Below are 288,358 nucleotides of genomic sequence, written 5' to 3'. Positions count from 1 at the left end.
GAAGGGGAAAAAAAAAGTCTGTTTTCAAAGGGGGTAAAGAATTAAACAAAAACAATAGTTAAATATTTATTCTTCCATTTTTTTCGATATTCAATTTAAAATAGATACCGAGGGTTGCCCGTGAGCTCTAAACGGACTGAGGAGATGGAGAGGGATCAGAAAAGTGTCATGCCTGTCTAGAGCGAGCCCAGCGGATGGGATGTTCTCAGCGGCCACCATGACTTTTGTGACCTCTCTTAGGTTGTGAAAGGCCCCTCCCTTTCTCTGAGTGTCTCAACATAATCTCAGTTCAACAAGGAGAATGTCCTGTTCCATATAAAATCCACACTTCAAGGGTGTGACCTCTGCCCTCTCCCCGGTGGGGGCCGGTTGCGGTTTATGGCCCTGTTGGATATTAACCAGTTTTGTATTTAACCCATCATTAGCCAAACGTACATATCTAGCTTCTCAGTTGGTCTTTGGACAGGCTTTAACATCTTTCTGGTCACCTCATTAACTAGTTAAATAAATTCCTTGACACAGGTTCCTTTTCATTTTTGCCTGAGAGTCAGGATTTTTACCTTTTTGAAAATTCTACTTCAACCATTTATACATTTGGATTCTGTTTTTTGGTGCATAATAATTGACGACAGTTATGATCAAAGTTTTCTTTTATCGGCTTAATACCTTTAAAGTATTTTTAAAAGTATTAATGTATTATTTAAAGTATTAAAACCTCAGATTCAGCTTTGCCTGATATTAAGAATCCCAGCTGTTGCTTTTGGTTGATATTTAGTACGTCATGGGTCAGAAACAGCGGCTTAGATACCCGTTAATTTCCATCCTTCTGAATTGCTTTATGTTAAATATCTCATATTCCACATATAGTTGGATTTTACTATTTGACCTAATGTGAGTTTGTTCCATCTCATATTTGTTAAAATTACATGTTTGGTCTTATTGCTATTGTCTTTTTGTTTTGTTTTGTTCTGATTTTAATACTTCCTTGCAATTTTCCTTTATTACTTTACTTTTTAAACAATTCTATTCTCCAAAGTACAACAGGATAGAGCAGAAAAGTGTATATATATATATTGCAAGTCTCTTGACCTCATCCTTTATGCTTTGTCTTTTCTGTACTCTCCTCCTCTGCTGTTCTTGAAAATTGGAAGTTTATAGATTGTTTTCAGGTCCTCTGTTAACAACCATTATAACTTTAATGTCTGTTTCTTGATGTCATCTTAAAAAATGAAGCTGAACCTACAGCTTCTTGCTGTGAAATATGAGGAAATTACATCTTCCTCTCCTCTGTTTCGTCTACTTCCTTTTATTTGTAGCTGAACTTTTGTTCTAGTCCATTATGATTATATTATAATCCTCTTATATTATATAGTTGTTCTTTTTTTAACCTTTAGGTAACTAGGAAAATGTGTCATCTTTTAGAATGTATCAAATGTAAAGTATGAAGAGAAATTAAACATGTGTTTACCTTTGTGCATCTTGTTTCACAGATGTGATATCGTCTCTCATCTCTTTGGGGCTATTAATAGTTTTTGGAATTTTTTCCTCCAATGTATCTTTTCTCCAAGTCACTTTGCCCTGTTTGTTTTGGTTTCTATCTTCTATGATAGAGGTTTTCCTCAGAAATCTAATAATTCTTGGCTGTGTGCTCAGGATTAAGAGGGAAGGGGAACTAAAAGCTGATCGGAAGCTCTGGGTCTACAATGTGTGGGTGAACACACTGGCTTGGGCTGCTAAAATAAAATGACACAGGCTGGGAGGCTTAAACAGCAGACACTGATTTTCTCCCAGTTTTGGAGGCTGGGAAGTCCAAGATCAAGGTCCTGGCAGGTTTGGTTCTTGTTGAGGACTCTCCTGGCTGGCAGATGGCTACCTTCTTGGTGTGTCCTCAACATGGTGGTGGTGAGGAGGGAAAGAGAGAGAGATCTCTGTTGTTTCTTCTTTATTTTACCCCCGGTTTTATTAGGAAAAATATTGATATAAAGCACTGTGTTAGTTTAAAGTGTACAGCATAATGATTTGACTTACATATTTTGCAAAATGATCCTCACAGTAAATTAACATCCATCATCTCATATAGATACAAAACAAAAAAGAATGAAAAAGTTTTTTCCCTTGGGATGAGAACTCTTAGGATTTAGTCCCTTAACAACTTTCATATAACATACAGCGTTGAGCAGTCCTCATGTTGTGTGTTACATCCCCAGCACTTAGTTCTCTTGTAACTCCAAGTTTGTACCTTTGACCACTATCCAGTTCTCCCCTCCTCACTCTCTACTGCTAGTAACCACAAATCAACCCTTTCTATGAGTTTGGTTTTCTCGTTCCCTTTTTATTTTTTTTTAAGATTCCACATATAAGTGACTGTCTGACTTGACTTCACTTAGGATAATGCCCTCAAGTTCCATCCATATTGTCACAAATGTTAGGATTTCATTTTTATGGCTAAATAATATTCGTGTGTGTGTATATATGTCCCATCGTGTGTATATACATATACCACAAATTCTTCATCCATTCATCTGTTGATGGACATTTAGGTTGTTTCCATGTCTTTGCTATTGTAAATTATGTTGCTATGGCCATGGTGGGGGAGGGGGTGCAGATATCTCTTTGACAGTGTTTTTGTTCTGTTCGGATATATTCCCAGAAGTGAAATTGCTCGATTATATGGTAATTCTTATTTAAGTTTTTTGAGGAAACTCCATACCGTTTTCCATAGTGACTGTACCAGTTTACATTCCCACCTGAAGTGCACCAGGCTTCCCTTCTCTCCATCTATTTGCCAGCATTTATCATTGCATGTCTTTTTGATGATAACCATCTAACAGGTGTGAGGTGACATATCACGTGGTTTTGATTTGCACTTTCCTGACAATTAGTGATATTGAGCGCATTTTCACATGCTTGTTGGCTATTTATATTCTTTGGGGAAATGTCTAGGTCCTTTATCCATTTAATTGGATTACTTTACTACTGAGTTGTATGAATTATTTATATACTTTGGATATTAACACCTTATCAGATACGTTGTTTGCAAATATTTCCCCCATTCTACAGATTGTCTTTTCATTTCAATAATCATTTCTTTTGATGTGCAGAAGCTTTTTATTTGATATAGCCCCACTGATTTGCTTTTATTTTGTTGCTTGTGCCTTAGATGTGATTTCTAAAAAATCACTGCCAAGATCCATCACAAGGAGCTTTTTCCCTATGTATTCTTCTAGGGGTTTTATGGATTCTGGCCCTACATTTAAGTCTTTAATGCAGTTCAAGTTAATTTTTGTGAGATGTAAGGTGGGGGTCTAGCGTCACTCTTTCCCATGTGAATATCCAATTTTCCTAGCACCATTTATAGTAGAGACTGTCGTTTCTCCATTGTGTACTCTTGGCATCCTTGCCAAATATTAGTTGACTGGATAAATATGGGTTTATTTCCAGGCTCTTGATTCTGTTTTATTTGTCTATATGTTTGTTTTTAGGCCAGTACCATACTGTTTTGATTATTGTAGCTTTATAATATAGCTTGAAGTCAGGAAGGGTGATTCCTCCCTCTCTGTTCTTCTTTCTCATGATTGCTTTGGTGTTTGTGTGTGTGTGTGTGGTTCCATATAAATTAGGATTTTTTTTTCTACTTCTGTAAAAAAGTGCCATTGGAATCTTGATAAAAATTGCATTGAATCTACAGATGGCCTTGGGTAGTATGGACATTTTAGAATATTAATTTTTCTGATCCATGAACACAGGATACCTTTCCATTTATTTATGTCTTCTTTGATTTTTTTTCATCAGTGGTTGTAGTTTTCATTGTAGAGATCTTTCACCTCCTTGGCTAAATTTGTTCCTAAGTTTTTTAAAAATCTGTTTTTTGTGGTATTATAAATGGGATAGGTTTACTTCTTTTTCAGTAATTCATTGTTAGTGTATAGAAATGCTACTAATTTTTGTATGTTAATTTTGCATCCTGCAACTTTACTGAATTCATTGGCTAGACCTAATGGTTTTTCGAAGTCTTCAGGATTTTCTACGTAGACAATCATGTCATCTGCAAATAGAGAGTTTTATTCCTTCTTTTCCAATTCTGATGCTTTTTATTACTTTTTCTTGGCTGATTGCTAAGGTGGGGATTTCCAATGCTGTGCTGAATAGGAGTGGTAGAGTGGGCACCCTTGTCTTGTGCCTGATCTTAGAAAAAAGTTTTCAACTGTTCACCACTGAATAATGTTAGTTGTGGACTTGTTATATATGGCCTTTATTATGTTGAGGTATGTTCCTTCTATACACAATTTGGTAAGTTTTTTAAAAATCATGAATGTATGATAAATTTTATCAAATGCTTTCTCTGCATCATATGACAGAGATGACCATATAATTTTTTTTCTTTCATTTTATTAATGTGATGTGTCACATTGACTTACTTGCATATGTTGAACCACCCTTGCATTCCAGGGATAAATCCTACTCAGTATGGTGAATGTTCTTTGTAATGTGAATTCAGTTTGCTAGTATATTATTGAGAATTTTTTACTTCTATATTCATCAGGGATATTGGCTTGTAGTTTTCTTTTCTCATAATGACCTTTCTGGCTTTGATGTCAGGGTAATGCTGGCTTTGTAAAATGAGTTTGAGAGTGTTCTCTCCTCTTACGTTTTTTGGAAGACTTTGAGAAAGACTGAAGTTAATTCTTTAAATGTTTGGTAAAATTCACCAATGAAGCCATTTGGTCCTGGGCTTTTCATTGTTGAGTAAGTTTTGATTACTGACTCAATCTCCTCACCAGTAATTAGTCTGTTCAGATTTTCAGTTTCCTCCTAATTCAGTATTGGCAGGTTGTGTGATTCTAACAATTTTTTCATTTCTTCTAGGTTGTCTAGTTTGTTGGCATGTAGTTGTTCATGGTAGCCTCTTACAATCCTTTGTATCTGTGATATCAGCTGTAATATCTCCTTTTTCATTTATAATTTTGTTGATTTGGTTCCTCCCTCTTTTCCTTGGTTAGTCTAGCTAAAGGTTTGTTAATTTTATCTTTTCAAAGAACTAACTTGTAGTTTTATTAATCTTTTTTATTGTTTTCCCATTCTCTATTTCCTTTGTTTCTGCCCTGATCTTTATTTTTTCCTTCCTACTGCCAACTTTGGACTCAGTTTGTTTTTTTTTCCTAGTTCTTTGAAGCTTAGACCATTAGGTTGTTAATCTGACATTTGATTTCTTAATGTAGGTGTTTATTGCTATGCGCTTCCCTCTTAGAACTGCTTTTGTTGCATTCTGTCAGTTTTGATATGTTGTGTTTCCAGTTTTGTCTCAACATACTTTTGAATTTCCCATTTAATTTCCTCTTTGATCCATTGGTTGTTCAGAAGAGTGTTTTTTAATTTCCATTATTCATGTTTTCCAATTATTAATGTCTAGTTTCATAACATTGTGGCCAAAGACACTTGGTATGATTTCATTGTTCTTGAACTTGCTAAGATTTGTTCTGTGGCCTAACATTTGGTCCATCCTAGAAAATTTTCCACGTGTTCTAGAGAGGAATGTATATTCTGCTGTTGTCAGATACAATGTAATGTCTGTTACATCCATTTGGTCCATAGGGTTGATCAAATCTGTTTACTTATTGACTCTCTGTCTGGATGATCTATTCATTGTTGAGAGTTGGGTATTAAATTCCCCAACTATTACTGTATTGCTGTTTACTTTTCCTCTTAGCTCCCTTAGGTTTACCTTTCTACATTTAGGCACTCTGATATTAGGTGCATAAATATTTACAATTGTTTTATCTTCTTGATGGATTGACCCTCTTATCATTATATAATGAGCTTCTTTGTCTCTTTTTATATTTTTAGTTTAAAGTCTATTTTGTTTGATATAAGTATAGCTACCTCTGCTTTTTTTGGTTAACATCTGCCGAGGAGCCACTTCACTGGAGTAATGCTTTACAGAGAATGACATGGTTTATGCAGCATCTCTCAGATGTCCTTGCATCTGATCCCTGCACTCACCCCACCAGACTGGTGTCTCTCTCATTACAGATGGGAATGTGCAGCTCAAAAAGGTGAGAGGACCGGCCCACAGCTTCAGAGTTAATAGAGGAGCCCAGATTTTCAGAACCCAGATCTTGAGATCTTCCATAAACTCAGGGGTCTGTGAATTCTTTATGAACAAAACCCTGTTTTAAATTAGATGATAATCTTAACACACACACACCTCTGGAAGTGAAAATTTGCAATTTGAAAGGCTTTTCGTACTTGTCAGTATTCTTTTGGGTCAGCAAGGATTTTTTTTCCCTTTAAAAGGGCTTCATCATTCAATCCCAAGTTTGAGAAATTGTGAGTTTCACCAGGCCCTTTCACTTGGAGATAATGTATTTTTAAAAAAAATCCCATTTTCTATTCAAATAGATGTCAGTCTGTTTTCGGTAAGAGCTTGATTTAAAAAAAAAACAAAAAACCTCCCCAGGTGATTTAAGAAAAATGCGAATCAGAAGCAGAGCTATCTGATTGGGCTGGAGGTGGTTGCTAACGAGCCGTTCAATACAGATAAGTTTCGTGCTGAGGCCAATAGGATCATGCCAAACTGACCTTTCCTGTGAGGCGGTCCACTGAGCACACAGCTATGGGAGGACCAGGACAGCCAGGCCATGGAGGGGCCGAGTGCCACAGATGCCAGGAAAAGTCCTTGGCAGTCAGGGGAGAAGCTGAGGCTTCTCGTGGCAGAAACCCTTGATGAAAGAAATGCTCACATACTGAGGTCTGGGTCATTCTGGCTTATACAGGAGTTAACCTGAATTTTTCTGCTAATTAAAACAGCCCGTTTGTGGCCTATCAAACATACACTGTACATCTGCTTTAATTATTAATGAAAAGAGCACACAGACCAGAAGACTGTCCATGTTTAAAAAAAAAAATTAAATGCCTCCCTTGCTGGGATGCCAAGGCTAGTCCTCCTTGGATGAGAAGGCTCCCTTCCCAGACGCCAAGGCCATGCTGATTTCTGTGTACGTGATCTTTTTTTTTTTTTTTCTTTTTTCGAACCTTGATGGAATCTATCTCTGACTTGTTTCATGTTCTTTGTCCAGGCAGGACGTAAAACTGCTGAAAACCGTGCTTCCCTGGAGCAGCTCCTCGGAGCTATTGAGAGGTTGTCTTCCAGTCTATAGCCCTCAGTCTGCCTCAGATGAAACTTTTCTATTCCTATTATAGACTGTTCATTATTTCTGTTGACAGGCTGCAGGAGCGCTACCCTCTGGCGAAGCTTTAGAAGTCCTGCAGCTTTGCACAAAGCCTGGAGCCTCGCTCCAAGGCAGGCTGCGGACAAGCTAGACAGAGGTATTCCGACTCTGAGCTGAAAATCCAGATGAATCAGTGACTGACCTCTATTAGAAATGTGTAAATTCCCAGGCACTTTCCTTGTAAAACCTTGCTCTGTGGTTTTAAGCCTTGCAAGTGAATGCCTTTTTACAGGTTTCCAAAGGGCCTTGTTGTACGTCACACATTTCGATCCATTTAGGTCAACAGGATGGATGAGACAACGGAGGCCCAGAGACCGAAGCTGGTGCAGGCCAGCCGGGGCCAGCACACCCTCTGTCCTGTCTCTAGGCGTGTGCGCTAACAGCCAGGATAGTGTGTGCTTTTTTAATCACTTTATTTTTAAAAAGAAAACAAGCATCATTGAGAAGTAGCTGAATCCCCCAAACAGCACTCATGGAAAGCCCCTGCAGGTCCACAGCGGGCCCACGAGGACGCTGCTGCCATCGACCTAGTGGCAGTTTAACAAAACGGCAAACGGCGCCCGGGAGACAATAAACGGTGCCACAGACAGGAAACCCAAACCTGTCAACTCATGGCAAACGTCACTGCCTTTACGGGCAGAAGAAGAAACCTGGCGTGATTCTTCTCTGTGTGCTGGAGATTTTATTTTACGAATCTTTTGGGGAATCAGTGCCATTTAATAAATGTTTGTCAGGTACCACAAATCAGGGGCTACAGGGTTAAGCCACGCTCTTAAACTCACCTGAGGGCTGAGTCTCCTTAGTGGATTGTCTGGAAGTTACAGAGGCAGTTCTGTATGATGAACCTTGGAAAAGGCCAATAATCTGTTTCTTATTTTTAGACTTGGGCGTGGTTTTTTTTTTTTTGCTTTCATACATGAGATTAACGCTGACTTTTCTCTGTTTAAAACCAACCAGAATCCACCTGAAAGGAAGTGCAGGGAACAGTTCCCGTGGACATGCACCTTGACTTAGGGCCACGGGAACTCAGCCCTGTCTACGGCGGAGTCCGCCTGCTCAGGACAGACAGACGGAGGAGCCGCACGCTTCTCCGGGCGTAAGAGCTGCCCACGCTGTTGTGCAGCTGTCAAGGGCATGGGAACCGACTGGATGTTGTGGTGATGGCCCTTTGTAGGCGGTATGCCCCCAAATGACAAAGGCTGGTTTCAAGCTCAAAACACAAACCAACAACTCACTTCTCTCCCCATCACACTGTTATTTCAAACATCCGCACAGGAACCAGAATGATTTCCATTAAAACAAAAGCTCATTTTCTTAACTTGTGCTGGAATGCGTACGTAGTAACAGGCCACCGATCAGCTTATATTGTAGGGACAAGTCAGGTTTTCACATGTCCCAGTCTGACTTGTCCCTATAGTACATATAAATAAGTTACTCCCAGGTTTCTTCCTCCAATGACCTAGTCAGTTTCATTTTGTGGATTATCATGTCCAAACGAGTTGATTAATTTGTGTTTGTCACTGTGCCTGAGTTGTGGTAGGTCACCTGCAGGCCTCATGCAGAATTTAGAAACTGGATACATGACCTAGAACAGGACTGATGTCTTGTGAGCATGCAGAAGGGGACAGTGCGGGAGGGCTGAGCGTCAAGGCTGCGAGCGCTTGGTCAGTGGATGCCTAGCCCTGAGCAGGTTTCCAGCCTGCAGCTCCAGGGTGAGGGTGGGGCTCCTTGCCGGGGGGGGGGGGGGGGGGGCGTGCGGTCCATCTGTTTTGCTCGGCCTCTCTGTTGAGTATCCAAGACATCCTGAATCTGTTTTCTACCAGGGAGCAGATGCAGCAGGTAGACTGGCACAGCTGTTACTTCAGCGTCTTTACCATGTACGGACCTTGCAATCTGTAGCCAATCTTCCTGTAATAATTCCTGGTGCCAACCCCTGGGAAGAAGCAGGAAAACAAAAGCAGGAAGTCTCTAGTCAGCATAACTTTAGTAACCCTCCAAAGCCAGCGAGGCGCCCCTCCTGGCCGGACCCCTTCCCGCTCCCACGCTCATCCACGGACCAAATTCCACTCCAGATCGACTCTCACTGTAATAAGTTTGGAACTTTTAAAAACTCTGAATTCAAGTTGCATTAAAACACAGAAACTCCGTACTTCAGAGCTTGTGAGTTTACAACCCTTCGCGGGCACAGTGCAGCACGACCCCAGATGAATGAGGGGTGGACTTCACGTTGGGGAGGCCAGGCCACGCTCCAGATGAAGGCACGGCACTCTGGCTTCCGGGAAGGCCGACCAAGGAGGGGTGAGAGAAGTAGGGTCCCCGCAGCTGCCAGCAGTGAAGGTATGTGACCGAGAAAGGGACCTCGCTGACAACGCCACACATCCAGGGTGGAGATTTCAGCAAAACACCATCCATGACATTCAATTCATGCTACTTGGTTTGCATTTCACTATTCTGTAGCTTTGTTTGTACTGATTGGTGTATTTATTTTGATATATGAGCAGTAATAAGCACTAGGAGTTTACACTGGTTTTATGTTTGCATACATTTAAGGAACATGCTGATTTAAGTCGGTACTAAAGATATGTGAGCTTTTTTTCTTTAAAAGGAATCTATATATTATGTTTGAGAAACACTGTCCTAAATGGAGCCTCTACAATCAAACAGGATCACGTAGAAGAAGCTGAGCTCACAGGCGGATAAAGCATGGCTTGTGTGGATTACTGATGGGAGTGGGTAAGAGAATGGACTTTTGATCAGTTAGATATGGGTTTAAGACCTGCCATTTTAAGGTCTGTGGCCTTGGCCAATTACTTAATTTCTCTGAAGCTACATTTTATCATCTGTAATAATGTACCTGTATTTTAAGGATGCTGAATATGAAATAAGATAGTCCTTGAAATGTGTTCAGTCCAGAGTCTGGGAAAAAGCCAGTTCCTTGGAAACATTGGGTGTTATTATTTTAAAGTTTTTCATGATCTGATGCCTGATTTTATTTCTGGCTCCGTCTCTTGCTACCACTCGTCCCTGACACACTAGGCTTCAGCCTTGGTGAGCTAATTTTTCTAAATTCCCTGCGTGTCTGGCTCTTTGCCTAGCTTCCCAGTCTCTGTTCCTGCTGGTCCCTCTAGCAAATTAATCAAACCCAAGGAGGGGGTCGTGGGAACCTGTGATTGACAGCCTGTTGGTCTTGTGGGACTGAGTCCTCAACCTATGGGGTCTGCTGCTACCTCCAGGGAGGCAGTGTCAGAACCGAGTTAACGTGGGCCACCCAGCTGGTGTTGCAGAGCTGCGTGATGTGTGGAGAACCCCCACCTCTGGGGGCAGGGGTGGTGGGGTATTCAGAGTATGTGTATAAGGTAACTGAAGACAGTGGAGCTTTTCCTCACAGGCTTTGCCTCCGCAGCTCTCCCCACGCTGCGCCGTGAGCGTGGTCGGCCTCCGCACGGGGGGTAAGCTCTGCATGTCTTGTTCACTGCTCTGTATTCCTCGTGATCAGAACTGTGCGCGACATCACAGCATGGCTAGCCTTCCCCAGTCTAGTCTGATTCTTTAGCCCAAACACTTGCGATTTAGGAACAGGATCTCCTACCATGTTTTGTTTCTTACTCCCTTCAAAATTTTTCAAGTATTAAGAAAATGGAACTGAAGCTGATGTGATGGAGGTAACAGGACCGTATCATGTGATAACAGGTCACAGGAGAATTTCCCTTTTAATCCAAGGATTACTGACATTCCGTCTTGCACAGTTTCACCTCGTCTTTGTGTTCTAGTCATTACTTCTGTTCAACATCATGGCAAGGGGTGGAGCAGGGGGAAGACAAAAACACGAACATGTGACGGGTCAGGCAGCTGCTCAGACCCGCTGGATACAGGCAGACGTCTCACAGCCCGCAGACGGGCACCACCGCTGTATCACTGGCATTATCTCCTAAAGCTCTAGAGCCATAAACACACCCTGTGCCCCAGCACTTATCCTCCCCAAGTGAAAAGAGAAATGAATGCTTACAGCCAACAAAAGACACGCTATTCATAATATCCAAAACAGGAAATAACCCAAATATCTATCAACTCTAGAACGGGTAAGTTATGGTATTTTCACACAATGGGGTACTTACTAAACTGTGAAAGAACGGAAGGAACTATAGCACCCGCAACAACATGGATGAATACCACAGCCCTAATTTTGCACAAAAGAAACCAGGTATAAAAGAGTCCATCAGTGCAAAGTTCAGACACAGGCAAAACCATACAGTGACAGAAGTCAGAACACTGGTTCTGTTTGGAAGAAGACAGGGACTGAAAGAACAGGGGAGTCTTCTGGAGTGCCGAAAATGGTGTATCTTGATCTGGGTTAGAAGTTACTTGGGAACAGACATGCAAAACTTAAGTGGTACACTTAAAATGTACTTTATTGCATGTATGTTACATCTCAATTAAAAAAAAATTCAAGGAGGGGCACATCCAATTACTAGATGTTCAGTGTGTTTTGAGAGCTCAATTTGCCCACAGAATTCAGTGAAATAAGGCAGAGGAGTAGGATGAGAGGAAGATGGTTAAGAAACCCTTACTGGAATGACCATTATTATCACAGAGATGTCCTGGAAGTCATTCACTACAGTGCTTTCCGTTGCTAGAATCCTACATGCTAGAAACTTTCTCTGGGTTTAGACTATACATTCAGCTGAACTCCGCTCTGGGACATGACGGCATTCAGCAGAGGCACAGGCACCTTAAGATTCAAATGTGCTTTTCCGCACCATCAGTTACATGTGCCGACGACAACATAAATCATCTAAGAATTCGGATCAGAGAAGTGATATGATTGACTTCAGCTTGAAAGCGGTCACTCTGACTGCTGTTTTGAGAACAGAATGAAAGCTCTTGCAGGGCAGGGAGTTTTACCCACAGAACTGCTGCTCCCTGAAGCAATGGCTGTGCATATTAGGTGCTCAGCCAGTACCTGCTCAATGAATGAACGAGTGATCAAGGGCAGAAACAGGGAGACCAGTTAGGAAGCGAATGCGACACTCCAGGTCAGAGATGGCGCTGGCTCAGAGCAGTCACAGTGGTGAAGAGGAGGGGGGATCTGGAAACAGCATCAAAAGAATCTGTTGACAGATGGAGGGTGTGACATAAAGAGGGGCCCAAGAGGACTCGAAGGTTTCTGGTTTGAGTAAAGAAATGGTTTGGAGGAAGAATGAAGGGCCGTTTAATGAGACAGACAGGTGGGGAGAAGCAGCGCAGGAGGACGCCAGGAGCTGGGTTTGGGCCACGCTGCCAGGGAAATGGCTGGCGGGCGTTTAAGTGGAGGTGCTGAGTAATCTGTGATTTTGGAAGCCTTTCTTGTTGCTCTTAGTCTTTCTTGGGTATTGGTTTGGGAAGAAATTTTTAACTGCAGTATAGCTGATTTAGAAAATTATTAGTTTCAGGTGCGCCACAAACTGATGCAAAATTCTTGTAATTATACTTCATTTAAAGTTGTTATAAAGTGTGGGCTCCATTCCCGGTGCTGTGCAGTATATTCTGTATCCTTGTAGCTTGTGCCTCTGAATCCCCTCCCCTGCCTCTCCCCACTGGTAGCCACTCATCTGCTCTCTGTACCTGAGTCTGCTGGGAAGACAGTTCTGACTGGGGCAGTTGTCTCGGGGAGTTGGCTGAGGATGGAACAGGTGTGGACGAGGCAGAGAGGGAGGCTGAAGGCAGCCTGGGTCCTTTGTGGTACCGCTGAACCATGAGCCAACCACCCCAGGTGCTGCTCAGCCCAGGTGCTGTTATGAAATAATGTTTTCCATTTGGTTTAAGCCTCTTTGTTTTGGTATTTTTTTGGTACTGTAATAAAATGTACATAAGATAAATTTACCATTTTTAAGTGTACAGTTTAGTGGTATTAAGTGCACTCACCCTGTTATGCAATCCTCACCCCCATCCATCTCCAGAACTCTTCCTCCCGGATGGCTGAAACCCTGTATTGTTAAACAAAGCTCCCACCCCCATTCCTGGCAACCCCCATTCTATTTTCTGTCTCTGGCTACTCTAGGTACCTCATTTAAGTGGGATCATTTAGTATTTGTCTTTTTGTGACTGGCTTATTTCACTTGGTATAATATCTTCAAGGTTCATCCATGCTGAGTTTAAACCATCGAGTTGAGTTCTGTGTTACTTGTAACTGAAAATACTGAAACTGACATGTGAGCTTGAGAAGAGGAAGAGAGAAACACACGAGGTCAAGCCACCACTTAAAACCACAAATCAGGGTGACCACGCCGCTCCCCTGCTGTCACGTCCCCAGCCTGACACACAAGAGTCCTCCACGTCCAGTCTGGTTTACTGCTTCAGCTTTAGCTCCTGCCACAACTGACCTCACTCCTCACGGTCCAGGGTGACCAAACCAGGCATAACTTCACTGCTCCACGGAGCTGGCTCTGCAGCTGCCACTGCACGGGGCACCCCTTGGACCCCCACTCGGACACCACCACCACCAGGAGACCTCTGCACACACTGCCCCCCTCCACATCCATAACCACCCCCCTCCAGGTTGGCTGTGTCCCTCACGGAGAGCTCTGCTGCTCTGGTACCCACGCTGTGCTCTATTTTACTAGCATGCCCAGCCCCATCTAGACTGTGAGCCTTTTGAAGTCCATGATTTCCATCCTCAGGGCTTAGCACAGTGTCTGCATATAATCAACATGCAATAAATGCTTGCAGACTTGTCCTGCAGTCCGTTATTGTTATGTTGTGCACATATGCAGAAATGTGCTCCTCGGGGAAGTGTTAAAAAAAAAAAAAAAAAAAGAAAAGAAAGAACTGGCCGTGTGTTAGCTGCCAGGGAGTGGGACCAAGCCAACGTAAAAGGGACGACGGGCACGGCTCTTTAGTCTAGTTACAGATTTCCTACTTTGTTAGCTTAAAAATTTGGAGGCAGCGTTCTGATTTTACACTATTATCGCTAACAAAAACTGCCCCTAAAGTTTTCAGAACTATTTCTGGCGTTCTATACTTCTAATTTTACAAAACAGATGCCATTTCCCATGGACTTAAAACAATTATGGAGAATTTCAAGTACACAGAGGGAGAGCTGACAGTATATTGGACCTCCACAAACCCACTAGCCAGCTCCGAGTTATCAGTTCATCCATCAGACCTCTACTGCATCTAGCTTTCTACCCATGTGAAGTCAAAAAGCGTATTTAATGCTTCTTTTTGGTCCTGCTCAGCTCAGTCACTGGAGGCATATTTAACTGTCCTCTTTCAAATAAAGATGAGAATAATCTTTACCGTCTTCTTTCCCAGGCATTACCAGCTTGAAGATGTGCAGTTGGTCAATGTGCTTTACTTCCCCAAACATGCCATGACCCGACCTGCCCACCACGAACAGCTGAGAGGTAAGAGAGAAGCCGCGCCTCCCCTGATGCAGGACTGGACAGCCCCAGGCTCTGGCGTGCCCCGATTTCTTACGGATGCTGGTCAGAGGAACAGCTTTCCTGGGGTGCAACCAAGCATTCCTCAGCCACGATTCCCACCAAGCCCCGGGCTCCCCAGAGCCCCGACCTTGGCCCTGACACAGGTGGTGGGCCCTAGAAACCACCACCACCGTGAGGAGAGTCGCTCAGGCTTTGCTACATGCCTTTCTGAAGGAAAGGCACATTTTCAAGCTCCTGTCCTTGTTTTTGACAACACACATTAGCACCAAGATGGAAGGTTTACTTCTGGACCATCAGGTTCAGGGAAGCTTTGAGTATTGCGGGGAGAGAAATTTGACCTCTAGCCAGTCTGGACTCCAACCTCTTACTTAAACATCTAAACAAAAATATTCCCCATTTGTATTTCTTTGTGCCTCTTTGTTTCTGTGAAGAAAGATTTCCCTTCGTTTCTACACTCTGCAGAACAGGCTGGCAAAAGTCCGAGCACTCTTAGCCAGCTTAGAAGGGAACGTGCCATCACCAGGGCCGGGTGAAGGCCACACTCTGTCCCCATCTGCTTTCCTGTTCGCAGGGCTCCGAGACAGTCCTCATCACAGTAACTTTCCTCTTGTTAGCCAGCCAAGAAAAAGCAATTACATTTCACAGCTGACGTCAGCCAACCTCCTAGACTGACTGACGTGGGCAGCTGTCTCACAGGCCTCGGCGTGACGCTGCTCCTGCCCTTGAGGAGACGTGGCAGGCTGCGCAAGTGCCCGAGTTCCCCACCTGACAGCCGGCTCGCCTCTGCCAGTCCCCGGGCTGGGGAGGGAGCAGGAGGGCCAGACGAGCTGTCCTGGGGCCTGATCAGCAGAGCCAGCAGCTGTCGGGGGCAGGACGGGCTACATGCTTGCTTATTTTATCCTCCAAGTTACCAAACCCACAACCCCATTTTACCTGTATCACAGGGGCCTTCTCCCTCCTCTTGGAGGCAGGATAAATATTTTTATCTTCACTACTTTACCAGCTATGATGTCAATGAAAGGACAGAAGGTGAAAAAAGAATCCCCTGAATTGTGCCTAGAGGGCCACTCTGAGCTTCGGCTTCAGGGACCAGCCTCTGTATTTTACCTTCCACGCCTCCACCACTGCCCTACGACGTACACCTCTCTCGGGAGAGGAAAAGAAACACGTGTGTGTGCATAGACTTCTGATATTAAAAACTAGGGCATTAAAATGATAGGTGATGTTGTAGCTGTGGGTGCACAGCCCTAGGGCTGAGTATTACACCGTCCGCTCCGGGTGGATGGGAGGAGCAGAGAGCCGGCCAGGCGCAGCACGGGGCGGGAAAGCCCTCCCTTCCCCAGCTCTGCCCTCTGGCCTGTGGCTCCAGGGCTGCTGCCGAGAGCTGCCAGCCTCGCCCTGAACTGCAGCGTGGTGGGGACCAGGGTGGCAGCACTGCTCTGCACCAAGTGCCTTCTAGCCCCTCCAGGCGGGCAGAAACGCCTCTGCGTCCTCACCCCCCTCCCTCTGTGAAAGCTGCACACCAGTTAGCTCGGGATCGTTTCCCTTTCTCTAAAAACTGAGGAGAGAGAGGCAATCACCTTAAAAAGTGCCAAGTGCCATAGCCACTGGCTCTAAAGCAGTTAATCATGGGCTGGCTCATAATTATCAACTGTGTGTTAAGGGATCACAAAACCTTAAGGATGAATCAAAGACGGAAATGGAACAAACCTCACTGTTTTCTTAAATTCTACTCTGATTCTATATTAGAAAATACAGAATCCATTTTAAAATAAACACAGAGGAAGTGGATGAAAGGCGTAAATTAGTCAATACGGTACCTGATTTAACTGCAAAACTCTTTGTTTCTCCGTGTTACCACAGCCCTTTCTTTCCGGTGGGTAATCCCACACCACAGTAAAGGCTTAGAAACTGAAAATAAACCCACATTCCCTTTAAGAGAAAGTAAGTCAGGAGCAGGAAGTGAGCCTCAACTCAACATAGCTTGTGATTCTGACTAACTCCATCTCAAAACAAAAGCAGCAACAGCTTTAAAGCCGAGGGACTCTAAAGGACAAAGCAAGAGGAAGATGACAGTTTTTGAGCAGTTACACGCCAGGCACTGCATGCTAGATGCTCCACACGTACCAACCAAGACTGAGATCACTATCCTGTGAGGAACGTGCAAGGCTAGTTTCAGCAAGGGTCACGACTCAAGGTCACACAGCTCAGAAGAAGAACCATCGCTCAGAGCCAGCTTAACTCCAGGCCTCACGCGGGCTTCCTGAGGCGCTACGGCGCCTGTGCTGCAGGTACCGCGTGCCCCTGCTTCCCCAGCTCTGGCTTTACACATCAAGTCGGCCCTGGTAATAACACAGCCATGGTGTGGTTTTTTTTTTTTTTTTTTAAACAGCACAGAAAGGACATCAGACTGGTCTTGATCATCTTGTCTCCTATACTTCTGTCCAGTCTCTCGGTGCCCTTTGTTTGATAAATCACTAGATGAAACAAGTATGTAACCTTATTTCCCTTTGATAAACAAGGCTCAGTAAGAATTAGAATACTTACCTATAAAAGGGTCTGCAAACATAGGCAGACAACAGAAAACTTTGTTAACAGATATGGCTTACCAATGTGAGTACTGGGAAGGGGGATACTTTTTAACAACCGCTTGATAAATGTGGTCACCTATTTGTTAAAATGAAGAGAAACACGATATAGAGGTTAGAGGAAAAAAGCAACAAAGATGGAACGATGATGGACACTTGGACCGCAGAGGAAGAGCAGACAAATCAGGAGTGTTTAAGCTCACAGAAAAGGCAGCTTCGGGTCTGATTACGGCAGACTCACCGATTAGGGCCCACTTCCCAGCTGAGGACAACTTAAAAATTCAGACAAAATTAAAAATGCTTCCATTAAGAAGTATCAAAGGTCTAACAGTTACCGGTTGTCGGGCAGACAACAGGGAGAAGACGCGAGCCCTGGAAAGGCGGCGGCGCGTCTTCCGCGCTGCAGTGGCCGCCAGCCCGCGAAGAGCAGCGAGACCCGCGGAGGCCGCAGACCCCGGCGGGGGGCGGGGGGCCGCAGTCACGTGACCACCGGGAGGCGGGCGCACTGCCCCGCTACCGCCTCCCTCCCCTCCGCGCTGGGCTGGCTCTGTGCTGGGTGGGAGGCGGGGGAGCAGCTGAGAGGCAGGGTTGCTTAAAAGACTCAAGGAGATGGAATGAAGGAACAAGGGTCTGAATTGAGAGCCTGGCAGAGGCGCGGCGCCCAGCACAACAGCCCCGTTCTGGACTGTTCTCTGGAGGGCTCCACTCTGAAGTGGGGGGGAGGGGTCACCTAGATGTCCTGGATAAACCTCAAGCCTTGTTCCTGGACAGCGAGTGCTCTCAGATGCCTGGCCAAAGGAAACAGACCCTCCTTGGAGGAAGCTAACACCACCCAGGTCTTGTAGTATTCCTGAAAGCGAATTCTCTCATCAAGTGCTCAGCAAATAATAAAAACCATGAGGTACACTTCAAGCAAGACAACACGATGAGAGGTGAGAGCCTGCAGACTCCAGATGTGAAAACACTTGCCGCCGCTGTAGAAGGGCTCTGCTTACCACTTACGTGCAAACAGAAGCTGAAGTTAAGAATGTTTAAAAGCAACAGGATACTATAAAACATGATAGAACAGAGTTGAAAAAGATACCAGAAATCAGAGAACTGAGAGATAAGGACTAAGGCCTCAATGGATGAGTTTAACAGGAGATCAGACTTAATCAGTGAACTGTAAATGAGGTCAGAAGAAACTATCAACAATGAAGGACAGAAAAGCAGAATAACATGGGTGGGGGAAGAGCATATGAGACACCATGGATACAATGAGTAGGTCTGACGTGTGTTTAACTGGAGGAGCAGGAAGAGGGGGTAAGAGAATGGGACAGAGTCAGTATATGAATTAGAGGCTGAAAATTACCTGGAACTTAAAAAAAAAATCAACTACCAATTAAACCCAATGAAACCTAAGCAAGGCCCAGTAGGGGAAATGCATATCTAGAAAATCATAGTAAAACTAGAGAAAACAATTAAAAATAAAGATGACATTTGAAAAAAATCATAAAAGCAGCCAGAGGGATAGCCTCAAAGACAGAAGACATATGACTTCTCAACAGCATCACTAAAAGCCGGAAGACAGGGGAAAGACAGCTTCAAGATGTTGAAAGAAAATAAATGCGAACCCAGAAATCTATACTCGTAAGTATAGTAAGTGAAAACTTACTTCAAGAATAAGAAAAACAGACACTTCATACAATCAAAAGTAGAATAACTTGCTACCAGCAGATTATTACTAAAATAAAATCTTTAGGCACAGAGAAAACAATACTTGCAAAGTACCCAATTAGTCATCAATAGTAAAAACAGATAAACTGTGATATAGCCACATTCACAGAATCCTGTATGTCAATGAGAATGAATAAATCACCTCAGAGATGCAGCAAGGACTGAAGAGCAAAGAAAGTGGTAAATATACCAGTGAACCTAAGTGAATAATAATTATATATAACAACAATAATAATAATGCCTTGTGGATTTCTGAAAAAATATATCACACAGGCAGTTCAGAAAAGAGGATCTCTAAATGGCCAATAGTATATGAAAAGGTAGTCAACTCAATTAGTCATCAAGGAATGTAAATCAAAACTACAGAGAAATTCCATTACATCTCATCATACTGAACAACTGAAACTCTTACACATTCCTGGTGGGAGTGAAAATTGGTAGCATCTTAGAAACCACTTTGCAGACTTACAGTTGAACACATGTACTCCCTAAAATCCAGCAATGCCACTCCTAGGTACATATTCCACAGAAATATGTGTTTCTGGGTCCCAAGATATATGTAGAAAAATATTCATAAGCCCAAACTGGAAACTACCCCAATACCCAGCAAGAGTAAGACAGATAAACTGTGAGGTATCTGAATAATGGAACCCTGCCTATCCATGAAAATGAATGAACACAGTCACACACAGTATGACTCAGTCTGACAGTGTTCCACAAAAGTAGCCTGAACAACAACAAAAATACACTAAAATGATCCCACTTATCTAAAATTAAAAACAAAACTAAACTATATTGTTAAATGATTCATAATTAGGTAGTGGACTATGAAGAAACACATGGAAGAAAATAGAAACAAAAAAAAAGGCTACTGGGGGAAGGAAGATGGCAAGGAGGGGGAGGGGACTACGACTGGGAAGGGGCAAGAGGGGGCGCTTCTTGGAGGGTGGTTATGCTTTGACCTAAGTGAGGATTACACACACACTGGTTAAGCAATTCATTTTTAACATTTAATGAACCTGGCTGTCATTTGCTACAGTTTACTGTCAACTTTTAAAAATGAAAAAGAGAGGGCAAGATCAAGTTATTTCAATGACATGAATGCTTGTTTAAATGTGGAAATAAATCAATTCTTCATGCATATGGAAAATTAAGCAAGGACGTGGGTTTAGTGATTCCACTGGACAAAAAAGAACATGAAATTTCTAATGTGATTCAACAGAGGAAGAAATAAGGAAGTTTACCTGATCAAGTATTTACTGAGTATATACTAGGAGCCTGGAAATTAAAGAATTTTCTCTTGGAATTCTTCAAGGAAGGAAATACCCTGGCCTAGTAATTTAGACATTTTCATGTCTGAAGCAGGAAAATGAGTTAGAAGTCTGGAGGCACCTTCCTGCTCTTTGACATGACCTTTGTTAGCACACAAAGCTGGGCTTCATTGCTAGTTGTGCTGGACTGAATTAAAATTGAGCCCATATCTCATTCCTAAAGCCAAACTTGAAAAAAGAGAAAATATGCTAAATCTATCCTTTGAAACTTAAATCTCTGATGAGATGCAAAAGATTGAGAGAATGATTCATGATCATTTAATAGAAAAAAAAAATCAGTGAAATATAAAATTCAAAGAACTGTTTTAATTACTTTTGGGTTCAATTAATCAACAGTTATTGAGTGCTTGATATATGCCTAGGCAAATGTATTCATTAGTTTCGTTCATTAGCTCCTGAAATGGACTTTATTACATCTCATTGATCTTTTAGTAAGATGGTAATATTTCACTCTTCAACAATGCACACTGATATCAGAGTTGGGGAAAGGTGTTTATTCTGAATGTTTGAAAATGAGCCAATTAACTCAATGACCTAAATCTCTGAAAAAGAATTTTTTTTCCCTATTCTGTTAAAAAAAAAACAAACCTTTACAAGGTTACCCACACATAATCTTAGCTCTTCAAAGCAGCTAGTTATTGCAAGTCATTCACACAGCACATTAGTACATTATTCTCCATCACCTTGGAAGATGCAGAGAATATTTCAGAAGTTTAAGATTCAACCTGTTGACCAGCAGCCTAAAGGTTCCCCTGTCCCTTTTGAAATGGTTATACCAAGATAATAACAAAATAAAAATGAACAAAGAATAAAAGCTGGTAACTTCTAAAGCAGGTACAGAGTCTAGACAGACGCTACTATGGTGACTTATAGTAGGGAGACGCTGGAGGTCATCCTATAGCTCTGACACTTACTTTTCACGGGGAGTCTGACATAGGAGGGCCCACAATCACCTAATTCAAAAACGATGGCTCTCATTTTTGCACAGAATATTTGCTGTGTCACAGATAATTTTTACTACTCTGCTCATGTCCCAAGTCATGAGTGTGTTCCTGCAGGAGTTAAAGACTGCCATCTATCACCTGGTAGGAAGGTTTTTCTTCTATTCATAGTAAAAAAAAAAAAAAAGGAGACTTTAAGAAGGAAAATGGTAGAGTAGGAAATTCTAGAGATCAGTCCATCTACTGAAACAATCATTAAGCTGGAAAAAACAATCAGAGCCGACTATCCGGGGACACCAGAACCTGATAAGGCACTTACAGCAACCGGGGAGTGAAGGGAGAGGCCACTGAACTTTGGCAAGAGGGCAGATGTGAACCACCTACCACCCCCCAATCCTAGAGTGGCTGGCTGGAGCCAGGCTGGGCAGTAAACTGGTGTCCTCCAACAGTTGAGGGCTGAACATTTTGTTTGGTTTGGACAATCCTGGAAGGACTAGCGCAGACGCCTGCCTTTGTTCTGCACCCCCGCCCCCAGCCCTTGCTGTGCTGGCTTCCCCAGGGTTTCTGTTCTAAGATTTGAAGAGACATACTCCCTCACCTTCCCCTGCCACCACCAACTTTCTTTTTTTTTTTTTTTTTAAGATCCAGACAGTTTAGGAAATCCCTGTCAGGTCACAGGCTAATTGCAGAGATAATGAAACAGAAATTTTAGTGACCACACGCAACAAAGATCACTGACTTTGCAAAAATAGTTTGAAAAAATACAAATGGACGACTGTAGCCCTCAAGGACAACCCCTGAGTAAGGAGAGAACCTGACTTATAATTCTTGAGTATGTGCAGTTCTGAACAACAAACTGCAAAGCATACAAAAAATTAGGAAACTAAAGCACATTCACAAGAAAAAAAGAAGCTGACAGAAACTAAGCCTGAGGAATACTAGACACTGGGATTACGAGATCAAAGTCAGCTGTATTAATTGTGCTAAAGGAAACCATGGACAAAGAACAAAAGGAGCACAAACAAGAAAAGCAAAAGTCAACAAGTGGGACTCCATCAAACCAAAAAGCCTCTGCACTGCAAAAGAAATCCGCAAAATGAAAAGGCAACCTACAGAAGGGGAGAAAATGTTTGCAAACCATGTAAGTAAGGGGTTAACATCCAAAATATATAAACTCATACAACTCGACAATAAAAACCAGTCTCATTAAAAAAAAGGGCAGAGGAACTAAACAGACATTTTTCCAAAGATGACATCTGAATGGCCAACAGGTACACGAAAAGGTGTTGAGCACCACGAATCATCAGGGAAATGCAAGTCAGTACCACAGTGAGGTGTCCCCGCACACCTGCTAGCATGACCATCCTCAAGAAGACAAGAGGTAACAAGTGCTGGTGAGGACGCAAAGGAAAGGGAAGCCCTGCACACCACTGGGAGAATGTAAATGGGGGCAGACGCTCTAGAAAACAGAGGTTCCTCAAAAATTTACAACTACCATATGATCCAGTAAAATCCATTTCTGGGTATACATCCGAAGGGAATAAATACAGGATATTGAAGTGATAAATGCACTCCCATGTTACACAGTGTTATTCACAATAGCCAAGATACGGAAACAAGTGTCTGTCAGTGGATAATGGATGAAAAAAATGTGACACACAGACACACACAATGAAATACAGTTCATCCGTAAGAAAAGAGGAAATCCATTTCCATACCATTTGCAACAACACAGATGAAACTTGAGGACATTATGCTAAGTAATGTCAGTCAGACAGAAAGACAAATACTGTGTATCACCTACATGTGGAATCTACAAAAGCCAAACTTGTAAAAAGAGACTAGAATGGTGGTTCCCAGGGGCTGAGGGGTGGGGAAATAGGAGGGATGATGTTTATTTAAGCTTATGAACTTGAGACTTGTAGATAAGTAAGTCCTGGAGATGTAATACACAATATAGTGATTATAGACGACAATATAAAATGTGCTGAGAGACTAGATCTTAATTATCCTCACCACAAAAAAGAAATAATTGTGTGATCTTGCAGATGTCAGTACTACTACAAGAGCAATGAAATTGTAAAATATAAATGTATCAAATCGACATGTTCTACACCTTAAACTTACAGTTATATGCCAAATATATTTCAATTAAAAAAGAAAATAAAAAGAACGAAAGGCAATCAGAACACTGTCGGAACAAAGAGGGGACTCCAACAAAGATAAATTATAAGAAGGAACCAAACAGAAATATTGGAGCTGAAAAGTACAACAACTAAGATGAGGGGCTGGGTTACACCATCTCCATCAAGCATACTAACACACATCACAGGGGTCTCAGGGGGAGGTGAGGGAGACAAAGGGTAGGAAAAAACATTTGAACAAATAATGGACAAAAACTTTGATGAAAGGCATGAATCTAGACGTCAAGGAAGTTCAACAAGTTCCAAGCAAATAATCTCAAAGAGATCCAGCCCGAAAAACATTACAGTCAAATTGCTGAAAGCTAAAGGCAGAGAATCCTGAAAGCAGCAAGAGAGAAGTGACTCATCACATACAAGGGATCCTCAGTAAGATGAAGAGTTGATACCAGAAAGTGTGGAGAGCAGAAAGGCAGTAGGGCGACACATTTAAAGTGCAGAGAGAAAACAAAAAACTGTCAAACAATAATGCTTTATCTGGCGAAAGTCTCTCTCAAGGATAAAGGAGAAACAGACATTTCCAGATAAACCAGAGCTAAGAAAGTCTGTTACCACTAAACCTACCCTACAAGAAGGCTTCAGACTGAAGTGAAAGGACATTAGACAGTAACTTGAAGCCAAATGAACAAATGAGTAAACACTGGCAAAGGTAACTCCATAAGTAAATACAAAAATATGAAAATATTATTGATCTTTTGGTGTGTAAGTCCTCTTTTTTCCCTGTATAATTTAAAAGGCAAATTCATAAAATAATAATTATAAATTTATGTTAAAGGTCAGACAGGCATAAAGATGTAACCTAAGACAATAACAATATAAATGAGAGCGAGAGATGTGCAGGAGCAGAGTATTTGCAAACTAAAATGGTATTCAAACTAGGTTATTATTATTCAGAGAGGTGCACACTCCATAGACCTAATGTAGGCCGTCTCAGAAGGCCAGAGAGGCTATGAGGCATATGGGTGGGTATTCAGTTTACATTAAAATAGATACAGACTCCATAGACAGAATGCAGGCCATCTCAAAAGGCAGGAGAAAGGCCGCGCACGAGGTGCAGGGTTGTGAGTTTTTATAGGCCAGTAACTTCATATGCTAACAAGCGCGAGGATTATTCCAACTACTTTGGGAAAGGGGCTGGCATTCCCAGGAATTGGGTCCTAACCTACTTTTTGACCTTTCATGGTTAGCCTTGAAACTGTCATGGAGCCTGTGGGAGTACCATTTAGCACGCTGTTGTATTACAATGAGCATATAATGAAGCTCAAGGTCTACTGGGAGTTGAATCTTCCACCATCTTGGTGCTAACTGCTGTGTCATTCTTTTAATAGTTAGGCCCTGCCCCCTTCCCTCCTGTCTCAACACCATGACCAGCAAGGTTCTACATGTCTGGTGCCTCTTTGTCTCTTCAAACTCGTCTCCTTTCACTCTGCCCCTTGATCATTAAGTTTCAACCACTCTGGGGTTCTTTCATTTCCTTAAGCATGCTAAGCTTTTTATAGCCCATGGCCTTTACGTGTGCTGTTACCTTTGCCTACAATGTTCTTCTCCTGGCTGTTTATGTGACTGGCTCTTCTCTTCGTCCAGGTGTAGCCCTAAATGGTTCTTCTTGAGATGTCTTTCCTGATGACCACATCTGCTGTCACCTCCAATATATTGTTCTCTGTCTCATCTCTTTGTTTCCTTAATGGCAGTGTCCACAGACATATTTATCAAATTGCTTTAGGTCTGTCTTTCCTGATGAAAGTTAGTTTTGTGGGGCAGACCCTCAGTCTTTCACAAAGGACTTGAATAGACATCTTTCTAAAGATAAACAAATGACAAAGAAGCATACAAAAAGATGTTCAACACTGTTAGTTATTAAGGAAATGTAAGTCAAAACCCAATAAAACATCACTTCACACCCATTAGAATGGCTATTCAAGAAAAAAGGAAAATACCAAGTGCAGACAAGGACGTGGAGAAACTGCAACCCTTGTGCACTGTTGATGGGAAAGTAAAATGATGCAGCAGCTGTAGAGAACAATTTGGTGATTCCTCAAAAAGTTAAACAGAATTACCACTGACCCAGGAACTCCACTTCTGGGCAAAGGAATCGAAAGCAGAAACTCAAATGGTTACTTGTACATCAACGTGACAGCAACATTATTCACAACAGTGAAAAGATGGAAACAACCCATGTGGGGGGGGGGGAGAGGGAGAGAGGGAGAGAGAGAGATATGAACCTTGAAGACAGTGAAATAAGCCAGACACAGAAGGACACATACTGTATTAGAGGCTTGGGAGATGGGGAATTGGGAACTATTGCTTAATGACGACAGAGTTTCTATTTGGGGTGATGAAAATGTTTTGGAAATAGCAGTCACGGTTGCGTATCACTGTGAATATAACTAATGCCACTGAATCATACACTTAAAAACGGTTATAATGTCAAATTTTATGTTATATACAACTTACTACTTCCCCAAATTGGGGACGGGGAGACTTGAGGGTGCATTTACTATCTTCAGGTGTTTATAGGGAAGAAGCAATGTAGATCAGGGTCAGCTCTCCCTAGGGAAAGCATGTACCCACAGCCCAGAGATGGTCTTCTATACTCCAAAACCTAGCAGGAAGGTATAAATGGCCAATATTGTAGACCTAAAGCATCAAACATTTAGATAGGCTTGAAGGGAAAATAGAAGAATGTCCTCATGGGAGAGATGGCAGACAAAAGGTCAGATGCAGGTGCTTCCTGCGGCACCGGCCACACTCTGCTTAGGACAAGTTAGGTGTAACTGTGCTGCCATGATGGAAATACATTTCAGGAATGTATGAAAACCTTGATATCGGGACCAGGACAGGAGCCCTTGACTCTAGGTATGCCCAAAGCGAGTCCATCCTGGGCGAAGGCTAACTAGGTTCCCTGCAGAAAGGGACCGGGTGCCTGTTAATCACAGGTTCATGAAAATGTATTCTGCCACTTAGTATCCAAAGACGGCCATTGCCAGATCCTCTCCCTTTGAGAAGTGGGATTTTTTTCCTTTCCCTGTAAATCTGGGCTGACCTCCTTAACCAAGAGAATGGGGCAGAAGTCACACCATGGTAGGCAGTCTCGAAAATAACCCCCAAACTTTACCATCTACTAGTATTCATGGTCAGGTGTAAACCCTTTCTTTCCCTTCAAGGTGGGTTGACTCGGTTCTCTTCTGAGAGCAGGTTATGAAGACTGCGGCTTCCATCTCACACGGGCTCTGTCTCTGTGGTCACTCCGCTGGGGGAAGCAGGTGCCCTGTGACGAGCAGCCCTACAGGGAGGGACTGTGGCCCTGAGACCAACGGCCCGTGAGGCACTGAAGCCTGCCAGAAACCACACAGTGAACTTGGAAGTGGACCCTTCAACTCCAACTGAATCCTGAAGTGATTATAGCCCTGGCTGACACCTTAACTGCAGCTTTATGAGATGCTCGGAGCCAGAGGCACCCGCTGGTCATTTCTAGATCCCTGATGTCTAGATACTGTGAGATAGCTGCTTGTTATTTTCAGCCACTAAGTTGTGTGATTTTTTTTATTAAACAGCAGTAAATAATGAATATAAGGTGTTCTGCGACTTCTAAGCCTAGGCCCTCACCTCCTGCATCCCAGAGGCCAGCCCTCATGCTAGAAGCACAAGTCACGTGGAGAAGGACCAACGTGCCCATGCTGACAGTCTCAGCCGAGCACCCACTACGAACTAGAAGATAGACTCCAGACAAGCCACCCCAGCCGGCTGCCAGCCATTCATGCCACTCCAGCCAAGGCCCTAGACATCTTGGGACAGAGATGAGCCATCTTCTCCATGTCTTGCTGTATTTCTGACCCACAGAATCACTGAGCAGATAAATGGGTTGTTTTGAGCCACTCAATTTTGGAGTGGTGTGTTACACCACAATAAATAACCCAACAACCACTAATTAGTAGGCTCTGCAGTAAGAGGTAACAGGCCACGCAGGGTGCAGGTCTGGGGCTTCGGGCCTGTATACCACGCACCAGTGATTCCTTCATGAACGATGGACAAACTGAACAACTGGTGACTTTGGGAGGCAGAGAATGAGGTGCATAAGGAAACACTATCCCATTGCCATGATCTAAAACCCCAAGTCCACCACTTAATGTCCTGGAAATGTGAGCCGTTGGTTAGAAACAACAGGTTAAGCCAGGGTGATCAAAGAAATTCCCTGTGTATGTCCTGTTGGAATTACAAATGCCCAAACTAAAATGGCTCGCTAATATCAGTATCTTGTTTGTTGCTAAAAAAAGGCAGCATCAGTGTCTCCCAGCATTATTTAGCCATCTGCTCACCCCAAGGGGAAGAACCTGCCAAATCCCTGCCTCTAACAGGCCTAAAACAGAACAGCCTTATCAAACTGAATGAGTTATAGCAATGTCACATATTTAGAGAAAAGAACAGTACTAATCACATGAACGTTGCATTGATAAGGAGTTAACACTGCAACAAACTGTAAGAGACTTAGTGGCAGGTAGCAGATGGCTAGACCACTATGGAAAAGGCGTCCTTCCCCAGAAAAAAGTCTGTGAAGTGTGTAACTTTACAATAAAGGCAGTCATTTATATCAAAGCTCCCAGACCCCTCAGGAAGACCCCTCAGGAAGATCATTAGGAACCACACAACATAACACTATTCCTCTACCCGAGCAGAAGCGTACAACCATCATTCCCAATGTCCACAAATGAAGAGGAACAAGAATGGGGAGAAAAAGTCCACACATGTAGGTGTGACAGCACTGGTGACGCCGTCCTCCAAGACATTTCAGACACAAGAAGACCTGACAGCAAGCATATGGACCTGGGAAGAGCAACCAAATCCTGGTTCTCAGGTGCCAGCAAGCCACTGCCTCCTGGTATCCCTAGCTTCTGCCCAGGAAACGTCACCAAAAATCCAGTTGCCCATCAGATCCAAACAGTGGAAACTCACTAGTGGCCTATTCAGGAATACCGGAGAAACATGCATGAATTAACACAGTCATGTGATGCCAAGTGAGGGATGGGGCTAATGCACTAGTATGCAGTGTACTGTATCCTGGTACCAGATTCATCTACAAATGAATACACTGAAGTCGGGGAATAAAGAGTCCTGGGGCGAGCTGTGCAATAATGCTTTCACAGTCCAGCTGCAGTACAGACACCACGGGGCAAACATTCAGCTAATTTGTTATTAAGCCAAACAGTATTCTGTGTCATCAATGCTAGTCTCATTAACAATGATGCCGAAATTAATAAAGTGCTTATAGTAAAGCAGTATTTTATGTTGTACCTCTTGTTTCTGAAAAAAAAAAAAAATTCACCAGCACAACACAACCCCACTGGAACATGCTTCAAAAAAAGTATGATTACTGTTATGTCATAGAACAGAATATCAAAATGAAAGAAACAGAGGACTATCCAGAGCCCTAACAATGTGCATTTAATTAAGGGATGGGGATAATTCATGGAAAGATAAATTATGTAAAGGGATGAAACAAACTATAAAAGAGCAAACAAGCTCTCCCCTTCCGCTCCGAGAAGTCCTGTATTAACACATGCGGCACAGACTGGTTTGCATTTGGCAGTCTTCCTGTGTCCATTAGCAAACAGGTAAGGCAAATGAGGAAAGGCCTTTCTAGGCATTTCGGTAAGGATTATGAGTCCATTACCAGACAGATCTAGTTACAAATGTACACTTTTTTCCAACTAGATTATAATACAAAGAATAGAACTCCCTTTACCTCAAACGCAGAGACACGTGTTACAGCCTGGAACAGAGTTTCTGGGGTCCAGTAAGGAAATCTCAGCCATTTGTGGTCAATGAAACAACTGTTACTTTCTGCCCACGTATCACTTTATTAATCTGGGGCTCTGGGGCACCCCTTAGTTTCAGCCCCAGGAAGCCGTACCGGACCACGTAAGTCCCAGGCACACTGACTTTTTTCAGTAGTAGGGACTGTGGATGTGGCTATGGGATCCCACAACTCCAAGCACGACGATTTAGAGTGACCTCGTCCCCACAGTGGCTCGTCTGCCCATCCTATATTTCAGCTCTTTCCCCCTCCCCTCTTCTTTGCCTTTTTAAGAGGTTTAAACAAAATGGCTATCAGTCTCTGACTTCAGCGGTTTCTGTCATCAAACACTCGGACATTTTCCTCATTTCTCATCATCATTGTGTAATCTGTCAGCCTGGCACAATCCTTGGCCAATGGCCATGTTAATTTTCTACTTGAAAGAACACAAATAGGATGCTGCTTATGACGAAGGTAGTAGGGGAGCTTGGGGAATAGCTGTTTGTCTTGATGCATAGCAATTAGCTTGGCAAACAAGCAGTAAGATGATTGGATCTGATACCTAGCCAAAATTGCCTAAAGGAAAAAAAAAATCATTTTGTTGGAGGTATTAAGTGGCTTTTTAAACAGTGGCTATTGACAGTTCTATTTGCCCTTTTGGAAATGGTACGGGCAGTGTGACATCAGAGATCTCCAGTTTCCATGGTGATTATTAGTGATGGCATTTCAAACGTTGTGGTTAGGTTCCACAGTATAATCTTTCCACATTACACCAGAAGAGAGGGAAGAGAAGAAAACTGCTCCATCTTAACATTTTTAAAGAATGCTGATCATCCAAGTAGATAAATATCATGGCTTTCAAGTAGATATGATCTGTTAATCTTAAACAAATGTATGTTGATAGAAGCGACATGAATAAGTTGGTGAAAGATACTAAAGCACTTGGGCTTAACAGGGATTAATTAATTGCTTAAATATTTAGCAGAAAATAACTGCTATTTCCTTCCTACACATTACTTTATAAGCTGGTTGTTCTCATACTACTGATTTACCTATTTTTATATGTAGAAAAAGATTGTTTTCTTACTCTGAAGCAATTAATGCTGAGTTGAGAAACAGTCTTAAGTAGGAGGAAACACTTGTCTTCTTCTGCAGTTAAGGACAACGTGCGGGTGAAAACTGGTGAGCTGTTCTAGCCCAGTGTGAACATCCCTCAAAGACAGGGCAGCTCTTCCTCTGCTTGCCCTCCCCCCAGCCCTGCTCCCCTGCACACAGGAGAGACTCCATACACTTGGTTATTCTGATGTTGGTGAAGCGAGACATTTCTTTTTTGCATTGTTTAATTTTCACATTTAGAGTTGATGGTTAACTGTAAAACACAGGCTACTTACTAAGACGATTTTATATACTTAAAAAACCAGAATGGATTAACTTAAAAGTCATTCTGAGAAAGTGCTTCATTTGACTGATAAACGAGTTCTCAATTTTCTCATGTAGCTATAAAGTTAATCTTTTAAGAAAGTTAAATCAGCTATAAAATATACAGTATGTACCTTTAATAAACAAAATATATTGAGATATCAGATCAAAAACAATTTGTTTTTTAATAGGGAGAAATAGAATACATGGAGTCTTTCTGACTAGTGATTCAAATCAGATCTACTGTGCAATTAATAACATTGCCTAGAGGCAGAATCAAAGATTATAAATCCAAGCAACAGAAAATCTGCTGGCAAGATGAAGGGAAGTCATAATGAATCAGAATGTAATTTTAAAAGAAAACTATATAAATGCATTACTCTTACAGTCACAATAGCCGGAATGATAAATGATCTGTCTCTCCCTTACTCAAGCTGCTAGTTATGCCCAGATAGAGTATCTAGGCCACCACTGTGTGTGAGTTACACAAAAGCCTATGGCTCAAAACATGGATGGATTTACAAATCAAGGACAAGGTCAGAAAAAAAAAGTAGGACACTTAGGGCACAAAGTATCACTAGTTGGGGCTAAAGTTAATACACATCCACAAATCACGGATAGGATTAGCTACCTATAGGAAACTTGCTTATTTCTATCACCAAATACCAATCTACAATGAGACTGAGATCAACTACTAATGAAATTAAAGGGTCTCCTAACACGGTTTCAGAAAAGAACCTACTTAAAATGTAATCCGTGAAATGCAACTGGTCTTGTTGAGAGCTAAAAGAAAAGAAGATACTGAGGGGCAGAATTCTAGACTGTTAGAACTGTAAAAGATAACCTAACCCACTTATTTTTAGTACAGACATATAGGTCCCTGGAGAGCAAGCAAAATTATTCAAGCTCACAAGGAGAGCGACTGTCAATGCAGGAACAGAATCCGGACACCCCGACCCTCCGACACTCCACCCAGTGTCCCTTCTGTACCGCATCTAAAGACGTGCTGCGAATAAACGCAACACGCAAACACCAGCACTACCACAAAGAGATGTTCATTTTAAGGGTCAACTTAAGGAGAATAACTGACTTTTTACAAAAAACAAGTAAAACGCACACACATGGCATGGTATTCAAATCAGAAAGGCCAAAGTTAAAAATAAACAAGTATGAATGGGCAAAAACAACAACAAAACACATTACGATACAAAAACATTTTAAATCTGCTCTCCTTGAAGTTCTGAATAGTGGACACCTCTTAATAGAACAGTAATATATTACTAAATTAGAGAAATAAAATGCATCGCATCTGAGCAAATGTGTCTCTTAGTGTTTTCATTTGAAGGGTGATCACATCTTGAGTCAGTCAAGGCCCTAGCTGGATTCCCCAGTGGAGAGCACCGGTGGGGGCTTACTGACCAGAGAGATAGGAAGCAACGCTTCCTTCCTCCCACAGAACTCACTTGAGTTCCATGAAGGCACTCCACGGCTGCTCCTGCAGAAACCCACTGGCCAAAAGAAACCCTGCACAGAAACCCAGGAGTCCTACTGTGACAGCGAATAAGGAGAAAGGCTCTTCTCTGCTATTTTTAGCAAGCCTCTTCTTGTTATTTAAAAATTTCTACAAGCCGATGATCTGAAATTGAGCTACTATTTAGATTATAATAAACAGCTAGAAAGAGGACAGCTGCCGATTTCCACTGAGAAAGACACTGCTCGAAAAAGCAGGAACGGAGGCTTTTTACGGGGTGACTGAATGTGACCTCAGGCAAGTCAGAGGCCCCCTCTGCATGTAACATTTCTAAAAAGAGATAGATATCCTGAAGGCAAATTAAATAATGTGGAGAAGTGTTAGCTCTTCAGTTTTAAAACTGACCTGGTTCCCACAGATACCAGGAGAATCACATGAGTGTGTATCATACTTTGGGAACGCAGGCACTCCCAGGGTCCCAGAGAACATTTTTACCTTAACGACCTGGAAGAGAACACCACATTTGGAAGAGAATACTAAAACCTTGTTACTCCAAGTAAGAGCTGAAGACAATCAGCACAGGTGTCGCTGGGAGTTAAAGTCTGGGCTTTCAGGTCCCACCCCAGACCTAGTGAGTCAGAATCTGCATTTTAACAACACCTCCGGATGATTCCCAAGCACGGGAAAGTTTGGGAAGTACTGTACTAAAAAAACACTGACCAAAGAGGCCACTGAAATTTCAGGGGATCCACAGCTGCACGTGAACAATGAGTTCCAAGTCCATCTGGCCCTTTCCTGGAAAGGCTGTTTAACCACAGGTTAAACAATTGAGGAGTAAACATGTTATTACTACAAGTATAGGTACCGGTCAGGTGAGCCTTAGTCCCTACTTCATTAGTGCGATTAAAGAGAGCCCAGAAAAATATTCAGACCTAGCCATGTTAAGAAATGCTTTAGGAATCTGCCTGGGTAATAACGCCAAAAACCACAGCCAGGCTAAATCATTGATTAAGCGAGCCTGGATCATTACATTTTCATAACTGTAACCATTAAACCCTGGGCAAGAGGATTGACTTACTGATTGGCAACAACTTACTGATTTTTTTTTCAAGTCTCATTTCGGCTCTCATTTAAGAATGCAGTAGTCTAAAGGGAAGCCAAATGCTGGAGGGAAAGTAACCTAACTTTTGATCATGGCTCTCACCATGTTAGCTTCTCATTGGGAATAGCGATTTTTGTAAGGACACTAAAGAGCAGGAGCGAAAGGGCGCATACGAGTTATTTCTTGCTCCACTCACACCGGACTTCCCCTTTCATGCCCACCTGCCGTTTATCTGATGTCGTAGGTTAGGTAGGGGAAAGCTACCAAACAGGGGAAAGCTGTTCCCCGGAAGCAGTCATTGAAAATAATTTTTCAGGAGCGAGGAATTCTGCATTTAAATATATTGTACTGGCAACTAGGTTCTGCTTTAATTTTCTGAACAACAACATTGATTTATGTTTTTCCTGGATCCATGTCATCAAATTTCATTCTCCCAGAAAGAGTAACCGGGCACAAAATATAAGAGACGAGTTGACCACGATGACCAGCGTGACAGACCACGAGGAAGACAGGATAAGGATTTCTGGTCTTATTGCTCAGAGAGGGAGTGAGTCTGCAAGCTCTATTCCACCAAACTGCATGTGGGAATTTTCTTTGTGTCTGAGCACAAGTCTTTCCCTCTTTGGCTCTGCCTAAGTTTGAACATAATAATCATAAACAGGGGCAAGAGAGGCCTGAGGTACTTTTAACTGTGGTATCAAGCTGAAAATGTGAATGAACCAGCAACTTTGCCCTCCCCCATTACCTGATATAACAGCTATTTTCCCAGATCCGTGTTCTTCTCTAGCGATTCTTTCTGCTTCCTCCATCAGCAGCATGCCAAACCCCTACGAGGAGCAATGGAGGGGGTTAGAGAATTAAGAAGGAAAGAAGTCGTTAAGAGGGGTCGAGAAAATAAGGTGGCTAATATTTAGTACTTGCTAAAACCTTTTAAAGTAAGAGTGAAACAAACCATTTATGGGAATAAGGAAAGAAACCATTCAATTATTCCAAAAGTAGACTGGAGTGGACTAGGAATAATGTGCAACAAAAGCCATCAAAAGGTGTTTTGTGGATGATGTAGCCTAGTTCCAGCGAGGGGGTAACTGCCTCTCCACTTTTGTCTCTTTTAAACAAGTTCTAGGCAATCTCCAGGTGATGAAAGTCTGGGGCATCTAATCTTGTATTTATCAGTCACCCCTTCAATTTCTAAAAGGCTTTTTGAAACCAGGCAATAGTCTTAAATCACGGACTTGGGGGTGTATGCTGTATCTACCATTAGTAGTTTTAATCTAGTTTCCTGAAATTTAAAAAAGTGAGTTATTTATTCAGGTTTAGGGGGAGCGGAGCAGTGTCCCAGTCTATCACATAGCATGCATTTACGAAGTGTTTTAATGTTTCATAACTGCTTTCACTCACATTATCATCTCTGATTCCACAATTGTTGAATCATACGAAATTGCCGGTATTAGACCATTTCTGACTTTCAAAAATAGCAATTTCATATGGTTCAGACTATTATTATATTCCACTTCACTGAGTCCAATTTGTCTCTCCTTCCTCCTCCCTCACACCCAAAAGGGTACAATTTAAAGAGAAAACATCTCTGAACCACTGCAATACTGACTGCTGTTTCTATACTTCCCTTTCCCCTATCCTCTTCCTCTGTCTCCTCCTCTGCTTCCTCCCTCCCCTCATTCCTTTTCTCTTTTCCTCCTTTGGGCCATGTCTTAATTATGGTCAGCTAGAAATGGAACACAGCATACCTGATGTTGAAATTTAGTGGGATCCCGACTGCTCACAGGGACGACACTTCCATACACATGCAACTCCCGGACTATGGAAACACCCCCAACCAATTCGAAACGGAACGTTTCCTCTGAACACTTTCGTAATCTCAGGAGGCCAATTAAAATGTCTTGATCTGGGTCTTCATATGATAAGAATGTTTCCCAGCCACCATTTGCAACATAATCTCTTCTTACCAACTCAACCTGTTTAATAGAAAAACCACACAAAAACTCTTTTTAAAATTAGAGAACAAAGTTCATTTTTATAATTATATGTATTTATTTAGACTGATAGCCACAATTAGGGATAAAGAATAAATAATCACAAATTATGTTTCTTTTTACTTGTCTACTCTCAAATACCACCAGTTAAATGAGAGTTCATGCCTTGTTCGTGGACTATTATTAAAGGAAAACAATTTTACAATTTCATAAATATTTGAACCTCATTAACCTTCCAATTCTTAGAGATCAGCTCAGTAAATGCTTCCATGTATTTAGATCTCTGACCCTCCATGAAGAATCTCTAAGGTATAATGACACATTACATCACGTCTTAGAAGCAGCCCTGAGCCCCAGAACTGTCAGGTGCTCAATGATTTCATTTTCTAGTCCTTACCTCCTCCACTAAAACCTGCTCTTGGGAGAAAAAGAATATTATTACTGGTCACTTATTTCTTGATGGGATTTTAAGAAAAAGTGTCCCATAGGACCTTTAAAATAGTATGCCTAGTTATGAAATTAACATGTGAAAGAAAACCCAATCACCAGAGAGTAGCTTCTGGGGGAAGCTTGTGTGTTAGCAATCCCCATAGCGTTGGACTCTTGCTCACTGCTCACGTGGCCCTTGCACTCAGCATAAACTTAAGCAAAATGCACACAGACAAAGCCACACGTGTGGGCAGGTCTGACAATGGGCAGGCTGCGCCCACAGTGAGGGGAGCAATTCAGACTTAGATTCCTTTTTGCACTCATGTTTGCTGAGTAACTGGATTGCACAAGAATCTGGCAACATGATTAACTGTGTTTGAGGCTACTTTTTCCCTCAAAAGGTCTGAAATGTGAAAAATGTGAAATAAACAACTCATTTTGAGAACAGAAATATCTGTGTAGATATCATCTATTCTAGCCTTTCTCAAATGGGCTCCCACAGGAGAGCTAAACCCCACAGAAAACTTGGCAAATAGCTAACATTATGACATTACAGGAGAGAAGTTAATTCATTACAAGTAAGTTTTATGGAACCCCTGCTAATAAGGCCGCTCTATTCACTTGATTGCCAGCAACGGGCCATGGTTTAACAGCCGCACAGAGATAAGCAGATCACATCCCCTTTATCTGAAGGCACCCATTAGTCACCTCTGGCTATTTACATTTGAATTACTTGCAATTAAAAAAAATTAAAAACTGAATTCCTCATTTGCACTAGCTACCTTTCAAGTGCTTAAATGTCGCACGTGACTGGTGGCTGATACAATACTCCACAGCACAGATTACAGAACACTGCCAACACCGCAGAAGTTCCACTGGATGGTACTGATCTAGAATGAAGTTCAAACTTGGTTTTCCTAACCTGACTCTTAGTTGAGCCACCCTCATATTTGGCTTTCCTGTCTTGCTATCTTACCTCTCAGTTACTCTTTGCTCTTGGTTTACTCATTAACTTCTAGGATTTGGTCCTATTGGTAAGTAGGTGTAAACCCAGGCTTGACAAACACTGATGAACAGGACCTAATCTCTCTAAAAAATAAAGACACTAACCTGGTATGGCCGTACTTTGTGATGAATTTCTTGGATTCCAACTTCTCTGGTTCTCACATCTCGACACTGACAAAAGGAAGGAGGGAAGGAGAGGAGGGAGGGAGGGAGGCAGGAAAGAAAGGTGGGAGGGAGGGAGAGAGGGAGAGGAGAAAGGCAGGGAGGACAAAAGAAAGGAAAAGCGGGGGGGGGGGGCAAATATAAAACTGGTCACTAATTCCATTTTTATTGAAACTTCTCCACCAAATCCTGGGCTCAAAATTAAGTTTGGACATAATGTATATTGGAATAAAAGATCTGAATTTAAAAATAAAGCCATTTTTAAATAAATCCGAGAATAGAGAAAAACAAAGTGAAAATACATGTAGTACAGTATTTCTTTAAAAATCAGTTTAGAATCCAAAGGAGATCAATATATAATATAATATGGAAAGTAAAGAACATGCATCCTAAAATCTACAAATGGTTTTACCCAAAGGATAGAACCGTATCTGAAAGTGCAACCCAAAACTATGTTTATAGAAGAGTAAAAAGCAAATTCTTCATTTTTTAAAAACCTTCACCATTTTATTATGGCAGTTAACATTTTTAGCATCACCATATTTGTATCATTTTTAGAAATGTCAAAGACAGGGTTGCTAAGACTGCTGTTTTCTGCAGAGATAGGCTTGGTAGAAGAAAGGATGGGAGAGAGGAAGGAAAGGAAGAAAGATGAAAAGAAAGAAGGAACCTAGAGTCATTTACTATACAGTCTGAACCATGGTCACAGGTTGGCTCTCCGAGTGTCCCTGGGAGGCACAAAGCTGCCTGCAGGTAACATGGATGCAGAGCTGGTCTGCATAGCCAAGCTATGTGAGGCAACGCTGGCTTCTATTCCACAACCCCAGGTGCATGCTACACAGCCTGACATTTATACTTACAAAACCGTTACAGTATTCCAGTACATGTCCTATGGTACACTTTCCCGGATAGTAAAAATTATTTCCAGGCTTCTAACATTTTCCATCAATGAGGAAAGATCATCCTAGGAAATGTGATGCTGTCACGCAAGCTGTACTACTAATAGCATACTTAGGAAGGACTGCTATATATGGATAGGGTTCCAAGAGAAAAATAAGAGCTCATCATTTAGTTCTCTAAAACAAAGCTATTTCCATGCGCCAGGAAAAACCCAAAATAATGCTTTACTGATGTGGATTTCATGAACTCAAACAAAAATTGTACAGAAAACAAGGATCACAAATCTCTGTAATTTTGAATCTATTACATTTATATATATATTTAATCTACAGCAGTTCTACACAGCAGTGTGCATGTGGAACACACTACACTTACAAGCTCTTAATGAACACACGCGTGCTTTTTTCTTTTTTTGGAGGGGAGGGGAGTGTTTTCTAAGGCAGAGATTGGTGTGTGCTTGTTTTCTAGTGAAGACACTGTCTATGTGAACTAGATGTCTTTTGGGTTTGACTGACCCAGTTGTTAGACTCAACCCCAGTTTACTTTATGAGATGCTATCAAGGCTTATGAGGGGTACCAGGTTGAAGACGGTGGCTGGGCTGATCCCACCCGTGGCTCCATCCCAGACCTAGTGGATCAGAACCTCTGAAGGCAGAGGCCAGGAGTCAATGCTCAGGCCTACGCACCTTCCTGGCCTTTCTTCTTCAGCAGCTCTAAGAAGTAGTTCCCAGGGCACTGAGTTTCAAATCTTACCGTGATTTCAGAATCATCTACAGAGACGATTAAACTGCAGACTCCCGGGCTCTTTGTACTCGCAGGCAAAGCAGAAAGGAGGTGCTTGGTAAATGTTCACGAAATAAGTAAGTGAATGAATAGACATGGGGGTGGAGGGGGCGACCGAGGCTGGTCTTTCTGGGCAGTAACAATGTTTGGTAATTATTTCATGCCTGTAATCTTTGTTTCTTCGAATGTCATATTCTCCCTATAGCCACTAGTCAAGAGTCGAATAGCCAAGAATACTTCAAAAGGAAAAATGTCTTTTAAAAAGGAGTTGAAACATAGTTGGCAATTTGAGTAGGCAGGAAAAAACCACCATTAAATCAACAAACCTAAATTCTTTCAGAAGAAAGCAGAAGGGGTATGGGGATAGAGGCAGCCTTTGCTTTTGCAACCACTCGCTTCGACTTCAACACGCTATACAGTAAGAACGGCTTCAATGTACAAAAGCTCTTTGACCAAACCCGTAAGTGTGTGATGCGATAGTGTCAAAGGTTTTCGTGTGTCACATTACTTCGATCTCAACAGTTATGGTCAAACTCTTACCTGTATTCCAAGGTCTTTCATTCTTGCAAACGCCAGCTCTCTCAAATTACCATGCTCGACTCCTGAGCTGACTAAGGGCATTGGAATATCTCTGTAGGAGAAAAACATCAGCTGTTGCAAAATATAAATCATTTTCTACAGGAGGAAGACAGGACATTAAAAAAAGCGGGGGAGGGGAAGAACAAAACCCAAAAAAACCCTGCCCTCAAATCTACAAAACAGACTAGGAAAACAGAGGCTGAGTATTCTAACCAGGAAGCAAGGTTCACAGCTTTTCTACCCATTTTCCCATCTATGAAATTATGATTTTCACCCACCACTCAGGGTTTTTCTGATGCAAATCAATTTATAAGATTATAAAGTACAAAACAAATGTCCAATAACCATTAGTAAAGATTTTTGGCTGAAGAGACATCTGTACTCAACAAAACAAGAAATAAAACTTTCTTTAAAAAAACAAAATCTGATTTGTTTAAAGAAGAGAAATAAAAATTATTATTAATGCACTGATTTACAGCCTACAAACACTTTCCCATACGGTTGCTGAATGACAGGTAACCATGAATCAAAAGCCTGGCTTAGATGACAACTGGTCTCAAAGGAATAACTTCTTCCTCCTATTTCCTAAAAATCTAAATTAGAAGTGACTCTGCATTAGAAGGCTAAGAGTTTGCCTACAGATGAGAATACACAGAACTCACTTCTGGGCATCAATGTGGTGGAAAGCAGCGCGTATTAAGGAAACTTCAATCAAAAGTTGAAGTTACGAGTTTCATTTCAGTAGCCTTCAACGCCACTTCTAGACAAAGACAATATCTAAAGACAAAGCAGTTTAAAAAAAAAACCTGAGGGGGAGGGTATAGATCAGCAGTAGACACGCACAAGGTCCTGGGTTCAATCCCTAGCACCTCCATTAAAATAAATCAATAAAACCTCTAATTACCCCCCCGCAAAAAACCACCAATAAAATAAAGAATTCCACTTAAACCCCCCCCAAAACTAAAAACAACCAAACAAACAAAACATCTGAAGTAAGAGAATGCTCAGCATCTCCTATTGAGAGACAAGTCCCCAGTTTGTTTTGTCTAATATTTGGTTGATTAGAGACTTGAAGAATACGTTGATTATCTTTTCTTCTCACTTTTGCTTTTGAATCAACTTGAGTCTTTTCTTTCTCTTTTCCCTTATCCCTCCAAATGTTAACACAATTAGCTAATTCACCCAATTGACTCTAGTAAGATACTTCTCGATCTCTCAAAAGTATCAAAAGCCAATCAATTAGCATGAAAAGCTATCACAATGCACCGATTAGGTTTTGGAAGCTACTGTAAAGCAATGATAAGCGAAAATTCTTTAAGACAACGACGTGCCAGGAAGTTCATAGTGAGACTGATGTAAGAAAAAATATTTCAGAGCAATTCGTTAATATATAGCTTACTTCTAATTTTTAGTGAAATAAACTTTCTATCTTTGGAACTATAATTTCTTAAAAGCAAATACATTTTAAGCTAGTAATCAGATGAAGCTGAAAGGCGAGTAAAGTAAAAAGTACAATTTTAGCAAGGAATGTGCAAACAACTGTTTTAAATATCTTACTATTTCATATTATATAAACCAAGGTTAGTCTTCCAAATGCCCCTTTTCACCCTGAAATATTTTATAAATTACAAATATGTGTACATAGTTTCACTATAAAGTAAAGCTTAAGACACTGTTATACATGATATGAAATTGATCTGATACAATCAACAGCAACCACTATTAGTGCCCGTTACGTGACGGATACCTCTGATTCTTGTTATCCATGGCAGTGATGTTCTAAACGTGCCATGAACACTGAATTAGCAAATACTGAAGCATGGCTCCTGGGGAAAATGCGGGCTTAGGTTCCTGTAAGCCTTCAGTCTATTTTCTTCAACTGATCAACACATAACCTGCTTTACGTGTGTTTTTGTTTAAAGACACTTTATTTGAAACAGAATCAATTCATCAACATTGTCCTTGTTGCCAACAGCACTACAATTCATACCGCAGTGAAGCTTATCTAACACATTTATTTTCTTCATAAGACACATCACAGCCCTCTTGTGCTTAGGAACATTACATAGACAGCACCTCCACACTATGCTTGGGGACCATTTTAAACAGCAAAATCAACAGAAAGCACAAAAATGTGAAAAATGTAGACCATGAAAGGATACTTGTTACAGTATGAGAGGTGAAACGGGTACACAGCGTCACCAACATCCTGTGCCTCACGGACCCTCCAGCACCAGGCTAGCATCCACCAGTCACCTCCCCCACAGTGTTGTCAGTGGTGACTATCTGTTTCTATCATCCCTTCTGCATTTATTAGTTGAGCTTGTATTTTAAGGAATAACGTTGCATTTTCCTCCATTTATTTATGAAAGCACAGATTCTATTTTATTCAATGAGTTGTAATCTGATATTAACATTATTTATTTTGTTGCTTAAGCAAGATTTGCACCGTGGGCATGCATTTCGTCTGGTTTCTGGGTCCTTTTGACCTGTCCCCGTCATTCTTTGACTATTTCCTTACTTTCTGGAATAACAAGATGTTTCAGGTTTACCTTATATGTTGGCTTCCCCAGCCCTGGAATTGGCCATTTCGCCATGCAGCCCTGATTCCTTCCAGTGGAGAGTATTTAAAAACCAAGATCTGGGCACTCACTGTGCTCATTTCTACTGTGGTATCATAGCCCCTACCCCCGTCTCAGCGTACACAACTAATAAATTTATGTATCTATATACATATATATTCATATATACACACACATAAACATATAACTATTTGTATATGCAAATTTATAAAGCTGTGAAATCATGCTGATAATTACAACTGCAATCCAGTACATCAGTGTTCTTTTCAGCTTTCTGCCCTTCAACTATTGTAAACCCCTTCAGACAACGAGAAATCTGCTCACAAATGTCCTTAAATTTATGTCTGTCACTGCCAAAATGCGACACGGCTCTGGCAGTGAAATGCCTGGAGTATACCAGATGGGAGTTTTTCCTCACTGAGGAATAGGAATGTGGCAATCTCCACTTTCAGTGATGAAGTTTTTTCACTGAAAATGAAGGGAGAGAGTTCTACACATGCAGATCATCTCCTATTGCAAAGCAGTATATTAAACAGACTGGAATATATAAAAGTAAACAGACATTGTTATAGTCTCCCAGGAGTTCAAAACCCAGGTAAGACTACTGACCATCTGAACTTGCTACAGCCATCTGGGCAGGAGTTAAAATTATTTTTAGGTTTTTCAATTTGTTCCAATCTAGTTTCATTTTCTTGGCTTAAAGAGATAATACATTCAAGAATATTCTCTTTTCTATTTCAACAGGTAACATTTCAAGCTTAGAGGCACTAATATTTGCAATTTGCTCATCAAAAAACTTTAAAAGTGATGTCTAGAGCTTTTCAGGTTTGAAGTTTCTCACACTTCAGAAGCATGTTTTGATTGTAAATTGGTATTCTATTCTAATACTTCACAGTGATTTAAAAATCATATCAAGGCAGACAGCTGCCAAATAGCCTGTGGGCAGCAGCAATTTAATGTGGCTCCATCATGTGTCTGGACAGAATTTTACGTTTAATCACTGACTGCACCCTTCAGGGCTGCAATAGAGAATCATCTGTTGAGATGCTATTTCATAAAAACACCCAGTAAAATGTTACTGACTCAACTGTCAGGAAATGTAAAGTGTAAATTAGTTAAGAAAAAAAAGGGGGGTGAAGTGGGAAAAATGGCCAATTAAAAAACAGCAGGTAATCTAATAGTAAATTATAGTTTTTTTTTAAAGTGTAAAACATTGCGTTTTTCGCTTGAAATATCTTCTCTCCTGCTTTCCTTCCTCTGTTCCTCCCTTCTGATAGCTGTTTAAAAAATAATTTCTAAAATCTTCTCCATGTGTAAGTTTAGTGTCACTAGTCAACACTAAGCAAACTGCCTATAATCAGAAGCTGTCACTAGATGAACCTACGTAGAAATAGCCAGATGTTCTAAAGGCATAGAACACAAAGTCACATATGATTTTCCTTTACTATGATTTAAAAAAAAAAACTGTAATAATTAAAATCACCTGGCTTTAACACCATGGGAGGAGGCTTTTCCCTTTGCCAATGGTTTCTTTCTACCAAGACATAACCAACTGCTTCCAAACTAACTGCACTCTTAGACCACTAACACTTTTCTACATTTTCAGAATTGTTTCGAAAGGTTAAAACCCAAGTTAGGAGAAACACAGCAGAGTCAAACCCCGGTGATTCTCTTTTCCCGAATCAGGTTTCTCAGCCACTTAACACTCTCTAAACACTCAGCCTTCCCTTGCACACACTTGTACATAATGCTTGAGTTCCCCATTAACACTTAGCACTACCACCTGGCTCTCGGTGCAAACTTCTTTCCAGAAGTCAAGATACACCAAACTCTAGCGATCTCTGAACATGATGTTAAAAACAGTAAATGGAATATACAGTTCTTAAGTAGATATATGAAGCTGTTTTACCAGAGCACAGCCATCAAGTTGTTATTAAGTGTTAAGTGTGCTATGTGAGCAGGGACACGGCTTTATCGGTTTCCTAGTCTCTAAATCTGTCCAGGAAAGAGTAGATCAGTTCAAAGGCCTCTGAAAGGCAAAGTGAAATTTATAAAGTTTTTTTTTTTGAGCTATCTCAATAAAAGCACCATCTACCTCCTTTATGATCCAAATTCCATGACTGGCAAATTGTATATGAACAGATAACTGATGTAAGACACAAATAATCAGCTACTTGGAAAAAAAACGTTAATCCTCACTAATAACTAGGGAAAAATGCAAATAATACTTCTAGGTAAATGAAATTTAAAAAATAATCATCCAATTCTATAGAGGTTGTGATAAAACCGATGACTATATAATTACTCTAAACTGGTATAATCCTTTTGGAAAACCGTATCAATATACACAGCAAAACTACAACACTCATTTACACTCCCTTTGTTCCAGAAAGTCTATTATTAATAACAATAACAACAACAACAACAACAACAACAACAACGATGCTTAAATCCTTTATCCTGAGTAATCCCTTCTCCTAGATTATACTGCTCTTAACAGATTATTTCCACAGAAGTAAAGAGTTCTAGGCACATGGATTTTAGTTGTCGTGAGGCCAGGATAATGATTTTTTTTTTACAAAGCGAAGAAACTTGGAAGCAACATAAATGTCTAATATTAAGGAACAGTTTACTGAAAAAGAAAAATTTAAATGCTAGACTACTATGCTGCCATTAACATTGTAACTAGGAAGATTTTTAAGTCCTTGACAAGAAATGGGATGCAAAAATGAAGAAAGAATTATTTGCCAGTGGATAAAATGTGAAGCATCCCAATTATACAAGGAAAGTTTTGGAAAAATAATGTAAGCCTATTATTAATACACATACTGAAAGTGAATTTTAAAGTACCTTTATAGAGAAAGTATCATTTTCTTCATGTAAGTATAGCTATATGGCTGGAAAAAATAAATGTATGACTGGAAATTAGAAAGAAAATATAAGTTCTTGGTAACTAGTACTATGTTACAAACTTTGTTGGAAAAAAGTATAAAATCACATGATCAAAAGGCAAAGTACTGGGGTCAATGAACAGCGGTCCACAACAGAAACACATCACACCCTGCACCTCAGCACCATAAAAGCCAAGACTAGAATTTCAGTGATTATTGATAACAAAAAGGAAGTCAATATAAAGTAATGAATCATTTTATGCAGTATATACAGAGAAAATTATGTAAATAAAATGGGCAAAAAGCAAACCCCAAAATACAACAGATTTGAATGAATTCCTATGCAGGTAGCCACAGTAACAGTCTGGTAATATTCAAGGTAAAACATAAAGTAACATAATACATTTAAGGAATTCTGCCCATGCTTATAGAAAAGCAAATGCTTTATTGCCATCAGTCCACAGTAAGCTACATAAAAAAATGGAATTCTAATGGAAACTTGTATAATACCATAGCTATATTAAAAACATATAAAACATAATAATAAAATGAAAAACATTATAAAGATTTTCTCTTTATATTAAAAAACCTAGAAAGAAATAATTACCGTCAAAGTTAAGTAAATTATCAGTCCCGAAGCATGAAAATCTGACATGACAGCTAGACTCCAGGACTCTCTCCACCAAAGGCAGGTACTATGTTAGTCATGACTTTCTTCAAGCAAACTGCCCTCAGACTCACCGAGGACATTACTAATTCCACATTTTAAAAGAGATTTTACCTCTTGTTTTATCGTATTCTATTGAGCTTTAATTCACCCACACACTGGGAAAGTAATAGGGTGTCAGTTCAAAATCTTAAGCCTACATGCACCTGTACCATCTGCCCCGCATAAACCCTGCAAGTGATGTATTGATAAAGAAATAAAATCGACAGTGTGCCACCTGGGATCAGAGCTCGGGGACTCTTCTCCTGGCCCCCTGTCCAGAGAGCTGGAGTGGGGTCAGGACAGGAGAACTGAGAACAGGGAAGTTTCTTTAACCAGTCCCATGTTGGTTGCCCATAACATCCTGCTTTCTCCTCATACAACCTTTCGGTTGTATAATATACATGTTCTTAATTCTTCCTGTAGTGACTCCTCTAAACTTTTCCTACAAAGATTATGTTTGCTGCCCCCATTTTCTCCAAGCCCTTATTTTCTCAGCTGGTGGTGAGCCAGGATGACGTCCCCTAGTGATATTTCCTCAAGTCTATAAAGTTAAGCTGTTAATGTTATAGTAGTGTCTTTGTTGCTTTTGACTGACTGGTTACAGCAGTAAGAAATTTAAAGCTAAAAATGAATGGGGAGAATGCAAATTCTTCATCTGATTGCTCACGTAATCTATGCCTTCCTAACTCTTGGAAAGAAAACTCTGGGGTCCGTGGCTGTGAAATTTCTATCTGCTCTGTGGTATCTGCTGCCAGGTTCTGCTGCTGAGATTTTAAATCTTCACTGTTCTCTGGATGCCCAAGTTAAATGCAAATGAACTTTTTCTTTTGTTTCATTAATACCACTTATTACATCTTTGTTTTCTGTTGCATTAATCTAATTTTTTGGAAACAACCTCAAAGTTACAGAAAACTTCTCAAGTGTGGTACAAGTAACTAACTATATACCTGAACTACCTGAAAATAAACTGGGAACAAGATGTCCCAACATCCCCAGAATATGCTAAGTATTTCCTACAATAAGGATATTCTCTTACATAACTACAATACCACCATCAGAACCAGGAGACTAACACTGGCACTTTACTGTTGTCTCATCCTAGACTCCATTCCGACTTCACCAGCGTCTCAATAATGTCCTTTACAGCAAAAGGACCCAGGCAGAACTCTGTGTTGTATTTAGTTCCCTTCCTTGATCCTCATATTTTTGAAGTTATTTTTCAGAACGTTCCTCAATTTCCATTTGCTGTTTCCTCATTATTAGATTTGGATTATGGAGTTCTGGCTGAGTAACACAGAAGTGGTGCTGAGTTTTCAGTCCACGACCAGGTGGCACACAGCTGTGACGGGTCCTATTACTGACGACATCCACTCTGACCAGCTGCCAGGCTTCTCCAGGGTCAGGCCACTCTTTTCTACTTTGTAATTAATTCACATGGGGCGGGGGGTGGTTCTAAAACAATGAACAGTCAGTTCTCCTTATTCTCCGGAGTTACGTTTTACAAAATTGCCGTGAACTCGGCATTAGTGGAATACTAGAACGCTTCTCCCAGGGGACATACAGGGTTAGAGCCCTGTGAGCCTTTAGCATGACATTTCCATCAACTGATCAATACATGACCTTTTTTATGTGTGTTTCTGTTGAAATGTCTCTCTCAGTAAGTAGATAGACAATTCATTAACATTGAACTCATGGCTAACAGTGCTATAGCTCATATCTGAACAAAGATAATTTTCATGTATTTTCTCCACAGGGCACACCATGGCCTTCATGCACTTAGGGACACTACATGACACTTCAGTACTATGTTAGAGACCATTTCAAACAGCGAAATCACCAACAAGCAGCACCAAAAATGCCAAAAACGTGGCCCTTAAGTAGACTGTGAAAAGGACATGTGCACATGCACACATCGTATTAATTATTGTTTATGACACTGACAGTTATTTCTGTACCTACCAATAGGCTGAAAACCACAAGTTCACACTGATATCTCCTGTTCCAGAACACCATGGGGGCACATTCCTATTTTCTCCTTTTTCGTATTTGTAATTCCCTTTCCAGATAACAGAAAACCTTAAACCTGTCTCCTTATCAGATCAGCCCCTGCAAGTAGCTGACCTCTTGTTGCTGTCCTCTTCTCCGACCCCTCAGAGACCCCTCCTCGCCCTGCTGAGCTCTGACATCCGGGGCCCTCTGTGAGAACCCCCCACCTCACACATCTGGGCCACCTCAGCCTGACCCGCACCACGTCCTCGGGCAGGAACGCCCCTGTCCCGCTCTGGGCCCTGCAGCTCCCTGCGTCACCCACGAGGACGCCTACGTTGCTTATTACCTCCTACTGTCTTCTGGGCTTAACTGTTCCAGAAGGGTTGAAAAGAAGAGGAAGGATAACACAGACAATTTTAATAGCTGAATTTTCTATTCACTATCTCCTTAGTATTTTTAACTGTATTTTAAAAAATAGAGATCATTAAGCAATTTAGGTCCTGAGGTTGGGCCAGTAATTTTAAAAATTTAAGAAATCAATACATTGTGGCAGAAATATGGTATAAACATCCTCTGACCTTCATATAAATCCATTATTTTATACCCTTGACCCTTTTCCTTTAGTTGACAGTTCTGCTGTGTGTTATTAGGAACATAATCGTGTGCTCAGCGGAGCACTAGTGACAGCAGGTGACCGTACCCCGTCAGCTCCCGTCAGTCCCCATTTGGCCTTGTATTGGTAATACTGGAATGGCTTTGTCGGGATTGTAATTAAATAGGTAACTTTATGGCTCCTAAATTTTTTCAATGTAACGTTTCTAGTTAAAAAAAACAAAAACCTCACAAAACCCATGATCATAGATGAGATCTTAGTTTCTCTCTCCTAGACAAAAAAAGTTAAGATGATTTCCTTGACGCCATCAGGAATATGTCACTCTTTCTCCATGTTACATTAATATCTGTAAAGAGCGCTGGTTGCCACTCTTTTTTCCTCCAGAGCAGGGATAACAGACACATGGCAATACTTCCTCCTCCCACGCTCACTACTGTATCTGGGTAGAAGCAGATCTGAAAAAGGAAGCCCTGAGCTAGACCTTAAGCTCCAGGAACCAATCAGCACGTGTGTCACTAGCACACTCCACCTCCCGGCTCGCGATGGAGAGGTGAACGGATGGGTAAGTATGGTACTGGCAACGTGGCCGGGACCTGCTGTCCTTTCACCTCCATCCTCTCTTCAGAGAGCATTCCAGGTGTCCCATATTCAACGAAAAAAAATTCAAATCCTTTAATTTGAAATCAGACCATTCTCTCTGGAAACTGTGAACAGACTAGTCACTGATTATATCCGGCGTGAAAGACAGCACCCTACCTCTGCACTCGGTACACGCGGGTCCACGGAGGCACAAGGGCAAGGATTCGGGCCACCAGTTCGATCAGGTCACTGGGAGAATAGCTCTTATATCTTCCGGATTTCCACAGCTCATAAAGCCCAGTTCCACGAATCACCAGGGTAGGGTAGAGTTTCAAACCATCGGGACGAAAGGCAGGGTTCTCAAAAAACTCCTGTGAACAGAGAAAATGAGGTCTCCATTAATTATGCACTGATTACCCATGCTGAAGTCTCGATCCTGGGCCAGCATCTCTCACACACCCGGTCCTTACACTGCCTTTCCTTCCCATCAAGCGAGGGGAGGCAGACAGAATAGAGACTCCTTGTTTTTACAGCCTCCCTGCAGGGAAACACGGGTGTGCTGGGTGACCACGCCCTCGCTGACCCAGCCCCTGTCCACAGCTGTGGTCTCATCCCGTGCCACCCGCCTTCACCCCTTGCTTTCCTGCCCTCAAAGGTAGTTTCCTCTGCCTGGAACTTTCATCTGTTTTCCTTCATCGAGCTAACCTTCAGGTCTCAGCTCCAACACCAATTCTTCAGAGAGGTCTCCCTGACCTTCAGATACAAGTTGCTTCAATTAAAAAAATTGTGCTTTCTTAACATCCTCACACCGACCATTTGTCTGATGCCTGCCCGAGCCCCCAGGCTGTACCCTCCTTTAATAATGGAATATATGTAACTGTTCAAACTTTTAAAAGTTGTGTGACAGATCATCATCTGGCCTCCAAAACCTGAAATGTTTATTATATGGCCTCTGCAGAACAAGTATGCTGACCCCTGGGTATAACTATTTTGTCCCCAGGCCAACTGGTACCATTCCTAACCCGGGATACACACTGTCCATTTGTTATCTGGACACTGAGCGATACATCTAATTCATCTACTTTGACACAGTCATTTCCTGCACTGTATCATCCCAGCTGGCTGACTTATTTCTTTATTGGGGCTGTAGCAGGGACACCAGGCACTCTCCTTTCCATGATCTTGCACTGGGAATTTGCTCTTATCTTGATTTTGCTTGGTATGTGATGGAGGAATGAGGGTGGACCCGCACAGCTCCCTCTCACCCCAACCCTAGCGTCAGTATCTGCACGGCCAGCAGTAGTACGGTTTATGAACCGTGAAAATGCTTTTTTATCTTGTGCAACGTTATTCTTGCAGAGCTTTCCATTGTTTAACTTGCTTTTCTAAGAAATCTAACTACAGAGTTTTCGATCTCTCTCATTGATTTCTGTCATAGTCTTAAGTGCTGTAATCTTTGTGCATCATTTGCTCTTAGGGATATTCTTCTGTAACTGCATGTAATTTCCGCTGTAATGTTTATATATTAAAGATTCATCAGGTCTTTAATAAATATTCTACAGCCATCCACAAAGAGTATGTATGCAAGTCACTGTCACTAGTCTGCATCCATACTGGGACATATTTCAGTGAATTACTTCTGGTCACTTGTATGACAAATTCAGGTAGGAGACAAATAGGCTCACATACTCCTTTTGTAAGAATGATGATAGATGAAATTAGTTCTGGACTTCTGGTTAAACACAGAGAATTAAAATACATGTTTCTTTCCTTTCCTTTCCTTTCCTTTCCAAATCACACTAAAGGAGAAATAAGTGATGGCAATAAATTTTTGAAGACAGAAAATGGGGCTGCCGAAGGGAGGGCAGCTCAGTCACACCAGAGTCCCAGCAAGGTTCGTGGTCAGGAGTACTGGGAACTGGGCAGGATGGAAGGGAGCACTGCTTAAGTCTGTTCATGGAGGGATTTATCCCGATTCCCTAGTCCTTGTACAGGTGGTCACCTGCCTGTCTGCTCCCTGGAGAAAGTAGAAAGCTGCTGGGTTTCCAGATTCCAGACACAAAGGAACACGTGGGAGAGGATCAAAGCTGAAAACAGGGAGATTAAGTGAAAGTCAGCACAGTGTCTGGTGGACTCCCCGCCCTGCTCCCTGGGTGTCAGCAGCCAATTTTCTGTGACCTACGCACACCACCCACCCACCAAGAAGAAGCTGGAGAGTCATCTCTGGATTAATCAAATGGCTCTACTTAAGAGTTCAAGACACTGACATTTGGAAATCCTCTAAAGAAAGGAGGGTTTATTACATGAAGATCCTTCAGTGAGGCTTATCAGCAGGTAGCCACAAAGAGCTTGCAATTTGGTTTTTCAGCCCCTCACTCGTAAAGTATGACCATTTGGCTAAGGATTACTGGAAACCTGGGGGGAAGTATAGAACATGAAGGGTGGACCAAAACAGAAAGAGAAGAAGGGACTCGAAGAAAACAGAGGCACTGCACAAAGAAAAATAAAACTTCAAACAAACTATAATTCCTTCAGACAGACAAGATATATTACACACATAAAACAAGAACAGGATGCTAGGGAAAAACTGAACAAGAATGTAAGAAAGGACTCTTGGAAATTAAAACCGTAACAAAAACATCTAATAGGAAAGTTGAAAGATAAAAGTGAGAAGATAGTAAGAAAGCAGAAAAAAAGATGAAAAATAGAAAAGATAAGAGTATTAGCTAATCAATCTGGAAGATCTAATGTTTGCTTAACAGAAGTGTTAGAACGAGAACATAGAAAATGAAAGAGGGAAAATTATCTAGCAGTACAAGGAAATTTCTCAGATGACAGGGTCCTTCAAAATACAGCATGATTAATTAAAAAATTCTTGCCAAGACATACCACTGTGAAATTTCACAACATACGGGATGAAAAGACTTTCCTAACATATCCCAGAATTTTTAAAATAAAGGTTATATATATTATAAAATGTAAAAATAAGGAATATAAGAGAGACAGCATAGCTTAGTGGTAGAGTGTGTGCTTAACATGCATGAGGCCCTAGGTTCAATCCCTAAAACCTCCATTAAAAAAGAAAATAAATAAAACTAATTACCTCCCTTCCCAAAAAGAATAAAAATTTTAAAAAAGGGAATAGAGGTTAGGAGTAAGACCGACATTGTGCTTAACAACAGTGTTAAGAGCTCCACGACAATGATGCAGTGTTTAAAAAAAAAAATTAGGGAAAATGATTTTATAGAATTCTGTAAGTGTGAAGTTAGAACAGAGACATTTCTGAGCATGTAAAAGGCTGAGTTCACAGGATGAATGCTTTCCTAGAAAGCTGCTGGAGCGTGTGTGTCAGTGAGTGGGAGGAGGCGGCAGGGACGCTGGAGCATTTGTAAACGACCTGGATACTCTCCAGGGAGAGGAAGGAAGCAGACTGCTGTTTCTCACTGCACGTCTGATAGTACAATTTGACTTTTTAAGTTATGCATGTATTGCTTTCATACAAATAAAAAATAACTGAAAATGGAATGAGGTTTAAAGTTTTATTTCTGTAAGATCCACCCTGACCTGGATTTCAACATCATTCAGGTCATGAATAGTCATTCACAGTAAAACAGACTTCCCTTCACCTAAGAAAGGAAACACAGAAAGGAGCAACAGAAAGGGGGTTTTCCTAAGAGCCTGGTTCTCCTTGAGACTCACCACTGCCTTTAACAGTTACTTAACCTCATCAGGTCTCTTCTCCTTGTCTGAGGAGGCTGCAACAGGCGGTCTTTTCTGATATAATTCTACACTTACCTGTATTCTATGACATTACCTTAATTAACAAGCCTTTATATTATATACATGTGTATATATATGTATTGTATGTATATGTATTTACATGCAGTATATTGCATATGTGCAGTCAAATTGTAACAATTCTACCTAATAAAACTGAAAAATGAAAAATTAAAAGAAAAAAGAAATACAGAAGGTCCATATGTACATTTTCAAAAACAATAAAAATATTATATTAAAAACACCGAAAACAAAACAAAAACCCAAGCAAAGAAAGAAGTAACAATAAATACCTCTAACCATACCTGCCAAACCATAACTTGATCACATTAGCTTTTGGGAAAAACAGCTCAGTGAGGGGTGGGTGGGGGAAGAACCAAGAGTCAAAGGGTAGGAGAACATTAACGGACTTTGAAAGATTTCTCATTACTGACAGGAGATTCTGGAGATAATTTTTCCTCAACAGCAACTGACATTCTTCAAACATTTTCAGCAACCTGAGCTTGGATATCCAGGAGCAGTCTAATTTTTAAAAGAACAAAATACCAAAACAGCTAAAAGTTATTTTGAGTAATTAATGAGTCCTATGTGAGGCTAGGTGGAAAGAGTGAAATTAATGCTCACAGGATCAATTCCTAAGATGTTAAACATCCTCCATCACAATCAGCACTTCCAGCTTTGTAAGAAAAAGGAAAAGTTCATTTCAAAAATAATCTGAGTCACTGGAAAATATAATAAACGCTGTTTATCACACACAGCTATGAGCACTGCACCTACCACGAGGTAAGAGAATGATTCTGCCACGAACAGACGCAAATGACCAGTGCGCTCTGAGCGATCCGGAACCGACCTAAATCACAAGCTGGGCGATCAAAGCCAACTTACAACTAACACACGGAGGCACACAACCCTAGGGAACAGCATCTCAGTGGCTGGGCAGTGGCTTTATGGATCAGTGCCAGGAAAGGCTGTCCTGTCCTCTACAGACAGAACATTTGTAGACTTCCACAGTTACACGAGCAGACCTCTTACCGAGCAACCCTTTTGTTCCTATGGAACAAAACACATTAAGGGAACTATATCTGTGGGTTGCTAATAATGTGACAATAAAATAAAGTAGGGAAAAAAGGTTTTAAAGTGTAAAATATATTGCCTGCTAATTCAGGAAAAGTTGTGAATTCCAAGTAGGCCCAAACAAGACCTCCTAAACAAAAACTAGTTTTGAAAATGTTTCTGTGAACTTTCAACTGAAATACTTCTTAGGTACAAAAAACTGCACGAGACATAAGTGTACATCTTGATAGGCATTTACTAATCATGTAACCAGCACCTAGACATTCAAGTCAAGAAAAAGAACATTATCAAAACCTCGGAAGCCCATAGCATGCCTGTTTCCAGTTGCAATTCCACCCAAAGTTTTTGAACTTCACATGAACGGCACTGTACGTTAGGCAGTCTTCTGGATCTGGTTTCCTTTGCTCAATATTATATTGAATAGAGTCAGCCATGTTGTTGCATGAAGTCATTAATTAAATGATTGTTTTACAGTATTCCATTGTTTGACTACACAACAACTTATTTCTGTATTCTACTGTTAATGGACACATGGGTTGTTTCCACTCTGATGATAACAGTAATTTGTGTCCGTGTCCTTGGGTAAACGTGTGTTCATTTCTGTTGGGTCTATAAGTAGGAGAATTGCTGGGTCATGATGTATGCGTATGTTCACTTTAGGTAGATACTGTCAAACAGTTTTCTAATATGATGTACCAATTCATATTCCCGCCAGCAGTAAATGAGAGTTCCAGTTGCTCCATACTCTTATCAACAACTGATACTGTCTTTTTCATTTTAGCTATTCTTAGCTATTCTGGAGGGTATACAGTAGCCATGCACTGTAGTTTTAAATTTCATTTCTTTGAAGATTAATGACTTTGAGAACCTTTAAATAGTTTTATTGACTATTTGAATATCTGATTTGCAAAGCACTTGTTCAAGTGTTTTTTGGCCCATTCTATTAGGTTGTCTGTCTTCTTAATTGATTTGTAAAAAAATATTTATTTTAAAGCAATCTATAAACTTTCAGAGAATTTTTCTCTAGAGAGAAAACAGGTTTCTCGTTTTAGCTCTATTTTGTTACTCATTTGCTGGTATGCAGTTAGAAAAGGCATATGGTCTACTTATATTCCCTGGGGGTTTCTTTGAAAAGATTATAAACAAGCAGTTAAATCTTTTTATATGAAGGGGCTGTCTCTGCAATATTACTTTCGAACTATTCTTTATTTTGAAGACATTAAGGAAAATGAATAGTGAGACTCAGCAATTCACTATTACTTGACATGTTTTTTCCAAGGGCACTTAGAGTTGCAAATTTTGGCTATACCTAGAAACTGTACTAAGAAAAGTATGTTTCAGGTGTCTTTTAGGCTTGAAGTCTGAGTACCTGGCTAGTACTACTGAAGGGAAGATAGACTTGAAATCTATTACACAGCCAATATGGGGGATCAGTAACATCTGTGAACATGTGAATTAATGTTGTCTTATAAATAGGCCTTTAGTTATAATTCATTGGCTTAAAAATAATAAAAGAAAAATTATTAACTTCACAAATAAAGCATCATGAATACCACTGTTCTAATAAACATAGCAAAATAAAAGTATTTTTGTGGGTGAAATAACTTGATAAATATTTTTCATCCTCTACTGTAAAAGGATATCCCTAAGCCACTTGCCCTATCTGAGAATCTGCAGGAAAAAAGAATTTTGACCAATCTCATTTCCCAAGACAAAGCTAACATGGATCAAGCAAATAAGCGAGGAGTCAAAACAAAGAAACCAACCCCAGAGTTAGGTATTAAAATCCAAAGAACAAAAAGGCTGGGAGAAAACAGAATTATTTTCTTTCACTGTTTAATTAAATCCTGGAAGAGAAAGGCAGTTCTAAGCTTAGAAGCATTGGAAGAAATTGTCACTAAATAAATAAGTAAGTAAATACTACAGGTTTAACAATAGAACCAAAGTAAAAGGATAAAGATAGGTTGCGGAAAATAGTTTTAATATAAAAAACAACGAATCCACAATGTCCTTACCTAGAAAGTTCATCTAAGGTTAAAAATATTATATCCAATAGAGCAATTGGTCAGAGGACAAAAACACATAATTCCAAAAAGATGAAAGACTCATAATTATTAAATACAAACCTGAAAAATGTATTACTTAAAATTACAAAATGCAAGCTGAAATGGCACTTTTATCCATCAAATTAACAAAGATAAAAGAACTATCTGGGGGAAAAGACAACCCTGCTGAAATGAGTACAAATTGTGACAACCCTCAGAAAAGCAACCAGGCCACATGGGAAGATTCACAGAAGTGTTTACACCTTCACCTGATAATTCTACTCCAGGGAATTTATCCTGAAGAAATCATCTTAAATTCTGCAAAATATTACAGGCATAAAATTGTTTTATGTGCCGTCTACTTACAATATCAAAAACTGGTTTTAAAAAATTTGGAAGTGGTTAAGCAAAGTATGGCATATTTATTCAATGGAAATTAGGCAGGCATTTAAATATGTTAACATTTTCATTGACACCAGGCTATAAAATGAATGAATCTTTGTTTTAATGTTATCCAAAATAGCTATTAAAATAATTATCTATCATATATACAAGTTTAAGTGTGTCTGCGCATAATGCATATATGCATAAACCACCTCATCCCCTTAAAAAGCCTAAGTGTAAAAAAATCCTGCGCATATATGCATAAACCACCTCATCCCCTTAAAAAGCCTAAGTGTAAAAAAATCCTGGGAGTGTATTAAAAAATTAGGGTTTTATTTGGTGATGGAGCTGTGACTTTTCTTTCTCTATGTGTTTCTACTATTCTATGAGGTTGTATTGCTTTAATAATGAGGGAAAAAAGTCAATAGTAAATAATCAGAAAGAGCAGAGGGTAGGAGCAGCACGCAGAGGAGATTCTAAGGTAGCTTGGCTTTTGGCAGGACTTACTGTAAACTGTTCAATGTCTCTCTCTAGTCCCACGTTTGGCAGATCCGGCATCATATGAGCCACAACTTTGAAACCAGAATCTTTGGCCAGGTGAAATGACTCACATACTGCCTTCACCGTGTGGCCCCTGAGGAAAGAAAATTCACTGCCTGTTACACAAATAAATGGGCAACAAGCTTAGTACAAGGAACAGAGGGAAAACAATCTCTGAGACATGTAACAGCAGGTCCATAATGAAGAATGACATGGTTGGGGGGAAAAGAAATCTTAGAATGTCATTTTTACATCTCCACCTCTAAGAAAGTCTGGAAATTTTTTTTTTTTTACTTCTGATATATTTCTCAGAAATTCCCTTATGTACCTACTCAAAGTTCTGACAGTAAATGAGGTAACAGGAGTTAATGAATGTCAAAATTATTTGGTTTAGCATCATTGACCAAAGTAAGCTTGCTAGTGTAAATATCTAAGTTAAAACAAGAATAATGAGCTCAAAACTATGCAGAAGCAGCACCTTGTGATGCCCTTTCATTTAAATGTCTTTTTACAAATAATTTTATTTGGAGAGAGAGAGGGAGAGAGAAAGATGGAGAGAGAGAAAAAGACAGGGAGAGATACACCTATACACAAAGCAGATTTCACTCTGGTGGGTTGGAGGGTCCTAGAAAAAGAAGAGAGAATGACTTAGTGACAAGGCAGAATCATCTGGGGCCAGCTGGATAAATCATTTTAACATTCTAGCGCCACCTCCAAGTGAGCAGCAAACCCTAATAATAGTGGGGCTACTAAAGACTGAAGCCCTTTGTCAATCCTTTCACCACCAAGACATTCCCATTCACCACGAAAAAGTCCTAGAAACCATGGGCTCCATCCCACTCTCTGAATGCTCCCATCCATTTCCCTGGCTTCACTCTCTAATCTCCTTCTGCTAATGACTTCTCAATCTATAAGACTAGGCTAGGTCCCTCCTCTGATACCACACCCTAATAGCCAATTCTCTGAAGTTGCACCGTACAATACTGTAGCCACTCGGCATACGTGGTTATTCAAGTTTATCTTTAAATTAATTAAAATGAAAACTTCAGTCCCTCAGTTGCACAACCCTTTGGACAGTGCAGGTGCAGAACATTTCAGTCATGGCAGAAGGTTCTGGTGGGCAGCCCTGCTCTAAAGCACACCTTCGACTGGTTGGTCCACAAGTATCTAAAACTCAGGTTACCCAAAATGAAACTCAGCTTTCCCCCAAGCCTCTCTACTCCCCATTCTTTCCCATCCTCATTTCCACTCAGTCACCCAACACTTCTTCTCAGGACAGCATCTCTTGCTTAAGTGACTGCAACAGTCACTTAACTGGGCTTCCTTCCAGCTTGCTGGGCTTAGCCCATCCTCGTACTGGGATCCCCATAAAGTGAAATTTCTAAAAGGCAGGTATGCTTTTATCACAGCTGAGCTTACAGCCTGTCCTTGGATTAAAGCTCACACTCACTGGGCTGACTTCTAAGGCTCCTCATAATTCGGCCCCTTTGCTTACCTTCTCGTCCTCACCTCTTATCTCAGGCACCACGCCCTAACCGAACCGCCCCACCCCAATTCCCTAAATGCGCCTTGGGCTCCCATCCTCGGGAAGTGGCCCGTATTTTTCTTTCTTTCTGAAACAATCTTCCTCTTCCCCACCTGACAAACTCATACTCGTCCTGTAAGTCTCAGCCTAGATGTCATTTTCTCCAGAAGGCTTCCCTGATCTTCAAGAGACTCTCCCCATCTCCCAGGGCCCTGCCAGCACAGCCCCGGGTTACTGCAGCAGCCCGGCCGTGTTCTGGGCTGAGCCTTCCCTCCAAGAAGGCATCCTGTTTGGGTTAACCTTTCTCAAGCCCGATTCCCTCAGTCTTCCCTCTGCTCAAAAAATATCTCACAGACCTCTATTATCTAAAGGAAAGAGTCCTCCATCCTTAGCCTGACATTCTTCTTGGTTGCTTCTAAGATGCTGACCCGTGCGTTTCCCTTTGCTTCCTTCTCTGAGCACAACCCTCCGGCATGCCTACCCAAATCCCATTAAAGTGAAGTAGCTGGTAAGGTCCAACTCAACACACACCTACTCCCTGAAGCCCGTCTTTATTTCTAGAGAGAAGAGACTTCATTCGGCACTATCCAGCCTTGTTCCTTTCCTTCCTTACACTCTCAAATATCTCAAAGTTTGGACCCATCACGTCACCAGCCTTTCACTAACCTGCCATATGGTACTGGCTTCACAAAAACCAATCTCTTCAATCTCATCACAGCTCCCTTCTTGTTGAGATCCTTTTCTTTGTTCTGACTCTCCCTGGCCTTCTCTCCTGCTTTCAATTACCGACCTTGAGCCCTGCCTTCTGCTTTCCATATGGGAAAGGCTATTCTGACAAGACTATGAAGAGAGATGAGCATGTTTATAGGCTACTGGGAAAAAGCCAGTAGAGGAAGTTTGAAAGTCAAGGAAGGAGGATAGGGAACTAACAGCACAGACAGAGAATGACTGAAGAGGAGGAATATCTAGACCTCTCTCGCAGGTGGGGAGGAGCACAGATCTAACTGGTGGGAGGAGAGGAAGGCTTGTGCAAGATCATTTGCCACCGTCTTACCGGTTGGTATCTCTGGCCACATCCTCATAGACGCTCTGCACTCCAATCTCCAGCCTTGTGCAGCCATAGGTCAACATGTCACTTAAATGCCGCTTCATGCAGTAGTCTGGTCTGGTCTCAATAGTAATTCCGATACATTTTGTGAGGCTCCTCTCAGAATACCTGCAGAGCAAATCTAAACGTAAACAACCTGCTGCAGTGCTAGGACATCTGCTCTCATTTAGAGGATGTCTTCCCAGCTCTAACCCCGTGGTTAAGAGCATGGGCTATGCAGCCAGACTGCGTGAGTTCAAATCCTGGCTCTGCTGCCTCCTACCTATGCAAGCAGGAATGTCATTAACCTCTCTGTGCTTCGGTTTCATTATCTGCAAAATGAGGATAATAGTACCTACCTGTCGTGAGACTGACGTGACAGAACGAGCGCACGGTAATGTACCACCATCATTATCATTATTATTCTCTGCCGTGTGCTGAGACCATAATCTTGAAAGCAGTGATTTCAACTGAAAACCCTATTTTTAAATTCCTAGCAACAATAGCTCATGTAAGTGAAAACCATCTGCATTATTTATTTCCCACTCTATATTTTAGAGTCATATTAAATAAAAGAAAACAAAAGAAGGGGGAGAGGCATGTATAATAATCACAGAAATAATTTAGATGAAATGTCTTCTATATACACAAGTCTTTTCGCCAAGTCTATTAATCTGAGTGGTGACTTACAAAATTAGGGATCATTTTTCTCCTTCACTAAAACCAGGTCTCAGAGCAGTGAGTACCATGTTAGATTCAAGCTGTTTTGAATTAATAGCCTTAATGCTGGGCCCAAATCCAGAAAAGTGAAAATGACTTGCTAAGGGGGCTGCTGATGTGACGGAACAGGAACCAGTATTTAGAGCGGCCCCTGTGGCCGAGCACTAGGCTGCACACCCTACACATGATGAACGCTCCCATCAGCATCATGAACTGTGTCTCACTATCCCCATTTTACAGATAAAGAAGCTGAAGTTCCTGCAGCGATTAAATACTCTGTCCACGGGTACAGAGCTCATCAAATCCAAGTCAGGATTTGAAGGTGCGTCTGCCTGACTTCAGAATCCTTGCTCTGTGTTTCCCTTTGTCCCATGATTGCTTGGACAGTTCAGCGGGGGACATCAGCTCTGTCTCTTCAACTCTCTAAGGTCCCAGAACGAAATCACTCTTCTCAGTGTGCCCTTCCCCAGCTTTCTCAATTCTTCGGGGCGGGGGAAGGGAGCCTTTTTTTTTTTGCCACTCAATTTCCTTCTTGCCAAAGACGTTCATTGTTTCTTGACAAATAAAAATAATAAAATTTCCATAGTTTTGTAACTACTGCTTTCCTTTAAGTTCATTCATTCATAATTATCAATAAAAATTGACATCTTTAATTTTAGTGTTAGTAATAATTATTAAGAAGGTTAAGAATCACTGCACTGGAAGACTGGGGCTGAAGCCTTTCACTCCAGACATTCAAGCGCATTCACATAACACTGCGCTCCAAGGTGCCGTGTAGGACTGCCAGGGGCAGCAAGAGCTAAAGGCAAACATCTCCACGGCTACTAAACCAGGAACCAAGACAAAAAAGGGGTCAGATCTTAGCAAATCTTGCCTCTGACAGGATACTAAACCACTTGGCTTCTCTGATAACAACTGGATCGCAAAGTCCCAGGCCTCTCAGATAGGCGGGTACCAAGGCACGCAAGAGAAGTGCAAATGCCACACGACACTGTGACTCGCCTTCCTGGAAGGTCAACTATTGTGCTTGGAGAAAACCAGTATTTTTAAAAATTAAAACATTATAGAGAAAGCAAACTGCACAAAGGTTGATTTAAAACAAACAAAGAGCAGAAGACTAAATATGTATATTTAACAAGGTAAATGAGAACATCTTACAATCAGCCATTCCAAAATCATACCACAGACTTCTCTGTCGATTGATATTTTTATAAAGCTCACAGTATTTCTTAAAAGGATGCCATTAAGTCAGCAAGCTTGGCAGCACAACAGGACCTTGCATTCCTGGGAGAGAACTAGGGGACAGATAACTGCACAGATGGGAATCTGTCTGGAGGAAGGAAATTCCCTAGCTAATGTCTCTACTGCACACATCACCAGCGCCTGACCAAGGCTGATCAGGAAGGCTGCTGCGAGGATGCCAAGGTCTCTTTACAAGTGGTTAGAATACAGTATAAGACACAGAGACAAACCTGGTTCTCAATAATTTAACTCCATTTCAAAAATATCTTTCCTCCGGGGGAAATGTCATTACCTTTTGTGGGAGCAGAAGTAGAGGAATAAAAAAATAACCTAAGTTTTTAAAAGCCAATATTTTGTATTTACAAAAGGTTTTTTACCACTGTCTTCCTTTCAGAATTGTATTTTCATCTGAAAAGCAATTAAACACAAATTCTTATCAAATTTGAACAAAAACAATGGAGTGTTTTCTAAAAAACAGGGTATAAGTTCATCTTATACTTACACAAGAATAAGATCATTTTTTTTAAAAGGATTTTTTGGTTAATGCTATATTTAGTCCTACGCATCACTGAACCTTGCCCCTTCATTTAACAGAGATGTAGAGCTATCAATACGACTGTTTTTTCAATATGCAAATACATGCATAAAGGCTTTCAACTAATCTAAGCAAAATATCCGAGCTGGCATTCTACAGCCTGCTCTACCCTTCCATGTCATTCAGAGAGCCATCCAACAGTGTGGCTCTCCTTCCAAACCTAGTTCAATTACCATACCTGTGGTGGGTGGGAAGGGGGCATAGACTTGTTAAGTTGTTGGGCATTTAGGAAATGTGCCAAACATTTTCCAACCCTGATCATAAGCTTCTAAGAGACAAAGTCAGGACCTGTAACCAGGTCTTCTGATTCTAATTCCATTTCTCTTTTTGTGGCATTATAGGGTCACCTTAATTAAGCCTATACACCACTAGTATGGGGCTATGTTGAATCCTACAGTCTTTTGTATGCCACAGAGCCACACCAACCATAAAAGATGCTAATGTTCTCTGTGAAGCATAACATATGTTAACAACATTTTTTTTAAACCAAGGGGGTAGGAGGGTGGGAAATGGGACAATAACCTGGGAATATAAACGCATATAAAACCTAAATGCTACTCAGCCTTCAAAACATAGCTCAATACATTTCTCCTCCTGTGACATCCTCCCAGCACCTCTCAGTAACTCTGTGCTCCCATTCCCAAAGTTCCCTGCCCATACTATGAATACAGTTGGCCTCGTTATTTGTGGGTCTGTCTGTCCACCTAGACAGGAAACTCCTGGAAGGCAGTAGGCTCGTATACGTTTAGAGGTTAAGAGCTTTAGCACTAAAAACTCTCCTTCAATATAAAAAAAATAAATACGAAGAATGAATAAATGGATTAGGAGTAGCTGAGGACACAAAGGTCTCCCTTCACTCTCACAGCAGCCTCTAGATAATTCTACTGGTTCCTTCCTTTTGCAAACAGTTAACCCTAGAAGGTGCCTAACACTAGGCTAGGAATTCTACAGAAAGTAAAATGACAATAGTTCTTGTCCCAGAGTTGCTCAACAATCTAGCTGCAGGAATAACACATGGAGATTAAACCAATAACCACTTAAGAACAAAGAGCCAGAAGTGGTAGAAATTTAAACGGATATAAACTATTTCTTGGAAAGCTTGTTTCCAGTTCTGGAAGGAAGAAGGTGACCCATAAAAGTAACATCTTTATTATCACTTACTGTCTCCTCACACTAAGGCCCCAACTAGGGGGACACTGACGGAACACAGCACGCCGATGCTAAAGTCCCTTTATCATCTTCTGTAAACTGTTTTTGATTCACTACAAGAAGGCTGTGAGAATACTTCTGATTGCTGTTAATCTGCTGCAGTCCTCTCTAAACCTCTGTCATTAATTAAGTGGATGTATCTTACTTTATTTTTTTTATTCCCCTGTGCTATACAGTATAATCTTGTTCATCTATTCTACATATGCCTGTCAGTATCTACAAATTTTGAACTCCCAGTCTGTCCCATCCCACCCCCCTCCCACCTGGCAACCACAAGTCTGTATTCTATGTCTATGAGTCTGTTTGTTTTGTATTTATGTTCATTTGTCTTTTTCTTTGTTTCTTTCTTTTTTTTTTTTTTTTTTTTTAAGATTCCACATATGAGCGATCTCATATGGTATTTTTCTTTCTCTTTCTGGCTTACTTCACTTAGAATGACATTCTCCAGGGACATCCATATTGCTGCAAATGTCGTTGTGTTTTTATGGCTGAGTAGTATTCCACTGTATAAATATACCACCTCTTCTTTATCCAGTCATCTGTTGATGAACATTAAGGCTGTCCCCATGTCTTGGCTATTGTAAATAGTGCTGCTATGAACATTGGGGTGCAGGTGTCTTTTTGAAGTAGGGTTCCTTCTGGTTATATGCCCAGACAATCCTGCTCATGGTTAAAGGTAAATATATGGTAAAGGTAGGAAATCATCCATGCACACAGCTACATGGAAAGTTAAAATACAAAAAAAAGTAAAATCTACTATATCCACAATAAGTAGTTAAGGGCTAGACAAAAAATTAAATATATAAAATATGGTATCAAAAACAGTAATTGTGAAGGGAGGAGATTATAAATGCAGGATGTGTCTTACTTTTAGATTTCCCGTGTGAAATGTCACTAGAGGCCTAGGCCTAAATTCCCGAGAGGCTTAGGGAAACTTATACGTGGACATTCCTCTACCTCAAACTCAACCTATTCAAACCAAATTACAAAGTAAATAGTAATGTTATGTAAATGAAATACTGATTTTCATTAGTCACAATGTATAAACTCTCTTCTGCACCTACAGTCCCAAACTAAGTAGAATTTATAAACTTCTTTGGATAGCCAAAAATCTGTTTGAATTGTCGAGCAACATCCGGGGGTTACTGGTGTTAATTCCTCAGCAGCAGTACCATAGAACACACTCTTTTTTGTCTATAATCATACCTAGAAAATATCTCAAACAAAATTTTATGTTCTGTATAATGTGGTGCTAGTGATATTCTAGACATACGAACAACTGAGCTGGATGTTTGGTGTGGTGGAGGATTTAAAAGCAACTCTGTTTTTCCATTTGAGACGGTGGTCAAGTTTGCTTCCTGCTTCTTGGATACTGGCAGTTGTGTCAAGAGGGTCGATAAAATAATAAGGTTCTTCCAAACACAAACTGAGGAAACAGAGAGGAACAGAATTTTGATTTTTAAATGAGTACAACCTATGAAAAGCTAACCTGGTGACACAGATTAGAGACTAATCGGGGACCCCTGCTCCCTTGTCATGCTAGCTGACAAAGTGTGACATATGAGAAACAACCTGTAACATTTTGGGTTTCAGTTCTTTCAACAGCTGACGAGAATGCTACCATTTTATTCTCCTAATCAGGTAGACGACGTTCATAGACCGGAAGACTCAATGTTGTTAAATTGCCAATTTGTGCTACAGTTTAAACACAATCCCAATACTATCACACTTTTCAATAGAAATTAACACGAACAAACTTTAGATAGAAATGCCAAGGACTTAAAATATCCAAAGCAATCCTGAAAAACAAAGACAGAATTATAAGACTTGCACTACTTCAAGATATACTACAAAGCTACAGCAATCAACACAGTGTGGTACTGGCATAAGGACTGAAAAACAGATCAATGGAACAGAAGAGAGCCCAGCCCCAAATTTATACAGTCAACTGATTTTTGACAAAGGTGCCAATACAATGTAAATGAGAAAGGGAAGTTTTTAAACAAGTAATGCTGAAACAATTAGGTATGTACATGGAAAAAAGAAACCTTGACTCCTACCTCATGCTACATATAAAATTAATCATTTTATATCATTTACATCATTAATATCAAGATAGATTATAAACCCAAGTATGAAAGCTACACAGAAAAACTAAAACTATAACTAGAAGAAAACACAGAATATCTTCTTGCCTTGGGAGTAGGCAAAGATTTAATTGAGATAATACAAAAAGCAATAACTATGAAAGAAAACAATTGCTAAATTAGACTTTACCAAAACAAAATACTCTGATTGAAGATATTAACATAGTGAATAGTTAAGCCACAGACTGAGTTTTTATATTTGCAAAATACAGATCGAATAAAGGACTGGTATCCACGCTATATAACAGCCCAATAAAAGATGGACAAAAGATTTTAACACACACTTCACAAGGGAAATATATGCAGAAAGCACATAATGAAGTGCTCAACATCATTAGTCACCAGGAAAATGCACAATGAGATACACCCACCAGAACGGCTAAACTTTCAAAGCCTAACAGTACCTTATGCTGGTGAGGATGTGGGACCACTGAACACTCATACAGCACTGGTGGGAGCACAAATGGTACAACCACTTTGGAAAAATGTCTGGCAGTTTTAAAACTATAAACATATGATGTAGCAATTCCATTTTTAGTTATTACCCAAGAGAAATAAATGCACGCATTCACAAAGAGACTTGCATAAGTATGTTCCCTGAAGTTTTACCATAATAGCTACAAACTGGAAACAGCCCAGCTACCCATCAACGGACTGGAGGAACTGCGGTCTCTGCATAGAGTGGAATCCTACTCAGAGCTAAACGGTAATGACTACTGAAATACTCAACACTGATGAATCTCAAAATACAGTGCTCGGTGAAAGATGCCTTACCCCAAAGAGCACATGCGATATGATTCCATTTATATAAAGTTCTAGAAAAGGCAAAACTGATCTAACGAAAGGGGAAAAAAATGAGAACAATGGCTGCCCCTGGGAGATGCAGGTGAGGATTTACTGGGAAGAGGCACGAGGAAACCTCCCGGGGTGGTGGTAATGTGTCTCAGTAGGGTTCTGTCGCACAGGTATATGCATTTGTCAGAACCCATCAAATAGTGCCCATAAGATCTGCGCTTCATTGTACGTAAATTTACTTGAAAAGAAAATATCACAAACAGCGAACTAGCTACTGATATGCATGATGATGCATCTGGGGAGAAGTGCATAAAGTCTGCAGCCTGCTTTGAAGTGCATTTTTTAAAAAAAGAGGGACTGATGGATGGAAAGAGGAATGGGTAGCTGGGTAAGTATGTGGATAATGCAAGTACTGGAGAATCGAGGCGACAAGTATGTGATGTTCACTGGAAAATTCTTTCAACTTTTGGTTCAAATAAAATGTTTAAAGAAAAACAACTAGTATCTCTTTTTATCATGACTAAGACTGTATTCTAGGTCGGACTGCCAATGTTAAGGACCCTGGTCACCATCTATGAAAATCTCGTTGATCAAGGGAGGAAATAAAAGTGGTCAACACATGAAGTGAGGGGTGGGCGGGTATTAGAGCCCAAACCCAGAGATGCAGGCGGTCCTGAGGCCTGCCAGAAATAAGGCCAGAGCAGCAAGGCAGGAGACGTCACTTCCAGGCCTTCTTCGGTTGTTTCGCTTTCTTCATCGCTGCAAGTCTATGAAACCGTCTTGTGGGCCTGGTACCCAGGATTACTTAGCACTCTAGCTTTTCCAAGACACAAGATACAGTTGAAGGATGTAAAGTCATTGATGGAGGGGAAAAAAGAGGAAGGAACGGAAATGAATTAAAAATTCCAGAGGGAGAAGGTATGACTCAACCACTTCTGGACGGGTAACTAGCCTTTTAAATTGCATCTTGTGAAAACAGCCAAGGAGCATTAGGGATTGAATGTAAAACTGCTTCTGGGCAAGGCTGATTAATAAGGAATAAAACTGTTTTAAAAGGTTGCTCTGAGTTATTTGGCAATGTTTGCGTTCTGGTGAACGGGTGACTCAGATCGCGCTGCCGGTCCTTTTCATCTCCAGAGCTATGATTTTTAGAGGATGACAGTCACCAGTAACTGATGCTCTTGGAGACTACCGCTGATAGTGATGAGTGATTATCACTTTGCTTGATTTAACGAGCCTTCACAGACACCGTACCTGCTTTGCCCTTGAACTTTCTGTTCACTCAGCTTTCCAATGTTCCCACCCGTAAGATCAAAACTTACTGCTTGCTACTAACTTGTCATAAATAATAACCAAGTTCACCTTGTTAGGGCTATTCCTTACCCTAACTCAATCTTTAAAGAAAAAAGCAAAACTTTAATCAGGTTAGACACATGATAGCAAAGCAGGGACACGAGCTGAGACTTGACCCTAATTCCAACAAAGAATTTTCCTCTTAAATATGGTTGACTCATCTGTCACAATGCATAACTTTTAACCTAATTTAAGATTAATCTTAAAAAACAAAAACAAAAACCTATGCCAAGCTAGTCAGGTCAGTACTACATCTGTGTAGTTGTCCTAATGTCAACCACTAACAAAATAAACATGGAACTCATTGCCTTGTGTCTGAGAGAGGTGGGCCACCTTGGGTAACCCAACCAGTTTTCACGAATACCCTCTGTGCAAAAAAACTTAGAGAACAGCAAGGTAAAAATCTCATCCAAAAATTTAGAAGAAAACATGTTATGTTCAAAACACAGTATCTCTGAGTTGCTCTTTATTTTGCAAAGATGTTAACATTTGAAAATAGTTTTCTGTCTCTAGTTCTAAAGTGCAAACCAGGTAACTATTTCTTCAAAGTATGCAAAATTTCCCTAAAAAACAAATACCAACTCTAGCATAGGGAGTTGGAAGTAAAAATTTACCTCAACAAAGGAAACATGATGCCCAAAACTGGCTTTTTCCAGAATATCTCATAAAAATATAGAGACCAGGAGAAAAGAGCAAAAACATGGCAAGCGTGGGTGGGCAGGATTCAGTGTAGCATTTATGGATGGTTTTTATGGCTCCCAGATTGTACTTTTATTACTTCCCAAGAGCCATTCATGAGATTTGTTGCAATGAAGACTCAAGTCATATGAACATTTTTATCTGAAAGTAAAGTGTTTGTTGCCCCCTTGAGGTAAATTCAAGAACAGAAGCAAAACAACGCTGGCTTTGCCTAGTCCACTACAGAAAGAGGCTTTCTTCACCGAAGGGCTTTTTCTGCACACACACTGTGATCCGAAGTTGTACTATAAAACTCAATTTTCACCCCCAAACCAGACAATTTACAAACCCCACTGGGCTCTGGACCATTTCTGCAAAAATAAAGCTAAAACTTTACATGAAGAACAAAGCAAAAATTTTAAAGTTTCAATTGATGAAAATGTCAAACTGACTGCATCCTAAAAATCCCTTATGCAGAGCTTCAATTGGCCTAGCTCACATGACCCAGGGGACCCAAACTGTAGATGAAAAAGCTTTGCGGCAAATTTGCATGGGGGTTGGGGGCAGTGGGACAAGTCCAAGATATTTATGGCTTAAATCCATTTAATGGGCAAGGTCTGCAAACATAAGAACAGCTGGACTGAGAAAAGAGTATACAATACACAAGCACGACGAGAAACAACGATGGTCTGAAGAGATTACCCAGCGAGGGAATTCTCAGAGTTCAACGGGTTTCAGTCAGTAACCCTCCCAGGTACAGCTGCCATCGTAAAGTCACGGGGCTGTGAACCAATTAAGGCTGTTTTTCTTCCAAATGCATTTTATTCTAAACTATCATCTGATTTTCAAAATAAGAGGAGTGAGTTTCATTACACCATTACTCCTCTAAAGTCTGAAAGACTTCAGCGTTTTACTAAGCATGACTCATGTTCATGAATGATCAGTAAAAACACGGTCCCACCTCATCCTGCCACTGAAGGTCCTGCAGGATGAAGAGATCGCCCTGGCCAGCTGCTGCTGAGAGTCCAGATTTACGGACAGAATTAACTTGTCGCATCCTCCAGTGGCAATCGAGCAAAGCAGGTTGCTCACACACACTCCCAGCTGCTGAACTCTCTACCCAGGTCCCTCAAACTACCCTTCATATTTACTTAAACTTATGAAAAGCTCTCTCTACTCTTTTCATTTTTATAAACCCCAAAGAGAACAAAAGAAGTTAAGGGAATAGGAGAAGTAGGAAGAACACAAAAAGATGTCCCTGCCCCCAGTTCTAAGAGGCAGCCCCACCTGGGTCACTAGCTGCCAGTATCTGACCAACAGATCCACTGCTCAAAATTCATTCACACATTTGCTCACGGCTACTATGTGCCAAGAACTTAACTACAGGGTAATGAAAGAACCCTTGGGTTCATGCAGATTTGGTCCTACTTATCACCCTGCCAAAAAACTCTAAGAGGGACACTATTTGAACAATCTTATAATTAGCTATATGACCCGTCTCCCGTGTTATAAAAGAGAAGTCAGAACAAAGCCTGAAGGCAGTAGGAGAGGGAGTGCAAGAAAAAGAAACATCTCTTCCAATATTGTGAAGTTATGGATGGTGTGCACACACACGCTCATGCTTTTTTCACACCCAGCACGGTCTCTTGCATTACAGCCACGTTCAGGCTCTGGGTTTCACAGCCCCACTCCACCACCAACTCCCTGTGTATTTCAGGCAAGTCTGCTTAATCCCTGACCCTTAGCTGCCTCACTTGTAACACAGGGATACTTTAAACGCTTAACTCGAAGACGTCTTATCAGCATTAAACAATGAACACTTGACACAATGCCCAGCACACTGGACATGGAATAAACATAAACGTCCTCCTTCACCCCCATTTCCCACGTCCCTTCCTCCTCAGCTCTGACCAAGCCTGCGATCATCATCATTCTGCCGCCTCTTCTACGCATTTACACCTACACGTGCACGGGTCCCACAGGTGGGCTCACACTGGAAGAATTGCTCTAAAAATTGCTTTTTCGTAGTATACCTTGGAAATCTGAAACTCTCCCTAAGGTGACCTTATCAATTTGCATGGCTATAAATACCATCCCTGAGCTGAAAAACCCCCAATTTTATATGCCCAGCCCAGTCGTCTCTGATACAACTTATGGCTCTCTCCACTTGGACATATCCTAGGCGTTTCAAACTTAATGTATCCAAAGTAAAACTGTTGTTTTCTCCCACAAACCTGTTCTTCCCTCTCTCTTTCCTTCTCAGTACACGGCACTACCCTCAATCACGTCCTACAACCAAAACCTGGGCGTCAGCCTTGACTCCGTCCTCCTTCTTACCCACAGCCCAATCCAAGCCTGTCAGTTGCAAAAACCAACGCAACTCTAACCCATCCTCTCTTCTCCATCACTAGGGCCTCCACCCTCATCTGAGCTGGGATGGACACAGCAGTCTTCTGTCTGGTTTCCCACTTTTACTCTAACCCACTAGGCAGACAACAGCCAGAACAACCTTTTTACTTACCTACCTGAACATGTCACTCTTCTTAAAACTACTCATCTCCTTACTGCATTTTGGAAAAGTTTTTAACGCCTCAAAAGCATGTGTAATCTGGCCCATACCTAACTCTTCAAGCTCACCTCATGATACTCTCTTCCTTGGTCTCTGCAATCTAGCCCCACTGGCCTCCTCTCTCTTCCGAGAACACCTCAAGTTCTTCCTCTTCTTAGTGCCTTTGTCTTTTTTTTTTTTTTCCCTGCGCTTGGCCTGACCGACTCCTCCTTACACTTCAGGTCTCAGCTTAGATATCACCACCTCATCCAGGGGATCACCCACTTCTTCCCTATCACACAGTCGATCTCCATCACAGCACTGACTGTTTATTTGCTGAACCAGCAGAATGGAAGCACCTCAAGGGCAGGGACAACACGCATCTCATTTACCACGCTGTCTCAGTGCCCAGAGCAGCGCATGGTATCGAGTGGGCCTTCAATAATCGCTCAGCAGGTAAGAGGGAATGGCACGCAGTGACTCAGCTGGGTGTTCCCGAAACTTCTGAAAATAAGAACTATTTTAAGACTTTCACTTCTTAAATCACCGAACTATATATGAAACCTTAGTATTTGTCCTGCTAAAAACTGAGATTTGAGGTATCAAAGGAATGAATAATTCTCATTTTGTCAACTAGAATTTGAAATGAATAAGAGATCCCTCTCATAAAATATTTAATAGTTATTACATAGTAACTAATAAAACAGTAATTTTAAAATAATAGTCGCATGTTTTGTTGACTTTATAGCAGCTAAACATTTCAGATAATGAGAACTCCCAGTGGTCTTTTAGTTAGTGCTCAACTAGCCCGATCAAAGCTACTCCTGCAGGTTAGAGCAGCCGAAGGCTGAAAAGAGCTTCACAGTGACTTTTTGAGAATAATACCAATGAGCCTTACTCACTTTTTAAAACCATAATCCCTTTTTCCCACAAAACAGAAATAACTACAAGAACTAGGGCTGTATGAGATGATGGATGTTAACTAAACTTATCGTGTCATCATTTCATGATACATGTGAAATCAAACCATTATGCTGTATGCCGTAAACATACACAGTGCTGTAAGTCAATTATATCTCGAGAAAACTGGGGGAAAATGTATTTAACCTTACAACTATGAAAAATATGCAAATAAAAAGAACTAGGAATGTAGACACAGGGCAGAAGGAATTCTCATAAGCTGCTGCTAGGAGAATAAACTGATAACCACTGTGGAGAATATGATAAAACAAGAATTTCTTACTTGACTGCCTCGTAAATATTGTTGGAGGTATGTCCTGATAAGGCATCATGTAAATTTCGAATAAAATAGTCTCTGTATTCTTCTGGAAGGGCCATAAACGTTCCACCCATCACAATAAATTCCACTTTGTCCACACTGTGACCAAGCTGTTTTAACTGAAAGATATAAATTCATCAGCATTAGAAGGATATAATCAACTACCCTAAGAGGGTACTGCAAGTTTCTAATTTTATTATGCAATGTTTTCATCAGTAAAGTTTAAAAATGAGAAGCAATGAAACATGTTAAGAGAATTCTACAGATTAAAAAAAAAAGACTCTAGAGTCTGAAAGAAAAAAAGAAAATTACCGCTCAAATAAGGAAGACTGAGAATTAAAAAAAATAAGTATGATGTCAATACTTAAGTGAAAGTTTAAAAACATAGAACATAAATTACAGAGCAGTAAAGGCAAATATAACACAGTGTAATAGAACAAATATTTACTGATTATGTATTTTATGCCAGACTTTGCGGTAAGCATTGGGTACAAAAAAGCTGACTATCTGCAACATACTCAGGCCTTGCTGTAAATGAAAGAGAACGCTAGATTAGAAAGAAACATTAAGAAAGTAGTTTTAACTCAAAACTTCAAAGCTTTAAATCAATTGTGAGGATCCTGGGCACAGGTGGCACCCAAGCCTGCTTTGGGGGCGTGGCTGGGAGTAGGGGAGAGAGAAGATTAAAGTCTGATTGATAAAATCTGAAATGCAATGTCTCCCTCACAGATACAGAAAACAAACTTATGGTTACCAGTGGGGGAAGAGGGTGGGAAGGGATAAACTGTGAGTCTGAGATTTGCAGATACTAATATATATAAAATAGATAGCAAGCTTATACTGTATATAGCACAGGGAACCATATTCAGTATATTGCAGTAACCTATGGTGAAGAACATGAAAATGAATATATGTACGTTCCTATGTGACTGGAGTATTGTGCTGTACACCAGAAATTGACACACACTGTAAACTGAATGTACTTCAATAAAAATATATTTTAAAAAAACCAAAAAAATCCCCAAAATACATTGTCTCCTCTACTAGGAGATGGAATGGTACAGATCTTTCATTTTGTCAACCCCAATAAGCCAAGATTCTAATTTTTAAAAACAGGTATTAAAATTTCTTGCCAGATCTTAGAATTGAGAAAAACTAGGTAAGTAGACTACAAATTATGAACTCGAATGTACTGTGTAAAAAGGATGCCTACACTTAATATGGGTAAAAAGTTACTTTTATACTTGTCCCTGAAAATGGCAGAGAATAATTTATACACACATATATGTTTATGTGCCTGCACACGCATGCATACGAATATACATATATACATAAGTACATGTATAGAGCCATCAACACTGAAAGAATACAACTATGGTTGCTTACAAAGTACAAACAACAAAATCTTACTGGTAGCCTTTTCAAAATATCTTGCCCGGACCCTAAGCCAGACTTAATCAGAACTCCAGGGGGGAAGATCGGCATGTATTTTGGAAAGTCACTCAGGTGATTCCAGTGCCTTTATAGTTAGGGAAAGAATCACTGGTCTCTGGTCGCTTCTAAAGCTCTCAAAATCCATGCTTCTTTTTGGTAAACACAAACATTTCGAACTCTACTGAAACATTTCAAATGAATTAACTATCATGGCTGAAACAGAAACTGAAGCAATAGTTGGTACAGAAACTACGCAGGCTCCCGGCAGGTGGGGTCCTCTCCTCCAGCTGACAATCCTGAGCCACGCATGCTCGGGTCACAGCGATGTGACAGTTAGAACCGGCCGGCGTTCACTAACAATAGTAGTGAAACACAGAAGCGACTTACAGACCGCGGTACATGCCACCTTCCATTTCAGACTTTCTGGTTGCTCTACTAGATGCAACTGTAAACTATGGACAGTGCTCACAGTTTTAAATCAGACAGGTTTAAAATAAATCATGCAAAAGAAAATTTGTGTTAATCTTCAAATTTCATGAACAGAGCAAGGCCATTTACGTAGTACTTGTTTTTAATCAGTTATGAGGTATAATTTATATACAATAAAATCCACTAACTTTAAGTGTGCAGTTGAATGAGTTTTGATAAATGTTGAACTGTGTAACCACCACCACAACCATGACACAGACCAATTCCATAGCTCCCAAGAGTCCCTCGTATCCCTCTGCGGTCAATCCCGTATTCTCACCCCAGCAAAGTAGTCACCATACTTCTCATTTGGCTTACGGAAGCTACGATTCAATCCACCCTAAGACCTTCCATACATCTACATTCTGTACACTTCATACCATAAACGACCTTCTACAAACTAAAAGACTTTTTAGAGATTATCAAATCCTTACAGAAAATAAGTCTTCAAAGGATGTAGTTTTTGACCTTGCTAGGTATTGCAAAACAGTCCCCCTCTCTCAGATGGATATTAAAAACTTACAAAGAGGAAAAAAACTCTTTTAGTTCTTATTTCAGGTCCAACTCAAATCAAGCAATAATACCTTCTAAGTATAGAGATCCAATTTTAAAATGCTTTTTTTTAAAACTTACCTGTTCTATTCGGTGTCTTGTCTGTAGATAAGGGTCATATCTAGCACGGATAGCTCGCATGGAGGTTGGCTAAGAAGGAAAAATATCCTATTATGCCCAAACTGAATTAAAAATAAAAAGTAGTTTCAAAAGAGCTGTATTAAAAATAAAATTCCCTTGGGCTCCTTTCTTCCTTTCTCAGCTTTGTCAGGGTTCAAATAATGTCCTGAATAGCACCTGGCTGGTCCCCACTCCCGCTGTCAGAAGTATCTTAGAAGCAGACATCTCCTTGGATCATATTTATATCTTTGTGTAAACACTTACAGAATCCCCAGGGTCACCACACTGCTATCCTGCTCAAAGACACAGATGTGCATACATACCCAAAAGTTACTGGGATAAAATAACCTTCAAACCAGGTCACTAAATACAACATAGTTTGTACAGCTTAACAAAAAGCCTTTATGTGATCACACAATGGAATATTCTACAGCCATGAAACAACAGACTGATATAAAATGTTGTCTGAGATACACTGTTAAGTGAAAAAGGCAAGGTGCCAGGTTTTGATAGACAACGTTTGTGTAAACAATTAGGATAAAGGATATGTGTTATTTTAATACCTCTATGATACCTTTGAAGAATGTATAGGAAAGGGGTTGCACTGACTGTCCACAGGGCTGGAGGAGAAAGGGGGGGCTAAGGGACAGCAGCGCGAGGGGCCTTTTCACCAACAAATTCCTTTGTACTTTTTAAAAAATTTAACTATGAAAAAAAAGAAAAACCATAGATAAGAAAAATAAGTCACGCGGCTTGCTGGCTGCTGACCTCCTCTGAGGAGGCGACCGCTTGAAGAGCCTGCTCACTGGTCTCCTGCTTTCACTCTTGCCCCTACTCTAACCCCACCCCCGCACAGCCATCAGATGACCTCTTAAACACCTGTGTGGGATTATACATTCCCCCGCTGTAAACCTTTATGGCTTCTCACGACACCCCTAATAAAACCCAAACGCCCTGCCCACAACCCCCCGCGCCAGCCGTCTCTCCAATCCCACCCGCCTCCCGCCTGCTCACCAGAACGCCCGCCGCCGTTCTGGCCAGGGGCCCTGGGGCTAGCTGTTCTCTCTGCGAGGGGTGCTCTTTCTCAAGACCCTTGAAAGGCTCCTTCTTGTCATTCAGGGCCCCGCCTAAATGTCACCTCCTCAGACCACCCCTTGCCAGCCACCAATGCTAAAGTACCCACCCAGCTACTACACCTGACTCGATTTTACTTTTCTGCTTAGCATTTACTGGTACCTGATATTTTTTTTCTTTTTTGTTTCTTTATTGTCTCCCACTAGTAGAATGTAAATTCCACAAGACCAGGGACCTGGCCTGTTTGTTCACGGGGGCAGAAGCAGGACAGAGAACTGGTGAGGAGCATTATTCAAAACCTAGCCCTGTCGCTTATTAGCAGTGTGCCCCTGGGCCAGCTGCTTAAGGCTTCCAGGCCTGTTTCCTTTTCCATAAAACTAGGATAATAATAGTGTCTACCTTCAAAATCTTGCTACGAGGTTTAAAGTTACAAAGCACCTAGAACAGTGTTTGACACATATTAATAATAAGTGCTTTCATAAGTATTTCTCCAGTGACCAGAACAATACAGACACTCAGCAAATGTCTGGTGAATGAGTAACTTTTGCAATTTGGGAAAAAAAAAATTCCAAGAAAGCCAGTACTTGTAAAAGTGTACTCTAGGTAAGGCATGATGTAACCCTCCTCAAGACAGCCTCACTTTCCTGTACCTCGTATCCAGTGTAAGACTGGGTTGAATACTCAAAATCCGAATCAGGTCCACCAGGGCAGTATCTGCCAACACAACAAAAGAATGAGGCTGTCAGATACAGAACTTAGTCCAACAGTCTAGTTCAAGTATCCATGGTCTCCGTGAAGTCCTGATTGAACCAGCTTCATTTTCAAATCCTAAGAGAAGATTCTACCTTTGCAGCATCTGCAAATATTTATATTTTCTACCAGCAAGTAAAAAGAGAAACATATAAAGGAACATTATTAGTCATTTTTCAGGATGTTGCAGTCACTATTATTTTAGAGGCTTAAACTTCTAGGGGCAAATAATAGGACCTGTTTTCCTAAGTTTGGACGATGCTCACTGTGCTCTCGCGGTAACTACTTTCTCCCCGTTATTCTTCCAACCTAGAATCACGCATATTCTTCTGCTAATTTTTCCAATTATCTAACTTTAAGAAATTTAAAGATTATTTACAAGGATAACTTCTTATTTTGATACTATTCTGATCCCAAATTCACTTTCAATTTCCGACATCTGGAATTTAGGAAGCTCATATTTCCATATTTCATTTATGAAGTTAACAGCATATCTACTCTTTTGAGTTCTGTAACCTATGCATTTTTTATTCTATATTGCAACAAATTAAAATCTTTGTATGTTTCATTTTTAAAGCACTGAAATACCCTATCGATAGCTGCTTGTTTCAAAGAACTAACTTACACATCTGTTAAGTCAAAATTTTAAATATCACCAGCATGCACTGATCAAGGCTCTAGGGGGACTTAATTGGTTCAATTAAAATACACACACGTACACGACTTTTCAAAATCACCATACTCACACACATATATTTCCTGTAAAACTGATGTGTGGACATCTGTGGGGTTTGCACATGACAGCCACAACAGCAATCTGTAAAAGAGAGATTAATAAAAAAGTAATTATGAAATAATTACCACAAAGTTCTGGACAGTTGTTATCACTCAAGAAGAGGGAGAGGACTGCAGTCAGAGAGGCACACGAGGGCTGCAAAGGTACCAGTGATGCTGTGTTTCCTAGGCTGGGCTGTAGGTGATTGTTTTTCAATGTTATTAATCTTCAAAATGTATGCATGCATTGTAGATACTAGTTTGTATTCTATTCTACAATAAATTGAAGGCAAAATGATAATTTTTAAAGTCACAGTGATTTTTATTCTCTTGTTCTCTCTGATCTGTTTTTACTAAAATAGCCTACAAGAAAAAAATTACTTTATGCAACTCTATAAAATTGTAACTAAACCTAACCTTTGTAACTGAAACTCCTCCCACTAGATCTCAATATTTAGAGCAAAGACTACTAAACTTGGAGCCAGACTTCGGAGTGTGTGTAAGATATTCTCAGAGGGGTCTGTCAGAGCCCCAGCGGGGTAAGAAGAGCGTCTACTTGAGAAAGGAGATGACAGCAGAGTTAGAAGACCAGTTATACACGGGGGCAGTTGGTCAAATAAGGGTGTGCACTAAGATGAATGCCAGCCACAGAAGAAGGTTACAAATATGGAAAGGCAGAGAAGTAGAACGAACCTGTGTGCTGGATGAAATTAAAGGTACTGTTGTTTTCAATATATATACACACACACAGTCACACACACCAAACAGATATAGATGCAAATGTGTCATGTCTGTGTGTGTGCATATATGTGTGTATTTCCTAGCTTGGCTGGCTGAGAAGGTCTGGGAGCAGCAGCACCTTAATAGTCCTGACCACATCTATCACTCAGATCTTTGTTTCTAAATACCCTTCTCTACTGAAAGAAATCAGGGCTCCTTGGAAAAATGACTTACTCCAGGGCTGGGGCAGAGAAAGTACAAGATGAGCCTGGAACACTTTACTATGACAGAAAGGTAGAAACTGCTCAATGATGGGGACATTTCAAAAAGACACAGAAATCAGCTTGAAAGGGCTTCCACTAGTCAAAACTGGGAAAATTTGTGCATCAAAATAAATAATGATAGAAACAGATTATGACCCACCAACCAGGAAACCATGAATTCTTTCATACAGAGGAATGAGGAACCCTAAGTCTAACAAGAAACAGGATATTTACAAAGTTTCAAAGTACTTCACCAAACAAAACTTCTTGATTACGAAGTGGAAAAGAATAGCTTTAGAAAGGGGAAGCCTGGCAGACACCACCCTGACCAAAGTGGACGTCAGTGGCAGGACAACAAACTATGCCCCACCTGGTAAGATTCAGTAAGAACACAGTCTCACTTTAGTGACACTCCCACCAAGGATGCAAACCTGAATCTAGTTATGAGGAAATGTCTAATTAAACCAAATGGAGTCTACAAAATAACTTGCCCTAAATCTTCAAAAGTGTTAAGGTGATGAAGCCAAGGAAAGACAGAGGAAGCGTCCGTACTGAAGAGACATGTCAGGCGAGCGCAGCACCTGACTCTGCACTGGGTCCTGTAGACCATTTTTGAAAGAGCTACTGAAAGGAGGTCTGGGGACTAGATCATGATAACGCATAGGTTTTAAATTCCTGATTTTGATGGCTGTCTTGTGGTGATGTAAGAAAATGTCCTTGTTTGTAGGAAATACACTAAAGTATTCGAAGGCATCAGCTTTGAAACTTACACTCAAATAGTTCAGGGAGAAAGTGTTCTTTGTACTAGATTTTCAACTTTTCTATAAGACTGTGATCATTTTTCATAACAAAAATTATTAAAATTTAAATCATTGAATAGTCATCTAGAGGAACTCCAAAATCATTTTGCAAATCTGAATTAAAAACTTCTATTTTCAAACAAATGTTTTTATTTAAAATGAGACACAACCACAAACACCACTGATGAGGTCAATCTAATTTCACAATCTTTTATTGAGGGCCTACATATAGGCCAGATTCCGAGCTCCATACAGCAGGTGGGCCCTGAGACTACAAAAATATTAAGTCTGTCCTCTGAAATCATACTACCCAGCAGGGAAGACATACAAAAACTAGGCTATTTCAAAACCACATATGAGAAGCATGCAGAAAAAACTAGAGATGCCCAAAGAAGGCAATTAATTAGCCCTGACCAGGGGAGTCAGGGATGCCTCTCCAAGGGACCGACAAGCATGCTGAGGATGAGTGACCCGCGCTAAGAAGGCGGGGGAGTGGGGACCAGGGGAGCAACGTGCAGTCGTTTCCAAACATTTGTTAAGCGGCAGAGCTCTCCTTTCCCATAACGTTTTGCTTAAATCTCAATTTACAGAGGAGAGGAAAAGCACCGGGCCTGGGTGAAGCAGAGATGGGATCTGCTCCCACAGCTTCCCTATTATTCCCCACAGTAGCTCCTAAAAAACTTGCAAGCATCCTGCAGTTTTGCAGAAGATAGTTTAAAAATTATTCATAAGGTAGAAAAAGCAATGACTTTAAAAGTCAGCCAGAGAGGTGAAGCTTTGAATCTTTTCTCTGCCTCTTACTGTATATTTTCCTATTTTGTGACATGAAGACAGTACTACCTACCCTCAAAACCGTTTTGAGGATTAAGTTAGAAAACACACCAGCACAGTGCTTGGTATCTAACAGGTGGGCAACGAACGGTAGTTACTGCTGTAATTAATAAAGATACTACTCCAGATGATAAAAAGTCATGCTGTTCAAAAGAACAAACAAAACAAAGCAAAACAAACAAAAACTCAAATACAAACTCGAAATGGACCACAGACCTAAGCGTACATGCAAAACTAGGAAACTACTAGAAGATGACACAGGAGAATACCTCGATGACTCTGGGTTTTGCAATGAGTTTTTAGATACAACACTAAAAACGCGACCCACCAAAGAAAAAGCTGAAGTCAGACTACATTAAAGCTCGAAAGTTCTGCTCTGAGAAAGATACTAAAAAGACATGTCACAGACTGGGAGGAAATATTTACAAAACACATGTCTGATAAAAGACATACATCTTAAATACACACACAAAAAAGCCTCTTAAAACTTCACAATAAAAAACCAAACAATCCAGTTAGGAATAGGGCAAAAGATGTGAACAGGCATGTCACCAAAGAAGACACACAAAAGGCAAAATGAGTACATAAGATACTCAACATTGTGGGTCCTCTGGGGATTGCAAATTAAAGCAATGAGACAGCACTCTATCTACCAAAATGGCCAAAATTCAGAGCACTGACAACATCAAATGCTGGCGAGCATGTGGAGCAACAGGAACCCCCATTCACTGCTGGCGGGAACGCAAAATGGTGCGGCCACTTTGGAAGACAGCATGGCAGTTTCTCACAAAGCTAAACATAGTCTTACCATATGACCTACCAATCATGCACCTAGGTATTTATTTACCCAAATGAGTTGAAAACTTGTGTGTACACAAAAACCTTCACACAAATGTTTACCGCAGCTTTGTTCATCATAATTGCCAGAAATTGGAAGCAGCTGAGATGTCCTTCAAGAGGTGCGTGGATAAACAAACTATAGCACACTCGGAGTGGAATATTATTCAGCACTAAAAAGAAATGAGCTATATATCAAGTGACAAAAAGACATGGTGCAACCTTAAATGCACATTGCTAAGTGACAGAAGCCATTCTGAAAAGGCTACAAAACACACTGATTTCAACTTTATAGCATTCTGGAAAAGGCAAAACTACAGAGACAGTAAACAGATCAGTGGTTGCCAAAGGTCTATGAAGCAGAGGAAAGGATGATTAAGGGAGTTTCAGGACAGCCAGACTATTACGTATGACACCGTTAATGGTGGATACGTGACATCATCCATTTGGTAAAACCCACAGAATGTACAACACTGTGAGTGACCCTGATGTCAACTCCAGGCTTCGGTTAATAATACTGCAGCAATTTTGGTTCATCAGTTGTAACAAATGTACCAGATCAACGCAAAGTACTAATAAGAGGGCAACGTGGGGAAGAGGGAGAGGAAGTATGTGGGAACTGTGTGCTTTCTGCTCAGTTTTTCTGTAAGCCTAGAGCTGCTCTATAAAAAACAAAAATAAAAACAAAGCACTACACTGACAGCAGGAATAAAAGCATGGAGGTTACAGTGCACAGCAGTGAGGGAATGACAACCAGCTGTGTCCTTCGGGTATTTTTAATAGGTCACCCTCCTGACACTGTAAAGATGGATTTGGTGCAGGTCAGACAAAGCAGGCCAGCTAGGAAATGCCTGAAATTGTCTAGACGAGAAATAGGAAAGGCCAAAACACTCCTACCCATGGTGGTAGGAACAGACAATTTTGTATCTTTTGGACACTGGGCAGATAGGGCACCCTGAACTAAGATGGACAAGAACGATGAGTGAGCAAGTTTGAGGTTTGGTCATGTTGTACCTGAGGGTCACAGGAATCAGAGGAGAGATGTCCGACAGGCAGTTTGACTTGAATGTGAAGCTTGGGGAGAGGCTGGAGCTGGGAGTCCGCAAACGGCAATACTTCAAACTGTCAGTGGGTGAGATCACCAAAGAATGCACATACAGCACTAAAAACAGCGGGCCCAGGACCACAGAAAACATCCATTTCTAGAGGCGAGCAGAACAGGAGGAGCTCTCAAAACCAAAAACGATCCCAGGCAGGAGGAGTACAGAGAGGTGTCACAGAAGCCAGGTGTGTGGGTCAAGTTGAAAAGCTGCTAAATCTGTGTCTTCCACAGTGGCAAGCTCATACATAATGCTGAAAACTGAACATTCAACACATCTACAAAGCGTGCCATTTAGGGATATGGAAGTAAACGCCAAGAAATCAGCTAAGACTTAAAAGTCCTAAAAGACTTACAAGTGCTTGCCCGGGGCGGGGGTGGGGGGTGAGGAATGGAAAGAGAGGGGTTTAGAACTATTAGTTTTTCTGAAAGAGGCTTTCACATTAGGTACAAACAAGAATACTTAAATACAAAGGAGGAGAGACTGGGATTGGTGGTAGGTATACTGTATGTAAAAGTTCTGGGGTTTAGTTAGACACAAATGTCACAGGATCCAGGAGACAGGGCTACTAAACAAGTCAGTATTAAGCTGCATTTACTAGGAGTATAACATCCCCATCCAAATAACAGACTGTAAGGTACTACAGAATTGTTAAAGAATCTTTCATTCAATAAAAACAAAAAAACTAGATTATTAAAAAAAAATCCACGAAAACAAACATCAGACTGAACTTTTCAGATCACATCAGGAACACAGAACTCCGATTCTGGATGCTATGTTTTAGGAGGGTCCAAATCCTTCTTTGGGATCAGGTTAAATCAATTCTTCCCTTTCACACTCATCCTTTTTATCCTAGAGGCCCTGCCTTAATTCAGGCTCTTAACACACCACATCCAGGTCAAACCAAAGGCATCTCAATTGATCTTTTTGTCTCCAACCTACCCTACATCTTACATACAAATTAATTTTCTGAAAATCTATTTGGTTCCTATCACTCCCCTTCTCAAAAAAATTTTTTAAGCTGTTTCCTATCATCTGCCTTCTTTGCAGGACATTTAAGATCTTTTACAAGCTGATCACAAACTAACTCTTCACTCCAGTCCTGCTGCTTTCAAAAATGAACTGTCAAACCCAATGAGCCTGGTACACTTATGGTTCCTTGCTCGTGTGCGCACGCGCGCGCGCGCGCGCACACACACACACACACACACACACACACACACACACACACACACACACACACACACACCCCCCCCCCCCCCCTCTTAGATTATTTACTTCTGTGCCTTAGGTCCTGTGCCCTTGCTCCCATTCCCCTTTGAGCCTGCTCTTCTCTGCTTATAGGAGCACCATTTATACATCAAGCAAGCCCCATGCTTTCTCTTGGGCTTTCCCTTGTCCCTCTTACTGCAGGGACATCTCATCCCCTGGACTCCCCCGTCACTCTACACATTCACAGTGTCAACTATTTCACGGTTACCACATACAGATCGACTTTGCACCACTGCAACTTTTAAAAGTACCCCCTGTAAGTATCAATCTTATAAACCACGAGCTTAAGATGGCCAACAATAGCTATCATCTTATGATCGTCACCAAACCTCATCTATACATTTAAAGACACCAAAATCCAAAATGTCATCTACTCCTTTAAGCACAACGAATTTTTTCCCTCTCTGCCCTCCTAGCATTCTGCACGTCTCCACTCCAGCATATGTCGTAACACATGGATGTTATCAGTCTGAATCCCCGACCTCCGCCTCACTACCGGGCGTTACATGGAGGCAGGGATCTGTGGCAGAACAGATACACAATCAGTATTTAATGAATTGAATCACTCACCCCACTGGCAGTTCTGATGGGTTTTGCCTTTAACTTGGGGACCAAGACCTTGCGGTACTGAGGCGGGACGGCAGCAATGATGTCCACCAGGCGGGGCTGTGCTGAAAGGCCGTAGGTGGCAGCTGTCCTGGTTTTCACCCTGAAAGGAAAGCATCCAGCATTATCAAAGTCACAATAGTTCAAGGGCAAGCTACCAGCAGGATAACCTACGAATAACACCAACAACTCCTGTCATTCCCCCCTCCCACCAGATGACAATAGTGGCTTTAACATTTGCAACTATCAGGGAAATAGAAGAACAAAATCCGTGACTTCCTGTGCTCACTCTGGAGTATAAGAAAGAAAACGAGATGACTACAGCGAGGGGGCCCAGGACAGTGACACAACGGAAGTCTCGTTCGAAGTCGTGCTCCAGCCTCAAAGGAGTCTACCCTTTTCTCAACCTCAGCGTTACTGCCTTTGGGATCAGGTTAATTCTGTCCCAGGGAACTGTTCAGTACACTGGAGGATGTGTAGCAGCAACCTTGGCCTGTACCCACTAGCACCCTGTCTTCCCACTGTAACAACCCAAAATGCCTCCAGACATTGCCAAGAGGGTGGGAGAAGTGGGGGGTCATGGTTGCAAACTTGGCTGCCTGGTTGCAAACCACTGTCTCAGGCCAAAACAAAACAAAACAATTTAAGCCAATCTATGTAAAACCAAAAAGAAAATAAACTATGTATTTTTTAAAGTGTTTTAAAACTTTTTCTGATACAAAGTACTATATACATAAAGAATAGAACATAAAACATACTTTAACAACTATAAAGCAACCACTTGCGTAATCGCACTCCAAGACAGAGAGACCCCTGTTTGCCCCTTCCTGACTGTAACCCTGTCCCTAACCCCCAGAAGTAACCTTTACCCCAACTAATAATTCCTCGCTTTCCTCTATAATTTTACCAGCTTTTCTTTTCTTTGTGGCTGCATGCCATATCCTAATAGCCACTTTATCTTCTCATTGTAATCCATCTAGAAATATTATGGGGTGTTTGAATCATTTCAACAAATGCTTACTGGGTACCTGACCAGTACAAGAGGCTACCTAAGTACTTGGCAGGTCAGGAGGTATAAGGCATCGCCGTTTTGCACTCTATGGCTGCATGTTTGCAGACAGGCAGACACAAAAATAATCTACAAGTAATAAAAACACACGTAATAAAACACACACACAACAATGAATGCTTCCACAGGTCAAGAGAGGAACTTAGTGTGTGCTGTGGAGATAAGTCATGTGCACAGAAAAAAGAGTACACTTCAGACAGGCAGTAAAGACATAGAGGGGACACCAAGAGCAGACAGGCTGGCTCATGTGAAGATGCAAAACCAGGAATGCACATATTTTAAGGACTAGGGGTAGACCAACTTGATGGAAAGCAAGAGATTTTCAATTTAACAGTAAAGAAGTTTAAAAAGGGATGGAATGGAAGTGAGAGTCACAATGAAGAAAGACTAGACAAAATTTAGACCGCAACTGGACCTAAGGAAAAAGCCTCAAAGACGACACTATAGTTTCAAGCCTGGGTGAAGGTTAAAACAATTAGGTAAAGAGGACACCTGAGTTGAAGCTGGTTTTAAGGAAGATGTTAGCTTTAGCTTTAGATGTGCTAAATTCAAGAGAATGACAAAAATATACAAGAAGGGGAGATGTTCATAAGAAAGAAAAGATTTGTATAATTAGGGGTAGAGACAACAAAAACAGGAAAAGAACAACTCTGCTAAACACTTGGTAGAAAAATCAATAAAACATAATGTCTTCATAGTTAAAAAAAAAAAAAAAGAAGAGTTACTTATTTATTTCTTTAGCAAATGTTTATCAAGCACAATGTTCCAAGGAAGAGGAAAATTACTGCAGTATCTCAGTAACAGAAGACAGGGTCTAAAAAAAAGTCATGTGTGTTGTGATTAGACCACTGACGACTTGGGAGTGGGAGGGAACCCTCTCACTAGAGCAGATCTACACAGTGAATACACAGTAATAAACAGATGCAGAGAGGAAGGACCAGCCTTACTTGAGGATGTAGCAAGTCAAAACTGAACATGACTGTGGCGAGCAAGTGGATGAACATTCATAGAGGATCTCCAGTAAGGAAGGGGTGGATTAGATCAAAGTCCCCAAAGAGAGGGTCTCCTGGGAGAGAGCTACCACTTCCTCTGAGATGACAGGGAAGAGAGAAAGATGTGCAGTGGGGCAGCACAGAAGAACAGAACATGGGCTCTGGAGACAGGCGACCTAATTCCAAATCCCAGCTCTGCCAATTACTACTTATTTACTCTTGGACAAATTATTTAACCTGTCTCTGTCTCAGGAGACCCATGTGTCATGAGGGTGACGTATGCACCAACCTCATAGTTTTTGAGAGGATCAGCTGAGCAAATACATATACTGCGCTACCAACAGTGACTGGAATATAGTAAATGCCCAAGAAATGTTAGAATTTATTAGTACTATTAGGCCATGAGACGATTTTGCCATAAATAATTGACAGAACAGGGCAGAAAGCTAAATTCTCAACTGAAAAATGAAATGTGAGCTAGAACCAGTTGTATCTGATAAATTCATCAAAGACATCTGCTCCCCCAGAACAAGACTACCCTTATAGATGAACTTACTTATTTAGGTCAATGTCTCTCCCCTGTTCGTGGGCTTCAATTAGCTGTTTAATAACATCTCCTATGGTCAGCATCATTAGCTCAGCAGGGCTGAGATCTCCTGGAAAGACAATATTTAACAATGTAAAAAATCATATTATTCAGTACAGACTTTTGTACTTATTAGCAATTTTCCTTCCAAAATCATTTCAATCATGCCAAATGAGTAGCTCAAGTTCATGAGACACTAAAACTTTGTTTACAATTTGATCATATATTTTGTATCTTTAACTTAAAGGAAACCTGCCTACACCTATATATGGGAAAAGCTCACTTTAGAAGCACAGACACCATGAGAATGATACAGGAAAGAGTAGAGACAAGCATGAGGAAAAAGAACCCTATCACACAGGAAAGGACCCAAGTAGTTAAAATAGCTTCCCTTTATCTCCAGATTCATAATGATATTTAGATGCATTATTTCATGATTCTCAGAACAGAGTGAGGTAGATGGAACAGGAATATTTGCCTGTCTCATTAAAATGCCACCAGGGGTGCAGCTGAAACCAAAATCCAGGTATCCGCAGAACAGAATTACAAAGCAACATAATGCTATTTTGAAATAAAAAGATGTGGGTCTATACTTGCCTACAGATCTTAATGCACCTCTGAGATATAGTCTGTCCACCATCCCAACCTTCTCCTGGCAACTGAGGCCTCCCTCCTCATCTACAAGGCAACAGCAGAAGCTGATGTGTTCCTACACGACCCCTCCCCCGCCTCCCCAGTTAAGGCTGACTGGTTCAAGGATGGGTATCTATCCAAGTCAGGCCAATCTGAGCTCTTTTTCTCAAGGCAAAAAACACCAGTCCCTCTCCAGTGATAGAAGCTGTGAGATTTCAACTTGGGAGTGCTCACGAGCATGCCTCCTGCCTGGAGAGAAAGCAGGTGTGCAGATAATGAAGGCAACAGAGACTAGCACGGATGAGAAACCTGGCGCCGACAGAGCCCTTCATTACTTCATCTCGTTCGAAACCTCACAACAATACAGCCAGGTGGGTATTGTTATACCACTTTACAGACGTGAGAAATTAAGGCAAGGTAAGACACCACAGTAAGTGGTATAGTTAAGACTCAAAATCAGGTCTTTTCTCCGCAAGTCACATGCTTTTCTTCACTGTACCAAGCCGCCTCTAACTCAATGAGGCAAAGCTAACACATATAAAACAATCTGAAAGAAAAAGAAGTTTATCTATAATCAAGGGCTAAGTGTTTTCTAAACCGTGTAACTCAGCACTTTGGAGTTCTACAAAGGCACCCGAGGGGGGCCGTGGAGCGGAGGGAGGGTTGGCGGCAGTGGGAGGGGGCTGGGAGCGGGAGAGGAAGGTCAGGGAGGGCCTTTTTCTCCATTTCAACCAAAGCAGCTGGGCTTTCAACTGTTTATGTATTGAGGGTCTGCGTAAGAATTATTTGGAGGGCAAAAGGGGATTCAGGTGATAAAAATACAGGCAAACCTCAGAGATACTGAAGATTCGGTTCTAGACCACCACAATAAAGCGAATACAATAAAGCAAGTCACGAATCATTTGGTTTCCCAGTGCATGTGAAAGTTATGTTTACACTGTACTGTAGTCTGTTAAGTGGGCAGCAGCATTATGTCTTAAAGAATACTTTAAGACCAAGACCACTGTAAGAATCAACTGAAATATTATATCTATGAAAGCCAAAGTATTATTTGAATATTAGTTCTTGATGAAGGTGGATGAGGAGGATGGTGGCTGGAATGATGAGGGCTATTTAAAGAGGCAATTTCTAAATAAGAACTAACAGGGCTTGGTGATAAAGTTAAAAGTGTAAAAGCTGTCTGGCCTGACACCCCCAGGAGGAGCAAGTTAGTGAGATGACTTATCTGGGGCATGTAGAATTTGATGCTACAAGGCAACTGAAGGTAATTTTTAACACTTGGAATTGTTGTTTCAAGAAATTGCAGGTGATGCCAAGAGGAATAGTGATTAAGGACAGATTTATTTATCTTTAAAAAATTTTTTTTGTTTGGGGGTTCATAGAGACAGCCTGACCATCCAGTTTCACTTTCTAAGTATAATTTTGGGCGAGGAAAGTTACTTAACTCTTTGACTCTCAGCTTCTTCATTTGTGAAATGGATATGATATTGGCCTAATAATTATTAGCAAAGGCTCGACAAATGATAGCTATGGTTATCATAACCATCATTATTAATTATTAGGCCAACTGCTCAAATGAGTGTACAGAGATAATACTATAATCTGTGAGAAAATACTTGAAATTTGACTCCAACCTGTTGAAAAACTAAAGATGGAATTTTTCAATGCTAACTCAGGAGGTAATACAAATGTGAATAACTGCATAACTGCCACACAGAACCCAAGAATAATTCAGTGTTTTTTTTTTCTTTTTTTAAACGTAGAGCTTAAAAAACAAAACAAAACAAAAAAAACCCTCAAAAAAACAAGCGAAATGTGCCGTAAAACAAATGTTAGCAAATTAGGAGTCCCAGAACGCGTTAGATCTACCGACCACGTTAACTTCTTGGAGGGCATACCTTGGAATAAAGCTTTTCTTATCATTTACGCAAAAGACACCAAGTGACTGCCAAAAACGGAAGGTAAGGATAGGTTGGCTTAAAAAGTACAAAAGGTTAAACGAGAAAGCAGGGGTCTGGGGCAGACAGGTGGTGGGGCCACTGGTCAGGTCAGGTAGCGGATTCCCGAGGGAATAACTGGCTCTAGCGCCTGCCGGCCCGGGCTCGCCCCTTTCCCACCTTCCCACATCCTCCCTCCCCTTCGCACCTTTCCGCTTCTGCCTCATTTCTCCGATGTCGTAGCAGCCGCCACCCCAGGTACTGGATCTACTAGCTCGGACCTCGGGGTAAATTAACAGCCATAAAGCAACCCTGTCCTGTCGTAAAACGACGGTCAACGTACCGTAAAGTTGTTCCCAGAAAACAGCGCGCGCAAAGGTCCGCCCCCCCTCCCGGCGGCGGTTCGCGGAGCCGGCGGGAGGCGGGGAAACGCTGCGGCTGGGGTCCTGCGGCTGGGGTCCTGCGGCTGGGTCTCAGGCTTGTAGGATGCTAGCGTCTTAACGCCATCGCCGCTTGCAAGTTAGAAAGCTGAATCTGGGCAGTACAGCCACCGACAAGGCTTATGGATAGAGGCTGCGCCAGGAAGCCTAAATAAGAGGGTGGATATGGGTGGTCTCTAAATAAAGGTTGAAGAGCCCAGTGTGCAGCACCTTGGGTGGCTGGGCCTAACGTGAGTGGGAGGTCGCGTGAGGGCCTGCCCGCCAGTGTGGTGGAAATTAAGCTCAGAGCTGGGAAGAGACCGCGCAGAAATCAAGTAACAATCTTGTTACCGAGTCCAAACTCATTGTGCTCACCGCAGGACAGGCCAATAAATCAGGAGAGGAGGTGATGGGGCAAGGAATAACGACTTTATTTGGAAAGCCGGCAGATCAAGAAGGTGGCGGACTAATGTCTTAGAGAACCATTTTACTCGTCAGAAATCAGGCTCCTATTATACTAAAAAAAGGGGGGGCGGTGTGGTTGGTTGGTGCAAATTTCTTGGTGTGGGAATTCTTTGTTCTTGTAGCTGTCCACATGGTCAGGTCACGGTGTCCCTGTTAAACCTCTGACAAAGTAAATGTTACTTTCTTTTCTGCAACTTGTTATCTTTATGTAAGTGCAAAAGTGTTAATATCCTTAAAGGTCAGAGCCTTGAGAGTAGGCTCTCCTGTATATTTAAGGTTAACGGCAACATTCTTTTACAAAAGGTGTAGAGCTAGCAAGACGAAGCCTGGAAAATAGGACACAGGGTTATAGCAAAAGAAACAGATCTAATATGGAGTGAGATTTGTTCTTTTCTGTTACGATCTGAGGTCCAGGCTTTGACCCCAGTTGATCACCCTGGGCTCAGAAGAATGGCATGCATCAATAACCATAGTGAAAAGTCCAGAGGTGTCTCCAGAAAAGCACACACACGCATAAAGTTTTGTAGAGTCTGGAGGCAAGACTTGGGATCATGTTTTCTTGAAGCCTGTGCATGATCTCCTTTGTTACTGGACCAGAAATTAAGAACACTTCTCATTAATAAAGACAGGAATATGTGCTGTTTCCGGTTCCTTACTTCCCACTAGAATTGAGCTAACTCCGGGTCTGCCCCAGTTTCAGGACACTGAAACTGTCCTGGTCAACTTTTGTGACTTCCCATCGGGACAAATTCAGTAATGTTTATGTTCTTACTGTCATCCTAGTACCAAGTGACAGTCTAGAGTCTTTTATGCTAGGACCCTCCACACTCTTGGTTTTTCTTCTGCTTTTTCTCAGTCTGCTTGGTGGACTTCTCTTGTGCCTCACATCAAAATATTGGTGTACCACAGAGGTCACTCCTCAGCCTTGTTTCCCCCAAGGTGACCACCAGAGTACCAAAGCTTTAAATATCATCTGTCCCCATTTTTATAGTTCAGCCCCAACTTCTTGCCTATTTGACGTCTTGTTAGATCTGTGTATCAAATATGTATCTGAAACATAACATGGCCAAAAAGAAATTCTGCTTTTACTCCAAATCTGCTTTCCCCCAATCTTCCTTATCTGAAGACACCTTCATCTAACTCATCACTCTTACCTCACAGAAGAGAAAGAGATGAGTAGTAGAGTTGTACATTTTAAATTATAACTGAGAAGGTGACATTTGAGCTAATATTTGATATGCAGAGATCTGGGGGAAGAGTATTTCCAGTAGAGGGAACACTTAGTGCAAAGGTCCTAGGGTTAGAGAATGCCTGGTGTTTTCAAGCAAAGTAAAGAGGCTGCTGTCAGTGGAGCAGTGAGTAAGGGGGAAGTGTAACAGAGGTCAGAGAAGGGATAGAGTGAGGTCGGGTGGCGGACAGTGAAGCTCATACACAACCTTGTAGGCCAGTGTAAAGGCTTTGACTTTTACTCTATGTCCCATGGGGAGCCATTGGCAAGTTTTTAGCAGAGATATAATCTGATTTATAATTTTAAAGTACCTCGATTTGCTGTGTTGAGAGTGGACTGTAGGGAGGAAGGGTAGAAGCAGGGAGATCCGTTAGGTGGCTATTAGCAGACCTATGCCAGAGATTCCCAAACTTTGACGCACAAAGAGTAGTGAACCTCCCCGTGCCCAGGGCACATCCCATACCAATTAAATCAAAATATCAAGGGGTGGCAACCAGGCATTAGTATTTTTTAAGATCCTTGGATGATTCCAATGTGCTGCAAAGTCTGGGAACCACTGAATGAGGCCAGAGATGGTTATGACTTGAGTCACGGTAGTAAGCAGCGGAGGCGGTGAGAAGTGCTCAGAGTCTGAATATGTTTTGAAGATTTCACCCAGACTTCCCGACAACCAGATGTGGGATGTGACAGACAGCATCGACATCAAGGATCACACTAAATCTCTTGGACTGAGGGGCTGGTCACCATGTAGTTGCCGTGAGCTGAAATGGAGAAGACTGAAGGTGGAATGGGATATTGGGGGGGGAGAGTCAGAGGGGTACCAATTTGGACACGTTTTGTTTGGGATGCTAAGTGAGCATTAAGACACAAAAAAGTTTGGGGCTGGAGACGCCAAAAGAGAGTTATGGGCATAAAGGTGATATTTAAAGCTATGAAACAGGGTGAATGTGGAAAAGAAAGAGAGGAGATCAAAGACTAAACTCTGGGGCATCCTGTTAGCAGGTTGGGGAAAGAGGAGTAACTAGGGAAGGAGGCTGAAGTGGTGTCTCTAAGGAGGTGGGAAAAAAACAAGGCGAGTGTGGTTACTTGGAAGCCAGGCGAAGAAAATGTGTTAAGGAGGAGGGAGTGATCACGTGTACTGATGGGTCAGGAATCAGGAAGGTTGAAAATTGACTAGGGTCACTGGGGACTTTAACAAGAACAGTTTCATAGAATGGTAGACAAGACTGGAGTGGGTTTATGATAGATTGAGAGCAGAGAGATTTGAGACAGGGAGTGTAGACTCAACTCTTTTGAGGGGTTTTGCCCTAAAAAAGTACAGAGAAATGGGGCAGTTGCTGGCTGGGAAACTAGGGTCAAAGGGAGTGTTTGTTAAAATGGAACAAATAACAGCAAGTTTGTATGCCATCAGGAATCATCCAGTGGGGAGTGAAAATCTGATGAGTAAACAGGGAAGTACTATGCTTCGTCCTGCAGTTGGAGAGACGGGTGGGATCTGCTGCACAGAGAAGGGATTAGGGTTTGACGGGCGCAAGGGTACTTCATCTGTTAACAGGCTGGCAGGCGGAGCCGGTGAGTGCAGATCCTGACAGGTGGCTGGGCGTGATGGTGGGACTCTGGAAGTTCTCTTTCAATTGCTTCAATGTTTCCAGCAAGTTCCAGAAAATTCAGCCTGGTAGGTTGCCCAGACTTCTAACAGACTTAGCATTCAAGTGTCCAATAGGAGATGTCAGGACCACTGTAAAGAACCCAGGCAGCTTTAAACATGATCAAAATTAATTTTAGTCATTAGGTACTTTAGTAGTACCTGTGATTTAAGAATACAGTTAACTGTTGGCGGGGAGGGTATAGCTTAAGTGGTGGAGCGCATGCTTAGCATGTACGAGGTCTTGGGTTCAATCCCCAGCACCTCCTCTAAAACAGAAATAAACCTAATTACCTCCCCTCGAAAACAAACAAACAAAAAATACAGTTAACTGTTGAAGCAGAGAAACAGCCGGTAGAGGGAGTGCTAAGCACACATGAGGTGAATACGGACATAAGGGCTTATCTTGCTCAGAGATAAGCAGCAGATCCAACACTAATGACGGTATTCACGTTGGTTTTGAACTTTTTATGGGTATTTCTATGTTTTTTTTATGGACGAGGCACATCATCTTGTCCAAAGTTCAAAAGCAGTTTTTGAGACAACAGTCTAAATATTTATCTTCAATGCTTGTTGACTTTTGTGTTTTCTGAATCCCCAGTTGGGCTGAACACATACCTGGAGTTACTGAGGGTTATCCTGGAAATGACTGAGTCTGTCTTTGAAAGTCAAACAGTACCTGAAGCTGAAGGTTAAAAAAACATCCCCCCCCCCCATACTTGATGTGACTGTAAGGGTTGCCAGATACAGCAATGTGGACTAGGTTCTGCTTTCTTCTCCTGGATAGTATTTTAAAAGTATTTGGTTTTTGTTGTTGTTGTTGTTGTTGTTTAATATAGAAGTAAAATTTAAGCTCCAAAAAGAGTTATTTAAAACTGAATGACATTCATTTCTACAATCAACTGATACAATGTTGTTCACTTTTTGGTGAATTTCAAGATTTTGTATCAAGAATCAGTTTATCTTCACCCTCTTATATCGACCATCTCTCCCAGTTGTCTTGTATTTAGGGGTGGGGGAACCAGTACTTTGTCCCTCTTAGGACTGGGGCATTTTTCCTGCCTGCTCGTGTAAGTCAGATTTATCTGAATAACTCTCATCCTCAAAGAAAGGATGCCGCAATCTTTTGGGAAAGGAAAAATGACGAATCTGGCTGTTCATAGGGATAGGACAGAGAAGAATATATGATCCCCAATTCACATACAATTTAAATTTAAATGACAGGGGCAAATAGCACCAATCAACCTCTGAGGGAGGAGATTGTCATAAATAGCCCTCCGATGGCAAATTAGTTTCACTTCTGCTCGTGTTAATGTGGCTTTGTGACTGTGGCCACAAAGGGCTACATACCCCAGCTGGTTTCACATTTCTGTACCAAGGCAGAGAAACTGCTGCTGTCTCCTCTGTGGCACCCTGGAGCTGAAGCTGAAAAAGTGACATCTGGTAAGTTGTTTCTCTGATGCAATTTATGCCGTAACTTATGTTTGATTTAAAAAAAAAAAAACAGCATTAGATTTACAGAAAAATGAAGATAGTAGAGTGTCCCCATATAACCCACAGCCAGTTTCCTTGCTCATCTTACACCAGCATGATACATTTATCATAATTAATGAACCAACATTTATAACATTATTATTAACTAAAGGCTGTACCTTTATCAGATTTTCTTAGTTGTTACCTAATGCCCTTTTTCTGTTTTAGGACCCTGTCCAGGACACCATATTACATTAAGTTGTCATGTCTCCTTAGGCATCTCTTGGTTGTGACCTTGTTTTTGATGACCTTGACAGTTCTGAAGAGTCCTGGCCAGGTTTGAGGAGTCCTGATCAGATATCCTGAAAGACTCACTTCTATGGAGATTTGGCTGTGTTTCTCACGGTTAGACTGGAGTTATGGGCTTAGGGAGGAAGATGACAGAGTTCAGATGTCTTTCTCATCCCATCATATCGAGGGACACGTCATCCACATGATTTATGACTGTTGATGTTGACCTCGATCATCTGGCTGAGGGATTGTTTGTCAAGTCTTCTGACTATGAAGTTACTCCCTTCCTCCTCCTTCCCATCCTGTCCCTTTTGGAAGGAAGTCACTCCGTAAAGCCCATACTGAAGGAGTTGGGGATTAAGTTCCCTTTCCTGGAGGGTAAAGCATGTACCAAAGTCATTTGGAATTTTTCTGTGTGGGAGATTTGTTTCTTCTCCTCTTGATTTGCCTGAAGTAAATTATTTCTTGAGGGAAAGTGAATTTTACTTTCTTGTTTATTTAAGTGAACTTGAAGGTTATGTAAAGGCTGATGAACTAGATAGAAATCTGGAGAACCAGGGTTTAGTTTGAATCTTACTGAACAGTGTGATCTTAGGCAAGGTGCTGAGCATTCCTCCCCAAGCAAAACATATATTCCAGGCATCACTGAGGGTAGAATTAATGTCATTTTGTGCCTCATTAACTTTGGCAAGCTTCGGGGAGCAACATGAGAGGACTCAGGTTCATTTCCTTAGAATCTGATAAAGTACGTTATGAAAATCTCTGTTGATTCATGCAGTGCCTCCTCTGCTCTGCCCACCACTGATGGCTGCACGTCTCATGTTGCTCATGTTAGCTGATGCGTTAGTGCTGAAAACATAACTCTTGTCCTCTGGGGGTTTGAAGGCCCTTGTTTCACTTTTGCTTCAAGGCTAATGTGTTTAAATTGTTCCTCTGGAACGCTGAAAGCAGTGCAATGTCCAATAAAGTCGTTAGGAAACCACTTTTTTTTTTTCCTGCCAACACCAAAGGTGCTTAAAACTTAAAAAGAAAGGAGATGAATCCTAAACGTTATCCACATTCCGTGATGTAATTAAGAGTCTCCTCCTGGCCTCACTTCATTCTTCAGTTACCTCCTTGTGGGAGGGGACGGACTCTACCAGGTGGAGGGGACCCCTCCAGGTGATTGGTCAAGGGGCACAAGAGTGGGAGTCAGTTTATCAGTTAAGGGGGCATCTGTTCCCTCCGAAATAAATAGACTTGGCCCAGGTCAATATTAGTACTGATTTCTTTTTAACTGTCTTCACCAGATATTCTGAAAGTCAGTGACGTTTGTACAGATGAGTGTCTGTAGACCAACTTTGCATGCAGGAACGATGGCGTTTAGTCCCCGCAATGAACTCCAGCCCGAAGTGTTTTTACATTCAGGTTTTCTATGTGAATGAACTGAGGCTCAGGGAGGTTAGGGGGTGTGTTCAGTGTTACATCGCAGTACTGGAGCAGGATCCCCAAATCCAGGCATTCTGACTCCAAATCCTGAGTAATTTCCACTGCACCGTTTGCAGTCTGGAACGTCGGCCCTCGGTGGGCAGACGCCTCGCCCGCGTTATTCCCAGCTGTGTCTCCGGCACCCAGAATGGTGCCGGGGACACAGCGGATACTCAACAAATATTTGTTTAATGAATGAATGAATATAATTCCTGCCATTTTTAATCCTACCATCTAAGACACATTTGAAAGATACACTTCCTCATTCAACACGTATTTTATTCAGTTTACTTAGCACTGAGCACTTCCCACATTGATTAAAAGTAGGAACTAAACCGATGTTAATGATCAAAATGTCTCTTAAAGGAACTGTGCTAATTGCAGCGTTTTTTTCCCTATTGGTGTTGCCTTGGTGTGGGGGGTCAGTAGGGGACAGAAATGAAAGGAAAACAAGAATAGTGTTGGGAGAGGCTAATGACACGAGGCAAGGGAGAGCTGGATGACTAAAGGAGAAGAGGCCCGGACGTTTGTAATTCTCCATAAACACATTCGATTCTGCATCTGATGCGAACTAAGTGCGGTGAACAGGTTCTCCTCAGTCTCTCTCCGCGCCCACCACCGACGCGCGCATGCGCGCACACAGGCACTCCCCCACTCCCCCACTCACCCCCCAGCCCCCCACCTACCCCTACGCTCGATCTGGCTTATTTGGCTTCTAAGCGCATTGAAGAATTTTCAGGCGTCAGTTGGAGTCCCTAAGTCCAGTTTTATCAAGTACTCGCCCTCCTGCTCAATGCCCTTCACTCCTCAAATGCCTTGTCATGCTTTGGAGGGAGCCCCTCACTGGCCGGCCCTGTCCCCTCCATTCTCCTACTTTTTTTTTTTTTAACTGAAGTATAGGCAGTTTACAATGTTGTGTCCATTCTACTCTTAAGCTCCAGAGGCTTTGTTTACATTGTACTCATTAGAGGCTGCTTGGTGGAGGGAAGAGAATACTGAACTTGGACTCGCTGTGTGACTTTGGACAAACTCCTTTCCCTCTCTGGGCTTCAGTGTCCATATCTGCATAAGAAGGAGCTCTAGAACATTCTTTATTTAATTGCACTATGTGAAGCTGTTCTAGTATAGGGATGACCATTGCTTGGTGTCACCTCTGCTAAGTTCTTTTTTAAAAAAAAAAGATGATAAGCAAATCCAAACAGAAGAATGGGAGAGTGAGAGAAGCAAGAAAAACCGTCGAAAGGCAGTTACTTAACAGGAAGCTGGTTCTGTGCAGCCTTCCCACATCTAGCTAAATCTGCAGAGGATCTCATATGAAAGATATTCTTAGCTCAGTGCCCATGAATGTAAACAAGTACTGAAAGCAAACTTAAGCGATAACCACATAGGTGAAGCGACAGTGAAATAAACCACACGGGAAAACCTCGCCTGTGTGAGCAATACATTTGAATGTTTTCAATTGCTTCTCAATAGAAACCAAATTTTCACAAAATACACCATGGTTGCTGCCTCTCTCTGGGGGAAAGCGGGGCTCAACATAATTTGAGGAAGGACTATGGGTCTTTTGCTCCTTAAAGCAAAATGAACCTGAAATTACAGTAATCTCAGTTGTGCTACTTTTGGTTACTCAGTAGTCCTGGTCATTGGGACAGCCTTAGTTTTAACAGCAGGCGACATTGCAAACTAAGAACTTTAATCCTTTTGGCTCTCAACTAAATCAGAGACTATTCGCACCTTAAGGACTAGGTCAGTCTTTCATTTACAGATGGGAAAACTGTGAGATCTGATGACTGGGTGTGAAGTCCTGCAGCTCCTTTGATTTTGGCAAAGCCAGAACTGGAAACTTCCACACCTCATCTCCAGCTTAGCATCCTTCCCTCCAGATCATTTAGTTCAACTCAAAGACTCTGTACTGAGGGTCTGTACTGACTACCCCCCTAGTAATTGATATATTTGTTTACAGGTCCTCTTTTGTATGTGCTTGGCATTTATTTCATTCTGCCCCCTGAGCCCTTTTGGTAAACGATCCCTTTACATTTTCCAAGATCTTATTTTGTTGGTCAGAGGCTTCCTCTCTGGCAGTGCTTGAACATTGGCAGAAGAAACAAATGAAGCTCAAGTCACCACAACCATGACTCAGATAGCTTCCAGTTTCTCCAGTTGTGCATTTCGGGGTCACAAATTCCTTGTGTGCTGGGACCGCAGGTGCTGCTACAGTGGGAGGGTCATGGTTTGGTGTCTCCTCTACCTGAAGCTAAACCCAGTCCAACCCTGGGTAATTCCATGCTAACTGCCCTTGCTGGCCACTGTGTGCTGTTAATTTAGTACATGCAGTCCTGTGACCCTGCAGGAAGCCAGAACCCCTGCCCACATTCTAAAATTTGGTCAACATGTCTCTTCCACTCCAAATCCACTTCCTCTCCGATTGGAGGGCCTTAGAATCAGTGTTGGAATGGGGGTCACACTTATCAGTTTCTCAGGTCTTCGGGGCTTCATCCCACTCCTCTCTCTGTTCCTGGAATTTGACTTCTGGAGCACAGGTTGTCCTGGAGGGTGACAGCGGATTTGTCCCTGAGAGGTCTGCACATTTTGTTTTGTTCCCAGTGCCCACTATGATCGAATGCCTGACATTTTGTGTGACTGTGGCTCATGGAGCCGCCGATCTATTTCCAAGGGGGAATTCCTAGCTCCGTATCTAAAGTTATTGGCAGGCTTTACCCAATTTTTACTCTGAACTAGGTTTTGATGTGGTTTGGCATTTCCAGCTCAGCGTTTCAAACCAGGGAACTCATGAATTTTCATAACCTTGTTCTCCAAAGAGCACTCCCAGTGCCAGCTTTGCTGGTGAACATTTCAAGCAAAAACATAGAATCTTCGGGATTTGAGGAAGCCTGAAAATTCATCTAGTCTAATGCCATTATTAGGTGGATCTGCCAGTAAAGGTTGAGGCAGAAAAGTCATCAGTTTCTAAGGGAGCTTGTTCTACTTTAGACAACGCTGATGACCAGAGAATGTCAAGCAAAAATGCGCTTTCTGGTACCTTCCACCGAGTGGATCTAATTCTCCCCTCTTGGGACCACTGGAAACATGCATTGTCCCTCTTTTAAGTGTAGCTTTAAGGTCATGTATTTGAAGACCCCCATGAAGTCCTCTCCTGTCTTCTGCCTTGGCCTGTGTCTTCCTTTCCTTAAGCTAAACATCCCTAGTTCCAGGGGAGCAGTCCTCACTATGAACGCTGCCCACGTCTGTTTATTCCTACTCTTTAAGCCAGGAGTCTAACCATGTTAGAAACGAATTTGGGTTTTAAACATCCTTTGGTGTAGAATCTCATCCAAAGTTCTCCATCCATTATTTCATTCATTCATTCATTAATTCATTCATTCATCATTATTGTCAGTCATTGCACTTCTGATAGAAGTGCAACATTGAAACAGATGCAACCATGACCCCAAATAGCTCGTGGTTCAGTCAGGAGGGAGAGACACGCAGGGAGCTCAGTCAGCATTGTGGCCCTGGTGTGCTCGGGGCAGCGGTGACACAAGCAGGGAATGACTGCAAATCAAGGCACAGTTGCACAGAAGAAGTGCTAAAACGGGATTGTGAAGAAAGAGTAGGAAGTCACCAGGAAGAAGGAAGGGGGAGGGGAGAAGAGGAGGGGAAGGGCACCCTGCACAAGGAACAGCATGTTCTTTCCTGGATTCCCTGCCTCAAGAGGATCTAGAGATGATCATACTGAGTGAAGTAAATGAGACAGAGAAAGACAAATATCATATGATATCACTTATATGTGGAATCTAAAAAAAAAAAAATGATACAAATGAACTTATTTACGAAACAGAAACAGACTCACACACATAGAAAACAAACTTAAAAAAGGAAAGGGGAAGGGGGAGGGATAAATTAGGAGTTCAGGATTAGCAGATACACATTACTATATCTGAAACAGGTAAACAACAAGGACCTACTGTATAGCACAGGGAACTACACTCAGTATCTTATAACAACCTATAATGAAAAAGAATATGAAAAAATATATGTATAACTGAATCACTATTCTGTACACCAGAAACTAAAACAACTTTGTAAATCATACTTCAATTAAAAAAAAAAAAAAAAGGAGAAGGAATGGAGAGATAAGGAAATCTACCGAAGGTTCAGAACCTTGGACCTCGTAGGGTTCACACCACATTCAGCCAACACCCATCAGGTACATAAAACATTTGTTCGTTGGCATCCACGAGTCAAACTAAGAGTAAGAGGCTGCTTTGACCAATGAGTTGTGATTTTCATTTGGGGTTACTATGTAAATGAGGCACAGACTCTCTCACTAACGGACTGTGGGTCTAGTCGGGGCTGACAGATCAGGCAGGCTTTTGCATATTTCAGAAGGACTGGTGACTCTCTGCTTTTGAATGATGCGGCTGAGGATCCAAATAGCAACATCAGAAATGAGGGTGCTCCCCACTTGTGTTCCTCAGTTTCTCCCCTATGCGTGGAGACGAGAAACTCCAGGATAATGTATCCCACCCGGTCTGTGCGGTGCCCCCTGTTCTGAGCCTGCCCAAGCCCTGTCTGCCCATGGGCGGGAGACAGGTTAGATCTGGTGCTTCTTCTTTGAGAAGTACCTCTCCTTCTCCTTCCCCTGCAGATGCCCCATGAGGTGGAACGGCAGGAAGCCCCTAGGAAGAGTGTCTTCCTGACTGAAGTCGGGGTGGGGTGGTGAGAAGGTCCAGAGGACCCAGTTTTTGCATCTCTCCTTCCCCACCCAGTAGCCCCCAGAGCAACTCCAGGGGACCCTAGGAATATCAAATGTTCCATCCATCTCCAAGATACTCGCTGAGACCTGCTGGGATAAATATCACTGTTTAAGGCTTACCTGGTTGGGGCACCGGCATCTCCCAAAGCAGAGAAGGCGTGTCATTGCACTTTCAAGGTTCTGGTCATGAGAGGTTTATTCTCTTTTCAGAATGAGTTGCCTTAAAGGTCTCAGGTCATATCAGTTGAAGTTTCTATAGCTACAAACATTACTGAAAACCAAGAGTCAAACACTGATGTTAATCATATTGAAATCAACATGTAGTGTACTAACTGTTGTGAGGGATTCAAAAATAAGTTAGAGTGGCCATTACCCTTTAGGAGCTTGGAATCTAGTTGGAGGGACGTAAGCAAAATTACACATTATTTTTGGCTTTTGGCTTGGTATTTACAATTTCTCCTGTCCACTCCTTATACTTCGTATGTATTGTTTCAGGCTGATTCTCCAAGTGGACAAAAGCAGGTGTTTACATAACAGAAAATGGCAGAAACTGAAGATTTTCTGGGTCAGGAACCACATCCAGGTAACATCTCTGCCGTATCCCCTGATGAAGTGAACAGGACTGTTAATCATTACATATCCAAGGGCACCTGGGTTGAGACTGCATTCAGCTGTAGCCATTGTCCCTTGTTCTCTATTCAGAAGCTGCTTTTTTCATGACACGTTTTAATAGTGAATGAATATCAATTGTTTCAATAACTGAAATAGCCTGTGCATACTAGAGTGGGTTGTCTGAGCAGCAATTAAATTTTGCTCCCCTCTCCTTTAAAAGAAGGTTCCAGGAAAACATCTTGGGTTTTCTGAGGGTAGTCTCTCTCCGTCAGGCCCCTGGAATCATTTCATGTACTTTCCTTAGAAGGAGAGTTGTAGGATGAATGAATCACCCTGGAGTCAGTGAGAGTGGACTCTCTTCCTAGAAGGCTGGGTGTTGGGACCCTGGAGCCAAGGAGGGAAGCTTCCCTCGGATGATGCAGGGCAGTAACCCCGATGTGCAGAAAATGGGGTGTATCACATCACATCCTTTGTGTTTTGAGAATTGAAGAGGAAAACTTTCTTTACTCCTGGGGATGAATTCTTTAGGGGCAAGGGAAGCGGAGTTTCTGGGTCACTGGGCGGTGTGAACATCTGAGGCATGGCTGGGCATGCACACTGAAAGAGCTGTAACTTTGGGGCTCCCTTGGTTGAGCTTAGCCCGGACACGGCGGCGTGGCGCGCTTTACTCGGAAGACGTGTGGCCGGCTCTGGCCGCCATCTGGATCAACCAAGAGCTTGTATTGGGATCAGCTTTCAAAAGCGACACCTTGTGGCAGCAAGAAGCAATAGCAGCAGAGCCTAAGGTTGACGTCCCCAGACTCTACTCTTTCCTGGCATCAGTCAGTGTAAAATGCTGGACAAGGTTAGGGAGTGTTTGAACAAACACAGGCAAGAAGAAGGGACGTGGCCAGTTCACACCAATTCATTCTGGTTGCAATTTAACACAGATATACTATCCTTAAATGGTTTAAATCCCAGGCGGAATACTTTCTTCTTTCCACATGTTTCTTCATCTTAGAAACTGAAGCAGAAGTTTAAAACCCTGCTGTTTTATCTGACTTCTTAGCATTTGCTTTAGTTGAGAAGTAAGCTTCCCGTCTTTTCTCAGATTAATGGCCAGTCCTTACCAAAGTTGAAATAAAGGCCATGGATGTACAGAATGTACTGAGACCAGTTGTCTGTGTGGCTAAGACACTGTGCAGACATTGTTTACACAAACGGGTTCCTGAATTACAAAGTCAAGATCAAGGCCCTCCATCCTTTTCCTTTCTTTCCATGGACAGGTGTGAAAATACCCTGGAATCCTGAAACGCCTTTTATGACACAGACTGAAGTGTCCTGCATCCGGCCGCTGCCCAGGGGCCCGAGGGGCATATTTTTTTTCCTTCTCTGCCCATTCCTCCCCAGCTCTAGCCACTGAGGCAGCAGGCACTTGGTGTTTAGTTCTCATCCAGTCCTTCAACGGAGCCAGGATGGATTCTGAGTCGAGCTCCCTCATAAAGTGCAAACATCTGTGTTAGAAGGGCCTGAGTACAAGCTCTGTCAGCTCGCTGTCACCGTGTGCGCCCCAGGTGACAGAGATGCCGTGCTGGCAGACAGCTTACCCTGCACCGCGAGACTCTAGGGGGTGTGAGCGGGCTCCAGAACACGGCGGGTTTGTGACCGAGCTGTCTGGGAGACCCGCATCTAGTGCCCAGGGGTGGAGGCTGGGCCCTCTGCTCCGACTGCCCTCCTTGGTCCCTGAGTGAATCTCCCTCTCTGTGGTTTTTGAGGGCAAATGACCTCCCAAGTTCATGCTCAGTTTGGGGCCTCACGCCCTTATATGAACTCAGAGTGTTGTGACTCTCAGGATCAATGGTCCTTCCAGCTCACCTCGCGGCCGTTTCCTTAGGCCCCTGCAGCCCTGGGGGCACTGGGCTGGGACCACTTCCAACAGCCTTGACTTCAAACACTGCCTACCAGGTGAATCCTGCTACAGAGTGTTTCCTAAAACCCATCCGAACACACCGTTTGGGTTATTACCCTTCTAGGGGATTAGGGGCCCTACCAGCCCTTCGCTTCAGAACCAAGGGAAGGGAAACCACTGGAAGGAATACATCTCTGCAGAACCGCAAAGATTTTCTTCCTGGCGACTCCTTTTCTTGCCTCTGTGAGGAAGCAGCTGCTAACGTGTTCCAGTGAGGAAGGGGGAAAATCCCCCTCAATTTTTTTTTTCATTTTTTTAAATGGAGAAACTGGGGAATGAACCCTGCACCTCACACATGCTAAGTATGCACTCTGCCACTGAGCTATACTTTCCCCGCCAGTTTAATCTCTAGAGGACATCCGCTGGTAGGGGACCCTCCAAAACTCTTGTATTGCTTGTATTTTTGTCAGCTATCTCACTTTACAGATGTGGAAACTGAGGCTCAGGGAGAAGAAGGGATTTGCCCTGGTCATGTGACCCGTTCTTTCCTCTGATTCTGCTCCCCATCCATTTCCCAGTTTGAAAAGATCTCCCAGAGGCCTTCCTCTGTCCCACCATGAGCCCTGTGTTTGGGCTTCTCTATACACTGTTGGCATTTGGTGAAGACTGTCCAGCCATTTTGGCTTCTCAGGATTTCCAAACAGGAACTTATCATTTCCTTTCAATGTGTCTTCTGGGAAGACATGTTGGACTCGCATTTTGGAACTAGATGCAAAATCCTGGGACTCAGGGAATTGGGAACCAGACCGGAAATGCCCAACAGGGATGCTACCAAAATGAGCTTACAGGCTTCCAGAGCTGGCAGGGGTCCTCTTAGACTCTTTTGGTTTGTGAATGGATAGAGGTCAGGCAAATACAGTGACCTGTGAACAGAGCACCAACCCCCCTTTGCAGTCGAAGATCCTGCATATAAATGGACCTTCCACAGTTCAGACTCTGCTGTTCAAGGGTCAGTTATATATTCTGCCTCAAGACCAACAGGGACTAGACAAATTATATACAAAATTTATAATTTTATATAACCTCTGTTTATCTCTAGTTGATGATGATTTATTTAAAGAACCAATGAAAAAAAGAAGACGATCAGATAGAGACCAGAGGTTCCGAGCATTTCCCTCCGTGGAACAAAGTGCCCTGAAGGAATGTGAGTGCCAGGCCCCTGGTTTTGCTGTGACTCTGTTCTCTTCGAGACGTGTTAAAATGCTCAGAGGAAGAGAAGTTTAAATTGAGATGCAGGATGGAACATCTTTGAATGATCCTGATCCAAAACACAAGGCCTCCTAGTCTCTGCAGAGAGACGTAGAGTGACAATTTCTCTCTAGGAGTCTTTGGATAGGAGACTTGCTTTAAAAATAATCTCTTCCTGATAGAACCTTGAATATGGTTGATTTGGTCATTAGTGGGTATTTAGATGATGTCCTTGCATTTTTTTCTTTCTATGACCACAGGAGAGAAACCTCTAGAAGGGCTACAGCCCATGGTGAAACACAGGCTGACTGCCGTGACAGGGAGCTTCGGAGCAGGCTGGCTCCTTGGGAGGCCCTGGTTAGCAGCAATGACTCTCTCCCACGAGCCATGATCTCTCGTGTCAGATAACTTGCCCTCCTGTTTCACTGGCTTTTCATTTCATTTCTTTTTTCCCTTCTCTGCAATATTGAGCAGACTCCACCCGTGCAGACCTTGTACTTGGTCCCTACCAGGTACCTCCCAGCTAATCCGTCCCTGTTGCTTCCAGATGAAAGATTGGAGTCCCGGACCAGAAGGGTTCTGAGCAACACGTACCAGAAACTTATTCAGTCTGTGTTCCTGGATGACAGCATTCCTAACGGCGTCAAATACCTCATGTGAGTCTGGTGTCAGCCACCATCAGGTCTTGCTAGGATGTCTTGCCTCAGGTGGTAGTCGATGCTTTTTCTCTAACAATGAAAGGGAATTTTCAATTAGAGACTAAGCAAAGAAGGCTGGAAAGTTCAGTAGCTCCGGGCCATTATTATTACTACCCATAGTTGCCATTCACAGAGCTGTCCCTGGTGCTAGGTAATCTGCTAAATACTTTACATGTATCAAATTTCATTTCCTTGTCCCAGGACCCCTATAAAGTAGGAGGTATCACTGTCATCCCCATCACACTAAAATTGAGGCTCAGAGAGTCCAAGACGTGGACCAGCGTCACACTGCTGGTGAGTGAAGGGGCCCGGAGCCCAGCCCAGCCTGTGTGACTCTGAGCCTGTGCCCTTCACTGCTTGGACCCACCAGACCTGAAGGACTTGCGTGGTGTCAAGACTCCACCTCCTGCCCCGTAAGCGCTTAATGCTGGTTCTGATAATACTTCACCACGGCAGAAACTTTACTTCTAAGATCAAGACCATGTAATTTGCATAGAACACAAGCAAGGATGATTTACATGTATAAAGAATTATCATTTCCAAATATTTCTGCATAATCGCATTTTTAAAAACTTTTTTTATTGAGTTATAGTCATTTTACAATGTTGTGTCAAATTCCAGTGTAGAGCACAATTTTTCAGTTATGCATGAACATACATATATTCATTGCCACATTTTTTTCTGTGAGCCACCACAATTATCTTGTATGTTTCCCTGTGCTATACAGTATAATCTTGTTTATCTGTTCTACATATGCCTGTCAGTATCTACAAATTTTGAACTTCCAGTGAATCCCTTCCCACCCCCTCCCCCTTGGCAACCACAAGTTTGTAGTCTATGTCTATGAGTCTGTTTCTGGTTTGTATTTATGTTTTTTTTTTTTAGATTCCACATATGAGTGATTTCATATGGTATTTTTCTTTCTCTTTCTGGCTTACTTCACTTATAATGACATTCTCCAGGGACATCCATGTTGCTGCAAATGGCATTATGTTGTCACTTTTTATGGCTGAACAGTATTCCACTGTATAAATACAGCACCTCTTCTTTATCCAGTCATCTGTTGATGGACATTTAGGCTGTCTCCATGTCTTGGCTATTGTAAATAGTGCTGCTATGAACATTGGGGTGCAGGTGTCATTTTGAAGTAGGGTTCCTTCTGGATATAAGCCCAGGAGCAGGATTCCTGGGTCATATGGTAAGTCTATTCCTAGTCTTTTGAGGAATCTCCATACTGTTTTCCACAGTGGCTGCACAAACCTGCATTCCCACCAGCAGTGTAGGAGGGTTCCCTTTTCTCCACAGCCTCTCCAGCATTTGTCATTTGTGGACTTTTTAATGATGGCCATTCTGACTGGTGTGAGGTGATACCTCATTGTAGTTTTGATTTGCATATCTCTGATGATTAGTGATATTGAGCATTTTTTTTTTCATGTGCCTATTGATCATTTGTATTCTTCCTTGGAGAACTGCTTGTTTAGGTCTTCTGCCCATTTTTGGATTGGGTTGTTTGTTTTTTTTCTTATTAAGTTGTATGAGCTGCTTATATATTCTGGAGATCAAGCCTTTGTTGGTTTCATTTGCAAAAATTTTCTCCCATTCCATAGGCTGTCGTTTTGTTTTACTTATGGTTTCCTTTGATGTGCAGAAGCTTCTAAGTTTAATCAGATCCCATTTGTTTATTCTTGCTTTTATTTCTATTCTTGGGTAGACTGCCCTAGGAGAACATTTTTGAGATGATTGTTTTGCCTGTATTTTCTTCTAGGAGGTTTATTGTATCTTGTCATATGTTTAAGTCTTTGATCCATTTTGAGTTTATTTTTGTGTATGGTGTAAGGGAGTGTTCTAGATTCATTGATTTACATGCTGCTGTCCAGTTTTCCTACCATCATTTACCGAATTGTATATTCTTGTATATTCTTGCCTCCTTTGTCGAAGATTAGTTGACCAAAAGTTTGTGGGTTCATTTCTGGGCTCTCTACTTTGTTCCATTGGTCTATATGTCTGTTTTTGTACCAATACCAGGCTGTCTCGATTACTGTAGCTCTATAGTATTGTCTGAAGTCTGGTAGAGGTATTCCTCCAGCCTATTTTTTTTTTTCCCAGCCTCTTTTTCTTCAGTAATGCTTTGGCAATTCTAGGTCTTTGATGGTTCCATATAAATTTTATGATTTGTTCTAGTTCTGTGAAATATGTCCTAGGTAATTTGATAGGGATTGCATTAAATCTGTAGATTGCCTTGGGCAGTGTGAGCATTTTAACAATATTGATTCTTCCAATCTAGGAGCATGGGACATCTTTCCATTTTTTAAAGTCTTCTTTAATTTCCTTAATCAGTGGTTTATAGTTTTCCGTGTATAAGTCTTTCACCTCCTTGGTTAGATTTATTCCTAGGTATTTTATTACTTGGTGCTATTTTAAAGGGGGTTGTTTCTTTATTTTCTTTTTCTGTTGATTCATTGTTAGTGTGAAGAAATGCAACTGATTTTTGAACGTTAATCTTGTAATCTGCTACCTTGCTGAATTCTTTGATTAGTTGTAGTAGTTTTTGTGTTGACCTTTTAGGGTTTTCTACATACAGTATCATGTCATCTGCATATAGTGACACTTTTACCTGTTCTTTTCCAATTTGGATCCCTTTTATTTCTCTCTCTTGCCTGATTGCTGTGGTTAGGGCTTCCAAGACTATGTTGAATAGGAGTGGTGATAGTGGGCAGCCTTTTCTTGTCCCAGATTTTAGTGGGAAGCTTTTGAGTTTTTCACCATTGAGTACTATGCTGGCTGTAGGTTTGTCATATATAGCTTTTATTATGTTGAGATATATTTCCTCTATACCCACTTTAGTGAGAGTTTTTATAAATGGGTGTTGAATTTTATCAAAACCTTTTTCTGCATCTATTGAGATCATCATGTGGTTTTTGTCCTTTGTCTTGTTGATGTGATGTATTACATTGATTGATTTGCATATGTTGAACCACCCTTGTGTCCCTGGGATGAATCCCACTTGATCATGATGTACAATCTTTTTTATGTACTGTTGGATTCTATTTGCAAATATTTTGGTAAGGATTTTTACATCTATGTTCATGAGTGATATTGGTCTGTAATTCTCTTTTTTGGTAGTGTCTTTGCCAGGTTTTGGTATCAGGGTGATGGTGGCTTCATAGAATGAGTTTGGGAGTATTCCCTCCTTTTCAATCGTCTGGAAGAGTTTGAGAAGGACTGGTATGAGTTCTTCTTTGTATGTTTGGTAGAATTCCCCAGTGAAGCCGTCCGGTCCTGGACTTTTATTTGTAGGGAGGTTTTTCATTGCTATTTCGATTTCATTTCTAGTGATCGGTTTGTTCAAGTGGTCAGTTTCTTCTTGATTGAGTCTTGGTGGACTCTGTGTTTCCAGAAACTTGTCTATCTCCTCTAGGTTATCTATTTTGGTTCCATATAGTTTTCCAAAATATTCTTGTATGATATTCTGTATTTCTATGTCATTTGTTGTAATTTCTCCATTTTCCTTTCTTATTTTGCTTATTTGTGCTCTTTTTTCTTCTTTGTGAGTTTGGCCAGAGTTTTGTCAATTTTATTTACTCTTTAAAAAAAAAACAGCTTTTGATTTGATTGATTTTTTTCCTATTTTTTTAAAAAAATCTCTATTTTATTTATTTCCTCCTTGGTCTTTATTATTTCCTTCCTTCTGCTGACTTTTGGGTGTTTTTTGTTTGCTCTTCTTTTTCTAATTCTGTTAGCTGGTGGGTTAGATTGTTTATCTGAGATTTGTTCTCTTTTTGAGGAAGGCCTGTATCTCTATAAACTTCCCTCTTAGCACTGCCTTTGCTGCGTCCCATAAATTTTGTGTGGTTGTATTTTCATTTTCATTTGTCTCAAGGTATTTTTTAATTTCAACTTGGATTTTATCATTGACATATTGGTTTTTTAATAGCATGTTGTTTAATCTCCATGCTTTCTTTTTTTTTTTCCTTTGTTTCTCTGTAGTTGATTTCTAGTTTTGTGGCATTGTAGTCAGTAAAGATGTTTGAGATAATTTCTATCGTCTTAAAATTGCTGAGGCTTCTTTTGTCCCCAAGTACATGATCAATCCTAGAAAATGTTCCATGTGCACTTGAAACGAATATATATCCTATTTTGGGGGGGGGGGGTGTAATGCTCTGAAAATATCCACCAACTCTAATTTTTCTATTGTATCATTTAATTTCTCTGTTGTCTTATTTATTTTCTGTCTGGAAGATCTGTCTAGAGATGTTAATGCGGTGTTAAAATCTCTGACAATGATTGTATTCCCATCAACTTCCCCCTTTATCTTTGTTAGTAATTGTTTTATGTACTTAGGTTCTCCTATGTTGGGTGCATATATATTAATGAGTGTAATATCCTCATCTTGTATTACTCCTTTAATCATTATAAAATGTCCTTCTTTATCTTTCATTATGGCCTTTGTTTTCAAGTCTATTTTGTCTGAAATCAGTACTGCTACACCTGCTTTTTTGGCTTTTCCATTTGCATGGAATATCCTTTTCCATCCTTTCACTCTCAATCTATATGTGTCCTTCTCCCTAAAGTGGGTCTCTTGTATGCAGCATATTGAAGGTTCTTGCTTTATTATCCAGTCTGCCACTCTATGTCTTTTGATTGGAGCATTTATTCCATTAATATTTACAATAACTAATGACAGATGTGTTGTTTATTGCCATTTTGAACATTTTTGCAGTTGATATGGTATTTCCTTTTTGTTCCTTTCTTCTTCCTTTTGTGGCTTGGTAATTTTCCTTTTATTATCTTGGATTTTATTTGGTTTTTGTGACTCACTTGTAAGTTTTTGGCTTGTGGTTACCCTTTTTAAAAGTCTATTAACCCATTACTATAAGTATGTGTATTAAACAGATAGTAATATAATCTCAAACCCATCCTACTGAGAACAAAAAATTTAATAAAGAAAGAAAAATACACTCTATATTTACTTGCTTCCCCCTCCCACTCTTAATGGTTTAGATGTCTTCTTTTACAATTTTGTGTTTATTCTATTTGTAATTCATGATAGTTGTCACCTTTCCAGTAATGAGTTTCTCGTTTCTGTAGCATCCTGCTTCTTTTCTATTTAGAGTAGACTTTTCAATATTTCTTTTAGCATGGGTTTAGTGTTGCTAAACTCTTCTAGTTTTTGCTTGTCTGTGAAGTTCTTTATCTCTCCTTCTATCCTAAAGGATAGCCTTGCTGGATAAAGTATACTAGGCTGCATCTTTTCTTCATTGAGGATTTGAATATATCTTGCCACTCTCTTCTGGCCTGTCGTGTTTGTGTAGAGAAATCAGCTGAGAGCCTTATGGGGGTTCCCTTGTAACTCACTCTTTGTTTTTCTCTTGCTGCTTTTAGGATCATTTCTTTATCCTTGACTCTGGCCATCTTGATTATTATATGCCTTGGTGTGGGTCTGTTTGGGTTCTTCCTGTTTGGGACCCTCTGAGCCTCCTGTACTTGGATATCTGACTCCTTCTTTAGGTTTGGGAATTTTTCAGTCATGATTTCTTCAAATACCTTTTCAATCCCCTTTGTTCTTTCTTCCCCTTCTGGAACCCCTATTATGTGTAGATTGGTATGCTTTATATTATCCCATAAGTCCCTTATATTGTTTTCATTGGTTTTTATTTGTTTTTCTCTCAGCTGTTCTGATTGGGTGCTTTCTGTTGTCCTGTCTTCTAGGTCACTTATTCGTTCCTCTGCATTATCTAGTCTGCTTTGTACAGCCTTTAGGTCAGCTCTCATCTCAGTAAATGAGTTTACTAATTGTACTTGGCTCTTCTTTATAGCTTCAATTTCATTTTTGATGTATTTTATACCTCTAAACACTATCTCTTTCAGTTCCTTCAGTACTTTGATCACTCCTTTTTGGAAATCTCGATCTAGTAGGCCATCAGTGTCTATTTCATTGATTGTTCTTTCAGGGGATTTCTCTTGCTTTTAATTGGGAGTGGTTCCTCTGGTTCTTTATCTTGCTCATATCTCTCTGGCACCGTGGCTTATGGAGTACCAGTTATCTATTGTGGTCCTTAAGGAGTTTATTTATTTATCTATCTAATGCCTATGCTGGAATAAAACTTAAAAAAAAAAAGGAGAATTTTAAAAGAATGGGGAAAAGAAGTTTGAAAACAGTGTATAATCAATAATAGAAGAGCGAGTTGAAGCAGAATAGCAATTGAGTTGAGACATCTTTTAAAAATCTTAGAAAAAGGAGAAAAGATCAAAAAACAATATTTGATACCTGTGTATAATCAATAGCAGGATAGCAAAACCAAGAGAAATAAAAATGAAATGAGGTGGATTTTTAAAAATAATAATAAAAATATTTTAAAAGAAAAATTTAAAAGGGATTAAAACTGGAGACATATACAATTGTTTAAAAAGTAAAAATTAAAAAGGTAATAGAAAATAGAACATAATAAAAGGTAAAATAAAAAAGAATTTTAAAAGGGAGGAAAAAAAGGTTTGAAAACAGAGTATAATCAATAATAGAAGAGCGAGTTGAAGCAGAATAGCAATTGAGTTGAGACATCTTTTAAAAATCTTAGAAAAAGGAGAAAAGATCAAAAAACAATATTTGATACCTGTGTATAATCAATAGCAGGATAGCAAAACCAAGAGAAATAAAAATGAAATGAGGTGGATTTTTTAAAATAATAATAAAAATATTTTAAAAGAAAAATTTAAAAGGGATTAAAACTGGAGACATATACAATTGTTTAAAAAGTAAAAATTAAAAAGGTAATAGAAAATAGAACATAATAAAAGGTAAAATAAAAAAGAATTTTAAAAGGGAGGAAAAAAAGGTTTGAAAACAGAGTATAATCAATAATAGAAGAGCGAGTTGAAGCAGAATAGCAATCGAGTTGAGACGTGCTTTAAAAACTTTAAAGGAGAAAAGGACAAAAAAGATATTTGAAACCTGTGTATAATCAATAACAGGAGATCAAAACCAAGAGAAGTAAAAATGAAATGAGGTGGATTTAAAAAAATATATATATATATATTAAAAGAAAAATTTAAAAGGGATTAAAACTGGAAGCAAATACAACTGTTTAAAAAGTAAAAATTAAAAAGGTAATAGAAAATAGAACAGATTAAAAAAAAGATTAAAAGAAAGGGCTGTTTTCTCATGAAGACTGTGCACTCTTAATGATTTTATCAAGAGGTCCTTCTGTCTTTGCTGTGTTTCGTGAACTCAGCTTGCTGTTTCCAAAGGCCCTCCGTTGGCACTCTCGTCTGTGCTGCTCCCAGTGCCTGTTGGCAAGTAGATCGCGCCTCCTGCCAACACTGGGTCAGGTGCAGCTCTCCTTCGCTATGGGCGGGCGGGTCACTCCCCCTCCCAATGCCACAGTCAGATGTTGCAGACTGGCTAGGTAGGCGGGCGGATCACGCCCCCTTCCAGCACTGCAGTCAGGTGCTGTGCTCCTGCTGGGAAGGCGGAGGCGGGGCCACCCGCCCTCTCCTGGCGCCGGTCGCTCCGCTTCGCTGCTCTGTGTGGCTGCCAGCTCTGCCTGGGGTCGGAGCTCAGAAGGCGGGCTCGGGGAGGACCATGGAACCGTCCCGCCCCTGCTCTGTGCCAAAACTCAGCTCCTTGTGTGTCTTGGCGGCGCAAGTTCTCTGAGGTGCCAGGGCAGAAAGATCCTATCTGCCTCGAGCTGTAAACAAGCGTCAGTCCTGCCTAGGAGGTTGCGGAGCCCTTGGTGCGGATTCAGGGCTCGGTCCGCCCCCGCCCGGGCGCTGCGCACGGGAGGAGGTGGCAGCTGTGGCCGCGCCCCGCCTCTCTTCTCGCGAGAAGCGCCAGTGATGGCGGCGCAGGGCTGAGGAAACAAAGGCTATGGCGCCCCTACCCCCAGGGCACACCAGCCGGTTGCTTTGCTTTTTTTCCCGTTATTATGGGGGACCGAGGTTGTTCTGCTCCGTATCCCCTCCCGGCCACGGAGTGTGGCCCCCTGCAGTCCCCCCGGGGCCGCCTCAGTGCAGCCCCCCCTCCCCCCTGCCCCCCGCCCGGTTCGGGCGGCTCGGCCCGGCCCCAGCTGCCGGCCCGCATCTCGGGCTGGGTGTCGCGGGGACCCTTTGTGCCCGTTTTACTCAGTTCTGTCGGTCAGGGGGTGCTCGGGGCAGATCTGAGCCTCGGAGGCTCCCCCTCCGTCCCGCTGGCCTCTCTGTTGGAGGGGGGGAGGTTCAGCGAACAAGTGCTGTTCCCTCTTTGCCGCTCCCTCCCCTCGGGACTGGTCCTGTGCTGTTTTGCTTTTTCTTCTTTCTTTTTTCCTTTTCTCCTGCCAGATTTGTGGCATCTTTGTCTTTTGAAGAGGGCGATGTTCTGTTGGAGTTCCACACGTGCTCTGGTTGGCTGGGTGGGTCCGTGGATGTGAGTTTTGGTGTATGTATGGGAGAGGGTGAGCAACGAGCATCCTTCTACTATGCCGTCTTGACCCCAATTGCATAATCTCATTTGATCCTCACAACTCTGCATAGTAAACAGGGGTTGATATTCCCCTTTGGCCAAAGAGAGAGCAGACTCAGAAAGATGTGGTGACTTGTCCAGGATTTATAACTCAGTTGTTCTGTGTTCTGTTCTGCTGTTCTCCCCACTCTGCTTTGATGACCATGACAATGGGACATTTTTAAAATTGATCTAGAAACAGGCTCCTTGCCTTGATTGAAAAGCCATCATTAGACCCAATCTACATTGGATTATTTGGAAGCACTGGGGCTGGGAAGAGCTCCCTGATCAACGCCATCATCCAGCAAGACATGCTGCTCCCAGTGTCTGGAGAAAGTATCTGTACGTCGTGTATTGTGCAAGTGAGCTCGGGCTGCTGTGAGCAGTACGAGGCCAAAATCCACCTTCTCTCTGACCAGGTCAGTGTAGCCTGCCTCCCTGCCTCCCTCCCTCCCTTCCTTTCTCCCTTCTTCCTTCCCTCTCTCTCTCCCTCCTTTCTTTCGTCCTTCCTTCTCTTTCTTCCTTCTTCCTTTTCTCTTCCTTCGCCTCTCTCCTACAGATGAACACTATATTCCTTGTAAATGTACTTCATGGTTTTGTTGAACAAAAAGAACATAATACAGAATGAGAAAGTTCAGTAGAAGAGGGTCCTAGCCTGGGTCCTGTCATAGCTCCTTATGGGACACTGGGTGAGACATTTCCCTCTTTGGGCTCCTGTTTCCTCTTCGGCAAAACAAGAGGGTTGTCTTAGACGATTTTAGATTTCCTGAGTACACCGCCCCTCCCCCTCCCCGGGCACAGTGTTTGTCACCCTTTGTTGCCGTCTTCTGTGTCTGTGTCATGAGGTGCTTGGCTCTGCTCTGCCTTGACAGGAGTGGAAGGAGGAGCTGAAGAACTTGACAAGGCTCCTGCACAGGGCGGAGGAGCCAAGCGGAGAAGAGGAGGACGCGTGGGGCAGGGATGATGCAGTGGAGGAAGCTGTTTGGAAGCTACAACTGTTCTATGGAAATGGGGCCGAAGGGAAGAACTATGAGGAGTTACTGAGGGCAAAGCCCAAAGGGAAGATCCCCACCTCCAGAGTCATCACCCTCAAGGCAGAAGAGGTAGCTTCAAGATGTTTTTCTTTATTTTATCCCAAGTCTCAAGGATAATAGTTGAACCCCGTGCAGGGGATTTGCACGAGGTACAGTGTTTTCACTGAAAATAAGTTGATACCAAAATCAGGAGGATCTTTAGCCAAGTGACTTCTCATTATTTATGGCTATCAAATGGGAATTTTCAGTGTCCATTTGGGGAGCGTTCATGCACAGGAAAGATTATTTACAGTTACTTGAAGATTAATTAAGGACGCTTTTGGCTGCAAATAATTTTTTTAAAAAAACAAACCCAGTTTAGAAGGGCTTAAACAAATAGGGATTTATTCATTTTCTCACATAAGAAGTCTGGGGGCAAGTTGGGTTTGTAGGTAGGTTCAGTAGCTCACCAATGTCAAGATCAACGTCCCTCTGGATCACCTGACCTTCCATCACCCTGTTGCCTCATTGTCACATAACTGCTGCTGAAGTGCTGGACTTCACAGCTAGCTTCATGGAAGGAAGACATGGATAAAAAAGTGGCACCAACCACATCTCCCCTTTCACTGGGAAGTAAAAGCTTTCCCAGAAACATGCCCAGCATATTTCTGTGTAGATTTTCTTGTTCAGAACTGAGTCACACGGCCTTTCTGAGATGAAAGGGAGTCCAGAGTAAACAAGAAGCAGTGCCTCCCCAGAGAAACAGTCAGGATACCTCTAGCTTGGGCGAAGGACGGGACAGAGACTGGACATGCAACAGTAGAACAACACACTCCTCCCTTTTGTAATCGAGTCGTTTTATTTAAATTAAAATTCAATTTTAAATTAAACCAGAATACATGTGGGACTAATATGCAATTTATAAATGTTATACATTTAAATACCTTATTTAGGGGAGGTGGGTAGAACTCAGTGGTGGAGCACATGCTTGGCATGCATGAGGTCCTGGGTTCAATCCCCACCACCTCCATTAAGGAGGAAAAAAAAAAAAGAAAGAACCCCCCCCCAAAAAAACCCCACCTCTTTTTTTCCTTGCATCTTAAAAATATTGTTCTATTTGTAAATCTGGCAATTTTTGTAGTGAAAAAGGACAATTACTTATACCTGTTCTAAAATTTAATGTCCAATTATCACCTAAGTTTAATAACACAGGGAAGCCTCCTTTAAAAGTTAATGCTAAAAAAAAGAATGTACTGTACAACATGGGGAATGCAGCCAATATTTGTAATAACTGTAAATAGAAAGTTACCTTTAAAAATTGTGTAACAAAATTTTTTAAAAGTTAATGCTACTTGCATAATTAATCAACATTTCTTAGACTTTTTATGTTATAGTTCAAATTGAATATATTCAATTCGATTCTCTCACAAAATTTGAAACACTTGACCAAGCATACTTAGAAGTCAAATGAATTAAACCTTTAAAGGCACTTGGCGCTTATGTATCTAGAAAATCAAACACATGTTGTAACCACTTCTTATATTTAAATGCATATTATAATTAAAACTGATTATGTTCCTAATGTCTGAAACATAGACCACACATGTCCAAAGAAACACACTGATTATAAAACTAGTCACTTTATCTGAATACACACAACTTACATGAAGGTATCAATATAATATGCATTTCTTCACTACTCTGTATTTACAAATATTCCCTCCCAGTGTTACAGATTTACTCACTGAACAAGGAGGACAGAATTTCCATCTCCATGAGTGAGGGCACAAAGTCAGCATTTGGGTCGGGGATTCTAGACTGGGATGAAAGAATCTGAGTTTACCTCCCAGAATGGTTGCCTCAGCTGGATTATTGGGTTGAGCCCTCTTCTTACAGAAAGCCCATGCTCTCTCTTTTCTGTTTCACTTATTGTGTCTCCTTTATTTTTTAATCAAAATATCGTAAAGAACTTGTATCATCTCCTCTTTCACAATTTCTTATGGTTTGATTAGAATGGATGGAATCTCTTACTTCCTACCCAAATTGCAACAAATCCTGTGATTCAGTTTCAATTCTCCTAGGGATTTACTCTGTCTTTCTTTCAGGGCCATTCTATAGACACTTATTAACAGTGACTACCATGCAGCGCATGCCCTCTGTCCCCGGAAGGATCCCAGGGGAGACCTGCTAGCATACATAGCTACTGGCACGAATGTGTCCTTATCCCAAGACATATTTACGGAAAAGCAATAGTCTGAGAATGATTCCCCATCTCACCCACCACCATTGAAACATCCTGAAAATGCCTCCGTCAATACATGTTTTATATTTGGAAGGTGCGTTTTAAAAACCTTTTAAAAGATCAACTTCAGACCAGTTTTCAATTTGGAAAATATGGTCCCCGTCTCTATCAATTTTCCATAGGCAGGGCTTTCTGGTAATGAAAATGTTCATATTAGCCATGTGGGAAGAATCCTGTCTCTCTTAAGTTTGGGAAATTGCATGATTGACATTAATTTTGAACTGAAATGGAATTCAGGAGCTAAAATCATCATCCAGTGAAGCTGTAACTTTCCCGAAGTCCCATTCTAACTGACTTTGTTTTCTTCATCTGTCACTGAAGGAGCTTGAAATTCCGGATCTCCAGCGTCCTTTCTGGTTCTGAGTCTAGACTCTTGCAGACTGGATCACGGGCCTCCTGGTGCCCGTTGCCCAGCGCTGCTTCTTGCATCACTCAATGTGCCTTTGACGACCCTGAATCACAGCCAGTCCAGGGTGGAAGGCTGGGAGGATATCTCGTGTGTGTGACCTTGACCTTCTTCTCCAGGCGGGGGAGCTGTCTGTCAAGCTGGACCCCTACATCCGGACTCAGAGGAGAGGCTGGGATGGAGAATCAGCTGAGACACACATCTGGCCCCTGATCAAACTTGTGGAAGTGACTCTTCCCAAATCAGAGCTGATCCCAGAAGGGGTTGTGCTGGTGGACATTCCAGGCACAGGCGACTTCAACAGCAAGAGGGATGAGATGTGGAAGAAGGTGATTCTCTTTCCTTTGGCTTCATTCCCTCTCCCCTCAGTGCTAACACTCTTTCTAAAGCAACAAAGAATGCTCTGCTTTCAGTTTAAGGGATTCTATGAGCTCATTGGGGTTGAATTCTTCTACTTTTCTGCACTCTCAGCCTCAGAACAATGGCAGGATATGGGTGGCCAGGGACAACGGAGATGGGGGGGGGGATCAGGAGATAGACCTGGTAGCTGGAGCAAGCATATGTGACATCTGAGAAGGACCAGCCTGAGGGTGAGCAGAGGCAACAAGAACGGGGGTCGGGGGGAGGCCAAGATTTGGGTACAAAGCAGAGAAGCCAAGGAACCAGCTGCCGAACAAGTCACTGCGGGACCACGGATTCTCTGTTCTAGGGAGACTTTACATTGAGCAGATTTGTGCTAAATGAATGACTGCAGGCTGGGGAAGCTCTGTGACTGTGGTTTTCAGTAAAGATCAGGATGGCAGCTTACAGATAATCAGCCTATGCCCTGATTTTATGGACAAGGAAATGAAGGCTCAGAGACAGGAAGTAATTTACCCAAGACCACACAGCTACTGAGCGGCAGAACTTGAACCAGAGAGCAGGTTCCTGCTTCCCAGGGAGGCTCTGTCTCTCCCCCCTGAGGATGTCTCACCTCCTAAGTTCTTGCAGTCGGGGGCTGCCCAGCATCCTTCTCCGCGGTGGTCTGCTCAGGCCTGGCCAGGACAGCCCTTGTTTCTGCAGGATCTCAGCCTTTGGAGTAGCATCGCCAGCCCCCGCTAGTTCCAGGCCAGGCCCAGGGAATGACAGCGTGGGACCAGCCTCTCACAGGTTGGAGCCAGGGTTGCTGCCAGTTCAGATACAGTGGGCAGCTTATCAAAGGCCACTTAGAACAGAGGAGCCAGCAGATCTGACTCAGAACACTGGCTCTGAGGAGGTCGGGCTGAAGCAAAGCGATGGTTCCCAGCCTGCTCCGTTTGGCCTCAGCTCCCCTGCATTCTTGTGGTTTTGTGATATCCTCTCACAAGAAGTCACTAAAGACTCCCCTCTTTCCAGGGAGCACAGAACACAGTGCCCCTCCCCCATCCTTCCAGTTTTAGTTTAGGTACCTTCCCTAAACTAAAACCATTCGGAATGCAGACATCCCTCTGCTGCCGCCTAGAAGTCCTGAGACTTCAGGCACGTCACCCGACCTCTCGGAGGCCCTTTCTCATTGCGGGGGTGGCAGGGGACCACCCCCCTCGCTCCTAAGTCCAGGGGCTCTTGTCTCAGAGATGGGCTTAGTGTGTTTTCTGCGACTCTCACGTTACCAAATCCTGGCGGTCAGGAGCTTTGTGTAGGGCCTGAAACTTAACCACCGCAACCTTTATGATTGCCATTCTCTTCTCTTGTTAATAAGCATTTATGAAGCACCTGTAGTTTACCAGGGCCACGGGGAATATAAAGGAGAAAGAGGCCCCACCCTAGAGGAGGAGCTGGCCGCCTGGAAACCTACCTCCTTCCGAACCCAACTGAAGAGCCTGAAGCTTCCTTATATTGGCTATAAGTTGGGAAGAGGGAGGGAGTGATTGGTTTAATTTTCCTGCCTGAATTTGGGTCCATCCTCAAAAGAGGAGGTTAAGGACCCATAGTTGTGTGGCCTTAAGTGGGTCCTTTGCCCCTGGTGGCCTATTATGTACTTTTTCTAGAAAATAATGAAGTTTGTTTGACTCTAGAGCTGGATGCTTTCAAAAGCATGATCCATAAAACCCAGATATTCCTGGGCAGAGGGTGGGGGGCGCACAGCAAACTCTCCAGCCCCAATTCAACTAAAGCGGTTCTGGTTTTAAAAATCGAGTTTGGCAGTTGGATTCTTTCTTTCATTTGAAAAAGGCTCCACTGCTACAAATAAGTTAGGAACCTCATGCTCTAGGCCCAGGTTTATCAGCCTCAGCACTTTTGACATGTTGGGGCCAGACAATTCTTTGTTGTAGGGGTCGTCCTGGGCATTGCAGGGTGTTGAACCCCATCCGTGGCCTCTAATGACTAGTGCCTCCTCAAGTCAAAACAATTTAAAATGTCTCCAGACATTGCCAAGTGTCCTCTGGCATACAAAATCGCCACTAGTTAAGAACCGTGGATCTAAAGCAAATAATGATTTAATTGGCAACTTGCAAACGTGTCACCACTTTTACATACAAAGTGCTATTCTGAGGAATCACGAATAAACTCAGTCCTGGAGTTTGACCAGCTTTTCCCTTACACGGAGAGAAAAGACGAATGAAACAGTGCAGTAAGGGAAATGTCACAAGGCAACCCATGATTTCTTGTCACATGAAAGTTGCATATTTGATTAAGCAATATGTGTGCTGTCAGTCATTAAGTGGTCATTTCGGGTTCACTGGCCTTTGCAACTTGAATCAGACGGTTTCTGGCTCCCTGCTGCCACCTGGCGGTAGTATCGTGAATATGCAAGGGCAGTCAGACCTCAAAATGATGTCCAGGGGTGATAGCGTTGACCAGCGCTAGTCCTGGAAAAACAATAGTTTTCCATAGATGACAGCTGGGGTAAATCAAGCCAGTGATAGATCGAGGATTAGAGGTCTGATTTCTTGAGTTCTGTCAATCACTAATGCCACAAATATCTATGAAGCCTCTAGGACGGGCCAAGCACTGTGCTTGAAATGATGTGGATTCCAAACCGAAAGGTGCCGCCCCTTCCCATCAGGTCCTCACAATCTAGGGGGAAGAAGGTGCAGAGTGCCGGCGCCGTACAATAGCTCTGTCTGAGAAGTATTAGGGCAGGTGAGTCCAGGTGCTGGAGGGTGCAGAGGAGGAGTGGCCAACTCATCCTCAGGTGGCCCTTGGCAGTCTCGAGGGGCAAATGGAGTTCAAACAGAGGATGTGGCAAGTACAAAAGCCTCAAGAGAGAAATGAGCAAGTTCCGTCCGAGAAACTGTGGGATGCTCGCATAGCTGCTGCGTGGAGAGTGCGGTGGGGAGTGGTGAGAGAGACGGGGCAGACCTGGAGGATGTACCTGATTCGTTACGGAAGCCCGTCCTCTAAAACCAAGGCACCATTTATACTCTTAAACATACCATGGTTTCATCTTTCACAGACTATCGATAAATGCTCAGTAATCTGGGTGATTAGTGACATTGAGAGAGTTTCTGGAGGGAGAGCACATGAAGACCTTCTGAATGAGAGCATCAAAGCCTGCCAAAGGGGGTTCTGCAGGGACGTGGCCCTGGTGGTCACCAAGACCGACAAGCTCCACCTGCCGGAATACCTAAGGTACCGCGCTGGGCTTGCAGGGATGTGGGCTTTGCTCCCGGGTCCCCACGACCGTAGCTTTGACAGAGCTTTGACCCCTGGGGATTGTGGACCTAGGCAAGTGACTCTTGGGGAGGAAAGAGAAGTCAGGATGACTTCCTGGGACACCAAGACACTTGGGCGGATTGTCTTGGGAATATTCCAGAGTGGCTGCTTAAGGCCTCACAGGCTGTGCTCTGCACAGCTCAGGGGATGCCACTCACACATCTGAGATGCAAAGAGCGGCTCCTGGCTTTGGACCGCGTGATGGAGCTGCCCACCCCCACCGATGCTGAAAGGGCAGGCGCCCACAGTCAGCAGGCGCTCCTGTGACACTGTCTGGCCCCGTGAAGCTTTGAAGTGTCAGATTCTGTTTCCGATTTGTCTGCTCCTGAGATTTTAAACCCATTTGGAGCAAGGTTCTCAAAGTTTTAGAACTTTGGCCAAAAGTAAACGCATTCTTACGGAGATACACTCTAACCAAAAATAATGAAAGGTAAACATTTCAGAGTTCAACAGATGTTAATACATGCTGATTTTCCATGCAGATCTCTGTTTCCCCTGTAACTAGGAAGACTGTAACTTATCTTCTATACTGGGACATCCTGAAAGTGAAAGGGGGTGTTACTAACCTTTACAGAGGATCAGCAGCTATAAACTGGTCTGTCCTGGGTACACGGGACGTGTGGTCATGGAATGTGTCCTGGTTGGTGCTTCTCTGCTCTACCAAGAGTGTCTTCACTTGCCACCTCTGCCGTGTCCTCCCCTCCTCCCCCACTGAAACATGAGTCTGCTGGCTCCAGGAGTTCACTTAGCAGAGAAAACCTCGATGAAGAAGTAGCCTAAGGCTTCCCCCCAACTTCTTGCTTTCATGGTCTAGGTTGGAATTTCAGCTTCATTTTTTGCCCCTCTGTGAGTCCGTTCACCCCAACCTCTACTGCAGAATAGCATCTCAAGCTCTCCCTTTCCAGTGCCAGCTCTAAAAGTGAACATAATTCAGTCGAATTTATTAAACGTTTCTTGAACCCTGTGGTAGGGGCAGCAGGTTCCGAGAGGCACGTCGCCTAGTCCTTGAGGTTGCTATCTTAAAAGAGGGTGAAAGGTGATATGGAAAAGAAAAGCAAAGTGCTGTGGGACCCAGACAGCGAGGGCTGCATTTTGACTGGGCCAGGGGGTGACATCCCAGAAAATCCCACCCATGACAAAATATTGAGAAATAAATTTTTTTTTTTGAATAGACACTGGAGGTTAGATCAGAGAGAGAGTATTGGGACTGAAGAAAGAGCTTAGGCAGAGGATTACAGGGATGGCACTGGAATGCTGCTTTCAGGGAAAGTCAAGACCCCTGTGACAGATCATGAGTAAAGTAATTGTTACATTTTTCATTTCAGGGAAAGAAAAGTGGGAAATGTAAGTATGAACTAGTTATTTTCACTTTAAATTGTTTTTAAAGCTCTATTGAGATGTAATTGATAGACCAAAAAAAATCGCACACATTTAGTGTAAATATCTTGATGAGTTTGGGCTACTTATTTTTAAATACTACTTTTTATGATTAATGTTATATAATTCGAACACATGCACATTTGTCTGGGCCAAATGAAGATCTGCCCCCAAAATGTGCATCTTATCCCTTCATCACTCTTGATAACCCTAGACTCTTTGCTGTGTTTTTCTTTCTTTTCACAATCTAGCAAGCTATTCAAAGTCAGCGAGAGGCTGTTCTAGAAAGAAATACAGTGATAAAGCTACAGAGGAATAAAATGCTCAAGGAAAAACTAAAGGTGAGTTTACAAGTTCTTCTATTCATTTTTCTGCCTTTCAGCCGTCTCAGATTTTGAGAAACAGACGTGGGTTTGGTCTCGTGCGGTAGCAAGGGCAAAAGCTTTGGAGTAGACATTTTGGACTTCGTCCTGTTGATGAATAAGTTTGTGACCTTAGGCAAATTACGGCACCTCTCTGAGCCTCCATTTTCTCATCTGTCAAGTGGGGAGATAATAATATCTACCCCCTGTGACTGGTGGAAGGATTGAACGAGCATATGGTCTACTGAGAAACACGTGCATTTTTGAGGTGTGCTTGGCTAGAGAAATGCGTGGGGGCTGTGCGAACACAGGCCAAGGACGCCCCAGTCACCCTGGCAGGTGGGGAAGGCGGTGCTGAGGAGTTCAGGGAAAACTTCTCAGCCTCTTGAGCAGAATTTCAAAGAACCAGTAGTCTTCAGTGATGTGAAGCAGGGGAAAGGGCATTCGAGACAGAGGGAAGAGCCTGACTGAAAAAAATCTGCTCTGCTTGGTGAACTGTATGCAAGCAGTTTTGAATGAATGGCTCAGGAAAAGGCATATGCAGGCGTCTTGGGAGATCAGACCTGAGCTGTACTTTTCAAGCTTGAGTAACTGTTCTGTGGGAATTTGGGTGTTTCCTTAAAATTATTTTGATTATTCTGTCACAAAAAGAGGCACAAACATAAAACTCCTTCCTCTAATAGTCTGGGGCAGCTATAAAACTAAAACCAATTTGAAGATAAAATATAGACAAAACAACATAAGGGTTATATCACAGTCAGTATAATGTGAGAGATGGGATGGTTTGGCTGAAACTAAATCTTTTCGTTTGTTTTGGGGTTTTTTTGTGATTTCTTTTTTTTTTAAATTGAAGTATAGTTAGATTACAATGTTGTGTCAATTTCTGGTGTTCAGCATAATGTACATATACATATATATTTGTTTTCATAGGCTTTTTCATTATAGGTTTCTATGAGATATCCAATACATTTCCCTGTGCTACACAGAAGAAACTTGTATATTTATTTTATGTATAGTAGTATCTGCAAATATCAAACTCCCATGAAACTAAATCTTTAGTGCTGAGTTTAATAGTGAAAACATACAGCCTTACGTCTGGCTCTGTATTTAATTGCTTTCTCTATTTTGACTCCAATTCTATTGATGCGGAACGTATCTGTGGGACAGTGTGGAATTAAAAATTTCAACGCTTTTTGTTTCTAATTCAGAATAATCAGACGTCCGACTTAAGCCAAAGTCTTCTACCGAGCAATTCTTGAACGCTGGTTTTAATGAGGCAATAACTCAGTAAAGCTGTCCTTATTCTCTTTAATTGTTCTTGTTGGCAATAAAGAAATATGCATTTTATGAGTACCTAATTATGTTTCTGGAAGCGGAAACATAAAATACCTCAATACACAACTCACAGTTATATGTATTGCTAATAAATGTGGCCGATTGGTGTGTACGAGGTAGGGTCTCATCTGATTCTTAATTCCTTGACATTTAAGACCATCATTTGCTTCCATATTACTCTGCATTCAACAGTGTGTGATGACTCACAAATCACCCGGCAGAGAAACTTGCACTTAAAAATTTAAAAAAAATTTTTTTATTGAGGTAGAGTTGATTCACGATGTTGTATTAGTGTCAGAGGTACAACAAAGTGATTCAGTTATACATATATATATCTCTATGTGTGTGTATGTGTGTGTATGTGTGTGTGTGTATAACTAAATCACTTTGCTGTACACCTGATACTAACACAACAGAGGAGCAACAGAGTTATGTTCCTTTTTTCAAAATGGATCTTGGTATGTATATAGATATATATATTCTTTTTCAGATTCTTTTCCATTATATGTTATTACAAGATACAGTTCTCTATACAGTAGGACCTGTTGTTTATCTATTTTATATACAGTAGTGCAGATCTGTTAATCCCAAACTCTTGAAACTTGCACTTTTATAGGACCTCTGCCCAGTGTTGTGTTATGCTCTGCTAGTAAATGTTTTAAAAATCAGCTCTCTGTTAAAAAAAAAAAGGGGGGGGGGCCCAGTTGGTAGCATTTGCCGATTCCCATGGTGTAAATGCTCCCTTGCCAGTTTCAAGCTACCAGTGTGCTGCCACTGAAGGCAGAGTTGGGAGGAGCTGTGAGCGATGGACTCCTGGGAGCTGATACAGGGCTTCCTGCCTGTCACGGCCTTGGCCAGAGTTATGCTCCTTTTCCCAAAACGGATCTTGGTATGTTTCCTGCTCTGAATATTGAAATACCCCTTTGAATTATTTTCTTTACACATTTCCTTCTAGCATTGCTATTTCTAACTCCCAGGAGACTAGTTTCTCTGCAGCAGCTTCCTGGTGACCTCTGACCTGGTGAGGTGCGGACCCTGGACACGGGGAATATTGCCCGTTCCTTATGGAGCTTGTGCAGGACTGACAGCGGATGGGCTTGAGTTTGCTGAAGGCTTTGGTGAGGCCTGAGCACTCTTGCCTTTGCTGCGATTGAGTTATTCTGTTCCCTGTGTGCCTCTCTCACTTTAGAGTAAACTCCCAGCTGACTTGAAGATTCTGGAAGCCTCAGAGCTGGTGTACACAGTCAGCGCCCAGGAGTACTGGCAGCAGGGTCTCCTCGCTGAGGAGGAAACTGGTAATGTACACACACACGTATATATGTATATATATTTCAATCTCAATCACTAAAATTCTCAAGATAAAGCTTCGCTCTCTGAATTTCCTGCTCTAGAACTTTCTGGGCTGAACTTCCCGCTTGCCACAGTTTCTATACCTATAAGCAAATATATGTGTGACTTCTCTCTGCATTGTTGTGGCACCAAGACCACAATTCTTTTCTCCTCCAGATCTTACCACGAATCGTCATTTAGCGTTTGCCTTGCAAGTCCTCACTCACCAGTGACGGCTGGTGGGAGTATTTACTGAGCATCTCCAGCATGCTTTGTCTTTGGGTGGGGGAGCTGGAAGACATGGCCCCTTTCTTCAGAGAACTTGCCATTTAGATGAGGAGCTAATACTAAGCCACGTGCAAAAAGCACAGTAAAAAAAAAAATAAGCCTTTGTGTAGTGGTGCTCTGATTACAACAGAAGTTCAAAGACTGGAGTGCTTGGGGAGAGCTGGGCGAGGAGGCAGGCTCTGAGCTTGACCTTGATCTGAGCTGCGAATGGCTTAAAATGTGCATGCATTTCCCTAGATGTGGATGCATGTGAAAGGAGGTTAAGGAGCAGAAGGTGGGAAAAGTCCCCAGAAGTGGAGGAACTGCTTAAACAAGGATATAAAAGAAATAGCACGGTGCACACAGCACATAGCATAGAACAATTTCCACTTAGAGGAAAAAGAGGGGACAGGAGCACGACAGCTGTCATTCCCACCAGAGGGTCAGGACTAAGACACGTTTCTAATCTGGAATCGTGGTCATCAGAGCTCTTATCCCTTTCTACAGCCAGCGTGACCTATTTTGATATTAATGGTTATTTGATGTAGACAGAAAAATCTAGGGGGACCAGAAAACTGCTGAGACCCTAGAAAGGTGAGCCCCTTTGTTTCTACTACCCAGGTCAGTACCAATGAAAGGCGAGTGCCCAGTTTTTTAAACCAGCCTGCACGTTTCCACGTAGTTTGCTTTGTTTCCTACCACTAAATAAAATGAATCTTCATCACTGCTAATCTACTGTCCGTGGTTGCCCACCCTAGACTGGGGAAAGCAGAAACACTGACACCGCGCCCACAGGACCCCAGCTGTGGCTGATTCAGACTGCTGTCCTGATCGGCTAATTTTTCTAACTTCTATTTACTGCCAACTCTGGTCTCTTAAAATTGTTTGTGCTGCCTGTGAATTCCAGAAATCCCCAAGTTAAGAGAATATATCAGGAGAAGGCTCTTGGACAAGAAGAGGAGGATGGTGACCACATACGTCACAGAAGCCTTTGGCCTGTTGCTCCTTACAGACAGTTTCAACTGCGCGGAGAACCTGCAGGTAGGAGAGACCCCTGGGCTGTGTGTCCTCTGCCCCGGCCTGGGCAGAGCCTCCCTCTCACCATGTCAGAAGATTAACTTGCGAGAATTTTTCTTTTCCTATTCAAGGAAGACCCTAAGCTCAGAGGCTCTAAAGAGAACAAAAAGATAATTTGAGGGCTAAAGAGTTGTAACATTTCTTCTGTCTGTGGATTTCCTACTTGGCCTGGCGCTGTCAGAATCTCAAACTCAGAGCAGCATAGTTAGATCATGTGAGAGGAACGAAACTAGGAGGCCTTTTCGGCGTAGAGTTAGATATTATCTTCACAGTCTAGAATGCAGGTCTTCTGCATAACCAGTTATAAATGACTTTCTTCATAGTAGTGGACAAATTTATCTTTTGGATGGATGAATTTTTTTTTTTTTTACCCTAAGATAAGAGGGATAAACTGCTAAATTAGAGGTTTGACGGAGCTTTGGAGAAAAATGTGTTACTGGAATCAGTCACCAACTGCATTGCTTCCTTGTGAGGGACTGAATATACAAACAGACAATCATAGATAAAAACAGAACTCTGACCCACAGCCTGCAGCAATCTGCCCAGAAAACCAGCTTCTTATCTACAATGAACAGCTCCGGCAGCCAGCCAACCCTCAGTTGGACTTGCAGGAAGTCAGACTGCAATCTCTACTAACTAGCTGAGAAGCTAAACAGCAACTTCTGTAACCATCAGCCCCAAATGGCCAGACCTTGGTTAATGGCTGGCAGCTTCCCTCATCTTTATCCCTGCTTCCAGCCGAGGACCAACCAAAGAAAGACAAGTAGGCACCCTCATGGGTCACATGGGATCCCCACTTCGAGGTGGACACCCATAGCATACCCCCGCTGGTAGCCTCTGATCAGGACATCCCAGAAGCCTTCCTACCCCTCTGCCTGCTTTTGAGCACCTACCAAATGCAAGCTGACCCCCCTGCTATGTAGCAAGCTCAGAAAATGAATAGCCTTTGGGTGTTGTCATTCGGTTGGTGTTTCTTTATTTCCTCACTTGTCATCACCTATCAGATTTGCACAGCCAAACTGTCTGACTTCTTGTTATGCAGAATAGAGAAGGGGCAGAAAAAGTGGACCAGTAGGGCTGGCCCTGAGAACGTGGGACAGGGAGCCTGGGAGGGCCCTGGGAGTGGCAAGCAGAGACAGATGGTGGAGACTGACTTTGGTGTGAAAAGAAGCCATGCCAGCTGTTGATGGTCCATGCAGCATCGGTCAAATGCCCACATTTTAGAAATTCTATATAAAAGTGACAGACAGAGCAAGAATTACTATCTTTTTAATTGTATTTCTTCTTCCTTGTTTTGGTCTAGTTCTGTGAGAAAAAAAAAACATCCTGGAATCAGAAATTTTCTCATTTGACTTTTGTCCTTTGAAATACTAGCGAAGGGCTTGACATTCTAACTTCCCAAAAGAATTCTTCGGGGTGAATGTGGCCTCTCTGCCCAGCCAAAGATTGCTTTTGGAAGTGCGGATGGAAAACGAATCAGATGTGACGCTGTGTGTGGTTGGTTTCCTTTCAAAACAGCAGGACAAAGCGTTTTGCCGTTAAACTTGGAGTGTGACGTGGAGGTGCAGAACTTGGAGGGGCTCAGTCTCTCCCTGAAGCCAGACTCCGGGCGACAGAAGACATGGGGGCGGGGCTGGCTGGCACCTCTGTGATAGCCTTTTAGAGGGAGTTGCCAGGCCGCTTTCCTCCAAATTCTTTGGCCTCAGATATTGGTCTCAGTCTTAGTTCTTTGATGGAAAGTTGGAAGGCAAGAGTTTTGTCAGTTCCTTTGCATGCTAGGGGAAAAAAAGGATCGAACCTAAAAATGTACGTGATGGATCAGTTTTTAAGATTGTGACTCAAACCAAAAAATGTAGAGTTCAGATAGTTAGTGGTTTTAAATGAACAGGGATCTGGTCTTTATTTTTGAGAATCAGCGGGAAGCTGATTAGGACAATCTTAGTGTCGAAGGAGTCGGAGCCAGCCTGTCCCCCTCTTCCTGCTCTGTCATTCCCAGCTCTTCCCCCTTATCATTCTTTTGCTTCTTCAACAAAGATTTGTTGAGGGTTTCTTTTTGTGACTTCTTATTTTATTTTATTTTATATTTTGGGGATGGCGGTAATTAGGTTTGATTTATTTATATATACTGAGCTATACCTCCAACCCTTATTTCATTTTGATCACCAGTGACCTCAAAAGAATGCAGAGGGCACTCTGGGGAAAAAAAAAAAAAGCACGGCTTATAGAATTCTAATGAGTGAAAACCCTGAAGCTCCCCAGCGGTGGCCTGAAGCGGAATGGTTTCCATCAATTCTGAAACTCGTCTATCCTGAGACACATAGGCAGTGGGCGTTAGAGGCCGTTTTCAGGACCAGTCAGTCCATTCACTTACTCCACAGAAGGTGTGCTTGAGATCTAGAGATGCTAACTCACCTCTGGAAGGTGACACCTCAATTCAAGAGCTATTTTTGGCATCAAATTTGAAGCAGAATTTAAAAGCCTGCGTTACCCAGCAGTTTCTCTCTGTCTCTCACTCGCTCCACAGATGTTTGTGGACTCCACTCTCTGTGCCTTGCCCCGGAATAAAGACACATGAAAAACACAGTCTGTCTCTCCCGCAAGTTCCCAGCCCCGGGGGCAGGAGACATGTGGCATGAGAGGGACCTGGCTCAGCAGGGATGTTCAAAATGCAACGGGAGCCCCAGCTGCGCCCGGGGAGGCAGGGAAGCAGCACATAGGAAGTGACCTTTGAGCTCTGTCTGGGAGGATGAGAAGGTGGGAATAGCATGTGCAGGGGACAGAGGGATGGCACGTTTGGGAAAGGGCAGCTAGTTCAGGGGCAGCTACGTGGGAGGACATTTGGGCAAACAGAAGGCTGGAGGTGCTGGAGAAGTGGCTGAGTTCTGGCCGCAAAGCACCTGAAGGTCTGAGCTAAGGAGTGTGGCTTCCCTCCGCTGTAGTCAGATGCTGTGTGGCCCCTAGGTTCTCACACAGGGGACAGACACTACAGAGATCCCAGTTTGGAACCTAGTGGTCAAGGGGTAGGGTAGTGACCCTGGCAGTCACTCCCTTGTATTATCTGAGTCAAGATTTTCTCCCCTGACTAGACTATTCTCCTTTGATATAGGAACCAAGCCTTGATTTTTGTAGTCCTGTAGCTTTTTTATTTATTCAAAGTGTGGTCCGGGCCCAGAAGCCCAGTATTACATGGGGTTTGCTAGAAACATAGAATCTCAGGCCCTTGGGTCTGAACCGACTCTCCTGGTGATTTCTATGCACAATTGAAGTTTGAGAAACGCTCTCCTCGAAAACTGCTTTGTGCCCAAAATTTCACTAAATATTTGTCGACTCAGATGTCATTGGGGAAAAAAAATGTTTCAATAGCAATTGGATTTAAAAAAAAATGTACGCTTCCGAATAGCCTAATGGATTGTACCCCTAAAATAAGCTGCAGGAGTCATATTTTTGTTCCATTCTCCAATCCCACAAAGCTTAGGAGGACTGTGTGCTGCGGGACCTTATTGGGGTGACAGGGAGGGGTCCACTGTGGGTGATTAGCTCGAGCCAAATCTTGTCTTGGTGACAGGCTGGAAGGAAACAGATGAAGGAGAAGGGGCCTTTCGGGAGGGGGTGGCCTCATGCTCCCCGTGGTCCTCGTCCCTAGAATGAATACTCGCACGTGAGTGTCCTGCGGAGGTTTGTGGAAGAGAAGATACAGCTGCTGGAGAGGAGCATCGACCAGTGCTTTGCCCACATAGAGCGGCCTCTGCAGGAGGGGGTCCGGGACGCCAGAACTGCCTACCGACGGCTCCTTGGGGCGTGCCTGGTGGTGAGTGATCTGCCTGATCCCCCGTCACTTTCTTCACTACCCCATTGCTTTTCAAATAGAATTTATTTAGTTATTTTTTAATGGAGGTACTGGGGGTTGCTCATCTACAATGTTACCTTATTTATTTACTTATTATTTTAAGATTTTGTCATGGGGGGAATTAGGCTTACTTATTTTTTAGTGGAGGGACTGGGGATTGAACCCAGGACCTCATACATGCTAGGCATGCGCTCTGCCACTGAGCTATACCCTCCCCCCTCCCCCATGGCTTCTGAAGGAAGTAAAGAGCTAGGAGAGGTTAGGACAGAGTTAACACCCCCCAGCTCTTCAGCAGTGACAGCATCTCTCCAGGCTGAGAACCACTGGCCCAGAGGAGGAGAGGGGCGGTCATTTCTGGAAGTTCTCCCATAACAGTGAAGGAACTTGCCCCTGGGAGCCCCAGCAAACCTTCCTCAACCAGCTGATGGTCTAGCGTAAAAGCCTAATGAGTAGAGAAGAGACAAAACACACAGCTGCATGGGAGTGAAGTGAGGGGAGGATGCTCCGGGAGCCCAGGGCGGGGGCGCCTGCCGACAGGTGTGACTGCCGCCCTCTTTGCATAGCTTCATCATGTTGTTCCCACTCTTCCTTGTGAGTCTTGGTAGTAGCGTTTGGCCAAGGGCAGTGCAATTCTGATCCTAGGACATTCTAGGCGATGCCCACTGACTCCGCTAACTTGTTTAATTATCCAGAGGAGTAAAGGGAACCAGGGTTTTCACCAGACTCTGAAAGCGGTTTGCCTGAAGAACGGAATCTATGCCTCCAGGACGCTCGCGAGAATAGATCTGAACGAAGCCATCACTCAGCCCATCTACGACCGGATTGATCCCGTTTTTGGAGGCATTTTCAGGTAAGGCATACTTCATCTTGCTCCTTTGTGAACAAACATGTGAAGAGCGTTGGGCCAGAGTCTTTAAGAATTTGTGCCCTGGATCAGGAAGCGCCAAGAGCAGCTTGCGACTTGATGAGGAAAACCTAGTCTTCGGTGAAACACAGCGACTCCTTGGTCCGGTTTGCTTAAAAATTTCCCACAGTAACCTGCAGCGCAGATGGAGATGCTGCTTTCAGACTAATATTATGATTCTCATTATTTTTCAAACATCTCCTACGAGCATCAGGGGATCAGTTTGCCTATGGATCTGAGCCCGGGACGGGATATTTTGTTTGGAGAGAGTGGAGTTAAGCAAACATACGGCTGTTGTAAACTTCCTCGAATGCGAAAAAGAAAAGTTGCTCGCGGTAACTCCTTTCCGCACTTGGCCCGCTCACGCATGGTGTGAGTTGGGGGGCGTGTACCTTCACAGTGCGCCCTCCTTCCTTTCTTCCGTGACCTCCCATGCTTTTCTCCATTAACAGAAACAGAATCTCTTAATCCCCAGCCGGTCCCCAGCCTCCCTCCTTCACCTCTGGCGTTTCACCTGATCCATCACCTGTCCCTGCTTGAACCTTTCTGCCTTTGCTTCATTCTCGCTCAGTGGCCCCTGCCCCCGCCCAGCCTTCATTTAAACTTGCTTGGGATCCTGTCATTCCACCTACGCCCGCTCACCCTGTTTGTGTGTCTGTAGGGTAAACTCCAGATTCCTTAGAATGGCCATCAAGACATCCCACCTGCCCCCAGCCAGCCTTTCCCATCTCTCCCCACCAGTGTCAGCCCCTGGCTTTAACCAGCCTGGAGGGTAGCAGAGAGCAGCTGAGGTGGACCAGAAACGGTGCTAAGCACTTTGCACACATTAGGTCATCACCGCTTCCTAACAACCCTCTGAAATGGCTTCTGTCTTTTTACAAGTGAACACATCGCCGTTCAGAGGAATCATGCAGCTTTCTCAGTGTCACCAGCTCATAGGCAGAGAGCTTGGATGTCAGGCCTCTGCCCTCTCCTCTAATAACCTGCTGCTTCGTACTCCTGGGATGTTCTGAAACTTCGCTTACCATGTTGTTCCCATGGGGACGATTTCTCTTTCTTTTCACTTCCCTAAATCTTACCCATCTCTTAAGGTGTACTTCAAGTCCCATCTTTTCAGTGGGAACACCTTGGGAACAGAAAGACTGAGTTTTAAGGTTAAACAGGTCAGTGTTCAAAGCCTGGCTCTGTGACTTACTAGCTCTGTGACCTTGAATACATCAGCAGTCATCTCTGAACCTTGGTTTTCTCATCTATAAAATGGGCATCATTGTACTGACTTCACAGGTTTTTATGTGAAGGGCACAGCACTGTGCCTGGCACATTACAGGGATTTTATAACTGTTAGATCTTGTACCCCTTCTCTTAAAAATGAATAAAAGGATACCAGCTAGGTTCCTCTTTGTTTTAACCCCACAATAACCACCGCTGTCTCGACGTTTTACATTGCTTTCCTCAGTAGGTCTGGGAAGCCCACTGATGGTTTAGCTCTGATGCCTCATATAGATGCCTTTAAGCACTCTCTGCAGGAGAAAATGACAGAAATTGGGATAAGAAATGGCTGGAAATATGATAGCTACAAGAGGAGTTTCCTGATCCAGGAGGTAAGATGCTTATAAAGTGGAGAGGGCGGTAGGGTCGGGCAGTGGCTTTCTTCCCACCAGGAGTTTGGAGGTAGCCTGTCTCTTGCGGCTTGTTCTGCTGAAGGGCCCAGGGTCTGGATGTGTCTCTGAGCAGGCGCTGTGAGGTACGGAATGCAGTGGGATGGAGGCGAGGGCAGCAGTCCTAAGTCTGCTGTGGACGTAGCAAACTTCGTGCCACCGAGAAGCAACCAGCAGTAAATGCTGAGCTTGTCAAGCAGGCTCTGTTCCCAGGAAGAATCTTCAAAGAACCCTTTGATGTATAAAAATGCGCATCCACTTGTAACATTTTCACCAACCTCTTTCTCATTTTTGCCAGTATCATGAAGTATTAGCCACAGCAGTGGCAAACATTTAGAGAAGTGTCATTTTTTTGCAGGTCATGTTTCAGGTCTGAGTACTGAACACTCTCACCCATCACTCATTTTTTCCTAGGCTGCCTTAGTCTGCTTGGGTTGCTGTAATGAAATACCACAAACTAGACAGCTTAAGAACAACAGAAATTTATTTCTCACTGTTCTGGGGGCTGGAAATACAAGATGAAGGCACAGGCAGATTTGGGGTCTAGTTGGGCCGACTTCCTGGCTCCCAGAGGGCCGTCCTTTTGCTGTGTGCCTACCTAGCAGAGGGGAAAGGAGCTCTCTAGGGCTCCTCTTCTGTAAGGGGAACAATCCCAGCACAGGTCTGTCTCCTCAAGACCTCATCACCTCCCAAAGGGCACACCTCCTAATGCCATCACACTGGGGCTTAAGATTTCAACATATGAATTTGGGGGGACACAGCTATTCAGTCCACAGCACAGGCTCAGCCCACTTGACACAATAACACGAGAGAAGCAGCCTGTGCCTCCCACCGCCCCCCTAAGGATGCTCTGGTCTAGCACCTTGCATGTGCCCGTGTTCAACTCAGCTGATCGTTAACAAGATGCTGAGGTGCCAGGCACTGTGGGAAGCCCTTTGGGATACAAGGCTGCTTAAGACAAAGTTCCTGCCTATGAGAAGCTCACAGCCTAGTTGTGGAGATGACACAGCCAACCAATGTCAATGAGGCAAAAGAAACGGTGGCCACAGATGGAAACCCCCGACCTGCTCTGTTGAAGGAGTTGTCACCAGTGGCCTTTTGTTAATGTGGATTCTCAGATCAGTGCCATCCTGGGCGGCCTGGAGGGACACATCCTGAGAAAGAGGAGGAGGATCTATGAGTCTCTCACCACCTCTGTTCAGAGCGACCTGAAGCCCTGTTACGAAGGTGGGGGCCCCGGAAGGCGACATTTCTGCTTCCTCTGGGATCTGTCAGCTCCTTTGGCGTCCTTGTCTGCTGCTCCCTGCCCCGCCAAGTGCTTGTCCTAAGTCCCCGTAACACTCTTGGTCTGCAAATGAAAACCAAGTAATTGCGAGGATGTGGGGAGAGAGAAGTCACAAACCATTTTTAATCTGCGTGTTTCTGGTTCCTTCAGGTCATCCTTTATCTAGACACCTTGCTTGTCCTCTCCAGTCTGTGTCCCTGCCAATTAAACTATAAAATCCATGATCCAATCCTCATACTTAAGTATTTGTAAACTCATTTTCCAGCTCTTTCTTGTTTAGGTGGTTCCATTGGTTTTTCATTTTGGTTTTTTCCTGGGGCGGGCAGGGGAGTTTGGAATTTTAGAAGCATCTGCTTAATATACTCCTTAGATTTTCTAAGTGAAAATGATCTCAATATTGAGTTAGTTTTTTGGATCACGTTATTCTGTTTCCACTGTGTAGAAAACGGTGCCACATGTATGAGTACATTTAAGTGTGTGTATGTAGGTATGTATATGTGTGTGTGTGTGTGTGTGTGTGTGTGTGTGTGTGTATGTGTGTGTATAGTTTGTTTGCTTGTCTTTCTTTCTGATGCTGAAGATTTCTAAGCAGGTCCTTGTTGTGGTATGACCGTGGCTCTCATTTTTGCCAGAGGCAGCTCAGATCACTGGCAAAAAAGCATGTGAAAGAATGAAAGACGTCATCAGAAGAGGGGTGGACCGGCAGGTGGCCGAGGGCATGTTCGAAAGGGCTCAGCAAAGGATGCAGCACCAGTTCCAGCAGCTGAAGGTATTCTGCCGCCAGGGTTTGCATTCCATCCCAAAGAGGCTCCTGGGGGAGCACGGGGAGCAGGTACAGAAGATGGAAGAAGTAGCTGTCGGTTCGGCACCAGGGGTACAGCCCTTGTGAGTCGTGAGAAGCAAGCAGGGAGATGCCGAGGCAGATGGGACCCTGAGAAATGTCCTGGTGACTCTGGTCAGCTACCCTTGGGCAGCCCCCATCCCTGCAGACTTTGGTGGGGGTGTTGGGTGGGATCCCTTTATAAGATTCCTCTCCGTTGGGCCGTGCTGTCCTAACCCAATGCCCTGCTCTGTCATGTAGAACGGGATCACGGAGAAGGTGAAGGGCAGCATCGCCACCATGCTGACACTGGCCTCGTCCCAGGGGGACGGGCTCTACAAGGAGCTTGCAGGTAAACCCATGTGACCTCTGTGGGAGGGGCAGTGGCACAGGCCCTCCCCCCCACCGCGTGGCTGCTCTTTGCTGGGTGTAAAGAAATTAAGTTAGGAAGAGCGTCTAGAGCAAGGGATGGAGATGATGACAACAGTTACGACTGCCCCTGCCCCCATCCCTGCCTGGCTCCTTGGCTGAGCACCCGACCGAGACCATCACTGGGATGTCATCTGAATGCAGAACGTGGGCTGAAAACCTGAGATGCCAAAATGGAGCAAATGCACTTAGAACGATGCCTGCTGGGAGGAGAGGGGTCAGAGAAGGAGAGGGGTGCCCGGAGGGGACCTGGGGGAGCTTTGGGGTGGGGTGTGCTTTGTAACTCCTTCCACTGAGCACCTGTGAGGCCTTCGTAAAGACCCAGTGATTTCCCAGACCTTTTTAATGAGTAGGTTTGTGTTTATTCTGAGGGTGCCCCTTATGCTGAGATAAGCCTTAAGGTAAGAGTAGGAATGCCCAGTTTGACCAGGTTATTTATAAAACACATCCATTGGACTGATCTCCAAGCTCCATTCCCAATCTCAATTCCCAACCTCACATTCTGGGACCAGTGACCAGGTCAGAACAGGATACTCAGGGAGACTGTTTTCTGGGGACATTTCTGAGAAGGACCCTGACTCCCGCTCTTCCATAGATGTCAAAAGCGAATACAAGGAGATGGAGAAGCTGCACCGAAGCCTGCGGGAGGTTGCTGAGAATGCAGTGCTGCGGAGGGGCATGCAGGACTTCCTTCTGAGGATGTCCCCCAGCAAGGCTCCCCCACCAAGCAGATTTAATTCTTAGGGTCGAGCACCAAAGGGATGGGATACAAACCTGGAGACAAATAATCAGATTTACTTCTGTTTTTAAAAACCTAATAAAGAGCATCTCCCAACTCTATTGGGACTTTATAGACAAGGCAGGGTGAGCCATGTGAATGAGAGGGATGGGGCAGGGCCAGGGGGGTTGCGTAAAAGCAGAGGAAATGACAAGGTAGGAGAAGGGGAGATGGGGACCAAAGAGAAATGTCCCCCCAGGGTATTTCCTTAGAGCTCCATCGGTCCAGCACGTTTTGACCAAGTTTCTCTGGTTAAAACTCTATTCTCAAGGTTAATTTTAGAGCAATCTTCAGCGGGTGATGGGGGGGTGGGCAGGACTTGCATAGGTTTCTCAGAGATCAGAGCTGAGCAGAGGGGAAGGGAAAAGGGTTTCATTCATCCCACAGATATGAAAAGGGGAAGGAACACCTGCCCCCCTCCAGGCAACTGGCTGAAAGGGTGCTACTTTCCCCCTTCTTTTACCTACAACTTTATCTCTAGTTCTCAAGTCTTCATTTAAAATTCTCTCTGTTCGGGTAACTGGTGTGGCTTATGGTCCTGAGTGACACTGGCTGATTTGGAGGGTAACTGGGGCAAGGATGGACAGGGTAGGAGAGGTGTGCTAGCTAGGGGACCCGGCCACCATGGGTAGATGGGAAGAACCCACCAGTAGGCCAGCACCAGCTCCAAGACACTTTAGGCCCCTCAGCCAGTTGCCTTAGGATCCAGCACCACTCATCAGAGGGCCAACAAAAGCTTTGGGACACCCCAGATGCTGCAGCCAGCTGTGTCAGGAACAGGCCCCTCCACCAGCAGACTGACCCTAGATCCAGGACCCCTGCTCCACAACCACTTACCCTGGAACTTAGCTCTGCCCATCGGTGGGCCAGCACTAGCCCTGGGATGCCCCTGTGCTCTGAAGCTAGTTACCTCGTGACCCAGCCCTGCACACCAGTGGCTGGCAGCCTCTGCACTGAACTGGACTGGTGGCTGGTCATGCCTACCACACCATCCATGGTAGTCAACACACCACAATAGAAGGACCCCCAGAGCACACATTGGGTACCCCTAGCTCTTATAGCTCTGGTAACCAGAGGGGAGAGGGATTCTGGGATGCACAGGATATCTCCTACAAAAGAACACTTCTCCAAGGCTGGGACACCTAACCAACTTACCAAATCTATAGAAATAAAAACAGAAAATTAGGCAAAATGAGGCCACAGAGAAATATGTTCCAAATGAACAGATAAAAGCCTAGAAGAAGTACTAGGTAAAGTGGAGATAAGGAATCTATCCAATAAAGGTTCAAGGTAATGGTCACAGGGATGCCTGAAGAACGTGGGAGAAGAATGGATGAACCGTGAAAAGTTAGAAGTTTTTAACAAAGAGTTAGAATTGAGAGTTGGAGTTAGGACTTCTGAAGTGAGTTCATAAAAGGCCACGAGCCTCTGCTTGGTTCTCCTGGAATGCTTGTTCTCAAGATGATCCCTCTCAGATCCCAGCCATCACTCTGTGAGAGACCCAAACCACGTAGGCAGTTCCAGATGAGTCGAGCCTAGCAGACTGAGTCCAGTCCATGTCATTGCAGCCCAAGTACTAGGCAAGGGATAAAGAAACCATCTCAGATGTGGCTCCTCCAGCCGCAGCCACTTTAATCTTTAGCTCTTTGAGTCACCTCTGGCCATTTGAGTGCCCAACAGACCCCAGACATCACTGTCTGGCCTTCCACATTCCTCACCCATGGACTCCACGAACCTGCTAAAACTGTTTTTGTTTCATGCCACGAGGACTTGGGATGGTTTGTTACACAGCAATAGTAGCTGATAAACACCATAAAACTCCCCAGGGTCTCAGGAACTGGCAGCACCAGATACCTCTTGAACTGGGTTGATGGTAGAGCATAAAACTGGATAATTTTGAGAATGTAAATATTAACCATTTCAACTCCTAGGTGGGCTCTCTGACTCCATATTCCAGGGCAACTGCTCCTTCCCCTCCCCAACGGAAGACCATAGGCTGGTCTCTGAAGGGTTTCTAGACTGAGCATCAAGCCTGGTTATGTCATACTGATGGCATAACTGAAAACAAATCCAGTGCACAGCAGGTGCTGAGGCCTACTTGCCAGCCCTCTTTCCCCTTCAGCTACCAGAACATTGGTTGCCAGTCTTAGACTCCCCAAAGAGAAGGCTGAAGATGATGAAACAATAAGAAAAAAATCTTACAAACATTGGGGGTTCCCTTGTAAAACAGCTCATGAGATCACCCCACAGTGAAACCCTTAGTTGACTCGCCCATGTCCACAGATCTTTCAGATAGCTTTTTCAGTCCTCCACTCTTAAACATGAGAGACAACCAAGACTTTAGAGAAAAGTCTTTCACGTAAAAGATAAAGACCAAAACAAACAATATAAACAGCTTAGAGGAAACAGGGAGAAGAAAATATTTCTTAGAACTATTATTAAATCTTTAGGGAGATATGTGATGATATTGCATCAATGAGAAAACAAAGTGCTATGATAAAAATGTATCACAGAGTAAGAAACCCCTGGAGACTAAAAAATAGGCTAGCAGAAATGTTTTAAAAATTAAAAAGAACATTTGAAAGATAAATTCAAGGAAATGTTCCCAAAAGTAGGACAAAAAAAAAAAAAATGAGAATGTGAAGCTAGGAGAGAAAAGGTGGGAAAGTTAGAGAATGTGTTCAGGAAGCCCAACATGTGAGTAAGACGAGTTTTGAAAGAGAAAAGAGAGAGGGGAAGGGGGGAAAGAAATTGTGAAGGAAATAATTTAAGAAAATTTCCCAGAGATAAAGAACCTGAGATTTCAGATTGAAAAGTCTCATTTAGTGTCTAGAATAATGGGTAAAAACTGACCCACATCAACACTCATCTTTGTAAAATTTCAAAACGTGGGGGGTTCGAGAAAGTTTCAAATGCTTCCTAAGAGGAAAGAAAGAAGGTCATGGGTAAAAGTCAGGAATAGAAATGATTTTGAACTTCATAATATCAGAAGCCAGAGGACCATGGTAGAATGTCTTCAAAATTTGGAGAAGAAAAATTCTCAACTTAGAATTTCATACCCAGATGAACTATCATTCAACGGTGAGAGTAAAAATGAAGCTCTTTTCAGACATGCAAGGTCTCCATAAAAGTATCCCACCATAAATGTGCTCCACCAAATGAGGAAGAAAGAGACAGGACAGCAAGAAAGCAGAGGCCCCGCCCTAAGACAGAAAGAACGAAAAGCTCTAGGATTAAGGTGGAGGAAAACCTCTGTATACTAGCCACGAACTAGGTGTAGAGAGCAATTGGTCCACATGACGCAAATTGGAAAATTTGGGGGAATATCTACAGAAATATAAATTAGTAGACTATCTGATGTATTTGACTATGTCTAGAAGAGATAGATGCCAGTGATGTGGGGGTGGGTGGAGACTGGAGACGAATTCGTGATTGATAAATAGAAAACGACTGAATCAGAAAAATAAGATAATTATTAACTCCAGGGAAAGTAAAATGTTGTAGAAGAAAAGATACTGCCTGGCTTGGCTGTAAATAGCATTTACATAGTCATAATAAAGTAAACTGAAAAATGGCCTAAACGAAGGTAGGATACAGCTGTACCAGGAGGGGAAGAAATGTGTGTGAGGTGGGAGATGGAGGAAAGGCAGAGAATTCTTTTCTCCCTAATGGGAATGGATAATGCATCCAACAAATAAACAAAAATCAAAAAACAGCAGCATAACAGTGTCATTTAGAAATGTGGAAATAACTAAAAAGTCACAGTTTAAAGGCTGAAAATGGTTGCCTATAGGAATTAAGACACGGGTGTGAGAGTTTAGGGAGCTGCTGCATTCCTAATAAGCTTGTAGAAATATTTGATTCTTTTAAAAAGCATATTAAAATCATGCATATCTTTGATAAACATAACATCTAAATTAAAGAAAGAAAACCTTCATTTTGCCTAGCCAGGCTATGCGTCCAATGCTTCAGGAAGGGGGAGAGAGAAAGGAAAATATTCTCTCACTTTGTATTCTGTCTGATTCCTTCACTCTTTCCCTCCCTCTTCCTCTCTCTCCCTTTCTTTTTCCATGTATTTGCTTGTTTTACTCTCTTTTGTCTCCATCATTCTTTCTCAATTTCTCTTCATCTTTTCCCCTTTTTCTCCTTTTCTCTCTTTCTGGCATGACACGCGGCCAAAATATCTTCATTATTATTACTTATTATATTTGTTGAATATAATGTTTCCTGTTCTTAGTTCTTAATATTCAAAGCATGCATGGAATGTCCTTCCTTTCCCCCAACCAAAGCAATCTCAGAAGCAAAATCAAGTTTAAGTTACTCTTTAATAAGGTGGAGAAAATTTCCATGCAAAGGCGCTCTTAGACTTGGGGAGAGATCAGAGATCACTGGGTCCGACCGGCCTCCTGGTGGAGGAAACCCCTCTGTGGTGCTTCCGTCCGGGACAGATGACCCAGGCTCTGATTAAACGGTATGAATTTTCAGTCATCAGCCAGGGATCCCCGGATCCAGCTTCTGTATGTTGAATGGCAGTCTGCCTTTCTCTGTCTCTAGAATAGTTTAAATAAAAACCAACAGTGCTTCCCATGACAGCTCATCATATGTCTGCAAACAGAAATCATGTCTGCTGAGTGCTTTCTGCTCGGGGCTAAACGCTGCTCTTCCCTGTGGATTTCTGGACTCTTCTCCACCCTATCACCGCCAAGGGCACCATCTAAGCTGTGACTTACTCTTTCAGTCAGAGGCACCTGGAACGGAACATACTTCACCAGGTATGAGCTCATGGATGCAAACTACAGGAGCTGTCACCTCCATTTTTCTGTTCATCATGCTTCTATTAATGCAGCCTAAGTCTTGAAATAGCTGAATAGCCGTTTCTCTCAACGCTTCCTGACTTACATCAACCTCAAACTCACTTAAAATCTTAGGTTTTTTTAAAATTCTGTGTTCCTGAGAAGCCTAGTAGCCCATATCCTGGATGTAAACAGCTGAGTTTTTCCAACACTGCTGTCTGTTTTACATTTATCTCACTAAATCCCTTCTTCAGAGTTTTGACCCAAATTTTCATCCTGTTTTGGGAAGTTTCTTATGATTCACATGAATGAATATGTTTGGCTCCCAATTACAAATTGCTCACATTAAAATGACTTCATCACCCAATTCCCCAACAAACTTTACATCATCTCAGCTCCAAGGCAGATCTCCTTAGAGCCCCTCACTGTAGGACCCATTTTGGGTACCCTGGGCTACTGAGTTTGACAATAGGAGGAGGTCCGGGCAAGTGCTGCTCTTGGGTTTCTGGTCGGTGCACATGATGGGGAGGGGGCTCATTGCCTTTACTTCTGGACCTCTGGACCAGTGTCAGAAGACTTGCGCTGTCTCATGCAATCCATCACCCCCACACCTTCTGGGAAATGAATGAAAATGAGCGGGGCGCAAGGAGACCAGGCAGATGGTTGGGTGGATTCCATGTTGGATGCAGAGCAGGGAATTCCACGAGGCGGAGGCCCTTGCCCCCTCTGTCTCGGACTCAGCGCCAGCTGTCAGCAGCTGGACACTAGAGAAAGAACCACATCACAATTAATACTCCGTCTGTCAGGGGCTGTCAACTCTGCAAAATAATAACAATGGCTAACATTTGGGACAGGCTTTCTGTTTATAACATCCCCCTCCCTCGCAGTTACCCTTGAGAGGGGAAGGCCGGGAGAAGTAACCCAGTGTGACAGATAAGGAAAGCCAGATTTAAAGAGGTTCTGTGACTCGCCCAGACCCACAGGGCTTGGGAGGGTGGAGCTGGGAGGCAAGGCTGGGTGTCCTGCCTTGGAATCCAGCCTTCCCTCTACGAGGCACCTCTGAGGTTTACGGGCAGGTCACCGATGAGTAAGTGTTGATCTACCCCCTGCTCTGGGCTGATCGCTGGGCTGGATGCTGCAACGGGCGGGGACCTACAGAATACAGCACGTGAACTCTGACCTCCGTGAGCTCAGAGCAACCTACTGCACTTTGTTCAGGCACCTGAGTGGGTGGGGCGGCCCCTGAGCACAAGAGCCACCGAGAGAAGAGGAGGCCCTGGTGGGTGGAGGAGGAGGCTCCAGGCAAGGGGCAGGGCCTGGGCTGGTCCTGCAGGGTGAGCTGTGTTGGAAGGTCTGGGGAGTCGGTGGTGGCGGGCACGCAGTAGGGGTGGGGTGGGGAGGGGTGAGAAGGGACTGGCCGAAGTGGGGTCAAGGTGGAAGAAAACAAGCTGAAGAGGATGAGCTGGTGGCAGCAGGCAGCCACTGGCTGGGAGCAAGGAAGTGGAACTCATGCTTTGGGCATCCAGCTCACAGACACTTAAGGGGCTGTCCTGAAGGCTGGGGAGGCAATGACAAGTGGCACACGGCCCCTCCCTCAGGAAGGTGACAGATGGGACTGTCTTATCGTCCTCACAGAATGAATGTCTCCTTCCCACACCCTGGTAGCATGAGACATCTTCTACTGTTTGGCAGTCAGAGGGATGAGCCTCTCAATTTTCTAAAGTTTGTTTTTGTTTAAATTATAAACAAAGTCTTTTTACTACCTCAGTTGAGCGTTTCCTGCAGTGTGTGCTGTGGAACACGAGCCCTTTTCTCTACGTGCAGTTAAAAATGCAGAAGCCTTAATTCTCCATCCCCGTCTTGAAGAGGTGCCATGTGCAATAGCATCTTAAAGGCTCTGATAAGTCCTGCAATGAAGGGACACTTTTGCTTTGACCAGAGAACCCTTTTTCAAGGGGATCCTCGGAACATCTCTTGAAACTAGTGGGCTCACAGTCACTGTCATATCCCATCTGATTCTCACAAGGGCCCTGTGATAAGGGGTTATCATCTTTATGTCCAATGAGGACACTGAGATGAAGAACTTTAGTGCTTTGCCCAAGGACTTGCAAGTAGGAATGCTCAGATTACGGTCTAGACTCGATGCTACGAGTCTACAGCTTTGTCCTAATTCAGCCTTACAGTGCCTGTCATTTTTTGAACAGGATTATTGTATTTTTCCTAACAAAGTATACATAATTATCTGGAGGAGAGGGGTGGATGCAGAAAGTTGTGGAGGAGGTAATAAGTCACTAGGAATGACTTAAAGCCAATCAGATGGAGACGCTCCCAGAGGCCCGGGCTGGTCTGATTCAAAAGCCCCTTTCCTCGGGTCCACCTCCTCTCTGCTGACATAGCTCCCGTGGGCAGGGCCCGTGGGGCTAGTGGCTGGAGATAGCTGATGGAGTTCAGTTAAGATTGAAATAAACAGTAAGATGACAAGCCAGAAAGCATTTATATTATTGATCAAACAAAACTGCAGAAAACCACAAAAGCCGAATTCCCACATCATCTCACGTGTATACAGTAACTTCTTACCAAAACTCCCCTGAACAAGAACTAAATAGAGCGATGAAATTCACCGTCTGATTAAACAAGAGTTACTTTTTTAAAACAGCAAATCTAAATTCTGGCTTTTGAGAGATGACGTGCTTTTCGCCAGGACATTCCCATGAAGCTGAACAGCCACAGAAGAAGATAAACACTGGTTTGTGAACCACAGATGAAAATTGTTTTTTAATATTTGTATATCCCATGAATCAGGCTTAAAACAAATGAAGAAGAAAAGGCTAAATGTAAACATTATAAAGAATGTATTTTTTGTAGAGCAGGCCACAAATGAAGGAGCAGCAAGGTACGTGGATAGTCACATTTATAGAGACAGAAAAGAGATTGAGGGTTCCAGGGGCAGGGGGAAGCAGGCAGAGGTTACTGTTCGATGGGTACAGAGTTTTGGTTTTGCACGATGAAAAGAGTTCTGGAGACTGGTTGTATGACTCTGTGAATATACTTAACTACTGACTGGACACTTAAAAATAGTCAAGATGGTGTATTTTTATGTTATGTGTATTTGAGCACAATTAAATTTTTTAAACTGTAAAAATAAAAATGTGTATATTCTGGGTTTTTTGGATGTAATGTTCTAAAAAACATCAGTTAAGTCCAACTGTTAACTACTGTATATAAAATAGATAAACAACAAGGTCTTAATGTAGAGCACAGAGAACTAAATCAATATCTTGTAATAACCTATAATGAAAAAGAATGTGTGTGTGTGTGTATATATATATGACTGAATCACTTGTAAATGGACTATACTTCAAGAAAAAAATTAAGAGTTTGGGATTAACAGATACACATTACTATATATAAAATAGATAAACAACAAAGTCCTACTGCATAGCACAGGGAACTATAGTCAATACCTTGTATTAACCTATAATGGAAAAGAATCTGTGTATACACACACACACACACACACATAAAATGGAATCACCTGCTGTACACATGAGACTAACACAACATTGTAAATCAACTATACTTTAATAAAAAGCAAATTATGGTGAAGATGTATGTTTAAAAAAAACCCTAAATATATGACACAGGACCTCTGCACTCCCTGGGAAAAGAGGATGTGAGGAGAGGAGCAGTGGCCTGGGCTTCCCGCTGTGCTCAGAATGGTCCAGCTCCCCCTCCTCGCTCTCTCCGGTTAGCCACATGGGCCTCATGCCTGCCCCTCCAGCAGGTCCACTTTGCTTCCATACAGGGGCCTTCGAGTCTGCCCGCTCCCTGTGTCTACAACACTTTCCCCAGATCTTCACACAACATGTATCAGTGGAGCACCCACTGTGTGCCAGGCACGGGTCTCGGCAGCTGGGACACATGAGTGAGCTGCCTTCACAGAGTGCGTGTACTGCAGACCGTCAACAGTACGTCAGTCATCATCCGCAAACGTGGTGAGTTAAGTCAATCAGAGTGATTTTAAAAAGAGCAAAAGTGGAGCAGGGTAAGGAGAATCAGGAAGGTGGGGGAAGGAGAATCAGGAAGGTGGGGGAAGGAGAGGAATTTTAAACAAGATCATCACCGTCAGCTCCACTGAGAAGGAGACATTTGAGAAAAGACTGGAAGGAGGCAAGAGTTCACCTTGAAACATCTGGGGGAACCATTCCAGGTAGATGGAACAGTCAAAGGAAATCCTGAAGGACAGGGGCTGGGCCCAATTCATGTTTGTAAAAATATCTGAAATAGTTTGCATGAAAGTTACCCACCAGATGTTTGTTGAATGAATAACCGAATGTATGGAAGAAATCCCTTGCAGAAGTAGAGGCCTCAGAGGTAGAGGTCAGTGGTGGAGGTTGTTTCCAACAGCCCAGCATCATGTCCTTCGGTTTCAGCATTGCTCGATTTCTTCTTATGAAAACTGAGGGTGATAACTCCCTCCCCAACCTCTGCTCTAGAGAGTTGGGACAATCAAATGAGATCAAAGAAAGCAGGAAGCGCTTGAGCACATTGATGCGCCTCACTGGCCTCCATATCCACAGACACAGCTTCTTCAGGAGTTGATCCCAATCTCCTTCAATGCAATCACAGTTTCATCATACCATCTCGGGTGGGAGGGGGTATCTCTTACAAACGCCTTCCGTGGTTGAACGGAAGCAAACCATTTTGGGGACCATGCTGATTTCAGGAGACAAGAAGTTCCTCTGAGCTATGAGATGCCGGAAGGACCCTCAACCACTAGAAAACATGCCTCCGAAGTCATCCCTATACTTTGTTATCAAATGTCTGAGCAGCTTTATTCATAATAGAAAAAGATGGGAAATAACCCAAATGCCTACCATAAGGAGAATGCATAAATTGGGAATCTGGGATTTGCAGATACACACTACTATATATAAAATAGATAAAGATCAAGGTCCTACTGTACAGCACAGGGAACTATATTCAATAGCTTGTTATAACCTACAAAGAAAAAATTATGAAAAAGAATATATATATATCTATAACTGAGTCACTATGCTGTACACTAGAAATTAACACAACATTGTAAATTGAGTATACTTTAATTTAAAAAAGGAGAATGAATACACAAATTGCACTATATGCATATAATGGAATACTACCCAGCCAAAAGAAAAGAAGAATGAACTACTGCTATACACACCAACATGGACAAATGTTATCACTATAAGAAGTGAAATCAATCAGAAACGAGACAGAAAGACATGACCTCTTGCCTGAAGCTACTGAATTTAAAAGGATAAACTTCATTCGTCCTGCACTGTTACAGTTTAATAGTTCTATATCTACTCGTGGGTCTCACGTGTAGAAAACTAGACCTCTCCATGTCCACATCATCAATCACCAATGTTGAGGAGAGGCTCAGCCAGTTGTCTGGTCTGCATTTGGGCTCCCATCCTTCCCTTCCCCTAGGGCAGGGCACACTGGTGTAGGAGTGCTAAGAAAAATGCTCTGTGTTATGTAAAGTGGGACAGCACCAGGGTCTCACCAACTACTGCATTTATTGCTAATACTTCCGGTTTTGCAACGAGGTCCCTGGCCATAACATTTTGAGCACATTTCCTGCTAGTTTTAAGATGAATTACATTCCTAGGAATATTGATAAATTGATGCATGACTAAAAAAAGCAAAAACACTCCTTTTAACCAGAGGCAGTTTGGGGGAGGGGCTGGGGCACAAACTCTACAGTCACCCTGCCTGAAGCGGAATCCAGCTCTGCCACTTACAGGCTGCTTGACCTGGGACAAATTACTTAGTCCCTCCATCTCCATCAAGTGGGAATGTAACAGCACCTGCCTCTCAGGGTTGTTGTCAAGGTTAAATGAGTTAACATATGGAAAGCATTTGGAATTGCCTAGCACAGGGTACATACTACAAAGCGTTTTTTTCTCACATCTTCCCCCTCGTTTTCCTTCCCCTCCCCTCCTCCTCCAATTATTATGATTGTCACCATCATTATTATGTAATTACTGTTTTTCCCTGCTGTAAAATGGAGCCTTGGAGCCTCATCTGGTAGCTGCCTCCCAGGGACGGTCAGGAGGTGAGGCACTGAGAATGACTAAGGCAATTCTGACTCAGCTGTGGCTTGGTGGCTGCACAGTGGTCAGAGAGCTGAGCCTTGGCAAACTAGTGTCATGTATGAGGCCTGACCCTCAAGTGTTGAGGCGGAACCTGTAACCCATAAACAGGAGTGTGCTCATGAATGCCACCTTCAGAGCTCTGTCCCAGCAGTGGGGGGATCGGGGTGGGGGGTGGACGTGTAAACTGTGCGCAGTGGCTCAGACTGTGTTTGGAGTTTCCCTGATGAGTTCTCCCATCACCACCCCAATCTGAAGGTCATGACCCCCTTAGCAGTTTGATGAGATCTCCTTTTTCACACAGCATCGGTCATGCTTACGCTTACATTAGATTTACAGTTATTTGTGCCTAAGCCCACCTTCGGCCTGGATCACGACCCACTGAGGACAGCAGGCTCTTCTCACTCACCCCTGAATCCCGGCTCTTGTGGGAGGTCAGTACTCCACAAATGCTGGCTTCCTTGCTAAGTTGCATTGAACGTGACCTTGGGATGTTCCTTCAGCACTCACAGAGCCCTTTTCCGAGTTGCCCAGTGTGGGCAATCTGTGTCCTTTGCGGGTGGATGCGACTTCAGGAAAACACAGAAAGTAATTCGAAGCCAAGTTGAGTGAATGAACTGAGTAATGCCAATTCTGTTCTATAAATACACTTACAAGGCTCGGTTTCTGGCATGGCTCATAAGCCAGGACTAGCTGCCATTCCCCTAGAAGCTTCCAAAAAGTACCTTGAGCAGGGAAGGCCTTTAGAACAGGCGGCTGGAATCCCAAGTCCAAGGCTGACTTCCCTGCTCTGGACCCAGCGGGCGTTCCTGCGCGGGGCTGTAATGCTGATATTGTCCACTAGAGGGGGGACGCGTTCCAGGCCCCAGGGGAGCCTCCGCTGTTGCTCCGACAACTTTATAAAGCCCGCCCGGCGGAGCAGCGGCCGATCACTGCTCAGACTAGCGGAGCTGCTGGGACCTCCACAGAACATCTTCCGAGCGCTGCCCAAGGCTGACCGAGGTGAGGTACCAAGACAGGAACTCCCATTGGGGCACAAGCTTGCATCTTGCCTCCTGATCTGATCCTCCTGGAGAAGTCACCCCCCGAGACACCGGGCACCATACCGCCTCTTTCTGTATGACTCCATCCGGACTTGGCTGGCAGTGGGGACAAGCTCTGAGGGGCTGCCTGGGTCTCGGGTCAGTGGCAGCAGCTAGCCCTCCAGCCACCATGGCGAACGCCAGGAACTGAGCCTCTCTGCAGCCTAATTGGAGGCACTCGGGTGAGTCTCAGCGCTAACTCTGTCCTAGCACCTGGGCATGGCTTCCTGAAGGTGGCCCGGAGACACGGGCACCGGCTTTGGGTATCCTCAGGACATGGAGCGGGGTGCTAGGCGCTGGGTGGGGAGGTCCTAGCTGTCAGCCTTCGCGGGTCTGCTGGGCCCTCACTCAGCTGCCTGGGCTGGCCATGTGAGCCTGCCTCTGGGTGCTGGAGGAAGCTATTGCCCTGGTGGCAATTCTGCCTGGCTCATGTCACAGCTCAAGAGCCTATTCAGGGAGCAGATGGCACAGGTCGCAGTCCCTCTACGTGTGCAGAGAGTGCGTGTGCATGCGTGCGCACGTGTGCCCAGCGGCGGAATGTATGAAGGAAGAGCTTATTTATAAAACATCTGCGCCTCTCCGGCTCTGGGTTATGATTTAGAGTAACCAAGTACAGTCAGAGGAGGAAAGGGCTTAAAACCTACTTAGCAATTCTCTCTCCAGAGAGGGCCACTTTCATGGTGATTTTTTAATTTGGTTTTGATGAGTTACAAGCCCTGTAGCGTTAGAAGATGGAACCCCAGAGACACCGTGTCTACAGCAGCAAGGCTCAGGCCACCCCTCAGCAGGAGACCCAACTGAGTCATGCTGCTGCCCAGAGGGGGACTTGGAGAGTCAGGGTCCAGCTCCCAGCCAGGCTCTGCAGTCACGGTTGCCTTTCGCAAAGCGACCCAAGCAGCACAGTTGCTGGGGCTGGCAAAGTGCGAGGGAGGACTCAGGAACCTGGAGTGCCCCGTACCTGGCTGCTTGGCTGGATCAGAAGATGCTGGGGGTTGCTGGTTCTCACCGGACTCCACCACCAGCTCGCACAGCCCTCCCACGTGCTCCGTTCCACACGAGGCTCGCCAGGGCCGAATGGCTGGCAGATATGTCCTCCCCAGCACAGAGGTGATGGCCTGAGGCTGATTGGGCAAAGTTCCCCAGGGGTAAGTGGTGGTGCCAGGATAGGACCCATGTCCTCTGAGCCTCCACTCCCCACAGGTCCCTTGGGTGTCCACACCCTGCCTATGTTTCTGTGGCCCTGGTCTCCTCCCTTCCAGCTCTCTTGGCTCCAGGGGTCCCACCTGGCCTTCTTCACTGCCTCGTCTTGGTCCCTAAAGGTGGCCACCAAAAGGGACTGATACATGCTTCCTGGACGAAGCAAACTCAGGCTGAGCCAGTGCCCCAGGGTGGGATCACCCCTCTGATATCCATCAATTCCTGCTTCTCTGGGCCTCGGTTGGCTTATCGGTAGAATGGGAATGACAGATGCCACCTGCCCCCTCACAGTGCTCGTGGGAGGCAAGGAGGTCCAGGCATTTGTGTGGAGGGGTGGGGAGTTGGGGGGTGGGCGTTGCTCCGTCATCACACTCAGCAAACTTTTCCCAAAGGCTGTAAGACCAATGATCAGAGGGTCCAAATTCCTGCCCCCCATTCCCCAAGAAAGAAAAACAGCCCAAAATAAAACCTGGGGCAGACAGAACATTCTTAGGTTTCATTCCCAAGTAACAAACATTAGCAGAGTTGGCTAAGCATTTCCAATCTCATCGCACTCACATCTGGCCTCCTGCTTAGCCCAGCCCCTCTCCCCAGCAGGCTCCCAGGGCTCCTGCTCCACCAGCTGAGGGGTGGGGAGGGGGCCAGGGAGGGGCTGCCCCTACAGACACATTCCAGATAACAGCTCGCATTCCAGCTCTGGTCCAAGGGCTGATGGGCAGAGAGGAAAGGTACAAAGGCAGATGGGGAAACTGGTCCAAGCCCGGCTCCGCACCTCCACCACCGGCACGCAGCGTCCCCATGGGCCCTGGGCGGCAGCTGCTGTTGTCTTTGGCAGAGAGATCTCTCAGAAGAGACACTGGCCTCCTGCTTCACAGCTCCCCAGGACTGAGGCCAGAGGGAGGGGTGCCGCACTGAGTGCTTGTGAAACGAGGGAGGGTCCCCTGAAGCTTAGCAGCAGTGGAGCTGCCCAGGGCCCCACCTAGAGGTCCTCCCTGGGTGGAGGACTTGGATGGAGGGTCAGTATCGTGAGACTCGCAAACTGGACATGACTGCAGCCTGGAGGAGCTGGGCTGGGAGCCGTCTCGGGGTTCCGGGAACCCCTGGGGCAGGGAGGAGAGATGCTGGCAGAGCTGTGAGCTCCCCTCTGCCCACCTCCCACAGGCTGGAGGAAAGGCCTACAGGGTCTGGGAACACCATCACTGTGCGTGCCTGTGTGTGTGCACGTGCGTGAACACGTGTGCAGGGCGTGTGGCATCCCATTACTAGACGAGTCAGGAGCAGAAGCTCCATCCATCCCTCCTGGGTCATTCAGGCCTCCTCTCAGCCCTGAGCCCAGAGGTCTCTGGAGACAAAAGTTAAATTGTGGAAATAGGGGATTTGTGTTTGCTGTGCCCGGCAGAGGGATCCGGCCACCCTCCTCCTTCACTGTCCCTGTTTATTGGAGCAGGGCGGATGCCTCCTCTCCCACCTCCCTCTGAAGAAGCACTGCTGGGCGGCTCCCTTGGGTCAGCATTGCCACCTGCCAGGCCCTGCCCTCTCTTCCTGGCGGTAGACACCTGGCCTGGTGCTCTGGGCCTCAGGGTTGAGATGACTCCATGCTGGGCCTGGGACCCATACATCCTCCTGGGAGCTTTTAACTTCCAAATAATTCACTTTTTAAAAGCGGATTTGGGGGTTCAATATCCAGAGAGTCAAAGGGCATCAGTACCGAAGGGCAACATAAACCGATGGCTGGAACTGAGCTGAAAGCAGAGGACCATTTGTAAAATCACCGAGCGGATACGTGGGAAAAGCGTATCAAGTACTTTGTGTAAATAAATACTTTGCGATCTGGCCGGGCAAGTGAATTCTTCTTATTACATAAAGAATGCGAACGTATCGGAGAAAACCCAGAAAATCCAGCAAACAAAAATAAGCACAAAATCCCTGCAATCCCCACCAGAGGCTCATAATACTTCTCTCCTGCAGAGAAACCCAGAACAGCTCCGCCTGTCATCTCTCCAGTCACGTCCTCGGGACGTGTGTCGATAGCACAAAATGGGATCGTTGTGCACATAGTGGAAGCGGGGATGGTTTACTTCACACAGCATAGTGTTACCCCTTGTGATGGGTGCGTTCCTGGACCTCCACGGGGTCCACCCAGAGCCTCAGCAATCCAGCCTCAGGAGGCCATCCAGACCCCGGAGCTCTGCCCCGGTCTAAGGCTGCCCAGGCCTCAGGGTCTGGGGGACCCCACCAAGACTGCCTGCTCCTCAGGCTCCCATGGGGGTGAATCCCTGCTATGGTCCCCTGAACCCAGCTCCCCTCTCCAGGCTGGGTTTCGGAGCAGCCCTGGTCTCCGCTATGTTTGCTGATGGTCTCTGTACCCCATTTTGTGTCTCGTTTCCCCGCATTTCCAACACAGGGCAGAAGCCCGTCTCTCTGACGTGTCCGAGGCTCCGGAAGCTTGCAGCTACTCCACTTAGATCAGGAGGATCAGTTCTTCCTGGCACGGCTCTTGGTGCCCGCCTGGCCCCCCGCCCCAGCGCAGGGCTCCAGCACCACCCAGAGCTGTGGAAGGAAGGGGATGGATTGCACGATCAGAAAGGTCCAAAGAGCCTTGGCCTCCCCAAGCCAAGGAAGCTGGGGAAGGGGCATCAGGGTCCTGAGGACCTGGTGGATGATGCCTGTTGATGAGGGAGGGTCCCAGCATTTAGGGTCTGGGTCACCGGGTGGGCGCCTTGCTCTGCGCGTTCATTTCTGTCTCCACTTTCAGCTTACTGTCTCTCTCTCCCCTGAACCCTCCCTCTGCTCCCCGCTCACTGCCTCAGGACGCCATGGAGAACAAAGCCATGTACCTGCACACCGTGAGCGACCGTGACTCTGGCTCCATCTTCGAGGAACCCTTCGATGGCAGGAGCCTGTCCAAGCTGAACCTGTGTGAGGAGGGTGAGTACCTCGGGCGGGGTCTTGGGCACATGCTCGGCCCTGCTCCCTCCACCCAACCTTTGCCTGGCCCCAGGGTGCTGCTGATCCCACTCCTAACACTGCGTAGGTTGAACTTCACTCTCAGGAAGGTGTGTTTACTCGTGGATGCATCTAATGCACCTGTGAGACCAGCCAGGTGCGACCTGTTTTACAGGTGAGCTAGCGGAGGCTGAGAAAAGCATTGAGCATGATGCAGCTCATCAGTCACAGACAGGCCCCAGCACTGAGTCTCATGCCTCCTAGGGCAGCCCACTTCCCTCTCTGCCATCCTCTCCTCTGAGTGAGGCTGGGGTCAGGCAAAAAGCATCTGAACCGAGGAGCCCAGACCCTCCCAGGTGAGGACCATCCAATCCACCTCCCGAAGCGTTTGCAAGGAGGGAACGCATCTCTCCAGTGTACACATCCTCCCCCAGGTCTGAGGCCCGCCTGGCTCATGGAGCACCCCAGTGACCCAGATGGCACTGCGTCTGTGGGGGCTGGTCATTTGCTAACATGCTGGAGAGTCAACTGGTGCAACTTCTTCCAGAGGACCTCAGGGCACCTTGCCACAGACGACTCCTGTGCATCTAGCACAGAGCTCAACACTTAGTAGGTGAAGCCCCGAGAACCAGAGGAGCCAATGGTGTAAACCACAGTCTGAGAGCTAGAGAAAATGAGATGAGATGTCCCAGCTCCAGAAGGCAGGCAGGAAGCAAAAAGTGAATTCCTCCACCTTTTCTACCTTCAACTGATTAGACATGGCCCACCCACATGGAGGAGGGCAGTCTGGTCTACTGAGTTCACCAATTCAAATGCTAATCGCATCCAGAAACATTCTCACAGACACACCCAGAAATGAGGTTTTACCTGGGTACCCCATGGCCAATCAAGCTGATGCATAAAATTAACCATCCTAGATGCCTTTATTCACCTGTTTTCTCGAGCACCATGTTTCATTGTGCTCCACGCTGCCAGCTGCCTTTGTCTTGTAAATTGCTCAAAATTAGAAATGCCTCTCCCTCCTCCAACCTTGTCTTTCCTTCCACAAGGTGCTTAGTATAGGAAGGGAGGCTGGGTGGCTCAGAAAGGCAGAGAGTGGGGACAGTCCCAGCAGGGAGAGGAGACAGGAGGTTTGGTAACTACCCACCATCAGAGCTCTTCCTCTGGATTGTCAAACACATTTTGAGGAAGCCCTACAAGGGCTTCTGATCCCAGTGGAAGGAACTGGCACGGGGACAGTTACTCATCATGTAAAGTAAGTAAAAACATGTATGATTATTGAAGTCAAGCAGGGTGAAGCCTTTCTGGTAAAAGGCCTTAAAGACGGAATACAGTTTTATAAGAGAAGAGGTGGGTGGGGAGAGGTTTTACTGGCTGAGCTGCACTGAGCCAGACAAGTATTTCTGTCAAGTTAGTGACACCTAGGAGTGGGGAGGACATAGCTTAGTGACAGAGCATATGCTTAGCACGCATGAGGTCCTAGGTTCAATCCCCAGTACCTCCATTAAAAAAAAATTAATAAAATAAAATAAAACAAAACCTAATTACCTACCCTCCCCCAAAAGGAAAAAAAAAACAAACCAAAAAAAAATGACAGCTGGGAAGAGAGGAAGACCCCCGGGAATCCGGGTCGTTAGCCGGGGCTCAGCACGGCCCATCAGCACATCAGCAAAGGTCACGCTGGCTTTCACATCCTTGATCTACTCTCTTTCCCCACTGGCCCATCAGTAAAGAGGCCTAGTTTGGCAAGAAAGAATTGGGGTACAGCACAGAGGGGTAACTGGAGGACCACCAGGGCCAGCCTGCAGTGCCAATGGGGGAAGGGCAGGGGAGCCCCGGGGGGTGGGGAGAGGCCTGGGGGGTGTCATTGGGTCATCATTCCCCATTCCCTTGACCTCATCCCCTTTTCTGAATCCAAGATTTAAAAAAAGACCCTTTGGACCAGAAGGACTGAAAAATAACATTAACCCCAGCTACTGGGCTTTCAGGGCCCCCAGTCCTGGGGAGATCTGGTCAAAGGGCAATTTTAGGAGTCCAGCAAGTGTCCTCAGGGGCCCCCTGAAGCTGGCACCCCATAAAATATGGACAGCAGAGTTTGGAAGATGTGGGCTGTGTGTGACCTGACCGGGGCACAGCCCCTCCCCTCTCTGGGCCTCAGTGTCTCCATCTCAGTGCTATTTTGGGGCAGAGGGGATGTCTCTGAGGTCCAGTCCGGTCCTAAAATTCTCTGCACAGAAGCAGACTTGGTTGTTGTATTTGAGGTGTGGTCCCACCTGGGTGGGACCAGTCTTGCAAAGCCCAGGTGGGAGTAAAATCCTAGGCACTGACCATGACCGAGGAGGCTCTGACCTTCACAGCGGGCCTGCTGGCATGCTCTCCCACTCTCTGGGGCCTCTGCTCCCCAGAAGGATGCTTTCTTGACAGACGCTGTGTCTAGACCCTCCTGGCTCCCCTCTTATCTCCTTCCAGCCTTTGCTCAAATCTCACCTCCCTGTCAGGGCTTCCTGTACCCTCTGCACACCCAGGCCCCCTTCCCTGCTTCTCTCTTCCCTTTTTCCCATAGTCCTCACCCCCTCCACACACTATGTCGCTTTCTTATTTATTATGTTTGTCATTTTCTGTCTGTTCCTCACGAGAAGAACACAGGCTGGACAAGGGCAAGCCTCTCTGTTCTGTGAATTGGTGCTTCCCAGCCTGTCGCATAAGGATCTGTTGAATGAACAAACACAGGGGTCCTTGAAATCTCAAGGTGGCAAAACAAAGATTTTCTAAATCTGATTTCCAAATTGTCTGGTCCTCCTCCCCACTTCATTCCTGGATGCCAGACACAGGGTAAGGGAGTGAGGACCCCAGAAAGACCAAAGTGTTGAGATGAAACCACCACCTAAAAGCTCATAGCTTTCTGGTTTGATTTTTTCCCCTCCCCTTTCATTTCTAAGGGGGAAATGGTGAGCTCCTACTTGGGGAAATTCAAGCCAGACGGATCCGTTTCCTCAGCACTTTGCTGCTTTGGTCCTCATTTCTGGAGGTTGGTGGGGAAAAAGGGCAGGGAGAAGTGGGGAAAGGGAGGGAGACCCTGCCAGCCCTGGGGCCTTGGGGAAATTAAGTCAGTGTCATCTGGGGCTCCAAGTCCCTCCTAGGATTTTCCCCTTGAAAGCAGGGAGATGGGAGGAGAGGTGGTGCCCCCTCTTGGTCCTGGAGATACTGGGATCAGGGGAAGCAAAGTGGCAGAACTGCAGGCCAGATATTCAGCTATGACTCAGGTGTTAATGCAGGTGGGACTTTTAAGACCCTGAGGTGTAAACACGTTACTTATAGTCATGCACAGGCAATGACTTCCGCCTCTCCTCTCCCTGCCTCCTGTCTTCTGTCCTCCAGCCCTGCCTCCATCCCTTCCCTTCCATTCACGCACCGGCTGAGAAGGGAGCTGGGGGCTATTCTGAGCTTCGGTTCCCTGGTCCCCTCCACAACAGGCCACCTGCCCTCTCCCACGTGGTGCCTCCACATCCTTCCAGTCTCTCTCCCTGGCTCCCCTCCTCTATGGTGACGCCTTCGGGATCTCTTCATCCTCAGGACCTCCGGCTGGGTCACCTCAGCACCCTGCCTCCTTCCTGGGTCTGAGCTGTCAGCATCTTCACTGCAGCCCCACTGTGGGTGGGAAGGCGCCAGGTCATCGTCACCGCCGGGTCTCCAGTGGGATAGCACGTGTTCCACCCATGTCACTGGAATTCATGGGTGGGCTCATTGCAGAATGTGACCTCCAAGGTCCTCTAGCCAAGCGCCCTCTGACCGCGATGCCCACTGACACCTCCCTTTGAGCAGAAACCCGAACAGGGGCCAGCTGGGCCTGCAACCCCTCCCCCACCCCTGGGCCTCCTTCCCCTCCCCCACCTCCCTGGGCCTGCCTTTCTCTTCCCGCCACCGGGACAGCTGGAGCCTCTCCAGTCTGGCGCCAGGAGGTGGAGTGCTGGGCGGGGACGGTGTTTGGCTGGGCCTGGCTCCTCCACGGCCCCTTCAGCGGGCCAGAGAGAGGTGTTAGTGTCAGAAAAATACTGCAGCCATGCTCACCCCGTGGCCTCGGGCCTCCACCACGCTCCTCGCGTCATCCCGCGGCCCAGATGGGAGGCCCACGGAGGTAATGAGTTGCACATGCTCCTGGCCATGCCCGGACGCCTGCAGTCAGGCTGCTTGCTGAGTTGAGGGCCTGAGCTCCCCATTCCTGCGTTCCTGCCCCATAAAATGAAATTATTCTCCTCAGGGAACCCCCACATCCACTTTCTCATCAATCAAATCTCTCCGGTTCCTCTGGCGGAGTGGAGGGCTGCCGGGCAGCGGCCCAAGGGTAGGAGTGGATTTCCTGGGAGGGTCTGGCTGGGCCTCACAGAGGGTCCCCGCCCTCTACAGGTTGGAGAATCAGGCACCAGAGCAGGGGAGCAGAGATGTTAACTCCTGTGGTGCTGGGGGCGCGGGGGCTCTCGGCCCTGCTAGGTAACAGCTCTGCTCACTGTGGGCAGAGAGCCAGGTAGGGTCCTGGGTCTCTCTGGCCCCAGGGACCTTCCCTGCATGAGAGAGGAAACAGCCCTGGGAGGTGCTGAGAGCCTGGACGTTGAACTTCGGCAGATCTGGGCTTGGTGTGAGGTGTCTTCTGTCGCCTCTCCAGTCCCACGCCGTCACTCAGGCCCTCTGCCTGTGGGGAGCCGGTGAAGATGGGGAGTCGGGGTATTTATTCCCCAGCTCCTGCCCTGCTGTGTCCTTCCACCCGAGGTCACAGCCCCTTGTAAGCCGCCCTCCAACCAAGAGTTTTCTCCTTTTAGACTTGGTAACTGCTGCCCCCCGGGCTCTGGGGGCCTGGGGAGGTTACAGCTTCTCCGGCGCCTGTGGTATCTTACACCATGGCCACACTTTGGCACATATTCCCTTTATTAGACCCTGTGAAGTTTCTAATGTGACTGGGGCGTCTCTTTTTCTGGGGCCCTGACCCTCGAATCCCCAGCATCCTCATCTGCAAAATGGGAATAACGTCACTCACTTCGCGGGACCTGTGGGAGAACAGGGTGATGTAACCCTAGAAAAGTCCCTTGGACTCAGTCTACCCTCCATATGCTCGTAGTGCACCACAAGGACAGGGGGAGGCTAGGGGGCACGAGCAGCTAGTGAGTAGGGTCCCCCCGGGAGCACCCACTCCACGTCTCAGAGACCCTCACCTGGACAGTGTTTTAAGGCTGGTTCTCACCTTCTGTGAAAGAATGCAGAGTTTTGGCTGGTGGGCTTCCCCGTGAAACCTGGGTACTTGAAGAAATCGAGCAAGTTCTTTTAGTCCTATTCCCCGAATGGCAGAATCTGTAAGAAATATTCTGGGTCCTGAGGGTACCTGGCTCTGTGCAGGTGTGCCTGCCCTTCCCCCACCCCCATCAGAGGCAGTAGGTCCTTGAGGTTTGCTGTCAGAGGAGGGAGCTGAGGGGTGAGTTACACTGCCCCTGGGTGGAGGCTGGCATTTAGTGCAGACTACACACAGCCTCACTCGCCCCAGGCACCTGGGGCCACACTTAACACTGGGACTGTCTCGCCTTCTCCATGGCGAGGGTGGCACTGCCAGGTGTCGGGGAGCACACTCAGGGCCAGGCTCTGAGTCTGACCCTGCAGCTTTCAGGCTGTATAAGCCCCACAGAGTCAGCCCTCCCTTCTCTGGAAAATGGGATAATAGTGGCCCCGACTCAGGGCTGTTGCCAGGGCTACATGAGTTATCCCACATTAAGGCCCGCAGTGCCGGGTATACACTGAGCGCTCAAAAATGTTAGATCTTAGGGTGAGGGTCACTGTGGCCCTTCGGTCTGCCCGGGTCCACCCCGCGGCCCACCCACGGCATTCCCGTTCCTCCATAGGCTGTTTTTGGTCTCTGGGACAGTGAGCTGGTTCCCACCTCATTCCAGATTTGTCTGTGGTGATTCCTGGTATCAGATAACAAGCAGCATGACTGAGGCCCCACATGAGTCTAGAAGCCCTGGCTTCCTTCCGCATCTTTCCTGGGCTAATGGCCCGGCCCCCCGCAGCCCCTGTCAGCCTGTCCCTTCACACGTACCCTGAGTTGTGTGCTCTCCTTGAGACCAAACACCATGTGCCTTGGATTCATCCAAATGTCCCCAGTGCCCAGCCTGTGTCTTGCCCGCGGGAGGCGCCTCTGCTCACTGAATGACTGAACACATGCCTGTTCACTAAGTCGGGATGTGCCAGGATGAAGGAGGGCTGGGAGAGATGAGTTTAAGACACGAGGAACTGTGACGTCATTCATCCAAAAGTGGCACCGCTTTACGGTTGCTGCTGGTGCTAACAGAGGTAAAAGGACTTGGTTCCTGTCCTCAAGGGGCATAAAGTCCCCTGAAGACACAGACAGGTAAACAGACCCTGCATTATAATGTGGTTAATTTTCTAATGGAAGTGCAGTTAGAGGCAGAATCCCGCAGTCTGCCCTGTAGCGACAGGTGCTGGAGAGGCAGCAGTGTGCCTGTTAGAGGGTCCGGGTAAGGTTTCCGAGGCCACAGGAAGCAGCATGGAGCTCAGGTATGGGGGGAAATGAGCGCTCACTGGTCGAGCTCTGCTGGGCCAGGCACTGTTCTGAGCATTTTACAAGTATCAGCTCATTTGAGGGACGAAGGAGGGGAGGGCATGGAGGGGAGGGCGTGGGGAGATAGTGTATGACATAAATCAGTGAGGTTTCAGCATTTGGGGAGAGGGGCCAGGGAATGGGAGTCTGATGAGAAGGGAAGGATGGACTGGAGATGGGAGAAGTGGTGGAAAGGCACTGGGGTCCATACTTTGTAGGTCCTGGTGAGGTCAAGGAGTGCTGAGTCAGCATTCTGGAGGGAGGGCACCGGGAGGATGGAAAAGATCACCTTGGACGTGTGAAATTGGGACTGAGAAAGGGTTTCAATTATTGGTAAAGCCAATCGAACTGTAATGTGAGCCAGCCACGTGTGCAATGTTACATTTTCTAGTAGCCGCACAAAAAGGTAAAGAGACACAGATGAAATGAATTTAAATACAGGATTACATTTTATTTAATCCAGTATATCCCAAATGTTATCCATTTGATATGTAATTGATGAAATTGATGGAGATACTGACACATTTTCACTTGTGTGTATTTTGCATTTTGAGCCTATCTCATTTTTGGCCGCATTTCAAGTGCGTCAGGGTGGACGTGACCTCCGGGGAGGAGGGAGGGGCAGGCAGAGTGAGAACTGGAGCTGGAGAGAGAGCTGGACAGTGAGCCCGGAGACGGGAGGGGAGCAGGCGTCCCTTAGCAACAAGGAGACGTGTGAGAGCTGGGGAGAGAAGGTTCTGGAAGTAGCAATGAGGAGCAAAGAAAACCATCCATCGCACCCCTAGGCTGGCTGCCTGAGCCTAGGAGAGAGAAATTCACACTCGAGAAGACAAGGGAAGCAGGCTTCTGCTAGAACAAGAAAGTAAAAGAAACATTGGAGCAGAGGTTGAGGAAATCATCTTTTTGGATGACTGGCTGGGAGGTCCGAGGCCACAGTGAGAAGGTTTCAGTAGCTGGGGAGAGAAACCAGGTCCAAAGAGGATTAACAAGGTTGTCTGGGGGGTTACAGTGGGTGATGGGGAGCCCTGGGGCTTCTGTGGGGCTGATAAAAGCCAGGCTGAGGACTCAGTGAGGTTGGTGGTGCTGGACTCAGGCAGAACTCCTGGCAAGAGAGCATTCATGATGGGGTCTTGCCAGGAGCACGCAGAGTCCAAGCGCCCACTCCCCAGCTCTGACAGTGGTGTGGGGGCCAGGGGAGGGGGGCCTCGTCCTGGGGCACCAGGAGCTCTGGACACCGATTTGGCTCTTGTGGAGGCAGGGAGATCGGGGATGCCAGGGGAGGAGGTGGGTGGGTGGTGCGTGTCTAGTAGCAGTGGTGACAAGTGGTCCTGAGACAACAGCGCCCCTTGATGGAGCGCACGGCACGGGCAGGCTGTGCTCAGCGCTTCAACACATCATCCCCGGTAAACCTCAGAATGTATTATTATTCCCAGTTTGTCAATGGGAAGGTGAAGTTTCAGGTGAAGCCAGTTACCCAAGGTCACCCAGCTGGTCAGAGGCAGGGCCTTGAACCTCCCCCTGTTCACTGCGGTTCCAGTCCCTGGAGACCCTGTGCCTTCAAGAACCAGGCTGGCGGCGGCGGGAGGGGCTAGGAGAGCGGATTCTTGGAGTTTGTGGTTTCAGAGGTGGAGACACCCTGGGCAATGACGAGGCTGGGGTGAGGCTGTGGGAAAAAGTGGCTCTGAAGCAGGAGACAGATGGAATGAATTACTCTAAGAGGTGGCGCTGGCAGGAAATAGATATAAATGGAAATAGGTTTGGACAGGACACAACGACAGGGCCTTAAGTGGCTTCTGAGGGAAGCCTGGGACACTAACCTCTACGGACATCAGGTCAGAGAAATTCCCGCCCTCTCCAGTGCCCCCTCCCATCCGCCTCCTGCGGCTTCTGGCCTGGAATCAACCTCCACATGCAGAGTTCAGCAGTAGGATTGGGAAGATAGAAACAGAGCCTTGAAGAGGGGGCCCAGCAAGGTAGGGCCTGCCCGGCCCCTGCCCTGCAGATGCAGACGGCTGGTTACCATAAGGCCCAGCCACAGAGTGGATGGGGGACAGTGATGGTCCAGCCTTCTGCACAGTGTTCCGAAGCCCACCTGCTCCCTCGTGCCTGCTATGCGGCTTGAGATTGAGTTCAAGTCAAGATAACCCAAGATGTTCAGAGCGGGCAGAAGAGGCCTTGTCTTTAGGAAGCCCTGTTAAGAGAGGAGGCTGCAGGGAGGGGCTGGCACTCGGGATGGGTTAGCTTCCATCACCAGGGTCACCTGGGGAAGCACGAGGAATCTAAATGATGGAGGAGGGACTCGGAAGATAGGATGTGCCAGAGACCCGAAGGGGGCAGATGGCAGCAGTCAGGTCTGGAGGGGCAGATTACAGTGGGTGATGGGGCGGGGGAGGCTGGGGACAAGCTCCCCGTCTGAAGGGTGCAGGAGCCGTTTGGCTGCACTGTGCTCCCGGCATGTGGGTTCACAGAGCACTCTTCACTCTTCAAAATGTGTCTGTGAAAACGATCTCATAGTTTGTCCACCAGTAAAAGTGAGCTCGATCTTGTCCCTTTGTCCGATGAGTTCTATCTTGGCCTCTGGGTTCTCCAGACCCCTTTGGACCTCAGTATGCTCTGCCAAAGTTAGGGGTTCGTTTCTTCTCTCTAGAGCTTCGGTGATCTCCCAACCCTGACCTAAGGGCATCTATTAAAATGTGAATGTGACATCTGAAGTATTCTGAGCATTTCCAGGGTGTCCAGGGGGAGCTGCCTTTCACATGTAGGTTTACGTGGGGGGCACTGAAGGCTGCTGATGGACCAGAGGTGGGAAAAGTGGAAGTGAAAACAGCCTGCCTGCTTCAGGCGCCTCCAAGGCAGTGCCCGGGACCCCCGGCTCGTTGTCTGTGTCCTTTCCCTGCCCTCTGCAAATGGCCCTGCTGGTAAAGGAGTTCTGTTTTGTGATCAGGAATATAAAAATGGTTGTTCTCGCCACTCTGTTTCTAGATTTCAAAGTTTTCAAAGCCTCAAAGTTATTTGTAACTAGTTTAGGTCCTAGATTTTAGGAGACAAGGAACCTTTCTTGGAGGGGCAAACTCCATCACCAAAGGAAACCCTGAAACAGAACCACACCTGGACACAAAGGTGAGCTGTGTGGTGAAGAGGAGGATGGTTCCTATCCCGTGCTCCCTGGCTGCAGATCCTGTCTTGGGGTAAAGCAGAGATAGAGCAAACAGCCCTGGGGTTCTCCCTGGGGTGGGGTGGGCCTAATGCAGCCTTCCCCTCCAGGATGCTGGCCTCCCTGGGCCTGAAAGAAAGGGAGCTGCCTGTTTCACGGCTGGACTGAAAGGGCAGTGGAGGTGGAGTCTGAAAGCCAGCAGCCTTAGCTACTGCATGTTGCTCAAGAGATGGTTGCTGAATGATTGCAAGAACTGCCCTTCTTCCTCTGACTTCCCCCCCTGTACCCCATCTCCAGACCTCACATCTCCTTTCTGTGAGGCTAAAAAAATCCCAGATCTGCCACTTGCTTTGGGCAACCACTTTACCTCTCTGAGGCTCAGTTTTACTGGCTACAAAATGGGAGTCATAAAACTTATCTTCATGGTTATTTTCATGCTTAGAACAAGTATATCTAAGTGCTCAACCAGAGTAGGTGCTTGGGGAGTGGCAGCTGCTCCTCTGTTGCATTCCATTGTTGGACTGCCCAAGCAATTTCAAAATGTAGGTTTTCTTACTATTACTTACATTGAGCAGGAGATGACTGCCATTGAAAAGAGAGTTTGTTACTCCCAGGTCCTAAGAGGAGGGAGGCATCGTGCCACAGCACAGGGTGGGACACACGGGAAGGCACCAGTGTTGGTCAGGAGCACAGGAGTAAGGGGAAAACGTGGGCAAGGGTCTTTATTGTGGTTTCCTGGGGAGGGAATGGGTGAGGCAGGGGAAGCAGAATTGGGGTTTCATAGCTTGAATCATTCCAGCAGGCCCTGGGGCTCAGCGGTGTCCCTAGTTGTCTGGTACCTGGCCCTGGGGTGATGAGGGCAGATGGCAGGAGGCCAGAATGTGAAAGCCTGATGAAAGAAGTGGTTGTGGGCTCTGGCCTGGTTGATTTGCATTCAAAGTCTTGCTTACAAGCAGTCCTTTATTGTCTTTAGGACTGGCCAGCCCTGGGGTGGGGGCAGTCTCTCCAAAGCCCGCAAGACCCCAAGATGTCAAAGCATCAAATACAGAAACCAGAATTCATGGTTATTACAAAAGCCGAAGCAATGGCTTGGAGGGCCCAACAAATCTGGGTTCAGTTTATTAGTCTCCTTTATCTACAATCAGCCATGTGAACTGAGTATCTGCTATATGCCAGGGCCTGTGGGATCCAGAGAAGAATTACAGACCCTGCTCTGAGTCTGACACTCGGTAAATCTGTATTTTTGAACAACTCATTGATGGGTGCCATTCCGTTCACATGATTAGCTATATCATCACTGGCCGCAATTTCCCAGCCAAGCTCTGTCCCTGACAACTGTTGGTTCCAGGCCTTTCTGGGTGTTGAGGGTTCAGTGGGTCTGAGGTCTGTCGTCTCTCATATCCGTCTGTGGCTCAGCCTGCTCTGCCTCCTGGATGCTCCTGAGCCAGGAGGCGGCAGGGATAGTTCCAGCCAAGCCAGTACAGGTGGCATGGGCTGGAATCTTAGTCTGTCTTCCAAACCAGACACTCGGATGGCCCTTCCAAGTCAATTGGTGGTGGGAGCTGGGGAAGTGAGACAGGTAGGTACTAAACTTCTCCATCCCTACCCCGAGCGGTGACCAGTTCAGCACAGCAAGGAGGACCAGGGATGGGCCGGAGGTGGCTCTAACGGCCTGGAGAGAGTAATGATTTACAAATGGAAATTGTTGAGCCCTGGCTTCCACGTTGCAAACACGTCATCAGATGATTTATATCCTCTGATAAAGCGCCAGGAGAGGAGTTGGGAGTCTTTTTGAGAGGGGTCCAGGGCCACTCTGTTGGAGGGGGGGCGACTTTTGGCCCCAGTTTAGGCTGAACCCCGAGCCTGCTGTTGTGTTGAGTCTCTCTGCACTGAGACAGCATTTCTTCCAATCCACGCACTACCTGTATTGGGCCAGAGTACAGGCATCCTCCACCAGCCACAGGACTCTCTTCTTTCCGGGGACCCCCTGGTTCTTCTGTTCCTCCTGGGTTGCGGTGACCGGCCAGCCCTCATCTCCCCTCCCACCTGGCTTTCTCTCTCCATCCCTCAGCCCCGCTGCAGAATAATAGGCACACCAGCCAGAGCCCCTTTCCTACTGCTGAAATACAAGCACACAAGCCCCTGACTGTTTTTAAGAATTTTTATGCAGAGTAACTTGAGAAATAGATAGGGATTGAGAATAACAACTATTGCGGGGAAGTTACAAAAGTACAAAATATCTCTAGGAGGACTTGGAGAAACTGTGCTAGGTCATCGTAACATCTAACTTGAATTAGCTCCTTCATCCCTCCTGCCATCCCCCCTCCCTTTCTTAGAAATGGGATCCCATCTGATCTTGCAGAAGACCGCAGTCCCCTTTGTCTGGCGCCGTCTGCCTCCAGCACTCACCAGGTGTGTGGTCCAACGGGGCGGAGATGATTGTTTGGGACCCTCCCAGACTCACATCAGATGAAACCGCCCTGCAATACCCACCCCCTCCTCCTCTTCCCTTTATTGAGGGAAATAAACAGAGGTCCTCATTAAAGCCAGAGGTGGTGGCAGCTTCAAAGACAGAGGTTATTTGGGGCTGCCTATTACAATGTGGGGAATGAGTAACCGGAGTTAAGATGATGAAGTCAGCCTTGGGAGGGTTTCACAAGATTCTTGGATGAGATGAACTCCAAGGCCCCTCCTAGCAATAAAACCGCATCTCCACCTGCTGTTTATGAGCTGTGGGACCAAAAAGAACAAAAGAGAGAAAGAGTGTCTGTTGTTGTGAAAACTCCATTAGGTGACAATTGAATCATTTTATCCTGCTTTTTAATGTTGTTTAGACCTAGGTTCTTGGGAAATAAGTAAATACTCACTTTTTTTGTCGGGGGAGGGGAGGTAACTAGGTTTGTTTGTTTGTTTGTTTGTTTAAGAGAGGTACTAGGGATTGAACCCAGGACCTTTTGCATGCTGAGCATGCACTCTACCACCAAGATATACCCTCCCCCCAGTAAATACCCACTTTTTTCAGAGGCAATTTGTGAATATTCTTTTTAAGTGGGAGGAAAATAAATTCAAACAGATAACTCCCAAAATGTCCTAAAATTATGATTAAGACATTGAAAAAAATCAGTTTTTCAAAGGAAGGCTAACTGATGCAGGGGCTAGCTCAGAATGCTTTCTCTTCCTCTTACAGCCAGTATAGGACAGACACAGGCTTTGAGTTTGCCCCCACAGAGCCACAAACCCATGCATTCCCCGCCGGGGAGTGTCAGGGACCCTCCCCACGCCCCCGCCTGATACAGGACAGGGAAGCTGAGACCCTCAGGTTCTGACCCTCCCACCCGAATGTGGCGCTGACATTGGAGAACCATCTCCCAACTCATCCTCAGCTTAACTGTCTGGGGCTGAGTGGTTTCCAGATAAACTTGCCTTTTCTGTTCTTTCATCCTTGCTCCCAAGCACCTCTCCACCCTCAGCAGACAGTATTTTAGCAAGAGTTCTTTAGGGAGTACTCTTGTTCTCATGATTAAAAGGAACTCTTCAGAGTTTTAACCTCTGGGAATAATAAAATAATTTGAAGCAACCCCCTTTTGAATGTGCCCTATTAAAGAGAAATCAATGTTTAAAGAAAATTAAACCAAACAACAAGGTCCTACTATATAGCACGGGGAACTATATTCAATACCTTGTAATAGCAGGAAATGAAAATGGAAAAGAATATGAAAAGGAATATATACATTTATAGATGAATCACTATGCTGTACAGCAGAAATTAACACAACATTGTAAATCTACTATACGTCAATAAAAAAGTAAAAAATAAAAATAAATTAAAAAATTAAACCAAGCTCTGATAATAGACTTCTCATTGATTTTTTCCAAGAATGTGTCTTCACGTTCTGTTTTGATATAAAAGCCTTACTCCAGAACTATGCATCTCGGGGCCATAGATGTGTGATTTCATCCTTGAATCAGAATCAGAACGTCCAGGATGGGACTCGGGCCCCTGGATGGCTAAGAAGGTCCATGCATTACTATGCTACTCAGCCTGGATTGAAGTGTCAATTCCTTTCCAGTGAATTGCTCCCACAGTTTCGCCAAATGGGCACTAAGTGGCAATTCGAAGTCATGGGTGAACAAGGAAAGCCAAGATTTTGTTTATTTTTTCAGAGCAAAATTTTGCTCAAAAATATGTTTTTTTTTTTTGTCAGCCAACAAAAATGTGTCAACAATTTGCATAAGGCGAAGAGCCAGTCTTTACACCAAAAATAAATGGCTTACACATGTCTTTGCTCTTACAAAGGACCTTATTGCAGTTCTGCTCTGTGCTGGTTGAGGTAGGGAGATGGTGACAGAGGACCTTTATACGAGTAGGGCAGGCAGAGCTGTGAATGGACAGCTGTGAATAATGAGGTTAGTGCCGGAGATGAGGGTAAGGTTCTGACGTGGTTATTTCAATGGCACTTAATCCTTAACATTCTACCTTCCAGATTATTCTATACCTTGAACATCTGAAAAGTTTAGTTTTGCTTCTCTGTAAGTGAAATCTTCCATGGGGTGCATCACCCTTCCCCCTGCCACTTGTCACTGAACTGGGATTTAATCACTTTTACTAAAGTCAGTGACTCTCAGAATGTGACCATACACAATGCAGTGGTATTCCAGGTGACTTTGACATATGGGTGTAAGTTTATTATTTTAGTAGTTAGGTATTTATTTTAATGTGTAATAGGAAGACACTAATTTTCCACTCATGAAGATGATATAAAATTTCCTTCTTACATTAATTTAAATTAAAAAAAAAATGGAGCAAGAAAAATAACAGCCCAGGGACAGTCAGCTATGGCAGAATGTGCAGCCTCACGTGGACGGGGTTTCTAGCGGTGGGGAAGCCGCCCATCTGACTTCTTGTAGCCATTCACTAGGAAGCATGGCTCCACGCTGAGATAAACATCTCCCAGCCCGCCAGTCACTTTGTACTTTTTTGTTTGTTTGTTTCTGATCACTCTCTTGGAGCCACTGTTCTCGCCAAGTTTCTTGAGCCTTCTTCTCTTGGCTTCGCGATCTCCTGAGATGCCACCCTCATTTGCGGAGGCCATTGCAAGATGGAAAAACTTTCCCTTGGATCTCCTAGGTCTTGGAAGATTTGTTGTTGTTTTGTTGTTTTGTTTTGTTTTGTTGTTGCCATTTTCTCCCTCGATCTGGTCTTGTGTGTGACCGTGTCTGCAAACAACGACTATGTTTAATAACTACCAGCTTTGTCTGGTACTTTCTTCAGAACTGTTCTCACATGGAGGAAGAAAGTTTTCTTCTTAAAGTCACAGTTTTCAAATTTATAATAGCTGTAAATCAGACGGCAATGCTGGAGAGAAAGATGACAGATTTCAGCCCATTTCCAAAGGCCTATCCCTCAAAGCCCTGCTGAGTTGCTGCCTCCTCCAGGCAGACCCAGGGATTACCTGCCGACAAAGAAGGAATCACTGCCTCTGCAGTGCCACACTTTGTGCCGTATTGCCTTTCTACACCTCCATCATTCCCACCTGTGTAATAGTTACCCATTTATACGTCTTCTTCCCCTTGACATGAGCGTCTGAAAGGCAATGATTGTATCTTCATCTCTCACTCAACAAATATTTTTTGAGTGCCTACTATGTGCCAGGTACCGGTCTAGGAGCTGAGAGGTTGGATGCAAACAATGTTGACAAAGTCTCTGCATCATGTAGCTTGTTATCTTTGTATTTCCCAATATCTATCAGATTGTATTAGTTATCTCCTGCTGTGTAACAAATTACTCCAGACTGTAGCAGCTTAAAACAGCAAAAATTTACCTAAGCTCGTTTCTTAGGAAGCCATGAGTGTACAAGAAAATTTAAGATTTTGTTTATTTTTCAGATCTCAAATTTTGCTCAGAAATATATATATGTATAATCCAATCTGGCAGAAATCTGGGAGCAGCTTAGCTGGATAGTTCTGGCTCAGGGTCTCTCATGAGACTGCTGTCAAGAGCTCAGCCAGGGAGTAGTCATCTGAAGGCTTGCTTTGGCTGGAGGATCTGCTTCCAGACTTATTCACGTGGCTGTTGGCTGAAGCCCTCAGTTCCTTACCGTGTAGCCTCTCCATAGGGTATTCATGACAGAGCGTCTGGCTTCCCCCCAGTTGAATATTCCAAGAGAGAAAAAGAGAGCAAGAAGGAAGCTGTAGTGTCTTTTGTCTCATCTCAGAAGTGACACAGTATCACTTCTGCCATATTGGCCACACAACCCAATCCTGGTATAATGCAGGAGACTGCAGGGGGGGAAGGCACTGTCTGGGGCCATCTTGAAGGCTGGCTACCATAGTAGGGCTACCAAAAAAACAGTGGGTGTTCCATAAAACTCTGTTGGAGTTTATACCCCAACAATCTGTAAGTCAAAACCTTTAGTTGTTGTGTGTGTGTTTTTTTTAAATAGACTAATTTTACAGGCGTTACAGGTTTACAGCAAAATTAAGTGGAAAGTACAGAGAGTTCCCAGGTACCACCTGCCCCCACACATGCACAGCTTCCCTTACAACTGACATCCCCCACTAGAGAGGTACATCTTTTACCACTGATGAGCCCATGTGGACGTGTATTGCCATCCAGAGTCCATAGTTTACGTTAGGGTTCGCTCTTGGGGTTGTGCATTCTGTGGGTTTAGACAAATGTATCATGACATGTATCCTTCATTATAGTCTCAGATGAAGTTTTACTGCCCTAAAAGCCTTCCGTGCTCTGCCTATTCATCCCTCCCCACTCCCAGCCCCTGGCGACCACTGATCTTATTACTGTCTGCATAGTTTTGCCTTTTCCAGAATGTTATATAGTTGGAATCAAAAAGAAAGTAGCCTTATCAGATTGGCATCTTTTACTTAGTAATAAGCACTTAAGCTTCTCCATATCTTTTCATGGCTTGATGAATTTCTTTTACTTTTTTTTTTTTTTTTTACTTTTCTCTTACTTTTTTTTTTTTTTTTTTTTTTGACAAATAAATAAGCATACCTTTTGCCCTGGTTTTACCGACTGTATTATTTTGGAGTATTTTTTAATCTTCCACTGAGTGTAAGTAATTTGAATTACTCAGCTAACATGCTACTGTCACATTATATTAAAAGGTCAACAAATGTGTCTTGGGTGGACTTGATCACTTGTCTTTCTCCTAAATTGTCCGCTTGCCCTTACAATCATATCCTCTAGCCATCTTGCCAGCACCATTCAGGAAAGTTCTGCTTGTCTAACCATTTGTGGAAAATCTCTCTTTGAAACACTTGCTACATTCTATTTAGAACAGATTTTGTTTAATGTACAAGGAATCAAGTCTTATTAAAAGGACTGAGCTCTCTCAGAGGAAGGTCTGTGTCATGTGTGTTAGGTGACAAAGGGACCTGTCACCAGTGGGTGCTGGCTATTAGATTGAAGCTTCAGGTAGAGGGGAAGGAACTACTCTTTTTTTGAAGGGGGAAAAATAGAGCTATATCATTGCAGTTCGCTCCACTCTTACAATGAATGAGCAACACACTTGTAAACGACAGAGCAAGATGCAAGCCAGCCGTATTCTCAGCTGTGTGATTTTCCTCCCCTGTTCTGCCAACAATTGAGAGTCAGTACAGACTGGACATTAAAGGGATGGTGTTCTAATTAGGGAGTAAAGGAAAAGTAGCCTTGCCTTTGTGACTGATTAGGAAAATGTTTTCATTCCTGGAGGAAGGAAGCAGTCTTGATTGTTTTGGTTTCCTCCCTAAGGTGAAAATTTAGGAGTTTGAAATTTATAAATGTTAGCCACTATATATAAAAATAGACTTAACAAAAAGTTTCTGCTGTATAGCACAGGGAGCTATGTTCAATATCTTGTAATAACCTTTAATAAAAAAATATGAAAACAAATATGTGCGTGTATATGCTTGACTGGGACATTGTGCTGTACACCAGAAACTGACACATTGTAACTGATCGTACTTCAGTTAAACAAAATTTCAAATGGAATGACAGTTAGCAGTAATCTGACACTTTACAAATCTTGAAGGAGCCTCATTAGTCAATCTGTGAATGTATTTTGTTTGCAGTTAATCCTTAACTGTCTTAATGTTCAGCTCACTAAATGGACTGCCTCAAGCTCAGGCAAAGTATAATGTCTTGTTGTGCCCCCACAAAAAAAATTTATACGCAAAAAAAAAAATGAACATTTTTTTTTTGAGAGAGAAGGACTTGTTTTTATAATGAACAAGAAATATGAGAGTCCACTGAAACTGGAACAGTTAACAGAATATGGTTGAATGTAATTAAATCTTCAAGGGAAACAAAGAGGGTGAAACAAAGCTAATGAAAAGAGAAGCCCGAGATGGTTTGGGATAAACATAAGGATAATGGCATTTCAGCGTGGGTATCTTGTGACCCTCCCAGAAGTTAGGCTGCCATCATTCTCAGCAACATCTCAAGAGGAAGCATGGCTTAGAGCAGAAGAGTTGGAACAACCATCGTGATAATGACACTAATATTTGGATAATATACGAGGCTATGGTTACTGCTCTGACTCTCAAGGGAAATTAACTTCTCTCTAATGAGTTGCAACCAAACAGCCAGCAGCTTTCATGAGAAAAGGGAAAAGACAAATGGCTATGAGAAACCTGCAGAGTTAGGAGAAAAATAGGTTATAGATCCCAGTGTGTGGAAAGGGATAGAAAATTCTAGGAAAGAAGATTTAGGGTGAGTTAGAAAGGTCAGATTAATTTTTCGAAATTTGCTAACATTTAAGGGTTGATGCGAATGGTAATTGAATTTGTATTTCTCGACGTGTTCCAAATCGTACCCGATGTTTTGTGGAAATATTATGTAACAGTTCTATTTAGCTGTTTTAACAACAGTATTTTCAATAAAATGGAGTAAGTGAGGGGGAAAATGTGCCTCACTTAACAGTACCTCTGGAGAGCCAGGGTATCAGTGTGGTTGCCACCCTTCCCCTCGTGGTCACCTAACTTCCTGAAGGCTGTGGCGGTCGTGATGCTACCTGAGAGGTAATAAGGCTACCTCCCTTGCAAACCCAAAGTTACCAGGGATCGCAAGCCTCACACCAGCTTTACAAACGTCTTCTGAATATCCATTATTTCCACATCTGCTGTCAATCTTTTCTGGTTCCCACACTAGCCTCCACATACAACGCGCTCCAGTTGGCAGCACTTCTCCCTTGCAGAGGGTGGAGAGTGCGTCACAGCGGCATGCATATTTGAAAAAATGCCCTCCATTGATTCTTACCTGCCATTCTGGGCGATCCTGGTGGGACAGCATCCCTCCCTTTCCACTGTCAGCAGACAAAGCAGGTGGAGTTTGGGAGAGCTTGCTGGCCTCTGTGCTGGCCATCTGAGAAGGCTGCCTTGAAGGAGAAGTCCAGCTGAAAGATGACTGAGAGACAGGGCACCTGGGTCCTCATCCACAGTTCGCCACTAACAACTGACATCCTTTATCTGTGAACTGAAGGGGTTGGACTAAAAGATCCGTGAGCTCCAGTAGAGCTCTGATGTTTTGCTGTTCCATTTTGGCCAGAACCTGATAAGCCTTGAGTGATTTCACAGGATGAAGTTATGTACTGTGCTCTCCTGTCAATCTAAACCCAAGGTTGTCAACAGGTGGTCAGATCTGGCATGTAAATGTGTTTTGTTTACAGTCCCTAGTGGTTTGTTTTCTTTTTGTCTTTTTCCCCCCCTAATTCATTGTCAACGCTTAAAAATAGGGAGATGCCTCCAAATCACTCTGGCTTGTGTTGAAAATTTTGGCTCTGGCAACATCCGGCCCTCGTTCCTACATGGAGATGGCTTCCAGGCTGGGCATGCGCTGTTGGCATCCCCAGGCTCACCTGGCCCACATCCTTCCTTGGCCGCTGTTGGAAGCTGGAGTTTGCAGCCTCTTTTTAAAATTCTCTCCAGAGTCTCCTGGTCACACGGGACATGACGCTTTGTCAAGGACACATACTCGAGCCTATTAGAGCTTTTCCTCTGCTGCTTGGACTGGCTCCGGGAGGGTGGGTTATGTGGCCACGGGAGCTGTGGGCACGCCTGTCTGGCGAGTTCGTGCACACAGAGCTAGAAGCGGAAAAGCTTTGTCGTGGTTCTGAAAAGCTCCCCGGTGTTGCAGCTGCGTCACAGATGTGCAGGTGCATGGGAGGCTCCAGTGGGGGAGGGGAGAGGTGAGACCAAATGAGAAAAAAGGCTTTGGGGGTTTTCAAATGTCTTTTTTCACTCCTCTTCTTCCCCTTTCGGTCTAGGTCCTTGCCACAAACGACGGGCGGGTGGCTGCTGCACCCAGCTGGGCTCCCTGTCGGCCTTGAAGCACGCCGTCCTCGGGCTCTACCTGCTGGTCTTCCTGGTCCTCGTGGGCATCTTCATCTTAGCAGGTAAGAGCATCCTTCCTGTCCTGGGCTGTAAGGATGCAGAAGGAGACGAGCAGGAGGTGAGAGCAGGTAGGAACTGGAGAGCCAGAGTGGCTCTCCATTCCCTCCTTCAGGAGCCCAAACACTGCCCTTCTCACCATGGAAACCACGGAGGAGGAAGCGACTGGTCTTTCTGAACAGGCTTGATTCTGAACAGCATTGCCTGTTTCGTGTGGGATGAGGAGCTGGCAGGGGCTCCGTGAGCGGGAAATCTCTGAGTCCAGGAGCAGAGACCTAGCTGCTCCCAGTGGCTTTTGATTTTCTTGCTTCATAATGTGACACCGTGCATTACACTGGGTCTCCCTGGAGTTCTGTGCTGTGGTTTGAACTGGGAGGGCTGGGCCCCTTGGCCTTGGGGTGTGATGAAAATAGTTATGGGACACTTTGTCGCTGAGGCTAATCAGGGTCATGGTAAACCTGCTGCCCTTTTGTGATGATGGTGTTTGGGATGGTTTTGCCCCAGTTCAGCAGGACTCTTCTCCCTGGTTTCTGTCTGCAAGATGGGCTGGTGATGGGCTGGAGTTTGGGACACATTCTCTAGCCAGGAAGAAGCAGAGCTCACAGGCTAAGGAAGGGATCAGATTGGGGGTCCCATGCTTTGAGCAGCCCAGCTCATGTACATTGTCCCACCGTGATGGAGATGGTGGAGCAGATAAGGACAGAAGCTGTGATGGTCTCTCCTGTCTTCCCTCCAGAGGGAGGGGTGCTCAGTTCCTACCTGTCTCAATGAGGGTAGGTAAGGCTCGACACAGTAAAACCATCAGTTTATTTCAGCATCGCTCATCTTCCGTGAGTGCCTACTCTGTGCCAGGTTCCTCGTTAAGACTGGAGACACAGCTCAATGAGCTCCAGGGGCTCCCCTTGGGGATCTCTGGGGGTCTAGGGGATGAGGCAGGGGCACAGAAGTGGAGCCCTGTCTCAAGGCAGAATGAGGCAGGGACTCTGATGAGGACGACGATGGTGACCACAGGTGCTGCAGTGACCCAGAGGAGATGCACACTGAGGAAGAGTGGGTGTTGCATGGAGGGGCGGGAGGTGGTCGGAGGAGGGCTGCTGGTCAGGCAGAGCTGACTTGCAGTGTGGAGGCCGGGGTCCCTGAGTTACCTCTAGGGCAGGAAGATGGAGGCTGAGCCCTTACAGATGACCCCTCACTAGAAATCCTGAGAAAGGTGCCCAGGACCTCCCTGGTCTCATCTCACTTTCGGTCAAGTGAGGATAGTCACTGGGCTCCTGTGACGGGGTGTTCAGTGCTGCCTTCACCCTCAGATTTCCACACTCAGGGCAAAGGGCATCGCTAGGGGTGGTGTCTGTCCCATCGACCATCAACCATTGACCTGGGGAGGCAGCCAAGAGCAACAGCGAGAGAAACTCATGATTCATGCGAGGGACCAAGGGATGATGTCCAGCCAGAGGATGATTTGAACATGTTCTTGGGCTGCTCAGTGAGAGATTGAGATCTGGGTTTTGTGGGTTTGGCAGCCGTGACCATAACAAATTTCCAGAATTTTTGGAAAGTGTTTCAGCCCAGCAAGAAAGCTGGGCTGTGGTATTACAACTACTCTGCTGAACAAGAATTTTTAGGTGAAAGAAGAGGGTCTGGAGGAGATAGCCAGGCTGGTGGGGACCCCGGAGCAGGTCTCTGGAGGCCTGGAAGGGCATCATCTCTCGGGAGGAAAAGACTGGCAGGAAAATGAAAGTTCTCTGTCTGAAGGACTGCCACGTGGGAAAGGGCGGACGTAGTCTGTGTGGTCTCAGAGGTGAATGGGTGGATTTTGTAAAAAGACAAGTTTCCATTCAAAACAGGGGAGAGTTTTTAACAAGTAGAGCTGCCCAGCAGGATGCAGAAAGGCTTTTCTCCTGGCTTGGAGGTTGAACGGGATTTACAATGACATCCTGAAAGTTTCAGGAAGAAGGGCGGAACGTGGTTTTCTAATCTAATAGAAACATCGCCCTGCTTCCTTAGCTGTTCCATGGGGAAACCTGGGGAGGATTTTGATCTTTATAATTGCCTTTGAACTTGAAGTTTATGAGGACCAGATTGCCTGCGTGGAGTGAAGACTTGGGATGGATTGGAAGGGATCGGATGAAACAGAGCATTGTACTTTATCTCTTAGCTCTGTGGCCTGGCCGCTGTCCCCGTCCCAAGTTCTTCTCTGGGAAACCATGTTGGCCTCTGGGAGAGGCTTGGTGAGGGTAGCCAATGACAGACTGTAGTCACCAGCTGCCTCTCCCCTAGGGAGGGGACTTGGGTATGCGGTGGACGGGTCTGGGGTTCTTCAGGGAGATCCGGTCCGACCTTAGGTAAGAAGTTTCTTCAGACTACCTTGACTGAGGACCTCCTGGGATGCTCCTTTTTGGAAAATACCAAAATGGTAGGGAGAGCTTGCCTGGCCTTCTGTTAGATGTCCTGCTTCCTCATTTGGGGCAGAACATGCTCTCCAGATTCCTTCTGAGGTCACCTTGCACAGGAGGTACTATGGTCAGAATTGTGTCCCCTCCAAGTGGAGGATGGACCGAGGGGTTTCTCCAGGGTCACTCTGCTAAGGGCACTAATCCCATCACGAGGGCTCCACTCTTATGACTGAGTCACCTCCCAAAGGCCCCACTTCCTAACACCATCACTTTAGGGGTTAGAAATTCAACATATGAATTTGGATGGAACACAAACAGGCAGTCTATAGCTGGGGAGTAAAAAGAATCATGAGATGTGATTCCTGCTCTGGGAAGATTGAAAAATCATAACACACAGACACATTAGGACAGTATGACGTAGCTAGTGCTCTGGGCCAAGTTCTGCAAAGGAGCCTTATTCTCGCGAGCTGGAGGGTTGGGTTGGCCTCAGTGGGGAGTGCTGAACACTGGGTGACTCCAGTGTCGTTTGAACCAATCACCCCTTTTCAGATCACCTTGTTCCAGCCAGTCCATCCCCGACTTTGCACTCAGAGAACAGTGTGTGCCCAGAGCCCACATCCAGTTATACAGCAGGTGGCTGATACCACGACACATCCTGGAATTGAGAGCGTGATGCTCAGGCCTTTACTGGGACACCTGTCAGACACAGCGCCCTGAAAGTCCATTCCAGGCTTATCGCTTACTGTGAGGGAGCCCTTGAGGGTGTTCGTCCCGTGACACAACGTCGACTAAGAGGACCCACGGGGAAATGATTTTCTGTCTTATTCTCGGAAGGAGAAATACGATTCCTGAGGAATTAGTTTGTTCTCACCTGAAGGAGACCGTAGCTCTGAAAGTAATCAAGATCACTTGCAAGGAAGTAATTGATGCCAATGGAGAGATAGTTGTCACCCCCTTGGTAAGATGTGTGAATCTGTAGGCAGTTCAGATGGAAAGCTGCAGACATCTCTAGTTCACCCACAGCAAGTGTGTAGACTTCCAGGAAAGTGTTTTCGTGTTTGTCTCATGCCTGCCTCCGTTAGTGTCTCTGGCTTGTTCTTCCTTTCACTCGTTCTCCTCTGCTGTTATTTTAGTGTACTTTATATATCCTCGTAAACTGTCGTGATCCTTGTTGGAACAAGGAAGGGTGTTATGCCCAGTTTTTGTCTTCGAAAAATAATTCTTCCTACCGTATTCAAGTCTGCGGGTGCGTGATGGTTTTTAAGATGTGAATGGCTGAATGAATGAATGAACATATGATAGAGACAATGTACCGTGGAGAGGATCTTATTTGTGGAAAAAGATGGTTATTTCAGTCTTAGCCAAGCATCTAAATGACATGGTAAATGACAGAGTCAGCAAGGACCTGTGGCTCATAGAAGTAGATGTGTAATTAATTGTATTAAGACACACGTCGTGGTATAGACTATCGGCATGACAGCGTTTAGGGAGAAAGTTAGGACAGGCAGGCTCATGCAGTTCTACCTTAAGCCAGTTAACTCCATGGACTCCGAGGCCAGCCCGTTTGCATTTGAATCACCCGTTCTCTGTGACCGGCTTTGTGAGGCTGGCCAAGTTACTTGAACTTTCTGTATCAGAGTTTCTTCTTCTGAAAAAGGGGAGAAATGATTGCACCTGCCGCATCGGGTTGTTATGAGAGTTAAAGAAGCTGACACGTCTAAAGCACTTAGAGACGTGCCAGGCACCCAGCGAGCAGGGTGAAGGCAGGAGGATTGTTGTTACTGTAGTAGCGCTAACCCTGTGACCACATTATTTCTCTTGCTCTCTCTTGGTTTTCTTTGCAGTCAGTTAAGCTTGATAATATAAACTGAGAGTTAGAAAAACTTGGGTTTAGTCCCGGCTCATCCATTAACATCCTGTAATCATGGGAAAATCACTTTGCTCTCTGAACCTTAATACCCTCATTTGTAAGATGAGCAGGTTGGACTGGATTAGTGCTTCTCGGACTCTTTGGCCGTGACCTATATTAAGAAATGTATTTTACAGGACAAGTAGCTCACGCACAGGTACGTAACTGAGATGATCTTAAATGTCTGATGGATGCTGATGATTTTCTAGTCTGTTTATTTTTTTAAGAATGGGCACCACCCGTATGTTTATTTCATGACCCACAAATGGGGTACAAGCCAAAGGCTGAAATTCAATGGGCTAAATGATAGTTCTGTTATTCTGTGTGTCTTTCAAACATTCTTAAGACAATAGCGATGTTCTATTTTGTGAGTAAACTCCTGGGTTCGAGGGCAGGTTGTGCCTCTGAATATTTCTCTAATCTTGGGGCAAATCACTTAACCTCTCATATCCTGAGTTTCCTCATTTAGCAAATGGGATGACTGTGGTACCTACGCCCTAGGGTTGTTGTAAGGATGAAATTAATTAACGCACGGAAACTCTTAGTGCTGCACATAAAAAGAAATCAATAAAATTAGATATGATTACTTGTTACTTTTAGTATTTTCATCATTATTGGAGCAATCAGAGGGATTTTGCTGTCAGAATAGCAAAGGATTAGAAACCTACTCATTTGACCTGCTCACCCAGTGCTCTTGTGTATAAACAGAGAGGACTTGGCATGCCCTCTGGCATGTGTGTGCTCATAGACCACACGGCTCCAATAAATTCAAGGGGAAGCCTAGATAGAGACTTTGAGGGATCCTGGACTTGATGTGGCAGTGCAGTGAGGACTCAGGATGCCAAGAAATAGGACACACTGTGGCTCCTTAGTGGGGAGATGGGCAAGCCAGCTCTGCGGTGCCACTTAGGAACCGAGCCCTGGAAGGGGCCTCGGGGACGCCTTGTACAACCTCCCTCCTGGGGCAAGAACCGCCCTCCTGACTTCCCAGACAGAAGAGGTATTGTACTGTTACAGAAGAGCAGCCTCAAGTGACAAGAACCCCGCCCTATCGTCCTTTAACCGTGCCCCACACGTAGGAACAACTCACATCAACGCTTTCTCGTAGTTCTCATGAGTGTTCTTCAGCGAGTTCAAAACACCAGGCTCAGCAAGTCCTCTTCCTTCAAAGCAGCTCATGCGACCTGGTTTGGGGGCCTCTGTGAGGTGCCCTATCTCGCCACGTTTTATTGACATGTTCTGTTGGCATATTGGGCCAGTCTATCCTGAAAGAAAGCTCCTTGCGATGAGCACTGTGTCTTGTTTCTCTTGTACTCCCAGAGCCTCACATAATGTCCTACATATAGTACGTGCTCATTTAACGCATAGCTTAAAGTGAATGCCTCGACACAGTGGCCATCCCCCTCTCCCATCCCTTCCTGACAAGCTCCTGGTTTTAGTGGTAAAAGGAATTAGACATAGTACTGCTGGTGTGGTCTGGCCAGGACGGGGTGTGCTGGGCTGGGACCAGCTTTGATCTGGACACTCCATGTATGCTGACGTAGCCTAAATTTGCACGAGCCTTCCTAGTGGTGACTCATAGTTACACCAGACATTGCATCCAAACAATGGAATACTATGCAGCCATTAACAATCATGTCTGTTGCCCGCCCACCACAACACCAGATTTCTCTCAAAGGAAACGTTGCCTTGTGAGGGCTCTTCCATGTCAGCAGAACTGACTCTTGTTGGTTTTGCTGTTGCTTTAACTTAAATGCAGGTCTTGTCATTGATGTGAGTTCAGTGTTGTCACGCTGCCTTTTGCCAAGTATTGCAACCTGTTGGATGAGTTGGAACCTGGACTCAGACATCTGTCATTTAGCTTTTCCTTTCAGCCTTGTGTCATCAGTCATGTCTGAGCCAGTATCCCAACCTGATCCCCATCCCACAGCCTACTGCCATGTGGACAGTGGCCAGGAGGACACAGCCAAGGACATGCCAACCCAGGCACACACACTACTGTCCCGTGAGGAAGGGCAGGGTGGGGACACCTCAGAGACCCCCACCGGCCTTCTTCCTTAAACATAGACCTCCCCCACCTGAGAAAGCACCTTGTTCTTGCAGCCCACCTTGGCGGTGTGGGCCTCTGCAAGCCGTCAGCGCTTCCCCAGCCTCACCTGAGCTCCAGGGCAGTGGGAGAAAAGGGGAGGAGTTTGACATCCCGACTTCTCCACGAAAGAGTCCACTGCCCGGGATGAGGGGCGTTTCACATCTGACCTTGGTGGGTGCCTCTAACCACCCCTGCAATGAGAAAAGTGGGCATGCGGGAAGGTCACCTGCAAATTTGACAGTATGCTCTCTGGGTCTGCCTATTTTTGTCAATAAAGTTTTATTGGCACGCAGCCACACCCGCTCATTTCTGCATTGTCCACGGCTGCTTTTGTTCCACAAGGGCAGAGCTGAGCAGTTATAACAGAGGCCAGCTAGCCTGCGGTGCCTAAAATAGTTACTTCCTGGCCCTTTCCAGAAAGAGTTTGCTGACCTCCCCCTCTAGGCTTAGACTGACCCCTCATTAGCCCTTTAATCTTTCACCTCTGGCCTGTGCTTCATAGTTGTCAAAGAATTTTCACATACGTGATGTCATCGAATCCTCCTAACAATCAAAAGACTCCAGAAAGTTCATCGTATCTGGATGAGGAAACAGGCTCAGGGGAGGGGCCTGTGCCGGCCCGAGGTCCCACGGCCGGGCAGCGGGAGCCTGGACCAGGATGGTGGGGATGTGCGAATTCAGGACTTCTCTTGCCCCAGACTCCAGTGGGAGGCGCTATCCACTGCTCAGTGCCCCAGCGCCTGGGAGCTAGAGTCGGACTGCCAGGGTACAGATCCTGGCCTTGCCACATACTATGTGTCCTCGGGCAAGTTATTTGAGCTCCCTGAGCCTTAGTGCCTTGTCTATAAAATGGAGGTGGTAACACTCTTCACTTCAAAGCATTGCTGTGAGGATTAAATTAATTCATCTGTGTGAACTGCCTATAATAATCCATGCATGTAGGTATCATCAATGTCGCTAGGTGATCATAATGGAATGTAACTCCCACCACCTGGACCATAATCCAGCCCTCGTTTCACCGTATCTATACAAGAATAATTAAGAGAGACTTGCTACTTGCTTTGATTTCTCTTCCTGGAGTCAGGATTGGAGGAGACTTTAGAGACACTGTGAAGGCAGCACCCAGGTCTTGCTAAGAAAAGAGCTTTCTTGAGGGGAGGGTATAGCTCCGTGGCAGAGTGTGTGCCTAGCATGCATGGGGTCCTGGGTTCAATCCCCAGTACCTCCATTTAAATAAATAAAATAAACGTAATTACCCCCCCCCCAATAAAAAAAACAGAGCTTTCTTACTTAAGCAAAAAGAAGTTGGGAATGGGCTGGAGTTAGTCTCCTGCTTCCTTTCGCAGCTTTCAACTTCCTCTCCGTGGCTCAGACTTTGCACCTGGGAAACCTACCTTTCCTTCTGCCTTCTGACTCTGTCTTCGGCTGCATGTGCCCTGAGCTACCCCCTAGATTTCATCTCACCGATGCCTTTGAGTTTGGCCTGGGATTGAAACTGAGCCACCAGCAGGCTCTCGTTCTCTGCCCTTTTGGAGAGAAGAAGGTATAAACTCTCGGAAGTTTTGCAGCAATCCTAGGCATCGTGCCTCGCCAGCCACTGCCCAGGGGCCTGGAGCCTTCTTGCATCAAATCCATGAGTGCCAGAAATGTGCCTGGCATCGTGTTAGACCCAGCGAGATGCAAAGGAATGGAGAGAGGCCCCTGCCGTAAAGGTCTCACCAACTGGAAGAGCAGATGGGCAGAGATGAGCTATTAAACACGGTGCAGAGCAAAGACCAGAAGTTTTGGAACCAGGCAAACCTGAGTTCAAATATCAGCGTGATCATTTATGAATTGCTATCTAGGGCAATTATTTAAGCCTCACTTAAAATACACACACACATGTTAAATGGGAGATAATAATGATCACTTATCAGTATATGAGGATTCAATGAGGTAACACATAACAACACTTGCCTGATGCCTGGTTTATATCAATAAGTTTTTCCCTGTAAATCTCAAATTAGAGGCACTAAAACATTCCGAGATGTTGTGATTTAATTCAGTGAAACCTTCGCTTGGTCTCCCTTGCTGCTCCGCCCCCTCCTCCTTCATCTCTAAATTTTGGTTACTAGGAGCTCAGTTCTTGGCCTTTTCTTCTTTAGCTGAATTTTCCTCCTAGTGGCTCTCATCAGACTCCATGAAATTCCATCTGTACTCACCTCTGACTTTTGTCCTGAATTCCAGACTAATCTGTTCAGCTACCTACTTGCCCCACTCCTGCTTGGTTAGTTGATAAACACCTCAAACTCATCATGAAAACAGAACTCTTGATTTTCCCTCTGGAGTTTTTCTCCCCTATTCTTCTCCATCTCTATAAATTACCCAACAATCAACCCAGTTGTATTACCCCAAAACCAAGGAATCCCCCAGATTTCTGTCACCTGCCTCATACATTCACCCCAGCAGCCAGCCCTGATGGGCCCCATCGTCCCTCACCTGGATCCTCCAGCTATGTCCTATGGAGGGTTGCCAGAGGTAGCAAAGAAAATATAGGATGCCCTGATAAGTTTGAATTCCAGATAAATGATGGGTTGTTTTTCTAATAGAAGGACGTCTCAGATATGTGGCGGGAGGGCCGGGGTGGTAGGATGACGAGGCAGGGAGCCTCTCGCATCACCAGCCAGTCTGGAGTCTGTGGAGGCACTGGTGGTGGTGGTGGAGGAGGGGGTGAAGCGACCCTCTCTGGTCTCTCTCTGGTTCCAGCAGAGCACACCATTGCTGTGGCCTCCAGGCAGATCCTGGGTTTGGTTTTGCTAGGAGAAGCCGGCCTCACTCCATGCCGTCCATCTCTAAGACGTCCCTCAAAGATGGGAAACAGAGTTGTCCTGGCACCAGCTGCCCTTCCAGCCGAGCAGCCCAGCATGGCCTGATGGCTGGCAGGCATCCCTGGGCTCCTGCCCTTCTCTGTGCTCCTTCGTGAGAGCCCCACGTTCCCTGAGATCCTGTTCACAGCAAACCAAGGGATGCAGGGAACCGAGGTAGGGGGTGGGGTGTGGCCCCGTCGTGTATTCCCATCTCATCTTGCTGCTGTGGTCTGGTTCCAGAGCCTCTCCTCCTCGGGAAATCCCAGAAGAAGGGCAGGCCTGGGCTCTGCTTCAGCTCAGGGGGCATGGGTGGCCTCTGGCCCCCCGCCATGCTTCTCTCTGATGAGAGGACCAGTCTGGGTTCAGCTGTCGTCTAGTAGGCCACCTAGAGCCAGCCCGCCTTGTCACAAGACCCCCGTCTCTCTGAGGGGGTCTTTGGAACCTACTCCTGCATGAACACGGTGGGGGCAATGAGTGTGTCCGAAGTGATTTCCAGGAGACGACAGGGCCAGTTCCGAGGGTGGGAAGTGGGGGACTCACACCAAGCCCCAGCCATGCTGAGTCACTCTGGGCGGGCTGCCTTCTGCAAAGCGCTTTGTTTCTCCTTCCTGCTGTTGTCAATGACGACGGGGTCTGGCCCGTTGTTCTCCGTGTAACATTTCAACATATTATCTGCCAGAGTTTAGAAAAACTGCATCTTTCTGGGAAGAGCTGAGGAAAGGTATCTCTTATTTACCAGTCAAAGCTTGTGCCCCGACCATTAGCAGCTATTAAGCCTAGATAAACAAGCAACTTGCCGTGAGGAAGCCAATGTCCTTTCAGGATCTATAAAAGCAGTGAGTACCCCTTGGCTCAGAAACCCTACTGCGTTTGTCTCAACACGATGATTGCAAAGATGGCAAAGGGCATGTGTACAAAACTCCTAGCAACATCACTCACGATCGCTCAAAACTTGAAAAAGCCTAAGTGTCCAACCTTAAGGGATTGTTTAGCGAAATGATGGCAAGTCAACACAGAGGAATATTACACAGCCATTCCAAAGGATAATTATGAAGCAACACGGAGAGATGTTTATGAAATAATGTCAAGAGAAAAAAGGCTACCCCGTTGCGTGTGTGCGCTCCAGGGCGATTGTGCAAGCAGATGTGCGTATGAGAGGAGAAAGGGTGGAAGGGGACTTGGAGAAATGAAAACAACTGTGGTTGAGCGAGGCTTATTGGTACACATCCTTCTTTCCCAATTTCCTCTAATGTTGTTGGTGATTTAATAAAGCCTCCCTTTTAAAAAGCCACGGGAATCCTTCTGTAACCCCAGGAACGCAGCACCCAGCACCTGGTCTAGTTCCAACTGCCCCGGGTTCACCAGCACACCCTTGGGTCGGGGTTGGGAGTAGGGGCTGGGCAAGCTGGTCTGTGCTTGGTGGCTCTCCCAGTATGCGTGGGTGCTGCCCCCGCCTGCGGCCACCAGAGGCTTCCTGGAGGCAGGGGCCAGAGGACACAGATGGAGAAGCCGGGCAAGGGCCCCACAGGCAAAGAGCAAGGGAGAGGCCGAATGACAAACAGAACCAGAGCTGGGAAGGATTAGTCCTGGCCTTGACTTTGTAGATGACAACGAAGCCCAGGGACTGGGCATCCTGCTCCGGGTTGCCCCTGCCTCTGTGGCCCAACTCGGACTTGCATCCGAAGCTCCAGATTCCCCCCCCCCCCCCCAAACTCCTGCTCCCCTAGGAAGCCCTGCCTTTTCGTGCACCTTCCTCAGGGGTCCCAGCTGTCGTGCAGACCCAGACACATGCTTTCTGGTGCCTCCCTTGGTTCTCAAAACTCACTGCTTTGTTAATTTTTTTTATTTATTTGTTTATAACGTCTACTTTCTTTGGAAGTTAAATCAAATACTCCAAGTTTCCTTTTAAACTGTTTTTCTTTATTCTTGCTTTTAGCTTTCTCCATCCCCACCCCCCAGCTTTACTGAGGTGTCATTGACAAAAATTGTGTAGATTTAAGGTGTACAAAGTGATGTTTTGATAGACGTTATTAAATGATCACAACTGAGCCATTAACATATCCATCACCTCACATAGCTATGATTTGTTTGTGTAGTGAGAACATTTAAGACCTACTGTCAGCCCACTGCAAGCGTACAATGCAGAATTAACTGTAGTCACCTTGCTATACCTTGGATCTTGTGTAAGTGCAGCTTTGTACCCTTTGACCACCATCTCCCCATATTCCCTGCTCTCCAGACACTGGCAACCATTTGACTCTCTGCATTTATGAGTTTCACTTTTTTAGATTCCACATATAAGTGAGATCAGCCAGTACTCTGTCTGACTTATTTCACTTAGTAGGATGTCCTCCAGGTTCATCCACGTGGTCAAAAATGTCAAGATTTCCTTCCTTTTCATGGCCGAGTAATATTCCATTGTACATATACACCACATCTTCTCTATCCGTTCATCCATCCACAGGCTCTCAGGTTGTTTCCAGGTCTTGGCTGTCATGAATGACACTGCCATGAACATGGACGTGCAGATACCTCTTCAAGATCCTGATTTCATCTCCTGTGGGTGTACACCCAGAAGTGGGATAGCTGGATCATATGGCAGTTCTATTTTTAATGTTTTGAGGACTCTTCCTTCTTGTTCTGCATGGTGGCAGCACCGGTTTACATCCCCACCAGCAGTGCGCAAGGTGGTCTGTTTCTCAAGGACTTCTCCCCTAATGCGCCCTGCCCCCTTCTATGTTAGGAGCATGCCTGAGCACTAGGACCTGGGTCTCCTGACGTATCCACTTTCATAGTTTCCACCCTCTCCTGCCTGTTCTGAGGACTCTGAGTCCCTACTGCCTTCCTTCCAGGCAACTGCCTTCTAACGAGCTCCCCGTGACGGGCACCCAGGCACCTCGGAGTCAACAGTCTAAAACCCAGACACTGTTTGTCCTCACCTTGGCCTCCCTTATTCTTCACCTTGGTTAGTGACATAACCACCGAAGATGTGAAGTCCACTGTGTGGGTGTACCATCATTTCTGTAACCAAAGCCCTGTTGTTGGACGGAAAAGTTTCCAACTCTGCCTGAGGGACAGGACACACCAGGTGATTAAAGGGGACATTGCTCTGTGGCTGGTGGAGTCTAGGAGGGCGAGGGGTGGCCCTTTGTACTTTAGGCTCCAAAGGCCCCACCGGGACCCCCTGGGTGGGAAGAGAAAAGGGCTCCCGCAGCGGCACGTCATCCAAGCCCACACACTCTGCACTTTGGGGCCACCTGAGTGTCCCTTTGTTAGCAGAGAGAGGGACTCCTACATTAGGAGGCCCAGCAAAGTGTGGGTCCTTGCTACTGGCAGTGAAAGATTTCACACAGCAGAGGCAGAGGGGCGAAGTGAAGTGAACCGCTGCTTAATTGCTCAGAAGGAGAAAAAGAAGGAACGAGCTCGAGCAGGGAGAAGGGAAGGAAGCTCTCCAGCAGGGAGCTGTCAGCCAAAGTGGCGGACAGAGATGGTCCCAGCTCCCGATCCGAAGGGGCCACAGGGTCTCTTGTTAGAAGGCTCTGCCATCCTTGTCTTCATTCCAGTGGTGGTGTCAATTATTTCCTGCTGCAGGCTCATTCCTCCCATGGAGCTCAGCCCTGAAACAAAAAGCAATTAGCAGGAACTTTGACAGGAACAAGGAAGAGATATTAGGGTGCGTCCTTGGATTTTTAAGGAGCCAGCTGTGGGATAAGAGAAATGCCCTGCCTTTTCATCAGCTGGGCAGCTTTTAACTGGAATGTCTGCAATCTGGTGGACCCAGCATCCCCCTGAAAAAAAACCATCTCCAAAGATTCTGTTCAGCCATGAAAGTTTTAAAGGGAAATGGGGGAGTAATCTCAGTTCATCGCTGAGATAGATGTCAGAGTCCTTGCTGTCCCCCGGCTCCTGCAGGCTTGTCCTAATCAACTGCTTGAGCCTGCTCTTCTGTGACTCAGGGAGGCCTGAGACGTCAGCTTTTCTATAAACAAGAGGCAGGGGTTGGAGGTGGGGCACAGGATCCTGCTCCATATCACCGTTCCTGACCTTTCAAGGAGCAACCCGACTACTTGGCCCCATGGGCCCCTCCCCCTAAGTCTCTTAGGTCCCTCAGCTCTGCATGCCACCCCACATCCCACCCCACCCTGTCCTGCCGCTTGTTCCTAGATGTCAACCTCCAGGCCGTCTGCCTTCCCTCTGGACCAGACTGCAGAAAGAGAGAATGGGATGTATCAGTCAGCTCAAGCTGCTGTAACAAAATACCACAGACAGGGTGGCCTGAACAAGAGCAACTTATTTTCTTCCAGACAGGAGGCCAGGGGTCCAAGATCAAGGTGGCCAGGTTTGCTTTCTCTGAGGCCTCTCTCCTCGGCTTACAGACGGCTGCCTTTTCCCTGTGTCCTATACAGTCTTTCCTCTGTGTGCACGTCCCTGTGTCTCTCTTGTCTTACAAGGCCACAGTCGTCTCGGAATAGGGCCCCACTTTATGACCTCATCAACTTTAGTTACATCCTTGAGGGTCCTGTCTCCAAAAACAGTCATGGGGAGGGGGAGTGTTAGGGCTTCAACACAGGAATTTGGAGGGGACACAATTCAGTCCAAAACAAGGCTGAAGAAAAGCTTTCTCTCACAGTTCTGCTTCAGGGTCAGATATCTACGGGCATCAGAGCTTCTCCTGCAAAACTGACCTGCTCTAAGCAAAGCCCACGCACTATTGTGTGAGAAAGGGGTTCCTGTCACCTTTCTCTTTGTGGCCTTTTATGAAAGGCCCCTTTCTATTATGCAGGCTTGGCCTTTGCTGGGTCCCGAAAGGAGTTGGGTATGTGTTGGCTGGGATGTCCCCAAGCATGGGCTGGGGCCCATTGTGGTGCAGGACCACATAGGGCTGGGAGGACAAGGGTTTCCTCACCAGACAGGGGCCTGGACCAGGTTCTGGGTAGACATACATATTCCTGGCACCTCCACGGTCTGGCTCTCATCTAAGCCCAGACGTGGGTGATTTAATGGCTACGAATGTGCTGGTGGCACTGCCTGAGACCTGAGGCTGGCCTCCAGTTGGCAGCAGCCATGTGCTAAGCCTGTCCCCTCTTTGAGGGCTCTGGACCTCCCCTAGCTGCAGGGAATCCTCTCAGAGGCAGCCTGTGGCGGGGCGATGCTCTCAGCCCAGGCCCCGCAGGGAGGAAGGGTGCTGAGCCAAACAAGGGTACTGTGCCTGCCCGGGTCTCTGCTTCGGACTCTGTTGATGCCCCCAGACCTGCCCAGGGCCAGCCTGCTTCCTCCAGCTCTGGCTCTTTCTGTGGCAGTGCTGCTTCCCTGGGCTCAGGCAGTGCCCACCTCCGCCCCATGGCCCCTACTCCTCTTCAGGAGCTGCACCTACGTCCAGCCTCCATCCTCACCCAGGCTGCCCGCTGCAAGGATGCAGACCTGGAATACGTCAGGCAGGAATGCTCCCACCTGCCTCAGTCACTGTGAGCATAACAGTTTCCCCTGGGAAGAGCTCTTTGATGGGATGTGGTCAGCACAAAAGGAGGTCAGGTTGGGGGTGGGGGCAAGTTACGTATCACGCTCCTCAGTCCCCTTCTCCCTTCCTCCTGCTCTGAGCTTTCACGCAGTGACCATGGCCTGATGTCCCAGGTCCCCAGTTGGTGGTGCCTGAGGCCTCCCTCTTCCCATACTGTGGCTGCCACCATCACCACCAAGGCCACCATGACATCACAGTTGTATTCTGTTTTATATCCACCATTTCCCTTGTGAAGTAGACACCAAATTAACCCCATTTACAGATGAGAAAACTAAGGCCAGTGAGATTGATAGATGACGCAGGTGAATAGGGGTTCATGCAATTTAATTGGCACAGGTGGTTAGGGTCTGAGCTGGGCTCAGATTTGGGTCTCCTAGCCCAGAGTTCATCCTGCCTACACTTGGCCCCCAGTGAGGGGATGTGGCTCAGCTTGGAAGCGGAGCTCTGGGCCAGGGATGAAGAGCTCCGCTCACATGTGATCAAAGCAGGCCTGGGACTCAGGTCTTCCCAAGTTCACTGCTCTGTCCCCAGAGCTCATGGCCTCTGGACAAGTAGATAGGAAGACGGAGGCACCTGGTCGTGAGGGACAAGGAGGGTGGTTTTTCAGGAAGAAGGCTAGTTCCAAGGTGATTCACTGTTCATCCATTTGCATCAGTTCACACAGCCTGGCCACGTGGGTTTTTATGATGTCTGCTTTTTTTGGTCCACATTATACAAACAGATCTCCACAAAGGGCTGTAATGCACTGCAAATGACAAAGTAAAGCGCACGAACTCTCCAGGATGGATTTTTACATTGTCTCGATAAGACTGAGGGTTACGGAGAAGTTCCCTTCCTTTCTGCAGCCCAGCTCTCGATGTAACTAGACACTTGGGCTGGAATAATTTTTTTTTTCCCCTCTTGATCTTGGAAAGTGTCCCACAGCTGGAGCCGCCTGCTGTCAGCTGTTTGTTTTTCTTCCTCGGGGAGGGACTTGGGAAGGTTACCCACCAAACCCCAGAGTCAGTTTGAAGAGCTCTCCAGTCCCCAGGCCCACCAACCCCAAACACACAGGCCCCAGGCTGCAGTGTTTCCCCAGTGAGCCCAAGAGCTGGCTGCTGGTCCTGATCGCCCCCTCCCCCTGCCAAGCAGGGCCAGCCCAGGCCCCTCCACCTTTCTGTTGGATGGCAGAGCAGATGGGGGAAGGGCAGCCAATTACAGCCTGCAGGCGCCAGGCCAGGTCCTGAAACTTCAGTTGTGGCAGCTGAGCTGGGGCTGCAGCTGTGGCTCCCAGGCGGCTCATTTATCATCTGGCCTTGGGTGGGACCAGGGAGAGCCTGAGTAATGCTTGCTGGACCCAGCCAGACTCTCCCCTAAGTCCAACCCTCACCCCAGGGGGTTAGTCCCCAGACCCAGCTGAGGCTTTGCCCATCTTCCTGTCCCAGCCCCACCCCAGCTCCTCTCTTGAGTTCCCCTTCAGAACTTCTTTCTTATGGTGGTGAAATATACATAGTACAAAACTTACATGTTAATCATTTTCAAGTGTACAGTTCAGTAGCATTAAGTACATTTACACTGTTGTGCAACCATCACCACCCTCCATCTCTAGAACTTTCCATCTTCCCATAATGAAACTCTGTCCCCATTAAACACTAATTCCCCATCCTCCCCACCGCCCTGGCCACCACTATTCTGCTTTCGGTCTCTATGAATTTGGCTACAATAAGGACCTCCTTTAAGAGCAGTCATACGGTATTTGTCCTTTTGTGATTGGCTTCTTTCACTTAACATAGTTAATGTCCTCAAAACCCATCCATGTTGGAACATGTGTCAGAATGTCCTTCCTTTTTAAGACTGAGTAATATTCCTTTGTGTGTGTCTCTCTATATACTGCTTTCTGTTTATCTATCAATCCATCAGTGGACACTGGGTTGCTTCCACCTTTTGGCCGTCATGATGACTGCTGCTATGAACATGAGTGTGCAAATACCAATTTGAGTCATTGTTTTCAATTCTTTGGGGGATATTCCCAAAAGTGGAATTGCTTGCCCTTTGGATTTTTAAGGCAGCTTGCACTTGAGAGTAGAAAAGGATGTTCTGATCACCTGGGACCTACCTCCATTTGCTGGGAGAGACAGAAGTTATAGAAAATTAGAGAAGACCAAAAGCTAAGCAGATAATCAACTTTAATTATTCTACAGCTCTCAGCACAATTAAGTCACTAAAACAGAAACGGGGCAGGGTTGTGATTAGAAATGCAGATTCCCAGGGCCCCACCCATTCCTAAATCGGAATCTCCAGGCTATCAACTCAAAGCTACTTGGGTGCTTCTGATCTGCAGCAAGGTTTAGAGCCACAGCTTGAAAATTGGACATTCCACCCACTGGGTGAAAGATGGTGAAAGGGACCTCATGTGATCATCTGTTTTGATTCTTAGATGAGTGTGTGTGCTTAATATTAAAGCGCGTGCATTTCCCACATTGTTATGTAATAGACCTCATCGTTGTCATATTCAGGGCCTCGTCGAAGTTCATCTAGTTCATGTACCATGACTTAATTATCCCCAAATTGTTCAGTCACCGCTTCTCCAGTTTTTCATGCTGCAAGTCAGATGGCAGTAACTTTCTCTGCGCTCTCCCATTTCCCTTCTTTTGGACTATTTCCTTAGGGTAAGTTCCCAGGGGGTGAGATGATTTAACCAAGGCTGTGAACCCTTTTATGGCTCTTGATACGCTTTGCCAAATTGCTTTCCAAAGTACTTGATACTGTCATCAGTACTGTATAAACACACTAGTTTTCACCCTCGTGTTGCCAGCACGATGGAGAACTGTCCCATTATTTTTAGAGAGATTTCATTTTGTTTTATTTCACATTTCTTTGGTCACTAACGATCTCATAAAGTTTTTCATGCGTTCGATTATTAAATTGTATCATCTCTTAAGACCATGGTGCTTTAAGCCTTTTGCCTGCTTGCCTATGTGAGGCCAAATCAGATATTTATTAACTATTACATGCTCATGGAGTACTAGGGGGTGGCCGACAATCAACCATAACTTATTTCGTTATTGTTGATTTCTTTGTACCCAGGCCACTGCTTTACACATTTTGTGCGCTCAATAAATTTTGTTGCATGTGGTTCAATCCCAGATAACAAGTTTATTGTTTCTTGCAGTTCACAGAGATCTGTATTCAATTTAAAGGAATGCGGAATCAGAATTCTAAATAAGCCTGAAACCCAGAGAGATAGCCCAGACCTGAGAACATTATGTGGATGGGCACGAGGTCCTGTATTCCATCAGAGGGAAGATGCACTGGGCAATAATTTTAAAGCAAGCTTTGGAGTTTGAGGTTGGCAGTATGAGTAACTGTGTGATACAGCTGCCCAACAAAAGCTATTGCAATCAAGGTCATGTTAATAGAGGTGCAAGTGTGTAGAATAAAGGAGGTGACGGTACAGTCTAGCTCCATGTAAATTAGACAACTCCACAATTCCTCAGTGTTTGTCTTTTTTTTTCTTTTCAGCTCTTTATTTTGAAAAATATTTTAAACCTACAGAGAAGTTAGAAACATTGTATCTATCGTGAGCACCCATATACCCTTCATCTTGAACCATCAACCATTAACATTTTGCTACATTCTCTTTCTCTCTCCTGCTTTCTCTCTCTTTCTGCCTCTGTCTCTCAATCTCCCTCCCATTTACTACCATTGTTATTGCTATCTTTTTTTGGTGGTGTAACCATTTGAAAGCAAGTTGTAAACTTCACCCCTAAATTTCCAAGAACAAGGAAATTCTCTTATATCACTACTCAGAGTTTTTAAATTCAGAAAATTTAAAGTTGGTATAATACAGTCATAAATATACAGTCCATAATTAACTTTCTTCAATTGCTCTAGTAATATCCTTTATAGCACATTTTTTTTTTACCTGCTGCAGGATCCAAGCCAGGATCACCCATTTAGTTATCACATCTCTTTAGTCTTTTAGTTTTCTTTTATCTAGAATAACTCCTAGCCATTCATTGTGTTTCATGACAACGATGTTTTTGAAGAACACAGGTCTGTTGCTTGGCATAATGACACTCAATTTGAGTTTGACTGTTTCCCCGTGATTAAATAAGAGTCAAACATTCTTGGCAGAAATATTTTGTAAATCCTGCTCAGTGAATCATATTGGGGGCAGCTTATGTCATTTTGTTCCTTTATTGATGATGGTTAATTTAATCCCTTGGTTGAGGTCTTTAACTACTGTGAAGGGACCTTTTATTTCCTTTCTAATTAAGAAGTGACCTGTGGGAGACACTTTGATACTGTGTAGATATACTGTTTTCCAACCATCTTCCACCCAGTGATTTTATCATCCACTGATGATTCTTGCCTGAATCAGTTATTACAAAGCTGATCATAAAATGGTGTTTCTTTTTTTCTAGCCCACCTTAGTGCTATTTTCCTTTCTGGGCACTAGAGTTATAGATAGACGTAGACACTGGTGCTGAAGTCAGCTTCAATTACCTGCATCTTTTCCCAACTCTGAATTTGTGATGTCACGTCCGTCAGTAGCTCGGTGTTGGCCATAGCGGGATTATTTACACCTCAGAAACTGGCAAGCGCTCCAAAGTAGGATTTCTGTTTGTCCCCTGGAGAACCAGCTCAGCATTTGTCACTAGATGCAGACAAACTGAAACACAGTCAAAGAAGGATTGTGGTAGTGAAGGGCTTTGAAACCTTAAGGAAAGGGGGTCCTTCTTCAAATAATTAAATGACCACCTCGTGGTGAATCTTTGTTTTTTAGGGGGAACCTGTTAACCCCCCACCCGCTCTCCCACATGGTGCTTTAGCCCGAGCCTTTGAAGGACTCATCACCAGCCTCACCCCACGCCTTCCTGTGGGGAACTGAAGGGTGTGGCCGGGGAGGCAGAGGCAGCGGGCACCTTGGGGAGGGGGAGGGGCGCTTCTCACTCTGGTCCTAGAGGAAACAACGTGGATGCAGAAGGATGCGAGGTGCAGAGGACATAGAGTTCCTGGCTTTCGTGCTTTCATATCCCTGGTAAAGCCGGCGCAGAGTCACTTCTAAGAATGAGGGATGAAGCAGGCTTGGGTGTTAAGGAGCATAAAGAAAGTTTTGAACAGTGGCTTTTTTTCCCAGCCTACAAACCACTCCAGGCAGCGCAACTCCATGTATATTCAACGAGCACGAGAACGGGCCAGGTCAGCGCAATTCTTCAGCAGTGCTATGCGGTCCAAGAGGCACATCGAGGAAAGGAGTTGGATGCAGCTGCCCAGGGTCCATCACCGATGAGTACAAAGTAGGAAAACTCCCCCAGGGCTGGGGCCTTGGAAAGCAGCTCTGAATCCAAGCACAGCAGTGATTCAGGCGTGGCCAGAGGCGGGCTCATGGAGGAGGCCAGGTTACCAGAGCCAAGCTGCCCGTTGAAGACAGTGGCAGGTCCCCTCTTGGGGGGAAAGCTGACAAGCTTAGAGGTCATGGTAGAAAAGAGTCAGTGTTTGAGCCTCTTTGGGAAGTACTAAATGATTACCAGATCCGAGGTGGGGTAGTGTGGGGGTCCTGACTGTCTTCACCCCCAGTGACCCCGGAGGGTGAACTGCTGTGTGTTCAGGTCGCCAGAAAGTCACAAACACGAGGAAAATGAGGAGTAACATGTGTGTGAGGCTGTCTCAAGGCCCCGCTGTCACTGGCTTGTGGGAAAGCCATTTTTTTCTCACTGCCCTCACTTCTTCCTCTAATATAAATGGGGATTAAATGCTGGTCAAGAGTACAAAATCAGATAAGGTACGTAACAGTGCTTTGTGAATGTAACGCTCTGTATGACTGCTTGATGTTCCATTATGAATATTAATGCAAATGAATATGATAATCAATGAAAGAAGGGAGTGTAGGCTACTCTAATACCAAGAGTTTGAATTTGAATAGGGCTTCACAGTAGTTAAAGGGGGTTTCTTCCCATGCGCTTGATTTTCTCAAGTGAGATGACATTTCCGTAAAACATGGAACACAGCGCCTGGCCCACAGGACCTGCTCAATTAGAGTCCACTCTTTCCTTCAGTCCTCACAGCCGCCCGCCTGAGATAGATATTGTTAATTCTATTTTTAGATGAAAAGGGAGAGACTCAGAATGATGAATTTCCTTGTCCAAAGCAGTGAGTTAAGTGATGGGCAGGATTCTAAACCAGACCTTTGGATTCCAACTTCTAAGGCAGTTCCTTCCTTTGTAATCTGTGTGGAACGACCCACCCAATTTTCAGAGTCTCTGAAATTCTAAAATCCACTTCCTTTATATAATCTTCTACACTTCACATCAAGATGCCAATTTTTAAGGATTGTAAACATGAGATTCATGCAATGTTTTTTTTTATTACAATGTTAAAAGTTGTCATTAAATTTTTCCCCATTTGTAGAAAAGGCTTTGAACTCACATAATACCATCTCATGATTGGTGATTGTCACTGGCACAATTTTAGATGACTCTTTTGCAATACTAAATATTGTTGCAATACTAAAGATATCCAGTCTAATAATGCAGGATACTCTGGGGACCAATTAACACATTGAAGTAATGCTTGCTCTTGGTGTAATTGTTTTTAATTGGAAAAACTCTCCCTGTTTGGGTGAAGATTCTTATGCATTATTGTCAATGATGATTCACATGGATGGGTGGACGGATGGATGGATGGTTGGATGGATAGATGAACAGGTAGGTGGATACCTAATTCTGGTTTCCAGGACAGCAGTGTAGTATAGTAGAAAGGGATGTGAACTGGGTTTCAGGAAATATGAGCACTAGCCCTGTTTCTGCCACCAACTATTAGGTGACCTGGGACATTTCATATCACCCTTCTGAGCCTTCATTTCCTCATCTGAAAATGAAAAGTAAATGATTATTAAGATCACTTTCAGCTCAGAGCACCCATGATCTAAGTGCCCCATCAGTCTGATTTCTGAAATACAAAGATATAACAGATTTGACACATTGGCTGCAAACCTCGTGTTCTGAAAGAGGAAATCTGATAAGTGCTGAGATTGCTGGCAAGTCTGGCCCAGATTCCTTACATGCTTATTAGTGAGAAGAATTCCCAACCTCCTTAAAATGCTTTATGACAGGCTCAACAAGTGAAGAAAGATGGGTCTGAAAAAATCTGCCAATAGGAGAGCTCACACCACTCCAAACGAAGCCACGTGGAAACCCTAGGGGACCGATACTGAGCCGTTTGAAAACAAGCACTTATGGAACAAATTGTCCAGAAAGATAGAAGCAGAGAAACACGTTCGCTGCCCTCACTGATTTCAGATTATGGCCTCTTGTGACTGTGGCCCGGGGGCAGGCTGGAGAGATGGAGGGGGCCCCTCTAACCTGCTGGAGCCAGAGGGATGGGACCATGCAGTGGGTAGAGCAGAAAATCAAGTAGTCTGGGGTTTAAACCTGGATTTGCCTTCCACTAGCTAGTAGTGTTTTCTTGAATAAGCCACTCGATCTCTTCAAGTTTCATCTGTAAAACTGGGCATGTAAACATGTCCTGTATTCTTTTATGAAATAGTCAGGAAGGTGTGGCCACAAGAGGAGGCAGAGGATCAGGCAAAGTTGATTGGACTTACAAGTCCCAGAGACTAGGGGGCAGGCACACCACGCAGGGCCACGTGGGGAAGCACCAGGGGTGGCAGGAGGCAGAAGACAGGAGTGAGGGCAACAAACGGTTAGGCCACGGCCTTTATTGAGGTTTCTGTGAGAAAGACAAGGCAGGGCAGGTAAGCAATTTAGGACTAGCTAGTTTGAATAATTTTGGTGGACTTTGGCCTATGGGAGTTGTCTGTAGTTGCCCGGCACGTGGCCCTGGGATCATTATGATAGAGGAACATTGCCTCTTGGGATCAGATAGAGGAAGCATGGCTCCAGGCTGGACAGCAAAGGCAGACTCTTGGCTGAGCCCTTTGCCATCTCTAAGAATTGGCTAGCTTCAGGAGGGGCATCTCTCCCAGCCAACATCATAATACACAGAAAATAATTGTATATACAGGCATACCTCAGAGATCATGTGGGCTCGGGTCCGACCACCACAATAAAATGAATATTGCAATAAAGTGAGTCACACGAATTGTTTGGTTTCCCAGTGCATATTAAAGTTATGTTTACACTATACTGTAGCCTGTGAAGTGTGCAATAACACTATGTCTAAGAAAACAATACATACACCTTCATTTAAAAACATTTAATGGCCAAAAATGCTAACCATCATCTGAGCCTTTAGAAAGTCATAATCTTTTTGCTGGTAGGGGGTTTGAAATATTGCAAGAATTACCAAAAAGTGGCACAGAGACACGAAGTGAATAACGGCTATTGGGGAAATGGCAGTGACAGACTTGCTCAATGCAGAGTTGCCACAAATCTTGAATTCGTAAAGAACACAGTGTCTGTGACGTGTAATGATACAAAGTCTGCCTGAATACACACACTCACATACACTACAGATCATATCTTGTCTATGAAGCTGGACATATGAATGACAACCTCAGAGGATCACACGAGATAAAATACATGACAACACGCAGCCCAGTGCCTGGTATTAAGTAGACTATCATTAACATTCATTTTCCCTCAAACTACAATTTGAAAGGACAAGTGCACCCCAATGTTCATAGCAGCACTATTTACAATAGCCAAGACATGGGAGCAACCTAAATGTCCACCGACAGATGACTGGGTAAAGAAGATGTGGTATATGCATACAATGGAATACTACTTAGCTATAAAAAAGAATGTAATAATGCCATTTGCAGCAACATGGATGCACCTAGAGATTATCATATTAGGTAAAGTAAATCAGACAGAGAAAGACAAGTATCATATGATATCACTTATATGTGGAATCTAAAAAAAGATGCAAATTTTATTTGCAAACTAGAAATAGACCCATGGACATAGAAAACAAACTATGGTTATCAAAGGGGAGGTGGGGGGAGGGATAAATTAGGAGTTTGAGATCACCAAACCTCAAACAGAACGCTTAGCTTTCTTCCCCCCAAACCCACTGCGTCCCACCCCCACCTCCTTGGCACACCTGCCTTGCTGGCAGTGAGGTGCCTGATATATTTGGGGAAGATCCCCTGTCTGGTATTCATATCTGGAGTACCTTGACTTAACCGGCACTTTACTGTCTTTTTCAGGAACAAAAAAGACAATCACAGAGGAGGGAGCCAGCTCGGGGCCAGGGTGTGGGTGCAGAAGCTGCAGATGTGTGTGTGTGAACACCTAGTCCAGGGCACGGCCTGAGGCAGACACTAATACATTAATCCTATGTTATGACAAATTGCACACATTCATTAGTATTCAGCAATTAAGACTGAATCAGAATCTGAATTAGAATCCATGATTCCTGCCCAGTCTGACTCCGGCCTGGGGATATGACGGGGAGCTCACTACCTTAAAAGCTTCTTCCATGTTTGTGTGTCTCTGTTGAAACATTTCTTTTGTGCCTTCCACCCTTTCAGCAGTGTCACCAAGGGCGCTCTGGAACCAAACTGCCTGAGCCCAAAGTCAGTCTCCGCCACCCACGGCTGTGTGACCTTGTGAGTTACCCAACCTCCGCGCGCCTCAGTTTCCTCGTTTGGAATAAGAGGATAGTAGTGGTACTTATCTCACCAGCTGTTATGAGATGAAGGGTATTATTATGGGAAGCACTTGCAACAGTGCCTGGCACATTGAAAGCACTCAGGAAGTGCCGGCTATGACTGTTGCTCCAGGATTTATTTCCCCCATTGTGAAAGTATAAATATTGAAGAATAGTTAAAGCACATTAAAAGTAAAGACAGCAGGCAGAGAGATAAATGGACTATTTGCATAAACATGAATTAAGAGAGTCACACTCAAGGAAGATTTGTTCCCTATTGAGGACAGCAAACATCTGGAAGGAATTAAATGGGAGATGAGCTGGGAGGTGGGGTGGGTAGTGTGAGCTCAGAACACACTGTGACTACGGGAAGGAGATAATTCATTTCTGGGGTGGGTAAGTCGTCCCCAAAGCGGGAGGCTGCTCTGTGCTTCTACAGCATGATTGGCTCCCCAAAGAGTATTTATCCCTCCAAATAATTTCGTTCTGACTAGCCTGGGTACTACAATGCCTTTATCTTTCCTTTGAGTTAATGCATTGCTTAGGCCACTTCTCAGATGCAAATGCACTAACATAAAAAAATGACAAGGTACCTACCTATTGTATCTGTGAAATTAACAATATGAAAATTGTAACACTCAGTGCACTGAGGTTTCACTGAAACTGGCACATTAAAAAATCTGTAATGTACATATAAATAGGTATAACTTTTTGGGAAGCGATTTGGCTGGAACTGTTTTTCATTGTATGATTGCCTTTACGTAAACTAGGAAATGCAAGACTATCATTACAGATTGCTTGGGGACAAGGTGTCAGTATTGGCAGGGAAGTTTTGAGGGAGGATTCACTAAGATCCAGGAGAAAATTGGGGTGGTGGTGATAATGGATATGCCCAATATCTTGATAGTAGTGATGCTTCACAGGCTGGAATTTTTAAGAGTCATAAAAATGTCTATACCTTTTGATCAACTAATCCAACTTCTGGGAATTTATTGGTAGGAAATTTTGCAAAAGTAGGAGAGACCTTTCCGCATTTCTTTTCCATGATTGAGAATGGGTAAATTACAACGCAACTCTCAGGCAGCCATCAAAAGTATAATTATAAATGGCAGTGAGAAGGAAGGGAAAATGTTTATGAAATAATTATATTAGGTTTTAAAAACCCAGAAATCAAACTGTTGAAGACTGATTATGCATATGGACGGAACTAGACGAAGAAAAGGGAAAGAAAACCAGTGTGCTTTGTTGGAGGGCATGCGATTGTGGAAGAATTTTCTTCTTTCTTTTATTTGGATTTATGTTAAAATTGGTTGTGCAATGAACAATAACAAAAGACATAAATGAGCTCTGTGAGAGGCAGTAGCTGACTGTCAGCCTTTACCATATGGGCCAAAAAAAATTTTTTTTTAATTAAAACATTTTTCTTTTACATGGAGGTACTGGTGATTGAATCCAGGACCTCGTGCATGCTAAGCATGTGCTCTACCACTGAGCTACACCCTCCCCCAATATGGGCAAGTTTCAGTCCAGTTTTCTGGACAGAGAGAAGGGGCCTTAGGGCTGGTAGTTCTGAAAGGAGGGGGCTGATGGGCAAGGGCACAGGGCACCAGTCGGAATGGGGGACCCCCTGGCAGAGAGGGGGAGTAAGGGAAATTGCCTGCTTCATGGTGTTGCCTCTGGCGGGCCTGAGCACAGGGAGCCTTAAATCAGTCCTGGGACTTTAATCAAGTAGGTTGCCCTGTGCCTCTGCGTCACTCACAGTCCCAATTTTAAAAGCAGAATTAACAACACTCATAGTGTTTTACTACTTCTGGTAAGTTGCACTGTCCCTTTGAACTCCAGGGGCACCTGGAGCAGAGACTGGCACTTTCTATTTTCCAACTGGTTTTAAAATCAAATCTGGCAGACAACTCCTGTGGTTACTGGAGTTGTGACCTGGGACTGGGACGTGGATTTATTTCCCCAGAACCTTTACAAGTATTGACAATTCTTTGGCTAACTTTCCAGGGTAGTGGAGCAGTGGATGAACCACTGAACCAGGAGTTGGGAAGCATGCCAACACGCAGATCACAAATACTCTCCTGGCCTCAGTCTCGTTATCTGTAAATTGGGGAAACTTTCCAGGAAAGACTGCCTAGACTCCAATTCTATGATGAAAGTCTGAAAAGCTCCGAAGAAGCTAAATGGGGCCTGGTTTGGGCCATATTAGTAAAAGTCTCGTGCCCAGAATGACGCTGATGACCATACTTCTACCATACTCCACACAGTCTTCCCACACTTTGGAAAAACCACACTTAGATCAAGGACCGCCCTATAAGGGGATGCTGACACCCTGAGGACGTTGCAGAAGAGGTTAGCCAGGAGGTATGGAGGCTTAGAAGCCAGTCATGAGACAGTAGATGAAGGAACTGTAGATTTTAAACCAGAAACATCCACACTAAGGATGTGATAACTGTCTTTGAGATTCTGAACTGCTATCTTGTGGGAAGAAAAAGAAGTTTTCACTAGTTTTATGTGACCCCAGAAGGCAGGATCAGTGGATAGAAACTATATGGAGGCAAATTTCAAGTCTGAACAGAATGCAGAATGTTTCAACAGTTAGAACTAACTGAAGTTAGGGAGATTGGTGTAAGCAGAGACTGGGTGACCACTGGGCAGTGCGGTTTTCTTGGAGATTGAATGCTGGGTGAAGGAGAAGTTGAGGTGGGGCTCCAAAGCCCCATCTAGTGCTGTGAGCCTCTGAATCTAGTCTGAAATGACTGATCTCCTCCACAGTGGCCACCCTAAATGCTGTGTCCTTTCAGAAGCATCAGACCCAGCACCCTTCCTACCTACCTTCCCCGCTCCCAACTCAAGGTTCTGGGAGAGAGCCATTCTATCTGAATCTTCTCATTGCTTGAACAAGTAGTGTACCAAGTTCCCTGGCTCTCTCCAGTCCAAGATTTCCAAGGCAGGATGCCCCCACCTCCTATTCTGGTTTCCATTTCTCTCGTGTGCAGAGCAGAGAGGGAGACAGCTGTGGACAGAGTACAGCAAACAGCCAGCCAGCACCCCTAGGCATCCCAGCACTAGCATTTGTAGTGTTAAAGTCTATGAGATTCCAGGAGACACCGATGCTAGATTATAATTAAGATGCACACCCACCCCTTTGTATTGTGAAATAGCTGCTTATAACCAAGAAAAGGAAACCTTTCCAAGAGGAATGGGTGGGAAGTCACTAAGATGGGCTGTTTGCCTGAGGAGGGAATTAGGGGATCTAGAAGAAGAGTCGGAGGCAGAGAAAGGAGGGTGTGGATATAAAAGTATCTGTACCTGCCCAGAGAGAATGGGACCCTGAATTCAGGAGTCTGGGAGTGAATAGTGTTGCCCAGAGCCTGCTGAGTCCGCTGCTGACGCAGTCCCGTCCGGCAGTTCTGGAGCAGACTTGCAGAAAGCACCTGGGTTCTGGAGCAAGCCCTCTGGGTTGGAGCCATCCCTCGCAGTGCTGCCTGGGGCACCTTTAACAGCTCTGGCCCTAAAAGGGGATTATAATGGTACCTCCCTCCTCATGTTGAGAGGATAACACACAATATCGTAGGGTGAGCCATGTGAAACTGCTGAGATCTGATCATTTCCAAAATACGAAAAACAAACAAATGAACACAAAACCCCGATTTCATGCAGATCCACCTCACCCAGAGATGAGGACCTGTCTGCACCTTAGTATTATCTCGCGCTCTTTTTAAAATTCCAAAGCCCAGGTCACGTCCCAGACCAATCCAACCACAATTTCTGCAGAGGGGGGATGCCTGACCAGGTGATTCTAAAGAGCAGACGGGTTCGGGGACCACCGGCGGAGCACAGTGCCGGGACCCGTTCAGGCACTCATCCGTGGCCACCTCTGCTTGACCCCTCCGTTTGTTGTTGATCGAGCACGCGCTGCCTGCCGGGCTGTGGCCGGACTTGCTTCTTGGGCTCCGGGGTCCTCCCCAGCCGCCTCATTCCCCTCCCTCCTCCCCCGCAGTGTCCAGGCCCCGGAGCTCCCCGGATGACCTGAAGGCGCTGACTCGCAACGTGAACCGGCTGAACGAGAGCTTCCGGGACTTGCAGCTGCGGCTGCTGCAGGCTCCGTTGCAGGCGGAGCTGACGGAGCAGGTGTGGAAGGCGCAGGACGCGCTGCAGAACCAGTCGGACTCGCTGCTGGCGCTGGCGGGCGCGGTGCAGCGGCTGGAGGGCGCGCTGTGGGGGCTGCAGGCGCAGGCGGCGCAGAGCGAGCAGGCGGTGGCCCTGCTGCGCGACCGCACGGGCCAGCAGAGCGACGCGGCGCAGCTGGAGCTCTACCAGCTGCAGGTGGAGAGCAACCGCAGCCAGCTGCTGCTGCGGCGCCACGCCGGCCTCCTGGACGGGCTGGCGCGCCGGGTGGGCGCCCTGGGCGAGGAGCTGGCCGACGTGGGCGGCGAGCTGCGCGGCCTCAACCACAGCCTGTCCTACGACGTGGCCCTGCACGGCACGCGGCTGCGGGACCTGCAGGTGCTGGTGAGCAACGCCAGCGAGGACGCGCGCCGCATGCGCCTCGTGCACCGGGGCCTGGAGGTGCAGCTCAAGCAGGAGCTGGCCGTGCTCAACGGCGTCACCGAGGACCTGCGCCTCAAGGACTGGGAGCACTCCATCGCGCTGCGGAACATCTCCTTGGCCAGAGGTATCCCCGCGCGCCCGGGTCCCCAGGGCCTCTTGGGGCCCCACCTGCTCAGGCCTTCTTCCTGCACCTACCTCCCCGAGCTGACTTGCCCTCGCGAGTCCGTTCCCCGTTTCTTAAGTCTTGCCCTAGGGCCCCTGGAATGTTCTGCTAAATGGACTCCGTCCATTTCCAGTTCTGCGCAGGGTAAACCTCCTCCCTGCACCACCCACCTCCCCCCCACCCCTCACCCCAGACAGCGCACTCAGTGTCCACATCCCGAGGCTTGAGAATGGCCCAGGGTGGCTCATGGGAGGCGAGGTCATCCGAGCTTGGATGTGCCGGCGGGAGCCTCCAAGACTGTGGGGCCGGGGAGGAATGCGGGGCTCAGGCCGAGACCTGGGAGGCGCTCCCCCCGTGTCACGGTGCTTCACTGCTGTTCCATGATGTTCCAGTGGCTAGAGCTATGAAATGTTAGAGAATTCCAAATTTGAACGTGGCCTTCCAGGCTCTTATAAAGCTATATTCATTCAGGCAGAAGAACGCATTTTACTTTATTTAACAGTTAGTTAGCTTTATTTGTAATTATTTAAAACAACGGCAAAAATCATGGGCCTCTATTTGGAATCTTGCTCGGGGTCCACGAATGTTAGCGCCTTTACAGCCAATCTCCCTCCCTCTCCTCCACCCCTGACTGACTGCTCCCTCCTCCGGTTCCCCTCTTCCTTCCTGCTACTACCTGCCCTGCACATCACTGTCAGAGGCACAGTTCATCAAATGCACTTTTCCTCCATGGCTCCCTGAGGTCTGCCTGATTCATCAAAAATTCCTCAACCTGATGGTGGACAATGATAATACCATTCTGAACACTAACTATGTCAGGTACCATGCCAAGTGTATCTCATATGATGTCTTTTAAAAACAACAGTGGCTGCACTGAGATTCCGGCGGCTGCTCGGTCGCAGGCTGGGAGATGATGGGGCCAGGACGTGGACCGCAGCTTTTCTGATCCCAGAGCTGATGTGCGTTCCCCTGCACACCTGGCCCCAGCCTGTCTCTCCTGCCTTCTCCTCCAGCTGTTCCCCTGGACCAGAGGTTGCAAACAGAACTGTCTGCCGGGGCCAGTGGAGCAGACAGTGAGGGAGAAGTTGGGGTGGAGCTCCAATGCCACCTGAGTAAAGTGACTTTGGTGTCAGAGGAGTAGTTGGGGCTATGGCTGGTCCAGCCTATTTTGGTCTGGCATTGACAGTCTTCCCGTTTTTTTCCAGAGAAACCAGAAACATGGAACGTTCTAGAAATTTTTAACTGTTTAACTCTGTGGGCCAAGTAGAACACATCTGTGGGTCATAGACTGCAAGCTTTCACCCTCTGCCCTGTGTGAAGCATCCAGTCCAATGGGTCAGGCCTTATCACTGCCTCAGGGACACAGCTTGCCTTTCCCACTGCCTTCGCTTTCCTCCAGCTGTTCCTCGCACTGCAGTGTCTCCTTCTGCCTCCTTGTCATCCAAACCCCACTGATCCTTCCGACCTCACTCCAGCCTACCTCCTCCATGAAACTGCTGGCCTCTCCGGCTCACTGACGTCTCCCTCCTCTGAGCAGCACAGTAGTGATGGAAGCTTCTATTTGTATAGAACTTTCCAGAGTGCTTTGGGTACATTTTTGTTTGTTTGTTTTAAAGTGGGTCTCCCTTGCCAGCTGTGAGCTTGGTTGAAGGCAGGTTTCACTATTGAGGGAGGGTAGGAGTCCTGCAGAAAAGCCTCTGAGGCTCCAGGAGGAAGTACCTGGCTCACTCAAGGCCACACACCTGGAAATGATCCAACCCCAGACTTTTGTTTCCCACCGCTTTAATAAGGTACGAGTTACATGCTGTCAGATTCACCATTTCCGTGTGCAATTCAGTGACCAGGCCAGGACTTTCAACCCAGTGCTCATGCTCCCACAGCACGGCCCACCCACCCTCGTCTCTTCGGCCCACGTTCCCCAGCGCCCGGCTGTGACTGGAACCCAGCGAATGTTTATGGAACAGCTCTTAAATCTTGACCCTGTGCAACCAGAGGATCGGTTTGGTCCTGGGTCACTTTGGGTTTCGTGTCTCAGAGATCAAAGGGGGGCAGGAGGTAGCATTTCTTCTTCTCAACTCACACCCCCGGGGTCTTAGCTTGTCTGGTCTTTTCTTTTCCTTGACCTCCCCAGTCTGTTCAGTACTTACTCATGATAGCAGCGACACTGACTCATAACCTGTGAGCCAGACATTTTGTCGACATTAATTCTCTTAAGTAGACATTAAAGACTGCTAATCCTACATCCTGCAAAACGGTATTATTGAACCCATTTTATAGTTGAGAAATTTTAATAACTTTCCCAGTATTTATTACGCAGTTAGTAAGTGGCAAAGCCGAGGTCCAAAGTGGGTCTTTCTGGCTCAGAAACCATGTTTTTGTCACTGACTGTGGTGCTTTCCAGGGTGGAGAGAGACCAGCTCTGAGCCCTGAAGCCAGGAAGGAGCATGATCCTTTGGGGCCTTTCCTATATTTGGGGGGTAGTTCCTGCCAGGCACACCCTCTCCCTTCCTTTTCCAGTCAACAGACATCACCATGCTTCCTGCTGGGGCAGCGAACATGTCACATCATGGCTCTTTAATTTTCGAGTTTGCTCTCCTTGGCTCAAGCTGAAACTGCTCTGTGTCATGCATTCGCCAAGGTTCTTCTGGTGGAATCCTCCAAACAGTCCTTCTTTGGTTCTGGAACTATGTTTCATACTCGGTCCCCTTGAACTGAAGTTTTATCTCAGTTCTGCCTGCTAGTCTTCAAGCTTTGCCTTCTTAATGGGCTGCTGGCTCTTCAGAGACAAATCCACTCAGCCCCTGTAGCTCGCAGGACCACAACTGCGGCGGGCAGCTCCCTGTCCCACCTTCCTTGCTCAAGGTCGCCAGGGTCCCAGTTGGTACGATTAAAGAGAATTCTGCTTCTTTGCAAATCTGAATGTAGTTACCATTCAGCTTTAAGGACACGAAACTCTACCCCAGCTTTTGGAGAGGGAATGTTTTCCAGGATAAGCTTTGGTCCATTTCTATCCTGCTGTCTGTGTGGCCTTTCTGCACTAGTTTTGTACGGTTCTTCTCTTAGATTTTAAACACACACACACACACACACACACACTTTGCCCTTTCCTGGTTCAGAATCCACAAATACTCCACTATGTGTATTTTTCACATATGAGCTTGTTTATGTTATTCTTGAGCTTGACCCCAAATGGTTTCATTCTCTCACTTTGTTATGCAGTTTTCTATAAATTTTGTCTCCGGTTTGTCTTTTGTGTACATTCACAGCGGTGCTGTCTGTTTTCTGCCTTGGATTTTCAGCCTTTATCTGGTCTGTTGAGATCTCTCTGTGGCTCTGAAAGAAGCAGAGAGCTTAGGTGTCCAGAGAGGGGATGCATCCCAGGAGGGGAAGAAGTGCGAGCAAAGGCCCGAAGGCAAGGCTGTCCAGCCCTATGTAGAGGCTCTGTTTGCTAGATGGGTGTTTCATAAACTCATAGAAGGTTAGGGTGACAATAGGGGTCTGAAATCCTCTAGTCCACTCCCCTTGTTTTGTAGTTGAGGACCTTGAGGCTCAGAGAGGGGAAGTGACTTGCGTACATCAAATCCCCAGCCAGTGGCCCAGCTGGACTAGAAGATCCATCTCTCAATTTATGAAAGCAAGTTGGCAAAGCAAACTCACCTATAGGCTGTTTTTTCTAGGAAAAAAACCCCACCATCTAGTAGAGAGTCTTGTTCAACAAATGTTCATAAAGTGGATGGGCCTCGGGTCCCAGGCTGGCCTCTGGTGCTTGGGGCGTGCTGGAGGTGTTGGGAGTCTCTGTGAGGGGAGCAGCCTGTAGGTGGTGTTTCTGCCCCACTAGGGACTAGGGTGGGTTGTGTGAAGCTCTGTCATTTCACCTTCCACATCTGACTGCTGGGACAGGAGAGGAGCATGTGCTGTGGAAATTAGCAGTTGCTCCCAGCGTTGCCTGCCAGCCCTTTGCAGGAGGCTCAGAGGAAAGCTGGCCTTGCAGGCTGGAGCCGTGGCCCCGTGCACACGCTCGGGTAGTGGAGAGGGTGCCCAGAATGAAGGCAGTGAGTTTGAGACAATTGTCAACGTAACAGCACTGAGAATCCAGAGGCCCAGGGACATCCGATGATGCAAAGGGAACAATGATTTGAGGTACGCCTCTTCCAGCAGCTGTCCTGGATTAGCCTGGTTCTACAGTGGGGGTTACGATTTTGGTCACTGTTTTGTCCGCTGCATTAGCTGTCATGATAATTTGTTCTTGGCAGATCACTGCCCAGATTACAGCATACACAAGTGCCCCACCCCATCTCCCATTCCAGGATCCGGGAAGGGAGAATGGATTTCTTTCCCTTCCCCATTGGCTGGTCCCCAGAAGAATCCTGGTGTTTTTTCCAAAGGCTCAGTCCCATATCCTTTGTTCTGCTCTTGAGATGCATCCAGCTGGAGCGGCTTAGGGCAGCCCGGCGAGGGCAGAACTGCCCTGGGGGCAGCGTGGGGGGTGGGCTAGACTGGTGGACAGGATCCGAGAAGGATGCAGGCACTGGGCAAGAAGGTTCCCGCACCACTCCTCCCACTCCCCCCACTTCCCATGCCCCACCCCTACCCTGTGGGGGGCGGGCGGGAGAGAGGAGCCAGCACCCAGGACTGGAGGCACCATGGAGGGGGCTCTGGGCTCTTTCCGCGATTGAGAAGTAGACTCTGCTCCTCCTTGTCTACACAGCCTACCTCTGCCCTGGCCTGCTCCAGCGATGGAAAAGGTGACAGTGACAGTGTCAATCCTGAGTTTAAAAACTCACCCAGGGACCACTGGGACCACTGATACCATAATGGTTTCTATAGCTGACGCAAAGTCCTTCCTTGAATCTCTCCTGTGTGCTGGATGCTGTGGGAGGCCCAGGCCACAAACGGTTGAGGCTGTGAGTCTGCAGAAGAAAGGGTCAGACTGGGAACGATGTGCAGGGGCCTCCAATGGAGGGCTCTGAGTTCATTTGATTCTGATGAGACTAATCGGACAGCAACACGCACAATGGGTTGGGGAGAGAGACCAGAAACAAGGAGGTCCTTTAAAAGGCTGGGAGTGAGGCTGTGAGGATCCCGAGGGGTGTGGTGGCGGTGAGCAAGGAGGTACAGCTCGGAGTCGGGAGTCGCCTGGATGATGGCCTTGAAAGGGGTGGTGGGGGCGAGGAAAGGAAGGAGTCAAAGCAACTCCAGACTGTCAGCCTGGATTCCTGAGAAATGATAAAAAGTCAGGTCCCAAGAGCGCATTCCCTACAGGCAGCAATATGTGAAGAAGTGTTGGTCCTCAGAGCTCTAGGCAGCCTGGTCCCATGAGACTCAGGTTGGCCACATCCCAGGCTCTTCTGAGTCTGCCAGGTCAGTACCACCTAAGGATGTGAATGGAAATCAGCACCCACCTGTACTGTCCACCCGGCTTCTGCCCAGTTAATCTCTAGTATGGGTCCTCCCTTGTTATGGGTTAAGTTGTGTCCCCCTTAAAATTCACATGTTGATGTCTTAACCCACCAGCACCTCAGAATGTGACTGTATTTGGAAATAGAGCTTTTAAAAAGGGTGATTAAAGTCAGCTGAGGTCACTGTGTTGGGTCCAAATTCAATATGATTCGTGTCCTCATAAGAAAAGACAATTAGGACACAAGACACGCACAGAGGGAAGGACACGAAGACACAGGATGAACGCCGGCCACTTGTTAGTGTCTTAGAAACTATATCCACATATAGGATGCTTTTCAGGCCTGACTCTCCCAGAATGATCCAGACAAGCTTGGCTGGGCGATTTCCAGTGCAGGTTAGAATAACCATACTCAGTAATGTCAAAGTAGTTCTGACGAAGCAGTAAGAAAAGTAGGGTACAGTACTTCAATGAAAAAAAAAGAAAAGTTGGGTACAGATGGTCAGGGATGGCCTTGCCACTTAAAGGTCACCAAGCCCCTTTATAGCTGCCATGTCATTGAATTCACTTACCCCTAAATGACTGAGAAAGGAACTTCTACTCAGATTTTGTAGAACCAGGACCTGAACCCACGATCTTCCATATCCAGACTCAAACCCCGTTTTCCAAATGATCTCCATCACCTTGACCCCTCACCATCATCCTCTCTTTGCCAGAACTGCTCCTGGGAAGGGCCATATATTGAGTCACACGCACATCAGAGCAAATAGAACAAATGGAGGGCGTGGTTCACAGCATCCTTGACCTGCTCTGTTCCTGGAGCACTGGGTCCCCCAGGGGGAGGGGAAGGACAGAGAAGAGTGAAAAATGGTGAAGTGTCCTGGGGGCAGGGGGAGGGGGACAGCCCAATGCAGGGCAGAGTTCTCAGAACTTGCTCTCAGGTGCCTTTGCTGCAGCCTTGACGTGGCCAGATCGCTGGAAAGGGACTTGTCAAGCTCATTTGCTTCTGTGCTCTGTCTTTTTTTTATTGTAGAATCAGGTGTGTTGCAAACAGGTGCTGTGTCTTAGTCCTGTCATCTGAAAACCAGGGTCGGGCTGGCCAGCGTTACTGTACTTTCCTTCAGAAGAAAGAGGAGGATGACTGCAACCCCCAGTCCTCCTTAAGTGATTTGTGTAACTCGTGCATTTTGCAACTGTCGATCACTTTTTCCCCTGTTTGTGTGCCATCGAATTCTTAATCGGCTGTCAACTTTGGTTAGGGTCTGAGGACGGTGCCAACTTTTGGACTGTATCAGTACATTTTGCTCTTGGCCGCGCAGCTGTTTTGTGTGTATTAACACCCTCTGATCTCATCTCCTTATTCATTCATCAAATATTTATTGTGTGAGACATTACTGCTCTGCTGTGAATGTACATGCTTTGGTGACCTAGGGCTGCCATAAGAAAGTACCCCAAACTCAGTGGCTTAAAACAACAGAAGTTTATTCTCTCACAGTCTTGGAGGCTGGAAGTCTGAAAACCGGTGTCCACAGGGCAACACGCCCTCAAAAATCTCTAGGGGAGGATCCTTCTTGGCCTCTTTCTAATTTCTGATGTTGCCAGCGATCCTTGGCATCCTTTGCCTTGTAGGCACATCACTCCAGTCTCTGCCCCCGTCGTCACAGGCCTTCTCCCCTTGTGTCTTTCTTTTCTTATCAGGACACCAGTTGCTGGATTAGGACCCACACTAATCCGGTCTGACCTCATCTTAACTAATTACATCTGCAAAGACCCTGATTTCAAATAAAATCATATTCTGAGGTTCCAGGTGGGGAGATTGGAGGGGACCCTCTTCAACCCAGCACAACACAAATTCGGCGTTTTTCTTGGTCCTTTTTTTTCTCACCCGAAGGGGCGTAGGGTCTGGATCTTCACGGCCGGTATAGGGATGTCAAGGATGTAATCCTGTCTCAGGGAGCTGGCAGTTCTGTTATGAAAAGAACATGTGCCCCTGTGACTACAGGACAAGGCAGTGTGGCATCAAGGATGTGCGTTCGCCCGCTTTCGGCAGGGATGATGGACCGGAGAAGGTTTGGCCGAGAAGGTGGCAGTGGGCAGCCTCAGCGGTGGATCAGTGATGGGAGATTTCAGGGGGGGACACCCTGGTTCAGCAGCCTGGGAACAGCAGGCTGCAGTGCGGGAAGGTTCGGGTGCATTCTGGGAATGATGAGAGTCTAGCGTGATGAGCAAGGCGGCGTGGACAGAGCCAGACTGACCTGAGCTGAAATCACAGCTCGCTCCCTCCCTTGCTGGCTGGCTGTGTGGCCTCCACACCCCGTGTGTGGGGACTGCATCCAGTCACACGTGCTGGAATCCCTGCCGGGCTGGAGCCTCGCCTTGGAAGGAAGCCCCGAGAAGGAGCAGTTAGCAACCCCATCTTCTTCCTTCTGTCCAGGTACTCAAGCCAGAAATCCGAACACGGTCCTGGCTACCTCCCTGGCTTTGACCTATGTTCAGACAAGGTCTCTTCTACTTCCTAACAGTCACTCACCTCCCTCCCGACGGCCATGTCCCTGCTTCAGGGCTCCATCACCTCTCACCTGGGGTGCAGCCTCCTCCTTGACCTCCCCGCCTCTGCTTTCCCTCTGCTCCCATCCATTTTCCAGCACCCCAGCCCGAGCGGTCTTCCTCTGGGGCAGGTCTGATCACAGTCTTCGTGCAGGCCCCTCCTGTGGCTTCTGGTGTCTTCGGGGTCAAGTTCAACCCTAAGGCCGGACCTTCAAGACCCTCGACTTTCTCCCCCTTCTTATCATGTCATGCCCTCCAGCTTCTCATCCCGTCCTGACTCACAGGTCTCTCTTATGTTTAATTGCACGCAGGGATGGTTCTCTCTGCCTGCAACTGTCCTCTTTCACTGTCCTAGTTAAGGCTGCTCCAACAGTACCGTATACTGAGCCACATAAACAGCACAGATTTCTTCCTCACAGTTCTGGAGGCTGGACGTCTGAGATCAGGTTGGGTTCTGGTGAGAGCCTTCTTCTGGGTTTGCAGACAGCTGCCTTCTTGCTGTGTCTCCCTATGGCAGAGAAAGTGAGCGCCAGCTTGAGGAAGGGAGGGAGGGACAGGCTCTCTGGGGTCTCTTCTTACAAGGGCACTAATCCCATCACGGAGGCCCCACCCTCCCGACCTCATCTAGACCTAATCATCTCCCAAAGGCCCCACCGCCTAATACCATCACATGGGGGTCAGGGCCTCAGCACACACACTTGGTGATGGCAGTGGCAAGAGGTGGAGGGGGCGGGGCATGGACATTCAGTCCATAACACTCTCCCACTCCTCCCTTTACTTAGCCACCTTCTGTTCCTCTTGAAATTTCACTTTGGATGTTACTTCTTCCAGGAAGCCCTCCCTAATTCCCACCTCCCCCCTGTGCGCACGTGCATGCACATACACACACACACACACGAAGACTGGACTAGGTGGGGCCCTGTGTGTTTCCAAAGCATCATACTGACCCGTCCTCACTTTGGGAGGGAATTTTTGTTTCCTTTGCAGGTGACCTGTTCCAGAAAGCCATCCCCTAACCTTAGTGCTGTTTGCAACCCTTTCAGGACCACCCGGCCCCAAAGGTGATCAGGGGGATGAAGGGAAGGAAGGCGAGCCTGGAATCCCTGGATTACCTGGACTTCGAGGTAATGAGGAGGCCCCTGGGAGGGACCTGGATGTACCAGGAAGGGAAGGGGCCCCCAGTCTGTCCCTGACCCTACTTTCTCATCGGGGTCAGTGAGGCTTCCGGGAAAGTGCTCAATCTGCTCAGCTGCAAAAGCCCTGCCCTGTTAAGAGACCCAGAGGCTGTTGGTGTGACAAGAGGGTGGAGCAGGTGCTTTTGCATAGAAGGTACCAGGAGCTGAAGGAAGAGGGTGCACGCGAGGCTCACGGCTCCCTGAAGTCACTTCCCACGCCAGGAGTCAGGGTCCCTGTGACCAGGGCATCAGAAGGAGTTGGGGGTGTTCCACGATCCAGACCAACTTGTCAAGTATGCTGTGCCCCTAAGTGTGTCCTGAATCCCCAACACCTGACTCCGCAGCACCTGCTGAACCCGCCCCTGTCGGTAGATCCCTGCCCCTCTCCTGACCTCTCCATCCTGCTGCGCTCACTAGTGACAGCCCGGAAGGGCCGGTGGCTGGCGGGGAGGGTCCTTTTGGGCCTCCTGGAAACAGTATGTTCCTCTTAGACTTCTTGTCTCGGAAGTTCCCGTTCCATTACTTTGTCAAGTGTTGCACCCCAGTCTGTCCATTCTTGAGCCTTTGCTGTGAGCACCAAGCTCTAGCAGCGTATTCCTGTAATCTTCTAGGTGATGTAAGGAGGGGGAGGTATATGGGGGGAAAGAGGTCTGCTTATTTATGTCAGGAGTTATACCTCCAAACCATCCCCTTCCTAAATAAGGAGGCTGCAAACAGGAGACAGGGTAGAGGATGGTGGAGGCAGAGCCCACGGCCTGGCCTCCACTCCCAGCCTCCCCCTCTCAGTGGAGCTCTCTAAACACAGAGTTAAGTGTTCCCAGAGGCTCCCAGAGCTGTGGAACCTCTTCTTCTGCCTTAGTTTGTGACAGGCTGGGGGGGTCCCTGGGCGTATCCTGCAGGAGATTCAGAATTCCGTGGCCGCAGGGCTTCTGGGCTCCAGGAACGTTGTGTTAGGAGGGAAAACAAAGAAATGAAGCCCCTCTCTGAGGTCCTGCCACCCTTGTGGGCCGCCCCCCAGCCTCTTCCAGCCTTTTGACGTTTTCTGCAGAGGAATTATAACTGGGAGACAGATTTCTCCATGTTATGGAAAAAGGCCAAAGAAAACAGCTAACACTCAAAGCTGGAAAGAACAATTCATTAGTTAACGAGAGTGCCCTGCTTTGCAGAGATAACTGCCGGCTTAGGTCAGGCCCTGGGGTCAAGGCCCTCTCCGAGGTGAAAGCATTTGTTGACTCTGGGTCTCGCTGGCCAGGCCCCAGGCCTCGTGGCCAGGAGCCCAGGGACCTGACCACCAGCGCCCCGTTTGCTGAGCTTGCTGACTCCCTCCATCCTCTTTGGCCTCCCATCCCCTGCTCTACACTTTCCGTGTTTACAACGAGAAAGGGACTTTTTGGTTTTGTTTTTTTTTTTTTTTTGCCCAGGATGGGGAGAAATTTCATCTTCCTTCTATTCTAAGTACCAGTGAGTCCTTTTCCTCCAGCATGAGATGAAGCCAACCAACCAGGGCTGGGATCCTGCCTTCAACCCTCTCTGCTGTATGACCCTGGGCAGGTTACTTAACCTCTCTGGGCCTTCATTGCCTCATTTGTAACACAGGTGACATAGTATCTCAGCTTAAGGTGAGGCTTAAATAAGGTACTAGTGAAAAGCATCCAGAACAGTGCCTGGCACATAAAAAAGGCTCAAAAAATTTCTGCAAAGAGGTAAAGAGATATCTCCCAAATGATTCTGGAATGTTCACCATCACCCACCATAGGACTGGACCCTTCCGGGGGAGGGGTTCAGCCTCATGGATGAAAGGTCCTGGCAGGGAAGCTTTGTGCTGACCTTTTGGACACTATTTTTGCAGCATCTTTCATCGAGAAGAATCAGGAAGCAGAGGCAAGAGAAGGATGCATGGTTGAGGCCCGTTGCTGAGCCAGATGATGGCCTCTGTGGGCCCTTTCAGTTCGAAGTCCGAGGCTTCACAGCTGGTCTCTTGTCCCCCAGGTCTGCCAGGGGAGAGAGGGACCCCAGGACTGCCTGGCCCCAAGGGCGATGACGGGAAGCTGGGAGCCACGGGACCCATGGGCCTGCGCGGGTTCAAAGGTAACAACGGACCTCGGTGTGCCCTCGCCCACCACTCGCCCTTGCACACCAACGTGGGTGCTGGAGTGTGGACCGGTTTCAAATCCTGGCTCTGCCACTGACCAGCTGGGGGACCCTGAGCAAGTCACTTCATCTCGTTAAACATCAGTTTCCTTATCCCCAAACCGGAAGTCCTCATAAGATCTTGATTCACAGGGTGGTCAGAGGAAGTAAAAGGGATGTCTGTGCATGAAAACGCCGTAAACTCTCAAGTGCTGCTGAAATGCAGCAAGGGAGTGTTTCTCCTGGTGGCAGCTTGGTGTCAGCACCAGGGGAGGCCAAGCCAGGACGGCATCCCGGGCCCGCCACCTACCCTCCGGTATGGCCAGAGCAGTCCCAGTTGGTCGTATTCTTTTTATTCCCCAAATATTTAAAACTTTAATCAGTTCTCAGATTTCCATTGCCAATAGTGCTTCTTCTAATTTCTTCCTCCTTCCCGTTAAGAGCCACCTTGTTCACATCCAGGGGCGCCCACTGTAGAGTCAGGCCCCGCCTTTGCACGTTCACATCCAGGGCGTCTAGACCTCCCAGCACTACTGCAGAAGAAGAAGAGGAAGTCTGACGCTCTTTCCCCAGGCCCTGTCTTCTCCCTTGCTAAAATGAAAACTAAGAAAAAAAGCACTGCTGATCATTCCCACCTCACATCTAAGATGACCTCTGACTCTTGGATCACTGGGAACTTTTATTCTGCTTTCTGATTGGTAATTAATCAGGCTGAGGTTTTCCTTCCTTTTGTGATCTACATTTAAAAAAATTGATTTTAAAACACATCGAAAAAGCAACACATGCTCATTGAAAGCGATTTAACAATACAGAAGCATATAAAGTATAAAGTAAACGTGAGTGCCCCCCCTCCGTCACCCCGCCTCTGTCTCTTAAGCTCTTATTCTTCAGAATAACTACTGTAAACACTTTGGAGCATATCCTGCCAGACCTTTTTCTATGCACATCCCTATTACATACATGGTTGCCTTCGTTTTTTTTTTTCCCCCAAAACTCTGATCACACTAGGCGTCCTTCCCTAGAACTTGCTGGCTTGCCTTTTCGCAAGAGGATATGCTGTAAGCTTTTGATTTTCAGATATCTTTCTGGAGGTACTCGAAGAGAAATTCTCTGGTCCTTTTAATGTTCCCTTGAGTGGTGTCAGGACCTTCCTACTTCTTTGTAGAGCGAGATGCTAGCTGGGGAAAGAGCTCTGTTCTTTTAACCATATCCTGGGAAGGAAATTCCACAATTCCTTGGAAACTCTCCCTCATTTTCATAGCCTCCTCCCCCTGGTAAATCTGCCTGATTATAGCTGGAGACCCTCCCTCCCTCCTTTTCGCCCTTTGTGCTTATTAGAGCAACCTTGGACTTGGACTTCTAAAACTTTGGCTATGTAATAGGAATGTCTGTGCTTTGTCTTCTTCCTGCTGAATACCACGTGCCCCTTTAGTCTATGTGTGCTGCCCCTCTGTGCTTTAATTAAGAGGGAATGAAATTTCTCAGCTTGGTACCCGCCTACCCTCCCTCCAAGGGTGAGCAGAATAGGCAGCATCATTGGCTCAAGCTCTTACCCTTCCTGCCACGCAAGCCCTCCAGTGCTGTGGGCTCCAGCTGGAGGATTTCACTGGTCTTGGGTGAACAAGTCTCCTGCAGATAAGACTTTATTCACAATTAGGATTTATTTCCTTTTCCAATGCCAGTTTTCCTCTTCTGTTTCAGGTGACCGAGGCCCAAAAGGAGAGAAAGGAGAGAAAGGAGACAGAGCTGGGGATGCCAGTAAGGAAATTCTGTTGGGGTCATGGGGTTCTGTGTCTGCACAGGTGTGGCTGGTGCCCAGGCAGCCGCCAGTCAGGGTCTGGAGTTTTGGGGTCTAGAATTTTGGAGCCTGGAGGCTGGAGCCACTGGCCAGGGCTCCGGTGTCAAAGGAACTCCCTACCTGCTCCAGGGCTTTGCTGGTCCAGCAAGAGATAATTATACCCAGGGGCACAGACCTCATTTCCAGATGTGCTGTAAGCCCAGTGGTTGTACAGGAGGGCCTGGAGGCAGACTGCCTGGGCTCCCTTCCGGCTGCCTCACTATGTAACGTGTGCCTTATCCATAGCACGGGGATAAGAAGTGTCCTTAACCTCATAGAGTCCTTGTGAGAATTAAATGAGTCACTCCATGTAACAGATGGTTAGGATACAGGGTTAGGATCGGACACATGGTTAGGACTCAGTTAATTATTACCATCCCGTGTATGCATCAATTTAGACAGACTTTATAAAGTCATCGGAAATACTCGCTAACATTCTTACTGACCTCCTTAAGATGTGTGACCTCCCTGGGTAGTTACCTGGGGAAAGGCGTAGAGGCAAAGCAGAATCCTGTTTCTTTTCCTCCTCTGCCACTGACGGAGCAGTGAGGCTGGAGATCTCACTATTTGGCCGACCACCAAGTCTCATGATGGGCGTCTTTCTGACGAGGGTCCTTCCTGAGACGCTGACGAGAGAAGCCAGCTGACCTTGTTTGCCCCTCTTTCCTAGGGTTTTTATTTCCCACCTCCCCCACCAAAGGGCTACACATAGAACCTTGGAGATATTGCCAGAGAAGAGTGAGCCTCCTGGCCAAGTTTCAGTAAATAAAATCTCCTAGCCAAGTTTCAGGGGGAAAAAAAAAAAAAAAAATCCTGGCACCAGCATCCAGTGTTGGTTGGGCTCCGAAGTGCTGCTGTCTGGGTGAGGGCTCAACTGGTTCGCCCTCTCCTAGGGCATCTGGGCTCTGGCATCAGCTCTCTCGGAAGCCTGGGCCTGGGAAAGGGGACACTGCAGATGCACATTTTGGACCCAGTTTGAGGGTTTCCCTAAGACTGATCTTTGGTTTCAGTGGATCCTTAAAATGCCATTTCCATCCCAGCCATGCAGGATCAGAAGGAGACCTTGCTCTTGAATAGCGCTCTGCCCCAGGGTCCTTGAAACGTTACCTTCTGCTTAACTCCTGCTTCCTCTGCCCTTTCCTTTCCCAGGGCAGTGATTAAGGATCAAACAGGAAACACGTCTGTGACGACACTTTGTCACTCTAAAGTGATGGATGTACCCGCGGATGAGGTGTGCCTGTGTCCACCTCGGTCTCCACATGCCCTTACCTTAGATGTACTGTCATCCACAAAGCAATTTATGTGCTTTGCAGTCTTTCTAGAGTTATCTCGAGTCCCTTTCAAGCACAGCCAGGGGCTTAACTGGGAGTGTCCCAGCTAGATGAGGTCTGTTGGACCCTGCAGGAGCCAAACAAAAATTTTGAAGGCAGAGGATGGGAGTCTAGATCTGATCCAGAACATCTGTGTCAGATCTGAATCACACTTATCTAAGGGCTGGGCACCGTGCTTTGTCTCTGGAAGGCTGCCTTCTCCTGCTCTTTGTTGACTGGCTTCTGATGGGATGCCGCCAAGGTAGCTGGGAAGGACCGTGGCATCTAGCTGTGCGACATAAATAACTTCTGATGGGGGTGGCAGGAAGGGAAGAACTGTGGAAAGATGACCTTTGAGAGGGAGATCAGAAACGCAGCCCAGAGACCAAGCCGTGCTGGTCAGGACTCTTGGGCAGCTGTTTTTCAGCTGACTTGAGAGGATGGGGCGGGCTGTGCTAGCCGAGCCTGGGAGAGGTGGTGGTCACCAGGCACTGAGCATCCCAAGGATGCTTTATCACTGTTTACCTTGCCTCTGGAGCCCAGCTGGTTGGGTCTGCACTGGGACTGGGCTCTGAGGCTGGGAGCACAGTATGGGGGGTGGGGAGAGCTCCCCCTGGCATGGGTGGGGAGCTCTGAGGAAGGGGATCTAATCCACTTGGCCCTGGAGTCTACTGACTGCTCTGCAGGAGGCTGATGTCAGCCCTGGAGGGCCCCTCCTCGGGGACTGACATGTTCTTTCCTGCCCTGAGAGGCTGTACCTGGAGCCCAGAGCTCAGGTACCAGCCCCCTGACAAGACCCAGAAATGTCTGCATCAGTGATGGAGCTAGAAAATGAGGTGGCTCGGCAGGAACAGCCCCACAGACAGGCAGCCTTACACAGCGTGCGAGGAACGAGGCAGACATCCCCGGATGGCAGGAGCACCAGACTGGACAGCCAGCTGGCCACCTCCCCTTCTCAGAGGCCCAGAGTGGGGAACAGCGACTCCCAGGACAGAGGTAGAGGCTGAACCAGAAACCCAGGCCTCGGACTTCCCTGGAATGAGAGCTCAGGTCTCTGGTCTTGAAGAGTAGGGTGGGGCTCATTAAACCCCTCAGTGATGCGCTCACCTGGAGATGCAGGTGTCGGGCCTGAGGCTGAACTGGGGCCACTGAAGCAATGCGGGGCTGAGACCCGGGCCTTCCCACGGCCTCCGCCCCCTGGCCTGCCTCTGACCACGCCAAACCCACACTGTATTCAGACTCCTGGTTAGGTTTCCAAGAAGCTCCAGTCCCAGAGGCATTAACTGGATCTCTGGGACTGGGGTTCTGAGGAGGGAAGCAGGAATCAACTTTCAGAAAAGTGCGGAAATTCTGACAAACCCTGAGTGTCCGCTTCTGGGGGGTTCTGAGTCATCCTGGGGGCCCAGGGCAGCCCCACCGTGAGATCCACTGGGAAGAAGGAGTTCTCAGCACCAGGGCTCCACCCTCCTTCAAAAAGGGATGCTGTGGACGAGAAAGCCTCCTCTGGAACCAGCTTGTTCATGAGCCCTGGGACCTTTACCAAACACCTCTCACTTTTAGCAGCAAAAACCTAAAGTTCCAGCAGGTGGGGATGTTACTACATTAAAGAGATTGATGAGAGAAACACAGACACTCTGGTCAGAACGGGAAATGAGGGGGTTTCCTTTGAGGAGAGTATTACAGAAAAGACTTCTCAGGACCCATGCTTTAAGTCAATATTAAAATTCTTTATGAGAACAAGATCTTGCAATTGTTTGCCCATGTTTTGGTCTGGAGTCATAGAATTTTCAAGTTGGATGGTGTTTTTCACCAATTCTTCCCCTGACTCCCGAGCCCACTCCCACCCATTCACTGAACAGAGCTGGAGAGGGTTCCCACAGTGCCCCAGCGAGGTCATGGCCAAGTTGGGTCTAGAATACAGAGATCCAGATTTCTGCTTGATGAGAGGTAAAGGGTTTTTTTCTTGTTTCAGGCAAGAGTGAGATCAGTCATTCTGTTAGATGTTTGGCTTTTGAGAGTTTGGCCAGGAAAGGAAAAAAAAAAGTTATCTATATACATCTCAAGACAGAAGGACATTTGTTTTACCCTCATATATGGTCCATTGGCAAGAAAAATAAATAGTACTTTAGCAGCTAGGGAGTGGGTAAAGGATCCAGTTTTGTGTGAGCCCCACCACATGAATTTAAAGCAGGATATAAATTCAGATGGTTTAAAAATGCTTCCTCAATTTGGTTTCACATGGAAAAAAAAATATGCAGAATGACCCAGGGGTAAATTCCAAGCCAGTGTTTGCTGACAACTATCAATAGCATCTCAGAAAACTTGAAAAATGTTTAACACCTTGTGTGTGTTTTCAGTATTTCAGGAAGTAGGTTGGTGGGGGGAGGCTGGAAGTGGGGACCAGTGGGCTCCCCAGCGTGCAGTATAAGCTCAGAATAAAGTATTAGGATGGTGGTTTCTAGACAGTGTTTTCCTTTACTGCTGAGATGTCTCCATCTCTGTTTTAGAATAAGGAATGCAAAGACAGTACGTAGGAGTCTGTGAGTTCCCTTCCCTCATCCCGCAGCTGGCTGTGCCGGGTGACCCAGGGAACCTGTGTGAGATAGTGTGGTACCAGAAGGTAACATTTTTTTCTGGCCTGAGAGACAGAGCTACTAGAATTATATTTGTTTATTAACTTCACTGCATATACATCCTCAATTCTGGATACAACTGTCATACCCCAGCAACAATATGATTTAAAAGTAAACCACACTTCCAAGAAAAAGTAGCCACTCATGCAACATGGCTAACCAACTTGCACCTGGAGGTACAGAGTTTCCATGCGCGACAGTTCCCTTAATTCTTCAGTCCTACTCCGGAGACATAATTACATCGATGGCAGAGAGGTGCAGAGGCTGAGGGCAGAGGCTAAGGAACCTGCCCGGAGCCACCCAAGTTCCCACGGGGCAGGGCTAGGACTCAAGTCAGGTCTGGAGCCCAACTTCTGCTGCCATCTTGGATTATTTTTTTTATTCTTTTAAAAAAATTTTTGTTTGTTTTTGTGGGGGAGGTAATTAGGTTTATTTATTCTTGGAGGAGGTCCTGGGGATTGAACCCAGGACTTCCTGCATGCTAAGCACACACTCTACCACTTGAGCTATTCCATCCCCCATACCTTTTGTTCTTATTCTCCCTGGCCTTTGACAGCCTAGGGTCCTCCTCGTGGGCTTCTGTCTATTCTTAGTGGGTTTCATATGATCTGCTCATTTCTCCCTTAGCAATGCTCACTTTTTTCCCTAAATTTACTTTAATTGAAGTATACTTGATATAAAACATTATGTAAGTTACAGGTGGGCCACAAAATGAGTCACAATTTTTAGAGGTTATACTCCATTTACAGTTATCCCAAAATATTGGCTAGATTCCCTGTCCTGTACAGTCCATCCCTGTGGCCTACTTAATACCTCACTGTACCTCTCAATCCCCTCCCCCTGAATTGCCCCTCCCCCCTTTCCTCTCCCCACTGGCAACCACTAGTTTGTTCTCTGTATCTGTGAGTCTGCTTCTTTTTTGTTATACTCACTAGTTGGTTGTACTTTTTAGATGCTCAGTTACTTTTAAGCTACTCTTCCCCATCTCAGAGTTTGCTGGTAAATACACCAAGCCTTGGCTGCCTCCCCTGCTTCGGTGGCTCTGAGATGGACCGGACTCAAGTTTTCACACCAAAGTCGGGTGGTTCTGCCTCTGCCAGCGAAGCCCTCCCCACTGGCTGGCTTCTTGCATCCTTCGTGCTTGTGTGATTGAGTTCGGTCTATGCCTTCGTCCGTCACTTCTCTTTGTCCTTACACAGTGAGTGCCTGACAGCTGCAAACATCCCGGGATGGGTGGAGAGGAGAAGTGATTTTCAAATGTTTCCTCTGTTTACATCCAGTGACTGAAAATACATAAGGACACACACCTAGCTCAGAAAAACGGTTCTGCAGCAAACACGGTTTCCAGTGCTGGCTGCAGCAGAGCAGGAGACACCAGAGAGAGAGACATGAGTGCAAGCAGGTGGGAAGTGAGGATCATTGGGAGCCAGATGAAAACTGAGCAGGACGGCAAAGGCCAGAAGCCTGCGGATCAGAAAACAGGCTTGCCCAGCATGGAGCTGGCTTTGGGAGGGAGCAGAGGCGAGACTGAGTGAGGAAAGACAGATGTGTGGAAGGAAGGAGACGTATAGGAAGAAAGCATTGTAATTCACTTATTTAGTGAACGTTTACTGAGCCTTTGCTGTCGACCAGGCGCTGGCTGAGGGCTGGGGAACCCAGGTGAGTAGGGCCTGGCCTCACCTGGAGGAGCTCACAGGCTGGCCGGTAAGAAGGACATGTAACAATCACGGGAGAGTGTCTTGAGTAGATGTACGTACAAAGGGGGTCACTCGATGAGGTGTCTTTGACCCGAGTCTTGAAGTCTTGAAGGGCAAGTTGGTGTCCCACAGGTGCATGGAGGAGGTGAAGGTATTCCAGGTAAAAAGAACTGTGCATGAAACAGCAGAACACTGTCTGATAAACCCAAATCGTTTGGCACAGCAAAGGTTTGGGATGCAGGAAGCAAAAAATAAGACCAGCGAGGTATTCAGGGATCAATGGTCAGGAGTTCAGGCTTGATTTCTGGGCACCGGGCAGCCCAGTCGGGCTGTAAGCAGGGGCTGACCTGGCAGCAGTGAGAGGTGGCTGACCAGGGGGAGACCAGACTAGAGCCAGGACCAAGGCCGTGACAACGGCACCCCAGCCGTCGCCAGTGGCCCTCCGCACCTTGGCTGGTGCCGGCACCCGGCAGACGGGCCCTTCCTGCCACGGAAAGGTCGCTGTTCCGGGTCCATGTTTCTCTGCCGCTCCTGCTCCTGCTTCTGCTCTTGGTTGAGCTGCTTCCCTTGTAGAAAGTCCTGTTTTTCAGAAACACATTTCCTGAGAAGATGAACCACACGCCCCCGGGAGCAGCTGAGGCCGTGGAGCTGCAGTCCTGAGATCCGAGTCCCCTTCTGACCCGGCTGTGTGGCCCTGAGGCCACTGGCTGGGCCCCGCCCGGTGCAGTTTCCTCTTTTCTCTCCTGTTCCGCGCAGAGGATGGGACCTGGCCTTGTCGGCCTTCTGCTTTGCCAAGAGCCCATCTTAAGCCTTCCAAAAACAAATCCAGTGATTTTCCTGAAAGCTTCCTAGTGACCCCTTCCAGGAGAGCTTCAAATTGCTCCCTGCAGAAAGCAGCTCAGTTCCGATTAATCTGAGCCACCTTTGGTTTGATGGCTTCATGTAGATCCGAGAAAGCCTGAAAAAACACAAGACCTGGCTTCTCAAAGGAGAAGTGGTGGGGGGAGATGAAATGGGGGTGTGTGGTGAGGTCCGGGGGCTGCCTAAGAGTCAGGAACGGCTGAGCTAGCCACTGACATTCCCGGCTTATAAAAGGGAGAGGAAGAGCTGCAGCCTGGGCCCTAGAGATGTGCAGCCCTCTTGAGGGAACCTGAGGTCTTGAAGAGAAGCAGAGAGGTGCTGGGAGGCCATTAACAGGCCCGCTAATATCTGTATCCTAGATACAGAGATGCTCAGTGAAAGCAGGAACCAGCTGAGGGCCACAGCGGAGGGCTAGGTGGAGAAAAATTAACATTTTCTACAAAAATGATGCCTTGGAATCACTAAAGTATTAAAGTTTTGGTGTTTGATGTGGGTTTTGTATGAATAAGGTTCTAAATTGAGACGTACATTAAAATCAGGAATGGTTAAACTGTTTATTGAGAAAGCAATTCAACAAACTCAGGAATTGTTCTTCATCCCCGTGACCCTGCACTCACTCATCTTAGGTTGGGAGGAAAAGCCTGCTGCAGGCACTAGATTAAATCCTGGAGGTCCCCGCTGAGTCTTTCTGATGTAACTTTATCAGCATTAGCTGCCACTGCATTAACTTCATGCCTCCACTCCCCCTCGTGTCCTTTGACCATGGAAAATCCCCCGGGTGTGTGCTTGGAACCCGTTAGCTAGATGGACTTACTTGCCTTAGCGCTGGGTTTCAGCCCCTCTTCTAAAGAGTGCTGTTGTGGAATTCTGGTGGAAGGAAGAGGGAGACAAAGCCTGTGGACATCCTGGGAGGTCCTGTGGATGCCGCCGGGGGTGGGGGAGGTCACGGCTGGCTTCCTTACTGACTCAAAGTCTGGGCGAGTCCCTTGCCTCTGTGCCTCTGTCCCCACCATGGTCCTTGAGGCTTATATTGAGTTCAGTACTGTTTATTGAGAACAGACCACCCCAGTACCTGAGTGCCTCCTATTTCAGAAGAACTCTTTAAGGTACATGTTATTATCCCATTTGACAGATGAGGACATTATTCTGAGCAGTTAAATCATGTGCCCAAGGTCAGAGAGCTGGAAAGTGGTAAATCTCTATGCAGGAATCCTAGGTCCTGTCTTTCAGGATTTATAATATGCGGGTGGGGAAGCATCCCAGCCTGGGGTCTCAGACCTTGAACTTGAAAGAGAGCAGAACCGAGAGAGGAAACAGGGCAGGGCGGGGACAGAGTGAACGAAGGCAGAAAGTGTGAAAGAGACTTCTTAGGAAAGGCCACTAGTCCCGGGCAGGAGCCCTGGAGGGAAAGGCGACAGTCCATGAGCCTTTAGAGGGAGGCCTATAAACATTAGCGCGTCCCCACAGCTATAGGTGTGGCAAGATCAGAGTTCAGCATCAGAGCCTTTCTCCCGGCTGCCCTGCATTTCTTTCTAGTCCTAATGGCTGACTGACTCGCACCGACTGCTCACCGCCCTTTGAGAGACCCAGGAGCAAAAGTAAGGCCAAGGACTCACCGCTCCACCTGGGCTGCCCAGTAAATTCCCACAAATCCAGCTCTGAGCAGAGCCCCTGGGTGTTGGCGACATCCTCCTACTGCGATGGGGTAAGCCCCTGCTGCAGGACTGGGCAGGGGAAGTGCTTCATTTATTATTCCATCAGACACATTTTCATTGAACATCTGCTCGGAGCCAGGCGGTCGTGACTAGGGCATTAGAGAAGCAAAATCATCCAAGACAAACTCCCAGCTTCCAAAGACTATGCAGTAGAGCTGGGGAGACCGATGGGTGAGACAACAGTTAAAAAGAAATCCAGCATGAAAAGTGCAGTGACAATGAGAGATACTTCTGCTATTTCTTCTGCCCAGTTAAGTCCCGGGTATCTCCATGTGACCCCCAATCAGAGACACAGTTCAGTGGCTGGTGGGGCTGTGGGGCTGGAGACCCAGCTGTGACTCTGCTGTGGCCACTGCATCTCGTGACCTTGAGAAAGTCACTTTCCTTCTCTGAGTCTCAGCTTCCTCATCTGTGAAATGGGTATCTTACGCCCACCCTGGAGGAGGACTGCAAAGATCAAATGAGATCGTCTAACAAAAGTGCTCTGAAGCAGCGTAAATCACTTTATTTAGAGCAGATTACCATTAGGAAGTAGCATTTGATAAAGTGCACCCACAGGCCAGACCACATTTCATTTTAAAAGTGATGCCCTCCGGCAGAGCCCGACCAGAAATTCCTTAGGCTTGTGGGATGGCTCCCGTCCTTCCCATATGGACCACATTTCCCGTGGATGTCGGGGAAGACAGCAGTGCCCTGTCTAGGCGGGCACAGAGCCCTCGTGATGCAGGCCAGCTGGGGGCACGGGGAGTTCTTTCTTCACAGGAGAAGAAAAGTTCAGCTTCCTTAATGGGCAGCTGGTCCAGATTATCCCCGGGGCTCGACTCTGCAGCTGCAGAGAATCAGAGCCTGTTTTCCCAGCCCCATGTGTTTATTTCTGTTCCCCACAACCTCCTTTCTTTCAACTTGTTTTGCTTTGGCAGGGCCCGGAAGGCAGGATAAACACACCTAAAGGAGCTGTGAGGCTCCGGGATGACACTCCTCGCTTCTCCTGAAAAGCAAACTTTCCTGGGCTCTCCAGCCCTTCTGGTGCACAGCCAAGCAGGTTCTGGGGGATTTCGGGGCCACTTCTGTTCCTAGAAGCCTTCATCCATCCATTCATTTATTCACTCATTGACTCACTCGTTCATTCAGTACCGTTTATTGATGGCGACATGCCAGGCCTCTGCCTGCGACTGGGACCCACAAGGGTGCTGAAAGCCTGTCGCTCCCACGAAGCTTAGAGTGGTGCGTGCATGCAGATGCGGCAGAGGGAGCGGTGCTGTGCTCTCTCTCATCTGTGGGGAGCCTACACGGGGGCCACAGGTCAGGGAGACCCTCGAAGAGGAGGTGACAGTGTGCTCACCCCCCAGGCCCCGGCTGCGGCTCAGTTGTGCAGCCCCGGGTGGATCCCAGATCCGCCCTCTCCAACAGTGCTTTTAGCCCTGGCTGCGCGTTTACATCACCTGCGAACTCCTCAAAAATACGCCCCTCTTCCCCACTGGCGGATTTTAGAGCACCCCAGGTCATTCTTACATGCCACCCAGGGCCAGGAACTGCTGCTTTAAGTCTCAGGCGCTTTCTCCTAAACACATGAATTTCTGCAGACTCAGAGGGCTGCTGGGAGGCAGATGAAAGGTGCTTCACGTATAAGGAGGGCTGTTATTAAATATCTGTCTTAAGTGATCACTCCGCCCGTTGGCTCTGTGGTTCTGAAAATGAAAGGCCTTTTCTCTTCTCCCCGGCTCCACCTCGGAGCAGCTGTGTGACCCTAGGCAAGTGATTTGACTTCTCTGGGCCCGTTTCTTCCTCTGTGAAGTGAGAGTCCTAATGACTAAGTCCTGGAGCTCTTGTGAAGAGTGGAGGAGAAACTGTGGGCTTGGAGCCCTCTGCATGGGGCCTGATGGGTTGTGGGGACTGAGTGCACATTGATTCGTCTCCCTCCCCATCCATCCTTGACTTGCAAGCTCTCTCAGGTGGCATCCTGAACCTGCCTCTGTTGTAGCTGGGTTTGGGACAGCTCTGAGCCAGGGGTGGACAGGTCCCCCAGGCAATGGGTATTTCTAAGGCTATCCCAGCCCTGGAAGCCGGTTCTGAGGTGGTTAAGCTGTCCTTCCAGACCCACTGCGGGGCCGAATAATGCAGTGGCTCCCTGGGTTGGGCTCCCACAAGACGCTGGAGAAAGAGAAAGATATTCCACATCTCGGTGCCCAATTATAAATGCAAAACCTAAAGCAAATAGTGTAAAATAAGGTAGGAAGTAGCTGGATGAGAAAATGCTGGAGCTGTCTAGAGATGCCAGCGCCCTGTGAACGAAACCAGATGCCGGTTCTTAAATCCTGGGATGGGTTCCCAAGAGATACTGTCAAGTTCCCTTCCACTCCCAGAGGCAGAATGAGTGGCTGTCAGATACAGAGTGGGGAGGATTCCTGTATTTGAAGTGGGAGAGGGAGGGTTCAAGGCCAACGTCCAGAGCCCCTTCCAGCTCTGGGGCTCAGACTTCAGTGCCAGGGGACTCTGGGGTAGACCCAGCCTGCTTTGTCTGGGACCTTGCTTTTCCTACAGATATATTTACAAAGCAAAGAGAGCAAAGATATTTGTTTTGAGAAAAGAATCCCCACTTATTAGAATTGTAAGATGTGCACGCAGAGCCCCAGAGTGGCCTTAGCCGTAGCGCCGCATTCCTGGACCATTCTGGAGCTGCCTTGCCTAATGAGTTAGTGAGCAGAAACTTGCTGACAGCAGGAGCCAGTCTTCTGCCAACGCCCCTGTCCCCCTCCCCTAATATGCTAAGAAATTAGGAACTGTGCCCTGAGGAGAGCAGAGGAGGTTAGGGGAAGAGTCATCCAACTGGAGGAGGGCTGAGCCCCGCTTGCTCCTGCTCCCTGGGCAGCAGCCTTGCTGTGCCCGGGAAGTAGAATCACCCTGGACATCACTGAATACTGTCACTTCTCTCAAAAGCTAAGGCTGGTTTATCCCTCCCTGACTGGAAACAGCAACATGTTCATTTTCAAATACAAACTCGGCAGTAGCCGTGCTTCGTGAAGTCAATCCTGCCATCTTCGTCCTCCTGTAAGACTTAAGAGAAGCCAAACTGTTTCTATGCATTTGGGGTAGAAGGTAACAGTTCAAGGGTTAAATTCATTGTTTTAAAAAAATTTTTTTTTATTATTTATATTTTTATTGATGTATAGTCAGTTTACAATGTTGTGTCAATTTCTGGTGTACAGCACAATGCTCCAGTCATACAGGAACATACATATATTCGTTTTCATATTCTCTTTCACCACAAGTTACTACAAGATACTGAATGTAGTTCCCTGGGCTATAGTTATGAACTTGTAGTTTATCTGTTTTATATATAGTACTTAGTATCTGCAAATCTCAAACTCCCAATTTATCCCTTTCCACCTCTTTTCCTCGGTTACTATAAGTTTGTTTTCTGTCTGTGAGTCTGTTTCTATTTTGTACTAAGTTCATTTGTCTTTTTTTTTTTTTTAGATTCCACATATAAGTGATGATATATGGTATTTTTCTTTCTTTTTTTTGGCTAATTTCACTTAGAATGACATTCTCCAGGTCCATCCATGTTGCTGCAAATAGCATTATTTTATTATTTTTATGGCTGAGTAGTATTCCACTGTATAAATATACCATAGCTTCTTTATCCAGTCTTCTGTTGATGGACATTTAGGTTGTTTCCATGTCTTGGCTATTGTAAATAGTGCTGCTATGAACATTGGGGTGCATGTGTCTTTTTGAGTTAAGGCTTTTTTATTAATAGGGGTGATGCCTGCGGCCCACAACTGAACGTGAGGAGTTTATTATAGATATCCTCAGAAAATGCAAAGTTCCGTAGTCCGGACACCATGCCTCGTTCTCCTCCCATCTGTGCCTCACCTGCAGCATCCTCATGGAGGGGCCAGGTTAGGCCTGGTGTGGACCTGGGGTCCTGCTGCAGAAGGGTGGATGATGGCCACATGGCTGGAGCCAGGAGAGGCCTGGGTAATGCGCAGGGTCAGCAGAGCAGGTCAGGGGATGAGGAGGTGGGTTCTATGGTCTGGGCCTGCAGCCAGGCAGAAAGCTCCAAGCAGGGATTAGAACCACTGATGCTCTGGAAAACTCGTTGGTGAAATGATTGAGCCCTTTGATCTGGGAGAGAGTGAGGAGGCTGCCCAGCTGGAAAGGGCCAGTCTCCCGCCCTGAGTTCCCTGCATCAGCTTCCTTCCCTGTGGTTACACAGCCAGACAGGAAGTGATGCTTCTGGTGTAGGCTCTGATTGAAGGGACTCTTCTCTGTCGGCTTCTCTAAAAAAAGGGAGAACCTCTGACCCCAAATCTGGGGCAGCAGGGATTAAAGAAGCAGAGGCCCGGTCCTAAGAACATCAGTGTCCCTTCCCGGGGCAGGTACGCAGAAAAGCTCTGCCCAAGACGTAGTGGGTGGGGCTTGGGGAGGGCTGTCAAGTCATGAAACGCTCCACTCTGCCCCCAGGTGTTCGATGGGGAGCAGCCACTGGTATTTGCCTTCACCTGGGGTCTCCCAGATGAGAGGTGGCCCACTGACAGTGCTCTTCCTTCAGAGAGCTGGGTGGGGACCAGGCCTGAGTTGCTACTGTCCTCTCCGTTTGCACATGAGGGGCACATGGCCAGATCGATTCCAGCCTGCAGGGAAGGGACCCCAGACTGAGAGAAAGAGTTTGATATTGTCTTCACCCAGGGGGCCCCTTTAAGACTCCAACTCAGATGTCCAAACGGGGAACGTGGTGAGGGGAGGGTGGGGGGTGAGGGGGCAGTGGTGTCTGCAGGGCTGCTGGTCCCCATTCTGCTCAGGAAGAATTTCCTGGGGCTCACTGAGGTGGGAGGCAAAGAAGGATGCAGAGACCTGTCAGTCAGGGGCCGCTGTTAAGGGAAGTCGCGTGCAGCTGTGAAAGCCTGAGGTCTTTTTGCCCGCCCCCCACCCCACCATCCCCTCCATCTCCTGGCCTAGGAGTACCTGGGTTTTGTACCATCAGATCCCTGCCTTCCATCTCCCTCTACAGTCATGTGCAGAGAGAGGCATCTCCTTAACCCCAAATAGCCCCACACACTCCTTGGGGACCACTCTGGGTGGACGTCTAAGGGATAAGCTCCCTGGACTTACAGGAAATGTAAGGAAAGGGGTGGGGGGTTGGGTCGGGGGTGGGGTGGGGTGGGGTGGGGGCAGGGGAAACCAGGCCGAGGCAGCCTCTCAGGCACCGCATCTGATTATGTGGGGCTGACACAGCTGTGGGGTGAGAGCGTTTCCCAGTGATGGCTGGTTGCTTGGTGGGAAAGCTTTGCTTGAGGGCAGACACTGCTGGGAAAAGGCAGAGTTTACACCCTCTGCCCACAGAAACCCAAACCTTCTTAGCAAGGCGGGCCGTCCTGCCTAGGCTGGAGAGCGGGTCAGCGCTGCCGTCATCGAGTGATTTCCCAAGTGCATTCCAGAAGGTGGCATTATTATGGCTCAGCTTGGGAAAGTCCTGCCTACAGCTGCCCCTGAAGCTCTTTAGGCCAAAGGTGGCCAGAGATACTATTCATGCAACAGCCCCTTGGACTGTCTGAGTCCCTGAATGGGGGCAGTTTGCATCAAAATCAGATCAAATCAGCCTACAGTTTATCCTGAGGGAAGTATCCACAGAGATGAGCTTTTGTTAGGGGGAAGAGAGAGGTGCAAAACTCATTGCTTAGTGCTGTGTTCCGTAAAATGGAGCTAGAACCAAATGTGCCTCATTTGGATCCTCTTGGGGCATGCAGCTGCTGCTGACCCCGTGGGCAGATGACCATGTTCTGCCTCCATTACGGGGAGAAGCCCTGAATCTGGGGATCTGGGAACAAGTGACAAGGAACAGGCTCCAGTGCTCCACGAGCCAACCCTGGGGTCTGGGTGTTGGGGGAGAGTTCTGGGAGCTATGACCTTGCTCAGTGTGTGGGGAGCATGGTGCATAGACCAGAAACATCTTTGAAATTGACACTATGAGTCCCATAATTACGGTCAACATGTGTTTCCAATTTTTGGAAGTTGTCCTGTTTCCAGATATTCTTTTGCCACTTCCATATACATTGAAGCCTGCTGGGAATTCTAATATTTCAGCATCCAAATGACAGTTTCCAGATTTCCTTCAGCGTTCACCGTAATCACATGACAGACCACATCCTTATTTTCTCGTTTGGAATGTACGGCCATTGTAGTAATAGGTTGAATTCTGGGTCCAGAATCCAGACCGTCCCACCAAAAGAAGCCATCAGTGAGGGAGTGAGTAGAAGAGCTGTGATGTAACAAAGAGGGTGTTGGGAGCATGGGAAGCCCTGATGCTGGTTCTCCATTCAGAGGCTCCCACCCCATTGGCTCTGGGGAGCTGCGTCCACCAGACAGGACCTGCCTACCTGGGTGTATACTGTCTGAGCTCATTCATTCATGCATGCCTGCATTTGGCCCAGCTCGGGTGTCTTCATGTACCAGGCACTATGTGAGGCCACATGCCCTGTCCTCAGAATGCTCCCAGTGTCCTAAAGGAGTAAATAGGCAATTATTACATGAAGTGACCAGTATGTCCATAGAAGGGGCCCTGGCCACGTATGGGGGACCAAGGGAGGCTTTTGGGAGATGGAACATCTAAGTTGAAATTTAAAGGATAAGAAACTCTTAGGCCAGAGTACAGAGAGGGGTTTTTTGAGGTGGGGCAGTCCATATTCTCCCTCAGCTCATTCAGATCTCCACTCAAGGCTTTCCTCGTCTCCCCTTCCAAGATGGCGCCTCCCCTCACCCTCCACCCACCGCCTCGTCACCCCGTCCACCTCCCCTCACCCTCCATTCCCTTTCTGTGCTCTGTTCCCATCTACGCACTCATTACTAAACGGCCATAGTTATATTTTTGTTTGTTTCCCAGCTTTTTTGCTAGTCTCTCCCACTAAAACACCAGTCCATGAGGGCAGAGACTTTGCGCCTGGATGCATCCGAGGCTCCTAGAACAAGGCCAGGCCCCTAACAGATGGTCAGTCACTAAACAAAGAAGAGAACAGAGTGAGTTCAGAGAGGCCAGGGCAGAGAGGATGAGGGGACTGTCTGAACATCAGCCCTGGCTCCCCAACCCCACCCGGCCTCTTCCTGTTATTCTGACCCTGAACTCTGCCTGGCCTGCTCTGGGACACACAGCATCTTTCTGCCACTTCTCCCTCTACAAATGACCACACACTGAGCCCAGTGTGGCCCGCTGTCCCCCTGGCAGGTGCTGACAGAGGCGAGGCAGGTCTGCGAGAGATCAAGGCTGTCATCTCAGCCTCGGCCAGCCCACCCTGGCCAAGCCCCACCCCAGGCCAGGCCTCGCCGGCTGCTGCGGCTCCGGGCTGGCTTGTCATATGCTCCCAGGGGACCTTCCCTGCCTCAGATCTGGCCTCTGCATTCCTCCTTCTCTCTGAGTGTTCCGTCTCCAAGATTCCTGTGCTCTCTTGCTCATTCTGTCTTTTCCGACAGCCCAGCTGGAGCTAAACCCATGTGGGGAGAATGGTCAGGGATGAAGGATGCATCCAAAATGGCACCGAGCATTTCAAGGAGCCTTTCAAAGCCATCACACTGCTCTCTCTCTGCGTCTCGGGAGTGGTGTTCCTTTCTGGTGGCGTCTTTGGTTCCTCTGGGCAGAATACTCTGGGGTTTCCCTAGCCGGGGCAGCTCAAAACAGACGCATGGCCAATTCTGACTTCTCTCCTTTCTCACGTGGCACAGATGTTGGGTTTGTGAATTCTGCCACTTCCTCCAGGGGCCTATGAAGGTCTCTGCCAAGTCACAGTCACTAGACGAGGGAATCCCCTAGCCTGGCTGGCTGAAAAAAGAAAGAGAAGTAAATAGCCCAAGGGTGAAGTACTTACTGGGAGCAGAGCTTGATCGGGTTTGCTATTTTCTATGGTTAACAGTTTACATAAGGAGTTTTTGGTCACCCGCTTGTCGCTGTGTCATGGTACAGTGTCCCCATCTCCACCCCATGTGTCCAGGTGGCTTCTGGCTGCAAGAAGCGACAATCTAGACCTCTTGCCTAGTCTTGGCATCACTGAACAGCAGAGCTCGAAGGAACCTTACAGATCACCTCATCCCATCGCTCCCAAACGCCACGCCACACATAGATTACCTCCTCATCATGGGGAACCCTTTAGAAAATACAGATCCCCGACTCCTGCCACCAAGATGCTGCCCCAGTAGTCCTCAATGGGCCAGGGACTCTGCCTTTTCACAGGTGTTCCTAATGATTTTGATGTGTGGCCGGACTTAAGACTCAGTGGCCAATATCCAATATCTTGTCAAGTGAGGAAGCTCAGGTCCCAGGGGGTGAATAAACCCCCCCCCGCCTCCCCGTGCGTGGCAGGACAGGCGGGATGGTGAAAGGACATTAGGCGCCATATCAGGAGACCCCAGGCTTCCAACCCAGCAGCTCTGGCACTAACCCTTTGTATAGCCCTGACACCCATAACTCTCTAGCCAGACCCTGGCTCTGAGATGCTAGGAAGCCTTTTTTCGGCTGTTCCCCTGGGAGAAGTAGCACCTTGCTTTGTGATGCAGAAGAATGAATCTGCTCTCATTCATCGATGTGGCAAACGGCTACTGTACATTTCCTACCGCCAGGCTCTGAGCTGAACGAGTTTATAGGTGAACGCGATGAGGTTTCAGTCATTAGAGAAAGGGGGGCAAACTTGGATTTTCTGAGAGCTTACTGTGCGCCAGGCACCACGCTTGGAGCCTTGCACAGGTCATTTCACTGAGTCTACAAGACCGCCCTAGGCGTTGTCCCCACACCGCAGTTGGGGAAATGCCCTCAGAGAGGCTGGGAGACTTTCTTAAGGTCATTCAGGTGGAAGGAAGAGCCTGTGTGGACCACACGCCATTCCAAGCTCTCTACACCTCTTGCTGTATTTCACTGATGCTGTGATGCACATTTTAACGTCTCTGAAACCTGGAAGCATGTAGCAGTTGGTGTAACTTGCCGTGGGTAATGGCCAAGCTTTTTCCTTCTTCGTAGCATAGCAAATAGTGATGGTCCTTAGGAAGACTGGCATCTTAGATTTGATGAACTACTGGCTCCCCCTTACAGAGAGCCAGCGGCAGGGTCAGAACTCGCACCCAGGTCTGTCTGGCTTCAAACCTTTTCGTGCTAGTGGGAAAGTGGACACAGATGATGGGACACAGGGCTGAGACACTCCCTAGAGACCTCTCCACCTACGGAGCTCCACAGCAGGGCCACCTGCCCACAAAGCCTTGACCATCCCTTGGTTTCCTCTGCTCCCCTTCACCCTCCTCCCTGGCAGGCTGCCTGCTTCCCACCAGGTCTCAAACGGTGGAGAGGGATCCAGCCGTCCTGCTCCTTGGTGTTAACCCAGATGAGTTGGAAACATGTCCATCCAAAAATCTGCACAAGAATGTTTCTCATAGCTTTATTCATAATTGACAAAATTTAGAAGCCACCAAGAGGTCCTTCAGTGGGTGAATGGATAAATACACTGTGGTACATCCAGACAATGGAATATTTATTATTCAGAGCTAAAAAGAAATGAGCTATCAAGCTGTGAAGTGACATGGAGGAGTCTTTAAATGCAAATTACTAACTGAAAGAAGCTAACCTGAAGAGGCTACGCACTGTACGATTCTAACTAGATGATGTTCTGGGAAAGGCAGAACTAGGGAGGCAGCAAGAAGGTCAGCGGTCGCCAGGGGTTACAGGGTGGGGAGGGGTGAGTAGGCAGAGCACATAGGATTTGGGGGGCAGTGAAACTATTCTGTCTGAGACCATGCTGGTGGAGACATGTCCTCACACATTTGTCCAGACTTACAGGAGGGACAGCACCAAGAGTGAACCCTGGTGTAAAGGATCGACTCAGGGTGATCGCGATGTGTCAGTGCAGGTTCACGGGTCACCTCAAGTGTAGCCTCACGGGCGGGGTAGTGACCCTGTGCTGCTCCCGGCAGGTGGCCTGGAAGCCGTGATGGTCCGGCTGGTGAACGGCTCGGGCCCGCACCAGGGCCGCGTGGAGGTGTACCACGACCGGCGCTGGGGCACCGTGTGCGATGACGGCTGGGACAAGAAGGACGGGGACGTGGTGTGTCGCATGCTGGGCTTCCCCAGCGCCGAGGACGTGCACCGGACAGCGCAGTTCGGACAAGGTAGGGCGCGTGGAGGAAAAGGCGGTGGGGGGAGGGCCCGGGAGTCCTTGGGCAGCAGTCCTGGGAGTGTCACCTGATCTCTGCCCCAGTACTTGCCCCAGCCGGAAGCTCACCTCCCCAGGCAAGCCGCTCTACCTTCAGACTGCTCTGATTACTAGAACATTCTTCCCTTCCTTGAATTGATTCCTTTCTCTTTTTGTTTCCTGTCAGATCCCTGACTGGCCCCTGTTCTCAGCCCTGCGTCACAGGGCTCGCATGTGCCCTGGTCCATTTTTGCCACTACTTAATGCTTATATAGCGTCCCTTGTGTGCCAGCTCGGTTCTAAACACGCTCCAAGTGTTTGCTTGTGTAATCCTCACAACACTAGGAAGTAAGCATTGATATCATCCCTACTTTCCAAATGAGGAAATGGTGGCACAGAGAGGTTGAATAACTTGCCCAAGGTCACACAGCTAGCACGTGGCAGAGCCTGGATTCAGATCCATGCAGGTGGCTTATCCACTCTGCTGGACGTCCTGCGCCTCTTGGAGTCTTTTTTTCTGCAGATGGATATCTCCAAATACTTCATCTCGTCCTCAGAGGACAAGACTTTGAAAGCCTTCACCATTTCGGTTGCTTCCTTTAAGACCCTAAAGCACATCTCCTTTCCTATAGACGGTACAAGAGACTTTGAGGGAGGGGCGCAGACCCTTCCTGGACAGACAGCTGATTTGAACCATCCATCCCATTGCTGTTGCAAAGAAGATGCCACAGGATGCTGTGCCCCAGCTCCGGTCTTTATCCACAGCGCCGCGCTAGTTCTCTGTGTTAGTCTTCTCAGCTGCTGGAACAAATGCCCCAGCCTGTGGGCTTGAGCAACAGACATTTGTTGTCTCCTGGTTCTGGAGGCTGGAAGTCCAAGATGTGTTGGCAGATCTGGTTTCTCCTGGTGCCTCTCTCCTTGGCTTGTAGATGGACACTTCCCTCTGTGTCCTCACCTGGGCGTCCCTCTGTGGGGGTCTGTGTCCCTTCCTTTTTAAGGACACTAATCATATTGGATCAGAGCCCACCCTGATGACCTCATTTATCCTTGCTCACCTCTTTAAAGGGCCTGTGTCCAAAGACAGTCACATGCTGAGGTCCTGGGGGTTAGGATTTCCAGGGATTTGTGGTGGGGGGGCACACTTCAGCCCGGAATGCCCTGTACCTTGGTGTGCTTGCTGTGGCCACCTGCTCCTTGGCCACCATATCACCTTGCTCTGAGGCTGATATGAGGGTCTACATGCAAACTGAGATCGCTGGCCCACACCCACTAGCACGTGCTGAGTGTCCCCAGCATCACATACGTCACACTCGTATACAAATGTTCACCATCAGACATGCTCTGTCCTCCATCAGACCTCGAACTTGGAGAAGCTGTGTCAGCTCACAGCTAAAACAATGGTCCTGCCATTGCACCTGAGCGCAGCACTCCCCACGCTTGTGTCACCGTGTGCTGCCCCGGCGTGTGCTCTTGTTGCCTCTCCCCGGGTCTCGGTGTTCCTGTCTGTAACTTAAAGGGGCTCGCAGACTCTTTGATGTGCTTTCCAGCTTGGGCCCCCTGGCGTTTGAAATGCTCCTGCTCACCTGTCACAGGGACCTGAGTTCTGGCAGGTGTGGGGAGGGATTTGGACTGGCTCACTCATACTCGGTTGCCAGGTCCCCTGGTGACCCGTGGAGGGACAGCTGGCCCTGCTGTAGGGGCTCCTTGTGTCATGGAGTGTTTGCTGTCTGGCCTGAGATGGGGGCGGCCCAGCCCACTGTACTGAGTGGCCAAGGGACTCATGGTGAGAGGAGGGGTGTCCTTTCGGATGGGGACTCACTCAGAGCCAAGTCATCTCCACTGACCGTGGAGACCTCCACTCCTCCCAGCTGCCTTTCTCCTCATCTCCACCGTGGGCTTCCACAATTCATGCTTAGAATCTTGTCCCTTAGATCTCAGTCACTGTTGTGGACTAAATGGGCCCACCCCCACATTCATATGTTGAAATGCTGACCCACCATGTGATGGTATTAGGAGGTAGGGGCCTTTGGAGGTGATGAGATCACGAGCCGAGCCCTCATGATGGGACTAGTGTCCCTATAAAAGGAACCCCAGAGCGCTCCCTGCACCTCCTTCTGTGAGGACACACAGAGAGGTCAGTAGCCTACAAGCCAGAAGACGGCCCCCCTAGAACCGGTCCAGGCTGGCATCTTGATCTTGGACTTCCAGCCTCCAGAACCGTGAGAAATAATTCTCTGTTGTTTACAAGCCACCCCGTCTGAGTAGACTAAGACAGTTGTGCTCACTGAAGTGACTTATGAAATCTGTTGTGACAGCTGGCAGAGAGCATCCGATTGACCCCACACATCCTGGTCTCTGCTTAAAGGCCAGTGCACGGCGAGTTCAAAGGGTCCAGCTCCACAGAGGGCAGCCCACCGGGAGAGACCATCTTCCTCCCACCTGAAGCTGTGTGCTGGGTCTCTGCCTGTTTTCATCCAGAAAAACTGCCATTTTTGCTTGCACGAGGGACAGAAACAGTAGGAACAGTCCTCACTTTTCCATTTTTGGCTCCAATGAGGATTTCTCCCTAATAAGTGGGAGTAAAACCTTTTGGGGGAAAGATCTTGAACCCTTTTAGAGAAGCTATGTTGGGGAGTTTGAATGCCATGGGCAGTGTTAGCCTGAAAGTCTTCCGTTCTCCCTTGAGGTTTGTATTGCATGGCGTCAGGGGAAGCTCTGCAGTGGCCACTCGAGTCTTTAAACCAGTTGGGGGAAGCCAGGCTCGATTTCATGTCCGCCTCAGATTTGCACCGTTATTTCCCCATCATCGTCTGAGAACTTAGTTCATGTGATGTCTGAGACGTGGACAGGTGGGTGGGCCAGGTGTTACTCCTAGGTACACGGAGGAAAACGGGGGCCGGGGAAGGGAAGGGACCGCCCCATCCAGGCTTGCCTGGTGCCCATTCTCCTAGCCCCGCTGCACTCCCTTCTTCCCAGGGCAGCTTCTGGCACCTTCTGTGGGCAGGCACGGGCTCAGCCCTGGGGCAGAGTTGAGTCAACCTAGCCTCTGACCTCAGCACGTTCCGTTTAGAGGGGGAGGCAGACGTGTTCATAGATTCTACACGTCGGGAGGGCTATTGTGCTGCAGGAGCTATGGGGCGGGGGAGGGGATGCCCGCCTCTCCTGGGGAGGGGGCCGGGGAGCTGTGCATCAGAGCCGGACGACCCCCTGACCACAAACTCCCATCACACAGGTGCCCTGACTCCCAGTCGGCTCGCCCTCAGCCTCAGCCCCCAGCCCCTCGGCCCCGCCCGCCACGGGCTCTGTTTCTCTCCTGGATGTGCCAGCCAGGACTGCAGGCCTGTCCCTCCTCCCCTCCTCACACCCTCCCCCGTACCGTATCTGGTGGGTCCCCGGCTCCTACAGACTCTACCAGTGTCAACCTCTCTGGTCCCAGGACTCTCCTCCTCTTTGTCCTCACTGCTTTTGCCTTAGGTGCTCGGGCTGGGTAGAGCAGTGGTTAGGAGCTCCGGCCCTGGATCAGAGCAGCTAGCATCCTGTAACTGCCACGTACTAGCGGTGACCTGGAGCGATTCTTAACCTCTCCAGGCTTCAGTCCTTCCACTTTTGCAGAGTGATTGCAAATGTGAGACGAGATCACGTGGGGAGAGCAGTGAGCTCAGTGCAGCCCTACGGTGCGCATTTATCTGCCGCAAGGTAGGTGGAGGTGGGTGTGGGAGCAGCTGTCACTTCCCTGAGCTGCTTCTGGCACTGCTGCCCCCCTCCCTCTCCAGGGTGGCTCATGTTGCCTTCCTCCCCCTCCTGGCTGCCAGGGATCTTTCTAAAAGGGGCTCCTCCTTGGGTCACTCCGCTGCCTGGTACTCAGCAGTCTTGCTCTCAGGTTCAACTTTATTTTCCTTTGCTTAGTTCCCAAGGCCCATCCTGATGTGCCTTCTGCATCCTTCCGCCCCAGGTGTCCCTTTATGGTCTCTGAGCTCTCACAGCTGTTTCACCGTCTCTGTATGGTCTCACATGCTGTTCCTTAAGTCTAGAATGCCTTTCCCTCCTCTTCACCTTGCTAATTCCTCTTCAGCTTTTAAAGTCAGCTCAATTATCACCTCCTGTGAGGAGCTTTGCTGGCTCCTTCCAGCCCCCCTCTGCCCCCACCCCTGATGGAGATACCCCAGCCCGTTCCCATGGCATTTTCTCGGCATCCCTCACAAGCTGCTGATCTCTGAGGTATGTGGGAACAACTTGAGAGCAAAGCTCCAAACCCCAGAACTGTGCCTTGGACATGATAGGGACCGGATAACTGTGGGAGGGAGGAGGGTGGGCCAGGAGTAGGGGGCGAGGAAAAGGAAGGAAGGAACTTCTGTGCCTGCCTACAAGTGTCGTATAAGAAACAAGAAACTGCCAAGCACTGGCAGTGCTCTCAGTGGTCTGGCACCATACAAGTTTTCCTGGATAGGGCTCAATAATCAAATGATCAGTTTCCCTGGGAAAAAAGCAAAGGAAAGACTCAAATGAGAAAGACTTGGAGAGAGATATATATATATTTTTTTAATTTTAAATTGGTCCAAGAGCTGTTGGAGGAGGAGTGAGTACAGATAGAAAAGTACAGAAGAGTGAGTACAGAAAAGAAAAGATGGGGGCTGATGGCTGGAAGGGTGTCCAGGAGGAGTTGGCAGGGGGTGAGATCTTTAGAGCACAGCTGGGAATTGGTCCTGGACCTGCGAAGGAGATCTTTCTGTAAGACAGGCAAGAAGAGGTGAGGGGGGGTACAAACGCACATGGATTTGTAGGTGGGAGTGGGCAGGTGGAATTGGGAGTGTTCACGTCTAATCATATTGTTATTACAATTTTTGCCCTTTCTGTCTAAGATAAAATTCAAATTCTGGGAGGTGGCTTAGACCAAGGATCAGCAAACATTAAAGGGCCAAGAAGTAAATATTTTAGGCTTTGTGGGCCAGGTGGTCTGTCTAACAACCACTCAGCTCTGCGGTTGTAGTGTGAAAGCAACCATGGGCAAAATGGAATCGAGGGGGAGAGCTGTGTTCCAGTAAAACTTTATTGACAAAAGTGGGCAGGGGCTGAATTCGGTTTGCCACCTCCTGGCTTTACGATCTGTGCTGTGCACTGTGTACTGTGGTTCTCTGGAGGACAGGGACTGGACTGGCTGGATGTCAGAGGTCTGGGTCATGATCTTGCCCCCTTAATACTTGTGGGCCAAGTCACTTCATCTTTCTGGGGCCTCAGTTTTCCTCTCTCTTAAATATCTGTTTGCGAGCCATCCTGTCTGCTTCTGCGTGAGGGTCTGCTGTCAGCCTGTAGGAGTCAGTGTAACTCATTCCTTCTGTTAATATTACTCAGAATAAACATACAACAACTCAAATATTAGTTCCATGGAGCAGAGATTTTTGTTCTTTTTTGTCTCTGTTTTTTTAAATACAATTTTGAAAAGTTGCTTTCCATTTAGAGTTATTATAAAATGTTGGCTCTATTCCCCGTGTTGTACATACATTCTTGAGCCTGTCTTACACCCAGTAGTCTGTTACCTCCCACTCTCCCTGACCTCTGTAGTGCACCCCCACTGGTAACCACGAGTTCTCTGTATCTGTGAGTCTGCTTCTTTTTTTTGTTATATTCCCTAGTTTGTTGTATTTTTTATATTCCACATATAAGTGGTATTACACAGTATTTGTCTTTCTCTGCCTGACTTCACTTAGCATAATGCCCTCCAAGTCCATCCATGTTGCTGCCAATGACAAAATTTCATTCTTTTATATGGCTGAGTAGTGTTCCATGGTGTGTGTATAACATATATACACTGCATCTTCTTTATATATAATGTATACCCTATCTATCTTTATCTGTTGATGGATATTTAGGTTGTTTCCATATCTTGGCAGTTATAAATAATGCTGGTATGAACATTTATCTTTTCGAATTAGTGTTTTTGTTTTTTTCGGATACGTACTCAGGAGTGGAATCACTGGGTCATATGGTCGTTCAATTTTCAGTTTTTTGAGAAATATCCACACTGTTTTCCACAATGGCTGCACCAATTTATATTCCCACCAACAATTTTTTTTTAAATCATTTTTCATTCACTGATGTAGGGCAGACACCCAGAATAGTGCTGAGCATGGAATAGGCCCTCAAATATTTGTTGAATGACTGAATGATAAGGAGGAAATAAAATCTGCACCTACTCATCGCAACGCTATCACCTCCCACCATCCCCTAGTGCTCCAAGTGTCAGAAGACCTGGGCTCTCGTCCTAATTTTTGCCTCCTCAGGATAAAATATCATCCTGTTTCTTCATCAAATGCCACCCTGTTTCATCATTTTTCTGACTGTCACGTGGGGAGCAGAGTACCTCCCGCTCCTCCCCGCTTACCCGGTAGGGCTGTTTCGGTGCTCACAGACGGAACCTGGATGGAGCCGCGGACCTCCTCTAGAGCGGGCTCTTCAGACCTGAGTGCATGCGGGCGATCTTGTTAAAATGAAGACCCTAATCAGGTCTGGGTGGGCCCAAGACTCTGCATTGCTAATGAGCTCCCAGGTGCTACTGACCTCCTGGTCCTCCGGCCACACTTTGAGTATCAGATGTCAGCGCTAAAGCTAAAGTGATGATAAAAGTCATAGGAGTTCTAGCTTCTCTGATGTGGCGAGGAACAGAGATGGTCTGCGGGTTGATTGGTCCCTCAGCGGTACCCCAGTGACAACAGATACTCAGTGTCACTGCTTTCACGACCCCGTTGTCATCTTATTAGCTCCTCCGTGACCGAACGTTACCAGGGCCCGCTGGCCAAACACCAGCTAGGCTTGCTTTGGAGTCTTCGTGATCCTAGATACGCATTTGGGCCGGTAACCCTGGGCTGGTTCCGTTTTTGTCAGTCTCCTCCTTTGCTTCTTTATTTGTTTTGGGTGTGACTAATCCCACAGAGCTCTTGGGCTTATAGCCTTTTCCTGGGTAATTTGTAAACTGATGTGTTTTCCAGGAGACATTTAATCTGAGAATTTCGCTCAGCCTCAAAGGGCTTATTGTGTAAGAGACACACTGTATCCGGCCAGGGAAGAGGCTCTGGTGAAGAAAAACATCCAAGAAGACAGCGGAAGGAGGCCTCTCCTCCCAGCTCTGTCCCCAAATCCACTGCTTGGCAATCCCATGACAACAGACGCTGAAAACCTCAGCATAACAAAATATGTCTAAACCACTTCGTTCATGCAGGAGATTTAGTGGGGACCAAAATGGTTTAGATGTTCCCTGGATGTTCTTTGTAAAGGGATTTCCCATGCAGTCCAAGGGCGAGTGACGGTTTTCAGGTTTTAGTACTCAGTCTTGACAATTCCTCTAAAAAGAGATTATCTGGCTACTGAGAGATTGGACAGGGAGGAGACGGGGCTGGGGTCAGGGTACAGTGCTAATCTCTCAGATACTGTTTTGAAGCATTTCAAAACTCTTTAAAATACGGGAACTATTAACTCATTTAACTTGCTCAGTTTGACACAGTAATGTTGGAACCCAGTTTATATGACCTTTAACCCCATGATTTGGGGGGCCAGCTCATAGACATGACAAGTCAGGATGCTGGAGTGTCCAACCATCCTGGTTTACCCAGAACCAACCCAGTTTTTGCACAGAAAGTCTCATATCCCAGGAATCCCTTCCCAGTTTTAAAATGGAAATGGTCCTGCTCCATGGGGCTCCAAGATTTGTCCTGCTTATTGCAAAGCCCTCCTTCTTCCACTGCACTGCTGCTTCTCAAACCTCAGTGCATAGTCACTTGGTTCAAATATACGTTCTGGTTCAGTGGATCCTGAGTGGGACCCGAGGTTCCGGCTTTCTAACCAGCTGTGGGTAGTTGCTGCTGCTGCTGGTCCAGGACCACACTGAGTAGTGAAGCTCTGAGCCGCTGCTTCCAGGGGAGCCCCGAAGCTCCCACTGTCGGTGATCTGGCTTGGCCGTCAGCCCAGGGAGCCCACCAGAACCAAGGTGATGGCCCTGCTGGTTCATCAGCGGGGGCTCTAGGTGACTTCTAGTGTAGCCCACTCCCTTCTCCACTGACCGCCCCCAACCCCAAACAAGCCCTCTCCATTCCCCTGCAGCTTCACCCAGCTGTCCTTTCCCTTGACGTTCACTGAGGGATCTCAATGCCAAGTTTATGTCTCTTGAGGCTTAGGAACAATCCTGGGAAAGCCAACCAAAGACATCCCTGCACAGATACCTTCAGACCAACAGGCTGATCCCCTTAGGAGCTGAGTGAACAGGGCAGGATAAACAGGCAGACAAAACTCAGCTAGATTGTCTTAGGGACCCTGTGTTTTGGGGACTGACTTAATTACTTACAATTAGGGATACTTCTGCCGGTCATTAAATGTATGTCTGATTATAATAAACTGGGGTCCCGTGTCATTCCAGTAACCAGTTTTAGGCTCATAGAATGGGACCATCTGCTCTAAATTTCAGAAGAGTGGAGGTCATGTTAGCACTGACATACTGGTTATGGGGCTCTGGATCCGTCCACCCCAGGGTCTATCTGGCACTTGCCCTCTGGTTAGGCCCTGCTCGAATAGGCATCAACACACACTGCAAGATATCCTATCTCAAAAGCTGTGATGTGTCTCGTATAAAGAGTGAGTTCAGACTCTGCCACTTACAAGCTGAGCAGCCTTGCACCAATTGCTTTCTGAACCTCAGTTTTCCTATCTATAAAAAGGGTTTATTAATACCTATCTCACAGCACCATGGTGAGAATGGAGGAAAATCGTATGTGTAAGATGCCTGTTACTCAGTAAATTCCACCATCTCCACGATTAATTATCCTTAGTCTGCCTTCAAGAAACTGATCCTGGAAAAGAAAGAAATGTTTGGTCTTGGTGGATTGGAGAAGGCAGATGGGAGCCACTAGATTTGAGAACTGACAGCAGAGCTCAGCACAGCCAGGTCATGGACAGACACAGCAACGCCCCTGTTCTGTCCTGCTCTCCTGCACATCAGCTAAGAGAGCGTGTTGACTTGTCTCCACAGGCACAGGGAGGATTTGGATGGATGATGTCGCCTGCAAGGGCACAGAGGAAACCATCTTCCGCTGCAGCTTCTCCAAGTGGGGGGTGACGAACTGCGGACATGCTGAGGATGCCGGAGTGACGTGCAAGAGACACTGAAACTGGGCACAGCCCGAGGTCCGGGCCCTGCTGCCGAGCCTCCTTCCTGCGTTCCTGGCGTGGGGGCATCGCTCAGGGCTACCCGGACCCTGCCTCTGCCCTCCCCGTCCAGCACCCCCTTCCCCCCGTTCCCATCCCAGGACCGTGGTAGCCTGCATCCTTCTCCTCTTAGGCATCTGCTCCAAAGTACAACTCTGGAATCTACTGCCCGTCTCCTTCCTGCTCCAGGGGTTCCTGGTCAACCGGATTGCCATTTTGCCTAGTCTTCTAAACACCGTGCATCAAGCCTCAGTGTCTGTGTTCCCTGTGGTCCATAAGTTAGACGAACGCTGAGAGTGGGTTGGAGGCAAATGCAGCCGTGAAGATGGGAGGGAGGCATCACAGATCCTTGACTCTTCAGATCATTCCCCAACCTCAGGCTGAGAGTTTTGACCTCTTCTTTCCCAGCAAGAGACAATGCTGAATGATTCACATTTCCCTCTTTATTCTGCCTCTGCACAGCGTTTGTTAGCTTGGGGAAGGGACATGGAGGAGAGGCCAGCTGTAGGAGGGAGAGGGAAATGCGGGTCTCCTGCAGGAACCAGTCTTCCTGGAGACGGGGAGTGAAATGAACCATTGCTGAATGACAACCATGTGTGCGACATAGTATCTTGGGTGCTAAATTCACTGATCACGCCGCAGCATTCCTACAAGTCACCCAAGTGTTAGCCTGGGTACGACTTCACCTCCAGGTAGCACTCAACTGACCCATTCACCTGGCCTGCCAGTCAGAGTGAGAGTGACTCAGACCCTTGTTTCCACCTGAACTTCCGTGTGTCTGCTAGGTTTGAGCCAGGAGCCTGGGTGTAGGACATGGGTGACTAGACGGTTACATACTCCAAACCCTACGGTGTGTGAGTGCAAGGTCGGACGTGACTGGCTTCCAAGGAGGCCATCCGCAGAGGAGGAGAGCTGACGTGGAGGGTGACATGGGGGCTGTCTTGGTTAAACTGAGACCAGCCCTCAGTCATCCGGCAGCCAGGGTTAAAGCACGTGGCCTGTCTCAGAGCTGTCTGGAGGTAATGGTACTGACTGAACCTCCTGGGCCTCTTTGGGTGCGAGCCTGTGATCAGGAGAACACGTGTCCTTCTGGGTCCCGTACGAGTGGAAGGAAATGAGGGTTCCTTATAACGTCTGGGGGAAGAAGGGGCTCTGGGCCTCTGCACATCTTCAATCTGCACCCCCTTCCTAGTGATGGGGAGCTCATACCCTGCTTTTGACGTGAGAAGGAGGTCAAACTGGGCCATACATGTATTCTAGGACTGGGGAGCGACATGGTAGCGAGTAAGCGCAGACCCACATCCCTTGGGGGAGACACAAACTCACAGTCAGGCCTCAGATACGCAATCACCGGTCCTATCTGGTGAGCATCAGCTTGCGTGGGGCCCTCTGGGTGTAACACCTGCGCCGATACATGTTACCGGTTGTTCTTTGCTTACAATATGCTTGTTCTTCGTTAGTGTGCTAATGACCGGAGACTCTCCTTCTGACCGATGGCTATGTTTACATAACACGCATGTACTCATGCATCTTTTCCAGGGCCCATGTATGTATGCATATATAAACATAGCACACTTTACTTTATAGCGCAGCACATTTGCCAAGTTTGCATTAAACGAAGAAAATGCTAAAGGTGAAAAGATGTCACATGGAGCGACATGAATTCCCATCTATTCTGGCCAAGAATCTAGTTCCTCCCATCAACGAAGACCCACGTAACTTTTCTACTTGGTCTCTCCATTTGAGAAAACACAAGTCTTGTTTTCCAGCAAATAAACACAGTGGTGATAAGTGAACCTTAAAAGTCTACTGGTTTACATACCTACTTAAGAGGACATGGAAATCGCCATGGACCTGTATTTCAGGGACTAAAGGATATTAGGCCAGGCCTAAAATACATTAGACCTTTTGTAAGAAAGATTTTCAATAAAGCAAAAAAACAAAAACAAAAACAAAACAAACTTGTCACTAACAGGCTTTGTCTCACATTCTTTTTCATGGAAACCCAGTGAGCGTGGGGAGGGCTGGTGAGAACTGGATGGGCTGATCACTTTTCAGTGGGGACGGGTAGAATGGGTAGCTTATGAGAAGCTGCCTTAATACCAGTGGGGTACCGTGAACACCGTCTGGACCAAGAACATGGAGGCACATGATGTCTTTAGCCTTATTAGGTAACCTGAGGAAAAGGTCCCAAGCAACAGAAAAATAATCAAGGCCCAGCTTGTAGGAGAATTGCTTCTGTATTCATTAAAGGAAGGAACATGTATGTCTTCACATCTCCAGAATTCTTCCTTGGGAATGTGACGTGCTCTCCTCCGGAGTTCCATTCACATGTAAGAAGGTCGTGCAGAGTTGGGTACAAGGTGTGTGAAGTCGCTGGGTCTCACCACCTAATGAGCGGCAGGAACTCCCAGGACCCGGGCAGTGGGTGGGGACGGCCCAGGCCACCACGTAGTCCTGGCCACATGCTCGTAGCTGCACCTCTGGGAAAACCTCGTGGCCCCAGGCTTGCCATGCACCGTAATAATTGGCCAGAGGAAGTCAACAGGGAAAAGTGGACTTCTTGGGCAAGCAGCAAGGAAAGCCTGGTGATCCCCACCCCCAATCCCTGTGGTTCCCAATCTGTATCCAGGCCCATGGAGAAGGGCCCTGGACCTTCTCCTCTCTAATGTCTACAAAGTACTGCTTTTCCCACATCTGAAATGCCTGAGAACGGACCTTCGGGGCCTCCGTGTGCGGTGTAAGCCAGCCACTCTGGCGGACTTGAATCACGGGGAGGGACGACACCGTTCCCCCCCACTGGCGCCCCTTGGTTTCTTCAGCACCATTTTTTATAATTATTCTAACATTCCTATAAAATATCAATTGTGTGAATTGCCTATCTTCCTCTTCTTAGGACAACTCTCCCACCGTCTGTAGAACACCCTTCTCTTCCTTCCTTCACACTCTTGGCTTTCAGTAACATTTATACATTTTTACTTTTTTTAGTGGAGGGACTGGAGATTGAACCCAGTACCCTGCAGAGGCTAAGCACGCGCTTTACCATCGAGCCGTGCCCTGCCCCCACCCCACCCTTTACTTTTGGGAGCTGAGATGGGTTCTGCCCGACTGGAGCTTTGTTATTTAATCCTCTCCACCAGCTCAACCCCAGCTCAGAGTGGACCAAGGAGCTTTCCAGGAGGACTTTCAGTTCCCCGGAGAATCCTCCCACCCTAGCTTTCTGGAACTTTCTCTGAGGAGCTCCCTACCCTCGGATCCTGTGCCCTGCAGATTCCAGCCCACTTGGCCTTCCCACTCCCAGCCTCTGTCTCCTCACCTCAGCACCATCCCGGCTGAGCTTGGCCGGGGCAGGCTCCAAAGTCTGAAAACACCTTGTCGAGTATTTGGGGCAATTTTCTCGTTCTGGTGAGTACTCTCTCGTGGCCCAAAGCGGAAGTCCTCCCTGTGGGTGTGTCCTGGTGGGAGAGAGTCGTAGTAGGGAAGAGCCATCGTGGGGACCGCCCCGCACAGCGAGGAGCTGGCAGGGACCAGCTCTGCGGAGAGACACTTCGCTGGGGGCGCGGGGGCCGTCCCCTGCACAGTCGCTCACGGCCCCCGCTCACACTCCTTCCAAAGACCAGCTCCCCGAGGCTCTTGCTTGGTTCTCCTTAATACTTGGCTGAGTTAAGCTAAAGATGAGAAACAAGGAAGTAATTTCAGAAAAAGACAAACAGTTTTAAAACAGACAATCCTCCAAATGGAAGTCTTAGATCTCTCAGTAAGTACTCGAGTTGTGGTCCCCGAGAGCTGGTAGCAATTTCCTGGCTCCTTGCCTGGCCCGCTTCCCTTTCAGCCCCTGCCTGTGTCCACACCGTGGGTGCTTTCTTACTTCCCATCTTGTCCTCAATGAGTAGAAAAAGAGCGTGCTGGCTTTGTCGCCCTTGGGGACTCCAGTCACTGGGACTGAGGGAAGACCTCATCTTTCTGCAGCTGACGGATGAAGGTGACTTGAACAGGCACAACGAACCACCTTTCTCTCCGGGTAGAAACCCGTGCCCCTCCCACGGGATCATGCTCTTCATTCATTCGCATATTCACTTAGTATGAATTTATCCAGTCTCTGCCAGTTTGTGCAAGGCCCGTACTGGGCACAGGAGGCATAGGACCAGACTGATTTGGTCCCTGCCTTGGTGATGCTTACATTCTAGCTCTGTATCCTTTTCACAGGCTTTCAGTATGACATTAACAACACAAGAGCAATAATATCTAATGACAGGAAATGCCCAGGTGACAGGGACACCTTGGCTGCTTGCCAAGCTACTGCTACAAAACACAAATAGCTCAATTGTTTAAAAAAATTTCATTGCTAGCAACTTAACAACAGCATAGGTGGCTCTGGTTATGCAAATAATCGACACAGGAAATGGTGGTGATTAAACACAAAGTACGTGTGCCCGTTCATTCAAAATAGCAGCAGATAAGCAGACATATCGTATGTCGGAAACAGTAAATGTCCCTTGAGCATTTACTGCGGGGCAGGCTCTGCGGGCTTTACCAGAATGAACCCCCTGAATCTTATAACCGCTGATTGTGTTCTAATCATCTCAGTTCTGTGGGGGAGACTCAGGCACTGAGAGAATTACACAGTAATGGAGAAGTTGGGACTGGAATCTGAGAAATCTTAAACACTACACTCTAAGGAAGGGAGGATGTAGCTCAGTGGTAGAGCACATACCTCGCATGCACGAGGTCCAGGGTTCAATTCCCAGTACCTCCATTAAAAACAAACAAACAAACAACAAACAAATGCTATTACCTCCCCCTACCAAAAATAAAAATAAAAGTTAAAAATTAAAAAAAAAAGCTTTGCATACTTCCCACCAATCCTTTAAGACCACTATTGGCTCTCTGGTGACATCTGCAGGCTAATGAGAGAATGACAATAGAAAGCCTTAGGGAAAGAACACAAACTGTTGAGGGCCATTATCAAGCAGATTTCTTTCTTTTCTTCTTTTTTTTTTTTTGAAGATAGTATGGATTTTAATGATAAGATATCAATTTTGATTCATTGTCTAAAGCAGATTTCTAAAGACTCTAACGTGCATATGAATCACCTGGGGATTTTGTTCAAATGCAAATTCTCATTCAGTGGGTCTGGATGGGACCCAGGATCCCGCAGGTCTGTCTTCCAGGTAATGCCCGAGGCTGCCTGGCCACTCCACGTGCTGAGAGGCAGGGCTCTAGGCAACCCCAGGGCCCTGAATGTCAGAGGTGGAAAGGGTATTAGAAGTTATTCTGTTCAACCTCCTTATTTTATAGCTGAGGAAGCATGAAAGCAGAGGGAGAAGGCAGGCACCACCACACATGCAGACGATGTGAGATTGTTTCATTTCTCTGAACCTGGCTTCCTTGTCTGTAATAATGACCTGCGTGAGCTCAGAAAGGCTTTCCAGCGCTAATGTTTAATGATGATATTACTGGCCCAAGGTCTAGTCTTTGCCTCCTCTGATGAAATCAAGAGATCAGGATGTTGGGCAGAGGCTGCCAAAGATTAGTCCCATCACCAAATGCCTCGGGTGTAAAAATGGCTGTTTTGTACAATTGGATGACTTTTTTTTTCCCCCTGATTCTCTTTGACCTTCTCATGCTCCTGGCCGGGGAAGTAACTAGTTCTAGATGAGGTAGATGCTTCTGGTTTCCAAATGAGATAGATATTTTCCAGATGGTAAGAGCCTAGTCCAGATTGCTGAAGGGGAGTCCAGGTCTGAAAACACATAGGTTCATCTCTGGCTGCAATAACAGGGAAAGGCCACCTCCCTAAACAGACGCTCCAGCACATCACCCCCCAGGTGACAGCAAGGTTGCCTCAAGCCAGACCTTACATTCCCCAGAGCATCCACTTCCCCAGGTTCTGTGGACCCCTCCTCCCCAAAGCCAAAATTGCTCTCTGTGAGCCATGCTATGGGGGAAACAAATGGGACCACTGATTTTAAATTCAAGAACATTTAGAGACAAATTCAGCTAACTCTGAACTACATTAGGTGTAATTGGTCCCAGCTTTGGAATGAATTACCTGGAAAAAACAGTTGATTCCGCACTTTATCATCCAGGGCCTTGGAGCAGATTACACCCAGACCGCAATTAATTGGCAGAATATGAAAAAAAGTGCTGATTCATGGAATTCATTAACATTACCATTTAAAGTCATGGTCGGAGCTGTATGAAATTAGAAATGCAGAAATTGACACTTGTGTGTATGATCTGGCATGGAGTAGTGGAAAATTTCCTGATTGGGAAGCAGAAGATAAGGACTTTTTTCCTGAATCTGCCACTTTTGCTAGATGTGTGTCCTTGGGCAAGCTACTTAGCCTCTCTGGGACCCAGGTGCCTACTTTGTAAGGTGGAGGGGCTGTGTTAGATGATCTCTCAGTTCGCCTCCAGCTCCAGTTTTTTATGACCTCAAAACCTGTACAGGTTTCACACATTCTACAGAAAAATGCTAGTAAGAGCTCTCTTATACCCTAAGGCCACACACAGAACTGTCTATTCTTCTCAGGAACTGTATACAGTCCGCCCTCAGTATCCATGGGGGATTGGTTCAGGATCTCCCATGGATGCCAAAATCTGAGGATGCTCAAGTCCCTTATATTAAATGGCATAATATTTGCATATAACCTGTGCACATCCTCCCATATGCTTTAAATTGTCTCTGTGACACTATAACTTATAACACCCAATACGATGTAAATGCTATGTATATTTACATAGCATACAGCTGACCCTTGAACAGCTCAGAAGTTAGGGGTGCCAACCCCCCTCAAAGTCGAAAATTAGGTGAACTTGACAGTGGGCCCTCTGGATCTGAAGTTCCACTTCTGCATTCAACCAACCTTGGATCGTGTCGTACTGGACCATGTATTTATTGAAAAAGATTGCGTGTATAAGTGGACCCATGCAGTTCAGACCATGTTGTTCAAGGGTCAGCACTGATAGGAGTTGATTGGTTGGAGGTGGAAGGTGGAGGAGAGGTTTCTGGAAGCGTCAACAGAAAAACATCAGCACAGGAGAGATTCTTTGGGTGTGGCAGGGAGTGGAGGTAGGGGAGGAACACACTGGTTCAGTTTGGGGCGTGTCTGAATTTGAGATGCTTCTGAGACATGCAGGCAGAGGAGTCAGGAAGGCAGTCCAACAGTTGTCTTTAGCTAGAGATACAGAATTAGATGCTGTTAACACTTACCATATATCAGACAGTACTAAAGCCACGGGGAAAGAATATGAAAATGAATATATGTATATTCATGTATGACTGAAAAATTGTGCTGTATGACAGAAATTGACACAGCATTGTATACTGACTGTAACTACTGACTGTAACACAATAAAAACTTTTTAAAAAAAAGATTGTCTGGGAGATAGTATAGAAGGAAAAGATAAAATGACCTCAGATCTAAAACCAAGCAACTGACTTGAAATAACATTTTAACTTTGTTTTCCTCAAAGTCACTTAAATATTTTTTACAGAATGGTTTAAATTGGAGAGTGCAAAAAGTGTAGATGGCTGATAGTAACAAGCTGTAAAGAAGTGTTTTACGTGCAAGTAGCACCTTGGTAGTTGCATTGGAAACATTTTTTCTAATAGAAAAATGAAAAGCTGTTAAGAATTGTCTCTGGGTTAGTCTCATCATAAGGAATTTTACACTATGTGATGACTCTTTGCCTTCTTATTTATGCTACTTGAAAGAAACTCAGAAGTAGAAAACTGAGAAAGATATAATGTGTTCCTCTTGGGAAAAAAACATTTTTAATAGTTACAATGAGGGAGCTGCAAGGGAAAAAAGTCAGAAACCCAACAATTGTGTTAAAGAAACTAAGGAAAATTTGATAACAAAATGTGCAATATTGTATATATACCACTTCTGACACAAAACTGACCAGAATTGTGTCCAAATTTAACTCCCAGGTAGGATGTATTATGCATTAGAATGATGTAGGCCAGCATATCTCAAAACTCATTCAAGGGTCTGAGAAGTAAAGAAATTTGTTTAATTTTATTTGGACTTTATTTCCCAAACTTAAAAAAGAAATCCATATCTGCCTTTGGCTGTGTTGTTTAACCCTTTTACATTTAATGTAATTATTGATAAGATAGGGTATATGTCTACCATTTTGCTACTTGTTTTTGCATAGCTTATGTCTTTTTTGCTTTTCTGTTCTTCCATTACTGCCTTCTTTTTTGCTGAATGTTTTCCAGTATGCTATATTAATTCCTTTTCCTCTTCTTTTACTATTTTTTTGAAGTTATTTTCTAAGTGTTTGCCCTAAGGATTATAATTAACATCTTAATTTATAACAAGTAGTTTGAATTAATGCCAAGTTAATTGCAATAATGTATGAAAACTTTGCTTCAAAAAGACCCATTTCCTCCACTCTCTTTTTGTAGTTATTGTCATTATACAAATTGTATTTGTATCCATTGTGTGCATAAATCAACACTGATTTACAATTATTGCTTTATGCAGTTACCTTTTAAATCAAATAGAAAAAAAACATTTAGGAACAAAAGCAATACTTATGATGTGCTTTTATATTTACCTATGTAGTTACCTTTCCTGGTGCTCTTTTATTTCTTCATATGTACTCAAGTTACTGTCTAGTACTCTTTTATTTCAGCCTGGAAGACTCCTTTTTGTATTTCTTGAAGAGAATGTTTACTGGATAAAGCAGTTAAATCAGCTATTACAAAATATTTTTAAAGAACTAAAGGCAACTGTGTTCAAAGAACTAAAGGAAAGTATGAGAACAATGTCTCACCAAATAGTAAACTTTAATAAAAAGATAGAAAATACTAAAAAAAAAAAAAAAAAAAAAAAAAAGAATGAAAACAAAATAAGAGAGCAAACATTCCCTTAAGTGAGAGCTAGGAGAGGAGGGGTCCCCGTGTTCTTGGCTTCACCTGCCTGGAGCAGAGTTTCTGTCTCATGCAGCTGGGAGGAGGGAGGAAGGGAATGAGCCATGGTTCAAATGTGACAGACTCACTGTTCTGAGTTTTACTAGGTTCTCTTAAATAAGTATTTCTTTCTTTGCTATATACCCTAAAGACAATTTCCAGAGACTTTAAATATTACAATTTAAAAAATAATTTTCACTAGTTATGCTTATTTTGCTGGGGACTGTAGAGTTCATCATGCCGGCATCCTTGAAGTGGAAATCTAAACATCTGTTGTTTAAAGCTGTTCTAAGACTGTGGTAATTTGTCATACAGCATGGAAAACTGTTACACAGGGAACTAGTGCTCTACAAAATCTGCTGAGAAACACTGATGTAGGCTAATCCAGTACTGGAATAAACTGAGAATAGATTAGTTTGAAAGTGATAATACCTAATGATTAATGGAAAATATATTGACTGTACCTATTTCAACAGTGGCATATTTTGATACACAATTTCAAAAGGAAGAGCACATTTATCTCCTTCCATGGATTATGCATAGCCAAAGCACCACTAGTACCTCATGCCAGAATATATTAATTACAGGCAAATGCATTTTTATTTATTGTGTTTATTTTTATTTTTATTGTTTATTTCTAGGGCAAATACTTTTTTTATTTTTATTTTTTGTCCTCTATTTTATTTTATTTTATTTTTTTAAACATTTTTTACTGAGTTATAGTCATTTTACAATGTTGTGTCAAATTCCAGTGTAGAGCACAATTTTTCAGTTATACATGAACATACATATGTTCATTGCCACATTATTTTTTGCTGTGAGCTACCACAAGATCTTGTATATATTTCCCTGTGCTATATAGTATAATCTTGTTTATCTATTCTACATATGCCTGTCAGTATCTACAAATTTTGAACTCCCAGTCTATCCCGTCCCACCCCACTCCCCCACAAGTTTGTATTCTACGTCTATGAGTCTGTTTCTGTTTTGTATTTATGTTCTTTTTTTTTTTTTTTTTGGATCCCACATATGAGCGATCTCATATGGTATTTTTCTTTCTCTTTCTGGCTTACTTCACTTAGAATGACATTCTCCAGGAACATCCATGTTGCTGCAAATGGCATTATGTTGTCACTTTTTATGGCTGAATAGTATTCCATTGTAAAAATATACCACCTCTTCTTTATACAGTCATCTGTTGATGGACATTAAGGCTGTTTTCATGTCTTGGCTAATGTAAATAGTGCTGCTATGAACACTGGGGTGCAGGTGTCTTTTTGAAGTAGGGTTCCTTCTGGATATATGCCCAGGAGTGGGATTCCTGGGTCATATGGTAAGTCTATTCCTAGTCTTTTGAGGAATCTCCATACTGTTTTCCACAGATGCTGCACCAAATTGCATTCCCACCAGCAGTGTAGGAGGGTTGCCTTTTCTCCACAGCCTCTCCAGCATTTGTCATTTGTGGACTTTTAAATGATGGCCATTCTGACTGGTGTGAGGTGATACCTCATTGTAGTTTTGATTTGCATTTCTCTGATAATTAGTGATATTGAGCATTTTTTTTATGTGCCTATTGATCATTTGTATTTCTTCCTTGAAGAAAATACATTTTAGAAGACTAAGTAAGACAGTGGATTCCACACTTCTGAGTTTCACTGACCAGAAAATATTGGAAGGCTGTTGTAAGTTTGCCTACTTTTAATATCTGCCACATAAGGACATCTTTGAAAAACCATCTACACAAACCGTCACCATTTCAGATCTGAGAGGGCATTTGAGCATCAATAAAGAAAGGTCATAATCTCAGGATTACGAAGGATAATCTTTGAAACTGAATGCATTTGGCCTTCTAAAATGTCATCCCCTCCCCTTTTTACTCCTTTAATGGTAGCCCTGTGGAAACTTTGTTATAAACTGGTTGGAAAATTGGCATTTTGGAACCATCAAAATTTGCAAGCTAAAAATGGCAAACTTAATGGGCTCCCTTGTTTGGGCAAGGCACCCCTCCCCAACTCATACATTTTTGGATAAAGCCATGACTTGATTCCTGTCAATATGTAAAAATCAAAATAGACTGAGTGAATATTCACTTTACCAAAACAGTTAATAAACAGTCTTCTAAATACATAGCTATCAGAGTATATTTATATTTTTAAAATTCAAATACTTGCCAAAGAAAGTTGGAGAAGTAGAGAAATTGAAAAATAACCATATGCACATTGACATTCAGCCATAGATGGAGTTAATCTCCATTTCAGAAATGATATATTGAAATGGGGAAGCAGGATTGGGTTCGAGACATCAGATTCACACAGCAGTTTTCAGGGATACAGCTATTTTGTAAAATAAGGAGCACTGATGTGCGTTATTAACATAATTTTGGGTTAAATCCCAGGATACTTTTCTGGTAGCATACTATATCTCTGAGAAATTCTCTTGCACTTGAAGACTGGTACAGCTGCTCTGGGCTTCATCCAACTTAAGCTAATATCTCTATAATTCTTTATACAGCTAATGAAGTTTCTGGAACTTTCTTACTGTGTTTAAACACAGGCAGAGTCTGTGCCAAAGACACTCAGCAAAGAACTAGCATTGTAGGCTTCCAGTAACTGGCCACAGGCAGTCACAGCAAAGATCAGCATCAGATTCTGTGGAAAATATGTCATATTTGAGAAGAGGAGTCGGCATTCATTTCTGGCATTGTGGATCCTGTGGTCAACGCGTCCCCTACGTAGTGTTTGCTGGAGGTAACTGGAATGTATCACTGGTGCCTCCTTTTCCATTTTTAATTCCATGTTGCTTCTTCAGGGAATTATAGCAGCTGTTTTTCTCTTCCTTGTTTCCTTTTCGCAAGAGGTATCAGGTAATCCACTCATCCCACACATTATTTGGAAGATGAGGAATAACTCAGGCAAAGCAAAATAACTTCCAAAGCAAATAACGTGTCTTTTTTGTTCTCTTCCTCAGAATAGAAAATGTTTTGAAATAAATAATAATTCTGGTAAAAAGGTCTCCTCCCTGGACTTTAGGTTGGGGAATAGAGCTTAGCTTCCACCAAGCCGGAAGAGATCTGGGTTGATGATCTTCCATGCTTCACAGACAGATGAGGATGGTTTTATCCTAAAGCTTCCTTCCTGTTTGAGCAGACCTACCTGCTTAAAGGCAGCATGTTCAGGGCTTGCTCAGCTATAAGCGTTTCTGTTGCAGCTTACAGTTGACCAGTAATCCCACCTGGTAATCAGGGCTCCAGGACCAGTCAGTCAACAGTAAGGTTAATAACCAAGAAGGGACTCTAACTGTGACAGAATCAGAAAGTCCAGATCAACCAGACATGTGTTGAAACTCAGGGGAGCACAAGGTCAAAACCTAAATGATGAAGCAATTGCCAGAGAATTTGCAAGTCAAAATCAGGAAGCGAGGAGAAATAAAAAGTGTCTGGGAACAACTAATCCCAGCATGTCCTGGACTGTCCCATTCTGTCAAAAGCAAGCCCAGGAGAGGGTAGTTTTCTTCCACAAATATCTCCTAAGGAGTAATGACATTTATAGCATAATCCACTCCAAAGTGCAGAGTATACCATTTCTATACAAGCCCATGGAAATTCCTGTGATATAGATGAAATGTTGGGTCATTAAAAATAAGCATAAATAATTTTCAAAAAAAGTCTTAGAGAGTATGTTCTCTGACTAAATGGAATTAAATTAGTAATCAATAATACTAAGATCAAAAAACCCTTCAAATATTTGTAAATTAAAAGTCATACTTCTAAATAACCATTAAATGCATTAAAGAATTAATCACTAAGGAAATTAGAAAATATTTTGAACTAAAATATAATGAAAATGCAATATGTCAAAATCTACACGATGCAGCTAAAACAATGCTTAGAGGAAATGTATAACTTTAAATTTTACATTATTAAAAATAAAATGTTTAAAATCAGTTATCTAAATCTCCACCTTAAGAAGCTAGAGGGAAAATTAAAGTTAAAGAAAAAGAAAATTAAATCTAAAGCAACTAGAAGGAAAGAAATAAAAAAGCTAAGAGTGATAATGAAACATAAGATAGACAAACAACAGAGAAAATGAACAAAGCCAAAGTTTTTTCTTTGAAAAAAATTAATAAAATGTATTATCTCTTAGCAAGACTGATCAAAAAAATAAGGGGGAAAACACAAACTATTAAGGTCAGGAATGATAGTGGGGCATCATTACAGGTCTTACAGATCATAAAACGATAAGGGAATATTATGGACAATTTTATATCCATTAACTTGAGAAGTTAATATGCTCCCTGAAGGTAGGTTGGGTTTTTAATGTATTTTGCTATTTTTTCACCTCCAGCACCTGGCTCTGTATCATTTGTTCAATGAATAAACGAATGAACGAGTTCACCCACTTCTGGAATTTTCGTGAGCACTTCTTAAAAGTGCAATCTGTCTTACCACACACAGGGGGAGAGCCTCGTCAAAGTCCCCTTAGTTCAAGCTTACAATTCCAATCAATCAGCCAATCTAGCTTCCCCTTCCTCCCCTGGTCCTGTTCTTTATAGCAGCCATTTCAATAAGCTATATACCTGTATCAGGACTGGTCTCTGATTCAGGATTGCTGAATTTGTGCTGACACTATGCATAGGTACATGAAGGGCTACAGGTGTTGAGGTTTTGGGGGGGCCTTTCCCTTCTGATATCCGCCTAGCTCTTCATGTAGCCTGAGGAGCAATTATTTCAAAAAACTTAAAGAAAAAACAGGTGTATCATATTGCTGGAAAAGTGATCTCTGGTTAAGGGCAGCCTGGTGCTAATAAGCTCTTGGCTTGTTTCTCTGGCTCTGCTTCATGGGCTTTATTACTTGGTATGTGTATACAGCCTGATCAGCTTCTCCATTTAACTATCTTTCTGGAAGAAAGGCCCTGAATCTATGGTTTTCTTATGTCTTGAGAACATCTGGTATGTTTCCCTTCATCCAGTCTGTTCAGTAGACGCTGTTGCCTTGGTTACAGGATCATTTCTAACAGCGTGCAGCAAGCAGAAGGACTTCCACTCCCTCTAAACTCTCTCTGCATTCCAGGTAGGTATTGAGTAGTTGAAGTATAAACCACCAAAACCTCTTTCCTATTACTCACTGTATTGATTTACTCTAAGAAGTTGAGAATCAAGAAATTGTTTTCTGGGTGAATTAGAAAGCGAAGTCCATCATAGTGCAAAAGCAATGTCAGGGTGCCGAAACTGTGGCCAGATGTCAGAACGGGCCCAGGAGTCTTACACAATCATAGAGGACGGAATACTCATCCTTGTTAGGCATTAAGTAGGCGTCTTCCCTTAGGGAGGGTTAGAATTCTCCGTTACATCTTCCCAGTTTGCTAGACCACAGTGGAGGAAGGAACTCATCAATTACAGGCCACTTAAATCCCAGCACATTTTCCAAAGCCCTTCTTGTTTTTCAAGCCCCATATTCCCAGAACAAGCAAACTTTCATTTCTTGTTGGGAGGTAGGAAAAGCTGAAGCTGCAAGTGGAAATCTTTAGCCACTGAGGATGAGTAAAGGCTGGTGGAGTCCAGTCTTCCTGACAGGCAGCTGTGTGGAGGACTTCCCAGCTCCCACTCCCATGCTTGCAGCTGCATCCTTCTCCCAGATTCCCAGCATCAGGAAGCTACTCCAGATGACAGCTCACCTCTTAGAGTTCATTGATATTCCCATCCCTGTTTTCTCTTTTCTGTCCTTAAATGTTTCCATCTCACGATCATCATCGAGCTGAACCGACACACTCTTTTACTGTCCTTAGGGGGTAAAGGAGCAGAGTATGAAGCAAAAAGTAATTAAACTATAATAAATGTAATATTTGCCCGATGTTTTACCATTTTCCTATTTCCGCAGGTGCATCCATGAAGCAGATGACAAAAATTAGGCCAAAGGCTGTTTCTCTGCAAGATAAAGCAGAAAGGGCAAACACAATAGTCAAAGACATCTTCTAAGAGGCAGCAGCAGGCTTTAGCAGGTAGGTATTCAGATTCTTGTGGGATGAAGAGCGTGAGTGACAGGACTGAGGATAATCTCTTCTTTACCTCTTCCAGCTTCTGGTGACTGCCAGCATTCCTAGGTTTGTGGCCACAAGGCCACATCTTTAAGGTCAGCATCTTCAAATCTCTCTCTGCTCCATTTTCACACTGCCTTCTCCTTTGTATGTCTGTGTCAGTCTCCTCTGCTTCCTCTTAGAAAGACACTTGTGACTGCATTTAGGTCCCACCGGATAATCTGGTATAATCTCCCCATCTTAACATCCTTTAACTTAATTCCATCTGCAAGGACTCTATTTCCAAAGGAGCTAATATTTACAGATTCCAGAGATTAGAACCCAATGGCTTTGGGAGCCATTATTAAGTCTATTACAATGTCTTTTGCCCAGTTTCCATATGGACTGTTTCTTTTCTCTACTGGTGAATTTTGGGAGTTCTTTGTATAATAGTCTACATACAAATCCTTTGCAGCTACGTGGTTCACAAATATTTTCTCCCATTGTAGCTTTTTTTTTTCACCCTCTTCACAGGGTCTTTTGCAGAACAAAAGTTTTTCATTGTGATGATGTTCAACTGATAAATTTTTTCTTTTTATAGAGCATGCTTTTAGAGTCAAGTCTACAAACTCTTCTAGCTTTTTGTTCTGAAGATTTTCTGAGTATCACTATTGTTTTTCTAAATTTTTGATAATTTTATGGTTTACACCTTTTTGTAAAAGTTTTATAGTTACATGTTTTACATTTTTGTGTTTTATGTTTTTTCTAAAAACTTTATTTTGTTTTGTATTTTCCATGTGAATCCATGGTTTTCCTGCTGTTTACCATGATGAACTGATTTTTCTCATTTTATTTTTTTTTTTGAGGAGGGGGAGGTAATAAGGTTTATTTATTTATTTATTTTAAATAGATGTACTGGGGATTGAACTCAGGACCTCATGCTTGCCAGGCATGCGCTCTACCACTGAGCTACCCACTCCCCCACTATGATGAACTTTATTTCACAGTTATTCTAGGATACTGTGATGGACTGTATTACTATTTGCTTTATTCACTCTCCCTCTTCCCTTTATGAGGATTACATATCTGTGCCCATTGCCAGGCAGGAAACTGAGACTAGGAATACTGAGAATAACCACTGAGGCCGTGACCCAGGGGTTGAGAGACCATCACTGCCAAATGCAGACCCACAGAGTGAGTAACTGGTACTAGAACACAGCTACTGAAACCCCTAAATCCCCCAAATCTCCTTGCCTGGGGACATAGGTGAAGGGCAGGAAAGGAGTCCTCTCTCCCTTCTGCCTTTCAGATTGCACCAAGTACATCTCATTGGCAATTTCCAGTTTACAGCCAGAGCCCACTCATGATGTCCACTTTCAGGCTACCAAACATCCCAGGCTCCCTTCCATCATACACTTTCTTCTCCTTCCTTTACTTTTTTAAAAGCTCCTTTATTGTAAAATATAACAAAAATACAGAAAGCACTCAAAGCAAAGCATTCAGCTCAATGACTCATCAAAGCAAGCCCTCATGTGGCATCACCCAGGTTGAGAGCTAGAATGTCAGCATTCCAGGAGCCCTCCTGGTTCTCCTCCCAGTCACTTTTCACCCCCTTCCCCCTAAGTGACAACAAATCTAATTTTTATGGTCGTAACTTTGATGGTTTAAAAAAAATTTTTTTTTTGCCAGTTAAACATGCACTTGTGGGGTGGGGGCAGGGTATAGTTCAAGTGGTAGAGCACATGCTTAGCATGCACAAGGTCCTGGGTTCCATCCCCAGTACCTCCAATAAAAAACTAACTAAATAAATAATTATCTCCCCACCAAAAAAACTCAAACAAAACAAACAATAAAAAAAAATGCACTTGTAAATAGTATGGTTTCATTTTGCCTGTTTTTGAGCATTCTATAAATGGAATTAATTCTGCAGTATTATATTTTTGTGTCTAGCTTCTTTGTTCAACACTGTGAGGTTAATTGGTGGAGACAGTGACATTGCTGTATAATATTCCACTGTATAAATATACCACCATTTATTTAGCCTTCCTACTGTTGATGGACATTTGAGTGGTTTCCCACTTTTGCTATTACAGATAATGCTGCTATAAGCAATTATGTACACGTCTTTTGGTGCTCACGTGTATGTATCTCTAGGGTGTGGATAATGTTCTTTTGAGTTAATTTTTTTATAAGGTGAAGTTTAGGTAAAGATTCTTTTTTCCTTTTTTTTTCTTCTTTGCCTATGGATGTCCAATTTCTCCAGAGTCATTTTTTTTTAAAATGTTCCAGCCAGAGTGATCCTCCCAAACTAAAAATCAGACCATGTCGTTCTTCTGTTTAAATTCTTCAATGACTTCTTCTTGCACTGAGGACACCTACCTCTCCAGCTTCATCCTGGGCCACTTTTGCCCACCTCCCACTGTGTCCCTGGAACCCTACATTCTCCTCTGTCCCCCACACTCCAATGCCTTTGCTATAGCCGTCCCCGCTGCTTGGAAGGCTCCTCCCCTGGCTCTTCATGAGACTGGCTCCTTCTGATCCCTGAAGTCTCAGTTTAAAGCCACCTCCTCAGATAAAGCATCTCTGACTAACTACCCGCTACACAAACACCCATCATTCTCTGTCAGAGGATCCTGCACATGCCCTCTTCGGTCTTGATCACCATTTGCAGGTGCTTTAATTACTCATTTTGTTACTAAAGCAAAATTGTGTCTACTTCCCCACGTGCAGTAAAGCCAATATACTGACCCCGAGTTGTGGTGAAGGAAAGTGCAGCGTTTATTGCAGGGCACCAAGCAAGGCGTCCAGGGCAGCCAGTGCTAAAAGGCCAGAACGCCCTGCAGGCTTTCAGGGAAAGGTTTTTAAAGATAGGGTGAGGGAGAGGGGGTCATGGGTGTGTGATAAGCTCGTGGACATTCTTCTCATTGGTTGGTGGTGAGGTCACCAGGAATCAGCATCATCAACTTTCTGGTTCCAACCAGTCTGAGGTCTTCATGCTTGTGGGCAGCATACAGTTAACTTCTGCCACCTGGTGGGGGTTTCAGGATCTGCAAAACGCTCAAAGGACATGACTCAAGAGTATTATTTATAGATAGCCCTTAAGGAGGAACTAAAGATCCTTGACTTTGTTTAATGGCTAAACTCATTATTTTGTCTTGCTTGAACTGTTTTCCTTTCTTTCTGCATTTTCTCATTTCTCTGGTTAAATTTACTTTTTGGAATTTGGGGAAGGCCTAGAAGGCTAAAGTTTTCTACAGACAAGAGGCAGGTGGAGGACATGGGGGATCTGTCCTGAGAAGGTCCCATGGGGTCCTGCTTGGTTACCATATACTGTCTACCTTCTCCAGATGCTGTGGAAAAAAAGGGCCAAGTTGTTGATCTCACCTAACGTGGGTCTTCCAGTGTGTAACCCAGTGTCTGGCGTAAAGTAGTTGCATTAAAAATACTGTTAAATGTTGCCATTAAGCTAGAGTTTGCAATGATATGTCTAGTTTTATTCCAGTATTAGGAAGAGTTTCCTGAAAGCTAGGACTGTGTGGCATGTCTGAAGTCCTCTCCCTGGAATGGGATGATGCAGAGGCATTTCCACATCTCAAAAAGCCCAACAGGTCCTCTCAATGCTGAGAGCTCTCTTCCTAGCTTGCAGACAGCCACCTTCTCACTGTGTCCTCACACAGCAGAGAGAGAGAAAAAGAGAGAGCTCTCTGGTGTCTCTTCTTACAAGAACACTTATCCCATTGGACCAGGGCCTCACTCTCATCATCACATCTAAACCTAATTATCTCCCCAAAGGCCCACCTCCAAATACCATCAGAGTGGGGGTTAAGGCTTCAGTATATGAGTTTTAGGGGGACACAAGCATTCAATCCATACCAGTCAGCAAACATTGATTCAGGGACCATTGCTAAGACATTTAAGTTATCAGCTTGGACCAGTTTCCCAGGTTAACTGGCATATTCTGTGTCACTGAAGGACAGATGAAATTCTATATGCAACAGTGTTTATCCATCTTGCCATTCACTAATGTATTCACCAAGCATTTCTGAGCACTCACTTAGGCAGGTGGGGGAGGCATATAGAGCTGGTGCTCTAGTGGGAGAAGACAGAAGTAGAGAGGAAATTCCAATGCACTGAAATATATGCTAAGACAAGGAGAATTGGAAAGCATTCTGGGAGCTTGGAGGAGGAATAACATAGACTGGGGGCTTTAGAGAGTGTGTCCTAGGGCAGGCAGCACCTGAGCTGAGTGCTGGTGGATGAGGAGATGCTGATCTAGTGAGGGAGGGGGAAAGGGCTTCCTGGCAGAAAGGAATTCACGTGCATGTGCTGGAGACATAAGAGAAAACCTGCGTGTTCTGGAAAGTACCCTTAACTTAGTATAACTGGAGACTGGAATAGGAGCTGGAGGAACTCAAACTAGAGACATTCAGGGTCAGATCCTAAATATTGTTTGTTGGTTGGTTTTATTTTTGTTTTTTGTTTTTGTTTGCCCTGAAATTAATGAGGAACACTGAAGGATTTCAAGCAGGGGGAGTGACATGACCAGATTTACGATTTATAAAGATTAAGCAGGCAGCAGTGTGGAACTCTACTGGAAGAAAGTAGTGGCCGGAGGCAGGGGGGCAAATTAGGAGGCTGCTGAAGTCATCAATAGGAGAAGTGAGAGTTTATAGTCCAAGGGGGAGGAAGGTGGGAGGAGGGAGGGGATTTTAGAGATGCACAAGGAAGAGCTGTCAGAACTTGGGTAGGTGAGGGAAGGGAAGCTCTGAGCTCAGGCTATGGGGGTAGATGGAGATGCCATTTGCTAGAACTAGGACCCAGAAGAGAAGCACCGTGGTGGGGTGGGGGTGGGGCACTCAGGCGGCCTCAGCAGTGGACTCAATGGCTTCAGGAGGCCAGAGCAGCACCCTAGGGCCAAGTTGACTGGTGGGATATACAGATGTAACAAGATGAAATTTTGAAATCTCCGTTTTTTCCCCTCCCTCTTCCCTAAATGTTCCCACTGTCCTTCTAGCCAATCAACAGCTTCCATATGGCCTCAATGAGAATTTAAATGCAATAGCAGTGGAAAAGAGGAGGAAAAATTTTACCATCCCTTTATTTTTTTTCCCTTAAGACTAGGCTCTTGAAAGCCAAGAGGGGAGGCCCTGAATGGAGCAGAAGGTGGAGTTTATGCTGTAAAAATGCAACGATGCAGATGTTCCTTTGGGCACAACCAGCCAAGAGTCAAATACAGAGTTTGGGTCTCCTTTGCCTGAGCCAAGGAATCCAGGCTATTTATACATACACTGGAGAAATAACCAATTCAGGCTGGAAGCTGTTTTCCTGACAACTGACTGGTGTGCAAGATTTTGAGATTAATGATTACATTTTACAGGCAGTAACATTAAGCTTGTAAAGTTCAGATGTTTCTTCAGATAATCCCTGGAGGTACTTTTATGGTTACAAGATGGGGAACAGGATGGTTATAAGTCTTTACCCAAGGGCCTTCATTCCTGTGAAAATTTTCTGCCTCATCTTACACCTGTGTCAATATCCTCATCTCCCTAGAGTTTCTTGGCACAAGCGGTGGTTAATTAAGAAGCTCTCAGGCTCTGGCTTTAGGCAGGACTTGATTAGCCTTGAGAATAGAAAACAGAGGGCTTGTAAAAATGGAGGACTTAATAAAAAGTATAGAAAATTATAGATTTTTTAAAAAGATGATACAGTCTCTATTATGCCTCCACAAAAAAAATTAGAATGAGAATAGAAGGAAGGTGCAGTGAAACCATTTCTGCTTAGGAGAGGGTGGTGACCAAGAATGGCAAGGCTCTGGAGGTGGAGGTGTGTGTGTGTGTGTGTGCGCGCGCAAGATGGAAGAAATCTTGAACACATTTGTTAAAGAGGAAGTCCAAGTTTAACATGAGTTTACATCCTGGTTTTATGGTTTATTAGCTCTGTGACTCTAGGCAAATTACTTAAACTCTCTGTGCCATCTTTTCCTCATTTGAAAAAAATGTGGTTTTTGATCATAGTGACCTACTTAATGGTCTCTTTTGTATTATGCTGTGTGTGTGTGTGTGTGTGTGTTTGTGTGTGTGTGTGTTTGTGCGCACGCGTGTTCTTTTCTTGGGGCGCTCCCGGCTTCCCCAACCTGGACTGCATAGACTCTAAGTTTCTCCTGAACAGGAGGAAGGTCTGTAATTTACTCATCTTTGTACCCCTTGGAATGACTACTATAGTATATTCTCTGCAGTGGGCATTCGATACACACCTGGCACTTAGAAGGTGCTCTGCAAGTATTTGTTGAATAAATGAACAAATGTTGAACTGAATGTGGTGATTACAAGAGTTACCAAAATTTCTGAATATCTGTTTTATTCTCAGCCAAAAATGATTGCTACCCGAGGCTAATGCATCTTTAGTTATAGTGCTTCAAGGCCAAATAAATATGTAATAACATTTATATAATAATCATTACACCTTCGGGACACAGTGTTTGCAACTGGGGAAGCATTTCAGCCTTAAATGCAGGCATAAATTTTGTTAACTAGTATTGTCCCTGTGAAGGGCTGACAGTGGCTGTAGAAATCACTTTGTCTTCTCTTGCGCGTCTCTTCCTTTCATTTGGCTTCAAAATACCCCTATTGGGTAGTATAACGGGACCAGCAAGCGACTGGAAAGAGCGGAAAAAGCAGGAACGGCTTGGTGTGTCCTTCGCGCTGCCCCGTAGTTCGCGGCCGACGCAGGGGCGGAGCGCGGGCTTTTCAAAGCTGGGAGGGTTCTGGTCGCGGCGACAGTTGCCGAGAGCGTGTGTTGGTGGGTGGGGCGCTGAGTGAGCGGCGGCTTGTTGTTGGGGGCCACTCGGGACCAGTTTGCAAGACAGCCTTGGCCTGGATCTCTCGTCGCCGCCCCGCACGGCTCCGGTAAGGCGAGCTTCTGCAGGTCCTGATGGCGCGCGGGCCCGGCCGGGGGCTGCGCGTCCCCCTCCAGCCGAGGACTCTGCGTTTGCTTTCCTGACAGCTGGGGGCCTGGAAGGAAGATCAAAGACGTTGGGAGTATGGGGTTGAACTGGGGGTTATCTTAGAAATCATGTTTGCAACCCAAACCCGAACGCGCATCTGAATCACGGGTTAGGGTGGGGATTTCAAGAAAGAAATTGCCCTTTTCTCGAAGCGAAAGCTTGATAGCCTGTACTTTTTACGGAAGCTCCGTAGGAGAAGACGGTGTTGAGACGGGTGGGGGAAGCCCTGATCTCTCATGCTGCTATTGTTTTTAATGGCTTTGCAGATGGATACAGGGAGGCCCAGGTCTCTGCTTGAGCCGAGGGCCCAGTCTTTAGGGGATATATGTATTTGTGGACCAGATCCGAACACTGGGGCTTGTGCCTGATGGCTGTGGTTCCTTAGCTCAGCCGAGTGAGTCTCGGTTCCAGCTCATAGCGGAGGCGACGCCGGGTGAAGGATTTCTGGTGGGAATGGATGGGGGTGGGGCTTGAGAGGGGTATGAAACATAGTGACCTCCTTTGAACCTTTCAACTACCTTTGCTTCCAGTTTTCAAGTTAGGCGACTGAGCAGGTGAAGGAAGGATTTTTAGCAGCCAGCCTTCTATAAGCTCCTGGGCCCCAGGATAAACAGTATGCATCTACCTTAGGGAATCCTACTGAGGGTGTAAGGTGTAAAGGACCTTAGAAATAATCTGATCTGAACTTTTTTGTTCTTGTTCATCCTACTTTTTCTATTATGCTTCTCTTTTCTCAATGTCTTTATTTTTTCTCCCATTTTTTCCCCTTTTCTGCTGCATATCTACACTTTAGCTTTGCCACTAGTATTCATGTATTTTTTTAGTCCTAAGGGGACTTAGGGTCCAAAAGTTGTTGACTTCTGATCCAGTAGATCTGTGGATTAGCTTGCTGAGCCCTGTTAACTGTTCAGTACTGCTTCTTAAACAGTACTTGACTTAAAAAATATCCTAAGTACTCAACAAACTATGAAATTCTGCCCACGGTCATATAACTCTCATTTCTAACATATCTTCATCTAAGATATTCACAATTTTGTGCTTTCTAAGAACCTCGTCTTTTAGAACAGTTTGGTTGTTTAGCAGTTGATATATATAGAATGTGTATACAGTGTATACAAAGTCTGAGATGGAGTTTGGGCCAGTGGCTAGAAGCCATCTGTCAGAAGACTAAGGCCTAAACCGTGAAAACAGCTGCCTCAGACAACTGTGAAGGGCATAGGATATGATATGTTTAGGTGTAAGTAGGTTGGAGTGGAAGGTGGGACTGAGTTCTACAGCATCCTGAATGTTATGAAATGTTAAAAGGCTTCTGTTTAAACTTAGGTATTTTTAATTGGAGAGAGATTTTACTTTTAGCACTCTCCCGGGTCTTTGGACTCTTTAATCAATAGAAATCGATGAGCGAGGTCAGGTCAGATGAGGAATTCTGGCAAGGCTTTATTGGAACTCCTGCTACAGCGCCAGGGAGTGAAAACAAGTAACAGGTGGCCTTGCTCACTCTCCAAGGGGGGCAGGTTGGTTCCTTAAACGGAGTGAGGGTGAGACAGATCAGAGGGTCAGGCCAGAGGGGTGACTTAGGTGGTCTGCCCACCCTTGGTGGTGCTGTGTGCAGGGATCATGCAGAGAACCCTGCTTTTGCTCCCGGCACCTCAGAAGCGGCCGTTGGTTTGCGGCCTTTTTGCATCTTTTTGTTCATGATTGCCCCCTGGTGCAAGAGCAGGCACTCCGGTAGCGGGTCCCGGGCCCCGGCCTATCTCAGTATCAAATCCTCCTTAATGCTGAGGGGGGAGGCAGTGGGACACAGACGGCAGTAACATTTCCAGGAGGCCATACTTGCCAGGTTATTTGCATCCTACTTTTCTGGTCCCTTCTCAGGCTGCTGCTTTTGTTCCTCATTTCTCCAGGTGAGATTCCTCAGGGCTCTGTTTTCTAAGCGATTTTACCCAGTCTCTTGGCTTTAATACCACATACATCCTGATATCCCACAAATATGTATCTTTGTCTTGGATTCCAGACCCATATCCAGCTGCCTATTTCACATTTCTCCTTGGATGTCTAATTAGGCATTCGAAATTGAGTTCCCGGTTTCAACAGAGGCACCTCTGTTCTTTCAGTTACTCAGTCTGAAAACTTGGAGCCATCGTTGACTTTTCTCTCATTTCTAACAGTCCAAACAGGAAATCCTTTTGGTTCCAGATTCAAAATATCCAGAACCCAACCATTTCTCACCACCTCTACTGCTACCATCCTGATGCAAGCCACCATTCTCTCTCCTGATTGTTGAAATAGCCATCTGATTGGTCTGATTGCCTCCATCCTTCCCCTTCAGTTAATAAACACAAGTCAGAGTGATCCACTTGAAACATAAGACAAAGTATATCACTCCTCTGCTCAAAACCCTCTAATAGCTTCCCGTTTCTCAGTAAAAGCTGAAATCCTTACTGTGACTAAAGCTCTGAATAAAAGCCAAGGTTGTGATGGCGGCAGGGCTCTGTGTGATTTGCCATCCTCCATCCCCAGACTTTGACTTCGTTTCCTTCTCCCTCCTGCTAGCTCTGCCCTTGTAGACTTGTTCTTGAACATTTCTGCCTCAGGGTCTTTGTATTTACGGCTTCCTCTGTCTGGCCAGCCTGTTTGGGCTTGCTCTCTCACTTCCTTCAAAGAGACATCCCTTGACCACCCTAACTCAGATTTCAAGCCCCTTTGCCTGCCTTCATTGGTGTATATTTTCCCTGACTAGGTATCATTATTTTATATATTTATCTTACTCTTCGTTTGGGTCTTGTTTGATGCTGTGTCTCCAGTGGCTAGTGCGGTACGTGCTGTGTAGGTGTGTGCTGACTGAGGGAACAGTAGCTTCCCACGGGTGGAGAGAAGTCTTAGAGCCTCAAGGTGCTCCTTCCCAGCTTCCTCTGAGGAAGGCTGGAGATGGAAGAAGCGGAAGCAGAGTCTCGCAGGGGAAATTAGTTCCAAAGTAGAAATGCCTCCTCCAACCTACTCTGTTAACATAGTATATCTTCTCCTAAAGATCTGAAACCTGTTCTTTCCTGTTAAACGTGTCACTTGATTAAATTAGAATGTTTTTGGCAAATGCATAAGAAGGGGATCTTCAGTTAAATTCAGGGAAATCTGAAGACAGTGGTGATTGTAGCTACATTTTAAAAAGTGAATAGGCTCCTGAATAAATAGACAATTAAAGCTAGGCCTTTGCTGATTTTTTTTTCTTGGCACAGAGTTTTTAAAGATGCTATTATTAAGGGGTCTTAGGGGCTCTACACAACATTTAAGCAAATATTCTCTCTGCCTCCCAGTTTTTTGTAGACAATCCAAATGAGCTTCTAGACATGTAGGAACAGTTTGCTTTACAATAAATCTAATATGAAACCTAACTTTTTTTAAAGAAAAATTAAAATTTAAAAATAAAGATTCTTTAGGAAATATGTTACAGAACAAATAAAAAGCTTGGACTAACTTGCTTGTGTATGCAGTCTGTAGATTTTATTTTCATAGACAATTTAAAAATAACAGCTTGTTGAGATATAATTCACATATCATAAAATTGACTCTTTGAAAGTGCACCATTCAATGTTTTTTTGAATAGTTAGAATTGAATATATTAAACCACTACCTAATTTTAGAACATTTTCATCACCCAGAAAAGAAAGCCCACATCCACTTACAGTCAGTCCACATTCTCTCCTCCCCTCGGCCCCTGGCAACTACTTACTTATTTTCTGTCTATGGATTTGCCTATTATGGATACTTTGTGTAAAAGCAGTCATGTATGTGGCCTCTAGTGTCTGGATTCTTTCACTGAGCATAATGTTTTCAAGGTTCTTTCACGTTGTAGTGTGTATCAGTGCTTTATCCCCTTTTACAACTGAATAATCTTTTTTTTAATCCATTTATCATCTGATAGCTATTTCTGTTTCCCCTTTCGGCTGTTCTGAATAATGCTGCTTGCATTGACATTCTCTTTAAAGGATGTAAAAGACCTGTTAATAACTACTCCCAGGAGGTGTGGCAGGGTACTAGGTGATTTTTTTTAACCAAGTGTGTCTATTACTTATTAATTAAAACCAAAAAGCCCCACAATCATTAACACCATGACCTTGGGTATGTAATTGTACTTCTCTGGGTTTCAGTTTTCTCATTGTAAATAAAATTGGACTAGATATTTGTCGTGTTCTTCTTCAGTTCTCAAATTTTATGTAAATGAGTGATAGTATTACAGGAATTTGTTCTTCATGAATGAGAGAGATGTTCTTTATAACTGCAGTGTAACGTTTCTGTTTATTTTCATCATAGGACCTTAAGTGATCGTTACAATGGAAGAAACCAATAATTTCAAGACACCAAGCAAATTACTTGAAAAAAAGAAATCTGGTACGATAGATAGAAAACCTTTCTTCATGGTCATTGCTATCAGAAATGTTTTTGTATTATTTTAGTTTGGTCCTTTAATTATGATCTTTCATACACAAGCCGTTTTAGTATGAGTCCTCTTTATAGTATTGATCTTAAGAAATAAGACTTATTTTGTAGGCCAGGGTTTGATCATCTATGAGCTCATTTTACTGACATTCTAACAGACTTGTAGGTTCTCTTTGGTGAAGAATCAACTTCACTGGGACCAGTAAGGAACTACTGTACCTTTCCCCTCTTCTCACACATGCATTGCTCTTGTGAGGGAAAGATATTTTCCAAGGTAGTTCAGTGGACAAAGGATAATCTTTTCAACCAATAAAAACAATTCTATATCCATATGCAAATTGACCCTGAGCTCACATCATATGCAAAAATAGCTAAAATTATAAAATTTCTAGAAGATAACATAGGAGAAGATCTGTGTTGTTCATTTTTAGTATATAGATTTTTGTATATTAACCTTGTATCCTACAACCAGGCTGAACTTACTTATTCTATTAGCTTTTTTGTAGATTGCTTAGGATGGTGTACATAGCTGGTAATGTTGTAGATGAATAAAGACAGTTTTTTTCCCCCCAGTCTGTATTACTTTCTTTTTTCTTTCCTTATGGCCCTGGCTCCAGGATAATTTGAGTAGAAGAGGGATGGTGGACATACTGCCTTGTTCCTGATGAAGTGTTATGTTAGATGTAGGTTTTTCACAGATTCCCTTTATTGGTTTGAGAAATTTTTCTCTTATTCCTGGTTATTATCATGAATGAGTATTGAACTTTGTCCAGTGCTTTTCAGATTCTATTAAGATAAAGTTTTCTTTTTTATTTTGTTCACGTGGTGTTCACATGTTAATTTTCAAATCTCAAATCAACCTTTCATTCCTGGGATAAAGCCAATTTGGCCATGATGTATTTTATACATTGCTAGATTCAGTTTGCTAGTATTTTCTTTGAAATCTAAGGATTCAACCAGGAGACCTTCTTTATTTTTAACAACCTTTTAAAATGTAAAAATCAATTCTTAGCTTGTGGGCCAAATAAAAACAGGCCATTTGCTGACACCTGCTTTAATGTTGCTGTAAGATCGCGCCCCAAAACTAGACTTAGTCAAAGGGCATCCGTTTAAAATGAGGACAGATAGTGTCAAATTGCTCTCCAAAAGCCTTCGCCAGTTAACATTCTTAACAATAGATTCAGAATGTTAGGATGCATTTGTAGAGGTCTTTGCAAATACTAACTTTATTTTTTATTTCTCTTTCCAACATTCAGCATTATGTTTAACTCCATGTATAAACATTCCTGCTTCTCCGTTTATGCAAAAGCTTGGCTATGGTACTGGGGTAAATGTCTACCTTATGAAAAGGTAAGTGTAAGATTTCAGATTAACGTTTTTACATGGAACTATATATAGTTCCACTGTACTTGAAGACAAAAAGGAATGTGAAAATTCAAATATTTAGACTTGGGGTATGTGCATAACTTTACCAGAGCTCTGCCTGGTATACGTTCTCCTAGCTTCCTCCTGAAGTTAAAGGAGAAGTAATTTTACCTTATAATTTTTCCTTGGCTTGGGTAGGAAGGGATGAGAACAGAGGAAAAGGGTTCCTGTGTGATAATAACACAGGATTCTCAGTAGGAAAACTTCAGAGAGTTGTGGGGGGATGTCAGTGACCATTAATCCCTTCTGCCTGGAGAAGGCATTCTCTTCTGAAGAAGTAAAAGTTTTTATTTCTTGTGTCATTGTTTACTAAGAAGGACAAAAATATGCAATTTTAAAGTACGAAAATTGTATTAAAAGAAAAATGAAATAGTAGAGTAGGTGCTAATAGCTAATAATATTATACATGACAACAAACACATTTTTTAAAAAGTTCTTTCTTTTATTCATTACTCTGTACCTAGTAAGCGGTGAACAATTAAACCATTATGTATTGCTTAATGCGCTGTTGGAACACCCTGACTAGTCCAACCCAGCGTGCTGTTAGCTTCTCTAGGTTTATGTTGTTTCCAAATAGAAATACTTATTTTAATAAAAAGCTAATGAAATGAGAATAGCATTGCGTTCATATGTAAGTGGATATTCTTGAAGCATTTTTGCATTCCCTTTGTGTGTTTGTGTGCTATTAGTTTTGTGAACTTTTCACTTTTTAATGTCCAAGACTCTTGTCTAAGTTATTTTGAAAGAAAAGATTTCTCACAGGTTCACGGCTATGCTCATTCTTTTCCTTTTTAAAAAAATATTTTAAAATGTGAAATGTGTTGTTAGCAAAGTTATACTGTATGTGACTTAATTAGAAAGCTTCAAGTGGCTGACGCTGAAAACAGCAGTTCCTGCCTGACCCTCCCAGTTCCCGCCTGACCCTCCCAGTTCCCATGGTGAGGCCCTGGCAGCCTGGGATTTTCCATTTGCTGGTAGCCTGGAGATTTCCTCTGGTTCTCTGGTGAATTGGATCCTCTGTTTTTCTGTATCTTATGTCTTAGTGTTTCTTGGTTTACATCTCAATTTGGTTGAGGACATCTGGTAGCTCCCCATGAAAAGATGCATAGGAGATACTTTTTTGAGAATTTGCATTTCTGAAAATGTTTTCATCTTACCCTCATACTTGAATGGCCCTTTTTGTTTTTCTGGGTTAGAATTCTCTTTTGGAAATAATTTTCCTGCAGAATTTTGAGAACATCGTTCAGTTGTCGCTGTTGAGAATGCTGAAGCCCTTCTGATTGCTGATTCTCTTTATCTGGGAATTTTATGTTATCTGTCCTCCCCCTGTCCTGGAACCTTGTATGATCTTTTGTTTGTCACCAGTATTCTGACTTCCACAATGACATGCATGGGTGTGGGCTTCTTGGAATCTGAAAATTCCTGTTCTTTAATTTTTGAGAAATTATTTTTTAAAATTACTCTGATCGTTTTCACCCCTATTTTTCTGTTCTTTGTCTGTAACTCCTATTATTTGGATGGATGTTGAAATTACTGGACTGATCTCTGATCTACCTTTTATTTGGTGGGGAGAGTCCATTTTTCTATTTTTCTCTTTCTCTTTTGGTTCTATTTTCTGGGAGATTTCCTCAACTTCCTATTCTGATACTTCCATTGATTTTTTTCATTTTTGTCTATCTTGTTTTTAATTAATTATCTGAAAGCTTTCCTTTCTAAGATGGCATCCTATGTCTTGTGGGGGTTCTATAAGTGTTCTGTCTTGATCTGGCTGTTGATGGCACAGGTGTACGTGCGAACTCACTGAGCATTGAGTTTGCATGTGGTCATGAATTACTCTGTTCCTGTGTGGGTCACAGCTTCTCAGCTATGTCACTCAACCTCAGGCTGAAGAACTGCTTTTTCCCCCTCTCAAGGCCAGTCTTCAGTCTTCAGAAGCTGGGGACTAGAGATTGGCACCTACCTGGTGATATAGAACTGGGAGGGTATCTAGGAATCCATCTGCTTTTAAATAACTTTCAAGAAGTTCATTGGGCCTTTTAAGTCAGTTACTGTCATTTGCTTTTCACAATTCCAAAAGTTTGTTGCTATTGTCTCTTCTTCATTATTTCTATCCTTGTCAATGGACATATGTCCTAAAATACTCATTTGCTTTCATTTAAGTAGGGCTTGCGAGGGATCAAAATATATGTGTGTGTTCAAGCTATCATTTTAGTCCAGAAGTCTATATTTTTTAATGTTAAATCAAATTTGCGTTGCTAGATTAAATCCAACATGGTTGTGATACGTTATTTTTAAATAAACTAATGGATTCATTTTGCTATTTGTTTAGAATTTTTGCATCTATGATATAAGTGAAATTAGCTTGTGATTTTCTTTTTTCTGCTGTCCCTGTTTGATTTTTTAAAAAATTAACATTATACTAGACTTATAGTTCCTTTTCATTCTATTCCCTGGAACAGTTTATATGATATTGAATGATAGGTTCCTTGAAAGTTTAGTAAACTCACATATAAAATTATCTAGGCTTTGTATTTTTTGTGGGAAAATTGTAAGCTCTTGATTACATTTCTTCTATCATCAGTTTTCTTAGATTTTTCTAAGAATTTGTCCATCTTGTCTTTTTAATTTACTGGCTTAAAAGTTTTAGTATTTATTCATTTATATTTTTAAATCTCTGAGTGTGTAGTTATGTCCCCATTTTTGTTTGCAACATTATTTATGCCTCCTTTTATTTTTTTTCCTTGTGCAATCTCAGTGGAAACTTGCTTGTTTCATTAGTATTTTCAGTGAACCAGCTTTTAGCTTGGCAAAGTTTTGTTCAGATTTTGTAAATACATTTTTGCCATTCTGTAGATTCGGATATGTTATGGCAAAAGTGAAGATGGACTTGTTCACTGAATTCTAAGTATTTGAGAGCTACAGAGTACTTGCTGAAAGTTGAAAAATATATTTTTCATATAAAAATGACATGGAAGAGGTCATCCTCAAATGCAATTGATATTTAGAACTGGAGGTTTAAGAATAGTTTAGATAAACTTACGCATGATAGATGTGTATGAATTAAGAAATCTAGTGATGCTTTGAATATGTTTTTTGATTTTGAGAAAAGGTCTTGCAAGCACAGAGCTGTGCTCATGAGGTAGTACAGAGCTAAGTGGATTCTTGGTTCAGTTTGTTGTTTCATGTTCTTATGGTTGAACTTTTAATCTTTAACTTTTGAGGCTCTTTGGCTAGCTCTTGTGCTCGTATGCTGCATGTACTTTGTCCTTCATAATTTGCTGTACTCATAAATGCCTGCCTTCTCAGGTGCACAGACTTCCCCTGACTGCTCTACCTGTCTCTTTATTTAGGCCTCAAAACATTTATACCTTAAATATTCTTAAAATGGCTGAGTTTTCTTAGAAAATAGGCCATTTACATTTTTTCTCATTTGTTTGTTTATTATTATTGCCTTAAACACATGTCTTTGAGGATTTGGTGAGAGGTATATAAGATGGATTGGTTAGTCTGTTGAGGTGCAGTATTTTTTGGTGAAGAACAGTCTGTTACTCTTTGCATGATTATATATGAGCCAAATGTTTTTTGTACATCTCTTCATTTAAGTTTCTAAGACGTTAAAGTTTATTACTTTAACATTCTATAACTCATATCTGGTACATGTGGTTAAAAGCTTTTTAAGGAGTTGGTAGTGTGACATACTTGAATGGAAAAATTAGAAAAGTAAGTTTAGAGTTGAAGATTTATAACATTTCATCTTTTTCCTTCTAGTTTTCTCTTTTTAACCCTTCCCTTCCAGTAATAGATACTGGACTTTTCTTTGTAATCAATAGATTTATCAGCTATATGTATCCCAGTTAAAAAGGATATGTAACAGAAGTGGTGATAGTCTAAAATATTTTAAATATATATATATTTTTTTTAAAAAGCAAATTGCTGTCGAGTCCTTGTCAAAATTTGGAAGTTCTTATTAGTCATTTGAAATGTATTATGGTTATTAATCTTTCTGTACACTTTTGATTATTTTTTAAGATCTCCAAGAGGTTTGTCTCATTCTCCTTGGGCTGTGAAAAAGATCAATCCTAGATGTAATGATCATTATCAAAGTTTGTATCAAAAGAGACTAACTGATGAAGCTAAGATTCTGAAAAGCCTTAATCATCCAAACATTGTAGGTAAGTTGAGATTTATTTGGTAGCAGTATCTGGTATAGTATTCTGTTTATCCAGAGACAGTTTATATATAATTTCTTAACTGGTTTCACTAATAAAAATGAAGAGGATAGTGATGGAGTTTGTCAAGAATCAAATTAATGTGAACATTCTAAAATAAAAATAAGTGTGCATTTTTAGATGCTGAAGTATATCTTTAAAACTTCACGGGAATAGATATAGTTATCATCATGCTGGTACTATGGGGAACTGAGGAATAAAAAATGATCTTTGTTTATGTAATTTCCTTGTTTTCATTTTTAATATAAGTAGGGCTGGTGAAACTTATATTTAAGGAAGGCATAGAGTATTAAAAAATAATTCAATTTGTGTTACTATTGGCAAACATGAAGGCATTTTACATCAGATCTACTTAATTCATTTTGTAAATAATAGCTGTTTCATTGTATATCTGTCAGTGTTAATCCAGATCCATTTTCAATCACATTACTGTTAAAAACTTAAATGCTGTTCTTCCCTATTCCAGTAAGGAAATGTCATGTTTTCTTAAGGTTATCGTGCTTTCACTGAAGCCAGCGATGGTAGTCTTTGTCTTGCTATGGAATACGGAGGTGAAAAGTCTCTGAATGACTTAATAGAAGAACGAAATAAAGATAGCCAAGATCCTTTTCCAGCAGCCATAATTTTAAAAGTTGCTTTGAACATGGCAAGAGGGTTAAAGGTAACTGTGTGGTATATTTTGAATGAGTTTTGTGGAACATGAAAAAACTAAATACTTTATATACATAATTACAAGGTGGAATTCTTTTTTCCCCAAAAGAGGGTGTTGGCTTAAGTTAAAGTCTTTATAGAATCTCTCATATTGAAGAGTGCACTATTTACTTGCTTTGATCAGCTAAGTATTGCTTGAGGCCTTCACATAGCCTGAAATATCCCAAGTCAGGTAGTTTTGCTACTAGAGATCACACATTAGGTTTAGTTGGATTAGTTAATGTAACACACATTGAGTCACAATTCCTGGGGATGTACTCTGACCCTCTGTTGTTGTAAACAAGTCTTTCAAAGATTGCTTTGTGGGATGTTAAATTTGGGACATCATGAATGTACATCTGTAGGTAAAATGAAAAGCATTCTCAGTGTTATGCAAATAAATTCTTGTGCCTTTGCTTAGACACACTATAAGAAGTAAAAGTATTCTGTATCCTAAATAACTGAAACAAGTAATTATGGCTCCAGAAAACTGTTAGATGACTGAAAAATGGATTACCTAGTGATACTGATGTCAAAGTTACATGTTAAGAATTGCAGGTTGATTCATGAAATGTGAAACTGGAAAAAGGCAGTATTTCCAAATATATATAGTGTGTATAGAAAAATCAATTTTAAATGGGGAGGATGAGCTATGTTAATAATTTGAATTATTTAATAAATAATTATTTCAAATGTATGTATATAAAGGAGTTAATAAGTTATGCTATATATATATCTGAACATATTCAATTTATGATCAGAAGCACTTAAATACAGTAAGTGTTCCAAGTTAAATACAAAGAATTGTCTCTGCGTCATTTTCAGGCCCAGCTCACAAAGTAGGTGCTCAAATGCTGATGAATGAAAAAAAAAATTTTGCAGGACATTTTTGGTTATGGAAGAATGTCATCACTTGTCAACGTGTCAATTCTAAGAAAGGGTTGATATAGAAAACAAAAATCTTAAGATTATGTGAATGCTTCCTCCTCTGCTTGTGAATTACGTGTAGCATTAGCTTAACAATTTGTTTGAGGGAACTCTGTGTCGTTATGAAGTTTACAACCTTATTTATAAAAATTACTAGCCTAAAGTAAAACTGCAGTGTGTTTTGAAATCTGCAGTAGCATCTTTGATGTAAAAGTATGTGAGAATGGTTTGAAAATTAAAAGTTAGCTTATCTATAAATAGACATTAATTTCCAAAGAATCCTTCAGATTTCTGGTCAATATGGCAGAACTAGATTGATTGGGATGGTCCCTTTTCTAGCTTTAAATAATTTGAAAATGATGGACAAATACAAGCCTATAGGTTAGGAAGGGAGTTTAATTTGTTATTTTTGTTAGACGGTTTTCATATTTTTTTTTTATTAGTTGGTATTTTTGCTCAGATGTGTTAAAATTTCCACTATTTTAGTATCTGCACCAAGAAAAGAAACTACTTCATGGAGACATAAAGTCTTCAAATGTTGTTATTAAAGGTGATTTTGAAACAATTAAAATCTGTGATGTTGGAGTCTCCCTACCATTGGATGAAAATATGACTGGTAAGTAGTTTTCTAATTTTTAAAATTGTTTTTATACAATCTGTAAATTTCCAATTTTTATATTTTAAAAAAGTAATAAGCTCACATTCTTCAGAAATAAAAAATTATTTATAAAAATAATCCCTTCTTTCCTGTCCCTCTTCCACTCAGCCTCCAGCCCTTCCCTTGCCACATATATAATATAAATGACTGATTTCTTATTAATACATTATTTTAACTGAAGAAACATGGGAACTATTTCTAACCTGGACTGGGATTTTTAAGTGGTAAAGATCTGGGAATGGAAAATAACATTTTTATAAGATTTTATGAAGGAATTCATTTAGCATCAGCATAGTGACCAGATTTGGGAAACTGCTAGAAGACCTGGAGTGGGAGCAGGAAGGAGAGGTGCTGATAAAGGCCCCCTGCCCCGGCAACTCATTCTTCTCTAAATATCAACCATTCTCTTCTCAGGGAATTTGATATGTTCCTGATGAGAACCAAAAGCCAGCCTCCAAGAGAAAGCCTCTGATTTCAACATATTATTTAATAAGTAACATTTAAATTTGCCTTTTATGTAAATATAAGGTACAGGAAAGGCTAATGATATGGTTTAGAACTTTATATACTCCTTAATTTCTAGCTAAAGTAAAAGTTTGCAAGTTGAATTGAAAGAAAAAGACAAGATAAATAGATGACTTTATAATGATGTCTGTAATTGCTAATAAAGAGAGCTGGCGTGGACCCTGAGGCTAGATAACTGCTACAAGGTTGAAACTTTAGGAAATGAAAGGAGAAATTGTCAAAAAAGAATAAAAATAAGGATTTTAGCATAAACCTTTTCAATAAGGATTCTCAATCCTTAATAGATCAAATAGACAAAACTAAGATGTTAGAAGAGGTAAGTATTAATTTCAGCTTCTATGCATTAGAATATTTATTAAAATTGACCATATATTAGGTTATAAAAGAAAACCTCAGATTACTAAAAGTAGAAATAGTCTAATAGTTAACATTCATTAAGCTCGGTGCTATAAATCTAGGAATTGGTAGTACAGCTGGAAACAAAAACTCGACTTTTTCAGGAATTTAAAATAATTGTAAATAGTTCTTGGCTGAAAGAAGTCATATTCCAGTTACATAATATTTAGAAAATACTGAGGCTGTAAGAACAAGTCAAAACCTGTTTGATGTGGTTAAAAGTACTCAAAGGAAACCTTTTTTATTATTTAACCTTTTTGAAATTCAACTCAAATCAGAAAAAACACGAAGCCCTAAAAGAAGTGGAAAGCAGAAATGAATAAATTAGAAGATGTATAAATTCTACAATATCCCAGTATGATCTGTGTTATTTTAGAACCATGTCAAAGCAAATGTAAAGTTTATCCTTGAGGATACATGTTCAAACACAGCCAGGAAAATTCCGTGGAAGAATGTTGAGTGGGGATTTTCCTAACCAGATGTTAAGTATTATAAAGCTACATTAAAAAAGTAAAGACCTCTTTACTGAACACCATAAAACATCACTGAGAGAATTAAATAAGATGCTAAGTAAATGGAAAGAGAGTTTACAACTGTGGATTGACAGACATGATACTATTCGTTCTTCCTGAATTGATCTAGAAATTCAATTCATTCCCAATCAAACTTCTAGCTGACTTTTTCAATCAAATTGATAAGTTGACTCTAAAATTTAAATGGAAATGTGAGTGGACCTATGTCATTCCTGGGCAGAGAAGCTTTAAGAGCCCCTACGCTCTCCCTTTTCCCTGATTTAGCAATCAGGAGCAAAGAAAGACTTCTCTTAGCTGAAAGAGAGCATACTGTGAAAAATGAACAAACTGAGGCACGGAGATTTAGTGATCTCCTCAAGGTCACACAGCTTGTCTTCGAACCCAGGCAAGGCAGTCTGGCTCCAGAGTCTGCACTCTTGACATCCACAGTCCATGTTCCTACCCCTTTCTAAGAGAATTGCTTTCTCTACCCCCTTGCCAACTGACCAGCTTGTTGAATGTTTAACAATCTGATGGGGAAAAGGTAGTTCTTAAGACATTGAGTGTATTTCTATGTTTACCGGCTATATTTACTAACCTTTCAACTACCTGTTAAATCGCTTGCCCATTTTTCTTTGGCTTGTTTGCCTTTCTTAGAGGTTTCTGGTGCTTGCCCTTATGACCATTTACCTGTGTTTTATTTGTTTCAGTGACTGACCCTGAGGCCTATTATATTGGCACCGAGCCTTGGAAACCCAAGGAGGCTCTGGAGGAGAACGGTGTTATTACTGACAAGGCAGACATATTTGCCTTTGGCCTCACTTTGTGGGAGATGATGACTTTATCTATTCCACACATTAATCTTCCAGATGATGATGATGATGAAGGTATGACTACACATTTTTAACATAAACCCCAGTCTCTTCAGTTTGAACTAAAGATTAGCTTGTGAAATGGTATTTTCTCTATTAAGTTAAAATTTAAAAGAGCAAGTTGCTTGATTCAGTGGCATGAGATACAGATTACATTAATACTGATGATTAATTTGGTACCATCTTGGTTTAATCTCATACAAATGAGATGTAGATTAGTTGAGAATAGAGAGATAAATTGAGAAAACCCAGAGGAGCAAAAAGTTACCCTAAAAACTCCCCTTGCGGAGAAGATTGGAAAGCTACCACAGGAAGGGAGTTGGGGTTGATGACCTGTCCGCGCATGACAAGAGCTAGACTACTTCAGGGCAGGGCAGCTGGAGAGACGGCCTGTGTGAAATGAAAAGCATACTGGATGCTGACTTCTTATTTCACGAGGGTGAGTCTGGGCAGTTGCTACGCTTTTCCATGAGTTAAAGTGATTTTAATTGTTTCAACCTCCAACTCCTTCACGAGCAGATAAAACTTTTGATGACAGTGACTTTGATGATGAAGCATACTACGCAGCTTTGGGAACCAGGCCACCTGTGAACATGGAAGAACTGGATGAAACGTACCAGAAAGTAATTGAACTCTTCTCTGTGTGCACGAATGAGGATCCTAAAGATCGTCCTTCCGCTGCGCACATTGTTGACGCTCTGGAAATGGATGTCCTGTGATGGATCACCTCATACTCGTGAGTGGCGGGGCTTCAAGTATGGCTCGTCTGCATAGCTGTTCTGTTTACTGTAATACATGTATAGCGTTACTATGATAATCCACAATTATTAGACTTTTCAGAAGTGGCTCTATTTTAGGACCATAGATAGCATCTTGTTAACATTTGAACAACTGTTTCTATTATACAGGTAGTTCATGTGTGCTTATGCCGAGAAGCATTTGAGTTGTAGAAGGTTCTCTATCAAGTTTAAGAAACTAGCTCCTCAAGTATTTGAACTTGTTTGTACAGATTTAAAACACTAGCAAAAAAGTGCTGTAAACACTGATGTCTATCTAACATTAATATGGATTAAGTGATCATTACTTTTATTAATGATCTTTCTCATGTACTCTCTATTAATGGATCTGTTGAAATTAGCACTTTGTGTATTACAAAATTATCTTTTAAAACATTAAACCTTTTGCTGGCCTTTCTTGGCTAATGTGCTAATTAAATATGGTCACTGGAAATCAAGAGCATTTGGCTCGAAAGAGTAGCTCCTTGGGTATTTCCAAAAACTTTTGGTTAAAGGCTTGTCTTGTTCTCTTGGCTCTATCCAGATCTTTGTTTTTTGTTTTAATTTATTAAATGTATTTTCTGTACTGCTATCTTTTATTGTCTTTTATTTACTAATCTATATCTTCAGCCTTTCACAGTATTGATGTAAAAATAATAGTACTCTAATAGGATAATATAGAATAAACGACAGCTTAGTTACCAGATGTATTATCTTATTTTGTGCTTCATTGATTTGAGTGTTGTCATTAAACTTAGTGAATGTGAGTGGGTTTCTTTCTCGGCCTAGTTTTGTTAATCTGTGAAATGAGAGTGATTTGAATCACTAGTTTCTATTTGTGAGCCACAGCCCCCTGGGATTTTTCAGTTTTGAATTGTGCTGTGAATCTAGGTGGTATGCCTAGACTAAAAACTACTGTCACAGAGGGGACTCTTAGATTAGGAACTGCTGCACTCGGAGCTTTAAATGATTCTAGAATTCAATAGAAGTTTCCCTTTAGTATGAGATTGTACCAGGCAATAGTACACAGGTCATCATTAATGGCTCACCTTCTATCAAAGTATCATCAAAGTGCCAAGAAAGTAAATGGAAAACTGACTTAATTTATGGAAAAGTCTTAACAGTTTTGCATCCTGACATTCAATTATCCTCACTTTGACTTAACACAGTGTCATTTCTTACTGGATCTGCCAGGATGACAAAGGAATTTCTCTCTCTTAGCCCATTCTCATGAATTGCCACTTTTTAATAAATACATATTTTTCCTTGAGTAGTTTGTTTCCAGTTTCTATAGTTGGAATATCTAAGTGGAAACAAACTAAGACCCAAGGATTGGGCCAGCAAACGCACAGCACTTGTCTATGGCAGACTTTACAAAGAGATCAGCCTGCTTCTGCCCTTGGGTCTGGATAGGGCCTTGAAACCCCCAGCACAAGGTTGTAGGTAACTTACTACCAACTGCAAGAAAACTTTTTTTATTCTTCTTTTGGAACTTACTCTTTAAGTCTCTTTTAAGTTACCTTCTTTTTCAGTCATTTGCTCATTCTCAGGAAAGACTTACGTGTGATGGGTTGAGGATATAGCAGAACTAATCTTTTTGCTGAATTAATTTTAATTGGCAGATCAGAACAGGCTTTTCCCAAGTAGCTTTCTCACCTGCCAGAAAATCTCCTCCAGGAACCTGTTTGCACCTCTATAAAATGGAGGTAATAAGCAGTTTTTTAAGGCTGTTCTTTCATGCCTCCTGATACCTACGTAATCTTCTTCAATTTGTTGATGAAAATAAAATTAGAAAAGATATTTAAATAATAATGAAAATACTATATGTAAAAATTCATGGCATGGAGCTACAGTTGTGCTTACAGAGATTTATAGTCTTAAATGCTACATTAGAAAAGAAGGGCTGAAAAACCGGTGAGCTAAGAATCTAGGAAAAACAAAAAGTAAGACCCCCCCCCCTTTCCAATAGGAAGAAATAAATGAGCAAAAATTTTAAAACAAAACCTATCATAGAAAAGAGAAATACAATAGTAGGGCCAACAATGCCAAAAGCTGGGTCTTTGAATATACGAATAAAATTGATAAGCCCCTAGCAAGACTCATCTAGAGAGCAAAAAAGATGTCATAAATTAAAAGGGAAAATTACTGCAGATCCTACAGATACCCAGTCTCCTTCATGAACACATGAACAATCCCAAATAAAATATTAGTAAGCCAAAATCCGTTACATGAAAAGGTAAAACTTCATCAAGACCAAGCTGGGTCTATTTCAGGAAGTCTGAGTTGATTTAACATTTAAAGAACAATGTTGTGGGAGAGGGTGTAGCTCAGTGGTAGAGTGTATGCTTAGCATGCGTGAGGTCCTGGGCTCAATCCCCAGTACCTCCATTAAAAAATTACCTCCCTCCCCACAAAACAAAAAACAAAACCAATATGTAATGAAGAACAATGTAATCATATTAACACCATGAAGAACAATCAAAAGATGGAATACAAATTTTCGATAAAATCCAGTATCTCTTCAAGATGTTTAGAAACCTGGCAACAGAGAAGAACTTCCTCAATATAAGAAAGGGTGTCTGTATCTAACAAGGAAACTATAGTAAACATCATTTTATAAGTAGCTATGGATTGAAAGTTTGTGTCCCACTATACATGTTGAAGCCTAATTCCCCGTGTGATGGTATTTGGAAGTGGGGCCTTTGAAAGGGGATTAGGTCATGAAGGTGGAGCCCTCATGAATGGGATTAGTGTCTTTATAAAAGAAATGTGAAATGAAATTAATGAAATTCATATTTTATAGCAAGACAAAAAACATCTAAACAAAAAATGTTGCCTCCCCTTTGGCCTCCTCCGCCCGCCCCCTCCCATGCATTGTGTATCTGCATTATGCATCAACCAGCCCCCCATCAGCAGAATTACCTGCTCAGCCATAAAGAGCAACATTCTCCCAACATCAGCAAGACGACTCCTTAAAGATTACGTTCCTTTCTGATCTTGTAAGGGGTCATGATGACACTCAGATCTGGATTTTGTGAACTGTCAATAATACATCATTTAATGTAAAGCCCTGTGTCTCAAAAGACATATAACTGTGTTTTGACTTCTAACAGGTGTAACAGTTCTTGGAGCTTTGTGAGATGCTATTCCTGGGTTATAATTCTCAATTTGGTTTGGATAAAATTTTCCATTTCTTTCTTGAATCAACTGATTAATTTTTCATCAACATGCATGGCATAGCTGGCAGGGTATCAGAGATGCTCACCAGGGGCATCTGGAGTCTACCCAGAACCTGTGCTCAGTTCCGGCATGGGCTCACTGAGCCCCACCAGCTACTTGGTACTTCTCAGGTGTGCTGGTGAGTTCTTCTGATATCTGGATCTCATTTTTTGAGTGATGATCCTCAAAATTTTATTCAAGCTATTTCATTTAAGACTTGGAGTCTTAAGGGGCACCAGTGCATTTCCTAGGCAGGACCTATGGATTCTGGGCGAGAGGCCCAGGAAAATATAGGTGGCTGGGTTTTTGTTAAATTTGGCTTAAATTTTTTTTTTAAATGAGTTGATACATAGTCTGAATGAAACTTTTGCTAGTGAAATGAGAGACTGAATTATTCATCTCAGAAGAATAAAGGAGACCCACTACAGCCATTAAGTAAATACTACTTGTCCAGGAGATGCAACAGAGGCTGATAACCTAGTGCTCTGAGCATCCATGGTGGTTTTAGACAGTCACAGGGAGAAACTGAGCCTTGTGAAAGAGACCAAACCCATCCAAGGGTAACTCCTTGGGGAGCTAGACTCAGAAGCAGCACACATGCAGTGCACCACCCTGTCCTTGGAAAGTTGTTCAGACCTTATCTCATATCTCATCTGAATTAAGCTACAAAATTAATTCTGGGAAATTGTGCCTCAAAGGCCAAGCAGCTCCCATGCAACAAACCACCTATGGGAATAGCAGCTGAGTTTATGTATGCTTGCAAGTGCTTAAATGGGAACTAAAATTGGATCCTGGAATGGCCAAGTTGGGGTTCTTTTGGCACTCCAGAACAATTCTGAGCGCGCAGTTAAAGCCAACAGTCTCCTGGATCTGTGCCTGCAGGCTTCACTGGGAACAACAGCGGTAAGTGTTTTTCTCTTTTCTAAAATGAGATTAGCAAGGACAAACTTGTAGGGCTAGCTCCCTGGATCCTTTGAATTGGAGAAACTTCTGAATTGTTAACATTTTAGAGACCTTTCATCTTAAGCTATTGTACCTGTTTTAATTGGTATGTGGAAGTTCCAAAAGGTTTCAAAATTCCAAAATAGCCTCATTGAAGGATTTGTTGTAGAAGGCTAATGAAAGACTAATGATATAAAAGTACCTAAAACTTTGACTTTTGCTCCCTTCTTTTTTTTAAACTGGAAATTTTTTTTGTATTTTTTTTTTTATTAAAGTACAGTCAGTTTACAATGTTATGTCAATTTCTTCAGTCATACAGGAACATACATATATTGGTTTTCATATTCTTTTTCACCATAAGTTACTACAAGGTATTGAATCTAGTTCCCTGTGCTATACAGTATGAACTTGTTTATCTATTTTATATATAGTAGTTGGTATCTGTAAATCTCGAACTCCCAATTTATCCCTTCCCACCCCATTCTGCCCCGCCGTAACCATGTTTGTTTTCTATGTTTGTGAGTTTGTTTCTGTTTTGTAAATAAGTTCATTTGTCTTTTTTTTTTTTTTTTTTTAGAATTTACATATTAAGTGATATCATATGGTATTTTTCTTTCTTTCTGGCTTATTTCACTTAGAATGACAATCTCCAGATCCATCCATGTTGCTGCAAATGGCATTGTTTTATTCTATTTTTATGGCTGAGCAGTATTCCATTGTATAAATATACCACAGCTTCTTTATCCAGTCATCTGTCAATGGACATTTAGGTTGTTTCCATGTCTTGGCTATTGTAAATAGTGCAGCTATGAACATTGGGGTGCATGTATCTTTTTGAATTAGAGTTCCCTCTGGATATATGCCCAGGAGTGGGATTGCTCGATCATGTAGTAACTTTATTTTCAGTTTTTAAAGGAATCTCCATACTGTTCTCCATGGTGGCTGCATCAAACTACATTCCCACCAGCAGTGTGGAAGGGTTCCCTCTTCTCCACACCCTCTCCAGCATTTGAATGATGGCCATTCTGACTGGTGTGAAGTGATACCTCATTGTAGTTTTGATTTGTATTTCTCTGATAATGAGTGATATTGAGCATTTTTTCATGTGCCTATTGGCCATTTGTATGTCTTTATTGGAGAATTGCTTGTTTAGGTCCTCTGCCCATTTTTGGATTGGGTTGTTTGTTCTTATTAAGCTGTATTCTAGTAAACTTCTGTCTGAATTGTCTTTCCACTCTGAAGACACTATTAAATGGTCACCTTTAGAAATGGGATCACCTGAGGCTGCAGGTGAGTTGAGATCAAAGGCTGAACTGGCCATAGTTAGAGAATTTTTTAAACCCAGGGAGGATCCTCAAATGTGTTTGTAAAAGGATTACCAAGATAGAAGGCCACAGTCTGACCAAACTGACCATAGCTGATATTAGGAGCCTGATAGGAATTTTTGGAGGGGCTTCTCCTCTAAGCTAAGTAAGGGAAAGTAACACATCTCAACATAGGTGCATTGGTAACCCTGTCAGTCCTTTGTATCACTGAGGTTGCTGCCCAATTCTTTGAGGAATTAAAAGCAACCGTCCTTGCTTTACAAATCTAGTCTTTACAAGACCAGAGGTGTGGCTCCAGAAATAATCCAAACCCCACCAATCCCTTTACCATGTCCCAAACTTCCCCTATTTCTTAAGAGGCTTGTAAGTATTGGGAAAAAAATTTTTTTTTCTGGCCTTAAGGGAACAAAGTCATTCTACAAGGAACTTGCATTTCTTCTCCTGTGACAGAGATGCAAATACTGTACCTGGTTTTCTCCAGGAACCCTTATCTCCACCATCTTTTCAAAATGCAAATTTTAGGAAAGTGCTTAGGTAACATGGAACTTGACTTGTCAAGGGCAAATAGAAATCTTTTGTCTTCTCCATAAATAAAAGTAAAAGGGTTTAGCCATCTCGACAGGCGACCTTGAAAACCCACCAATCTGAATCCAGCCTCTTTTGTAACTTGGTGGGTTTTATATTGTTGCACCTGATTCCTGGCTGAAGTTTTGGAATGAGAACTATGAGGTCTCTGTGTCTGTGCTTATCTCTGGTTGTGTGTTGTAGATGTGTCATATTGCCAAAATTAATTTGTAAAAGAGCTCTATTTAATTGGCTTAAAAGAAATTAAGTGCTTATATAAATACTCAGAAAAATAAAAGAAACTGGCCAAAATGAATTTTGGGTTCATATGATCTGGGAAATATTCAGTACTGAATGCATATCTGGTATTGAAGCTAGCTTAAGCTTGTTGGTTTGATTAATACAGACATGTCTTTAGAGTCATCAACATTAAATATAATACTTTTATTTAACCTAAGTTTACTAGAAACTGCGAACGAAAAATAACAAAAAATACTGCAAACCGTATCAGTAAAGAATGCTGAAGCCATCAAGTCATCAGCCACTGCTGCCACCCCCCACAGTGAAGAAAAGCCTGCGCCCCAGCCTCTGCAGCCACTCACAATGGTGCAGTCTGAGCGGACTCAGAATAATAAAGGACAAAATAAAACGCCCTGGATAGCTAGATGCTTGTCAAAGGAAAGAATACAATGAGCCCAAATGTTTGCTTCCTCCCATATATAGAAAAGCACTAAATTCTTGAACTTGAAATGCCTGGTTTTCTTTAGGTAACAAGTAATCTTTTATTGTTCCAACTACCAGGTCTTTGTTGTAAAGCTCCTATATATCCTAGCTCCTCCCCTACCTCTTGGGAGCAGTCCCTCAGAGAATCTGAGAGGCTGTCATCCCAGCTCCAGTCCTCCCGCCAAATAAAATGTATCTCTCAACTTTTAGGCTGCACATTTATTTTAGTTGACAAAACCAAGTGAGACCTTATTCCTGTTACAAAGTTTGTTAGCAAGAAAAATGACAATATATGAAACTTTTTAAGGTAAATGAGCTAAAAGCTTTTAGGTAAACTCTGAGAATAACTGGGTTTGGGGAATGTCTGCTTTAAGGATAATAAACTCCAGATTTTGGTAATTTGAAACTAAACTAAGTTAAATAACAAGAATTTGTTCACTATCCATGTCATTTCGAATAGGATAAAATACTGGAACATTAATTGCTGGGCAGACCTAAGTCTACCTACTTTTGTCTTCTTATGAGAGAGAAACTAAAGATGTTTGGGTTTATTAAACACATATCTTGCATAAGTTTTCCAATCAGGAAATGCTGGTATGATAAACAGTTCACAGTTACTTCTTGGTTTTTGCTATAGATTAAGGATGTAAGGTTAAGAATTATAAGGGAGACATTTCAGTATGCAAGGAAAATGGGAAGCACGTTTTCAGTAAAAGAAAGCATGAGGAAAGGGAATGCATTTTGTTAAAGGAAAAAGGCAGTTTTGTCCTCGAGCTGGTTGTTTCTGAATGGAAAAGAAAGTGAGGGATAGAGTAATGTGGCTGGAGAAAGTTATGGAAGGTTTGTGGAAAAGGAACACAGGAAGTTTTGTACGTGGTCAGGCTTGGCTAAGATAAGGTTGACTTCAATTAGGAAAATGAATTTTAAAGGTAAAGTGGTACCAAAGCCTGAATTTAGTTTTCTAAGAAGGCAGTTTTCTTTAAGTATTGAGCTACTTTTAGTACTAGATTGTGTGAGCTTCTTTGCCTTTAAGTGATTTATCAGAACCTTTGAGATCTTTTATTGTCACTTTGGTTAAGTGAATGGATATTGTTTCAGTGATCTATGATTGATCTTATTTGACCAAGTGTTCGGAAGTTTTTGGAAACTGGCAAAATTTCCAAAGATCAAATTCTAAATGAAGCTTATTTGACCTCTAGCTAACTTTGAGGTCCAAAGGGTCCCTGGAACACCTCAAAATATTTGATTTTTCTCCATCTCAGAGAGAGGAATATTAAACTAGACTTACTTGGTATGTTAAATTACATGGGAAGCATTTCAAATGACTGCTGATCATACTTGTTAGGTTGTTGTGGGGAAGGCATAGCTCAAGCGGTGGAGCTCATGCTTAGCACGCACAAGGTCCTAGATTCCATCCAGTACCTCCTCCCCAAAATAAAAAAATAAAAATAAAAAACCCCACAGAACTTCTTAGGGTGCATCATGTGGGTAAACTTTATGAATAGATATTCTAGAACTTATATGGAACCCCTAAAATTCTGGTATGTTCTAATTCTAGTCATTATCTTAAATTGTGTATCACAGCAGTAACCAAGTGTGTCAGCTGCATTGTGATCAGGTTTTTAACCTTGACTTTTTAAGTCTTGTCATTTATAGACAGTTACTATATTACTCTGATGTTTTTGTAAAAATGCTTCATTTTCAAGAAGATACATAGAAAAGTTTCTGATAACTTTCACTGCTAAACTGGGTAAGAAATTAAAGAATTCTAATGGAAAACTTGATGGCTTCATAAACCTGTTAACAGAAGATTAATTAAGGTCAAGGATTAGTCACATAGGACTCAGTGAACTTATGAGTATGGTTATAATTTTTGGTTTTTGTCTAAAATATTACTGGATTTTAATCTGTGTTTTCCAGATGGAAGCAAACCTTTTCACCTCTGGAAGCAGAATTGAAACATTTATCTCTTCTCTTTATCCGATCCCTTCAGAATTTGGAAACTTAGGTTCCCAGCAGCTTTCTCAGGTAGATAAGGAGGGCTACCTCCTAACAGGTACAGGAATCTCAAGGTATTTGGGGGAACTTGAGGTATTCTGGGGACCTCGAGAAGAGAGGAATTGACCTAAATCTATCGACATCATAGGCAGAATCTATGACATACCCTTGGTATGGCTTTCCTGGCCTTGAGAGCTTTTTAAAAAGTTCAATCTGAGATTCCTTATGAAAAGTTCCAACACAGCCAATTTAAGAGCCTATGATGAATTAACCAGATTTATTTTGCAAATAAATTAAGTCTTAATTTGGCTATATTTGGTAGAAATGAGGGTAACTTTAGAGAGAAGATTACGTTTTAGTGGATATTATGTTCTAGTTTTTTGTTGAGGTCTGTATTTACTGCCTTAGACTCAT

General features: G+C 44.6%; 4 protein-coding genes and 1 long non-coding RNA gene across 7 annotated transcripts in view; 4 read left to right on the top strand and 1 right to left on the bottom strand.

The window, feature by feature from the left end:
* The window catches only part of LOC116149890 (uncharacterized), a 48,547-nt gene extending 19,844 nt beyond the window's left edge, over nucleotides 1-28,703 (top strand). The window contains exons 2-3 of the long non-coding RNA XR_010379205.1: nucleotides 14,520-14,611; nucleotides 26,623-28,703. This is a non-coding gene — a long non-coding RNA (uncharacterized LOC116149890). The remainder of the gene's footprint in view (nucleotides 1-14,519; nucleotides 14,612-26,622) is intronic.
* Nucleotides 7,621-88,560, bottom strand: ELP3 (elongator acetyltransferase complex subunit 3). The gene is made up of 15 exons (XM_010995418.3): nucleotides 88,447-88,560; nucleotides 85,639-85,738; nucleotides 82,986-83,124; nucleotides 76,565-76,635; nucleotides 75,719-75,782; nucleotides 73,956-74,024; nucleotides 71,385-71,539; nucleotides 58,822-58,983; nucleotides 56,210-56,336; nucleotides 48,600-48,793; nucleotides 39,021-39,111; nucleotides 36,741-36,806; nucleotides 34,956-35,183; nucleotides 33,956-34,037; nucleotides 7,621-9,162 (listed from the first exon to the last, which is right to left on the bottom strand). The coding sequence occupies exons 1-15, from the start codon at nucleotides 88,463-88,465 to the stop codon at nucleotides 9,086-9,088; spliced, it is 1,644 nt and encodes a 547-aa protein (XP_010993720.2). The 5' UTR covers nucleotides 88,466-88,560; the 3' UTR covers nucleotides 7,621-9,085.
* A 4,720-nt stretch (nucleotides 88,561-93,280) lies between these two features.
* NUGGC (nuclear GTPase, germinal center associated) lies at nucleotides 93,281-135,845 on the top strand. Of its 3 annotated transcripts, none has more exons than XM_010995434.3 (19): nucleotides 93,281-93,438; nucleotides 100,478-100,565; nucleotides 103,582-103,686; nucleotides 104,278-104,386; nucleotides 113,098-113,320; nucleotides 113,774-114,004; nucleotides 116,742-116,951; nucleotides 120,038-120,213; nucleotides 121,623-121,641; nucleotides 121,926-122,015; nucleotides 124,561-124,666; nucleotides 125,875-126,008; nucleotides 129,688-129,852; nucleotides 130,584-130,741; nucleotides 132,255-132,396; nucleotides 133,572-133,680; nucleotides 134,371-134,507; nucleotides 134,820-134,910; nucleotides 135,583-135,845. In XM_010995434.3, the coding sequence occupies exons 2-19, from the start codon at nucleotides 100,523-100,525 to the stop codon at nucleotides 135,729-135,731; spliced, it is 2,397 nt and encodes a 798-aa protein (XP_010993736.1). In that variant the 5' UTR covers nucleotides 93,281-93,438; nucleotides 100,478-100,522; the 3' UTR covers nucleotides 135,732-135,845. The 3 variants fall into 3 exon arrangements, 2 of the variants coding, with proteins under 2 accessions (XP_010993736.1, XP_010993729.1); XM_010995427.3 differs by having other exon boundaries at nucleotides 132,252-132,396; XR_004133493.2 differs by lacking the exons at nucleotides 133,572-133,680; nucleotides 135,583-135,845 and having other exon boundaries at nucleotides 132,252-132,396.
* Nucleotides 135,846-147,613: 11,768 nt separating this feature from the next.
* SCARA5 (scavenger receptor class A member 5) lies at nucleotides 147,614-243,741 on the top strand. Its single transcript, XM_010995450.3, has 9 exons — nucleotides 147,614-147,959; nucleotides 151,785-151,902; nucleotides 171,941-172,069; nucleotides 200,420-201,094; nucleotides 210,122-210,202; nucleotides 212,243-212,341; nucleotides 214,085-214,141; nucleotides 232,382-232,576; nucleotides 241,613-243,741. Exons 2-9 carry the CDS (start codon nucleotides 151,791-151,793, stop codon nucleotides 241,747-241,749), a joined length of 1,485 nt encoding a protein of 494 aa, XP_010993752.3. The 5' UTR covers nucleotides 147,614-147,959; nucleotides 151,785-151,790; the 3' UTR covers nucleotides 241,750-243,741.
* A 19,751-nt stretch (nucleotides 243,742-263,492) lies between these two features.
* On the top strand, nucleotides 263,493-279,765 carry PBK (PDZ binding kinase). Its single transcript, XM_031442163.2, has 8 exons — nucleotides 263,493-263,631; nucleotides 268,038-268,115; nucleotides 269,420-269,513; nucleotides 273,618-273,760; nucleotides 274,309-274,478; nucleotides 275,921-276,050; nucleotides 278,236-278,412; nucleotides 278,917-279,765. The coding sequence occupies exons 2-8, from the start codon at nucleotides 268,058-268,060 to the stop codon at nucleotides 279,114-279,116; spliced, it is 972 nt and encodes a 323-aa protein (XP_031298023.2). The 5' UTR covers nucleotides 263,493-263,631; nucleotides 268,038-268,057; the 3' UTR covers nucleotides 279,117-279,765.
* The last annotated feature ends 8,593 nt before the right edge of the window (nucleotides 279,766-288,358 follow it).

This window comes from Camelus dromedarius, chromosome 36 (assembly GCF_036321535.1).
Source record: "Camelus dromedarius isolate mCamDro1 chromosome 36, mCamDro1.pat, whole genome shotgun sequence".
NCBI classification, from domain to species: Eukaryota; Metazoa; Chordata; class Mammalia; order Artiodactyla; family Camelidae; genus Camelus; species Camelus dromedarius.
Note: the sequence above shows the minus strand (reverse complement) of the source record. Positions and strands in the feature narration are given on the sequence as shown.

Excerpts from the sequence above, each read along its gene's own strand:
- PBK (XM_031442163.2), top strand. The coding sequence starts at position 268,058 with ATGGAAGAAACCAATAATTTCAAGACACCAAGCAAATTACTTGAAAAA. Across the intron at positions 268,116-269,419 it reads ACTTGAAAAAAAGAAATCTG|CATTATGTTTAACTCCATGT; the intron begins GTACGATAGATA and ends TCCAACATTCAG. Across the intron at positions 269,514-273,617 it reads AATGTCTACCTTATGAAAAG|ATCTCCAAGAGGTTTGTCTC; the intron begins GTAAGTGTAAGA and ends TTATTTTTTAAG.
- ELP3 (XM_010995418.3), bottom strand. Across the intron at positions 83,125-85,638 it reads AGAGACATTGACCTAAATAA|GGTGAAAACCAGGACAGCTG; the intron begins GTAAGTTCATCT and ends CTTTCCTTTCAG. Across the intron at positions 35,184-36,740 it reads ACAAAGTACGGCCATACCAG|GTTGAGTTGGTAAGAAGAGA; the intron begins GTTAGTGTCTTT and ends TCTATTAAACAG.
- SCARA5 (XM_010995450.3), top strand. The coding sequence starts at position 151,791 with ATGGAGAACAAAGCCATGTACCTGCACACCGTGAGCGACCGTGACTCT. Across the intron at positions 210,203-212,242 it reads TGGATTACCTGGACTTCGAG|GTCTGCCAGGGGAGAGAGGG; the intron begins GTAATGAGGAGG and ends CTTGTCCCCCAG. Across the intron at positions 214,142-232,381 it reads AGACAGAGCTGGGGATGCCA|GTGGCCTGGAAGCCGTGATG; the intron begins GTAAGGAAATTC and ends TGCTCCCGGCAG.
- NUGGC (XM_010995427.3), top strand. The coding sequence starts at position 100,523 with ATGGCAGAAACTGAAGATTTTCTGGGTCAGGAACCACATCCAG. Across the intron at positions 100,566-103,581 it reads GGGTCAGGAACCACATCCAG|TTGATGATGATTTATTTAAA; the intron begins GTAACATCTCTG and ends GTTTATCTCTAG. Across the intron at positions 104,387-113,097 it reads AACGGCGTCAAATACCTCAT|AAACAGGCTCCTTGCCTTGA; the intron begins GTGAGTCTGGTG and ends AAATTGATCTAG.